Below are 202,386 nucleotides of genomic sequence, written 5' to 3'. Positions count from 1 at the left end.
GGAGGATATTGTCACTAATACGTCGCCCCTTTACAAAGGCGCTCTAAGGCAAACTTACAAGGGAGTGTAAGACATTAGCCATCCTGTTAGCCAAGATCTTTGTAATGCATTTGTATATAGTGTTGCAACATGCAATCGGCCCGAAGTCACTCACTAAAGAGGCATTGGGAACTTTGGGAACAAGACACAAAATGGTAGTATTTATCTCCCTAAGGAGTTTTCCTTCCTCAAAAAAATCTTTAATAGCCAGCACTACCGAGGGCCAACTATCTCCCAAGACTTTGAAAAATTCTACATTGAATCCATCCGGACCCGGAGCCTTACCCGAGGGTAATGAAAACATAGTAAGCCGAATTTCGGATTCACAAACAGGTCGAGATAAGGATCGTCCCCGGTCTTCCACAAGGGTACAACCAATTACAGCTCGTAGGTCCCGTAGCGAAGGCCGAGAGGGAAAGACAATCGACGTGAATAATCCTTCAAAATGAGAGACAAAGTGTTGCTGAATCAAGGTCGGATCCGTGACAAGTTGCCCCAAATCATCCACAAGCGAGAGTATTCTGTTCCGAAGGTGCCTCTAATTGACCGAATGGTGAAAATACTTAGTATTGAGGTCCCCTTCCTTGAGACATTGAATACGTGATTTTTGTTTATAAAAGGCCTCCTCCCGAAGACGAAGCTCGGAGGATGCACGAAGCTGTTTTCTCTCCCGGGCAGCCAATACTTGGTTGAAAGGATCCGAAGCCCGAGCATCCCGAGTACTTGAAAGTGCAGCTCTAGCATTGGCCATGCGTGCTGAGATATCAAAAAAGGCATCCCCGTTGAGCCGCTTGAGCCGGATTTTGAGCAGCTTGAGTTTCCAAGTAAGGATAAACATGGGAGACCCATGTACCCGAGTATTCCACACCCGAGTAACCACTTCCAGGAAGGAGGGATGAGACATCCAAAAGTTGAAAAATTTAAAGGGTCTTCTAAAATTCACGGGAGCCGTAATCTTAATAATAACAGGAGAGTGGTCCGAGACCCTAGGAGCCAAAAAGGAAGCCTCAGAATAAGAGAATTCATTGCGCCACCGAGCATTGATAAGAGCCCGATCGATCTTCCTTAGCTTTCGAGCATGATCCGAAGAGTTAGACCATGTAAATCAGTGGCCAACATATTGAAGGTCCTCTAATCCAGCTTGAGCAATACACTCACCAAGTTCATTGAAAGAGGGAAACCAAACATTCGAACTACCGACTCTATCCGATGGGTCTTTAATGGCATTGAAATCACCCGCAACAAGCCACGGAGAGGATGCAAAAGTGGAGCTGGTCCGGACCAAATTAGCCCAAAGTGGCTGCCTAGACACGAAAGTGTGTTCAGCATAAATAACAGAGAGAAAACATGCCTTATTGATGTCCAATAGATGCAAGTGTCCATGGATAACCTGAGCTACTGAAGCCGAGACAACAAAATATGCACGAAAAGGGTTCCATCCTACCCATATTCTCCCTCCGGGGGAGTGCTCATAATTCGCAGCCCATTTCCAATTGGGTACCAAGCTCCTACTCAAGTTAGCAAACAGAGGCAACGATGCCTTGGTCTCAATAATGCCAATGCAACAGAGGTTGTTGGCACGAATCAAATTGCGGATTTCCGCTTGTTTCAACGGGTCTACTAGTCCCCTAATATTGCAAACTCCTATAGACATATGTACAAGGAAGAGGAGAGAGTTACCATTTCTTCTTGCAGCCCCGCTTCTTTTTTTTCGAAGTCGGTTTGGCCATCTTAGTCAATGTGGGGTTGCTATCAGAGCTGAAATCCGGTGAAGTGTCCGCTACAAGGGGTTGAAAAACTTTTGGTTGCTTTGACGAAGGCGTCTCTGCCTCAATGAGGACATCACCGATCTTTTGCGTATTTAGGGGGACTCGCGGGACTTCCCCCTCATCCTCACTCCCAATAAGGCTAGCGTCCTCATTTGCATCAACTTCCGAGTCAGATGAAACCGGTGGGACTAATCGTGCAGCCCGGGGCTGCTCAAGGGGTACATTCAGCAAAGGTACAAGTTCAGCCGAAGGCCTAGAAACCAAGGTTGCAGCATCTTCCCGTGGCCTAACATCCGAGTACCGGCCAACTTCGGAAGTATGCATGGCATCCCCTTGGGATACCAAACGCCCCTTTTTTTTCACCATTTTTCTCCATTGCTCCGCTGGTTGAGATGGCTTAGAAGCTGCCGGATCAGTCCGTTGGGCGGGAGGGGCCACGTCACATTCGGAAGGGACCACTTCATCAACGTGAGAAGTCCGTAAAGGTTCGGGGGGAACAACAGCCGGGGGACACTGGTGCCCAAAAGTCCCGCAAATAGCACATGATCGAGGCTTCCATTCATAGTCAACACTTATGATACGAGACTCACCATTCAACAACACCTCCACGGACTCTTTAAGATGTTGATTGGCCTTTATCTCTACACAAACCCGAGCGTAAGAGATCATCTTCATACACTCTGTCCTTTGATCAACATACAACGGCTTGCCAATCACACTAGCAAGAGAACTAATACCAGGGCAGACCATAGAGCGAATGGAATATTTCTCAATCGGATCCAGACCTGCACAGAATCATGATCATCACGCTTAAGTTCTAAGAGGGGGTGCCATTGTTGTAGAAAAAGTGGCGCACGTGCAACCATTGTCGGGCCATTGTCAAGGATTTTACGCCGGAATACCGGATCCGGTATGTGGAAACAAAAGAACCCATCCTCATTAGCCATAACTTCCAAGAGATGAGACCCCCAATACTCCTTAGTAACCGATTCAACAAGTTTAAATGGGAGCGTTTGCCAACCAGGTAACCCACCAAGCATTCACTCCATTTCAGATTCGTAGCCTTCAGAATTTCATACGTCAAAGTGGCCACAATTCTATTGTCAAACTGTATAGAAACTGAAGTTATGGTCTTGGTAATCAACAAAACAACATGCGATACGAAGTACTTGAGTTAGAAAATGAACAAAGAGAGAGGGATATTCTAGAATCTGGGGGAGAATCATGAAGTTTGTTAGTTCTGATCTTGGAGTCAACGCGTCGGTGGAAAATCAGCAACATTGTACAATCATGGCCAGCAAGCTTGATGACCATTTTGCTGAAGCTTTCGTGCATCAAACTGATGGAAACCCAGGTTGTTCAATAGCTAGTTCATCCATCTTAGTTCGACTCTGCTGAGACTACCAACAACCTAGAAGCCAGCTATGAAGCGCCTGCAGAGATGATCAAACTTATCGACATTCCGTAACCTCCTGAGAATTTTACTTGGCCGGTCAAGCAAGGATACATTGCAGCATTGATTTCTTCTACAAGGCTCACGACCATGTGATATCGGCAGCAAAATCGTCCAATCCATGTCGAATGGCTCCAATCAGCAGTGCTTCAACAGAAGGAATCATCGAAACAAGTAGATCTACAAAAATTCCAATATAAGAACATAAGTGAACCATTGAGGAACTCCACGGCATCCCGCATGTGGATGATAAGGAATTGTGTGTCATGATCACTTGATTCCTTGAAGCCTGGAACAGACTGTACTGGACACGACCATGAACGAGACAATCTCTGTTGAAAGCCCCCAAAATCACACAATTCGAGTGCTCCGAAAACGATGAGAGATAACAGAAAACTGCGAAAAGATTGTGAGAGCAAAACTTGTCCTTCAAGGATATACTACCTCCTCCTGCAATTCTGCTTGAAGCTTTCTTCCAAAACCACTAATAACTCAAGCCTCAGACGCTCCACTGTGCTGACTCACGAGACTTTTTCCGGTCAGGAGGCTCTTCCAACAAAACAAATACCTTCAAGTTGGCTAAATGATTCCATTCGGTGGGAAGATCTACATATTGTACGACTGCTGAAGACGGACATCCATGAACTTAAGTAAGAACCTTTGTGAAGAAGGTATTTGTCCAGGTTAATTGAGACCAACTTTTACTTTTGTTCCACATGTTATCCAAGAGTCAACACATGACAAATTGTTTTTATGATTCTAGTCCCACATTTTCCTAGCTGATGCGGTATAAGCATATGCTTCTTCCACGTGCATGAATCAAGTCCGTAGGTTAAGTTGGAGGGAGGCACCGAGAGAATCAGAGGAAGAATGTTTCTCTTTTAAGCCTAAAACCACAGTCGAAGCCCCACTAAACAGAATCGCAGCATAGTTCTTTTTAAAGCCTAAAATTACAGTCTAAGCCCTACTAAACAGAATCATAGCTCACATCTGATGAATTTTGCCTACCCAAACAGGTTGGGAAGCAACCACTTCATTTGTGTCACAATAATTTTTTTTATACATGTCGAAACATTGGAAAAGAAAGAGCATCTTTTACGTACTCCCAGTTTGTCAACTTTCTTGTAAATGATCCAAAGAAAAACTTTTTGTCGACAAGAGAGCAGAATAGCGGGACGAGGCGAGGAAAAGATCTTGATACTCTTGACTTCAGGAGGAGAATCATCACTGAGCGGTCATTTAGGGGCCTTATCTGGTGATTCGGGCTGTTTTTCCCATGTATCACTAGCCAACCTTGACCCCTAGGTTGGTCGAGCTCCTACGAGGTAATCACTACTCAGAGTACATTCCCAAAAGGAAAGAGATGTGTCTGTCAAGTTCGCTTCCTCATAGTTGGGTTCTTTTTTTTCACCGAGAAATCTCTGATCTACGATAGCCACAGGCCATTGATGGATTGTGCATCCATATGTACATCTAGATAATTTTTAGCCAAGGCTTTGCTACTGGAGGTCTTTTAACTGAAATGCATCACTCTGAAATAGTAGTACCTGCTTTTCAATCCCAGTGGTTAACGATGCATGTAAGTATGCTGCTGATGTGATTGATCAACAAGGAAATCCAAAAGGAACTCGAATTTTTGGTACAATTGCTTGAGAATTTAGACACCTCTGCTATGGCTGCTAAAGAAAGAAATAGATCTTCCTCCCCGAAAAAGTCTCTAAGGAAGAACTTTTAACCAATCCAATTGACTGGACTTCCGGATTCACTTCTTTTTCAGTAAATATCGAGCCGAAAGTCCCAGCTCTGACTTATTTGTTGGATAACGCGAAGGTCACACTAGGGAAGTTGTTACCAAAGGAGGTTGGGCTTTTGAGGTCCTCATCTATATGAAGGCCAGGCAAAATGAAACAATTGAATTCTTCCTTCTATTGCTCCAGTGGACAAGCTGCTTTTGAACAACGCACTGATCTATCTCCAGTCATCGCGAACGCTACTTCAGTAATCTTCTTCCAACAGGAATCATCAACAATGCAAATCTTATTCAATTTCATGTCTACAATATAATGGGAAGGTAGCCTACAAAAACCAGCAAGACAACTCTCTCTCTCTTTCTCTCTCTCTCAACGTATCAGAAAAGTCAAATCCACCTTCTCTCTCTGTAAATTCTTTGGCCATTCAAGCTTCATCTCTCTCATCATTTGACCAATGGCCATCTCCTCGCGAGAGGAGACTTTTTGCAGCACGAGAAATTCTCTGTCACAATTGTCACAGAACAATCTGTCGTGTAATCGGAGCTTCGCTACAGGCTACAGCTCTTGCTTGGTTGAGGACCGCGAGTTCGGATTGAAAGTTGGTTGTTCTGAAAGAGCTTAGTTAACCAGCCTTTGTTCGAGTTCTCTACTGCTTTGCGGTGGGTGCTTTGAATTCTAGTTTGTCTGAAAGAGGAACGATATTAGTCTGATTCGTAAACGATTGTGGGCGTCTTTGTCGCGTTGAGACAGTGAATGAGGATCGTTCGGAGGCATCTGTTAGTCTTTTTTTTTTTTATTACCTAACAATTTGTCAAAACTGTCAGGTAAGAAAATTAATGTCCTACCTCTAAACAAGCTTGGCTTGTTATTGGGGAAAGGGGACACAGCCTTGCCTACAACACCAAAAGATTAGGCGAACATAAGGCCAACTGCACTTCTGTTCGAATGTCAAACGTACTCCCAAGTACAAAATGCCATTACCCAGAATGCTTGTGCTCTTAACAGTATCAATTCGACATCTTAAAAACTTGCAGAAAATACTAAGAGCAAGTTCTATCTCTTTATCTTAAATTGAAGAGTATCGTACCAACAAAAGGTACTAGAACACATCAGATTTCCAACTCTTTAAACAGCTACTTTCGGTCGATTTTCCTCTTTCTTGGAGATATTGTTGATCCAACATTTCCAATGTCCGTCAAATGTCCACCCACTTGTTTCCATTTCTTTCTTGGTCATACGGTCTTCTACTTGCTGCCGGACCAAATCAAATTGCAAACCTTCAAATAGCAACTCGTTTACTACCATAAAGTTGTACCTCTAATCCCACTGTAGCGATAAACATGCAAGATGAGCTCTCTACCTTCTTAGCATTGACCACAACATTGTTGGTATCTCTTACTAGGGAATGACTTGGCTACCTTCCCATCCAGGTTATCAAGAACCAAACAATACTCGAGTTAAAATGGCAATTATAATCCTTCTAGTTCATAGTCAGTTACTTAGAAGTAACGTTAAAAGTACCTTTTGAGTGGTGGCATTGTATCTGTGACCAGTTGATTGGCTTCTCTTTGTCTGACCATCTCTGCATCCTATTCACTTTAGAAAATAAAGTCAAAAAACAATGACACAAACAGAGACTGGAAACTCAGAATGAACGAACCTTACCTTCTTCTTTTGTTTCAATGGATAGTTTCTTGAGTTGTGGCCTCAATTGAAGTGACAGACGGCATGTGATTTATGTTCCTTGTCTTGACATTTTGAATCCATTTTCAGATTCTCCTTCCTCTGTTATCCTTTTCCCTTGAGGTCTCCAGGAATAATCCGAGGCCTTGGTGCCACAGAAGGTTTTTCTATCACTGGAAGGCCCAAATGAGTGAACGGTGCACATTATTAGCTGATGCCAAATGGGTGAACTGATTTTTAGACCTCCTACTGTTATTAGTACACTTAGAATCCAATTTGATATAATGCAAGCTGTAATAGAATTTCGACAAATAGCATTTGACGGAGAAAAGAGAAGAGAACATGGCCGATTCGTGGAATCAAGACAGGTCAGGAAAAGTGTAACAACAGGAAGTGCACCAAGCTAAACTAATCAGAGTGCAACTGGGATAATAATCAATCTGAGCACTTAAAGACTGCTACTATTACTGACAAGGGACACGACAGATTAATGTGCATTTGCTTCTGAGAAATAGATGGTCAAATTGGGTACCAAAATTGCATGCTCATGATAGCTGATCCTCTGTTACAATTGAGCTTCAATTCCCAAACAGAGCGCAATCTCAAATGCACATCACTGGACTTCGATTCTTCACACCAGAACATTTTCAAATTTGGAGGTCCAAACATCGGTTAGCTTCCACTTTAGCATGAAGATCCACACCTGAATCACAAACAACTCCCTTTGAATAATAGCTCCAAAAAACCTCCATGCAGGTGCCGGTTATTACACCAATTCAGAATGCAATCGTCCAAATTATTGGGCACTATATCAAACTAATTGGCTAGACTTTCAGTATTTCAAAAACCTCTCAGCGGACAGTTTCAGCTCCGCAATGCTTCTGTTGATCGTAATCAGGGCAATGTGGGACAAAAATAGAGCGAACATCCTTTACCTTTCCAAGGATGCATTGTCAGCATTCGGAGCAGTCCAAGAAACATCGAGGTCCTGATCCTTTGATGACTTTGCTTCCTTTTAGAAGTGCCTTTCAAAAGCCGTTCTGGTTGTATCAGCATTTAAATCACAACCAGTGGAATAATATCCAAATCCTGCCAGTGAATCAAATGAGATCAATCTAGCAATTAACGTCAGCAAACTACTAATATTACCCCAAAATTGGCTTAAGTACACCACAAGTGCCATAAGTTGTGTACGGCGCTCACTTTAGTGCCAAAACTTTCAAATCGATCACTTTAGTGCTAAGTTTTTGTAACTTCAATCACTTCAGTGCCAAAACTTTCAAAACAATCACTTTAGTGCTAAGTTTTTGTAACTTCGATCACTTAAGTGTCAACTTCTTTTAAAAACCATCACTTTAGTGTCAAATTCACCGAGCCATGTCATCTCAAATATTAATAAAAAAATACCACGTGTCGAATTTTCGGCAAGCCACGTTAGCTCCGGCACTAAAGTGATCGTTTTTAAAAGAAGTTGGCACTTAAGTGATCGAAGTTACAAAAACTTAGCACTAAAGTGATCGATTTGAAAGTTTTGGCACTAAAATGAGCGCCATACACAACATATGGCACTTGGAGTGTACTTAAGCCCCCCAAAATTTATAGATCTTGCTGAGTCGAACTCACTATTAATTTTCTTCAACTGTTCTAATCCAACTAATAGGCATCTAACATCATCAAGCGCAGAAACTTTGATCAAGTTAGCATAGTGAATTCAGCTTAAGTTGCTTGCTTTTGTGGAATACAGTAAGATTCCTTTTTCAAATGGCATACAGGGTCAAGGAATCACACAGGAAACTTACGAAAACACTTCCCGTGCTTTTCTTTTCAGCAAGTAAATGCACTAATAAGAGCTTATGTATGACATAAGGGATTATTTCACGGCGCACCTGCTTATGTCAAAAGACATACTCGTTCATCACTGCCATCTTGGTTCGACTCAAAAGTTCAGGTCAATGACAGATGGCATTATTATCGCCACAAAAATTAAGAAGTATTCTCTGGGCTAATCAGTTATTTGGCTTGGACTTTTAGGTATATCCCAGATAAAACAGAAGATGAACAGGGATTCATAGTCAGCAAAATTTGAGTTGCAATTTTCCCCGTTAATCCAAATAATTAACAACCTAGTTAATTCATGACCGCATTATTATGAGAAGACTCTGTACTTTGCATTTAACGTTTCTCAAAGGCTTATGCAAACAATTTTTTGCGAGATAAAATGCTTGGAACACAATGGTTGGACAAAGTTTGTACCAAGTCAGTAGCGTATGCATACTAAGATATGCCCCCTCAAAACCATTAATTCATTCTTACGCATACCTTAGATACATGCAGCCATGAACTGCGTGGTGAACACAGAGCAATTCTCCACCTATATGACTACCTTTGGCATGCTATCAAATTCCCGTTTGCATCAGTTTTTATTCGGTAACCGCAGCGTTCCGGAATCAATCAAACACAGAGAATCTTTATTTTTCTGCATAGGATGAAAAATCTTACCCAAACCCTTTTGATCTATTTCATTTTATTACATGATGAGCAGACACATGAAATTCTCCCCCGGATTCCCTGAATTCAAGTAAGAACATCAACACTTTCAACCAGGAAATACTAATAAAAGGGTAATAATTCTTAATAGAAATTGCAAACAGTAAATACAAATGAGAATTGGGCGACAGCTCTCAAAAGAGAAAGGTAACTTACCTGCTACATGAGCTTTTCTAAGGATATGTGGATCATCTCAACAGTCTGACTCATCACTGTCGTCTTCTCCAAATGCACTCCTCAATCGATATGAGTCAAATGGATTTTCCTCATAATTTCGGAAAAGCAGAATTCCAGACAACTTTGGTATTGTTTTGAGTGACTTGCATCCAGAAATGTCCAATGTCCTTAGGTGCTTCAATTTCTCCAGGCCTCGAAGCTTAGTTAGTTTCTCGCAATTTTGCACAACCAGACAGGTCAAGTTGGTACATGACGACAAATCAGGTAAGATCTCGATTGAGGAACATCCTGGGATAGCAATATAAAATAGAGATGTTGACTCCACAAACCACGGGATCTCCCGAAGTCACCCGAATATACCCGTAACTTTCGGTTCGGGCCTTTCTTTTTTACAGCCCTGAAGTTAAAAGTTGAGGACATTTTTAATACCAAAGTGAAACAGTTCAAGATTCTCTTGAATGTTAGGCTAAAGAGATCTGTTTCATAAATTTGTCTGCTCTCTTGCTAGATGTTTAATTGCGATTTACTTACGAACACTACTCAAAAATAATCCAAATTTATTTATTAAATTAGGAATGATGGAGAAAGAAGAGTGCGCACACCGAGTAAAAGTCGCATTTTTTTCTAAAACAATCATGTAATTCCAATACCGAAGTTATTAGAGGTGATTGATTCCAGCATAAATTGTTCCCAACTTAGAACTAAAAATTACCCACTACGTATCGATTCCACAAAATACGAACCGTGAACCACCTGCTCGTTTTATAGATCCAATCGAGAACCGAACCACCGGCCAGCTTTGGTCCAAGACCCGATTGGATCCATAAAACCAATCCTACCGAGCACCAACATCAATTAAAAAAGGCAGCAGATCAAGTCTGTATATGCAGATATTGAACTTGCAAGTTTCGAGATCTTTCGAGGTTTCAACGTCGGGAAATTGCTGGCTTCTGGGGGTTTAGATGCTTATTGGATGAAGCTCTCCAATTAAGGGGTTAAGCTTGACTCTCTGTCTTTAGGCCAAATATGCCGAGCATCTGTCACTTGCACTACCAGCTCAATATCACCTTTATAAGTAGCTTTAGCATTCTTTTTTAGAAAAAGACCACTATATGATCAATCTCTCCATTTTTAGAACCGAGAGCTCTTGTTTGCTTAGGTCACGTGATTGAAAATATGAGGGTTTTAGCTTCAATTAAAATATATGTATCTATATCATATCGATGGGTCCAGTCTGATTGAATGATTGGATGGTTCCCACCTGAAATCATGAACGGCGCCAATATCCGCCGGTTCCAAAAAAATTAGAACTTGACCGGTACCCGCCAATTATCATCCAAAATCAGCCAGTTGAGTATGGTCTAGTCAGGTTTGGTCAGATTCGAATTTTTTGCTCACCCCCAAATACTATCATCTTCACTTCGTTCAGACCTTTTTTTTTTTCGCCTTTTTCGTTCGAATTCGGACCACAATTCATACCACCACTTAGAAAACAGAGAAAAAAAAAACAACGGGCCTGGGATAATGCCCGGCCCATCACGATCCCTAACTGTGAGGATCCAGGCTTGGCTCGGGCCCAAGAGGGTCGGCACGAACAAAGAATATGTGATGTGAAGTACCATAAATTTGAAAATAACAACAACACCAGCCCCCCCAAAAAAAAACAAAAAAAAAAAATACTACAATGGCCTGATAAAAAATGGAAAATAGACAAATAAAAGACAACCATGTCCTAGAATTTGGAGTAGACTTAGGAGCGTTAATTCCATTTTTTTTTTCGGCCAGAGAAGAATGTTGGTTCACTAATGTCTGGAATGCAATATTTTCGAGTACCGACACCTTATGTTTTGAGTTTAATTACATATTATCAAAAATAGAGAAAAACAACAACCGAGCTTATGTTATCGAATTGAGTAAATAAAAGCTTAATTCCGCAAAGATTTCTCGGTAAAAAAAGCTACTTTTTTTCTTTCTTTCTAGTGAATATATTTGACCGTACCAATACATAATATTTTATAGCCAGTAATTGAGGGCTTCTTCTAGTGCCACTAGCAAAAGTGCATTCGCTTTTACGTGCATGCAACGAAAATTAATATTAAAATATTTTGCACATAAATTCCCTTGCTACAAAAAAATATTACATAATTAATGATCGGAAATCGATTGTTGGTACAATAAGTGGAAACTGTGTCTCTATGTATGCGGAAAGTTAAAACTATTTCGACATTTTGAATATGCTTATAAGATTGTTAATCTCTGAAGATATATTGGAAAAGAAAATGATTGTAATTCCTAAAAAGGATAGGACCAGTTTTATATTATACCCTTCAATTCGAATTAGCAAAAGTAATGTCTCCTTGAAACTATCAAAATGAAAGATGAATGAGATATTCAACTCCAAGGATGAATCGAAAACAAAATCTTTATTGGTTCTATCTCCTCTTTTTTTATGAAAAGAATGAATCTTTTTTATCGAGGGATCGAAAAAAAAAAAAAAGGGTTCAAATCTCCTTAGGGAAATTTTCGAGCACTCGAACAAAACCCCGTTTTTACCACAAGCTTTTAAAAATATGGTTGTGATCTATCATTACGTGTTGTTATCTCTACTATAGAAAGAAAAAATAAAAGAGTAAATCTGCTAGTAAATACTAGAAAAAATAGAGTTTCAAATATTGACATCTGTTATAACTTTTTTTCCTAACCGGACAAGCATCTTGATATTATGTTATTAGTATCAAATTGATGGGCATACTTTTAAGAGTTTCAGATATCAACGATTGATAGACACCTTTTTATCAAAAGACCCTTTGTTAATAGAAAATGTCCGTGTAAATTCTCTACACTTGGGCACGAAAACCAATGTTAGTTCCCGGGTCCTCGGCGTCTAGGCTCATGCAGCTCGAACCCAGTGTTGGTACTCGAATCTTTGATACCCGTGCTTAAATCCATCAAGGCCAAGCTTGAGATCTCATTGCCCATACTCTAGTCGTCGGCGGTCGCGCTTGGGTCTATTGAGGTCGAGCCCAAAGCCCCGACACTCGGGCTAGGGTCCACAAAGATCGAGCGCGGTATCTCGGTGCCCGAGCTTGAATCACCACCACCTAGGCTCGAGTCCAAAAGACTCAAGCTCAAGTCCATCGAGGCATGAACTGCGACTTCGATGCTCCCACTCATATCCACCTATGTCCGGCCGGGGACTTAGGCATCGGTGCCTCGGTCCCCGGCTCCATGGTCGGGGGGTCCGTAGAGGTTAGACTTGAGACTCCGGTCCCCATACCCAGTTCATCGACCACTCACGTGCAAATTACTATCGCCCGATATTTTTCATACCAAACGACATAAATATTCTCTAATTCATTTTCGGGTTTCAGTCATATACAAAAAAATATTATCATTTTCTTAAAAAACGACTTTTTAGAAAACGTTTTTTAGAAATATCACATTTTTCGAAAAACAAACAAAGTCTAAACATGATTCACTTTTCACAAAATCATTGGGAAATTACACAAAAACCTCTGAATTTTGAGGGTTATACAAGTTTGCCCTCAAAACTTTCATTTATTTTGTCACAGCCCTCAACTCTTGCGCTTTGAGGTCCTGACTCGCGAATCTTCTTTCCCCTGTGAGAGCACAGGAAATATGCCATTAAAATGACAATTGATTTGCATTAAGTGATTGAACACGAAATGATGCCACGTCACGCTTCCACCAAATAATAATAATAATATGGTTGTCAAATCACAGATTTTTCTTTGCAACATCTCTCGAGATTCTCGGCCGCCCTTGTCTGCTCCGGAGAAAATCCCATGTTTCCGACCGTTCCCGGGCCGGCTTTACACGTGTCGCCCGGTGCCGGCCCGGACCACAATGATAATCTCCTCACACGTGTCAAGATATGACTTATTAGAGTGATAAGCGCCGATGACATCGTTCTTAGCCGCGTGATTACCTTATCCATAAGCACCAATCATTTGATTCAGATTCGGACAGTTGCCTCGTTTTTCATTTCCTCGCCCAATGATCCGGACATGAAAAAACCGATTACTTGTACGATTATGAAACAAGAACGATAAGAATTCAAACTAAACAAGCATTCTCATATGATGTTATGGGCACTGTAAGAAAGAATCTCAATTTTATAATCTATTTAAAAACGTGGGTCGATGGAAATAACATGTTTAGCTATTGAGATAAGAATAACGTCAGAGATTCTTGAACTTTTTCAATTTGTTCAATTATGATTATAAACAATTCATTTTATTCAATTGGGTCTCTAAATTTTATGTTCGAGTTGATTGTTCCATCGATATTGCGAATGAAAATGATGATGAGGTGACGTCACCCACAAGGTACTGGAAAGTGAAAATAATAAAATACAAATAGTTAAAAGCTATGAAAACAAAAAAACAAATGAGGGAAAGGACGCGGTGTGTCGCATCTAATTCCAGCTACAATTGGTTGGGGATTCGACACCTCGGTGACTGCTTCTAGGGACAATTCATAGCTAGGACCCCAGGCCAGATTTGGCCCTAGCTAGGGTCTCGTGATCAGGACCAAGACGATGGGTAGCAACGCCGCCTCCAGCAGTCTCTCTCTTCTTCTTCTTCTCTCTATGAGATTGTGAACCTTTTTATTAAAAAAAAAAAGTAACTATTGATATTCTATACAAGCGACGTAAGAAACTTGCATGTAAGTACTATTTGTTTATTCAATGTTGACATCTTTAGCATTTCCGTTTATCAATTTAAATAAAGTTAATAAAAGGATTTGATTGCACCAGCTTAAAAAGTTTTAAGATTCAATTGCCACTTTCGTGATAAATTTTAAAACTTAATTACACTTTTTAAAAGTTTTAGAACTCAATTACATTGTTATGATAAATTTTAAGACTTTTAATACATTTATCCCATTAGTTTAAGACCTAATATCGCAAAATGAGATTTAGAGACTTAATTGAATAATTTACACAAAAAAAAAAAGAGTAAACAACTCGCGATGCCTTTATGTCGAACTTATTTAATTGTACTTGTCCAGAAGGCATATAAAAAAAATCAAATAATAAAATGCAATAAAATAATCCATTAATTTTGACCCGGTCGTGATACGGCACCGTCCAATCCGACGCGAAGCGAAGAGGTCGCCTTCAGTCTCGCTACCCCCGTATCTATCCTTATCTCCTTCTACACGTCATGTTCACATCTTCTCTTTCTCCGCTTACATTTTCGACGAACGTGACCGCGAAATCCGAATCCGAACTCTCTCGAACCCTCCCCATTCGCCTCTCTCTCTCTCTATAAATTCAAGCTCTCTCTCTCTCTCTCTCTCTCTCTCTCTCATCACTGATCAAACTCCATCTCCGTCGCCAAAAGGAAATTCTGCAGGAACGAGGAAATCCCTCCATCGCCATTTTACCGTGTGATCGGAGCTTCGGCTACAGGCTACGTCTTTGCTTCCGCTTTGGTCGAGGGATCAGCGAGTTCGGACTGAAAGTTCGTTGTTCAGAAAGAGCTTGTACCGTTAATTAAACCAGCTTTGTTGTGCGTTCTCTGCTTCTTTGCGTGCGTGCGTGCGTGCGTGCGTTAGCTAGTGTAGCTCTCTTTGGGCCGGAGGTAAGGTGGTGCTTCGCGTTAGATTTCTCTTCTTTTTCGATTTCTTTTTCTTCTCTTTGGGTGGTGGATGCTTTGGATTCTAGTGTGCGTGAAAGAGGAGGGATCTGAGTGTGAATAGGAATCGATTCGGGCTTGTCCGGGCCGTTTTGAGGCAGGGAATGAGGATAGGTCGGAGGCATTGAGGCGTTTGTTGTCTGTCTTGATTTCCGATGCAGTTGAATGATATAGGATCTTGAATGGACTTCTTGCATGGTTATAGCGTTTTGATCGCCGGTCCAATATACACATCTTGGTGCTGGAAGAGGTTTCTCTTAAGGAGAGAGGGTGATAGAGTTGGCATTTAATTGTATCGTTGTGGTTGTAGATGTTAGCCTGATCTTACGATTTCCAAAACTGCCGTTCGTTTGGCAGTTTTATTGCCCGAGATTTGGTTGATTAACTTGAGCAACATCGTGGCAAAATGATAGAATCCCCTGCTGCTTTCCTTTCTTTTGCCGCTATCTCGTGCGATTAAGGATGTGCCATTCCGGTCATTTCTCGAATCATCTGAGCAGGTCGCTCTCATCCGGGTACATTAGGGACAATGTGTCAGGTGATGACTTGGCACATACATTAGAGATTAGTTATGCTGGGTTTCGGTAACTCTGGAAATTTCATCTTTTATGTAGGATCTGGTGAAAAGCATATCAAATGATATGCTGTATTCGTTTGGAGAGTAGTTTACAGATCCATATATGCACTAATGCGTACTCTGTATAATATACGGAGGCGGGGGTTCCAGGTTTTCTGCTCATTCAAGTAACATGCTTTCTGACCTTTGCCCTAGATCCTGGTTCACATGAACTTTATCAAATTGAAAACTTCGAGAAATCTCTATTAGAATGGTAGGTTTTTAACCATGTCTAAGATTAATGCATGGCATGGACACTGTAATTTTGGTTTCAAAGAAGAGCTCAGGACCTCTGTGCTCGTCCTCAGCCTTTTATTGGTTTTTCTCCATGATGAAAGGAGATTTAATTATGATGGTAGACCATGGCACAAGAGAAAGCGAGAGAGAGACTTCTGAGTCTCACTGGTTTATAAAGGCTACCTTCCCGTGATAGTATAGACATGAAATGGAACAAGATTACCGTCACTGATGATTTCTGCTGGAAGGAGATTACTGAAATAGCATTCGAGATGATTGATAGTAGATTAATTTGATGCTCTGAAGCAGCTTGTCCGCTAGAGCAATAGACGGCAGAAATTAATTGTTTCATGAAACAGAAATGAAGTGGTTTCTTCCTACACTGTAGGCAAAATTCCTTTGACGTGAACTATGATTCTGTTTAGTGGGGCTTCCACTGTGATTCCGGGCTTTAAAAAAAAAACGTTCTTACTTTCACTGCCTCCGTACAACTGAACCCAGGAACTTGATTCATGCATGTGGAAGAAGCATATGCTCATTCTGCATGAAATAGGAAATATTGGACTAGAATTGTAAAAATAGTTTGCCATGTGTCTACTCTTGGATAACATGTGGAATGTTAAATCAAATTCTGCTAGACTATGATGTATAAGATTAGGTGTTCCTTGGATACCGAAGAACCCCTTAGAACCGGAGGTTGGAATGGATAGAAAAGTTGGTCAATTAACCTGGGTAAATACCTTCTTCGTGAAGGTTCTTCCTTAAGGACATCGATGTTTGTCTTCAGCAGTTGTACAGTATGTGATTCTGTAGGCACCTGTGGAATCATTTAGCCAACTTGAGGGTATTTGTTTAGTTTTGGAAGAGCCTTCTGACTGCCAAAGTACAATGAATTTCAGTACAGTCAAAAGTCTTAAGGCTTGAGTTATTAGCAGTTCTCAAAGAAAGCTTCAAGCAGAATTGCAGGAGGAGGTAGTATATCCTTGACGGATCAGTTTGATCTTACAATCTTTCACTGTTACATTACTACATTTAAGAGCATTTAATAGTGTGATTTTGTTGGCTTTCACCAGAGATTGGCTCGTTGATGGTCGTGTCTGGTATAGTTGTTCCAGACTTCAAGGAATCAGTGACTCACGACACACAATTCCTTATTATCCAGTGCTGGATGCCCTGGAGCTCCTCAATGCTTCGCTTATGTTATTATGTGGGATTGTTTTACATCTTCTTGTTTCGATGACTCCTCCTGTTGGAGCACTGCTGATTGGAGCTGTTGGACATGCATTGGGCTGTCTTGTTGCCGATATCAAGTGGTGTTGAGCCTCATAGAAGAAATCAATGTTGCAGTGTCTCCTTGCTTGACTGGCCAAGTAAAATTCTTAGGAGGTTATGGAATGTCACTAAGTTTGCTCATATCTGCAGGTGATTCATTGCTAGCTTCTAGGTAGTTGGTAGTCTCAGCAGAGTCAAATTAAAATGGGTGAACTAGCTATTGAACAGCCAGGGTTTCAACATTTTGATGTGGAGAACCGTCAGCACGCCTTCTACGAAGAGAGACCGACAGACAATGAGTACGCAGTCCTTCGGCAGATGAATGGGGAAATGATGCCTGTCGAAGAAACTAAAGATGATGCTAGTGCTACCGAGTTGCTAGAGAGAGGGTACTTGCAGTACGGGTAATGTCTCAGCTCTTTCTTGGGCATTAGTACTTCGAGTTTAATTTCTCTCAACTTTCAGTTAATATCATAGTTGCTGCTGCTGCAGATGCCCTCATTACCATCGAAGGTGCCGCATTAGAGCCCCCTGTTGCAACGAGATTTTTGATTGCCGTCACTGTCATAATGATGCAAAGGTGATTCCTTGTGCCCCTCAATAGACTTAAGTATGCTTGATAACTTACCTTATTATGACATGAAGAGGGTCACTAGATATCTAGGAGCACTACATGGTAAGCTTAATTCATTGACTTTTCACTTGCCATATACTAGAGAATGGTCATCAACCCAAATGTAGGTACCACTTGAGCTGCTTGTTGATTTGGACTCTATTGACATGAGTTATCTTAAGATGAGATTGCATTCTAACCTGATGTTTAACTTTGAAGTGTGTGCGCTTATATTGCGATATGGGTGGTTTGCCATTATTGTAGGATGGATATGTGCAGAAGTTGCCCCTCATATTCTCTAGAAGTTAATTGGCTTATTTATAGCATTAGAGTTTCTTTGCATCATAAATGACAGCCGCCATGTGGATTGAGTTCTTATAAGTGGTCTAGTTTGGGATATCTGACAAATATTTGATTCTTGAATCTTCCAACTATGGGCTTGCTCTTCATAATATGACAGTGTTCTCTTATGTGCAGAATAATATCAATGTAAACCAAAAGCAGCGACATGAGTTGCCTCGCCATCAAGTTCAACAGGTGGATGCTATCAAATTTCTGGCATGTTTAAAGACTGACTTATTACTGGATGTTCTCTCTTACCGACTTTTTTTGTTTCAGGTTGTGTGTTCACTTTGTGGTACTGAACAAGAGGTAAGTTTAAACATTCTATCCTTCATTACCAGTTTTAATTGCGCTAAAGAGCATTTCAAAGAAGGTGAAAAAATGTGAAGTTGCTTAGAAAGACTAGCCAAAAATAAGCTACAGTGCAGAATCGTAATTGGCCATCAAGATTTTAAGTTTTGCAGATGTTGATTCTGAACCTTTAATTCCCATGTCACAGGTCCGGCAGGTGTGCATTAACTGTGGTGTTTGCATGGGGAAGTACTTTTGTGGGACCTGTAAGCTTTTCGATGATGATGTGAGTCAAATCTTTTTTATCTGGCTGCATTATTTCTTTTGTGTTTCTAGGACAGTGACAGTGGTCGAGTCTCTCTCTAGGTCAGAAGACTGCCCTCTCCCCCTAGCACATATAATTAAAATCTGAGCATAAAAATGCTGTATAACAGGCAAGCATGTGAAAAAAGGAAGTTTCTTATTAGCATTTTACAGATTGTCAAAAGTGTGAGGTGTTATATCCTGCAGTGGAGGACTGTAATGATCACATGGACCTGACATCTTACTTTATTTTTTCTGCAGACATCCAAAAACCAGTATCATTGCAATGGATGTGGAATTTGCAGGTATGGCGACTATTACCATCAATACTCAACAGTGTCAAAGCGATTATCCACGTGAATAATGGGAGTTTTTTGGTGTCTCAAAGCACGACTGCACTATTCACCAATTCAATCTCTGGGTGGGCAGTGTTAGTATTTTTGAGAAAATAAGAACATTCACGAACACTTGGCACCGGGAGATTGGTGAGAGTAGATGAAAATGTTCGAGATAACCTAAAATATATTCCCAAATAATAGCTAGATGACTTAGATATATGATAATAGTCGGTTACCCGAACTAGTAGTTTCGGAATGTTAGATGAAATTTGTAGATGCATCTCACTTCTGTCAATCGTTGCCCCTGGTGGAGCTTATTGGTTTGTCTTAGGTATTTAAGATCAGTTTATACATAAGTCCCCCCTTCTGGATGTTATTCTCATAATTCCTTTGTCTTTGATGGTGTTGCACGTTTGGTACATGTCTAACTGTATTTTTTTCCCTCAGAATTGGGGGGCGGGAGAATTTCTTCCACTGTTACAAGTGTGGTAAGCTTCAGTTATCCTGTGCTTGCGCCAGCATAAATAGTAATAGAAAGATCTGCAAGTTAAATCTGCTTCACTTATTGTCCTGTTGTACAGGTTGCTGCTATTCAGTCTTGCTGAAAAACAGCCATCCTTGCGTGGAAAGAGCGATGCATCATGACTGTCCTGTTTGCTTTGAGGTAAATCTCTGTGATTCAGTGGTTATTTTGTCTGCATTGCAATGAATACAAATTAAAACTGGTGGAAATGGTGATGTGCAGTTCCTATTTGATTCAAGAAATGATGTGACAGTCTTGCCTTGCGGACACACAATCCATAAGAACTGCTTAAAAGAGATGAGAGAACATCACCAGTGAGTATCTGGAGGCTTATCATATACTTGTTATCGGGCTCGACTTTTCTTTATACAGGATTTAATCTTGGTGATTATTGCGATAGGTTTGCTTGCCCAATCTGCTCGAAGTCTGTCTGTGATATGTCAAAGGTTTGGGAGAAATTTGACGTGGAGATTGCAGCCACGCCAATGCCAGAGCCTTATCAAAACAAAATGGTGGGTGTAGGAGGACACGATAGATTAATCTACTCCTTCTCGAGGCTATGTTAGTCTGGTCAAGTTCCGTGACTAGAGAAGAACTGCTGCTGAAAGTTGTTTGCTGTTCAACAGGTTTGGATCCTCTGCAACGACTGCGGGAAAACATCTCAAGTCCAATTCCATGTAGTTGCTCAGAAATGCGCCCATTGCAAGTCCTACAATACTCGCCAAACACGCGGCTGACCATTAGGCCTGGACCAAGGAAATTCTGATGTTTGCCAATGTCCTTACACCAGGCTGTGAAGCCGTGAGTCCATTGAGTTGGGTCGCTTGTGAGGTGTGCTAGACATGCGAAATGATCAAGCGGCTGAATCTCGAGGGGGTAGCGGCCTTCTTTTTCTTGTCCTCTCCAAAATCTTTTCCCCGGTTTTTTCTTCGAATCGTGGAAACGAGGGAATGTGGAGTTGCTCTCCGCCTCTTGTCGCAGCTTGTCGGTTTCTAGCTTTCCCGATTTTTTTTCAGTGTTTTTGTCTTGCAAACAGAAGCGCTATGTGTCTTGGGGGAATGTTGGCTTTTATATCACTTGGGTTGCTTCGATCCTTTGGTCGGTTCGCAAGCTCGGGAAGAAAACAGATAGTACTTTGACATTTACCCGATCACAATGGCAAATGACCCAAATACGAAATCGAGCTCCCGCGGGGGGCACCGCTTCTAGTGCCAGTGTTTGCTCATCTTCACCTTCTTCCACATATAAGATGTGAGACGAGCGTAAAAGCTATGCTGCCAAATTTCTTGCCGGTTAAGTGTTGAGATTCGATTTGTTTTTTTTTTTGTTGGCTTATAGATTCGATTTGTTAAAAAGCAAGAAAGTTACGGATGTGGAGATAAAATGAGAGGGTACTGGAGATTTCAAGAAGGGGCTTAACGATTTAAAAGAAATCATCCCAGGAGCCGTGTCATGGACCATGATTAAGTCGCACTGATACGTGACACGACCTGTTGGCGCTTTATTTATTAAAAAATAAAAAAAATTGATACGTTGTGTTTTAAATATATATTTTCATATATATTTAATAATTTTGGGGTAATTAGGTATATAATTTATTTTTTTTGTCGAAATTGGATATATGATTTAAGTAGAGGTGGCCGGTTTCGGTTTCGAATCGGAACCCGGCGGTTCCAGGTCGGTTCGGGCCGATTAATTCCGGTTCCTTTTTTAATTTTAATTTTTTAAATAATAAATAATAAAATGAACATAATAAATTATAAATTATAAAATATAATCAAATTGTACATTGTAATAAAATGTGGAGAAAAAAAAAAGAGGAGGAATGGGCTTGAACTTAATGAATTATCATTAAGCGCTTACATATCTTTTTGGAGATAGAAGAATCAAAATCCATGTAGTTCTTTTACCTTTGATAACCCCAACTTACCTCATCGTCAATCGTCGCTACCCGTTGTGGTACCCGTGGCGGTGGTATCTCCAATATCATCGCTAAAAAATTCGTGTTCACGATCCAACTCTTGGTGTCGATATTTCACCCTCGTCCAATCGTCAACACAAGCTTGAGCTTCCACAGACTCCGGGCTTAATCTTGAACGGCGAGAGTCCAAAATTAATCCTCCAGCGCTAAATGCTTGTTCAACCGCAACCGTTGAAGAAGGGGTTGCTAATATCTGACGAGCGATGAGTGTGAGAACTGGATAATCGATTTGGTGACTCTTCCACCACTTCAGGATTTCGAAATCAGTACTATGTTCCGCATCACGAAACTCAAATTGAGTGATTAAATATTTTTCTAATTCAGAAATACTACCTGTTGCCTTTTTTTTTTTTTTTTGCCTACTCTTGAGCATATTATACCATCTACTAAGTGAATTACCACATTCGCTACGTGAAGCGATAGATTGTAAAGATCCAGAATCATTTAAACCATATCTACTACAAAATTCTCCATATAACACTACTATAGATTCTTTAACATCTCATAGTATATTTGAAATATCTATTGAATCTTCTAAATGTAAACAATCATGATAATACACATTCAAATAATCTAGTAAACCGTCTAATTTAATACGTGGATAAAAAACAATACCAACTAAATAGACAAGAGGAATTTGCAAATAATAATGTAACCATTTTTCTTGCATTACTAAAATAGTTCGACCTAATTCGGTATCATTTTCATATTCACTAAAAACACTACCAATATTAACACACTCTATTAAAAATAAATTCGTAGTAGGATAATAAATACCAGATAAAGTCTTAGTAGCATCATTAAAAATTTTCAAAAAATCTAAAAAAATTTTGCAAACGTCCCAATGTTGAGGAAGTAAAGTAATTTCGGGAATATTTTGTGAAATAAACACACATAATAAATCTTTATAATCAAAAGTTTGCCGAAGCAACTCGTACGTAGAATTCCAATGAGTCGGAATATCTTTTGGAAATCTTCTTGCCCTTCTCCCATTTTGTTTACAAAATTTTCCCCATGATTTCATAAAATGGGGACGACTCCATAAAAAATTAATTGCACCATTTATTGGGGCGAGAGAAGTGTCAAGAGTTCGTAAACCATCTTGTACACAAAAATTTAAAACATGACAAGCACATCTAATGTGAAAAAATTATCCGCCAAAAGTGGGTTTGCAAATATTTTCTAATTCGGGAATAGAAGCGGTATTTGCGGCGGCATTATCAAAACCAATTGAAAATACTTTATTTATCAAATTATATTCTTCTAAAACTTGCCTAATTATTCTATAAATATTATGAGCGGAATGTCTTTCATCAAAAACTCGAAATGCAATAAGCCTTTTTTGAATAGTCTAATCGTCACCTATCCAATGACACGTGACACCCATATAAGAATGAATTTGCCAAGGATCACTCCAAATATCGCTACCTATATGCACACGTCCATTGAATTTCGCAAAAAATTTTGCTAAAGATTTTTTTCCTTTTTTATAAAGATGAAAAAGTTCGCATTTAAGAGTATTTTTTGGAATAGTTGGTGCTTGTGGAACCAACGCAGTATTTATCAAATATTTCATATTAAAATCTTCACCAGTATTAAACGGAGCATGATCAAGGGCAACATATTCAGCTAATGTTTGTTTATAAAGTGCATCAATGTAATGGAATATAGGATGAGGATTAGAAGTGGCGTACCCGGAAATTTGTTGTTGCGTATTGTCGATCCCCGCTTGCGTTGGATGTTTTTTTGTCAAATGCCAACGGAATGTTCCGTAGCCGTCTCCTTTCGTAAATTTATATGTTTGCGAACAATATTTACATTTTATATTTATACTTACCTTTGCCTTCATCGCGTACCTTATCGAAGTGTAGCCACAAGTCGGATGTATTATCTCGGCCCTTCCGTTCGGGCTCATTTGCCATTGACGTTTCTTCGACACCGGTGGGAGGATGAAGACTTTCTTGTGTTGGGATGTGCTCGACGTTCGGAATCGGGACATAGTTGATATTATCATCGTCGTCTTCCCAACATGCATACTCACGAGGATCATATTGAGGAGTGGGATACTCGGAATCTCCCATAGTCATCTTGTCCTTGTCGGTATTTACGCTTCCATTTGCCATTTTTGAGAGAATTAATCGGAAATCCGTTGAGAGAATTGAGTGGGGATTGAGAGAATTGAGTGAATTGAGAGAATTTGAGCGAATTGAGAGGATTTGAGAGAATTTGAAAGAATTGTTGAGAGGATTTGTGATAAAAATGAAAGAGAGAGGATAGGTATTTATAGGCAAAAAATAAAAATAATTCAATTTTTTTTTTAAATAAAAGGCAACGGCTCTTTGGGCCAACGGGTGGAAGCGGGCCCGCAGGGGCCCGGCGCCATGGGGCAAAGAGCCCGGCGGCTCTTGCCCCACTAACACTTTTTTTTTTTTAATTTACGGGTCGGAACCGGCCCGAAACCGGCGGTTCGAAAAATTATGGAACCGTGGGCCCGGTCAACGGGCCGGTTCCGGGCCCACGGTTCCAAATGGAATTCTTTAGATTTAAGTATATATATTTTTTATGGATTTATATTTTGATCCACAATCTATTGAAAATATACTTAAAATTAATTCCGTGCCTGACGAAATGACGCGGGGATGTTGGACGAAATGACATGGGGATGTTGGATTCACATGTCACTGACATGTCTTCAGAGAGTGTCGGAGAAGTGTTGGAGAGTATCTAACACGATACGTCGGTGCTTTTCAGGGTCACGACCTCATTTCGAACAAAACTTTGTTCAGGGCTCAATTTGGACCCGAGCGTTACCCGCTAGTTTCTTGACAAATGGCCTCGTATGGGTCGTTTTCAAAAGAGGACAACTTTGTATTGTCTTTATTCCCCTCTTCTGAGGGAATCCTTGGGTCATTTCTAGCTTTGCCGACCTTGTTATTGTTTCTCTTTCATCGCAAGAAAGACTTTTCGGGCGTGGAATTTTGTCTCGTGCTGTACAGAAGAAATCTGAGACGTTACAAGACCCCGCAAAAGCTTTCTTGTTCCCTTCCTGGTCAAGAGGGGACAAGAATTGAATTCGCGAGTGTAAGTAGTCGCAGCCCGCTTTCGTATTTTGCTGGTGACGAGTGACGCCAATCGCAATCTTCTTTTCGCCAGAATATATTCTTCGTCTCGCCTCACGCAAAAACTCTCTTGGACATCACCAACACAAGACATGCGCGTGCATATTTTGTTGAAGTTTGTTTGTTAAAACAAAAAGCTGCCTTTTCAATCCCACATAGGATAGAAAGAAGGGTGCAAGTCTCTTTATTAGTTAGAAGGCCACAATAGTCTTTCGGAATAAAGAAATGGGCAAGTGGGCTAGACCCCACTATACCCGCGTGCGGGTGCGCGTGTGATTGCGCGATTTTGACGCGATTATTAGACGCACTTAGCACTTTGCACGCTTGCGCGCCGCGGACGGAAATAAACCTTAATTATTATTTTCTTTTTCGAAATCAATTTATTTTATTTTTATATTATTTATTATTAATCATGACTGTTCGGACATGAACAGTTGCGTCCGAATGGCGGTTGTCTCTTACGAACGGTTGTGTTCGAATGATTGTTATCACTCACAAACAGTCATGTCCAAATGGTAATGTTTCGGACATGAATTGGTGCGATGTTTCGGACATGAAAAGGTGCGTTCGTACATGGGCGGTTTGGACACCAAGAGGTGTGTTCCATTAGTATTATATATAGGACAATTTTGTTCAATTTACGTGACAACTTTTATTTCTTTCGTTTTCCTTCAAAAGAGAGACAGCCAATCTTCATTGTTTCGTAGAGGGTTTTGGAGAATTACTGGAATTGCTATCCAGTAATCTCATCGCGACTTTGTTGTATCCAGAAGGGAATTTGCCAGAAACCTATAGCAACTTCGTGGGGCAAATTGATCCTAAAAGAGAGTGATTACACACCTCAAAGTCCGACCACATTGTTACTACATTCCATTATTTTTCCAACATATTTTGGCGGGTATGTCGGCCTAAGATCAAATAGAACGGCATCCACCGGAGGCCTAATTGTCATCCGACGGTGACTACGAAACCGCGACTGTTGGAGACCGGTCTGTAAGCGCGTCGATAGGATTAGAATCATTCATCGATTAGCTGTGTTCCTTGGGACCTTCATGACGCGAGTTTGAACTTCAATTGAAAGAGTCAGAGAGCGATGCCGACACCGGCAAATTTGTGAATGAAACTATAGAAGCAAGTTTATATTGTTGAAGGCAAAAAGCTTCAAGTTCATTTGGATGCTCATACATGGACTCTTGACATTCCTTTAGAGGGACACAAAAAATTGGGGAGCCATGAAAATCGGCATACCACCCACCCTTTCTTTGGAATAAAATGACAACGACAGAAGCAAGAAAACGAAAACCAGATGTCTCTCAATTATTTCTCAATGCCGAAAGAAGACTCCCCACCATCTATACCACCAAGTTTTAGAAGCACCAAGCAGTTAAAACTGAGGCAATATACAGATTATCGGACCACGGCTGCCGATATAATGCACATGGAAACAGCTCTTTGTGAACGGACGATCTGCAGGGCTAACAGTGGAGGAGACACTCCGATGGGAAGCGGGTTTCACTTACTCTGCTTCTTCGAGGCCAGTCTCGAAAAGGTTGCCATGGCCATTGTTCGAATCAGATGAGTCCCCGGGAGCTGTGGCATTCGCGATTTTCTCCATTTCGTCATCGATCATGATCTCCGCTGAACGGCATTCTGAACTGCAAAATGCTTTCTCGCCTCTGCATGGAAGATAAAAGACAAATACATCAGTTCAAGTAATTACTTGGAGTACATAAGCACTCGAGCAATTCATAGGCACTGCTTGTGGAAATATATACAGAGCTCTCAATGAAGCGAACCTGTACATGTAGATATCTTTTCCCTCCTCCAGAATCTTCTTGCAGGTCAAGCAGAAGCTCAAGAAGTTGTCTGATGGATACAATGCCAGAGTCTCAGAAGTCTTACTCAGCGAACTCAGCGGATTGTTCTGACTGGTCTCATGAAGATCCACTGTCCCGTTAGATTGGCATTCCAAAATGCAGTCACCGAAAATGTGGGTTGTTTTCTTGTTAGGGCCATGTAAGGTTACACATGTATAGTCCTCCGAGAGCTCAATCTCGCTCTTCGGGAGAGAATCAATGAGTCCATTGACTCCATTTCCAGAGCCAGGTGACATCGACAGGGAACTCTGGTTAGCATGCAAGAAGTTGTTTGATTTCGGATTCAATCGGCTCAGTTCGGAAGAAGAATTCACGAAAGTGCAAGAATTCAGAGAACACGACCGGGTTTTCCCAAAGGATTCGGTATCTTGAAGGTCTACTCCTATCTCAAAAACAACATCGGAACCAGTGCCACAGAGGGGAGATCTCAAACGGGTATGAGGGAAGGCGTAATTCTTTGGCAGCGACTTGGCTGCCTCAACGGCACGATTATCTGTGTCAAAGTTCGGATTTTTAAGCCTCACCTGGGGACCGAAAAGAATGGTCTTGCTATCTGAAGACTGAAGAACTTTTCCGGGCAATGCTTTAGCATGATCATCGAGAGAATCTACAATGCTTAAGCCCACTTTGTCACAATCCCAAATCTTTTTGTGTTGAGGTGATTTAGGGGATTTGTTAGGGTTGGTCAGAGTTGAGAACGCCTTGCAATCAAGAGGAGAGGTAGGACTACTGGCTGAGTCAGAGTCTGATAGTCTCTTAGGGGTCAAACCCACAAAAAGGCCAGGGAGATTGAACAAGGTATTGCTCTTAGAATTTAAATTGAGCTCACAATCAGGATTAGCAACTACTCTTTGACCCATCTGGTGATCTTTCAGCACTGACCTGGTCCTCTTCCCTAGCATCATCCCCAAAAAACGTCTCAAAAAGTCCCACTGCTTCAAATCACCAGGAACAGATTATCTGCATCATGATGAAATGTGTCTGAATTAGTGAGTCAATGGGCATTGAGAGAGAGAGAGAGAGAGAGAGTGTGTGTGTGTGTGTGTGTGTTCCCCCCTTTTGGCCACATTAGTAATGGAAAAGGGCGAGCTCAAGAGACCTCAACAGGGGAAAAAAGTTCACCTTGAATCACCGGAAAAACCTCATCCACATGACAGTGAAGGGGTTGAAGAAGAAGACAGACATTTGGAACCATGCAATCGACAAATCAAAAAGGTCATTTTTGTCGGAAATTACATGAAAAGATGGTCAAAAGTTCCAACCCACATCAAATGGAAGAACTCTAAAATATTTTCTCGTCTTTGTTCCCAGAAATAAATAGTACATGGCATTGAAGGCAGAAAAGATAAAACCCACAGAAAGGATACACTCTAGCTTAAACTTATACTAACTCGGTCATTTTCCCCATGGCCATGAGAGAAATCTAAGAACAACACTGCGGCAAAGACGTTAACAAGGATGAAAGTGAAAGAAGAAAGGGAAAGAAGAGCTGCCAAAGAATATCCACGAACAAGAACACCAAAAACTTCACACCTCATGCACTCCACTAAAGACCTTCGATCATTCACCTCGACATTCCATGAGAATCTCTGGCATCATCTGCTAAATAAAAGGGAAATAGAGCAAGGAGACACTGAAAAAGAAGAAAAACCCACCTGGGTATTCTGCCTTTTTTTTTTCTTCCTTTTTTCCTTCCTCCAGAACTTCTCCAGGGATGATAATGGGCAGAGAGAAGAAGAAGAACACGACAATGACCAAGAAGACCCAAATGCAGCTAAAACGTGCTCTGGTCAAGCTCCTGTGTGCTTGTGAGAACACTTGTACTGCACTCCTCTCTCTCTCTCTCTCTCTCTCAAACATGCCTCATATTCAGCGAACCAGGGAGCTTGTCATATACTCCTCCTCTCTCTCTCTCTCTCTCTCATTCATTCGATCATTCATTTCGTAAGTGCGTGCAGTACACCGTAGTTTGACCACAGTAGTACGCGTGACTGTATCCTACAAGCCCACCTGTACTAGTTAAAAAAGACAGAAATCTCATCTCTCTTCCTCAACCCCCCCCTCCCCCTGATTTGCTTGACCCAGTTTCATCTAATTCCCACTCTTCTTCATCATTTCCTCTGCCAAAAAAAAACCCATTTTGCTACAGCAAAAATCTCGAGTAGGTAGCGGAAGGCTTTTACTTTTCAAAGACACAGTGCAAAGAAATTTCATTGGAAACCCCGGGTTCTCTTTCCTCCGTATGCATGGCATTTATTGAACGCAATATATCTTAATACAATCCACATAACAATGCAAAAAATAATAATAATAATAATAATAAGAAAATGGAAACGAACTATTAATTAATTATATGGATGGCGTAATGTGGCAGAACCAGAGAGAAATTAGGGGACGGTGCTGACAAATGGCATTTCTGCCTTTTTTTTTTTTTTTTTATAAAGGCAGTAAATAAAGCGGTTCAGTCTTTTTAGAGAGAGAAGAGAGAGAGAGATTTACTTATTTTATTTTTCGATTTATTTTTTTTTTGTTTTTTTTTTACACGCCCAGTCCGAAATTCCGGATTTACCCCTCACCCACCTCGCCCTTTCTCGTGCAATTCATAGCAAATTCATAACAAAAAAAAAAAAAAAAGACCAGATCAAGGGTATTTTCACTATTATATTTTTAAAATTTTTATCATTTATTTTTTATTTTTTTTTTTGCCCTTCCTTCTCTCCTGGGCCCTCGCTAGTGTCGGCCATCGCCCGAAACCGGCCATCGACGAAAAGGAAGGAAAAAAAAAACGAAATGGGAAAAAATAATAAAATAATAAATGATGAAAATGCCTTTGGTCATTCTCTTTTTTAAAACAATGAGTGAATCTCATGTATTTGCGTGAAATAAGCTCCACTTCAAACTCAAATATAAGAAAATAATAGCACTTCGGGTTCTTGTTTGGAATTTTTTCATTCTTTTGTTTTGTTATCTTGCCACGCCTACGAATTTCCGAATTTACCCCTATCCAACTCTCCTTTTCTTTCTTTTCTTTCTTTTTTCTTTTATCCATAAGAAAAGCTGAAAAGCTGAATTACACTGAATTTTATTTATTTTTTGGAAAAATCTGAAGTTTTTCCAACACGGCTCAATTGGGTGTTATTTTTCCAACACGGCTCAATTGGGTGTTACTAACACGCGGAGGCGTCGGCAAGCAAAATGTTTAAAACAAAGAAATGGACCGGCGTTCTTACTTTCAATGTGCCTATTAGACTGAGGAAAATATGGAAGGGACACTTACCAAATTATTTGCGGACTTTTAGATTCGCATTCACTCTCGGATGATCGACGAATAAAAGTGTTCAATTAGAGGACTAACTACAAACATTCGTACATACATGCATCAATATTCGATTGATTGGTCCGAGGTTATCGAAAAAAAAAGATAAAAAGATTTGTTGTCTCTAATAGAATTGGCTCACATCCACAAATATGAGAATGGACTAACTCCAGAATGTCAATAATGTAGCTTTCACTTCAATATATGAGTTGTAACATATATTGCTATAGTGATCTAAATGACCATATGCCCAAAATATATATATATAGGATGTATTGATCTAATGAAAATTAATCTCTAGCAAATTAGTTGGTACTTATGTCATGCATTATTATATGTGTAAGCACATCATTTGAAAAACGCTTGGGACTTAAATAGCATCCGATGATATAATCGTCTTGGGGGAAATATGGACTAAGTGTCCAAAAAGTCATAAACCTATTGTATGGCAATCAATTTGAACCTCAACCTTTCAAATGTGCCAATTCTAGTCCTAAACCTTCTTCTTTTTTATATCAATTTATTCATAAATCTTTTGAAGATTTGTCAATTTTTGTCCTAAATAAATTATTTGGATATTTGGCCCGAAGGACAACATTGGCAAAATATCAAAATATTTAGGTCTAAATTGAAAAATGATCCACAAGATTTAGGATTAAATTGTATAATTGAAAGGTTTGAGACTGATTCGACCTCCATACAATAGGTTGAGGATTTTTTGGACAATTTTATCGTGGAAACATATAGTTAGCATTTTCATGCGCAATTTATTCAAGAACCAATCAATTTGCAACACCAACCAACAAACATCAAATTTGTGTCATTTGCTAAATTTTGTCCCAAAATTTTGTTGCTCAATTAAGGCATGGCATTGATCTGATAGGAACAATTTATATCTACAGTGAAAAGTGGGTTGGTGGTCCTCTGCCACTTTTGAGCCCCAAATGATGCACTTCGCTTTAATTTACTCCCCTGCTAAAAGAGAGAATAATCCCTAACTTTCAACCTCGTGCCTTGAATTGCTCATCAGTTATGATCATTGCCATCATGTCTTCCCACGTTTCTTTTTCTGCCTCATAAAGGACAATATTTTTTTAAAAAAAATAAGCATTGGAATGAGCATATTTTGGTCGGGGTAAAAAGTTAATTTTTTTTCAAATTATTTTAGAATTTTGCTAATGAGTGTCCCTGGAGTATTAATTTTGCTAATTAAAAATAGATATCGTAATTTTCAAGAGAACTTAAAAATTGAACAAGAACACATTAGGAAAATTACTCATGAGAAATGGAAGACATCGGGTTTTCAAAAATATTTAACAAGACTCGACAGATACCTAAAAATGCTCTTTTAATGTTTTGCAATTTTTATTAAAGGGTTATCGTCGCATGTGTATTAATTAATCTCCCAAACTTTGATATTAGCACACTCCTTAACTTTTCTTGCCTTAACTCTATGAAACCACCTAAGTTCTAATTGGTGAACATGTATAATCATGGTCCTAAACGCTGATTATTTTTTTCATTGCTTTTTGACCTAATGCTTGTGATGAAAAATTACCCCGTGAATCACATGCTGTGTTTCTTGCTTTATTTATTTATTTGCTATTGAGTATATCTAGCTTAATCAATTGCTCTTCTTTTCACGAAGGGTGACTTTTTGCCTCCAAATTCAACACTTGCATCACGAGCATATAGTTCTAAATTATTGTTCTCTTTTCTTTTATTTTTGTAAAGTGACCACGAGAAACACTTTACTTGAGTACTTTCGAAATATGTGTTGTACTTGCGACTTGTAATGATTTATAATTATGCAAATAAAAGCTTCTTGCTATATATATTGCAAAGTAAAGTGGCAAGGGTCGGTCGCCGGTGGCGGCCCTCGACCAAAACTACGTGAGTGCTGGCGACTCCGGCTCAAATCTGGGTGAGGGCCAGCCTCGCCATCAATCTACAAGGGTCGGTGGTCCCCATCAACCATTTCCCCACCGTCGACCGTTTTCGGCGGTGGTGGGGCGACGGCAATGAGGGTAGCCTTATTGTTGGTTCAGTGAATTTTTTTAACTTATTTTTAAATTAATTTTAAAAATCATATTCGTACTAAAACGACATTGTTTTAGTCACATCATTTCCACGTAGATGAGAGAAAATAATAAAATAAGTCTTGTCAGCATTTTTCTTTAGTCAAGTTGGACGAAATTAACAGAATGACTCGATTATATCAACTTAATAAGTTTTAGGATCCCATGTGCTTTTTGTAAGTTTTAAGATTCAATTACACTTTCACTATAATTTTTAATATTTCTAATCAATATACCCACACTAGGCACTTTTTTTTTTTAAAGTTTTCTTCCTTTTAAGACTGTAGATTAATGTCGTACTTTTTTTTTTTTTTTTGGTTGAAAATGTCGTACTCGATAGGCGTGAAACGTCAAAGAGTAGCATTTGTTATAAAGAACGATATTAAACAGATACCGAATAAAACATTGTCATTTATGTTACTGATATTTATTTAGCCAAAGAAGTAACGTTTATTAGGGCACCTATGACTTTACCCCAAATAACAAAACTAACGACACGTCACACGTGTTCAATAGCGCTTTACAAAACGCCGCCGTCCTCGAGTCGCCATCCATCGTTCAACCTCTTGACCTTGACCCCCTCCGATGTGCCACGCCAGCGAGGAGTCACTATTGACCTGACCCCGGTTAACTAGAATTAACCACTAGAGTTAAGAGTTATCACTCTCTTTTTTTAATTTATTATTTTGCCGCCCTTTAAGGTACTGTCCTTTTCTGCCCCCCCAAAAAAAAGGGCACTGTCCAATTTTGTCGTTTTGCGGTGACTCATCCCCGATGGCGGGGACCACTGGCACGTGTAGGCGGACAGGCAGATCTCGGGTCGCCGATCCAACGGCTGGAACCGGGAGATTCCCCGGGAGAGGCGACCCGGGTAGGGACGGTGACCATTGACTGACTTCTCCGTGCTACGAAAGCGAAGGGAGGACTTGGCTGGGTGGGGGACTGGTCGCACGTGTTGGACGGGGGCGCGTGGGTCTCGTGTCGCGGATTGGGGCGACATGAAATGAGATTCGCATGAAATTCGTGTTCGAACGTGACCGGGACGTGATTTCGATTGTCAAAACCGCGTCGTATTAGATGCTTCCAAACGTTACTATTCAGCATTGCCCCAATCGCAATTTTAACTAGGCACGGGAAGATACTTGCACGATTTCGAAGTGTATAGAATGAATTTAAATTGGAATCAAATCGAATAGAACGGCCATGAAATTAGCGTACCGGCTAAATTTCATGAGAAGCGCAGGGTCCTGAATTGATACTCGATCGGCATAATGATCTGTGATCATACTATGAGGAAATAGTTCTTTACGAATTTGATAAACGAGCTCGGACAATGTAACAACCTTAGTTGAGCCAAATAAGTCAAAAGATTGGGAAGTAAGGAGGTAAGTTCCCTATGAATTTCTTAGTCCTTCGCGTGCGCAACGGGTTTTCGATTGAACCAAAAAAGAAGACTTGCTTTTGGTGAGGAAAAGACAACGAAGTGTTGCTTTGCTTGGTGCTGTGATGATTAATTTGTAGATGTAATTACATTACGTTTTTTTTTTTTTTGACAAATTTTGCCATTGGAGAAAATAATATTTTTCTTTCGTGATTTCACATTAACTTCTCTAGTGTATTTTCAATGTTTCAAAACTTTAGATCAGCGGAAGCAACTAAATAAGCACAACACACAACTCGGAGAATAAAATGTTCCCATCGCAACTAGTCGAGCTTTCAATACTGGAATTTACTGCAGCTTCTCCAAACCGAAAACATCTATTTGACGCGACCTAAGCTTAAAAAGAGTATAGTAGGTTGAGAATCGAGATACCTTAAGGTACATAGCTAGATTTATACTCCGAACATCGCGGTTATCTTCAATGGTCAATTAAATTAACTATCCTTATATTAACATGATCACCAAAAACAAAGGTAAGAAGACCCAAAATTGTAAATAAAAAACAAATACATACAGTATGGCCATACATACATAATACATGCACACACACATATATATATGTTTATATATATGTATGTATGTATGTACCCCCATACATATAATGCTATACTAATGGAGGACAGAGGCATTTAGTCCATCCCTTTGTCTATATATGACGATTCACTGAATGAAGAATGGAGAAATAATGATGGGGCCACTCTTTTATTAAAAAAAGGGCTTTTTTTTAATAAAATAAAATAAAATAATTCAGCAGCCTGGCGCTTCCACTCATCTACCTGACAACACTAATAAATCATTAACTTCATTTTTTAAAAAATTAATTTAATTAATTATCGGATTAATTAATAAAAAAATCCTTCAACTGGTTTTCTTTATAAAATCCCCCACAAGTACCCAAAAATTCCAACCGTGCGGGGCATTAAATTGCAAGAAAAAATCAGCAATCACACTATTTTAAATGTGTTAGGCCCCGGCACATTAGCCTAGTCTAAGATATGGTCTAATATGATAATGTATATATGACGTACGCATTTAGTAATCATCACATGAAAATGAATAGTTAATTAGCTTAGTCTTTTTCTTTAATTTGATTCGAAAATTTCTTCGTATGGTAAGCACATGATGGCTGGTGGGTGTTTTTTGCAAATATCATTTGAGTGAAAAGGGGGTTTACCTACTTTTATTTCGAAAGGAGAGTGCGAAAGTTCGCAGAGGCGAAGGGCTAGTTTCGCTTATACAACGAGGAAGGAACGTGGTTGACACAGTGCCAGTCTCTCCATTTGTAATATCATGGTCCTTGGTGAAATTCAGAATTGTCCGAATTTTCACTTTATTAAAATCGATACTTCTGAAATATTCTGTCTAAATAGCTGATGAATGATCCATTTTTCTTTTCTTTTACTGGCCCATGCCGTTACTGAGTTTACAGATGATGCATCCGAGTCGTTAAACCATCTATATGTCATGGGAAATGCGCACGGGATCAAAACGAGCAACCTTTCGAAATCTTTCTATTATCAATGCCTTACTTAAGTTAAGGTCCGAGACAAATTAAGGATTCTTGGGATCTAAACATCTTTTTCCCACTCCCAATCTCATCGCAAAATCTCAAAGTTCAGAATTTCAGCGACGTTTCCAACGCCATTATACCTTCCTTTCGTCCTCTACGCTCCTCCCCACCACTATGCACTTACCATGGAGAGCTCGTCTTCTTCGAACCTGTGGAACGTCTCAGAGTTGGCATGTGAATCATTTGAACCGCTGAACCAGAAATTATTGCAGCCTTTGCTTTCATGGGGGGGGGCAAAGCTCTCATTCGATCTCTGCTGAAGAAATCTTAAAAGCTCGAGCCTTCAAATGCTCAACGGGACGAGGATCTGCGTCGAAGTTGGGATTTTTAAGCCTCATGTGGGGGGACCGAGAAGAGTGGTCTTTTGCCATCCTCCGATGACAGAAGAACTTTTCCAGGCAATGCTGTAGCATGATCATCAAGAGAATCTACAGTGCTTAAGCCCACTTTGTCGCAAACCCCATCAAGAGAATCTACGGCTTGCTGGGGCTGGTCAGAGTTGAGAATGCCTTGACAAAGAGGTAGGATTATTGGCCGAGTCAGAGTAGCATGATCGTTCATTTCGTATGTGCGTGCAATGTACCTTAGTTTGGCAACAGGAAGTCTGTATCCGACAAGCCATCTGTAATAATAAAAAGAAAGGCCTAAGTATTGTCCAATTTATAGCAAAAGAAAAGAACCCATTTTTAAATAGGCAAATTTCGAGTAAGTAATAAAAAACTTTTAGTTTTCAAAGACACAATGAAACGACATCAACACAATAAAACTTTCAATGAAAAGCTCGCATCTTTTTCTCGGAAAAGTGTCGGAAAAGTCATAAATATATGGCATTGATGTCACTTTAATCATAAATCTTTTGACTTAAAGTCAATTTAATTATTTCGTCTAATTTTGATCGGGTATTGCTCACATGGACGTCAAGCGTGCCACGTAGGGTGGCCGGTATCCACGTGGATATTTTAAATAACATGCAAATAATGTTCAAATTTTTCATTTCTTTTTTTTCTCCTCTTTCCGGGTGGCCGGCGAGAGCTAGCATCATTGCCACAAGTGACAGCTAGCCACGCCGGGATGAGGGCAAACGCCGGCGATGGTTGGCCTCGTCGGGCCTTGCCCTGGCTTTAGCATTGCCTAGGGAGGCCAACCCTCACCTGGGGGAGGGAGGCCTCGCCCGACGTCGCTTGGACCGGGGAGAGGCCTGGTGAGGTTGCCCTCACCCGGGCGACACCTAGCCTTGCTTAGGTGAAGCCAGCCTCACTAGCCATCGAGAAAAAGGAGACAAAAAAAGACAAAAACAAAAAGAAAGGAAAAAAAAAGAAATAAAAAATTATTTTAAAAAATATTTACGTTAGTGCCTACCGTGTCACGTAGGTTGGCCGAGATTTACATGAGCAAAATCCAGCTAAAATTAGCCGGAATGACTAAATTGACTTTAGATCAAAAGGCTTAGGATTAAATTAGCACAATTAGAAATTTTAGGACTAAATTGTTGGAAATATAATAAATTTATGACTTTTTTGATAATTTTTTTGTCTTTTTTACCTCCCACAGGCAATGGCATGGCATTTATGGAACATATATATCTTTTTAATTATATATATAATGAAGAATATATGAAATTGCAAAAAAAAAAAAAAAACTATAACATGCATGCATCTGTGGCCGAACCGGAGTGAAATTCGGGACGGTGTGGTCAAATGGCATTTCTGCCCTTTTCTTTTATAAAGGCAGTAAATAAAGCATTTGAGTCTTTTGAGATATATATATTCTTTTTTTTTCTATTTGAAAAAATAAACGAAAAGCTCTTGAAGGTGAGTCATCACAAAACGACAAGGCGTACGTGGTAATACGGTGGTAACCCTCTAGATCATGCAACTGACAAACGGTCACGGCCGTCTCCCTCTCGTTTTTGTTATTTTCCGCGCCTCATCTACCTCTCCCTTTCTTTTTCTCTTTTCTATTTCCTTTTTTAGAAAAAAAAAGCTGAATCGCAAAGAATTTTTATTCATTATGGATAAATACTTTTATTTTTTTTCCAACATGGGTCATGGGTGCTACCAACACGCGCGGGCATCTGCAAATGGTATTTTTGTCATTTTACATTTTTTTAAAAAGGAGTTTGTCGTGCTCCGAGATAGGGTTTGATTTAATGCGACCGGTGTTAACGTGTATACGATTGTGAATAAATTGGGGAGTATAAAATTTAAAAGACAAAAATCGTCTAAGGACGTCCTAAAACAAATTTTTGGGAGGCCTAGGGCTAGATCATATATTCTTTAAATGATATTCCGACTCTCAATGCTTTCTTTTAAAAAAAAAAAATTAAATAAGGGCCTAAAACGTCATCATTTTCTCGAGCAAGGAGTTGAAGTGGATTTTATATTAAATAAGAATGTAAAGTGCCATCATTATTGTAAATAAGAATCTAACCAAAGATATTCTGTCATTTGCTATTTTTCTATTTTCTTTCCTTTTCTTTTCTTTTTATTTTTTCCCTCTTCCATCGCCAGGCCATTAGCAAGGGCCGCCCTCGCTTGGGCTAGGGAGGGCAAGTTTCGAGGGAGGGTTGCCCTCGTCGGATCCCGCGATGATCACCCTCTCCCGATGGTTGAGGCTCGCGATGGCTGGAGGGTGGAGAGGAAAAAGAAAAAGAAAAAAATGAAAAAAGAAAAGAAAAGGAAAAATAGAAAAAGAACTTTTTAAAAAAAAAAAGTAAAGGACAAAAACGCCCTTCAGCTAGGCCTTTCTTTAAAATAATGAGGGAACTTCAAGCTCTTATTTGAAAGAAAATTCATTTCTAGTCTTTATTAGAAAAAAAAAATGAGGGCACTTCATGCCATTATTTGGATTTTTTTTTAAATTGAGAAAAATGTGGAAGACACATTTACTAAGTTAATTATGGTTTTTATTAAATCCATTAATGGTGCACAAAATAGTTACCCATTCACTATTTGATGGTTGATTCGAAAGAATTTGATTAAAAGCCTACCTACAAGCATACATATCACTCCAATGGTGAATATCTAGGGATTTTTCTATACCGACAGTAAGTCGAATCTATTACCTATCTTCCTCTTATTAATTTGTCCGAAAATAATTTGGGACTATGGATAACATGCGATTTTGAATGTGACAATGTTGTAATCATTTTTTTTTTGGGGGGCGGGGACGTAATCAATTTGGGGATATATTTAGTTAGCATTTTCATGTACGGGTTATTCAAGAACTAATCGGAGGCCACTACAAACAAACCAGTAAAACCCCAAATTTGTGTTATTTTGCAAAAATTTGGTCCAAGAATATTTTGCAAAAAAATGATTTTATATCTCCGTTAGATATTTATAAAATTTGACTGATACCTGAGATACTTTTTTTTTTTTTTACATTTTTCTATTTTATAGTAGGAGTTGATGTTACATAAGCATTAATTAAGCTTAAAAGTTTTAATGTTACAGTACCCAATTAACTTTTCTTGCCTTGGCTATGAAATCACCTCAGTTCTAAGGGCTGAACATGTTTAATTATGGTCCTAAGCTATGATTACTGTTTTCTTCATTGCTTTTTGACCCAATGCTTGTGATGAAGGACTGCCACATGAATCACATGCTGTGCTTCTTGCTTTATTTTATTTGTTTATTTGTAAAGTGACCATGATAACACTTCAATTGAGTACTTTCGAAATGCGTGTTGTACTTGCAACTTGTAACACATTATTATGCCAAGTAAAAGCTTCTCGCTAGACATTTATTTATTTATTTTTATGATTTTTTTTCCTTTTAAGATTGTTGACTAATGTCACACTTGATAGGGGCCAAATGTCAAAAGATAAGTCTTTATAATTAGGAAAAAAGCCACCAAAAACCCTAAACTATGTCCACTGTGACACATTTACCCCAAACTTTTCTTTGTGACACAAAAAATCCTAAACTTATATGCATGTGACACATTTACCCCAAACTTGTGCTCGTGTGACACATTTACCCCAAACTTTTTGTTGTGACACTAAAAACTCCAAACTTATATTCGTGTGACACATTTACCTCAAAGTTTTGAGGTAAATGTGTCACACGAATATAAGTTTAGGATTTTTGATGTCACAAAAAAATATTTTAGGATAAATATGTCACACGGGTATAAGTTTAGGGTTTTCAATGTCACAAAAAAAAGTTTGGGGTAAATGTGTCACATGAGTAAAAGTTTGGGATTTTTGGTCTCACAAAAAAAAGTTTAGTATAAATGTGTCACAGTTGGCATAGTTCGGGGTTTTTGGTGGTTTTTTCCCTTGTAATTAACATATTAGGAAGATACCACATATTTATTCTCATTTGAGATACAATGAGATTTGAATCATTTAGTGTCTCAAATGATAGAGATGAGCACGCAACAAAAAAAATCAAAACAAACACTGGCATTTTTCATAAGATTGAAAAAAAAGAGAGAGGAAAAAGTACTTTTAGGATTTCGAAGGGCATAGAATGAATTAATGGAAATTAAATCGCATGCAATGGCTATGGATTGAAGTCCTGGCCAAATTGAGAAACATGAGGTCTTGAGTTCGATACTCATTGGGCGAAACAATATGTGATCGTACCGTAAAGAAGTAGCTCTATATGAATCCGATAAAAGAGCTTGGATGATGTACCTTGATTGAGCCAAAGAGGTATAGTTAGTCATCGCACCCGAATTTACTTACCGTTGGCCCAAAACAACTAGAATCTTGTACCTTAGAAGATATGATTGGACACGATGCGGTCGGTCAAGGTCAAGTCGTCGGGAAGTAAGGAAGTAAGTTCCTTTGTGAATTTCTTAGTCCTTGCGAGGGCAACTTATTTATGATTGGACCAAAAAGCAGACTTAATTTAGTGAGTAAAAAGCTAACTAAATGTGCCTTGGTTTTTTATTCGAAGAGGTAGATCAAACGATAAACGACTTGGGATTTTGTGTTTAAGGAAGCATAATTTATTGCGTTTGCTGAATTGACGTAAACCACTTGAAATATGGGCCGTAAATTATTCATTCTTTACTCTGCGGCCTAGTAATTTTTTTTCTTCCCTACTATAGGTTTAGTGCTTTTGGTGCTGTGGTATATGTAATTACACTCGGTTTTTTTCCTTTTGACAAATTTTGACATTGAAGGAAAGCATTATTTTTTCTCGAGTAATCTCTATTTTTGGAAACTTCATATCAGCGGAAGTAACTAAATTAAGAGTATAATAGAATATCACCACTCAAAAATAAAAATATTCCCTATTGCAGCTAGCCGGGTTTACGATGCTAAAATTTGCTCCAGCCTCGAAAGCAAAAGCATTTGATTGATGCACCATCTAACGAGGCCTAAGTTTTGAAAAAAGGCGTAGTCATCCAAAAGTTGAGATCCATTCCGATACATGGTTAGATTCATATTCCGAATATCACAATATATCAAGTAATGAATTGAGTTAATTATCCTAAAATCAACATGATCTCGAAACGGTAAGGAAGCCGAACTCGTAAGTGAAAGAAAGAGCGCTAGATTCCTAATAGATGGAGAGAAGGATAAGAAAGAAAGAAATCAAGCAATTAAAGCCCGGATGCATGAAAAGTCAAAGTCAGAATGACCATACATAGATGTATATTTGTATGTAGATATGAAGGAGAAAGGGAATTTACTCCATCTCTCTGTCTATATATGAGGATTCACTGAATGAAGAATGAGAAATGTAATGGGACCATTTGAAAAAAGATGGGGTTGTGAAAGGGGGAACAGCAACTGGTCCTTGCACTCACATTTGGACTTTATACATAGAATAATTCAGCAGTCTGGGGCTGCCACTCATCTACCTGACAGAAAGTAAATGACATCACACTAATTAATCATTAACTCTGACAAAAAAAACATTAACTCAATTTTTAACTAATTTAATTATCGAATTAAAAAAATCCTTCAACTGGGTTTCTTTATGAAAAAGCTTCCTAACCCCCACAAGTACCGAAAAATTCCAACCGTGCGGGGAATCAAATGCAAAAAATAATCACCAAGTCACTATTTTAACGTGTTAGGCCCCGGCACATTAGCCTAGTCTAAGATATGGTCTACTTGCTAATGTAGATGTGACTTGAGCATCTAGTAATCATCACATGACAAGAATAATTAATTAGATTGCGATCTAATTGCTGGATCAGAGGTAACAGAGGATTGAGTAAAGGGGAGAGAATGATCTGTTTGTGCTTGGAGAAGGCATGAACTTGTATCTTAGGCTTTAGGGTAGGAGAATCTGTCCGCCGATCGGTCTCTCTCTTTTTTTTTTTTTTGGGTGAAAATGATTGAAGATTTCTTAATATGGTAAAGCACATGCTGTTTGGTGTTTCTACAAGGTTTTTTAATCGGATTGTGTGTTTTCACCAAATCATTGAGTGAAAATGGAGTTTTGCCCATTCTAGCCACTATGGAATAAACATATCTAGTTTGCTTCGAACTCACTGTAAAAACATATCAAGGACAAAGAATGTGAGGACGCAACAATTTAGATATTGTTTGAGAAATAGAGTTGTTTAAGTAGAAAATATTTGGCATTTATTATGAAATGAGAGCGTGAAAGTTCACATAAGCATAGGGTTAATTTCACTTACAGAATTAGGGAGGAACGATGTTTGCTCATTTGTCATATCATGTCTTCAGTGAAATTTTGAATTGTCTGAAATTTTTTCCCGATTAAAATTGATAATTTGCATTATTCTGCCCAAATAGTTGAGGAATGATTTTTTTTTTTTTTTTTACTAGCAAGAGCCATTATTGAGTGTGCTAGCTGCATGTACATATGATGCATCCACGATAATCTAGATTTCGCACGAAATGTGCACACACCAAAACGAAAGACCTTTAAGAGCCTTTTCATGTTCAATACCTTCTTTAGGTTGCGCTTCGAGACAAATTAAAGTTTCTTGGGATTTATGCATCTTGCCAAAACACTCACAATCTTTCCACTCCCAATCTCATCACAAATTCACATGTTCCGTTACTTTCCCACCACCATTATATGTTCCATTTAGGTGACTTGACAACAGTCACTTGGGCTAAAATGCTCCTAGCCTGTTTCAAAAACAAAGGCTTCAGTTCATGTCCTTTGCCATTGTAAGTTTTCAGGAACGCATAATCTTTAATCAAATTTGGCAGTAAAGGGTGCATCTCAGTTCTTCAAAAATGGCAAGTGATATGCCTCCCTTCGTCCTCTACAACCCCACAATTATGTTCTTGCAATGGAGAGTCCATTCTCTTTGCTGAAATCAAAGGGCTTCTGAGACCAATGCCTTCTTGTTAAGCCTCTGTTGTCTTCTCACTTCTCACATCTTCCTTTAGCTTCTCCGAAAAATACAGGTCAATCACAAGCAATGCATGTAGAGGACTCCGCCTGCGAGCTCCATCGCCAATGAGTCTTGTTCCTTACTATCTTTTCGCTTGTAATGTGAAACAAACAACAAAGAAATAAAGTGTATGACAAACAACGATGGTAAATCAGGATCTCTACCGCATTCCTCTAGCTTCGTGTCCTATACCCTACAGAACATATTATCGTAATTCTTATGCCAATACCGGGAAAGACACCAAAAACTTCATCCAAACTAACAGAAATAGACATGAAGCTGAAACACTTCTGCCTCCATGGGAACTCAGTTTAGTCCATTGATTCCGAGTATATCTTGGATGATTATCCAGTCCACGACAATAATTATACAACTCATTTTGCAGCACAATGCAAGTGAGGAGCTAAAAACAAGCTTGTTTCTTCAAATAAAGCAGTGGCATTCTTATTATATCTCATGCACGTTCTTTCAAGAAAAACAAGTTGAGCGACTGAACCATCACACACTGCAGTGACACAAACAGGTTCCGGAGACCAACTTGTTTGAAAGGCAATCTCTACAAGATCATATTTTCATACCACTAACATCATATCTTTTTCAAAAAAGCCGAACATGTAGCCAAACACCGTCACTATATTTGGCACTGGTATGATTTCAATACAAAAGGAAGCTACTGTACATTCATATAATATTTGATCATCAAGTCGCACGAGCCATGCAGCTTTTGCTGAGCCCAAAAGTAGCAAGCTCCCCATAATGTCTTTCCGCCTAATGACATTTTCCGGCAAAAATCGACTGCGCTCGGACTTTCCCAATGCCGAAGCATAAGTAAAGCTCCATAAATCCCATGTACAGATGCTTTGTCCATGGCAGGCCTCCCGATAAAATGCTTGTCCATCACATATTTTCTTTACCTGAAAAGACTCAGGCAGTTCCTCAAATCATCGTATCAACTTGAAACAAAAGCAATAGCATGCTTTCAAATGAATACCAGTACTCTGATGAGCATAATGGCCCTAATACTCCGAAATGCTCTTTAAAGAGTTGCAAACCCATCAGATGAGCAAGCGTTAGCCAAAAGCAACTGCACTGAACCTCATCTGCATGAGCTAGAAGTTACACATATTGGGCTAACCATTGCCTGCACATATCAAGCACGGGGAGAGCATTTGCACATAATGCCTGCAGAAAAGAGTTGGCATAGCATTTCAGGATCCAAAATTGTAACTAGCTCTCTCACAAATTCATCAACAATATCAGCAGGCACAGCATCAAGCAACGGCAACTGTCGGAAAAGTGATAACTTTGAATTGTTTGCAGTTGTACCAGTTGTAAGTTAAGAAATCAAGGTCCATGAAGAACTCAAGGTGAATTAACCTTGAATTATGGACAAGAAGATCTAGATTAAACTGTCTTGCAAAGATGCAATTACCAATGTTGTAAGAAGTGAAAAATCAGGCATGCATGAATTCTCATACCACTTTTTATTGCCATTCGTCATACTTCTTTTTTACCCCCCATTCTGAAGATGGGTTATATCATGATCTTTGACTGGCTAATAAAATGATATGCAATAAGAGCTCTTCTAGTGTCACTTCTTGATTTCATCAGATACCTTTCATCTCATTTTTCTTTCTTATATCATTTTACCTCGATAAAATGAAAAACTATATGGGAAGCAAAAATAACCTTTAACATAGAAGCTCTCCTTGCCCTTGTTTTTCAAACTGTGAAGATTGACTTGCTCGTCTAACAATAAAAATACCCAACCTTACTTTGCGAAATGATGGTTTAATATTCAATTTCTTCTACTGCTTTTGGTGATCATTGTCCTTCCTCTGATTGCGATAAAGGGAAATTATTCTCTAGACACCAATATGTAGAATGCAGAAGTTTCATTGAGTTTAAAAGTATTTATTGGATCACTTTTAATCTTGTCAATTTTTGGAATATTAAGTAATAAACCACACCTTAGTTTAAGCTTTTAGAACACATGGTAGTGGTCCCACAATCTCACATGGTATCAAAGTAGGAAGTCATGAGTTCAAAATTTCCAAGCCCCTAATTGCCTCTCCAATTACATATTTCCATGTTTTAGGCTATGGCCAAAGTCCAGCCTACACGTGAGAGGAGTGTTGGAATATTAAATAATAAACCACACCTTAATCTAACAGCTTAAACTTTTAGAATAGTTGGTAGTGGTCCCACAAAATCTCACATCAATTAGTCTATCAAATCTTCTCTGTTAATTTCTTGAACTTTGGTATTGCAATATTGATTACCAAGGATTCTGAAATGTAGGAAATTAAAAAATCCTCCTAAATAAGGTTGGTCATATCAAAAGATATCTCTAGGGTCAGTATCAGTTAATTACATTTGGGCTTCTGTAATATTCTGAAGTGATACAGAAGAAGTAAAATAAATTGTGCACGCTTCTGATTTGTGCTATCCTTTAAGATATCCATGACTTTTTTTAATAGTTAATAAAGGATTTTATAAAAATAAAAAATTCACATACATCATAAACTTACAAGGAAAGTAAATGAAAACAAAGGAAAAAAAAAATCAGAAGACCAAAGAAGTTAGAAGATGTCCAAAGCCAAATAAAAGAGTACAAGACAGGAGCAACTGAGGATTCCAAAACCCTTGAACAATCTTTTGTCGTGTTCCTTCCAATTGCACCACGTAAGACAAAGTGGTGCAGCACTCCGAGACTTCTTACAAATTAAGCCTTCTATTGTTAACATTCCAACTGCTAACAATATGGATGGCATGACTTGGCATAACCCATGCCGCACCTTAGACAAGGATATGATTCCGAAGCTCAAGAGCGAAGTAACAATGAAGAAAGAGACGATCAACAGATTCCCCAGAAAGTTACTTTGATTCTAACATATTGATGATGGGTAGAAAAAGGAAATGAAATTGTAGATACATTTCTCTGACATACACTAACAGAATACATATAAAAATCCTTTAAGATCAAGAAATATTCAATCTTAAATTTTCAAAGAAATTAAGTTTTTCCAGTGTAGAGTGAATGAATAAGAAAAAGGACAATATGGTCAAAAGTCTAAGAAGGTTGTACATAAATAACGAAAGTCCATATTAAAGTAAAGAGCAATTTAATTTCTTTTTAAAGAAATGCATTGAAAGTATGATGAGTATGATATATCTGTCAAGAGAGTGAAGATTCTCTTAGAAGGAAAAACGAGGGGGAAAAGTGAGGAACAAAAGGGGAAGGAATGTGAAGTGAGACATGAGTCGGCCAGGGAATGGAACACATGTCAGCTCCCTACAAGTCCTCTCAGAAGCACGGCATTTCTAGATAGGATATCGAATATAAGGAGAGATCCTCTTCCCTACTAGAACCAATCAAGCATCAGGAAAGCAGGCCAGGATCCTTTTCACAAGTTTCGACATGGCAATCAGAAGATGGTTGAGCCCAGCATGTCCAATGGACTATAACCCATGAATCGCCATGATGTTACTATTTGTCACTCATGCAATACTACAATAAAGAACGCCTTTAACATATCCAAGGGATAAAAAGAGAAGCAACTAGAAATGACTAGGCCTATCAGTTAGAGAGGTGACTTTCTACTGTGGTGTTAGTTGTCTAAGTTTTGACGAAGATACACGTATAAATTCTTGAAAATTTTAAGCCTAAATAGAGATGGGAAATAACCTGATGTGCTACATATTGCACGTCAGCAACACTTCCACTCCGTGAAGCGATTTGGAATGCACTTTTGAGGCGACCACAGATCACGCAAGCCAGCACCTTTCTGTTAGCAAAATCATTAAATTCGAACTATGGTCAAAACCCTCAAAAAGATAAAGAAACGAATAATTGCATCGGCTATACCATCATGTCATAGCAACTAACAAAATAATGCCCAACGTGGATACGCCACATTTTACACAATAATTCAATCCAGTCCCACTTAAAGGCTAATTTCACTTAGCATGCTGCAGAACAGATCACTTGGGCGGAAGCACTTGCAGCACTTTAAGCATAGAGTCAGGTTATAGGTGCATGTAGTAACTATAGCACTAACAAACATGTTTACCTACCTCGCTCCCCACCAAAATGTGAATCGGACCCTAAAGAAATGTAGCAATTCATGTGCTCCCACTTGCATGATCATTTAACATTTTCTCTCACATCTTCATTGGAAGAGATTTCGATCCATTATATGAGTAGCCTCTTGATTATTGCCAAACATCGTTCTATTCCCAAGTCCATCACTAAAGAGTATGTTAAGTAGAATGGTTAACTCATCATTGCTTTTCCAATGAACAGAGATCTCCTCTAGAGGAAAAAGCAATTAAAGGACATGATATATACAACTTCGGGACAAAAAAAAAAAAAAAAAAGATACCTACTAGGTGTCAACGAAGTGTATTATTCACAAAATTTGCCATGAATTTTTTATATCTTTCGTATATACATAAAAGATCCATTATAAAGTCCATGGTAAGACAAACTAAATCATACCTGTGGCTGCTGGTTAGCATGTCTATCAATCGGTCAGGACGTTCTTTGTGCTTATTGGCATATACATTTATGGCAGCTCCTAACACCTGCAACATGTTTCAAAGACAATGTTTATTGAGATGAAGATGACATAAAAAAAGCTTCACTACTCATCTTCAAACAAGACTTCGCAGAATATAAGAGAAGAAAACACCGCGAAACATTGCAAATTAACAACACAGAAAACTCAAGCAAACCACCCAAGGGATTTGCAATGGCATTTTTGACCTTCGACACCCAGGTCAACAGTACCGCGTCAATAGCAAATTTCAACTAGCCATAACAGGTAAATCCCCAATAATCAAGTGGGAATTCCAAATAGCATGAGAAAGAAAAAGGAGAAGCTTAAAGTGTTTGAACCTTGACATCGACTTTCTCCTAACAAGTTTAACAATGTCAGCACTAATCTTTGTTGTGCCCAAATAGCTTCATCTGACAAAAGTTTTACTATCATTTCATGTGAACTGCTTTGGAAACTTAAACCAACCAAGTGAAATGCTATCATATTCTTTAAGGACATTACAGCACCTGATCCCAGTCCTCATAATCAATAGTTCCTTTGATATTTCGGAAAAACTCCGTCAATTGGCCTCCTTTTTTCCTTTCTGCCAGTGATGCAGCTACTGCAGCATAAATATCCACAGCTGTATGGTATGTTAGTGTTAGCTTAGCAACATGGCTAAAGTACAGTCAAATACTGAGACAGCTCATGAAAAAAGGAATTATTTTAGTTACCAGGAAGGTTAAATTCATATATCACTTGAAAAGCCAAATCGAAGTTCCTCTCAGTGAGAGTCTCCGCAATCTCGCACCTCCTCCTGCAATTCATAAACAGAGCACAACCTTGCATAAAGTTTCTCTTTTTCAAGACATATCGATATGTTTCACTTTCCAAATGACAACAACACCTCATAGAAACTATTTCCCATTGGTTTGTATGGAGCAGCTTTAAGCTTTACTTTTCTATATCTTGCGATACTCACAATTTGACTTTTATTTATCAGAAAACACCGATACAAATACGAAATGTGAAAATTAGGAAAAGTACTATTTAAAAGTCAAAACTCATATATTAGAACTAATCAGGAAAGTCAAGGTCTCGAATATGAGATATTTTACTTTTCATTATAAGATTCTTAATTTAACACAGGCAAGGTCTAAAGTTTGCTGTTGCATGATATTTCTTTGCCTAACATGAAAAATAAAAGGCAAAGAAATATCATGCAGGTTCAGATAACTTTGGAGAAAAAGCAGCTTTAAGACTTTTCCAATGAACATATTTTCTTCAAAGGACAATATCTTTAAATTTTTGACTGAGCAGTTTTATCTGAAGACAGAACAAACCTGAATGTGTCAGGGTCATTTGGGTTCCCAAAAAGAGAGTGCTTCCATTGGGGACCATCTGAGTCATTGAATGATTTGACAACATCCATCTGGGAGATTATTGAACCACAGCAAATATGTCAGTTGATCGACTACTATAATTGCCAAAAGGAGCTGGAAACTTCAAACTGGAAGGCGCTTTCAACATCAAATTATGTACATTATATAGTCTGATAAATGCCTCGGAAAAATTATTGAATGTTTCGTTTCTGCTCACAGGTGCTAATTATCGCTAAGAGAGTTACTCATTCCCTTTAAAGTGCATGTGGCAGAAAAACACAGCACATATACAAGCAGAGGAAAAGAAGGTTTCTAATGTACATTGCACAGACCTAGATTTGAAGAACCAAGCGACTAGTAAGGAGATATCGAGCTTCAATTACAATTTCATACAGAAAGGCAATAGCACATTCTCTGTCGTTCAAGAACTTTCCGACTGAGAATCCTGTTTTCTTGCAGAAGAGCACATTCTTGCAGAGCATCTTAAAGTGTTGATAGCAAACCATTTCAGATGGGTAATCAAATTCCCAGTACAGAAATGCTTTTTGAGGAGCAGAGAAAAGAGACCACTAGAAAGCAATATATATATTTACTTGTATTGCCACGCGGGCAGAAAATTTGACAAGTCCTTCTTCAGTGAGCTTTTCAGAAGCACTTTTTCCTCTCAGGCCCTTTGTGACAACTTTAGTGGAATCTCCACCTTTATATCGTGCTGAAAGACCTTCATCAAAATGCATCTACAGACCGAAGGAAATTACACGTAAATGAATTGCAGGTCAAGATTACTCATAAGAAATTTCTAGTAAGCCCATACAATCATTCAAACTAGAAAGAATAAACACCAATCTCGAACCAAGTTCAACCCAAATAACCATTACTCTCTAGACATAATAAAGGTCACTTATCTTTTCCCGCCAAATCAGAGAAAAAACACTCTCAGCAACATTTTTTTCTATTCGTGGACAGCCTCCATAGCTGTTGTCAGACAATGTGAACATAGATAAGGAGAAAGTATTGATATCATCATTGGACATCAACAGTATTGTATGTGCATTTTTTGCTAAATGATAATTTATCTCGCTTACTTTGTATACGAGGAAATCCACCCACGCCTCTCAGAATTTTATAATTTGTTAAATTGCTCGTATGTTAAGATTGTCTTTCGTGTATTGCCCCATCTTCTCTACTTCAATTTTCATTTGAATCTCCATAGGAACGGAATTCTCAAATTTGAGATAGAAATTGATAGCCCCAATGGCAATCAAAGGTACTAGGACCAGTACGAGGAATCCTTAGCATTTATCTTTTATTAGTGATAAACTAGGCACAAGGGCCCAGAGTTATCAGTGAGACAAAGCTCACATGCTTGAGATACTAACAAATACCTTAGCATGTTCTAAATGTTTGATGGCTTCTTCCTGCGTAGAGGAATTCATAAATAGTTGAATACAGCAAAGCCCAGCTGCCACGTGGTCCTTCTTGATAACCTGAACCATAGAGAGAAGTGAAAACAACTCGTGAATCAAACTTTAATTACAGTCCCAAGGAGTGTTTGGTGCCAAAAACACAAATCTACCCACAGCAAATTTGCCCAATGGCATGGGCGCTGGGAGTGGGAACAAGGGGCAATAACTATTATTGTTGCTATGTAGCCTCACAATGTGAAAAATCAAGTTAAAGCAGACACATTATAAGTTACATTCACAAAAATATTTAGCGCAAACGAATAACTTTATGAAGAGCAAAGGTAAATCTTATCATCGAAGTAAAAACACAGTTTCTCAACTGACGGGAGACAAAAGTGAGATCATCTCTTCTAAAGTTAGCATATATTTATAGTAAATAGCAATAATCACAGCTAGATCTTGTTTGTAGTAAATTACCATCTATAACATGAATATCATGTTTAAGGATGGAAAAAAAGAAGTGACGTATCTTTTCCAATTGATTGCTACCCTTCGGTTCCACAAGCTAACAGTATGCTAAAGAAATGTCCGGATTATCTGACTGCATGTAAGTAGGAGATTTTTTGAGGTTTAAACATTTACTTTTTGCGAAGGGGGGAGGGGGAAAGGAGAGTCTTCCAGCGATGTAACTTTTAAAGTGAGATAAAAAAGAAACTCAGGACGAAACACTCACAATATTGTGCTACTAAATCATAAATAAAAACATAAAGAACTTTCAAAATAAGCTGACTGCCACTAATGAAATAGACAGCATAACACGAAATTGCAGCTTGCTTGACCATCTAAAAAGGACACTATTCTCACAAGCATGCACAAAGTCTAAAGAATTCACTCTACAAGGAGTAAATTATACCTGAAACCTGTACAAGTAATTGAAATGCTTATGAGTTTCACAATAAATGCAGATTCGAGCAAGGGCTGCTACTGTATGTTGAATGATCGCATCTTTTGAACTTGATGAGAGTCTCGTCGAAATTACTTCTTCCAAAACAGGCATGGCACCATAGCCGATGCAGAAGTCACACAAACCATCAATTGTCCCATAATCAGTTGCTAGAGGATCCGGCCTTTGTGGAGATGATGATGAAGTAACAACCCCATGGCCTGAAGGTTGAGGTGGTGGATCATCCGGTGGAAAGAATAACATACACCCGTCGCTGAAATGGCCATGCCTAAATATAAAATTAAGCAAATGCTGCGGAGCATACTGCACTTAAAAAAATATACAGTCATGAGCTCTAAAGGGAACGAAGAAAATATGGATCAAACCAGAAAATTAATGACAGCTTTAAGAAAGATAACATGTCCATACACACTCTGTACTGTTCACATTTGAAGTTGAACCTTCTGTCGCTTTAGGGATTTCTAATGGGGTTGTTTGACAAGGAATACTCTAAAGTTACCATCTGGATGACTTCATTAGAGGTCTCAATTGACAATCAACAGAAGAGCTATTTCCACAAATATGACAAGTAAAAGAGCTAAATTGCCAAATTAAAGTAGCCACTTTGCAAATGCCCCAACCAATAGGTGTCAAGACAATTTTCCGCATACTATATATACCAAGTATCCCACGAAAAAAGCTTCAATTAGCAATATTCAGCTAGAATCTTCAGACGAGGGGCAGTGCACAAATAAATCTTCCATACACATATATGCAAAACTTCTGCATACAAATGATAATTGGACAATTTGCATTAAGAAGCCTGCATGACGGTGGGCACCAAGAGAAATAGAGCAACACATGCCAAAGTACATAAAATATTGAAGGCTAATCTACGTCCTGTGAGTAATTAAAGCATTCCAGATACAGATCATATGTGTTGAAGATTAGTTTACCTCCTGTAGATAATTTACACATTCGAGATAGCGAATACTATCCAGATTGCTTCGGGGTCCTTCTTCCAAATCCAGGAAATTAGAGTCATTTGCAGAGTTTGATGAACGTCTAGACTTCTCTGAACGTGGGAATGTAGATGGCATGTACAGGACATTAAGGTATGAATCGGCAGAAAGTGAATCATCTAATATCGCTGGAGCACTTTTAGCCAAATGGTCATACCTGCAATGAGAAATCCATCATTCACAATCTATCTCAGCAAGCATGTGAAGTAAACTTCTTGATTTTGTAATGCGGAAATGGAATCATAATAGACATGAACAGAGTTTAATAGTATGAAGAACATTAACTGTGCCAAACATGTCTAAATAGAAAACACAAGATGAGCTGGAAAGTTCACTTCTGATAAACTTTATCCATAGACAATGCAAGAAATGTATAGGTCAAAACCTACTCAAACATGGACAAGATGTCAGGTTCAAGTGACTCAATGAGTTAGTCAGCAACCTTGGACATTTCTCATTCTTCTTCTTTTTCCCTCTTTGGGAGACAGCTCCAGAAAGCACACAAAGGTTTGCCATTTGTAACAAGTAGAGCCATGATACAGACTAATAGATGCTCCTACTCTTAGCCTAAGTAAGATCTATTCATAGTTGGTCCCTCCTCCACAACACAGCTTCTCGTTTTTCATGAATGTGTCTCCGACAATGCTTATTGAGTCACCAAAAGATGCTATCTGCACGCTAAACCAACACTTCCTTCCACCAAGTACCATTGTCTGAGAGATTTAGTTCTTGAAAGATCTTCATTAAAAGATTAATGTCAACAGAAGAATCACATAAGATATGGAGTAGCAGCTCACTTTATTTGTAGAGTTGGGAGGGAGAATTACGGTGCATTTGTAATAAGGCAACTATAACTAAGCCTGATTCTTTTAATTCATCAAACTCCATCTCTTTCTCCTGTTTTAGTCTTCTGTGGAATCTTTCGATCAAGTGAATTCCCCAAATAGTAGATCCTTGTCCTTTTAGCACATGAAGAAATTTGCATTCAAGAACAGTCCTACATGTATTGCTGCTCCTCTTTGCCTCATGTGGTGCATTGGGAAGGAATGAGATAGGAAAACTACTCGAAGCATCTGAATATTCTCTTCATTCAGTTTTTGCTGATTCTAAGCTTTTATGGACTTCTATTCTATCTTCTTATGAATTAGTGTTTCTCTTGTTAGTCTCTTTCTCCTGTTCGTGCATGTTTTGTAATATATATTATGTACTTTGATAAAATACTTAAATATTAAATCACGTCTTCATCTAATAGCTTAAGCTTTTAGAACAGTTGGCATTGGTCCCACAAAATCCTACATGGTATTAGAGCAAAAGGTCTCTTTCCAGGCCCCATTTGCCTCCCCAATTAAAGTACATGCTTAGTATTAGACAAAAAACCAGATTAAACATGAGGGGGAGTGATAGAATACTAAAATATTAAACCATGCCTTCATCTAACAGCTTAAACTTTTAGAACAGTTGGCAGCGATCCCACAAAATCTTACATACTTAAAACAGTTCTCACTATTAATAAATTTCCATCTTAAAAACAAAAAAGCAATTAGACTCATTAAAAGGATATGCATACAGATCCCTAAAACATCCGACAATTGAAAAGACAAAAGCAAGAGGCAGGTTCTTGAATGGAGACAAAAGCAAAAGACAAAAACAAGTTCAAACTGGATTCTCACAGCATACCACAATAGACTATAAATGGAGAGATCAATCAAGGTGAGCCAATAGGTCAATGAACAAACACAACCCGCACCGAAAACAAGGCAAGTAAGGCAGGTTTCAACCAGAGCCGAAACCCCGCATTGTCATGTGTTGAACCAAATTCATCAGTTCAGCTCAGTTCATATCGAGCATTTAGCTTTGGAACTTATTATGTCCGCCTGCCCTAATTTAGCCAAAAGAATTTTTTGCTAAAAATTTCCAGAAAAAGACAATAGAGCCCCATAGCCTTCAAGGTCCTTGAAGAGAGAAATGTGACAATTGCAGCCCGAGAGGTTGCCGCTGCTGAAGATATCAGCAAATCTTCACAGTCCATGGGTAACAGTCATGTGAAGCCTGCCTCTCTCCCTCTCTCTCCATCCCTCCCTCCCTCCCTCAATCTATCAAAGAGTAACTGCAACAGGAAGAAAAATCCTTCAATCCTTGCAAAGCCTGAAATCTAGCCAAGACCGAAGATGGAAGCCAGCCAAGGTCACTTGAACCCTGGCATCATCGTCACTGACCAATCATAGGGGTGATGTCGTCTGAGCTCTGCAATTGTTTGCATGGTTCTACAACTCTCTGTCTCTCTCAAACACCGACAAGCATGAGGAGCAGCAGCACCAGTCATTCTCCGGCTGACAATTAGTATGACACTTGCAGAGAATTCGTGGTGAATCCTCACTGGTTGCTTTGGGGTGAGAGACGAGTAAAGCAGGTTCGTGTTTGCGCTGCTTCAAACTTGACTTTATTTTCCTGCTTCTCACGTAATGGATTTCGGGTTCTTACCAGAAACCCAAAGCAAACATTTTCTTACTTCTGACCCAACCATAACTGAACAAACCCAAAACGTGACTTATGTTCCAGGTTGCGTTTTCGGATCCTCCAGGTTGTTTGGCAGCAGTCGAAAAGATCCATTACGGAAATGCCAAAAGGAAGACAAACCAGGAACTAGAAGACCTAACCAGGCCATGTACCAATATTCCAAATTCCTTTAGGCTATGTTTGGAAGAGAGGAAGAGAAAGAAAGGGAGCAGAGAATGCTCCATTTGAAAATTTCGATGTCTTTTTTCACTACTCCTAATTTCCCTTACTCCCAAACAAGAATTTAAGGGCAGGATCCTGGAGCTACAGCAAGCACTCCCCCCAAATTATCCAGAAAAGGAAGGAGGAAAACCTAGTGAGATCCTGCTGGCACACAATCAATCCTCTACCATACCAAATGATCCACCCACGAAACAGGTGCTCACAACTTTCCAGACTTACTGATTGGAAAATTTGGTCACCGAAGTCTGACCCATATCCCTCAAATTATGACAGCATATTTTCTGAAAGAAATGCAGATCATTGTCAGAGTCCCTTAAGAAAATCAAGGGCAAAACTCCACCATAGCATAACCATCACAAGTTTTTCCCATAACCGGCTTCTCAAAAGGGGAGACTCCGACCAAGAAACCCCCCCAACACCCGCCCGCCCCAAAAAAAAAAAAAAAGTAAATAAATAAGGGGGAGAAAAACATCTGGAACTTATCCCACTATGTGGCTTGGGAACATAAGTCTTTCAAATTTTTTGTGTTCTATTATCATTGTCACATTCAACGTGTTTTAAATCTTCCCCTGCTCCTTATAACCTGCTCACTGATATTTCCATTGTATAATTTCACCATCTAGTTGGAAGATCCAAAGGCCACTCCACGTGTCCAAACCCCATAACACCCAAGGGACACGGCACAACTGGATGACTTCTAAACCCCTAAAATTCCAACTAAATACTCTTCTCGCATGATCATGAAACTGTTCCACTCCAACTCTTATCAGAATGAAGTTCATTGCCACCCCCTTTATGTATTCTTAGTTCGATATGGCTATACAGACTAGATTTCTTTTACCTACTAAAAAATTATGAACAGGATAGACCCATTATAAAGAGACCAGTTTTTCCTCTCTTTAATGTAAACATAGAGTGGTCCAGCTGCTGACGGAAAAGGCAAGCTTTCAAGTTCAAGTGCACCCATTACCTCTTTCCTTTGCCCGAGTATCAAAAACAGTTACCTTCACGTCCTTCAGAGAACAAACCCATTCCTTTGCTGACCACAACAGAGGAGTCATTCTCTTGATGATACAACACTGACATTTTGTATCTGAATAATCCACTTCTAGCATTAAAAGTCACCAGAACTTTCAAGCCCATACTTGATTTGCAAGGAAGATAAATCAAATGATCAATCATTGACCCACTCTAATCTCAGAGTCCACAACCCTCCTACACTCAAAGCAAGAGTTAATAATTCATCTGCAAGAGAGCCATGTTGAGATTATCACCCAACAGAACCACATGATCACTTGAAAATGGCTGAGTCAGGGCACGGTGCTGATAAGTAACAATGCCAAACACCCATGACGAGTCCTCACTTAAAAATGGGCCATGCTCAAGGAGCCCATGACCCTAGGTTGTTTGGATAGTTTAGGATTAAGATCCAAGATATCAACTTGTCTTCTCTAGAAAAGCATTCAAACCCTGTGGATATTCTCCAATAGTAGATCCAGATCTCGTCATTAACCAATCTCTCTTGGCCTAGAAATGGCAGTGGGGCAGGCAAGTCATTAGAGGTGCCCCATCCCCACGCTACGCCCAACACGGCAAATTTCTCCACCCCCTCCCCACCCCTGTGGGGCATGCAGATACCCTCGTCCCAAGTTGACATTGAAGTCTAGAAATCGCAACAACTAAAGGTAACAATTTATAGAAAATATGCAAACTGACTAAATTAGGTACTAACATCAAGTAAAATGGTTAGGGGAGAAGTATCGAGTTTGATAATTTAAGAAGCCAAATACGGAAAATAAAAGACACATACATTGGTGAAAATGTAAAAGTAATATAAAGAAACTAGGTTTTGAGGAGTGAAAAATAGCAGGGAGGTTTGTTGGGCAGAAACAGCATCATCCATCCCCGCTCAGCATGCAAGGCAGCAAAATTTGCCCCTCCACACCAAAACTCATGGATGGCGAGGTCTAGCTGCCCCATTGGAGCCAAGCAATTCAGGTCTTCATTTTGGGAGGGTAAAATTGCCTCCCTACCTCGGCCAAAACTCAACCAAAAGACATAAGGAAACCTAACCCTCGCTAGTTGTCCTCTCCAAGGCACACTAAGAGGCCGTTCCCTACATGGAAACCAGCTTCACCAAGTTTTCAGCACCAAAAAGATTTTCCACAAGTCCAACACCTTAGCACTTTTATGGAAGACTAAATCTCTAAAACCACCTTCAACCTCCCTAAAGATTAACATTCTGCCACGAGCATTGCATTGCAAAGAAAGTAATAAGGATCTCTCATGCTTCCACCTTCCCTTTCACACACCGAAAGCTGTTCAAAGCCTCCAGAAGCCAACCAGCTTGGCCTACCCAGACAGAATGAAAGATTTCTTGTAGCATGCCCATAAGTTTCAGGAGGACCTCCAGACTACCTACAAGCCGTAGATATGAGGACTTGAGCTCACTACAATTCTCCTATTTACTACTCGTGAAATTTTAAGAAGTGCCACCGGTCTAAATAAGAGAGCAGGTTACGCCTTCGAATATCCGACAGGAAAGAGAACATAATACATAGCAAAAGAATAGTCAGGAATGAAAAGAAAAGCCATCTTCATCAGAACCAGGGGCTTGAACCTATTGAAAATCAAGCCCAAAAAGCTTCCAACTTCCACATATGTCAGCTCGACCTCTAAATCACTTGTTGGCTCTGCCAGGAAGGGATAGCAGAGAAGGAATAATTGCCAAAGAAATGATAGAAGAGGACACTGGAAGGGAGAAAGCAAAAGAAGGAATGGCAAGGGAAGCGACAGGTATCCAAAAACACAAGCAAAGCAACTAGAAATGTCAATGTACTGACTGGTATCCTCTCAGCAGATCAGCAATCAACACGGGCAACACACTTCTAGTCAATTACACATCTTACATTGAACGGACTGCTGACACATCAACAGGCGGTCCTCCTTCAATTGTATTAATGATCTCCATGATGGCAGGTGTAGCATCACCCTTATACAATTGAAGCGCTTGCCTGGAGAGAGAGAGACGCATATCAAAATTGATAAACATGTGCAAATTGATATATTGGCATAACGCTAGTTTTTCAAAAGGAAAACATACCTAAACTTCACTCGAGCTTGTCCATAGTGTTCTGTTCGAATTAAAGCATGTCCCCAAGCATTCCATACAGGAAAGACATCTATCTGCAAGAGGGGAGACATATATAACCATTTAACTAGTCAAAATAGCACAACACTGCCGCCGATCTGGGTTTTCTTCTATAACCCTCACAAAGACTAGGCCGACGTGGACTGCCACATGGCTGCCAACTGCACGCCACGTGGTGCCACGTCAAACACGTGACTGTTGCAGAAACAAAAATTACCTTGCACTTCTTACAAGTGTAGACAGCCATACTGTATCGTTCATCTGCAATCAACCTGTCTCGAAGACGACCAGATGACTCCTTGTCAGCAATATCGTCAAGGGAAGCAGCAATCCCAGATCCTAGGAGACTCTGAAGCAGTTCGGCACGTCCAAGCCATATATCTGTCTGCAGAAGAAGTTCAGAGGGCTCATCGGTAGACTGACTACCTACACTCGAGCTACCAGCATCTGATGATGTGTCATCTGCATCCTTATTTCTCTCAGGATTGCTAGATAACTCACTAGCCCCAGCCAGCTTTCTAACAAGAGATTTAGCAAAGAATAATCCCTGCTCATAAGAAATGGTTATTATATTAGTTCAACCTGTCTAAGATGTACTTTCCATTATACTACTATGAACTTCCCACAGTTGTGCAATGTTGTCAAATTAAGGAATTATCCAACATTGGTCATTTGTCATGCTCCCTGAACCAATTCTCGAAGAAAGAAGAACTAACCCCAAAAAAGGGGTATGACCACTGAATGACTGCCAGGTGAGAGCTAGCACCTTGACCTTACACATAAGTGCTTCTTATACAACTTCTCAGATCAACATAACTTAATGAAAGATATGGAACTATTTCTTCTAGTTTAAATACTTCTCTCCCTAGCTATGCTGAGAGCAAACCTGCACAAATGTGTCTGTTGCATGATATGCCCGTCCAACTGTTTCCATTGATGAACTCTCGGGCAACTGTTGGCAGCTTAACACATTTCTCATCTGATTGACACACAAGTCAAGGGCACTTTTGGCAGAGACGATCTCATCCGAACACAGCGAAAGCAATGCCTGAAACAAAAAATCCAAATTTTCTGCTAAGAAGAAAGATGCAAGAAAGTGACATCACATAATCTGTATACCACCTTTAACATTCTTCGCAACATATGTCAATTCAAAGTACAGAAGAATTTGACAATTCCAACACAGCTAAGCAAAAGTGCAACTCCACATTATAAAACAATTTCATATGTATTAGCAATACCAAACAGTCAATGCACTATAGAAGAATCACAGAAAGAAAACCACCAGTATACTCTATCTTCTCTCTCTTAGCCACATCTATGGAAGATGTTGCTATTCTACAGGATTAGTCAAGATGTCAATTTAACAAGATGAGTCCACAACATGTGAAACCCATAGGATTAGTCAAGATGTCAATTTAACAAGACAAGTCCACAAAATGTGAAACCCATCTCATCTTCTGGTTTAAGACATGTATGTGGGAGCCTGGAGTCTAATGAAACTCAAGAATTGGGGTGCGAAGTGAAGGAACTTATCATCAGAGAAGCCATAGGACGGAAAAAAGTTTTCCTCAAGGTCAAATTTCAAGTTAAAAATACCTGCTTACTGTGGCGTTTCTGTGGACGTTTATGGTCGAAGCATCTATACAATCATAATTTGAAGAACAATTTTAGAGAAATAAAAACCCTCAAACACATTTTTCTCCGCAGATAGGCAAATTTACAGGAGTCTTAGAGCATCTATAATAATAAATCATGCCTTCATTCAGCAGCTTAAGTTCTAGATCGGGTGGCCATGGTCCCATAAAATCCTACTACTCAAAACCTGGTCTTTACTAACATAAATAAATTGATTGATCTGCTTTCAAGCTCACTTAACGGGAAATCTGGATGCATTTGACAAGCTCCCGCCTCAACCAGATTTTCCCGATTCCTTATTTTCAGCTTATTGGCTCTGGCAAAATTAGGCCTGCTTAGTAACGCTTAAGCAATTTCAATAATGAAAGAAGCCCCATCTTCATGAAAAGCAACTTTAGTACCCTGGACCCCCAAACTCATCAAGTGATCCATCGAAGACACTCACCTTGAAGAGAATAACATCAGGGGCACTTTCATACCGATGGGACGATCTGACAGCTTCATCCTTACTTGGATCCCCAGTTAACATCCACTCATCAACTATGGAAACAGGTGGAAGTCGGTCTTGCCCCTCAGCAGAAAAAGATGTCATTGAATCTTCTTGAATACCTGCCATCGCCTCCCAAGCAACTCTTTCAGATGGCGATAATCCTGAACTCTTTCTTTTCCGTTGAACATCTTTCGAAGCATTCTTTTCTCCAGCATTTCGAGGGCCCCAAGAAAAAGCTCGTCGGGCCTCTTTCTGCAAGTTACTCAGACTGTTCGAAAAAGATGACCTTGCTGAAGCACCTGCTCTTGATTTTGGTTTTGACCTTGTTCCAGAAACTGATATGCGAGGTTCCCTGGAGGGAGAGCTTATGCTGACCACAATAGCTTTAGCAGCATAGGCGACAATCATAGAATTGTCTCTCAAGGAAGGAAAGTCTTTAAGAATCTATAAAAACATGATTCATTCATCAGTTACAGAGAGAGGTAAAGAATAATCTAATAATCACTAGCTGCATTCATCCATGATAAACTCTCTCAATGCTAGATAAGGATTTTTACCCCATAACATTAGGGTTTTTTTTTTTTCGGCTGAAAAAAATAAACATTAGGCTTTTTATTTGCGATGCAGACTATAAATAAGTATCATACTGAAAATTATCTTCTTGAGAAGTAAAATACCAAAGACGCAGATTGCAGCTGCTTCCTCATAAGGAGAACCTCAAGAATCAGATGAGGGTGCTCGTGCAGAGAAGAACATCTTTGCTGCCATGGCAGTGGCAGGGCAGCAAGAACACGGAGACCTAAGGCCCAAGAGTTAAGCCTAGAGATCTCAACATCTGATAATTTCCCATCTCTCCGCTTTAGGAAGAAGTGAACCTTCATAATATCAACAAACAAAGTAAGTAACCCAAGGAGCGACATGGAATTGTAAAACATATAAGCAAGAAAGAAACAAGAGGGATCACCAGAAGCTGCTTGGACCGCAAGTTGGGTAACAACTGCATGGCACCCATTGCAACTGGTAAAGCATCTTCAGAGTCACGTAGGGAGGAGAGAAATCGTGAGGCTTCTGCTGGACCTCCACCATTCAGAGGATCTGCTGTTAGAAGTTTCACAAGTTGTTGAGCCTGTAACTCTCTCCTCATATCTACAGATAAACCAGCACTTTCAGCCACTTTTAAAGCAGCAGAAACAGCTCCCTTTTCAGCCAATCTAAGAGCCAAGCCCTCCGGATCTGCTTTACATGCAGCTTCAACCTAGCAAGAGTAATCTGAAAGTCTGAGCATCTAATCAAATACAATTATTGCTCAAGCTATAATTTCACTTTGATTACTCTTAACGATCTGAGCGAATTAGTTTAGGACAAATGACCTGTTGCCAGCTGCTATAATGGTCGTCAGCACTTAATATATGACTGTACTTCTGCAAAGCTTGTCTCATTTGCAAAATCTGAATCAAAACGAACTTGTTACCCAAGAAGAACTCAAGGCTGACAAGAGTATGCTGATGAAGAATCACAAAAACCAATGCTTAAGTAAAAATGAAACAAGTTTCTGTCTCTAGGAGAAGATTGAACCAAGTGAATCTAATTCCACCTCATTTCTGACTGGATCACTATGAGGCAGATGGCAGCTGCACATGGTGAGAACATCCAAGGCGGCATCGAGTTCCCATCCATGCATATACCTGGTACAAAATATTCAAAAAAGAATGACCAAATAGAGAAGATTTGATGGCAACTACGCACAGACTGTTTTGGAATATCAAGAACTCAATGTTATCAATCAGGTCATCTGCATTACAGATTCTTATTGACCCTAAACATACTTAAGAGCAAGTTTAGCTGCCAGTTGTTTGTCCTTCAACCGCAAGCAATACTGCCAACTGCCACTCCAGATGCTGTGGCCTGCACAACTTTGTGTTTGACCAGATATCGAATGATTTTCTTCGCCACGCTCAATTAATAACTGAAGTAAGCGGTCTGAGGCACCATTACGTAGAAAACGATCGGATAGAGCAAGAGCATCCGTTAGTTTACCTTCATCAATTAATCTGAAGAAGTAGAGTAGTGAGATTCAAAACTAAACCGTGATGAAATCAGAGGTAGAATATCATATTAAGTGCAATACAAATCTCAATTATAGAGATGAGGCCACATTTAGCACTCTAACTTGCATGGTTTTAGCAATTAGGTCCTCAAACTTTTAATCAGTGCAATTGAGTCCTCTAACTTGCTGCATCAAGCACTTTCATCAACACATTTAATTATGTTAACACAGCAGCGGACATGGTACTATTTAAGAATTTGATAAAAAGAGGATTGATAATCGCTGAAACTTTTCACGTGATTCACCATAACTTCATCAATTGGAGCAAATGCCAGCAACATTTAGTTTTCATGATCCAGCTTAATCAACTCCTTGAATTGCACACCATGTAAAGCCACCGCCACAGATTATCCTTTTGATCTCCAGGCTTGGTAAACATATTCGCTGCCACGCAATAGTTTGAACCTCTTGCTTGGTGCTATATACTCAAGGCTGGGTCCTCGATTCTTAATTGGAGAAACATGTTCATTTCGGGATCCAACGTCCTCTCAATCCGAAGATTGTCCATTACCTATCATCACAATCACATCCACCTTGTCATTGTTTCTCTATGGAGGTGTTGACTATGTTGGCAGGTCCAGCTAGTGGTGGAGGAGATGGAGTGGTAGCCGCAACAAGTCTACGATGTTGGTGGTGGCGACGGCTGTTCTCTCTCTCCCTCTCTCTCTTCTTCTGTTTTACTAAGCTAACATTAAGAATTAATAATATTGCCATGTTGGCAACCACACCGACATAATTAACCGTGCAAACAACAAAAGGATTTGGTTGCACAAATCAAGTTAAAGGACTTAATTGCAACAATGATGCAAGTTAGATAATTACAAAAGGACTTATCCCTGAAGTATAACATAAGTCCATCTAAAATTATCATCAAGCAAGAATTTTCATACTTCTTGATATAAAAGTAAAAAGACATCTACACAAGTAATCATTTATAGAACAATATAAAGACCCAAATAGAATGACAAAATTCTATCCCACAGGTGATGTGAAACCTACACAACGAGTTATTGAAGCAAAAGATAACACACCAGATGTCAGCATCTAAGCCTGTTTCTTTTTAAAGGCTACATGTGATGTCTTATAACATCACCCTCACATCATATTATGTAGTTAGGTCATCTGATACTTTTCTCCATGACACTGTTGCAGTCAGTCTAATAGATGGCCCACTAAAGCTGGCATCCCATATGGCAAATAGGTCAAACATACAATAATAATGTCAGAAGTAAAAAACATATTCTCTTACAAGATCGGTGAAGATGATGATTTGTTTAGGGAAGAAAATAGTAAAATTAATGAAGGGAATAGCAATTTGAATCTTGAAAACACTAGAACAGACAACACGATATTTAAACAAGATTGGATAATACAGTTAACAATCACATTTAAACAAGATTGGATAATACAGTTAACAATCACACTTGAAGACAATTAACCACAAGTTTCAAAATTTCATTATATCCAAACTTAAGGAAATACAGAAAAAGTAGAAGTGGAAAAGACAAGTATGCTGTATTCAATCTTTGAAGACAAAAGAAGAGAAACATATTAGAAAAGAAACAATGTGCACAGCAAGGCTGCCTTTCCAGTTCCGTTATAAATTAAAAACTTATCTATGAGACAATTCTTAAGATGCAATAGATCACTATCAGCGCATCGTATGCAATATGCAGATTGATTCCATGTAGGAAATTTTTGACGCAAACTAGCAATATATCTCCATCGATGCATCATATCCAATATGGAGATTGATTCCATGTAGGAAACTATGAAACGATCCCTGCAGCATTTTATATCACTAGAGCACCATTAAATAAAACTTCAGTAACTAACAATGGACCACATGGGGACTACAACATGGTATCCACTATCAATGTCTGCTACCGCATTTAAAATAGGGAAGACATTTCAACTCGATAATTTCGTTGAGATATAAAGTGAATAACAACCCTACAAAATGTTTTCAACTATAAATGAAAAACAACCCTACAAAGTGCAAAAATTGCAGAATGACTTGCTCCTGCCTGCCCTATATACTTGAGTATGTTGATTGCCTCATCCAATCAGATCTACTATAAAACCAACCAGCCAAACTTAATTAGAATTGACAATCCAACACTATGGCAGTTTGATTTGCATCTAAAAGAACAAGTATTCCACAAGTTCAAAATCTTCTATAATAATAAGTCTCGCACTCGCGGAGATCTGTGGAAGGGAAGTTTTATTGAAAATCACACGCTTACATATATCAGACTTAAAAGTACAAGTATTCTACTTATAGAGAGGTACCGGGCAGCGCCATCATGACAGATATAACATGCAAATTCCATAATAGAGCTAAAAGGACAAGACAAGGAAACTGAGCAGCCACAATTATTAGATATTTCATCTCAATAGCATCATTTAATAGTTGGATTAATAAGTCAACGTAAACCAAGAAGCATCTGCAGAAAATATGTTATAGAACACAAAGGTTATGAATGCATATATAGTAGTGTAATTAATCTGACCCAGCTTTTTTCTACTGAACTATCTCAGGATATGCTGACTGTTCTCAGTAGGAAACAGCCTAGTTGATGTAATCGCCTCCAGACTTTTTACACAAGCAGTCAAAACCCTAGCTAACTAAATCTTGGTAGAAATCATTCAATCCTATAGAAGTGAATTTTGACCAATAAAGAAGACGCATAAGTCCATAGACACTTGAAAGGACAACTATCAGAATGCTAGGAATGCACTTAAAAGAAGTGAAACAGGAGAAACTAACTACCTCTCAACAGCTTTCTCGTAAGGTTCTTCATTCTCCCAGTCAAATGAAAGATGCACCGCCATGTCATAGTCGGCACAATCGGACTTTAGAGAGTCATCACAGGTTTCAGCAGGTCCCCCACTTTGACGATTGACATCTGTCAGAGTGATAGGGATCCTACTGCTACCACCACTTTCATCAAGTTCAGAATCCGTGTCACTGTCATGCTCACGGGCTCGTTTTATAGCAGTTCTTTGCTCAAACCTAACTTTGCCATCATCAGCTGTTTGCTCAGATGTCACAGCAAACTCTGAAACTCGATGAAGGTTGGTTTGCATTTGAATCCAACGGTTTAAGGTTGGAAATCTATACATCATTAACATATAGTTAACAATGGAAATCAGATAACTTATAAAATACCAATGACTGCATTACCTCTCAGATTGATCAAGAGCGAACTCATAGAACAAACGATCAGCGTCAGATGACTGCAGTAAACCATTGTTGAAGGAACTGGAAATAGAAGAGTCGCTGCCATTGTATAAGATACTGCTCCCAAATACACATGCTAGGACAGCCCTTACGGGAGAAACTTTTGCCAGATGTTTTATGATATCCAACTGAAGAGAGAATAGTGGCCCACCAGCTGCTCCAGAGGAACAATTAAAGGAGTTGCCCTTAGCTTCTCTAGAAGAGGGAGTGAGAATTTTCTCCAAGTGACTCCTAGAGCACATAGTAATAATAGGAATGCATGCCCATCCACGGCCAGAACGTGGTGGATAAACTGGAGGTACGCAGGCAGAAATTACTTCATGGACAAAATCAGCACGCATTATCTCTGCCACTTTTGCCGCCGCATCAGTGTTTCCGCGGTCAAATACCAGACGAGTCAAAAGCTGCAGGGAAACAGGTCAGTATTCTGTGATTATGAGGTTTAACTTATCAATGAAGGCCACATCTTGCCCAGACTTATATGTAATTACCATGAAGCAAAGCCATCATACAATAGTCACTATTAATCATCACACGAAGAGATTGAAAAGAAAGAAGACGAATCATGAATAATCTTCTAGCAAATGAGCAAATTTGTCGACCAAAAAAAAATGAGCAGATTTGACTTTCAATAATAGCTGAATCGCATGAGTTTCCATAGAGTACCATATCAAGATGATTTTCACGATGTGGAAACCTACCACCTAGATTAGTCACCATCACTTTACTTAAGCAAGTTCAGTAGTAACATTTCTCTGAGATGATCACCTCACATCTAATACTTCAAAAATTAAGACGAACTCCTAGCCAGAATAAAATAGATAGATGGCTGCTTTCACATATAAGATGACAAAAGCATAATTCACCCAAGGAAGAGATAAAGACAAAAAGAAGACAGAACTTCTCTATTTTTGGATGGAAGGCTTTCACTCTAGAGATTCTACAGATATTTATGCACACGACCTCATTTCAACTTGCACATACAGTGCCAGGGAAGTATATTTATGCACAAATTTAATGCCAGAGAAGCAGGTCTTATGAGATAAGATGTCCATACACTTCCCACATTCAATAAATGTGGTCATAACAACTTTAGGGATTCCCACCAGCGCAGTGTGCCACAACAAAAACTCTCTCAGGGTTTCAAAAACGATGTTCCGTGCCATAAAAATCTTTTCATAGGAGAACTGCACCATATTCTTAGTTTGAATTAATTTTCAGGAACTTCAAGAAACTACACACATATCTCCAACACAGCAATGAACATAATCATAAACCCATACTTTGGAAAAAAAGAAGTAAGTCATACATCTTTAGGCCATTCATAGACGATTGAAAAAAAGTTGAAATCATGAGTTGTGTCCGTCCCATCAACTATGTCACCAATTGCAGCAATGTGTAGTATGAACTGCGAAAGATATGTTGTTGGCTTGGAAGTTAAAGGACCAAATAATCTCTTTCCAGAGTCTTTCAAATCATAATTGTTAGCCTGCAAATTCCTTTCTGTGGTCATTGAATTCAACGGTGTCTCTTTGACAGTTTTTAACCCGAGGCCAAGAACTCCATCCTTATATAATTGTGAGAGACTTTTACGATCAGCAGATACAGCCTCCTCTCTGCTGGAATTGGCCTCTGTTTCTTCGTCAGCAATGGCTCTTGCCAGGTTATATAGCTTGCCTAAACGTAGAAAAAAAGAATAAGAAAGCTGTAGTGCATGAAAAAGATGATCGAAACTCCCAGCACATAAAGAAAATGTACCACTTAAAAACTGTCGCTTGCCCCTGTGAGCATCTTCAATCATCTGATGTAACAAACCAAGAGCACGCTCCCTCTGCCCTTGTCGGTGAGAATCCTTAGATGACGAGATGATGATTTCCCCAGACAGGATTTCCTGAATAGCAGGAGGATTATCCTGGTGCAAAAAAAAAAATAAAGCAACCAAAACGTCAATCAGAAGCACACAGGTAAGAATCATGATATTGCTATTACTTAATTCCAATGGGATTTGCTCACTCTCACAAAAGTTTGAGAACCAGAACCGAACCTGTGTCACATGTTTTGAACTTTTATTGTTTATTTTAGATTTTATGGATGATTGAGGACTTAAGCTCTATTATTTAGATTTTATGTCACATGTTTTGAACTTTTTATTGTTTATTTTATTTTACGTATTCGTTTTTTATATATTGTCGTTTATTTAATTTTACGTGTTCATCTTTTACGGATTGTTGCTATTGACAGATGAGAAACTTTCATTTTTATTGTTGCGTTTATCTCATTTTGCTTAACTAAACATGAAAAATAGAAGAGGAAATTGGCAGGTTCCTATCACAGGTTCCAAGTTCCACGGCTCACCCCAAATGGGATTTACTTCTACTTTAAGCTGAACACTCTGTTGGAAATGGGGCATTAAAAGAATGCTTTCCAAATCTTTTTGCAGGGGACTGTTGTTGTTGTTTCAATGATGGAATAATCACTTGAGGAATTGATTTCTTGAGACAAAACCAAGATTGGGAGTACAAAGCTTTGCTAATCTTTTACCTTTTTTATATGATTTTGAATATTGCTCCCACATCCAAGGATGTCTTGCTTTGGAATTGGAAGAGAGAACTTTCTTTTTCTGTGGAGTCAACCCACAGGCTGTCAACAAAGAAAGTCGATACTGGTAAAGCAGTATTGCCTTGGAAAGATGGTTGAAAAGTCAGAGAACCAACAAGAGTCTACTTTCTATGTTCAAAATAATCGCGACAGTCTGTCTCCTTTTCTTGCGTTAGAAGTAATCGCATGAGGGATTCTCGCCTTTGATGAAATGTAGAAAAGAGGCAAGGTGCAGGTCAACGGATTCTCCCTATAGTATCCAAAAAAGGCAGAAACAGCAAGGCATCTTTTCCCTCATGGTCTTTCTTCAAGAAGAATGACTTGTGCAGCTTTTCATGCATGAACCAGGCAGGGTTATAGCAGGATCTATGGAGGAAAAAATTATGGGCCTGCATTCAATTGTCAAGCAGCAAGAAGAGAAGAATTTCCACAATTTCTCTCGGCTGTTTTCATTGACTTAGAAAGAGAGGAACAAGAAAGCCTTTGAAAAAGAGGAATATTCTGTTTTTGTAATAATTGAAAACTGGCCCAAAATCCTACATTTTCAGCGTAAAGAGTTACTTGCTGATGTAATGCATAGATTAACGTTGCCTATGCCTTTTTCTTTAACATTGCAAGCCAAGAGGAGTGTAACCCTGTCCAAGCCCGAGACTGTCATATATACCATCCTGTTTGCAATTGACACCCGCAAGTTTGCACCCCAGTTTCAATTTTCTTATCATAAGGGTTACACAATGATTTTGTTACCTTTTTCGGGAGTACATCTATTGCAACAACCTCACCCCCTTTCCGGAGATCGGGTCTCCTCACAATGCTTACAAGTGAGGAAATAAGATTCACAAGATTACCGAAAATAGTATATGTTTGTGTGGGGGAAAAAGCCATAAAAAATCCTAAACTATGTCCACTGTGACACATTTACCCCAAACTTTTTTCCGTGACACAAAAAACTCCTAGCTTGTACTCATGTGACACATTTACCCCAAACTTACACCCGTGCGACACATTACCCCGAGCTTTCTCTTGTGACACCAAAAACCCAAACTTGTAGACATGTGACACATTTATTCGATTTGGGGTAAATGTATCACACGGGTATAAGGTTGGGGTTTTGGGTGTCACAAGAAAAATTTTGGGGTAAATGTGACACGCGAGTCCAAGTTTAGGATTTTTGGAGTCACAAAAAAAAAATTGGGTAAATATGTCACAATAGGCATAGTTTAACATATGAACATATGTACACACATATACATATATGCATTAGGGCCACGTTAACAAGTGCCCCTAGGGCACTGATTAAGTATATTTTATTTCGGATAATCCGATTTTCAAGGCGCTGATGTGCATAACACAAGGGAACTTAATGGGTTGCTTAAGAAGTGCCCTTGAGGCACTCGTTAACATAATCTTCTATATAATCTAACAACTAACGATGGTAAAAACTACATCTACATGGTAGATCTACATTTTACATGGTTTGGTCACTTCTGAAGATATGCTAAGTGCAGCAACCAACATTGCTTTGAACATTTTCTCTACTTGCTACTCGACAAATTCAAATCTGACCTGTTCCAAGAATTCATGGAGACGCTTGAGCACACGCCTTGACACAGAAATCACTCCAACTTCAAGAATCTGATCCCAGTAGGTAGAGCCCATTTTTGGAGACCCTCCTGGATATATTTCAGACAGCATAACTTGAGCCTGAAATGAGGTAGAAGAACAAGGTTGGAGCCAGCATATGGTACAGTCACTCTATACATCTGGCAAACACTATTATGGTACTGCATGCAAGAAATCTGATTCTGGCCAGTGCGCAAATTCACATCCCCGTTACATTCCTTGATAAAAGTTGGCCTTGGACATGATCTAACGTAAGTAGGACCAAGAACACTAAAAGCATAAACCTCCAATAAATGACACCAAGAGTCCAAGCATAAAGTAAAGCCTTTATTTATAAATAGAAACTAGCTCCTCCTCAGATGTTAAGGATCTCAAAGGGGCATGAACATGATCAATCAGTATAGAGAGACACGTTTTTGGTCAATATATCAAATTTGAGCTTCAAAGTGTACCTGATCCAAAAGCTCTTCGCACAAATTTCCAGATTTTGCAGATGTTGCAGCCATGTCAATGCATAAAAGAATCTGTTAGCATATGAGAGACGTCAGGCCACAATGCTCCGTAGCACATTTTTTCCACATTGCTTACCATTATTAGGACTTTCCGAATGATATGACCAGAGTACGATCAATCGAAATAAAATCGGTCCTTTTAATACTTACTGTGGCCAGAGGACCTAACTGGGAACGTAATGATGTAAAATCAAGATCGCGAACAGAGGATGTTCCATCAGCAGCACGAGAGACAGCATCTTCTACCTAAGAAGAACAAATCTCAGTCAGAAATGGACACCACCAAAACAATCTGGACAAAAAACATAATTTGGAATAGGAAATCAAGGTAATTGTACCACATAGATTGTTCGTTTCAGAATCAATACAGCACTCAAGTAGAGGCAACAAAATATAGTACTTGGGCATGCCAACTACAAACCTACTTTAGTACCAATATTCAAAATAAAGCAGGGTAAAATGGACTGAAATCAGTGGACAGGAACCCTACAGGAATTCTACGTGATGGATTCCTCCTCTCCCCCCAACACCCCCCACCCCCAAAAAAAAAAAAAAAAAAGTATCAACAGTTGATAAAGGACCAATCTGGACAGTACAGATGCTCTTTTGAATGCAGTATCCACCCATTCTGACAATTCCAAGGTAGCTTTATCTTCTGCAGATAATGAAAATCGATGAACTGCTTCTTCTCCTAGGTCATACTTGGCTCGCTGCATGCAGCTGCACAAAAGTAAATTCCAATAATCAAAACTCAAAAGACTTGAAACTTTCATAAAGAAATTATAACTAAATTTCTAATAGAAACCAGAAATGTTGAGAAGTTTAACTCTATCAAGAATGCTAAAGAGGATTACCTTTCTCACCAATAAGACAACAGAACAAACATTGGGCAGTATTCTTATTTCTAACTCAGTTTAAGAACGTTCTTAAAGAGAACTGAGGGACCTTAACACCAGAAAATAGATCTAAATATAAACAACTTAAAATGTCATCTAGAAATAACCCCACCCACCCACCAAAAAAAAAAATAAATTTAGTAAACGAAACAAAAAACACGGATGGTGGAAAACAAAGAGAATACTTTTGTAGACATCAGGCACTAATCTAGATTCCTTGCATAAAGTAAAAGGCATGTATTTCAAGTTTTCCCCTATTGCCCAGCTTCACAATCAAGCTTCTACAGCACCTAGATAATAGCCACATCTGCAATCACATGCACGTCCGTATTTGAAGAGAGTTAAGTCCCATGTCAAACTAGAGAAAACTTTGAGATGCTCCCGAAGCACAGCATTCTCATCAATCCAAGCCAATTACCACGTTTGAATTTCTAAAGAAAACAAGAAGTTCACACCAAATGCAAGACCAAGATTGGCTGGTGTGGATGAGGATTCTGTGATCTAGGAGCCGCTAAAGATCTCTTACCAAAGTTGGGCAATATTTTGGCCTTCTTACCAAACTTAATCTCATTTCAGATGAGGGCATGTAGTGTTATGTGTTCATGTATGTGCATGTTCACAAAATCTCTCTCCCTGGTATCAAACACTACAAGCAAAGGTTAGGGCCAAAAAACTGCCTTGTTCAATAAGTATTAGACTTCTTGAGTCTCCTTGTAACTGACTCAAATAGCGCGATATTGAATACTAAAATATAGGGTGCACTTCCTGTTGATAGTAATCTTCCTAATCATTATATGTTAGCAGCCTTTCGCCTGAACATAAATGAGAGCCAGTCTGCTTAAAGGCTTCTAGACATATGTAAAAACAGACTCACAGGTTCAGTAGCTTGGATGGGGCTGCACGTAACACAGTGAGTGCCTCCTTCCAACTCCACTGGCGTTCATAGAGTGGTAGAAGGCGCTGCAAAATAGACAATCGCCACTCCCAATCTTCAATGAAATGTTTAGACGTGGTAATCCTCCACTCCAAGGCCTGTTTTCCTTCAGTACTTAACCCACCACTCATCAGATTTTCTTGATCAGATAAAGATGGTGGTAGATTTCGACATAATATATCAAGCAAAAATCCAGTGAATGATATAACAGTCTCATTTGCCCCTTCAACAGCAGTAAACTCAGTATGCTCCCAAGCATATGAATCAGGCGATCCATGATGGCCTTTTGGTGATGTACAATGTGTCAAATTGAGAGAGAGATTATCCATGTGTAAAAGAGAGATAATCAAATTTATCATAAGTATCTGCATGAAAAATTTTGATATTGTGTAAGGTTACAAACAAATTAAATGACCATTGTCAATGATAAGAAGTTAAAAGTATCTAAATCCATGGAGAAGCATTGAAAAAAACTCATGGAGACATTAAAAATCGCCAAGATTCCATTTGCACGCTTGATAGGACCACAATGATCATCCCCTGCCTTAATTAATAATAAAGGTACATCTTCAGCCAGGACTGTGGAACAGGTGAGAAACAGAATCATAGATGTCAAATCCTCTGAACTTCCTAAAAGCTAGAACACTACATAGATAGATAAAAAAACTGAGCATGAAGTGTAACTTAGTCCTAATTCTTTTCAATTGGATAATTAACTCCAGAATACTGTTGTTAAGGACTTAAAGCAGTAATGTGGAATTCCAACAGGTTTGGCAGAAACTCATGTTTGGAAAATCATATTTCTCCTCCAAACTTGTCCTATGTGGCTGTGGGGAGGTAACTGGAATTTAATTGAGATGATTTTACAACGTTTCATTTCCTCGTCATTTGGGAGAAGTGTGTACCAATCATCAAATGTGGAGCTTCAAATGAGGCTAGGGATTTTTGAAATTCAATTTAGTGATTTATGGTTCGATTAAATGGGTTAGTGATTACAATTGGCAAAAGAAAGTGGAATGGATACGGATAATTAGCGTTCCCCACATCTTGTCAGCCAGTAGGACACTTTTAGTTGAAAAATCACGACTTCCGGCTGAACCAGTTGGAATCCTCAAATTAAGCCATTTTAAAAAGTTTTAGTACTTCATTGTTCAATTTAAAGATTTAAGACTGAATTAAACTATGCATGGCGCACTTCCCTGTTCCCTCTGAAGGGATGGCATTCTAAACCAATTGTAATCTAGTTTCTAACAAGCTTTGTCTTCGCGATCTATTTATTTTGACACAAATTAATTTCCTGGAAAATTAGTTTCCAAGCACCAACAAAAGATCTTTCTATATAACCATTTTCTGCAGCTTTTAATCTATTCTTCCTAACTGAGAAAGGTGAAACACCGGCTTATATGAGAACCAAGAATTAAAAAAGAAAATCATCAGAGCAGACAAACGTAATCAGCACATTGTGCAATTGATATCTGGAAGATGTATCTGTGTGTATGAAAAAAAAAAAAAAAAACAACAATAACAACAAAAAACCATAACTGACACATCCCCCAAACCCACGTAAATAAGGAAATCCACTGTCAAGAGCACATTCCACATAGTTATATAACGAAAGATGGCCCCATGGGAGTTTACTTTGACATCAAAGACAAACTTAGATTTTTTGTAGAAGCGACAGACAAAAAACAGAGATTCAGGGGAAGTAAAATATATGCTTAACAAAGGAAAATAACTAAAAGAAGGTTTTAAATTCACACATACCAGAAGATGATCAGGATAAAATGAAGAGAAAGGATATTGAAAGGGAAAAGAAAAAACAAAAAAAAAAAAAGAGCATCAGATGACCTTGCGTGGAACATATTTGATGGCTTCCAGGTGATTACGCAAGTCTTTTAGATGATGGAGCGCCACTTGTCCATGATCTTCAAGTTCCTTATGTACAGTCTTTTCCATCACTCCAAGAGCGAGAACAGTGGATTCCAAAGCATATCTCATGTGCATAAGTTCAATATCTTGCATCCTACCAAGAGTTTAAATGCATCTCAGTATGAAACCATCACTTACAAACTAGTGAATATTCATAAAGAAACTTTTGGGGATGGAAGTTGATATAGCAACAAGAGCAAACAGGTTCCCCTCACAGTATGCTTTACTCGATAGGTTTTGCATGGTATTAGGTAGAAGGAAAAACTGCAAATAGCAAGTCAAGTAGAACATAATACTCTAAACCGTATTGAGAACAGAAAAACCACACAATTTGGAAAAAGTTCACTTTGCCATCAAATAAAGACAAAAATTATTAAAAGATTCCATTGAACCAATGGACCCCTCCAGAATTCATCTAACTAAAGATACGAATGCAGTGCCCACTTTGCAGACATGTCACGTGCTAACATAAAAAACCTGCTAAAAGAGAGATTCTTTTAGCATACGGAAATGGAAAACCATAATTGAGAATCAAGACAGATTAAGTTCAATAGTTGTTCCGAGTGTCTAATGAACCATAATAGTAAAATAAGCATTAAGCGAAACTTATATACGCCAAAAGAAACAGAACAAACTTCAGCCTTTAGCAGCAACGCTAACTATGAGGATGCATTTTTAAGTAACCACCACATTGTATCGGGGAATGTTTAACCATCGAAAGATTCATTTATGTGACTGCTAATCAGCCAACTGATGCCAAGGTTTCACATTCACAAATAGTCTTTCCATCAGCTTCTCCATCGCCAAAGCTGAAAGTCTAAGAACAAAAATTCGGATTTAAATTTAAATTATCATAAACATCTTGATTTAAAGAATTGTAGGCTTATATACCTCTTCCAGGCAGCAGTAGTAGAAGCAATGGGTTGCATACTTATCAATTCAATAGCATCTTGAAATTTGATACCAGGAACCACATCAAACAAGACCTGTCCAGAAAATACTGTGCCCAAATTAGCAAAAACAGCATTTAAGACGAACATATAACCACACAATAATAGCACACGCAGTAGGATATGAACCCTACATTCAGAATGCATTTGTTTACTCATGCATGTTCATAAGATCAGCAAGTTATTTTTTTATATGCTGAAAATCATAGTTATAGAATATAGCAGGTAATGAAAGGAAAACTAATAGTAACACTTCAATTTGAACTCCATAGACCACTCCACCAAATATGCAAACTGCAGTCCGGTTAACAAATTTGGTGCCTGGTAGGCTCCAATAGATGGTCTTACCCGCAGAGGACTTTGAGCAGAAAGCCTCTCCAATACAAAGTTCTCAACAAAGGGGTCCAAATCAGCATTTTCAGACACGGACGTAGTATCTTCTTTTCCAGACAACAATAATGAGGACTTTGAGCTCCATGTACGACCAGAATTCACACAAGCAATAAATGAAGCAAGATCAAGCTGATAACATAATGAATCGCAAAGATTTTCCACGCAAGATACCTGCCAAAATGCAAAGACATACAAATAGGCATTCAATTTAAGGGTACCAATATACATATTCAAGAAAATAAATCAAAAACGATAAAGGATAAAAAAGAGTACCTCATCCGATTGACTGCCATAAAGAGTTGATTCTTCCAGACGGATCACTCGCGATTTACTTGTCCACAGCAACTGCATCAATTTTCTACGGGCTGATGTATTACCAGGCAAGAGATCCCAACCAATGGCAGCTACTAAGGGTTGAAGCCAGGGAAACAATAAAAGGACCTGTGACATATGTGAATAAGAGGTCATGATTTAACACCACATATGCGTCAGAGCTGCAGGCTACAAGTATAACCAATTCACAAGTAAATATGGCAGAGAAATTATAGCTATTCATTCAGTACTCACATATTCAGCTAAAGATAAGACTGGACACATACATTGCTAGCTTCTTCGAGCTGTTGTCTCTTCACCAAAGATATAGTTGTATCCATGACACACTCAAGTACATGTAACCTACAAACTCGTGCATAGTGGTACATGTCTCGCATGCAAGCACTAACAGTTGCTCTCAATTGTGAGGACTTGGCATTTGTGTCCATGTCTGGTGAAGATTCCTCCATATATTTTTCAAAACAATCAAGGGGTAGTGGGATTTGCTTGTCAAGTGCTCTGTACTTCTCAATTTCTCCAGAGAGCAATTCATCCTGAATAACCTGCTCAACGAACAACCAATTAATTTCCTTCACTAGAAACCATCTTACAATCTAACGGGCATAACAAAGCAAGACAAGGCATGCATGAATGTCCAAAATATCAAATTGGCTAATTCAAAGAATCATCATGGCCTGAAACTGAATCAAATTCTGCCATCAGGCCGTTCAAACTAGATCTGATTAAGTAGACATAATTTGCCGGCTTTATACACTCTCACAGTCAAATGTGCCGTGGACCGATGCAACCTGATTTATTACCAAGGAAAAAGAATAGCACCTGAATCATTTGTACAAGATGTGGGCAGTCTGCTGCAAGGGCTTTTGCATATAAGGAAAGCAACTTTTCTCGCATAGCAAGCCAAGAGTCAATAGGTCCGCCCTTTCTTGACAAAAGCATCTTGAGGAGATCTTGTAATATCGCACTATTAAGACATTATAAGTTTAGGTGCATTAAAAGAAGACTAGTCATTGAAAAGGTAAAACAAGAAAAGAAACATGCAGAAGTGCTAGTAAAGCTAAAGCTCCTTTTCCTAAGTTAAGGGCCATAATCAAAAATCTTTCTGAAATATGACTTTAGTCTAAAAGACAACAGAAAAGTTAAGGGTGAGTTAACATGTGGAGAAGTCTTCCTGTTGTCAATTTTACCCCAAACTGTCTGAAATCTATTTTCAATTGTCGATTTTTCATTTTCTTGGAATGATTTTTAAGTATCAATTTTTTATGTTTCAGGATCCCTCACACTTCCAGTTCCAGTTTTAGTTGGAAATGAAGGAATCCTGAATAATTCTTCACAACATTGATATTTCCATTTCAGTTGGCAAATAAAACTAGAGCTTTTTATTCTCCGAATATCAAAAGCTTTTTCTAATTTCAAACATCTGGAAATAAGGGAGCCCGGTTGCTCTACAAAACTCAAGAGCTTTTTTTTATTTCCAGAAAATCTGGAAAGAAGAATATCCTGGAAATTTTTCCTGCGTGATCAGTCATACCAGTCATACTCTTACAGTCTTAAAGTCAAAAAGATGCTTATAAGCCCCGAATCCAAACTCTGCATAACAGGGTCACGTTAAAAAGAAATAACAGCTGTATAAGTAAAATTGAATATACGCCCAAGGTGATAAACACTGATCTCAAAGTTTCCAACGCTTGGAAATAAATAACAAACTACAAAAGTCATAGCAAAAGAAGTATAACTAAATACTGTGCTTAAATCAGCAAACACCAGCAAAACATCCTACTACCTACTAAAACTATACATCAATCAAGCCTCCTCCACTATATCACCCACCAGCACATGAAAATGCCCAAAACCCTCCAAACAACCTTTGACCCAGGTTAATAACTCAAACACCAAATGCGGAATGGAATGACCGACCCCACTCGGTGAGAACAGACTGTTTAAGCTTTCAGTGACTTCGGTGAGAACAGATTGTTCAAGCTTTCAATGACTCAATCTTGGGGGTTTACTGTGAACCTTATTATAGATAACTGTGATAGAGATGAGGATACTGGGTCGAATTGATGAGGATACTGTGGTCGATATGCACATTTAGTAGCCATGATATTGATGCAATAATAATACAGAGTGGAAAACGGGTGTATCTAGGAGAATGTTGGTCCTGCCAAAAGCTAGGAGGTAAGGCATGTAAGTAGTGTATTAAAAAGCTTTAGGGTCAGATGGTACTCTACAATGAAGGGTCGCCTTAAAACAGATATGGTGAAATGCAAGAGGATTAAACTACTACCTTGACAAAATGGGCCTAATCTAAATGTCTCAGTCTCTAAAACAATTGGATGCTAGATGGAGCCTGACGTATATCAGAATCTTTACAGAAAACTCAAACTAGAAGGCTTGTCGTTCACAAAGATTCTCACTTAGAACATAAAAAGACATGAATAATGACATTTTCATCAACTAGCATCTAGGGAACACACGAACAGTTCCTGTCCCAACAGACATGGTCAGATATGATTCATCTGCATATCTGACATGATTTTTCCTCCCTATAAAAGGCAGAACCAGAGGAGAGTATTTCTAACTCCTGGTCCAACAAACCATTAAAGCAAAACCTGACAAGATATAGCTATTTGGACATTATCAAACTAATATGCCAACTTCTGACTCAAAAAAAAAAATAATAAATAAATAACATACGAACTAATGGCAACTTCACCCAATCTGGAGATGAATTGCACATCATTTTGACATTAGTTAAGAAGGGAAGAGCAGACAATTACAGTTAGCTAATGAAACTTCAATAAATGCATAAATCTCCAATGCCAAAATAAATTTTGTATAGTACCAATTAAATGGTGCCCATCTCTAAGGTAACACCTAGACTTCCTGGAAGAAAAAAAAAAATACGTACCGAAACTCCAGTTCATCTACTCCATGGTCAAGGTGAAGAAAACGAACATGGTCAATTGCACTTTCCTCGTTCCCATCATTGACACACTCCTTCATTGCATTTAAATGAGCTAACTGAATGCTCTTCTGTATCAAACTCATAATCTTAACATCTTCCTCCTCCAGCAACAAAGCGGCCCGAGTCTTCTCATTCCTATGCACCATCAATGCTAACCCAGATTCATCAACAGCCCAACCTTGCAGTTGCCTCTGTATGTTCGAACACAACGCATCAAAAATTTCCGTGTATTCCGGAACTATGGCCCTCAAACACATTAACTCCTCTTCATCAATTGAGGACATTCCGGCACTCAGGCTACCTTCCGTGCCACCATTATCAACACCCTCACTTTCCATAACATCCGCCTTCAACCTCCTTACACCTAACTCCAACAACACACCCAAAACCCTACCACAATTATTCAATCTCCTACCTATATCCCCGAGATCCTCATTTCTGCTCTCGTTCCATGTGCTATCATCAATAACCTCACTCCCCCCTACACTTCGGCTATCGATATCCATCCCAGTCTTCGCCAAAACCCTGTCGCTCAGGGTCTGCACGTACAACAGAAACTCAACGCGCAGCCGCAGAGTTTCGGGGTCGAAGGTCCATGCGGTTACCGGCCTGTCAAACTGCAAGAGCTCGAGCGCGCACAAGTAAGCGAGGAGAGAAGGATTCGGGCACGACTGCGCCCACAGCACGTGCTCCAACCGCCCCGCGTGGCTCACGATCGTCTGCAGGACGGAGAACGCCAGGTCCGGGTCCTTGGCCCGGAGAGTCAAGAGGATCGCGCGGAGCGGCTCGAACTGGGCGAGGTGGAGGTGGTTCGCGGCGACGCGCAGGAGGAGCTCGGTCTCCTTGTCCATCTTTTCCACTGGAAACGGGAGGAAATTCGCGCTGCTCACTCGATAATTGGATGATCTACGGAGGCGAGGAAGGTCAGGGTCGGAGAGAGCATCGCGCTTGACGCGAAGGCCTGCAACTGCGACCGTGAGGCCGAATCCAGGAGGAGCTCAATCTGCGTGATCACTCTCGGCGAGAGAGAATGGTGAGGAGAGATGGGAGTGGAGCGAGGGAAGAAGAGAAAACAAGAGAGAAAGGGCGAGAAAATTGCGGGAGCGGGGGTTGAATTTTCTCGAGAATCGCGAGCGTAAGTTAATTGCAACATTGATATCAGAACGCTTCCATAACATATCATGTTCTCTCACTAATTGAAACAAACATTCAAGCTTAGGAGCAAATTTGAACTCGCTCGTCGTCCATTTGATCCAAAAAATTATTCTAATCAAATCATTGTATATGAGTTGGTTGGAAGTTTCACTTCACATTTACAAAAAGAACATCTAACAAATTTGAACTCACTTTTCATTTTTTTTTTCAATATAATTCATGCGATGCACGCGCTTTGCTCTTTTTTTTTTAACTCGAATCACATGTAAATTTCTCAACATATAATTGTCAATATGGAAATTAGCATATATTTCTATTTTAATTTTTAAATTTTGATGATGTTTGAAGTTTCGAAACAAAACAAAAAAGCACCTTTTGTTATACTTAAATTTAAGAATATAAGCCAAGACTTTTTACTTATTGTTGGCTCCTCAACGTATTTCTTTTTTAATTCGGCCCTACACGGCATTCGAGTTTATTTAATAATTTGCTATTATGTTCTCGGACAACATTGAGAACTATCGCCTCATCTCAAACTTGCTTTAGAAATGAAACGCAGACAATAACCTCGGCTCGATTGGATGTTATGTTTCACTATTGTGTTTGAATATATCAGTAATAGCGAAGTTAAGATTAATCGTGACAAAAAACGAACTGCCCGTAATTATTAAAATTTTGGGTACGAAACCAAATAATTTTATGGCCGGTCTTTCTCTCTTAGAACCAACTCGTCGCACTTTTTGAGTTATGATTTTCATCACATCCATTTAATAAGCGAGAATTAGACAAACAAATGAAATATTTGTCTTATTTAGAAACAAATAAATGAGGGAAGTGTTCTAGTACTCTTCTCATGTTGGATTTGTGGGATGTTACAAATGGGAGATGACCTTTATATGTGCATGAATCCATAAATTATTAACATTAATTTTCTTGCTAAGATGGAATCTCCTTGTTTACTTCGTGCCCTCATGATTACAAGAATTCTTTAGAGTAGAGCAAGGATTACCTATTATGCCTGTAAGAATATTCTAGAGCACCCCATAAACTTTAGATCCTCGGAAACTTCAAATTACGTGCGATTATCCTGGCCTCCTCTTCGTCCTATTTTCCTTAGATCCTTAGAAACCTTAGGTTGATGACTCCTCGTTTTAGGTGATATAAAAATGATGCACTTTGAGATGGATGTATGTTGAAAGTATGCGGAGAACAATGACAAAATCCGTTCTAAGTCATATTTTAAGAAAATGAGCTCACTTTAGTTTAGACCCTTAATGGAATTTTTCTAAAATTTTCAAGCCCACCACACGTGTACCTAAAACTAAGTAAAATTTTATTTTATTAGCAATGCAATCTCGATATTTGGAATTTGTAGATGCCGATAGGATAAACTAATCCCAAATTTCTGACTAAAGTTATGAATAAATTGATCGCGAATTCCACTTTATGTTTGAATTTGTAGAATAACTTTCTTCTTTAATAAAAATGTTATGGCACACAAACTCTTACTCTTTTTTTTTTTTTTTTAACTCCAGACACTTTTAACTTTCACAACTTATGATGGTTGACTCGTATCTATGAACATAATTATTTTATAACTTGTAAAATTTGGATGACGTTTAAAGTTTTGTCACGGTAAAAAAAGTACTTTTTCTCCTTTGCTCATACTTGGCCAAGACATTTTTACTCAGCCGTTAATATCTTCTTTCGAATTCGTACCTGATTCGAGTTTGCCCAGTAAATTGTTAACTCGTGTCTGGATAACCGCGGTAAAAAAAAAAAAAAACTTAACCATGGTTAATATATTTTAGGCGGGAAATCAAATTATTTTACCTCCACTCTCTCTCTCGCTCTCGGATACAAACCGTCACAAGAAATAATCTCATCGCCTCTCTCCTACGCAGTGTTTTTGCTCGGCCTTTCTACTCCAGCGAGTGGCCATGCCTCGACCCCGCCGGGTTCCGGCTGCGGCGGCGGCCGGCAACGCTAGCGAAATGAAGGTCGACGGTCGCGAGGAGACGCCGTCGATGTTGGACGAGACCGGCCATGAAATAGGTCCGGAGGTACTCCAGAAGCTACGAGAGCAATGGGAGCTCGCCTCCGTTCTCAACTTTCTGAGCGTAAGCATCTCACGCTTTGTTCGCCGGTTGATTTTCTTTTTCCCGACGAGTCGAATCATATTTGTTGGTTCCTATACGAGTTCACGGTGTGATTTTCGTTTTTTTGGCAACGGCGGAAGAAATGCTTTGAAGCTTTACGTGTGTTTCAGATGATGTGCTTTAGAGAGAAAATTGTGCCGTCGATTCGATGTTCATTTGCGTTGCCTACAGGTTTTCGAGCCTGTTATCGGGAACGATCTCAAGTTGTCTGCCGAGGAGATTGAAGGAGGTCTCATAAGGCCCAACTCTTCGATTGCGCAACTACACGTCAAGCTCTTAAAGGTTCTTACACATTTACGCCTCAGCGCTTATGTCGATAGCTCTATGATTATTCAGCTTGTCATTCTAGCTGGGAAATGGTTTTGTCTTCAGTCAGTCTGTTGCCTATTATTGCTTTGTACTTTACTCAACTCGTGCTTGTGATTTTGTGTCTGGATGGTGTGATGTTTCCAGAGAAATGATCCCTGCTTCAATGAGGAACCTAGAATTTTGACTTTGGGTGCTCAAAACTAGAAATGAAAAGCCTAACTTTTAAGAGGGAAACAAAATTCAAAACAAGCTTAAGGTTAATATCTGGTGGGAAATATCGGATGCTGGCATCTGCTTGAAAAGAAGTTTTCTGGGCCGACTAAAAGAAATCCAGTGCCTTCTGCAGGAAAAAAGGACCTGCATTTTCTGCAAATATGTGCACCCAATTTGCTTTCTCTGGACTCTTGCTATTTTATTCAAATGACAGTTTATTGAAATTTATTTTGGTGCTGGCTGGAACTTCTTATGAAGGTATTACGATGGTCTACTCACAGTTTTCCCAAGAGTAGGTTATAGTTGTGATGGTCATGAAAGTGCCAGCAAGAACTTGTTATCTAGTTTGCCTGGAAGATTCGTCAATACCTTGGCTTATTCGATGTCAATGTAGTCTGAATAAGAGCGTAGCATTCTTTTATCCTAATAAGTAGAATAAGGCAACTAGCTTGCCTTGTCTATGTCCCAACTTTCCAACTTTCTTCATCATCCTTCTATTGGTTGGACACTATTCGGTATTTGGTGCTAGTTTATTAGCATAACATCCACTCTAAGCAGGGAATTCCGCCTATTAGCAAAGCATTGGATGGTTCTGATGCATGGGTGACTGTACTTTGTAAGAAACTGGATTCATGGTGGCAGTGGGTAAGTCAATTTTCAATTCTATAGTTCTCTGCATCTGGTTCTCCTATATAGTAAATGGATGAGTAGATGACCACGAGAGACTGGCCAAGTTGCAGGTTTCTGAGGGGAATATGCCATTAACACTGGCTAATGGGTAAGTATCCACGTGCTATCTATTTGATTGCTTTAATTTTGCTTGAAACTTGAACATATATGCTCAAGTGGCCTTTTGTGTTTGCTCAGGAAGGAAATATATCAATACAAAGAACTTGATCCTGTTGGTCGATTACTTTTGCTGAGAGCTCTATGCGAACTCCGAGCCATTGTAATGTTTTTCTCTCCCTTTCACTTTGTGTATATCTGATGATCTTGGCATGCTTTTGGATGGCAAGTTTATTGAAATATGCACAGTTTTTTTGCTCTGTGATTTTGAATTGTGAACACTTGATATCAAATAAATTTTCTGAACCTAACAAAATTTTGCCCTTTTTGGATGATTTTTCTGAGTGTCTTCTTCCCTATCAGCTTTACTAACCCATTACTGAACTTCAATGCTGGGCAGCAAGATGATGCAGTATCTTACATAAACAATGCTCTTAAAGATGGAACTCCTATATCTTGTTTTCGCAAAGAAAAGCTTGCTAGTCATGGAAATGGAACTTCTTACTGGTACTGCTAATAGTGTATTTTTAACCTAATTACGAGTGGTATGACAAATGTTGACATTTCTTCTGATGGTCATGTAGGTACGAGGGAGATGCAACTTGTGGGCACAGGCTATATAGGGCCGTATGTATTCCCAAGTCGAAGTCTACCAACAGTGATGAGCGTGGTGTACCTCTACCATTCACAATGTTTCGGTGGGACACACTTGCCACTAATCTCGACGAGTTTTCTGAAGTAGTGGTAAGGAAGTGATTCCAGTTTCCAGTTTTGCTAGTTTTGGGGGAGTCTAAGATTTTACGAATCACCCATTTCTTGCTAACAATGACAGGAAGCACTTGCATCAAGCAAAGGTGTAGCTGAAGTTGCTGTCAGTAAAATCATACAATCTGATATTATACCTGTCCTACAGAAAATTAAAAAGGCAAGTGTTACTAAGGTCTTAATGTAAATGTTGCTATGTTTTCTATTGTTATCACTATAAGAACTCGATCTCCAAGTTTCATGTTTACTTTATTGTCCATGTCTACATTTACTTTTTCTCATCATATGGACCTGAATCAGTTAGCTTTGAAACAGAACAAAGAAAGAGCGCTCAAGCGGAAAGAAAGACAAAAGATGCTCCTAAGTAATTGTAAGAGATTCTATCCAGTTGCTGGTTCTCGATCCTGCCGAAGTCGTCGGCCTATAAGTTACACATTTGGTATGATGGGTTTTCAATTACGTCATGTTTAGCTTGCAAACATCTGGGCAGAACTTTTGGTGTTGTTTAGCTTTTGAAGTTAAACAAACTTTCTCCATATGCAGAGGAGTATGATCGGGCTATTAATGAGGCTATAGACGTCACAGAGTAAGATCTTGTTCTCTGAATTGCTTTTGATACTCTATCGATTACAGCTTTCTTCTTCTAGAGGCAGTTGTCGCCCCGGAATCTCTAGATTTGGGTTTTTTACTGGCTTAGCAGCTGGAAATCAGAGTTTCTGTAGATGCTTGGTATCATCAGTATCTTTCCCTTACGATCATGCTGTGTGGGATTTGTCCACCGCTAGCTAGCACTCTTCACAAGTATAGACTGTAGGGGCTTGCGGCCTGCATATTCTAGAGCCAGTATGATAGATTCTTGAAGTATAAATGCAAAAGACCATTCTGGGCATATTATCTGCTTTTTGCACAGTCCGGATTGAATGTCTCAGGTCCTTTAGGCTTTTGGCGAGAAAAGCAATGAGAACAATGATAGATGCTATGCTAGTCGAGGACTGATAAGACAAGAAATGCTCTACCCTGTTGGTGCACTAAAAATAATTGTATTTCTCCCAGGTCATTGGTTGCTAAAACTGCCGTAGGAGTTGGGAGTGGAGCTACTTTTTGAAAAGTGGGACCGTAGGGGTTGTCTACACTTATTTTCTGACAAAGCATAGTTTTTTCTCATTGCATGCGTTATACGCTTCATTCTTATAGAGCTGATGTGCATTCTCAGTCTCATAGAACCGATGCCAGATAAGAAAAAGTACAGATTCCCTCACCAGCTATTTATAATCTGTGGTTCAGGAGGTCGACTACTGAAGATCAAAGGAGACAGTACAAGCACCGTGAGTTTAGTAAAGAGGATGATAGTCAGAATGAGGATCCAGATTCAAGTGAAGGGGTTGGTAGAAACAATATCTATGATGTTCCGGCGACTCAGATTAACAAGCATGGAGGAGCTGGAAATGACTACACAGATGAGGAATATGATGGAAAATGCAGTGATGATGATTGTAGCAGGTCAAACAACTCGGATGAGGACTGCCTTGGGAGCACAATCGATTCTCCTAATAATAATAATCATCCAAAGAGAAAAATTCATGTTGCTCATAGAGTTGCTGGATCTCGCTGGAGCAAAAGGTTAGCTGGAGCTGCTGCTCATGCGGTTGAGGAAACAAGGGAGTTGCACATGAAGAAGTTGCTGAGACAAAGACCCACTCAAAACTATGCTCTAGAGTCAGCTATTATACCAGATTCGGATGAAGAAAACCCATTATAGAACGCCGACAGCAATATCATTTTGGACTCTGCTGTGGTCACTGACAGCTACGAAGCTTCCGAAATGTAACCATTAGGCGAGTCAGGTTATGTGCATAGACTCATTAGTTTCCTTGAATTTTGTGATCTAGCAAGGAATTGTCTTATTGTACATGGATGACATGATGCACCATTTTGCACATATTATCTCCAGGCAGGAGGGAGGGGGTTCAGCTTTTGCAGAATTTTCGGTGGATACTTTCTACTACTATTGAGAAAGTTGCCTCAGCCCTGACCATCCTCTTACCTGGACAGGACAATTATTTAGGACATCTTTTCTTAATTTCTGCGAAGGGAAGTAATTATTCACGATATTACAGCTAAATGAGTCAGGAATGGTTTTTTGCCTATTGTAATATGGTTTTCATAAATTAGATCGTTGCACTGCCATGTGGCTTTGGGGTTAAAATTCCGAGAAAAGATGTTGCTTGGGAATCTACATGTGCAATATCACGTAGAATTTCAACCGTCCTTTTCAGCAACAAACATTCAAATGAGTGATGGTAGGATATCATCTCCTCTCCTATCCTCTTACTGTAAACCATAATTGATGATTTGGATGTTGGATAGCTTCAAAACTTCAAGTGATGTTATTAGGTTGCTTTTGCAGCAAGTTGTTTTTCTTGCTTTTCAGGTAACTACCTCCTTTGTAGCTCGCCTTAGCGCAAAGGGAATTATTCAAGTTCAGCCTATTTGCCATTTGAATTTGTCATAATTCATATAGTTTATAGTCCCTGTTTTGACTACAGATGCAGTTGAGGGGGAGCTTATTAATACTTGAATTGTGTGGAGCCCTAATAAGACATCTAGGTTCTAATTGAGCTCGTGAGTCCTAGTCCCGGGCGTTAAGCCGCTCTCTTTGGTAGAATATATCAAGAGCTATAAAGTTGACCCTGAACTCGCCAACTCGCTACCATGCCTTCATTTGTGGAGCTTGAATATCTCGGATCCATTAAATCTTCACGAATCTCATTTTTCATTTTCCCTTTTCCAACTTCCCACAACAGATTGCTTGTACTGATTAGAATCGTAATACTATGTCATTTTTTTCTCGTGTAATTTGTCGGAGGAAGAAGCTAGGAATCCTCTCTCATTCTCGAAAGTTTCCTATGAATATCGGCTCCTCTCCACTGGTTCTCTTTGGTTGAACTCACCTTTTCCCACCCTACTATTTCGAAACGATGATATTGCATTGAATATGTATTATATAAAATTTGTACAAAAGCGTGCCCCATTGAAGCCAGGATGGCCGAGTGGTCTAAGGCGCCAGACTCAAGTTCTGGTCTTCGAAAGAGGGCGTGGGTTCAAATCCCACTTCTGACAAATTTGTCCTCCCACAACTTCTGTATCTTTTCTTAATAGTATGAGTCCAATTCAATCCAATGTCTTCCTCCATCGAATCAGCCATTTCTTTTCATCTTTTTGATAAGCATCGAATGACCCAGACAAGATTTCTCCTCGACACATCCTGTTCGGAGCTACAGATAGTTTTTCTTTATTGACATGGTGAAAGGTGGTTTCTCATTGTCGATTTGCAAAATTTTCAAAAGATGGCGTGGCACAAGTCACCCACGTCCCCGTAACCTATTAAGTTTCGAAACAAATTCTCAGCATCCCGCGTTATGAGTCCCGATAGTTGGTAGACAGCGGAGAAATGGCACAATTCGCATCACAGAATAAGCTGATTTGAATATACGTACTTTGCGATCTACGTGAGCTTTTGTCAAGTGTAAATGAGAGGCAATCCGCAAGACGTCATCATGTAAGGGGCAAGAGAGCCCACTTGATGTCGACCCGAAATTAGCAGACTTTGATTTACAAGTAAAAGATATTTCTGTGGATTTGAAGTGTGTCCAGTTTAAGACACGCTGCACTATGACTTTGACGTATACAATTAATTATTTTTGGGTTTTATGTTAAACATGTCCGAACGTACGTTACGTCAGTCCCTTCAATACTCGACTTTAACCCAAGTAATTTTCATATATCTAAAGATAATAAGAGATCTTCGACCACTATCTACGAGAAAATGTTATTGGAGCACTCGTGTCATCTCTCATTGAATCTTAATTTCTTCCACGACATAACATAGGTACTCACTAATCCTACCTGTTACAAATACCATTGCAATCGACCTCGACTTTGTCACCCCGCCCCAATGAAGTCGAGCGTCTCAGTATAATTCAGGACCGGGCTTGAACACAATGTGCTTCATTCCGCAGCCACCACTCTTCACATTAAGGATTAACCAAATGCTAACGCTATCAAAATTCAACACTATTCACAAATCACAAAAGGGTTTCTGTTGAATTGACTCCGTGGATTAGAGACAGTTATCGTATCTTCCGGACGGCCTTTTAACATGACTTCCTGATCAAAATTCTACGCTTCTACAGCACAACCTTTCCCATTAGAAAAGAGGGAGTTTTCTTTCAGGCCTTAGCCACAGAAAAGAGGCACATCAAACACACAACGTTACAAGCCAGTGCAACCGCCTACTGGGTTCCTTTTTCCCTCCAGACCAACCAGTTTTCAGAAGATGCACAGGGAGAACTCCTTAGTCTGAGCTGCTTTCACATAGTACACCGGTGACACACCTCAGGCGGTATCCTTGAAAAAGGGGTGCTTTAAGGCTTCTCGAGCAGTGAGCCGTTCTGATGGATTGCACTTCAACAAACCTCGCAACAAATCAGTCAGAGACGATCTTGAGGAGTCTGCATGTTGAGATACAAGGTTCTGCCACAGTAAAATAAAGAAAGTTAATAAAAGCATGCAAAAATTTCTATCAGCGGAAGTCGATGAGTTTATTTCCCCAACACCGAGGGGAATGGACAAAAGAAAACCTGTAAAGAATCGAGTTTTTTCACAGCTCTAATACTCTCCCTTGAAACTGCCCCTTCAGGCCAATTTAGACGTGAACCTTGTCTAAAATACTTCTCAGCAGCCCGACTGCCAATAAGATTAAAAGTAATTTTAATTTAAATATGGGATAAACATTAAAAAACATTTCTCGGTACACAAGCTATTTCTTAGCAGGGGAAAATTTGACATCTACAGACACGTTTGCCAAGGAACAATTGAATCAAATAAGAATACAAGAATACAATTAAAAAAAACTGTTTCAAGGAACTTACTTGGCTCCTCTAATCATATGCTCCGGTAGAGGTCCCAGCACCCTCTCCATCATTGCCAAATGCTCGAGATTTTCATGGGTTTGAAATAAAGCTTCCCCCTAAGTACACAAGTCCAATTTAAAGGACTTCCTCGACTAGACTTGATATCTGAGCTACAATTGGAGCAACAAGACTAACCGTGCATAGTTCGATAAGTATGCATCCGAGACTCCATAAATCACAAGGATAACTCCATCCTAAACCTGTAAAAGACACAAAAAGGAAAAAGAAAAAGAAGTGAGTATTAAAATTGTTGACAAACTATAATGGCAGCTGAACCAGTCGACCTTATTTGGATAGCCACAAACATACAAGCAGAATCCTGACCCACAAATCAACTTAGCACCAACTGCTCAGGCATAAAAAAAAACCTCATTGATTCATTACTTCAAAGACACACCAAGCTAAAACTCAAAGTTTAAATGAGAACCTAACCAATAACTCCACAAACTCAAAGAAACTCAACAGTCACTGTACTGATAAAACAGACTTAATAATAATCAAGTAGACCACCGGCTGCAAAGTGCTGAATCTCATGAAGAGAGAACCATGTACATCCTAGAGCCAAAACTTACACTATGTAAGTCGAGCTAATCTTAACTTTCTTTCCACTTTATATCAGTTCTATAGAGCTCCTCATCACAATTCAAGGTGAAATTTTTCCAGATGCTAGCATACAGGTACTTGAAAAAAGTCCAAAGCCATAAATGGTAAGACAGGAAAAATTAGTAACTCCCTATATCACTCAACAGAATCCATTCTCCCAATCATATAACTCTATCGTCCATTCAATCAGGCAACACACAACAGATAAGTAACATCAATAAATTAAATATCTAATACGATCGAGAAAAGAAAGACGACTCACAATTCACCAATGAAATGACATTATATCCCTGAGCCAGAAGTCTTACAAGGAACAAAAAATTTGTAAATTTCATCTACTACAACAATCACTACTACATTATATTCTTGCAATAAGACATCAAGAGGAACAAATTTAAGAGTTTCTATACCAACATCAAATATTTTTAGATAGCAGATTTAGGAGTTTCTACACCAACATCAAATAATTAGGTAATCTTTATTATAACGAAACACATAAACCTTCAAAGGCAATCAGGTAATCAAGTACAGCAGGGGAAGCACATTTTTATGTGCTAATGTTCAAAAGTAATTAATGTGTGGATGGCTAGTTACCTAGGATAACCTCCGGTGCTCGGTAATGCCTTGTAGAAACGATGGAGCTATGATTTTGATTATCATACGCAGTACTACCAAAATCAATCACCTTAATGGCACTAGACTTGGGCAAGCACCGATACTGCATCGCACCTGAGTTCGTCCTCTGTATGATCCAATAATTTTTATAAAAGAGAATTATCTAATTAAGACACAATTTCCAATTTGTAAGAGATCGTGTACCTTATGATTAGGAATCTTAATAGATTCAGAAGATACAAGAAGTATGTTTTCGGGCTTCAGGTCAGTGTGAATTAAGCGCAAATCGTGCATATCTGCTCAAAGCAATAAAGCATAGACACTAAGTCACATATAGCAGGAGTCAAAATGCATAAACCTGGGAAACAACCAGGTGAAGCAAGAGGTGTGGGAGGAATATTTATGAGAACAATACTGGAACAAGAAACTAAAACAAAAGCCAAGAATAATCCACAGACATGCTACAGATTCCAAAAGCTGACGTCCAAATTCTCGAACAAGATCCACAGGAAATGGATGATATCTATTTCTCTTTAGAATATCATATAAGCTTGGTCCAAGCTTCTCAAACACCTGATAACACCATTCAAACGCATCCAACAAAAGGGTTTCTGTTTAGTTTCCAATTGAATGAATATGGTTATTGACAAACTACTAGCACACAAGAATGGCAGGTTCGACTAGATGCCTAAGTTGAATATCAGCACATGGACACAAAAACACCGACTTAAGTTATAATAGTGCTTAAGAGTGAGAGCACAGCTTAGATGTTAAAAAGAGTGTTTCAAGAGATAGTTGAAGGGGACAGAACAAAATTAGCCATAAAAACAACAGAGAGTTTGTTGGATTACTCACTATGCATATGTGATTGCGGTAATCAAACCAATCCCGAATTTGAACACAGCTGCCCAGAGCAATTAAGATGCACATAATTAGACCATGCTATCTGATCCAGCAATTCAAGAAGCCAAAACCACATAAATAATACCGAGAGCTGCCCCTATCATTCTTAGCAATGAGTTGAAGTATATCCACTTCAATCATTGCTGCATCGCGATACTTCTTTATACTTCGGACAACCTTAACAGCCACATATTCTTGTGTTTGGCGATCCCAACATTCCAAGACACGCCCAAATGTGCCTACAGCACTAGCACAATGTTGAATGATGCAAGCAGAATCTCAATAACAAATATCTTGAGGACAGCAGGAGCTCTCGACAGGCTAACCTTCACCCATCTTGCTGAGTATTTTATCTGTTGCACAATAAAATTGCATGTGAAATTAGGACTACCCCACTAAGAGACAATGCACCAAATAAAAGAGTTAACTCCAGATTCAGTACAAGTACACCAGAGGTCCATACGACAAAATAAAACTCGAGATATGATGCGGATAAAGGTTGCTCGAAACACAGATACATATGTAGTGATGACACAACATATTGATCGATCTAAGAAGCCCCCAACAAATATATCAAATTTTCTCTCAAGGTTGCCCAATTTTTCCATGTAAAGAAGAAGAGGAATTCAAAAGCTACAAAATCCCGAACTTAGCCAAATTGAATTCATAAGCAGATATTACAACACAAATCACAGAATCAACAAACTTAGGACCTCGGAAGACAACAGATCAGACCCTGATATCTCAGATTACAATACCCAAAAGGGCCAAAATGAAAGCCAAGTGGTTTTGCCTGCCTCATCTATTTCAATACAAGGAAAAGACGAGATGAAAGAATGAGAGGCCCAGATAACAATCTTTTCACAAGCAAAACAACGTCATGCACAAAAAAAAAACTCATGAATTGTTGAATGAGCAACGTGCAGAGGAACAAAACTACTCCAACCAAAGCTCCAAAAACATAAGAAGCTAAATCCAACAGACATAAACCAAAGAAACGAATCATGGTCATGGCAAAATGCAGTGCAGACAACAGATATTGGATTACGGACAACATACATCTTGGAGTGAGGTTCTCGCCGAGATTGAACACGTAATGCCCTTCGCGATCATCGTCCCTCTTCGGAGGTGACGAGTGCCGTTCCACCAACTGATTACCAGCCAAACCAGATTGGTCTCGCGCCTACAAAAACGAAAAACGAAAAAAAAAAAAAAAAAATGAACTCAGTTCCTCCTACCTAGGTCAGATTTCATCAAAACTTCAAAAATCAGTCCCTCAACCCAGAAACCCCAGCTGCCCCCAAACCACATACGACTCCTCAACGAACCTCTGATTCCGGCGGCGGGACGTCCCAGGTGAGCCGGGGTCGTTTCCTCACACGCTCCTTCTCCATGGATTATAAACAATCGTGTTCGCGCGCTGAGATGTGTGATCGAGGATTGCCGCTTGGTGCTCGTGTATCTGCAACACAAATCAATCGGGAAACACACTTTGGAGCAGATGAAATTAGGGTTTGGTTAGTCCCGCTAACGAGGACGAAGGTGCCGACGCGAGACACAGACAGAGAGACAGAGACAGAGATGGCGGTGCGGTGACCGCCTAAAAGGATTACATTATGAGTTCATCTTAACCGGAAAAAAAAAATGATATATTTACCAAAATTATACATCAAAATCTTCTATAAATTTTTCCATAATTTCTTAAAACTCAAATTGTATCTAAAGAGTCTTACATAGTTTATCCATAATTTCAAAACTAAAATGGCATTATTCATTATCAAATTCCGAATGAAAAGTTGAAATAGTAAGGCTCCGTTTGTTTCCCCAGTAAGCCGATTATTTGAAAAATATCTTCTTCGCTTAAAAAAAAGAATGAAGAAAAATATTTACATCATTCATGAAGATATTTAGATATAAATTGTTGTCAATAATAAAAATAGGGTGGCGCTATTTCCACTTCCATTACGACTAAGACACTCTTTTTTACTAGTTAACTTACTAAAATAATCTCCTCTGTTTTTAATTGAATGTTTCTTTTTGTATTGGGTTAATCCACAAATCTATCTTTATTTTTAGTTGATCTTGATAAAAATGAAAAAATAAAATTGATCACAAAATGGAAAAGATTAATTTGTTAAAAGCATAATAAAATGTTGAACATATTTGTAAACACATAAAGGTTAAAAACATGAAATTTTGTGCTGTTCAACTCTTGATATATTTCTTGATAAAAAAAAAAAAACTCTTGATATATTCGACAAAAAAAAAAAAAACTCTTGATACAAAGAAAGGGATTAATATCGATTGTAAATTTAATCTCACAGCAAGTGGATCAACTTACGCGAGTTTGAAAGTGCAGAATGTATAAACAAATTTTCAACCCCTTCTTGCAATTTATATTAAAATGTGAAAAGATAAAACAAAAAGCACAAATAAGCAATTTGTAAATTTAGAAACCTACAAGTCTATTTGAAAATTATCTACAAGATCAAAATTTGCTTGATAATTATATTGGATTTTAAATTTCAACTTTGTAATAAAGTTTTCCTCAAACTATTTCATAAAAAATAGATAGTAAATTGTGTGTTCATAAGCCGTTATAACTAGAAATTTCTAAAATTTTATGTAACTTTTCTAATTAAAAGCATAATATCATAAATTAAGAATAACAAACTTCTCTAGGAAAAGTGATAACATGATGCATTTTAGAATGATATTTTATTGGATGTAATTTGACATTTATACTGTGAATTTGATGTTTAAAAGGAAAAGTAGAAACAAAGGCAATTATGTTGGTTAGTTTGATAAAAAAAGAAACAATAACTTAAAGAGGGAGAAGGGTCTTTCGGTCTGTTGATTGAAAAGAGGAGTGCATTAGCCAAAATGAGAGTGAAAATAGTGCCGCCCTAAAAATATTCTTCATTCACTGATTATTTCAAACAGTACAAGAAATCATTTTTCGAGTCCAGTGCAAGGTTTGTAATGGGTATAATCCTTTTGCTTACACTCACTCGGTTGGGATTTATCAAATTGATGACATAATTTAACTCTAATTCAAATTCTCGAAGCTCGAAAGATTTTAGTAAATTATAATGGATATGCTTGATTTTTCTAGTAAAAGTTCCGAATATATTTTGTGGGATGGGGTTTAAGCACCTCGCGAAGTTACTTTTTTCTCGGTTCGATTACGATATTAATACTAATTCGAAGTCGACCTTGGATCGAATGCAGACGATATTAATGTGGGAAAATTACCAAAAATGTCATAAATCTATTGTAATTGTGTCAATTTAGTCATAAATCTTTTTTCTTGCCAATTGAATCCCGAACATTTTGCATTTGTGTCAATTCAATCCATTCGGTTCACTTTGGCCGGCCGGCCGGCATTGGCGTTGATAATTTTTAATAATTTTTAATATTTTTAAAATTATTTATTTATTTTCTTTCTTCTTTGTTTGTTTTCTCCTTCTTCCTCCAAACAGACGCACGCATGCACACAATTTTAATGAATCCCCTACGTAATTTAATGCATCTATGGTCGCATTTTGAATACATTCCTTTCATTTCGCAAGTATACTGGTTTATCACACCTATTAGGTTCGTCTATTAATCTCTTTTTTTCCCTTTTTATCTTCGATTGCTTTTAGGTGGTTGTGTTGATCTCCACAGCTTCAATGCAGTGCTATCGGTCCAAAAAACATTCCCATCTCAACTAAGCCCCACGACTTCAATTAATATCCGATGGAATCAAGCTAATCTCATCGGCTCTTTCGTGACCCCCGCAAGTTCTCTCTCCCTCCTCCCTCCCTCTTTCCACTATGGGCTTCACTACATTTGTCCATGAGCTAAAATCTCTCACGGTTGTTACTAGCATTTCTCTTGCGATTCTCCTCCTCCTTTTACTTGTCATAAAATGCCCATACTCATCCCGATTCTCCTCCTCCTTTTCAATATATGCATTTGCTAACTGTTCTACATTGAATGTCGGAGAGATATCAAGGATCAACAACATAGGCATTGTCATTAATCTTCTTTACAATCGGCACGGGCCAACTTTCTTGTGCTTCAGCTTGTTATATGTATTGACGGGGAATCGTTCTTTGCGGAGGTAGACAATCACTTCATCACCCTCGTTAAATACTTTAAGGCGGCGGTGTTTATCTGCAGTAATTTTGTAGACAGTGATGGAAGCTTCCAACTATTTCTTCACATCTTTTGTATCTCCTGCAGTTTTATTGCTAAGTCTCAGTATCTTGGGACTTTAGGCAAAGGCACTAGGTCCAGTGTATATTGTGGAGTTTTCCCATAGATGACCTCAAATGGAGATTTGCCTGTGGAACGATTGACGGTGTCATTGAAAACGAACTCAACAGGAGTAAAATATTGGTTTCATTGCTTTGACATGTCACTACGGAGACATCGAATGATATCTTCCATAGTACGATTGTCGACTTTAGTTTGACCGTTGGTCCGGGGATGGAAAGAACTGCTATATTGTAAATCTGTCCTAAATAAGCACCATAGGGTCCTCCAAAAACGACTAAGGAATTTGGTGTCACGAGTGGAAGTGATTGTCCTGGGCACACCATGCATGCGAACTACTTCCCAAAAGAATAGGCTTGCCACTTGAGAAGCATCGAAAGTCTTTTAGTAAGGAATGAAATGTGCCATCTTTGTGAACCTGTTCACCACCATAAAAATAGAATCCATACCTTCTTGGATTCGGGGAGGACCCAACATGAAGTGGTCCAAAAGGAATAGGTATAGGTGTGTAAAGACCGGTGTTTTGAGAGTGGCCTTTGGCGATCCGGCAGATGTAGCACTTTTTCACAAATCGCCCAACATCCCGCTTCGGTTGAGGCCAATAATACCGATCTTTAACCAAGGCAAAAGTTTTGTCTCATCCAAAATGCCCTCCGAGATTGCCACCATGGAGTTCTTGAATCGGTTGTTCCCGCAAAGAGCCGTGAGGGATGCACAACCTATTTCTAAAGAACAAAATATTTGTCTCGAATGATCGGGTTGCCATGAGAGCTCGCCCTAGAACACTTCTCCCAAATATCTTGAAAATCATCATCCTCGACATAAAGGGAAAAGAGATGGTCAAATCCCACAATGTTGTTGCGCATGGTGACGTGTGTTTCAGCATGACAACTAAGTGCATCGGTGGCTCTGTTCAAGTGGCCCGCGTTATGTCGAAGCACGAAGTTGAATTACTCCAAAAAGGAGACCCAACATGTATGCATTCGATTTAGATTCTTCTGACTCTTAATATACTTGAGTGCCCGATGGTCATTATTAAGGAAAAACTCATTTTGATAAAGATAAGGCTGCCAATACTCGATGGCACGTAATACAACAAAGTATTCTTGCCCATAAGTAGACCATCGCATACAAACATCATTAAGTTTCTCACTAAAACAAGCAATAGACTTACCTTCTTGGGAGAGAATAGCGCTAATGCCTACACCAGAGGCATCACGGTCCAATTCAAATACCTTTTCAAAATCCGAGAGTATCACCATTGGTGCCATGGAAAATTTTTCTTTGATGAGAATAAAGCTGACTTTTGCTTCGTTACCCCCAATGAAGTTTCCCTTTCATTAGACACTCGGTGATTGGGGCCATAATGGTGCTGAAATTTTGGATAAAGCATTGGTAGAATGTTGCAAGCCTGCGGAAGCTACGCCTCTCTAACGATCAGGGAACTTGGCTAGTCGTAAATGGAAGCTACCTTCTTTGCATCAACTTGAAGGCCTTATGCTCCAATAATATACATCAAGAAGAGGAGTTGGTTTGTCATGAAGCTTCATTTCTTTGGATTTATATACAATTGGTTCGTCTGTAAGGCCAACAAGACATCTCTTAGATGCTCCATGTGTTGCCGATCATTTAGACTGCATATGAGGATGTCATCGAGGAAGGCCACCACAAACTTGCTAATGAAAGGTTTAAGGACCCGAGTCATCAAATGCATAAAGGTGCTAGGTGCGCTGGTGAGGCCAAATGGCATGACAAGCCATTCGTACAACCCTTCACTTGTTTTAAAAGCTGTCTTTCATTCGTCACCGGGGCATATGCGAATTTGGTGGTATCCGCTACGTAGATCAATCTTTGTAAATACCTTTGACCCAGCAAGTCGATCAAGCATGTCGTCAAGGCGAGGGATTGGGAATCGGTACTCAATAGTAATCAGATTAATTGCCCGGTTATTAACGCACGTATGAATGCTCCTGTCTTTCTTCGGTGTGAGTAGTGCGGGGACCGCACAAGAGCTCTTCCTTTCACGCAACAAGCCTTTTCGATGGAGTTCTTCCACCTGGTCTTGTAATATTTGATTCTCTATAGGGTTCATATGGTAGTGCGGCAAATTAGGGAGGCTTGCTCTCAGAAGAAAGTCAATCTCATGTTGGATATCCCTCAAGGGAGGCAATCCAACAAGTAGATCCTTCGAAATAACGTCGTTGAATGCTTTCAATAAAGGCTGAAGAGCCTCGGGAATGTGAATAACAGCTCGTTGATACCTTTATTCATGATGATGTATATCCCTTCACATTTACAGACGTTTAATATAATGCATGCACTCTACTTCTTTGGGGCTTGAGGAGTGTTACTCTTTGGCTTCAAAATAATCTTTGTCTTTTCCCACACGAATGAGTACGTGTTCTCTCGGGCTTGGTGAGTGATGTCAACATTGTATTGCCACGATCGTCCCAGCAAGACATGGCAATCATCCATCTCCACCACATCACAAATAAGTGTTTCCTTATAGGACTTTTCAATTGAAATAGGTAAATGAAATAGCTACGTTACCTTGAGTTCAGCCCCTTTACGAATCCACCCGATTGTATAAGGGGAGGGATGTGATTCTTTCTTTAGTTGAAAATAATCTACCAGGGCCTTGGACACTATATCCTCACAGTTGCCATTATCGATGATGGCATCGGAGACTTTGCCATTGACGGTGCATCGGCCACGGAAAAGACTCTTCGTGGGGAAAGCAACAGTCGCTTGACAACCCGGTTGACATGTTCACCCTCTCCATCCTCCACTTCTTCATCCACCCAGTCATTTTCATATATGTCGTCATCATGCTCAACTATATTGGCCATCTTTCGCCATGGGCATTTGCTTGAATGATGGCCCAGCTTGTTGCACCCGTAGCATTTGATTGATTGTGGCTTGGCGTATGGATTCTAGGCATTCAAATTGGTGTTATAGGTGTTTGCAATGACCGATTCCTTGAAAGTCCCTGCAGTACTCCTCAAAATTTAGTTTGTATCGTAGGTTTGGTTAGAAGATCCCAGAACATCTGATTGTCTTCCCTTTCCGAATGATTCACGGACGGAATAACTATTAGCTCGAGTAGTGGGGCTAGTCCTCTCCGGTTGCATCTCAACAGCTCTTGGAAGTTGAGTCGCAAGCCATTAATGTACTTGGCGGTTTGTTGGGCCTTCGACTTAGCTAGGTTGTTATGGGCAGAGAGTCGGAGAAACTCTTCTGTGTAAGTTTGCACTAATCGACCGAGCTGCTTGTAGTTCTAGAATTACTGAAATAATAGTTGCTCATAATCAATTGGGAGGAACCGAACCTTCAACATTTGCCTCATTATATTCCATGTTTGGATGGGAGCTTTTTTTGATCGGCGTTAGGTCAACCGTGTATGCTCCCACCAAGCCGAGGTGCCGCCCTTTAACTTGTATGCCAACAATTTTACTTGGCGATCCTCTTCAATCTCCATGGCATTGAAGAATTTCTTAACATTCGAAAGCCAATCCATAAAGTCTTCGATGTTTTAGTTTCTGTTGAAGTTTGGGAGGTCAACCTTGATTTGATATTGCTCGTGATCTCGTTGGTATCCCCTGTTTCGCCAGCCTCCATGAATAGGCACGTTTAGGAACTCTTCTTATTTTTATACGGAATCCTCAACGTAGGTTGATTGCCTTTGTCGGGGATTGGTCCCACGTTCCATAGCTACTTCCGGAACTCAAGGGACTTGAGCAAGTTCGGCCGGAAGATTACCAATGTAGGCTTGAAACCTCTAGTTGTTTTGCTCCACAAGGTTGTTGAACTCAGCCCATGTAATAGGCTCGTTTCCACAGCCCTCGGCTACGGGAAGATTGACATTAACGTTATTAGTCATCGTCACAAGAGAAACCTTGGAAAAGAATTCCAAAGATAAGTTTTATTATAAATGATAATGATGCCTCTTACAATGTCCTAGGCGCCTATTTATAAGGAGATCTCCCTTTAGGAAACAACTAAAATCAAATCACGAATCAAATCATGAAATGAAGGCAAAATGTTGATAAAGGGGAAAGTCTTCAAAACGCGTTCAAAATTTCTGGTCTCACAATAATCCAGTGAACGAATGAATTTGGAGATCAAAGATTGCCAAAATTAGCGTAGCCGGTTTGCATCTTCTAAGATCTCGCAATCTTCTTTGATTTGATTTGTTGTCTGCTTGCTCGAATAATTCGATATACACATTTGCTAATTGTTCTACATTAGAATCATAATGCGTCGTATACTCTATATATCAATAAAAGATCTAATAACATCACACATGTGCCAAAGGATTAGATTAGACTACCACAACAAAAAATAAACACCACTTCAACCAAAAGGCCTTACTAATAGCTCTATCGGGATATAAGCTTAACATACATTCCTCGGTTGCGGTAGTTGACAACTTAAGCTCTTTCACGTGGTATCGGAACATCAAATCGAGAGTTCAAATATTAACAACACCCTCTCATGTCATTATATCTCTATAAATATTTGTCTCTCACATAACGCCTAACATGGTTATAGGCCACGTCATGCAATTACATGTTAGGTTCACTTTTCACCCATGGGTGGTATCAAGATATTGCCTTGATAAATTTCATCACTACAATTTCTAACAACTTGGAGAAATGTTTAATTCAAAAGCTTGCCCTCACCCGCCACCAGATTTAGCGGGGGCTAGCCTTGCATCCGACCGGACACCGACCCGACGATAGGCTGGATGAAGGAGGAAAAAAAAGAAAAAGAAAGAAAAGAAAAAAGAAAAATGATTTAAAACTAAGTATTGTTAAAAGATTTATGTCGAATTGGCATGTTGAGATTATAAATTTTTGGATAATTTTTCCTGAAAAATGACGTATTAAAAATCACAACAATAAAAAAAAAAACTAGCCAATTCGGACAACACAATGTTAAGAGCTTAAGGGCGTACATGATAACCGTTATGTTTATTTATTTTTCTATTTTTCTATTCCAAAGATCAGATTTGGAAGAGAAATCTATTTCGTAAGCAATTTCATTTTTCTATTTCTAGGACAAATTCTTAACTCAGAAATAAGTTTGGAACAAAAACATAAATTAAAACTTTTCTCATTACACACTCCCTCTCTTGCATCCTTTTCTCTCGCGTGCACATACTTAGCCATACATCTCCATCTCCTCTTCACTGGAGTTCCATTGTCGCAAGCACCGTTGAATGTCCGTCACCGCGACCGTAACTCTGCTTCTCGTCAAAACCCTAGCTTTGTTGCAACCCTAGCCCCCATTGCAACAAGGTGAGCCCCTCCCCCCTCTCTATTGTCGTGACATAGCTCCGCCTCCCTATTCGTCATCTTCATTTGCGACTAATTGGTGTCTTCAATAGCTTGTACAATCTGATGTGGGGACGTTCTCTTTCGATTTTCTTCACTTATTTTCTTTTATTAACAATCATAGAAAATTACATTGATGTAATGTTAACATACTTATCCGTTTCAATTGGTACACCATCTTTAGTTGTTCATTGCCATGTATACTTTTGCTAATCAATTGATTGTGCTAATTGGTGACAATTCTTCTATTCATTTCAACATGTTGGTCTATCATTTATATGATGAAAGAGTGAGCTATCGTGCCTATATTCGCTACAAAGGCGGCTGACCTTTGTTTATTACGGATATATTTGATATACTTTAATGATACTTCATGGTAATTTTAATTGTCTTTCAATTGCGATCTAGGAAGGTTCTTGGAGCCAAAGGTTTCTAAGCTTGACTCCTTGCCTCGCCATCTGCTCAATGGCCGACTCTGTGACTATTTCGGCTCCTTCAATGCAAGTTCCCATCCAAACAGAAGACACCATGAGTCCCGTCTCGATAACCACCTTTCCAGTCTATAGCTTTTTGTTTGCCATTCCATGCCATGATCCGGATTATCATTTCTGTTTTCTTCTTCATTTTTCTTTGTATTTTGCCTACGTTTTGCTATGGCCATAAAATGAATTTTAGTGGGTTTTTTTGGTGTTTACAATGATGTGCTGCAGGGGTTTGTTTTGGTGTTTATAGCTATTCTTTACAAGGGTTGTTTAGAAACGTGTGTATGGATTCCTCCCTTTGAGCTGATTTATGATTGCATACACAGAAACTAGTGTGTATGTTCTGTTCTTTTGTTCATTAAGATCTTCAACATTCACATCGAGCCTGTCTTGGTTAAAGATCTATACCCCGCCCATTTAGGCTTGCTAAAAATTCTCTTGTATTGGGTGGAACCCTCTCGCTTTCTCTCTCCCGTTTGGTTGGTGTATTTCTAACCAATCTCTCACCGATTTGGCTACCATCCCTTTTTAACTGTCCTTTCCTTTCCTTTACTTTGCTTTGCTTTTCTAGGATGTGTTTGCCCTTTTGATAATTAGCTTCAGGACTAGTATGAGCATTAGTGTGACCATTGTTGGTGTAGGGGTGACCGAGAAGTGAGCTTAACCCATCTCGTTGTTGTAGCACTTGCTTTGTATGAGAGATAATAGTGGATCCTATAATGAAGACACTTTGCGCGGGGTGGGAATAAGGACTAAATTTCTTTATTACACAATCTACTGAATAGTCATTTTCCATTTTATATATCTATATGTCTCTGCTTCTTTTTTGCTTATTGTGAAGTTGATTCGATTCAGTTTTCCCATTATCATGATGAGTTTACATTATCTTTTCTCATTTTGCTTGAGAATTGCGTTTTCTTCTTCCACTCTATTTAAGCAAAAATGTATGCTGATCATGGTATTGAAATTGTTGATGGCTAATAGATATCTTCAATGAATGACCTACTGGCACAAACAGAAAAAGGACAAGATCTGCTGTGTGGGAACATTTAAAAGGATAACCGATAACCAAGATAAAGCTGAATATATATATCTACAATATATATATATATATATATATATATATATATATATATATATATATATATATTGTAGGGCTCTCATTGATTGTTCCAGTAGTCAATGAACTAGTTGGGATGCATAATCATTTAGCTAGTTGCAAGGAATATCCATATGCAAATGTGGAGAAAAGGCAAAAAAGTTCATCGAGTCAGATTGTTGGGGTTGGTAGTTCTAGTTCATCCGGACCATGGAAACTTGACCAAGATGCTGGTCGAAAAGATATAGCGGCCATGTTTAGTATCGATGAATTATCTTTCCAGTTTGCAGAAAATGGGAGATTTCGGTGATTTGTGAGTAGAATACAACTGAAATTTTTAATCCCCTCAAGAAACACATTGAGGCAAGACCATTATAAGTTATACTTGGAGGAAAGAGGCAAATTGAAGAAATATTGCTCCGATACATCTCCAAGAGTTTGTCTCACAAAGTACATGTAGACCTCTTGCCAAAATTAAGTTACACGCGTCTTACCACTCATTTTGTAGATGCTGATTACAAATTACAAAAGAAAATTTTGAATTTTTGTCAAATCTTAGGACATTCTAGTAAGATTATAGAAAAAACAGTTGAGAGTTGCTTGACTAGTTGGGGAATTAAAAGCATTTTTTCTATCACCGTGGATAATGCAAACTCAAATGACTTGAGAGTCTACTATTTGAAAAAAAGACTTAACTATTGAAATTCTTTAATATTGGCGGGTGAGTTACTCCATTTGATATTGTGCGCATATACTGAGTTTGATTGTGAGAGATGGGTTGGAGGATATAGACGATTCAATTGTTCGAATACGCTCGACCGTGCGTTATGTGAGGTCGTCTCCTTTGAGGATGCAAAGGTTTAAGAAGTGCATTAAGGTCGAGAATATCGAGTCCAAAAATCTTGTATGTTTGGATGTAGAGACTCATTGGAACTCAACATACATGATGTTTGAAGCAGCTTAGAAGTTTCAAAAAGCTTTTATCCCATTAGAAATTGGCGATAGAAAATCAGTTGAATAGCTTTCCAAGATGAGAGGGTTGCCAACTAGTGATGATTGGGAATATGCTTGCCTACTTCTTCCTTCATTGAAGTTGTTCTATGATAACACTTTAAAAGTATCGGGATCTTCTTATGTTACTAGTAATGATATGGTGAAAGATATCTTTGGTGTTTATACGATGATTCAAAGATATTGTGAGGATGAGGACAAGAGTTTGCAGTATATGGCCAATAGAATAAAGATAAAATTCAATAAGTATTTTGGTAATGTGAACAACATCAATCCAACATTGTTCGTTGCCTGAATATTTTACCTTGAACATAAGTCAGAGTATGTGAAATGGATGATTAATCATATCTACGAAAGCACGCAAGCAGAAACATTATGAGATAAATAAATGTTGAGAATATTTGGCCCATGAGGGCATATTTGTCTATTTTCTTTATTATTTTCTGAATAGTAGCAATAAGGGCAATATTGTAATTCTTGGCCTTTTAGCTTTAATATAAATAGATACCTTAGGGTGACATTGACCACCAAACATTCGGTTCAATTTTTTCTCTCAACATGGTATCAGAGCCAGGACCGAACCGAAACCCTAACCCTAATCTCTTCTCTACGCAAGCGTTCTTCTCTCTCTCTCTCTCTCTCTCTTCTCGCCTTCACCCTCTCCCACCGCAGTTCCTTCTCACCTTTTTCTTTGCCTTCTTTCACAGCATAGGGCAACACTCATGAGGTGATTCTTTGAATCTAATGTCCGCCCTAAATCTCACCTCTATGAGATAAATTAAAGCTTCTCTATAGTTTTGCAATAGGTGGTTCATTCTCTTTTGCGATTTTTTGGATCTTCTTATTTGAGATTGTTTCGGCCTTGCCGCGAGCCTACAGTTATCTCGTTGCGAACACCAAAGTACTGCAGTTCGTGGACTACCATATTTTTTTTTTTTTCGGATTCCGTGGGAAAAATCAGAATTATCGATTTTTTTTTTAGGTTTTCAAAACCATGAAAAATCGATTTTTTTGCCTTCCCATGATCCGATTTGGCTGATTTTTGGAGGACAAATTTAGACTACTACCGGAGGACTTCGTTCCAAGTTTTTTGATGGTTTGATTATTCCTTTCACGCTTTTCAAATCAACTTCTAAGATATAATGTCCGAGGGTTCGGGCTCTACACCTACTGGAGATGGTCGTACAGATTATATTACTTTTGCCGCGATTCTCGTGAAGCTTGACAGCACAAATTATTTGATATGGTCTCGATCGACATTCTTGACCATTGCGGGCCGTGAGCTTACGGGACATATCAACAGCACTTCTGCGATGCCGACTATATCGGGTACTACTCAAGAAAAGTGGATCTCGAATGACTCTTTGATAATGTCCTTTTTGCTTAACTCGATGCAACCACATATTGCAAAAGGATATATTGCAGCGCAAATACGGGCCGGTGCAAGGGATACTTATGGTCAACTCGAGAATGACGCACACATGTATGAACTTCGGAAAAAGGTTCATGACACCACTCAGAAGGAGATGACTATATCTCAATATTATGCTGAGCTTCGGAGTTTATGGCAAAAGCTAGATCATTATGCTGATTATCATCCAACTAATGATGCGGATGTTGCTGCCTAAAAGAGGCATATGGACAAGATCAAAGTTTATGATTTCTTGGCAGGATTAAATGTTGAATATGATCGGATGATCGTTCAAGTTCTTAGCCGGTCTCCATTCCCTACTCTGGGAAAGTCTTATGCCCTAGTTCACTTTGAAGAAAGCCGTAGGGCAGCAATGCTTCATTCCTCCGTTGATCGATCTGCTCTACAAACCAGTCTTGGCACTATTGCCAAATTGGTTCGTTCTTTCATTCCGATGATATCTATAAGGAAGTGGTTAAGTATAAACATTGTTATAGGTCGTATCATACTAAAGCTACATGCTGGAAATTACATGGAAAACCCGCAGATTTTGAGGCAAAAAAGGCACAAAGAAAGGCAAAAAACAAGGCAAATCACATTGAAATTGTTCTTGCTGCACCTACTACCGATATCGATTTATCCTAGGAAGAACTTCGGGCATTTCGACGTCTACTAAAAGCTTCTACAGTCGCTGCCTCCTCTACGGTTGCCAATTCATGTTCTCCTTTTACTTTAAACCTAGCCACTTCGGGCATCTTATTTGGGGGGTTTAATACATCCGTTGTTTCCAGCCCATGGATTATTGATACAGGGGCTACATATCACATGATAGGTTCTTCTAGTCTCTTTCATCAATATACCCCTACTTCTCGTAGAGACAAAGTTCGATTAGTTGATGGAACCCTTTCTTCCATTGCTAGAAAATGGGTTATCAATTGTTCCTCCACTCTTCCCTTGTCTTCCGTTTTACACATTCCATCATTCTCCACTAATCTCCTTTCTATCGGTAGTCTTACTTGAGACTTAAACTGTAAAGTAACCTTCTTCCTTCTTATTGTGTTTTTCGGGATCCGGTAACGGAGAAGGAGATTGAAATGTGGTCTTTATCTGCTTGAGGGTAGTGGGATTTCTACTTCAACTTTGTCTTCTATGCCTCATCAAATTAATTCGGCATTGACAGATCTTTATCGGTGGCATTGCAAATTAGGTCACCCCACTTTAAGAACTTTAGAAAAAGATTTCCTAGTCTTGTTTTAACTTGTAATAAAGATGAGTTTTTTTTGTGAAGCCTATGTTACGGCTAAACAAACTCGTTCAACATATTCATATTCAAATACTATAAGTTGTTTTCCTTTTCATGTGATTCATACTAATGTGTGGGGTCCTTCCCTACATACTTCTATTTCCGGTCACCGATGGTTTGTCACTTTTATTGATTGTTATTCTCGTACAACTTGGGTTTATTTGCTGAAACATAAGAGTGATGTTTTTCACTGTTTTCAAAATTTTCACAAAATGATCCAAACTCGGTTCAATGCCACTTTGAAAATTCTTCGCAGTAACAATGGCACCGAGTACACCGAGGGTCGGTTTCAACGGTATCTCTCTGATCATGGCATTATTCTTCAAACTAGTTGTGTTGATACCCCCGCACAAAATGGTGTTGCCGAAAGAAAGAACCGACATTTGCTAGAAGTTGCTAGGTCTCTTATGTTTTCCTGTCATGTCCCAACTCAGTATTAGAGTGATGCTATCTTAACCGCTGCCTATTTAATAAATCGGATGCCTACGAGAATTCTTGATTTTCGCCCACCTATTGATGTTTTACAGGCATCATCAACTTTTATTCTTACTCCAAAAATTTTTGGTTGTGTTTGTTATGCTCGTAACACCACTTCTAAGAGTAAGTTGGAACCATGTGGTCTCCGTTGCATTTTTCTTGGGTATTCACCTACTCAAAAGGGTTATAAGTGTTATCATCCTCCTTCTAGGCACACCATCGTATCTATGGATGTGGTTTCTCACGAGTCTAGTTCCTATTATTCAGCTCCACCTCTTCGGGGGGAGTATCCTAGTGTAGAGGTGTTCCCTACTCTGGATGTTCCTATGGATATTACTTACCATTCTTCTCCAATAGTCTCCGATGATTCTTCTCCTTCCCAAGAGTATTCTCCTTCTCAAGAGGAGAACCATGCAATAGAAGAGGATAGTACAAGAACACAAGAAGAGATAGCAAAGCAACCACTTCAGGGGGAGTCTACTCCCACTCTTGTTACGCAAACTATAGATAGTAGCAAGACATTGAAGACATATAGTCATAGGGAGCCCACTACCAACAAGTAGGTTAAGACCACTGACACATTACCTATTCAATCATCATCTCCCGATCCGGATTCTACTACTCCCGGTATGGTTGCTTCTTCCGATCTTCTTATTACACTTCGAAAGGGTACTAGAACTTGTACTCAATACCCTATATCCCAATTTGTCTCATATGACCCTTTGTCTAGCTCTTATCGTACTTTTGTATCTTCTATATCTTCTATTTCTATTCCACAAAATTGGCAAGAAGCTTTTGCTAATGAGAAGTGGAAGGCAGCAATGGTGGAAGAGATGTATGTTTTGAAGAAAAATGACACGTGGGATCTTGTTGTTCTTCCTCTTGGGAAAGAACCGGTAGGATGTAAATGGGTGTTTGTAGTCAAACAAAATATGGATAGTGCTGTGGACGGATATAAAGCACGGTTAGTGGCAAAGGGATTTACTCGGACTTTTAGAATTGACTATTAAGAAACCTTTGCTCCTGTTGCCAAGTTGAATACTATTCGAGTACTGCTTTCGTGTGTTGTTAACCGGAGATGGGATCTTCAGCAATTAGATGTTAAGAATGTCTTTCTTCATGGAGAGTTAGAAGAGGAGGTGTATATGGAGATTCCTCCGGGTTTTTCTTGTGACAAAACTCAAGGTAAAGTGTGCAAGCTAAAACGTGTACTTTATGGTTTAAAGCAATCACCTCGAGCCTGGTTTGATAGGTTTTAGAGAGCTATGGTCTCTATTGGATATAAACAGAGCAATGCTGATTACACTTTGTTTGTGAAGAAATCAAGTGCCAAAATTACTATTCTTATTGTCTATGTAGATGACATTGTTGTCATAGGGAATGATAGTAGTGAGATCGGTCGGTTGAAGAAGTTTCTCGGACAAGAGTTCAAGATAAAAGATCTTGGAAAACTGCGGTACTTTCTTGGGATTAAAGTTGCTCGATCTTCAAAGGGTATATTTCTATCCCAAAGGAAGTATGTCCTTGATCTTTTGACAGAGGTTGGGTTATTGGGATGTCATCATTTTGACACGCCTATTGAGGCCAATACTCATATTCGAGAAAAAGATGATGATCCAGTGGATAAGGGTTGTTATCAACGGTTAGTGGGCAAGTTGATTTATGTGTCCCACACTCGACCCGATATTGCTTTTGCTGTGAGCCCGATGAGTCGGTTTATGCATGATCCACACTCTACTCATATGAATGCTGTTCTTTAGATCCTTCGGTATTTGAAATCTGCTCCTGGGAAAGGGATTCTTTTATCTCCTCATGATGACTTGAAGCTTGAAGCTTATATAGATGCTGATTGGGATGGATCTCCAGACCGGAAGTCTATTTATGGGTATTGTACTTTCTTAGGAGGGAATCTTGTGACTTGGCGCAGCCAAAAGCAGAATGTGGTTGCTCGGTCTAGTGCTGAAGTAGAGTTTCGTGCGATGGCGCAAGGAGTTTGTGAGCTGTTATAGCTTAAAGGATTACTTGAAGATCTTGGTGTATCCGTTCATCTTCTTATGATGCTATATTGTGATAATAAGGCCACCATTAGTATTGCTCACAATCCGTACAACATGATCGTACAAAACATGTGGAGATTGACAGATACTTTATCAAGGAGAAGTTGGAAAGTGGATTAATTTGTATGCCCTTTGTACAGTCCAATGATCAACTTGCCATGTGTTCACTAAAGGACTAGGGAGTAAATCGTTTCATCCTATTTTAGTCAAGTTGGGCATGTGTGATGTTTATGCTCCAATTTGAGGGGGAGTGTTGAGAATATTTGGCCCATGAGGGCATATTTGTCTATTTTCTTTATTATTTTCCGAATAGTAGCAATAAGGCCAATATTGTAATTCTTGGCCTTTTGGCTTTATTATAAATAGATAACTTGGGGCCACATTGAGCTAACCAAGCATTCGGTTTAGTTTTTTCTCTGAACAATAACATCTCTGATGTCATTATTTGAGCAATATCGCACCGATATATGCCCCCAAGGCAACTTTAGGTTCAAGGGTACAAGGACAATGAGCGTGTCAACATCTCATCCGGTTCTTTGAGACATTATGACTGAAATGTATCTTAGCCAAACGGAACTAGAATATTTGGAAGAAAAATCTGAATTAGATAAGTATTTGGAAGAAGGAGATGAACGATATAGCCCCAACTTTGATATCTTAAATTGGTGGAAAGTCAATTCTTTGAGATATCCTATCCTCTCTTCCATTGTTCGAGATATTTTGGCTGTGCCCATCTCAACCGTAACATCGGAGGCAACATTCAGCACGGGAGATTGTGTACTTGACGTGTTTCGTAGCTCCTTGACCCCAAGCATGGCAGAGGCCCTTATATGTGCTCGGGATTGAATACAATCTACACCACTTTCAGTTTCGATCAAGGAGGACTTAGAAGAACTCCAAAATTTTGAGCCAAGTAAGAAAACATTACCGTGAAGTACATCTTTCAATTTGACAATAGATACATCAATGATCATTTTCATTGTGAATTTAATGTAGAGTTGTCAATTATGACCATGGATCCGAACTCGATATTGCTTTCTCTTGATGATTGATGAAGTTGGAGATTAGTACTTGTTAAACCTTTTTCTTATTGAGATTTTGAGAGGGAATTTCAAGAACGGTTGTAGTTGTGCAGTTTTTTTGGATCATGTAGTTGTGCAATTACCTAGTCATCAACTTCTATTTATAGGTACTTGACTATTTGAAGAGGACCTTATTTACATAATGTGCAAGCTCCTTGGTGACTGGTAAAAAACATAGATGAAGCTTTAATTTGCTTTCTCTCTTCATTTCTTTTGAATGCCCATCAATCTCTAGCGACTATAAATGATAGACATTCAATGATTTAACTTCGGTGCAGAGTTAGTTTATGGCAAAGTAAACCGTGTTTGTCTTATGAGTTGCTTGCTGCATGGTAATAAAAGAAATGTCAATCCTCTATTTTGTCTTACGAATGTTTATTTCCATCTTCTCCAGATTCAATAACGAGGGGAGGCATTCATGGGAATTGTACTGGAATTCCATTTTTTCATTATATAAAAGAGCAGCTTGTATATGTGGATGTCGTAGCTTTATCTTCTTTTTGGTTTAGTGGCTTGATTTTCATAGTTTGCTTTTGGTCCTATGTTTCACGTTTCATTGTTCGCACTTATGTATATGGGAAATAGTAGCAAGATTTTGCTTAGTCATGCTTGATAGAAAGATTGCAAAGTCAATCGTTTTCGCGACCGAGATTTAAACCACATAATTGTAGAGCATCGTGATGGTCATTTTCTATGTACTAAGTCCAGTAGGTGGATTTTGAAAGGGCAAATGACTATCTATGGTTGAGAGCACACAAATACGTGTGTAATTTTTCATTTGTATTTGTATATATTATACATTTATATATACATAAACAAATGACTTTGTAACAGCTTATTGTTTTATCTTTGGGGTTCTTGTCTCTATTATTATTATTATTATTATTATTATTATTATTATTTTGGGAAATATCACTACGGACACAGAGATTCAGAATTGCAATTAGCAGTTTGAATCCTTAGATGATTTCCGGTGTTAGCATTAGTGGTAGTTATTGTAGTGGGACGATCGAAGAACTCCAACAGGTTAAAGTTAGAATTAATTCTATTTTGTTTGTCATCATTTACGAGAGAAGAATAAGGTCCATCTTGATGCATCAAATACATGAGACAGAGTTATTTTCTTGTTTTGCCCATTAGGTTAGCTTCATTTTGACAAAGAAGACAAAAATTGATGATAATTGTTCAACCAAAGTTCTCTGGTATTGAAAAACTTCCACTTTGCAAGAAAAGAATATTTTGTAAATATCTATGAATCTTGTAAGCTTTAGAAAACTCGTTTATTTAAAGGGTAAATTCTTTTTAAAAGGGGGAAAAATATAAGAAATAGGAAAATCAAAAAATTGAATCGTACCAATTGAACATTTGGTTCAGCTCGATACGTATTCGGTTCGCAATGCGATTCGATTAGTTTATCCATTCACCATAATGATTCAATTCGGTTTGATTGTTTAAAAAAATCAAATCGAACCATACCGTTGACACCTCTAATTGTAATTGCATTTGATGAGTTGGCTCATTTGTTGCTCAAGAAGTTAAACACATCCCACAAAGAGGAGTTTATGACAAAATAGACCGAACCTTTGACCAGTTAGAATCATGTATTGAATGCAATTATGTACTTGGCATAATTACTTCTCTTTGATCCGTAGATTAATCCATTTACCATCAAACAAATTTCTATCCCAAGAAATATAACTTTCGTAAATGAATTTCTATTTCGAAAATATAAATTTTGTGTTGTTATTAAACGGGTTTCTCCGGTCATTAACTCGTCCGGATATCAGAAAATGAATAATTTGTTACTAGCCAAAAATTATTCTCGGGAATAAAATGGTTATCATTCACAGCCTTACTCAATCCACGACATGAACACATCACCCGTATATATTTTCTCATGATGCCACGTGCACTACAAGAACTCTAGAACTTAGTTGATATCTTGGTTGTGCCCATCTCAACTATAACATCGGAGGCAACATTCAGCACGGGAGTTTGTGTACTTGATGTATTTCGTAGCTCCTTGACCCCAAGCATGGCAGAGGCCCTTATATGTGCTCGGGATTGAATACAATCCACACCACTTTCAGTTTCGATTAAGGAGGACTTAGAAGAACTTCAAAATTTTGAGCCAGGTAAGAAAACATTACCGTGAAGTACATCTTTCAATTTGACAATAGATACATCAATTATCATTTTCATTGTGAATTTAATGTAGAGTTGTCAATTATGACCATGGATCCGAACTCGATATTGCTTTCTCTTGATGATTGATGAAGTTGGAGATTAGTACTTGTTAAACCTTTTTCTTATTGAGATTTTGAAAGGGAATTTCAAGAATGGTTGTAGTTGTGCAGTTTTTTTGGATCATGTAGTTGTGCGATTACCTAGTCATCAACTTCTATTTACGGGTACTTGACTATTTGAAGAGGACCTTATTTACAGAATGTGCAAGCTCCTTGGTGACTGGTAAAAAACATAGATGAAGCTTTAATTTGCTTTCTCTCTTCATTTCTTTTGAAGGCCCATCAATCTCTAGAGACTATAAATGATAGACATTCAATGATTTAACTTCGGTGCAGAGTCGGTTTATGGCAAAGTAAACCATGTTTGTCTTATGAGTTGCTTGCTGCATGGTAATAAAAGAAATATCAATCCTCTGTTTTGTCTTACGAATGTTTATTTCCATCTTCTCCAGATTCAATAACGAGGGGAGGCATTCATGGGAATTGTACTGGAATTCCATTTTTTCATTATATAAAAGAGCAGCTTGTATATGTGGATGTCGTAGCTTTATCTTCTTTTTGGTTTAGTGGCTCGATTTTCATAGTTTGTTTTTGGTCCTATGTTTCACGTTTCATTGTTCGCACTTATGTATATGCGAAATAGTAGCAAGATTTTGCTTAGTCATGCTTGATAGAAAGATTGCAAAGTCAATCGTTTTCGCAACCGAGATTTAACCCACATAATTGTAGAGCATCGTGATGGTCATTTTCCGTGTACTAAGTCCAATAGGTGGATTTTGAAAGGGCAAATGACTATCTATAGTTGAGAGCACACAAATATTTTTCATTTGTATTTGTATATATTATACATTTATATATACATAAACAAATGACTTTGTAACAACTTATTGTTTTATCTTTGGGGTTCCCGTCTCTATTATTATTATTATTATTATTATTATTATGGGAAATATCACTACTGATACAGAGATTCAGAATTGCAATTAGCGGTTTGAATCCTTAGATGATTTCCAGTGTTAGCATTAGTGGTAGTTATTGTAGTGGGACGATCGAAGAACTCCAACGGGTTAAAGTTAGAATTAATTCTATTTTGTTTGTCATCATTTCTGAGAGAAGAATAAGGTCCATCTTGATGCATCAAATACATGAGACAGAGTTATTTTCTTGTTTTGCTCATTAGGTTAGCTTCATTTTGACAAAGAAGCCAAAAATTGATGATAATTGTTCAACCAAAGTTCTCTGGTATTGAAAAACTTCCACTTTGCAAGAAAAGAATATTTTGTAAATATCTATGAATCTTGTAAGCTTTAGAAAACTCATTTGTTTAAAGGGTAAATTCTTTTTAAAAAGGGGAAAAAGATAAGAAATAGGAAAATCGAAAAATTGAATCGTACCAATTGAACATTCGATTCAGCTCGATACGTATTCAGTTCGCGATGCAATTCGATTAGTTTATCCATTCATCATAATGATTCAATTCGGTTCGATTGTTTAAAAAAATCAAACTGAACCATACCATTGACACCTCTAATTGTAATTGCATTTGATGAGTTGGCCATTTGTTGCTCAAGAAGTCAAACACATCCCACAAAGAGGAGTTTATGACAAAGTAGACGGAACCTTTGACCAGTAAGAATCACGTATTGAATGCAATTATCTACTTGGCATAATTACTTCTCTTTGATCCGTAGATTAATCCATTTACCATCAAACAAATTTCTATCCTAAGAAATATAACTTTCATAAATGAATTTCTATTTCGAAAATATAAATTTTGTATTATTATTAAACGGGGTTTCTCCGCTCATTAACTCGTCCGGATATCAGAAAAAGAATAATTTCTTACTAGCCAAAAATTATTCTCGGGAATAAAATGGTTATCATTCACGGCCTTACTCAATCCACGACATGAACACGTCACCCGTATATATTGTCTCACGATGCTACGTGCACTACAGTAACTCTAGAACTTAGCTGATATCTATTTTTGCTGTAGCCTCAAATGCCACCAATCCTTTTTACTACAGTAACTCTAGAACTTAACTGATATCTATTTTTGCTGTAGCCTCAAATGCCACCAATCCTTTTTACTACAGTAACTCTAGAACTTAACTGATATCTATTTTTGCTGTAGCCTCAAATGCCACCAATTCTTTAAAGGTTCTTCTCAAGGATTCCAAAAATCAACCTCATGAAAATGCCTCAGATGGAGAAGTTCAGTTAAAATCAGCGGAAAAAAGAGCCGGAAGAGTCTATTAAGTATATGCACATCTTCGTAATAGGAGAAAAGGCAAAAGGTTTAATTTTTAAAAGCCCGGAACCGGCTTGTGTTGCCAGATCATTGGAAAAATACAGAAGTTACTGGCCAAATTCCCCAGCATCTCGGCAATCAGACAGCCTCATACATTTTGCCATTTGCCTCTTACCAAAATCTGCCTAAATCCTTAAGAGCAGAAATGCCAAAAAATCTCCTCTGCTCATCCTCTGCAAAAATACAAAAGAGGAATCCAACGATCAACGGAAGTTTAAGTATAAAGGGCATGCCAATCATGCACATCATGCTGGTAGTAATACAGAACATCGTGTTAAAGAAATATCCTATTGTACTTGACAGTAAAATTCCGGTAACTTGTTTCTCAAAGCCAAGAAAGTTTGACTAGAATTTTGAAAGGGGAGCGTAGCACTTCTAGGTCACTTTTGAGCTGGAGAGGGGCCTCAAAGTAAAAGCTCTAGCTAGTAGAATTGTAGAGGGGAAAATCTATGGAGCTATCTTGCTCGGGCAAATTGTATCTTACATCATAGTTTTGGATAAGTAATCTGCAAATAAGACAATTAGCGCAAACAGACATTGGGACACCAATCCATCCATCTAGAACGAAGAACAAAAGGCACATTGCTCAGTAGAAACGGTCCCTTTTAACTTAAGGTAAAAAGACAATGCTCCTGAAATTAAAATGTCGCCTGTAAAGCAACAATTAAGGAGAAAATACTCATAAGAGTCTGAATATAAACCTTTGCTTTGTTCGAAGCACTAATTGCCTATTCAGTTGCTGAATGGCACTGTATTTCACTTGGACTTCAAACGAGCCTTGAGTTTTCTCAATTCCACCCCATGTTGCTAACACAAAACAAAACAAAGGGGAACACAAAATCAGCAGCAGCAGTATAACAAATGATCAGTGGGATACTAAAAAAAGCAGTTACCCTTAAAAATTCTAGGGTGAGAAATCATTTCATCCTGAAAGTTGGAAAATACGAACCGTATATAACTTGTCCAAAACAAAATCTGATCTTTGTTGCAGCAAACACCACTCCATTGCCATGTCATATACTATGGTGTTGGGCTGTGAACAATGTGAAGTAGATACAGCTTCTTTCTGCTCGAAAGAAAGGTGAAGAGCCACAAACATAAGAAGAGGTCCAACTGTGCCCAGTCAGGAACTTGATAATGAAGGAGGGAGAGAGAAGTTGAGGAAAGAGAACGTACCATCTCCCGAGTCTGTGGCTGCTTTGGATTACTAATTACTAGATGGCCGTTAAATTTTGACTGCTTTCCAGAAGAGCAAGGAGTCTCGATACAGCCGACAAGAGGCCTGGGAAAGTTTTCAAAAGCAAAGAGAGAGCGAGCATTATAAACCTCGAAAATACACAAAAGCATATTCCTCGCAGCACAAGGTCAGAAACAGCTCCTTTCAGCGCTTTTGCCCCCTGTAAGTAAAATAGCTAAGAAAGCACTACAAGATAAACCTGTGAAGAGGTACATTTGTGGAATGGTCTTCCAAATTGAATGGGTAAATAAAAAAGACCACCTGATCAAGACCTACGTTGACCAACCAACTAATCTGCACTTTCAGGTTCCCTGGATTTCTATAGACTTAAGTTATGCCAGAAACAAATGTTCAATATTGCCCCAACCACTCAATTCACCAAAGATGCTCGGAGCTAATATTAACATACAGTGCCACTACAAGGACCAATCCTTTATTGAGAGATAAATCTTATGCGACTGGCCGCCTATGTCCAACCATGTAATTTAGTATGTGTGGTGCGAGACCATGAACATAATGTTTAGCTACTATGTTGGCAGAAGCAATTAACAGGAATAGACCAGAGGGGATATTATGGACCTAGAGGAGCTAATTATATCAAAGTAACTACATTTTAGTTTTATTGCATCTCATCTGTCATGACTCGACAGCTTTATGGCAATTATAACAAAATCGTGTTTCCTATTCTAGAATTTACCCTTCCTAAGTTGCAAGACAATTGAAGCGCAAGGATACTTTTTCAACAAGTATAAGATCTGGACTTCAAACAAATATAAATAACGGTTTATTGGTAAGAACAGCACCATGATTCCCCCATGCTTTCAATTGGTGCTAGTCAACCTAACTTTTTGCATGGGAAGTAAATCACAGATTTTTTGGTCAATGAAACTTAACCCCACTTTAAGACATGCCCTCTAAATATGGAGAATTTCAACATGTTGAATTAAAAAGCATCAAGTCCATTTCGCTTCTCATATGGAGGGGAAATTTCATATAGTTCCCTGAAATGCCATCGTTTTTTTTCCCCCCAAGAGAATCTCCAAAGTGAACTTTGTTTTAAAAATCAACTCCCCAGCTCACCGGCCCACCAATTCTTCGCTGGCTGGCGAGCACATGCGAATCATGTGGCACTTTTCAAGCCAAGGCCAAAGGCATTTTCACTCAGGACAATTTTTTATCATATTTTTCCTCATCTTTTTCTTTCCTCTGTTTCTTCTTCCTTACGCAACCTGACGCCAAGACCTCCCTCTCCACCCTCAATGATCTCCTCCGCGCCCTCTCTTGCCTCAACCGCTGCTGACACTGCAAGAGCGACTTTCACACGCTCACCGCGTGCCGTTGTCATGTCGGCAACCTCAAGGAAGCTTTGCATGCTATTTAGACGATGGTGCGCCACAGTTTCACCCTCGAAACTGTGACGACACAACCCCACCGGCAGGGCCAATCACCTCTGAGTTTCAGTCAGCAGAGTACGCTTTCAAGCGCTGCCAAGCAGGAGCTTAGAAGCCAGCACCCTCAACGCCTTTTCTTCGTCCATGCCGAGAGTTCTTCGTCCCATGCTGTGGAAGTCTCCCGAAAAGAACTACATTTCATACCCCAAAATCCACAACAGACAACTAACCAGAGCTCACCAAGCATATCAAATCTTGTTGTCGCACATTGCCACCATCGTCATAGCATTGCCTTGTCGTATGCCTCCTCATTGCCCACTGTCATCCCTCCTATACCCCATCGTCACCCCCTCCCTCTGTGCACGCTCCCCCTCTGCCCTCTCTCCACCCATCACTGTGATCGTCATTGACAACCACGAGCCCAAGATCTGGGGCTCAAATCAAGTATGAGCGCTCATGCTCAACGGTAGATCACAAATCTGGGGCTCGGATCAACCTCCATCTAAAGGTGCAGGAATTGTCATTAAGGGCGATGGCGGATGAGGCCAAGGGCATTGATAGCAAGGTAGGTGGTTGAGGGGGACTTTGAAGGAGAAGATTGACAGAGTGAGAGGTGTTGATGGAGGATGTCCTCGCTAAATCAATCCAGCTTCTCGTTGCTGAGAACCACGAGAGCCCGCGCAAGGACGCGACGCTCACGTGCTTGCTAGTGGTGAGGCTGAAGGTGTCGAAGATGGAGACGAAGAGCGAAGAAGATGGATGTGCGAGAAGGATGTGTGGTTAGGAATATGAAGACAAGTTTATAGTTCGATTGAAGGCAAAAGGAAAAAAGAAAAAGAAAGAAGCCAAAAAAAAAGCACCTAGACAAAAATGCACTTGGCCATGGCTTGAAAGGTGGCACATGAGACACATGCTCATCGGCTGGCAAAGAATTGGCTGGTCAGTGAGCTGAAGGCCTAATTTGAGACCATTTCAAGGCTTTATTGAAACAAGATCCACTCTGGGGACTTTTTTGAAAAAACAGCCCCACTTCAAAGGGCTATTTGAAATTTTGCCGAATATTACTAACTTAGGACATAGCAGGTCAAGTGCAATGCTGAACATCATCTCATAACCTTCAAATCAGGGGACGAAAAAAGAAAAGAAAGCCCTTACATGAAATTAGTGGATACAGTGCTCCACTTACTCGAATTTCCTAACATTTTGCATTAAACCTCTCTCCACTCAAGATTATTTATCTGTAGGAAGCACTACAAGTAACGAAGCTGGAAAACAATGGTATTGCACTCAATGGCAGCAAGAATTTTCCATAGAATCTCAGAAAGTAGGAATAGCAGAAGAGGAAACATCATTTTCCTTCAATTCTTCTTTCCCCAAATTAGCATTTCGTTTCCTGTTTCTGCTCTTTATTCTCCTTGCTGACTCTACACATACTAAATGACTTGGTACATGCTACATCAGCAGCCATGTCATTTACTATGGATGTACTATTAAAAGTTTGGTGTGTGCAGCATTACTACAGTAACATTTTGTACTTTCATACAATGTGGCACCTTAAAAAATTCAACTTCTCAAATGGGAAAAAAAAGAAAATAAAGGAGACAGAACCTAACTAAAAATTCAACCAAAAAGAAAAAACAAACTAACTAAAGGATCATCTTCACACATACCTTCCGTCAGGTAGCACCAAGCATCCAGTATCCAATTGTTTTATGGCTCTCTTTGCTGCTTCCCTTGTTTTGAATATCACAAAAGCTTGACCTATCTCACAATTCAAATTGTCAAAAGTAAGCATGCATGCACGTGAAGCATCCTTAACAGAAGAAATTTGCGAAATTTACAATCCAAAAGTAAAAAACTGCAATGAACTAATGGATAGTTGTAAAGTACGACTACGTCAATATAAAGTTCACATGGAAGGGACGTTCTCGCCTCATATAGTCTCAATTAAACAGACAAATTCCATAAAAGAAAATGAAAGAAAATCGCTATACACATCAAACCAAACTCTAAACAAGGGGTCATTAAACCAAAGCCTTCGGTTCAAACCGATTCGATATAGTAAGATCCAATTGAGCCAAACAAAACACTTATTTTTGAGTAAAAATGGTTGCGTAGCTATTTGTACTGATAGTGCTATGAATCTAGACCTGACTAAAAAAGCAATCTTTCCTCATGAGACTGATATTATTAGTTCAAAAACAAATGATACTTGTCAAAAAGAGCATGTTGTAAACACTAGCTCTAACGAGCAGTATAAGAGAGAACTATCTATACTACCTGCTTATCAGAGACCTGTAAGGGATATTCCGCCTTTGGGACTACAGCAACTAATCCAACATCAAACCAAGAGGGAGATACTCAAAGGACACAGTTGTGAAAAACAGACTATGCATTTCCTTTTTACAGTTAATGAAAGCTAGGAGAGAGCATTAAGTAGCTGTGTCGGAATGTTCCGCACCAGTGTCATTGCTACCGTATGTAAAAGTAACTCTTGCTGTTTTCTACAGCATAATTTACAATCCTCGGCGTCATTTGCAAGTGCCGATACAAGGAGGCCTATTCCCTTGAGATTCATTCCAGATTCAAGTCATCACAGTTGGAAGATCAATAAATGAAAAAAATAATCCAATAAAGCAGTTGACCCTCTTCTGGTCATACTTTCAAACAAGATTCTTTGAGATTCATGTCTATTCACCAGGAAATCACTACACTAAGCAGGAGAGAAGGTGATATACAATAGCACTTTCTCTTGGGAATCTTCTGTTGATCGATTCTACCCACACCATCCAAAGATTCACGACCATGGGAAACAAGGAGAATACCATCATGAAGAGAAGAGGTCTTCCCCATCCTCCTCCTTAACAGAGAAATAATAAAGACAGCCACCTGCCCCAACAATCCTTGACTTGCATCCAACAAGTAATTTGAAGCTCAAGTACCTCTCTGAGAAGACAAATGACTGGGACTCCGAATTTAATAATTCACTCACAGAAAGATCCATCAAATCACCTAATGAACAAGAATCTAAAGCATGACCGCGTTTACCTAGAGTTGGCTGTTCTCGGAAGAAAGTTGGAGATAAGACTTGTGTCTCCACACATTGCTGAAAGCACTTAACTAAATCTAGAACATGTTCACTTCCACGATTACCTCACATATCTTTAGCAAAGTCCAAATGAAAATGTGGAGAGCTTAAAACAAAATCCCTGATTAAGCACCTGCCAGAAAATGATGATATAAGCGGTCCAAACTTCTGCATCCCTGTGTTATCAGCCCGACCCACACAATCCCTGTTTATTCAACTTGTTATTGGCCTTTGAAATGACCAAATCTTTTCATAAAGTAACTACCCGTATCAACATCAACATCAAGATCACCTTTATCCCAAACTAGTTGAGGTCGGCGGTCGATGAACCCAAAAATAAATAAAATAAAAGCAAGACCGATTGAGGAAAAAGAAATAATTATATAAAAATAAATATATATAATTATATATAGGGAAAAAGAACTAAAAAGGACAGTCTGGAACATAGGAATTCTGTCCCTCCACAATGCTAATAGCTTTCCTCCACTCCGTCCTAAGACAAGCCGTACGCCAATCTATTTTCCACTTCATTAAATCTTATTTTACTACTTTCTCCTAGGTAAGTTTTGGCCGACCTCTTCCTTTCTTCATGTCATGCTCTTGGTAACAAACTTCTGTTCTTATTGGAACATCTAGGGATCTTCGAAGAATATGCCCAAACCATCTCAATCTATGTTCTTTCATCTTTTACGCCAACCTCTTCCTTTTTTCATGTCATGCTCTCGGTAACAAACTTCTGCTCTTACCGAAGCATCTAGGGATCTTCGAAGAATTGCCCAAACCATCTCAATCTATGTTCTCTCATCTTTTTTGCCACCGATATTACTTCAACTTTTCGTCGATTATCTTTATTTTTTATCTTATTCATCATTATATGACCACACATCCATCTTAACATACTCATTTCCGCTACTCACATTTTATGCTCATGTTGCCTCTATGCTGGCCAACATTCAACTCCATATAGCATTGCAGGCTTTATTCTTGTTCCATAAAATTTTCCCTTTAGCCTGAGAGGGATTTTGCAATCACACAAAAATCCTAATGCACTGCATCATTTCATCCAACCTGCTTTGATTCTATGGCTTACATCCTCATCAATCTCTCCCCCTTTTTGCAATATTGATCCCAGATATCTAAAAGCATCTTTCTTGGGTACCTCCTGTCCGAGCATATTCACGGATTCTTGATGTCCTCCTATTGTCGCGTCGAACTCACACTTTATGTATTCGACTTAACGTAAATCCTTTAGACTCCAACGTACTTCTCCATAATTCTAATTTACCGTCAATCCCAACCCTGGTCTCATCAATAAGCACAATATCATCTGCAAATAGCATATATCATGGCACCTCATCTTGGATATCTTTTGTTAGCTCATCCATAACCAGGGCAAAAAGATAAGACTCAAAGCGTAACCCGAAGTAACTACCCATATCCCGCAAGAAAATCCCTCCAACATGAATATCCGTCTAGAACTCCTACAACTCACATCCATCAAAATTAATATCTATCCATGCTTGTATCTTCCAAGAACAACAGCAGCAATTTTGATTTTCATGCCACAACAAACCATGGCACTCCACCTTGCAAATCCACCACCGACCCAAGTATACCATGCACAATGATCTTCGATTGAACCTCTTCAGTCCTTTGGTGTACCCGTCTATTTGCTCGATCAATGCAGCCTAAGCATATAACCTCCCTTCACTCTCAACCCAGGAAACTAGCTCTACGATAAAGGTAGCTTGATGACAATAAACAAGAAGATGTCCACAGATATTCTATTTTAGAAGGGCAGGGTACAGCAAAAGCAACAGTAACATAGATGATGGATGTATTAGAAGAAAATGCAGACTAAACTGAAGGAAAGAGAAAACAAAAAACAAAGGAAGCTAAAAGAGCTAGGAGGATGATGAAACTGGCCAGCCAGGGAGAAAAGCATGAGCATGTGTGCGCTGGGGAGAGAGAGAGAGAGAGAACGTGACATGTATCATTAATCTGAGTTAGGCTGATCCTAAATTCAATTTAGAATAGATTCTTCGACCAGAATGGTCCAACTAAACAAAAGTTAAGATCCAATCTACACCACTCCACAGCCCGTCAAACATTCTGCTTGCCAATAACCCCGCTCAGCTAGATACGTGATGATTAATATAAAATAAAAATTGGCTGTAGAAAGGCTACATAGTTTGTTTCAGTAACAATCATGATACAGTTGAATGTCCTCATGTATCAGAATCCTTTATCAGCCAAGCATAGTAACTTAGTATTACTAAAGGCATGTTTGTTTACAATTAATCAAAAGCAAATGTACTTTTTCCCTTTCCCGGAAAAATTTAACTATTACCTACATCTTAAAAATTATTTATAAATTACATGTGAATCTTAAGTTTCAGGTGTCCGGATTAGAATAAAGTCGAAGAACTTGAGCTGCAAGATATTGATTAAGCAAAAAGGAAGAGTAAAAGTCGATCCCGAAACGCCCTGTACAAGGGTGACGGGAAATTCCAGTCCTCAGGGTCACAATACAACTACATCTCAGAGTGGCAAATTATTTACCCAGACTGCGATATTGCAAGTGAACTTGATGCAACAAAATCAGGTTTTCTGTGCTATTCTTACCACAGTGGGGGCTAGAAGTTGTAGTCTGCAAAAGCATCTTTGCTGAGCATTTCTCCTTAAAGCCTTGCCAAATTATATCCTGCGGGTTATAACACTATTGTAGTGATAATGAACTGCATTGGGAATAATCCAGACAAAGGAAAAAAATACTAGCCCACAGGGATTTGATACAACTTTTAAACGAATAGGAACTCCCCAATGGATAGTAGTACTACCTGAAAAATTGTTCCACTTGCTAGACCACATGCTTTGGAAAGAAGAGTATATCATGGGAAAGAACCTTAAAAGTACATAGTGACTTGAGAAGCATCTCCTAAGATGGTGGCTTTAGCAAAAGGAGCAACATCAAATAAGGCCCAAATCAAACTTGAAAGATCAAATGCCACCACATGCATTCACTATGAAAGATCCCAATCTCATGAAATGCCAAATTACAAGATGCACATTTGGAAACACCTGAGTTATATGCAAGATAACTCAAACCAGTATTTAGATACGGAAGGTAACAGACCAACAAACTGATCTAATTTAGAGCTCCCTCTTGGCAAAGAGGTGAAAATTCTATAGAAAACTAGCTCAGAAGTGACTTATTTTCCTATTCGTAGCAGCATTAAGAACTGTACAAATTTCTACCAGTTTACTTTGAGCTCAAGCCAAGTCCGAAAAAGACCATAATTATTTTGTGTAACTAGTAAAAGATCTTGGAATATTAGAGGATGCCAATTGTTCAGCCGGCCAGCTTTGATGACAGTAGTTATTTCTAGCTGCTTGAACAAAGCTCAAAGAAAGATTTTTTCAAGTTTGCTTTTATGGGGATTACCTCAACTTCAGTCGAGGCATAACTTGGATCCAAATTTTGAAGCAGAACAAGTGTTCCTTGCTTCCGTGCAGTCTGTATTCTATCTTCAAAAGGCTGAAAATAATGAATGACACAATCAATCTGACATGTAAGTTACATCCCCAGTCCATTCCAAAAGAAAAGAGAGTTTGGGCCAATTGGAAGCTTTAGTCTCTTGGCAACGAGATATTCCCATGTTAAATCATGGTCAACTTTATATATGCTTCTCTTTTAGCAACAGTATCAACATCAATCTGTATCAAAGTCAATTATCATCTTTCTGTTATTTGGCTGGTTGGAAAGAACGGGACAAAGGAGCCTTTTCAAGGGAAAGAATCCTTGATCCAAGTAATTACTGAAAATTGTAACTTGCACACTTTTTGCATGTAGGTGTTCTAATCTTAGATCCAAATGCTTGGTCTTAATAAGCTCCCTTTTGGCTTCGAACACTTTTTTGGGTTGGCACCTTTTGGTGCCTCATTCTGAAATACCCTTTATTTAGACCAAAACGAAATAATACAGAGAAATAAAGACCAACAGACAATAGGGCCAAAGTACTTACAGGCGGCTTGAACCATGTGTTCTTGTCCTGTCCAAAGAGCACAAAGTAAACATAAAAATCTTGATCCAGGGAAAATAAAATAAATGAATGGCAATTAATCATATTGTGCCAATTATAATGATTTGAAACTAAAGGTAACTTAGGTACACCAAAGAAACACCATTGAACACTCCAAAAAGAAATAATTAATGATGACTAAAAGAAAGAAAGGCTAGAACAAAAAGAGAACATGTACATCAATGCCTGCAATGAAAAAGTTAAAATAACTGAAAAAACATGAGGGGTTAAATTCTCAAAAAGTTCCTCATTAAGTCAAAACAGCTACTTAACAGTTCCAAGTATCAAACTAGAGAATTTTTGTGAGACCATGATCAACTACATTAAAAATATTTAAAGTATGCGATGAAGATGTGGTTTCATACCTAAATCTTGTAAAACTTTCCCACAAGAGGCTAGGATTTTCCCCAAGACTGAGCATTGAAATGTATGGAAACAAATAAAAGGTCTGGAATGATTTGAACTTAGTACATACTCCTATATTACGTAAAATACGTGGGACTACTTCCAGCTACCGGTGAGACTAAATTATTAGATGAAAGTGTTCTTTAGTGTTTAATTGTTGTGATAAAGATCAAATGGTAAAGTAGAAATTTGAGGCTCATCGGTCACTACATAATTGCAACCAACAGAAGTGAAAGATGAATGAATAAAGAATTTATCCAAGGTGATGTTCTCTACGCTATTGGTCAAAGAGTCATTGGAAGCTCTTTTAGTAAAAAATGATTTCCATCGCAAGTAAGGTCATCGATGGCAACTAAACCCACAACAAAAATTAATGCCGACAATCATGACCATTGGTGTCCAATTAGATCATAGGAATCATATGAATCAATAATTCTACAATTAAACTTATGATTCATATTATCTGCGATTCACACCTGCTAAATGAATCATAATTGTGCGATGATCTCAACCACATTGCTTACTCCATCCTTTAGTTGGATCAATGGGTGAGTCCTCTACTCATATCTCACTAAAAGATCTCATAACATCACACATTTACCAAAGCATTAGATTAGACTAGCATAACAAAAAATGAACACCACTTTAATCAAAAGGCCTTATTAATAGCCCTATCGGGATAAAGCTTAACATGCATTCCTCGATTGCAATTTAGGGTCCATTTGTTCAAAGAAAAACTATTTCCAGAAATTGTTTTATGACTTTCTAGTGTTTGGACGAAGGAAACTAATTGATCCGGGGAATACATATTCCACGGACCGAAAACGTCAAACTTAGGTTGGTGGATAATGTCTTCTCCTTCCGGGCAGAAGAAAACCACTTTCTCTACACCACCAAACAAATGATTTCCATGGAAGATATTTTCCTTTATCATGAAATTTCAGTGAAACAAACACACCCTTAATATTCCATTAAAGCTTCACCCGCTCCATAATCTTTCCCATGAGTTCCAATTGATTGAGGGTCCTACTTGAAATTGGAGGAACCCTTAGATGGAATGCAAGTTCCTTAAATGCCCTAAGAGCACTCCAATGTTTGGACGACGAAAATTGATCGATCAACTTTTTGATGGATCGAAAACTGCAAACTTAGATTGGTGGAAAACGACTTCTCCTTCCGGAAAGAAGAAAACCACTTTCTCTAAACCACCAAACAAATGAAAACCGAACGTTCTCCTTGAAAATGATTTCCATTGAAGAATTTTTCCTTTATCACGAACTTTCAGTGAAACAAACACACCACTAATATTCTAACAAAGCTTCACCCGCTCCATGATATTTCCGATGAGCTCCAATTGATTGAGAGTTGTTAGAGTAATTAAATATTAAATCACGCCTTCATCTAACAAATTAAGCTTTTAGAACAATTAGAACAACTGGCAAGAATCCCACAAAATCTTACATGGTATCAAAGATAGAGGTCCCGAGTTCAAATCTTTCCAAGCCCCATTTGTCCTCCCCAGTTAAATATTTACACGCTTAGTACTTAGCAAAAAGAGACCGGACTAAGCGTGAGGGGGGAGTGCTAGAGTAATTAAATATTAAACCACGCCTTCATCTAAAAGCTTAAGCAATAATCCCACAAAATCTCTCGGCCTTTGAATTTGGAGGAACTCTTAGATGGAATGCAAGTTCCTTAGATGCCATAAGAGCACTCCTTGACAAAATAGGCCGCAAAAGTATATCTATTGAAGCACAAACAAACAATGTATACTCAATCGACATATATCCAACTGCAAACTTACAACATCAACTGGTAGAGCAGCTCGCAATGCTTTGTGGTTGTTTTTGTCATCCTTTTGAGGAGATAGATGAGAGGATACTTCAAGCAACTTTTGACTAGAGAGTTCCATCAATTTCTGCTCAGGCTTCAAAATGAGGCCTCTCTCTCCTCTTGGAGATTCACCGAGGCATTTACTTTTCAAATGATTCTCGGATGAACTTCCACTTCGTATTGAGGCCCGACGCCTAACACCAAATTCATCAATTGACTTGCCTTTATCATTCTTATACTTATCGCTCAACAATATCTCCGAAGCATCCATTTTTCGTTTCTTCAACGGCCTCTCGAGATCGTCAACTTGCACTACGGTTGAGGTAGTTTTGTCACGTGGAGACACCAATAAATGTTCCCCACATGTATGTCCATTCGTTTTGGCTTTCAGAGATGGTTCCTCTCCTTCACCATCCTTCTTTCCTTCAAGTGTACCCGACCCAGAGGCCAATGCCTCACTGGGCAACTCACTTTCGCCAAGGTCTTCATCCTCTTTGTCGAGAGAGACAACCTTTTCAACACCATTGCGATTGAGACTTCTGTCTCTATTAAAGAGGGACTTAACTGCGATGATTAAAAACATTTGATTAAAAGATATATGTTGAATTGTTGAAAAACACAAAAGTACTCCTTTATGATTTTGTCCGATTATCCTCGTCCTATTAAGTGCTAGAAATTAAAAGTTCCATCACTACATAAATGTTCAATGTGCTCAATCGATAGCACACTAAACAATGATCTCAACTGGAGAGGACTTGAAAGCTTAAGTAGGGATGAACCTACTTAATTAAAGAGTCGAACGCAATTAGTTAGGGTATGGCATTAGCGACCATTTGTCTTTTAGCAATTATCTTTAAGTTTACCAAAATTTTCAAAAAGTATTTAAGTGATAAAGAACCGTCACTTGTTAACTAAAATACATCTATGGTCGCATTTTGAATAAATGCCTTTCATTTCACATGTACCTTGGCTTGTCACACCCATTGTTCATTACTATTGCTTTAGTCACCATAGGAGTTGCATAGTGTTGCGTTGCTCTCCTTGACAAAATTGAGCAGACTTAAACTTACATAAGCACATAGTAGCAATCATGTTAAGAGAAACCCAATCCAAGGGAAAATGCTAGAGTGGAATCGTGACAATTTAAAAAGCAACTAATATGAGTAATAAGGATAATATCTAAAACTATTATCCCCACATAACATAACAAGACCAAGCATTTCTAAAGCATAAACAATGCACCTACACTCCAATTTACACCTGTATTTATGGAGCTGGCAATGACAAGGAGGTTCTTCATCTTTTTTCCCTTATTATCTTCCATTGCTTTTAGGTGGTTGTACCTATCTCAAAAGTTTCAATAGTGTCATTGTAGATCTAAAAATGCAACCATAAATGTGAACATAGCATACCGAGAACACACTCAACTAGAAAATTATTATTGGACTGGGACTTAGACCAAGTTCATTACGCAATATAGAAAAGTAGTGGCAATCTTAAGAAAGAAATACTAGGAGGATAGCTTGGTATTACATCATTTCAATTTCAATTATTATATTTATAATCGGTCATCAAACCGGTTTATTGAATCCCCTTTTAATATTAAATGAGCACCAAATAAACTTGACTTATGCCTTTTGGCACTCACTAAACATTTTGCTATGTAAAATTCCAATCTAATCAGATAAACCCATAAGTGTCTTTTTTGGTCTTCTCAGCCTTAGCAGGTTTGTTTAGTGTTTAAAAATTACACTATTCCGCCCATGCAACACGTATCTACTCCAGATAGAGGGACAAAGGGTTTTTTATTAACGTCCGAGGCTCTTTACTTCTTCGCCTTTCCGGGAAGCGAGCAAAGATGTGGACAAAAGCTAATGACAAAAGCGCCAAAAGTGTTTTCTCGTTAAACACGCCTCATTCAAACTTTATAAAGGTAGAATCTCAACGCCCCGCCTCACTTCATCACCTAAGCAAGTGCCATATGCACCTTGGACCATATTGGGCCCACTTTGAGATTCCGGTTCCATAAAATTCTATTGGGAACTATGTAAGCTCAACACATTTTTAGTTCGTCTTAACAAAAAGAACCTTTTGGCTATGCTCTATATTTGAGTGGACCAAGCAACAGTAATATCCTACATGTGATAGCTAAGAATGAAATTTCCATAAACCCTAGGCATCAATACCAACTAGGGACAGCTCCTTTTCTCTCTAATCAAATAATAAGAAAACCAGAAATTATCCAATGGTAGGCTCTAAAAGCAAAATACATACCTTCAATGCCAGCAATTTTTTCATCTATCTGATGCATTATTTTGCATTGCACGACATCAAATGTACGAGAAAATACAAAGTCAGCCATTTGAAGCTCTTCAATAGAAGGTCGCGGGTTTCTTGTGTCCTCTGAAATGCAGATGACGTGGCATTTCCCAGCAATTGCTTCCTATATCAGTACATATGTTAGTTAGCAGCCAAATTTTAACTTCGAGTGAAAAGCTCAAAGAACAGACAGGAAATGATAAGTTTAAAGTTCATATAATAACTTAGCAAATCCGGACAGAACAAACTGAAGGCAGCTACTTAAGAAAATAGTACAGTCCTTATTAAGGCAGACTCATAAAAAATCCTGAGAGATCCCTCTAGGCACAGGTCGAATTTGATAGGAAGATTGAACTTATAAGTTGCAATCACAGAAGCGCGACAAGCTAGATTAAAAACCTTATGTTTTTGCCAAAGAACAGGCTTAATCTATTCTGTTACTTCTTTATTGTTTATTGCTTGGGGTGTCAAGGGCATAAAACATTTCTGCATCTACTTGATAGTCATGTATACATTTATGCATGTGATGAACAAATCCAAATCTCAAGATTCTCTCCACAACCAAAGGGATGGCGCCTTAAGATAATAAACCAAATTACTTTTAATAAAGAAGAAAACTTCAACCAAAAATGTGGTCAACAACACTAGATCAGAAAGGGCCGAGATTCAAATAAAAGATGATGAAAGAAACCGTTGAACTCAATAGGCTCGATTTGTTCTTTCTTTGTTTCTTTTATTTATTTATTTATTTTTGCAGGCGAATCAAACAGGATCAATTCAATCTCCACTAAAAACACGGTGGGTGTGGCATGATACAATAGCTAAGGAAAAATAAAAAAAATCATAACAATCAAAGCTCAGTAGCACCAGTCTCAAGGAATAGTGGGGCTCCAGGCAACTTATCTAAAGGAAAATTGTTAGCCAATAGTGTGATTCAACATTTATCGCATCAATGTTCCCAAGATTGGGAGTTCAAAGCCTTTGTTCGTGTTTTTATTATTCTTATAAAAATTGAAAGGTTTATCGAACTTCTGAGGATGTACAGGTGTGAAGCATTGGAACAGATGGAAATTCAGCACCAAGAATAAGTAATATGCTACCCCTAATGGAGTGGCAAATCAAGAACCTTTGGAAATTTAATCAATCTTACCTAATAATGTGTAAATTTGGCGGGTCTATTACCAACTTCTTAAAGCTCAAATACCATGATGTGTTTGATTAATATTTGGACGACCTGACATAGACGATCATACTATAGAATCTTGAAGTAAAGGAAAATGCAAGAAATTAATGAAAACTGCTATTCCAAGCTGCTTTCCAGCTAAACAAACAGCAATGTTGTCAAATAAATTGGAAGTCCAACTTAACCCAAACATTTACAAAGAAAAGTTACTCTAACAGGGGTCGTATTGACAATTCAACAGCATTCCTATCGCAAAGGAATGGCATATATGAGAGACAAGATCATTGACATCAGTAGATGTTACAATGTTAAAGGAGCTTCAGAATCATGCCGAAGCAACCATCTCAAACATGTAGAGAACTTCTAAACAGCAACTTTGATCAAGTACAAGACAGAATTTGCAATCATATTGTAAAACAAGTACTTACCAGAGGATTAATATTTGCAAGACCTACACCTTCTCCGGATGCCAAAAATAATTCATTCTCCAGCGGCTTTACAGTTCCTAGGTGATTGACGATCTCATCAGGACGGAAAAACCACAGAACCTTCACTTTCCTCAACTTAGCTGGGTTTTGCCATATCCTTATGAGTTTCCCAATGTAGGGCTCAGGCTCACTTTCCTTGAATAGATAAACACAGTCATAGAGACTGTATTCCACACCCTCGAAATGGAACGATTTGTAATACTGGACCTCTCTGTTCTTTCTGTCAAAACCTAACTTTTTGCCCCACTTGAAATCGATATCATCACCACGGTTGCTTGTTTCCGCCATTCTCTCCTATTAAATCTTCCTCCCACCTGTGCCACAAAGACCACGAGGACCATGAGACATGACGAGTACCACAGCATGACGCAATCATTCCATGCGCCCCGCGAGCAAAGTGGCAGCACTGCGCCCCATTTTCCAGGACCCAAAAAACACTCACGGTAAAAGCAAGAAAACCTGATTCGCTATGGCAGAAGAATAGCCAATGTGCAACTAGACAAGTGGACTAATAAAGCAACCCTTACATAGCTCCGAGCATCGGTCGTGCGACACTGCACACCCCAGTTACCTAATCGCAAACAGACCGTCCCCCCGTCAACAAAATTCCACGGCACCACTTGTTCCTACAATCAAATCACCCATCTCGTTCGCAGCAGAAGAGTTCACTAAAAACATCCGCGTCGGTTCGAGGTCGAAGCAACAACCAGTAGTCTAGTCAATCAAAGTGGAGTTGGACAAACACGAGCGGCACGAGGAAAACCAAAAGCGAAAAAAGGGAAAATCGAAGAGAACGAGGCAGTTCCACTGATACTTACAAGTCGAAGCGTCGGATGGAGCTCGGCTCTCCTCCCTTTATCTCTGCGCCCTCCGCTCCGTCGGTGAACGACTCCGGATCCTGCGGAGGAAGGTGAGGATTTCACGGGGCGTGATTTCCCCCCAAAGTCCGGTGCCCCAATTTTGAGACTGGCCCCTTCTTTAACGATCCGGATGGCATTGAAAGTGGGCCTTGGGCTTGGTCAAATTTCGGCCCAACTCTCACTCTCTCTCTCCCGAAATGGGTAGCGTCGGGCCGATATTTCATGCGAGTGGTCACGCCACTGATCGTAAACGCCCGCCCAAACTTCAAGCTTTGCGTAGGATTCTCAGCAAATTGAGGGTCCATTTAATTCCCAGAAAAATCAATAATTTTTAAAATATTTTTTTAAAAAATAATTATTTATATCGCTTATAATAATTAGTCAATAAGAAAGAGAATATGTGTACTCAAAGTCTCAAAACTTATTATGAAAGTGCAATTAAGTCCTAAAACTTGTCAAATTAATGCAATCAAGACATTTTGTTAACTCTGTCCAACTTGGTTATTGAAAAATGTTGACATCATTTTTTTTATTATTTCCTCTCTCTTGCGTGGCAAATACGTGGCCGAAACATGAAGAAAAGGCTAAAGCGATGTCGTTTTGGTCTAAATATGGTTTTTTAAACTGAATATTATTTTCCGGCCAAAAAAAAGCTAAATACCATTTAAATTATATGAAACGTATATTGATAGATTAGAGAAAAAGAACCAAAGGAAACCGGCGTCGTTGGGAAGGGTCGGCCATGGTGGGAGATGGGCGGCCATGGATCGACGAGAGCCGTAGGCCACGGGCGTTGGGGCCTAGCGACCCTCATCGACCATTAGTCAGCCATCCCCTAGCATCGTTGATCCTTCCCAGTAATGGTAGAGCGGCGACCCTTTTTTTTAAAATTTAATTTATTTTACTTTTAATATAATTTAGATAATTCTTTATAAAAAAATATTGAAAAATTAAATTTAAATCAAAACAACGTCGTTTTAACCACTTTAGCATTTTTCATTAGTCAAGTTATATGGAATTAAAGGAATGACTTGATTGCGCCAATTTGACAAGTTAATTTTGTATGAAATTGCTCCGTACAAAATCGATTTTTAGGTGAAAAGTACTATCGCTGCATGGACTCTACGGGAAAGCGGGCCATGCTAGGCTGTGGCACTACAGCACGGCCACTTTGCATCGAAAACTGCAAGCATCTTCTTATTCAGCTATTTATTTAACGAGCGGGGGTCACCCCCTTTAGCCGCGAGAATTTAATATCAAACGAAAGTTGAACTCATATTCAATTTCTCGTTATTTTTTATGGGGAAAAAAAAACACTTGCATATTTACAATTATAATTGAGAGCACCTTCCTATGAGTATATTACCAATATTTTGTAGGGGTGCAATACGAGGGACAATCATAGAAAAAAAGTCTTCGACATGTTTTATTTATGCCTATTTAATCATAAACATTTTCACTGGCCATTAATTCTAAATATTTTGACGACAATTTGCCAATATAGCACATTTGGCCAATTTGATAGGAAATTAATAATGTGGAATTCGACAATCTAATGTGACACAATCAATGTTGACGTGTATATTTTTTTTAATATTTTTTGAATTATTTATTTGATTATTTTCCTTTTCCTTTCCTTATTTTTTCCTTTCGTTGTGGCCGGCAAGCTTTGATGACGAGGGCCATGAAGCCCTCATGAGCACTAGCAAGGGTCACGGCCCTCGCCCAGCCTTGCCCAATCGCGGCCGCAAGCTTCATGGCCCTTGCTGGCCATAGTGAATAAGACAAAGCACAAGAAGAATAACAAAAAAATTCAAAAAGGGTTGTCCCTATTAGCTTCGATGTTGCCACGTTGGACAGTTGAGGTTCACGTTATCAATCTTTGGCAAAAATTGCCAGGATGGGCTATATTAGTAAATTGTCGTCAAAATATTTGTGACTAAATTGGCCAAATTTTCGACCAAAAAATTGATCAAATTAAAAGATTTAGTAATAAATTGGCACAAGTGCAATAGGTTTGAGATCTTTTAAGTAATTTTCTCAGCAATATGATAAATTGCTTCTTCAAGTGTAAAGTTCACTAAATAAAATTTTGAGCAAAACATGATTAGATAAATGCCCAAACTCATTTGATATGAGATTGAGGCTCTGTTTGGGAATGGATTTCCCAAGGGGCATTGGGCATTCAAAGTCCGTTGGGCACAAATATTGAGTGTTTGGGAATTTTTTTTAAATGGCATTGAGGAAAAGTAAAAAATTCTGCCAAAACTACACTCACCAATTTTTTGGTTTTTCAATTTTATCCTCGAGTTAAGTATTCATCTTATTTGTTTGAGTTCGATCGGTGAGGAGCTAGTGACGAGCCTACTGTGGTAAGGGCTTGGTCGGCCCTGCGTTCACACAACATCAAACAATGACCGTCGACGCCAGATTCGGGTTGCTAGCGGTTTAAGCCCTTCCCTAGCTTTGGCGAAGGTTTTCCTTTCTTCAATAAAAAAAAAAAAAAAGAGAAGTCCTTTATGATATGTGTTCGCACAACATCAGGCGGCACCCCTTGCCGCCGATCCGGGTTGCCCGGCGGCCTAAGCCATTCCCCAGCTTTGACGAAGGGTTTTCCTTTCATCAATACAAAAAATAAGAGAAGTCCTTTACAAAAATAATTTTTCCAAACACTATTTTACTCAAAGTTACTTTATAATGAACTTTTAAATTATAATTTAACAAACACGCTTTGTATTTTGGAAAACTCTTTTAACTCAAAATGCTATGCATTTTTCCAAATGCTTTCCCCAATAGTCCAACCAAACGTAGCCTAACCCTTTCAACGCGAAAGTGAATCCTTTCGACACTCGTGTTTCTTAGCAAAAGGGAAGGAGCTTGAATTTTGCTTTAGAGCTTTATTTCGGCTAAACAAAGCAAATTTCAGGGACAATAGCTCCAAATCCCTCTAAACTTCACTATCGTCCCGCAATATCTCCACACTTTAAAAAATTACGAATTACTGTTCGAAACTTTTGTATCATTATACAATAACCTTCCAACTTAAAAAAGTTATAGATTATTACCCTCCTTTATTTTGGCTTTTGCTGCTGCCTGTTTTCCATCTCATAACCGTTTTAAGTGTCACTTGAAAAAAATTGATGAACTTTTCTTGACCAAAATAATCTGCATCACGTGATTAGTGACGTTAAGATAACAAAGTGATGCGTGAACAACATAGAAAAGGAAATTTATTAGTCTCTTGATTAAGAAAAACTAGTCATTCTATACTTAGGTAACACCAAAATGGTTATGCAGACGTAGATCGTGCAAGGCAAATGATAATTTATCGGGGGTAATTGCGACTTTTGAAAGTTTCGGGGCCACTATTTCACGACAATGTGAAAGTTCAGGGGACAAATTTGTGATTCTCAAAGTTCGGAGGCTTATTCCCAAATTATCACCGGATTCATTTTACGATTTCGTCACATGCAGCGGCTCAACCCCGAAACGGAGTGTCGTTTAAGCTTTCTTGTCTGAGTCTTCCACTGGCGTTCATTTCCAAAACGGCACAGCGGAAACGCACGATCTCGCCTGTTCACGGAAAAGTCAGTGAGAACTTCATCACCTTCCTTCTTCGACCTCCATGTCCGAGGCTCGCGAGCTTCGAGTTCGTCTGTCGTAGATCTCTCTCTCTCCCTCTCTCGCTCTCTTCGATTGCTGGATCTCTCTTGTCTGCGCTCTGGACAGCGCTCGTAATCGTCGAGTCCGAGAACCGCCATGGCTCCACCGGCTCAGTCTCAGAGGTCTCCGTCGCCGTCTCAACCTTCCGGGTGGGTGTCCGATCCTCACCCCTGTTCTGCGGTCGATTGAATTCTCGGGATAGGGATCGTTTCGGCTTTTTGTGCGTTCACTGTGATCTCGAGTGATGATCGCGGTCGGGTCGTGATTGGTCGTCCTTAGTGCAATTCGGTTCACATTCCTTATCGTTTATAGCGAAAGATGCCCAGGAGCGACATTGGCCCAGTATAATTTATTTTCCTGGAGTTGATCGAAAAAGTCTAGTTGTGAATTTTAGTTCAATCTACCACTTGTTGTCGTTTGCGATTGTCTTCATCATCGAGCCATCTTCTCAGATTGTTCTGATGCATATGCATTTACTCAGCATTCCATAACTGGTGATTCCAACCATCCATTTCTTGCATGGAGATAAAAGAACATGCTTAGAACTCCTAATTTTGATATCTATAATCGTAATCTGGATGTTTGTGGTACATTTCATGTTTCTGTTAGTTTCCGGAGCTTTAGAATAGAATTGCCCAGCTAGAGAGAGTGAATTTTTTTCCATCACGTGTGCTCTATCTGGTCTGACGTTTCACTTTTTATGAATGGGAGGATTTAGTAGTCCGAAATGGTTTGTTCCCTGAGTAAAGCTAAAGAGAAAATCTGACGATGGCTTGTTTGTTGTGATTGGGCCTTTTGCTTTAGCTGTTGCTTTTGACTTAGTTAACTTAGCCCTCTCGAACACAGCCCCTAAATAGTTATTTTGGTCGCTTGATGTGACTGAAATTTTCTTGGGTTTTTGCATTGTTTAATGGTCATATTGAGGATGGTTTTGTTTTAAGAAGTATTCGGATTCGATGATTTCTTATTCTCACTATAAATCCAAATAATGGCAGAAAAGGTGAAGTTTCGGATCTAAAATCACAACTCCGGCAGCTTGCTGGTAGTCGAGCTCCTGGTGTTGACGACTCCAAGCGTGATTTGTTCAAGAAAGTGATCTCCTACATGACTGTAGGAATTGATGTCTCGTCTGTCTTCGGTGAAATGGTCATGTGCTCCGCAACTTCAGATATAGTCCTGAAGAAAATGTGCTATCTCTATGTTGGGAACTATGCCAAGGTCAATCCAGATCTCGCACTTTTAACAATTAATTTTCTTCAGAGGGACTGCAAGGATGAGGATCCAATGATTCGTGGGCTTGCACTGCGAAGCTTGTGCTCACTGAGAGTTGCCAACTTGGTGGAGTACTTGGTTGGCCCATTGGGTTCAAGTTTAAAGGACAGTAACAGTTATGTGAGAATGGTGGCAGTGATTGGGGTTCTGAAACTGTATCATATATCAGCTGCAACATGTATTGATGCCGACTTTCCAGCAATGCTTAAGCATTTGTTGCTAAATGACCCTGACACCCAGGTGGGATTATGTTTCTCAGATCTTTTCTCAATGACCTCCTTATATACATTTGTTGTGTTGTGAGATTCTCTTGCGGAACGAGATAAACATTGTTGTCTTATTAGGTCATTGCAAATTGTTTGGCAACATTACAAGAGATATGGACCTTGGAGGCAAGCATCTCTGAGGAAGCATCCAGGGAGAGAGAAGCTTTAATTAGCAAGCCAATCATCTATTACTTTTTGAATCGGTATCTGCAACTGCCATATGTTTTACCTCTTGTACAAATTTCATTTGGAGCTAGAGTTGATTGAAATTAATACTTTGATGACAGTGGTCTGAGGTCTGGCCAGCTGTTTTGGTTGACCATAAACCTGCTTTTGTTGGTATTTCTGAACCTCAGCATGAGATGATGTACCTCTTAATGTCATCAGAAACTAATATTAGAGGATACAGTTTTCAGGAAAAAAAATGTTTGGCCTGTAACTGTGAGTGGGCTGTTTATAGAATTGCCTAATCTGCTTAATCGGGCCTTTTCTGACAAGTTTGAATTTATTCCTGATCATACAGATTTTTGAGATGGAAAACTCTCTGTATGGTGTTCACAATGGAAGCTTTGAGTATTGGCATATTTGGCATCTGTAAACCCTGCAATGACTAATGTGTTGCTACTCGTTGTAAAGTCGTGTTTTTTTGTGTTGATGTTTTCTCTAAGAGGATAACTTGTGCTTGGATTATGCTGTGAGGACGCATTGTGATGCTTTCGTTCCTTGAGCAATTGTCTCACTTCATTAGAGCAATAAAAGTTTCTTCATACTGTGGCATTGCACATAAGTAGAATGTAAATGTTCGGTTGCATGCAGGATGAAGGAATTCAGTGAGTGGGCCCAGTCTCTAGTGTTGGAGTTAGTTGCTAAGTATGTTCCATCAGATAGTAATGAGATATTCGACATCATGAATCTCCTCGAAGATAGACTTCAACATGCTAATGGTGCTGTTGTCTTGGCAACCATCAAGTTGTTTCTACAGTTGACCTTGTCCATGACTGACGTTCATCAGCAGGTACCTAGAGCAACTTTTTTAAATGTCAAAATATGATATTGTACTAGCAGTTATTTTGCTGCCATTGCATATTGAAAACTTCCAGAATTGAAGAGGAACTCTGATTCATTACCTCTTGAAAGATTGAGTTGCCTAAATGACATATTGGGTGTGCTAGCCTGCTTGGATTTTGGTCATGTTCGTGAAGGCGTCATTCATGACAAACTAAAGTCAGTTTTTACTAAAGAGGTGCTGAATGGACATAATATGGTTGGAAAGAAGATAGACGAAAAAGCATTTATGGTGCTCAATGTAGTGAGCAGGATCCTACTTTGATTTATCATGGTCTATTTCTAACTTCATTCTATTTTGATGTGTGTGATACGTCCGCAGACTCTATAAATGTTCACTAACCAAGTGAATGAATGCTATGTGTTATATGTTTGAGAAGAATACGTTTGTAAGTTTGTTGCATGGTTATCAATAATTTGCTCAGCAATTCGCAGTTCCTAGCCCTGAATGCGGTTTTGTTTTTGGCTTAATTAGGTCTATGAACGTATTAAAGCCCCTTTGCTTACACTTGTGAGCTCCGGCAGTCCAGAGCAATCTTTCGCGGTTTTAAGCCATCTGCATCTCTTAGTGATGCGTGCCCCAATTTTATTTTCCTCAGACTACAAACACTTTTACTGCCAATACAATGAGCCATTTTATGTGAAGAAGTTGAAGCTCGAGATGCTGACAGCAGTCGCAAATGAGAGTAACACTTATGAAATTGGTAAGTAAACACAACCTTGACTCAATTTGAGCCACCTTGGAGTATATGGAAGAGGGAAAATTTGTCAGTACATATGCACATCCTATCATGTTATCTTTTGATTGTTACTGATTCTCAGTGTTCTTGGATCAATCTCAGTGACAGAGCTATGTGAATATGCTGCGAACGTTGACATTCCTATGGCAAGGGAGTCAATTCGTGCTGTTGGAAAGATTGCGCTTCAGCAGTATGATGTTAATGCCATTGTGGATAGGCTTCTTCAGTTTCTAGAAATGGAGAAGGACTATGTCACAGCAGAGACTTTGGTAGTTGTTCACCAGAATTTGTCCATGCTACGGCTGTGAAATTGGCCTTATTTATCTGAGTCCAATTGTGATGCAGGTTCTTGTAAAAGATTTGCTAAGGAAATATCCTCAATGGAGCCAAGACTGCATTGCTGTTGTTGGAAATATCAGTTCAAACAATGTCCAAGAGCCGAAGGCAAAGGCAGCTCTTATATGGATGTTGGGCGAATATTCACAGGATATGCATGATGCTCCTTATATATTGGAAAGCCTAATTGAAAATTGGGAAGATGAGCACTCCTCTGAGGTAAATGACCCCGGTTTGCCGCATTATTATTGTCCCAGTCACTGCTAGTTTATATGGCCGACAGCCTTCCTTGTGGCTTGTTGGGCTTAAAAATGATTCGACCTCAATGCATAAGGGCAAAGGATCTCCTCACACTTGATGGATTAGGTTTCACGTGATGATTCGATGAATGTCTATTCTCTCTTGAGGGACTTGAAATCACATATCGTAGTGGCAGTGTGCAATTTTTACCTCTCTGTGTTTGATTTTCTAAACCAATATGTACCTCATCTTGTATGCTGTCGGGAATTTCGAGCCTCTTGCTAGTATGATCACTCATATGAAAAGCATTGCAGATTCATTATCATCATTTATCTTTCTCGATTAGCAAATCCGTATCTTTTCTTAAACTTGAAAGTGCTCTAACTTGCATGGTATACCTATTGGTTGCTGACTTCATGTAAGAGTGTAGTAACCAGGTTTCAAGACATCCTCTCTTTCATTTGGCCTAGATACATCTGTCGCTTGTTCAATGGGCGCTAGTTTGAACATGCTGTCTAATCTTTTTTCTCCTTTTGCTTTCCTTTCCAATGGTTTGGGAAGGGGAAATATGGAGTTGAAACTCTCGATGCACCTCTATCAAGGAAGGAACAAAGAGATCAATTTGCTTAGAAAATTTGATGTTTCTGAAAAAAAGTATTGCACAACAGCAAAGTAGTAACAAAACTCTCATCTATATGCATGTGTGCTTGTGCTGTCTCCTAGTAGTCACTTATACTCACAAATTGTGCTTCTACAGACAAAGTTGACTTTGTGGTTCTGCAGACAAAGTTCAGTTTTATCTAAAACTAAAATCCTCAGCTATATCATTTGGTAACCTTTGGGGCTATTTACTCCCCCAGGTCCGTTTACATCTCTTAACAGCTGTGATGAAATGCTTCTTCAAAAGGCCACCAGAGACTCAGAAGGCCCTTGGAGACGCATTAGCTGCAGGACTTGCTGATTTTCACCAGGTAGGAATTGTTCTTTGTGTGTCGACATAATACGCTTGACGATGGAATCTTGACCTGCTAATTGTTGTCAATCTCCCATTGCAGGATGTTCATGATAGAGCCTTGCTCTACTACAGGCTATTGCAATATAATGTAACTGTAGCAGAACGTGTTGTGAACCCTCCCAAGCAAGCTGTTTCAGTTTTTGCCGATACTCAAAGCAGTGAAATCAAAGATAGGATATTTGATGAGTTCAACAGCCTATCTGTCGTGTACCAGAAGGTGACTAGTGTTCTATCTTCTTTGGAACTTCTACTTTACTGCCTCCCTCTGGTACAGTTATGTTAAATTTAAGCAAGATGCCTATTATTTGCTGATATTTCTGTATTTTCCTTCAGAATCTCTTTTCCCATTATATGCACCTTCCACGGAGCTGGAGCTGTCTGCACAATTTAAACAGAACTTGCCTTAATTCGTGTTATATTCTGTGTGAAATGTATAAATTTTCTCTTATCTTTTATTCCTGGATGATCAGAGGCCTTTGCTTTCTCTTCCTTTTGGAATTACAGCCTGTTAAGAGAAAAGATGTAGGGCCTGTCTTTATTGTGAAGTTAACAAATATTTAATGAAGCCTTCAGCTGGAAAAATGATCTCTCTACACATTTGGCTTCATTTCCAGTTCACTCTCCTGTCTCCATACATCCAAAACAGTCTGCTAAGCGAATTGATTTAGTGGCCATCCAATGTATTTTTGCTTAATCTGGCATAATGTCCTTTGTGTTTATCTATTTCTGCATTTATTTTCTGGATCTACATAGAAAGAAGTTTGTTTTCATTGAGGATCTCTGATTACCCTAAAATTGATTTTTACATATACTCGCCAAGTTCTCTTGGTCAGGAAAAAAATTTCATGAGGAAATACTTCTGTTCATACTGATTCCTCATCTGTTAATCTTTTCTTATAAAAAAGTTTTCTCTTCTATTTGATTGTCTAAGTTTTATTGGTGTTGAATATGTTCAAACTTTAACCTGTTATGCTAGGATTTCCTGTGGGGAGTTAAATTAACTCCTTTCTAATTACTTGCAGCCGTCTTACATGTTTACGGATAAGGAGCATCGTGGCCCATTTGAGTTCTCGGACGAGCTTGGTAACCTATCCATTGGAGTAGATGCTGCAGATACTGTTGTTCCTGCGCAGCAAGTTGATGCAAATGACAAGGATTTGCTTTTGAGCACCTCTGAGAAGGAAGATGGCAGAGCCCTTAGCAGCAACGGTACTGCATATAGTGCTCCTCTATACGACGCACCCGCATCTGTTCCTGCCTCACAGATCCAATCAGATCTAGTAAACTTAACGTCCGGTCTACCAGGTCATATGCCAGCTGCTAGTTTGGCCATTGATGATTTACTAGGTCTTGGTTTATCGGTCACAGCTGCTCCTGCACCTGCCCCTTCACCTCCTTCTCTGAGCCTTAATCCAAAGGCTGTTCTAGATCCAGGAACTTTTCAGCAGAAGTGGCGGCAGCTACCAATATCCTTAACTCAGGTTTTTTAAGCTGTTTTGATAGATGATGTCAATTCTTTATTGTCAACTACCATGTTTAACTCAATAATCTAGTCAAGAAATCTCATATGCCATGATTAACATTTGCTATCAATGTTGCAATTCATTAAGTACCTGGAACCTTTTTTGATATGTTTTTTATTACTATATACTTGGTTCGCAATCCATTGACCGGCACTGAATGACAATCATCTGCTAAGAAACCTTCTGTATGTGCATTAGTGAGGGTATTGAACCGGGTTCGCTGGCAGGCAACAGTATTACCCTTCTCAGTTTGTTTTACTTTAATTGAGAAGTACATAGTGCTGTTTTATAATTTCTTATATCTGAAATACATATCATCGCCTGCTGCAGGAATTTTCAGTTAGTCCACAAGGAATTGCGGCATTGATCTCACCCCAAGCCCTTCTTCGGCACATGCAAGGCGATTCCGTCCATTGCATTGCATCAGGTGGTCAATCGCCTAATTTCAAGTTTTTCTTCTTTGCTCAGAAAGCGGAAGAATCCTCAAATTTTCTGGTGGAATGTATAATCAATACATCAACAGCTAAAGCCCACGTAAAGATCAAAGCTGATGACCAGAGTATGTCTCAGACCTTCTCGACTCTATTCCAGTCGGCCTTGTCCAAATTTGGTGTACAATGAACTTGGTCTGCCATGTATCAAATATTTGGCTTCTGAGGGAGTTTTGCTCGGGTCAGTTGCCATCGTCATTGGGGAATGGTGAAAAGAACGAAAGAGGAGGAAATTTTGGCAACACATTTCACAAGAAGAAGGGCAAAAAGTGAATGACACTGCACCTTTCCCTTTGAGCTGCAGAAGTGCAGTGTTATTGAGTACTGTTGTAGAGTGCCCTCTCGGGACGCCTTGTCAACAGTGGTGCGAAATGGCTATAAACTTCCCCCTTCATGATGAAATGTTTCATAATCAATGAAGAATAGATAATCAGCATAATTGTTCGATTGAGAAACATGGCGAATGTTCTTGCAGTATGGGCCTTGTTTTTTAGGATGATATGGCTATCGTTACATTCTATTGGTACTTGTAACGGTCACCACCCTTTGATTAAAGATTTAACATTGAAAACTCTAAGAAGTCATGTGTAAAAATCAAAAGTAGAAGTTGTCACTTCTCCCTTCTTTGCTTTTGGCGTTTTGTTTTCCGTATCTTCTGGTTTTTGTTTCAAAAGCTTCAATAGTGCAAATGCAGGTGAAAATGTCAGGAGAATTCTTCATGGCATTAATGTTTTTACTTGGGACTATCACATCACATGCGTTCACATTACCTTTCGTTCAGCCAGAAGTTGCGAACAGAAGTTGCGAGAATGACGAAAGCGGTAAAGGGTAAATGCTCGGGAAGCCAGCCTTAATAATACTAGATATACTTAAAACTGTTTAATTAAAGTGGTAAATGAAGACCGATTTACCCTAGCATTACCTTTTATGACTCTCAAGCACTAAGAGCATGTAACGTGAAGTCAGTGCGAACGGTAGTCCTCAACTCTGGATTGCATCGAGTCTAGCCTTCGAAGGAATTAAGAGCACTTGTGTAGTCGACCGATCAAACTATATCAGCTGCATTGTTGTCCTATATCTTTTTCTTGATCCTCATAGCGTCAAGTTTTGTTCTGAATACGAATGGCTTGCCATTCTTGTTATGCTCGGCTTCCAGACGCCTTTGTAGTTCGATCTGTTCTATGGCCTATGCCCTCAAGCCACACGGCATACCATCACATCACTGATTTGGTCTACTAACGCTATCCAAAAGATCATTTTAGAAGTGTTCTTTTCTGGGTAGTTCAGCCTACAAGTAATTTACGAGAAAACTCAAAAACAAATTAATCTTGTTCAGGTGAAAATAGTGACAGCCATCTTGTGAGGCCCATTCATCGTGAACAATTTACTCACGAGTAAAAGGAACCGAAGGTATGAACCAGGACTGTTCTGGTTTGAGAAAATCAAACAATCGGACAATTACAACAAAAGATAACTTTACATATATGATCACATTCAACTAAATACATGATAATTCAAATAATTACTTTCCATCTGTTTTCCTCTGAGGAATCGATTTATCCTGGTTAGGAGATTCTGAAGGAACTCTGCTAAGAAGCCATACTAGAAGCACACCAATAAGAGCGCCAGAGAGATGGGCTATGTGATTAATACTCTGTAACGAATAGTTTCCATGCAAAGAGGCTGAAAAACCTGCTGAAGCTTGAGCTGCTTCCATCACCTATCAAGGACACAGGACTAGCATAAATATGGATCGAAGCTACACAAGCTCTTTTTTTACCTTTCGAGTCTTCTGACATGCTCAAAATATGATTGGTAGAAGAATGACTGCTTACCCTCTTTATTACAAACTGGCCCAATATAAGCACTTCAAGGATCTTCCTCCAATCCCATGACATCTTCAATCAGAAAAATTGATGAGTTAAAGATTTCCTAAAGGGATGAATAGCTGATCAGCTCATGCGGTTTTGGCTCACCTTCACAAGCACACTAATGGCAAATAACCCAAAAACAGCACCAGAGGCTCCAACAGAAACTGAATTTCTTGGTAAAAGAAGCCATGAAACTAGGTTTGCTCCAGCCCCTGTTAGAATATAGGAGAACCATAACGCGAAATTTCCTTCCTCTTCCTCAACAAGTTTACCTAACCACAGAGAAAGAATAGAGTCAAATTTCACGATGATGCAAAAGCCAGTATTCCATCCCAACATAAAAGACCTTACCAAAGATGTACAAGAAGAAAAGGTTGCTTGAGAGATGGTTCCTGAGGTAGACACAAGGCACAATGTTTAGACTTACAAATTCAGAAGGTAACTACTGTAAGTGGAACTTGGCGTAATAGCCTCACCAGTCAGCATGGCAGAATGTTGCTGTCACGAACTGGTACCAAGTAGGCCAATTGTGGTACAAGTAGAGACTTTTGATTCCCTGGACCTAAAAATCCAAGAAGGAAACAGAAAACAGTTTATCAATCTGCCTGCACCATATGAACTGTACTGTCGATAGAAGAAAGAGAGTCCTCATAGAAAAGAAAGGGGCATTTTAATATCCATTGAAAACCCACATACATATTTCTTATGGTCCAACCAAACAGGACATGCAACACCCGAATAGGATCCACTCCCTAAAGTTCCAACCTTGATTATTGATTCATGTTTTAGACTTCAGAGTTCTAAAGATTTCGTCATGTCAAACACCCTAGAGCAACTTTAGCTCTGGTACAGAGGCAGCCAACCTTCCTATCTTTTCATTTAGGATTACATTTTCATAACTAAAATGAATGCTGAGACAGAGAAGTGTCCCTAGGGCCTAAGATGCTTTTGCAGTCCCGCTTTTGATAGGCCTACTTCAGCTTCCAAGAACTAACTAGTTGCTCTATTGGAGCCGCAGCATTGCTTTGAAACTTGAAGCATTTCCCTAACACGCAATTTGGAGACACAAGATCGCAAGCTCCGCTCTTTGGTCTTGCCACTCGACAAGGATTCATAGTTAGTAGCAAGATTAAACAAGTCAAAATCAGTGCCAACAGTGTACCGTTTCCCAAATGATATAACCCAATCATTTCAGTACCTGAAACAAGTGATCTGCTACATAAATTCCAATGTTTAAGAGTATAATCCAGAAAATCCCATTCGCGCGTTTGACTGGCCTCTGCTCCGGCTTCTCAAGCTCGAGCTGTGATATCATATCTAACAAACACATGATTAGGTCCCTTCCGCATGTCTACCTTCCAAATTCCACAAGTTCGCTCCATATCAAAAGTTCATTCCAGAAGCATCAGCAAAAAGAGAAAAAAATCCAGTCCACTGACTCCAGCATGCGAAAATTGATCGAACGCGCGCAATGCAACAACGGACACACCAGCTGCTCGCGGAAAGTCCGAACTGAACTCAAATCAAACCCAAAACAAAACCACCATTCTCGTCTAAATTTAAGGACGAAAGAAGGCGAGGCGAGAAGTCGAGATTACCTGAACCGCTCATTCGACACAGCAACCGGCGCCGAGAATCAGAAAACGGACGAAGGAGGAGGACGCGGGTTCTCTCGGGACGGACGGCGGGGACAGAGAAGGCGATGAAAGAGCTCAATAGAGGCCGAGGACGAAGTCTCGAAGTAGGAGCTCGAGACAAAAGCGGCGCGAGCGTCATCGAGTGTTGCTGAAGCTTCGCCATCGTCGTCGTAGCGACGGGATGACAGAGGGACGAGGGACGAAAGAGAGCGCGAGTCGCGGTTTTCGTCCACGCCCCACGCTGCTGGAATAATTACATTCTTGCCTCAGATTTTGACAGTTATTCGGGATTGACCCTAAACTTTTTCAATCTTTCCAACTTCCCCAGGCAAGAGCTCTGGGCGACAAATGGCTGGAGTCAACGCTAGCAATGATATTACTAATTGATTTCGAGCAAAATGACACCACAAGTGCCCTAACTCTGTAACTAGTACATTAATTTATGTACGGCACTCAGATTGAGTTCAATAATCTTTTTTTCCGATCATTTGAATACCATATAACTTTTCATTCGATTAACCGAGTGCCATAACCTTTAAAAACATTCATCATAAGTTTTTATATTAAGTCGGATTTTCGGCACTTGGGTGAACGTTTTTAAAAAAAAAATTTTACTTAAATGATTGATTGAAAAGTTATGGCACTAAATGTTTTTCTGAAGTTATGGCACTTAAGTGGTCGAAAAAAAATAAGATTATGACACTCAAATGAGCGTCGTATGGTACCCGTTGTGTCATTATTCCCTACTTTCAAGAATTTATGGGACACACCGTAAACAATGGCAAATCATGGATTTCACTTACGGAAAATATTGTAAAAATGAAAAAACCAGGGTAATCCATGATAAATATGGCAATACGGAGGGGTAAAATGCAATTTGCGCACAATGCATGTCAAAATGGCATCATAGCTCTTTCCACATTTTCTCTAGAACGGTCCCTCCCTTTCTAAATTACTGATTCATAACATTTGTGATTTGAATTTTACCGAGCATGGATTCATTGTGAGAATTTTAGGGATTTGCTCAAGTGAAAAGCGTATCCATCTTCCTCGCTCAATGCACGTGTCCAAATCACCACAACCGCGCATTCTCTTGAGGTCATTGTAGGAATACAAAATGTGTGTCTTACTCTTAAGTAACGATCCAATGCGCATGATATCCGAGGATAATCGAAATTCACCTTTTTGAGATTAATCGAGTGCTCAAAATGCGCCAAACACCCTATCGACGCAACAAAAGACAATACAAAAAGTCTTTTGGATGAGAACAAGCAAAATAAATCGCATTGATAACAAAAAAATGGTCGAAGCTAAATAATTGTGGCCGGTGCCACATTGAGACAAATCGGGCCAACCCGATCGACGTTTTGGGCCTCCTTGCTTTATGACCCGGCTGTTTTAATATGCAAATTATAGTCCTCTAATAAGTCCACATGTGGTTGGTTAGTCAAGTACCAAATTTACCGTGACCCCACCGTACTGTCGGACCTAACAAGAATTGTAGAAAAGCAACACATCTAGATTTAGTGGCATTGAGATAGGGGGACAATCGCGGGGCACGGATCCACTCGAATCGAGAGAACATGAACGAGTTCGATCTCAACCAAACTAAGGACTGTATAAAGAACGGGAAAAATTCCAAATAAAAGTTTGAAGTGCTCTTACTTTCTCAAATAAGGGCCTTAAGTGAATCTTATTTCAAATAAAGAACCGAGCAACGACATTTTCGTTATTTTCTTTTTTTTATTTCTTTTTTTTATTTTTTTCGTTCCTTTTTTTTTTCTAGGGACCCTCGCTTAGATCCGGCGAGAGAGGGTCTCGCTTGTGGTCGGCGAGGGCAGCACTCGCCAAATCGGGCGAGGGCTCACCTCACATAGGCTAGGTGTCCCTCGCGACCGTCGAGGGCAGCCTTGCCTCGACGGCCATAGGTGAGGCCGCCCTCGTAGCCGTGAGGACGGTGACCCTCGCCAACCGAAACAAAGGAAAAAAAAAGAAATCAAAAATAAAATGGCGTAAATGCCCTTGATCAAGCTTTTATTTGGAATTTTCCCTAAAAAAACACGAGTCCCCTTCCACAAGCTCCAAATCATACCAAAATACGCGGAAATCCGTTCTTTTCGCGAGTAGCCACAACTTTCCCTAAATTATATTATCTTGAACATCAATAGTAATTACACACAAAACACTCACTTGAGCTTGCAATCTTGGATTCAAATGCCTTCATGCGAAGAATGCCCTAATCCTCATTTTGCACTCATTTTGCTGTTTCTAAGTGAAACGATACATTCGCCACCCCCCTCTCCCCCCCCCAAACACAAAAAAACACAAAAGTGAAAGGATACATGATCATGGGCCACAAAAGTTTCATGGGCCTAGCCCATAACTGCTCTTAAGTGACCCACAACTTATGGATTCTTGTCTACCAATTCGGGCCGTTTATATAGTAGAAGAGATGGAAGTCTAGAGAAATCTACCACGAGTCCCTTTTTAAGTGGTGTGATTAACATCAAAAGAAGGTGACAAAAATAAGAGCCCGCGTGGTTAATTCCATTGGCTATTCAAGCTCTAGAAAGTTTGGAAATCCAATCCATAATTTATTTGGCACATGCCGGAACTGCGCAAAAATTATCTATTTCTCAAGCATTTTGTTGTCGACGCTATCCGCTAATTCGGTTATTAATTTTTCTAACATTCGGGAAAATATCCCTACAAAAACATTATTTTTAAAATCGTCTCATCCCTCGAAAATTTAAATGGCGAGAGACTCAAGCTCACAAGGGCTCGAGTCCGACCATGAGCCTCTGCGCCGGGCTACGGCTCGGCCACGTCCACCAAATCGAAGGCATTCAATCTTAACCTAGCCTTGAAATGGCAAGGCAACATTCGCCGACCTCAAAAGAAGCATTAGCGGGACACATGATAGAGGGGGGTAGACCCGATGATGGGTGTGTTGGACCGAGCAAGCCTCTTGAATAGCGGGAGAAATTTGGTAAATTACTCATAAATAATAGTTGAAATGCAAGAAACCTACTTGATAAGAGAAGTGGATTTGAATGTGGATTTCATAATTTTCCATCTAATTCGAATAATTATATAATCGTCATAAACTAATGAACTAAAATTCATGTTTGACAAAAAAAAAACTAAAATTCTTGAATATCTCTTATCTAAAGTCGAAAAATATCATTAAGATGTACCTTATCCTTATCATATATTTATCCACATGATTGGTCCAATACATTTGAACCCACGTTCTTTCAACCACGGAGACATCATAGTTGTCATATGAAGAAGGGCTACGAGAGATCATAGAATATTCAATAATTAGAGTAAAGCAGATCCCGAAGGATAAAAAATAGATGGTTTGATGCAACTACTCTGCGTATAGAGAAGTGTATTAATATTCATATTGACCAAAAATAAAATAAAATTGATTGCTTATATTTCTTATATAAATAAATTAATGAGAAATTCAAAATTATTTAGACATAAATTGTTGATCATAAAAATAACATCTATTGACTAATTAATTTAGGCTATTGTTTTTAGAATAATATTTTCTGGATTTTTTTTTTTTTTGGAAAAATAAAGAGTCCACACTTGCCTAGTTTTTGTTCTACCGACAGCACCCCATTCATTAGCAATAAGACAAACCTTAATTGCGTTTGATTAGTACAAGCCAACCTTTTAAGAATCATAGCTGTCTGGATGTGCAGGCAGGCAGCCATCATCGTTGAATCCATTGGCAACTTTTAATGACTTGTTTTTTTTGCCACTTGGCATAAAGTTACAAGTATTAAAAAAAGGCAAGGAAGGGAAAAACAATATTAAAAAAAAAAAACATGTGTCCATCTTGATCTACATTGCTTGTCCATTCTTGAGAAATACAGCTTGTTAGGTATGATTAGATGATTGATTTATTTTCGCTAAACATGCTTAAATGATTTATTAAAACATTAAATTAAGTCCATTTGCATGTGGGGGCCGATGGAGATGCAATTAGAGCATTGGTTAATTATTGGTCCAGAATTAATTATTATTTAAGAAAAAAAATATAATAAAACGATGTCTTTAGCACGTGGACCGTAAGATAAGCGTGGACCAAGAACCTTTTGCTCATCGCCCGGCACACCGTTGCATCGATGGACGGACAAACTAGGTTCGATCCACATCGCTATCACGAGTCTTCCCATGATCTTATCACGGGTTCTCTCGATCACGAAATCGCTATCGTCTCTTCTTTTCCCGTGCATGCGTGCGACAATAGTATCTAATAATAATGAAGATGGGATATCGCCCGAGCCAAATTCAAAAGCACCGTGTCAATCGAAACCCGAATCGACCGGTCGGGGTGGAGCCGCCGTGGGCTCGGCCGCGAATTACGACCGGTTCATCGGACCTCGTTGTTGGTCTTTAATCACAGATTGAAAAGCACATGTAAAATTGTGGGATGGACCATTGAACTCTCCCGTGTCATTGTCGCCCCCCCACAACCAGCCTGTTTTGGGCAGGTGATCATCACCTACCTTTCTTTTATCTTCTCTTTTCCAGAAATCTCGACCCAACTTCTTTCTTGGCCCAGTAGTGCTTTCCCACCTTTCATCCACCCTTCTATAATACTTTTTTTTTTTATTCAATGGGAAATTCTAAGTGCGGTATTACCAAAGGGATTAGCTTTAGGTAGCCTTTTTTAAAAAATAAATCCAAAAGATTATAGTAACAAGATCATAATTCCATTGGTAATTGATATACTTTTAGCTTAACCATGTTGGTCCCACTCATTTCATCGAAATAGGTCGTGTTCCTTATCATTGTCGATCACGCGAGTTCGCCACCAATGCAAAACCACCACAACACATGACTTGACGTATTTATTTAAGGTTTCATTTGCTTCGCAAAGAAATATACCAACTTAAAAAGTATTTTCCTAAAAAATGATTGCGTGTACTAACCGCACAAAATGTTTGAATATGAATTATTGTAATTTTCAATTATTTTTAAAAAGATTGTTATTATAAATTATTTATTTTTTACCAAATAAATGCACATGAAGATGGTTGGACCATAGAAATTCTAGAGAGAGAGAGAGAGATGATGATGACCAAAACGACAAGAGATCTGAAAACCAGTCATGTATAGGAATCCAAAGAAACCGATGCTCATCCCCCATTCCCCACGCGATCAGCCTGCTGAGTCAGCATCTCCCCCATTTTTAATGGGTTAGGTAGCTGTCTTAAGTCAAGGCTCTTCACAGCCACCATCGAATGAAATTGCAATCATTAATCATCATCCCTTAACATTAACACAGCGTGCTCTGTCCTGTCACGTGGGGTTTCACGTGACCCGGCGGCCAGCGGTCGGGCCCACGCGCCATTTCCCGTTCGCGTAAAGAACGTGGGCTTACCTCCCCTGTTCTAAGTAGAGTCTTGTCCTTTCGCTCATGTCTTCAGCAAATTATTATATAAGTTAGGCACGTGTGCATTGAATATCACAGAACTTATCACGACAAAAAGTTCAGTCAATTCTCAAAAATCGTCAGTAGAGTCTTATATTTAGATTAATTAAAAATATTGATGTGACATTTTAATGTTGCTGTCTCTTAGATAGCGATGATGTAAGTAAAACAAGAAATATATAAGGCTAAAATAACGTAGTTTTGGCCAAAATTATAATTTTGTTTACCAAAATCTTAATTGAATAAAATTAAAATGTTAAAAAAACGTATCTAAAGAAAACACGAAAAAAGAAAAAATCCAACAAAACAAAGGCAAGGGCGGCAAGCCCTTTTCACTACCACCCCTATTGCCAAAAGAGCCGATGGGGGCTCGACGAGGGCTAGCGACCCCTCACGACCGCAAGTTAGGGCTCGGCAACCCACGCCCGGATCCGGGCGAGGGTCACCGGCCCTTACCCAATTGTGGTGGCCTTCAGCCAGATAACATTGAGGGGCACCATAATTAGGCAACACAAGGCCCTCACTTGCAGTCACCAGGGGGAGGGGGAGACAACCCTCGCCAAGGGCACTCACCGACCGTTTCAAGTGAAGGGGGTGGTAGTGGCAAGGGCATGTTGCCCTTACCTTTAGTTTTTTTTTTTTTTTTTTGTGTTTCTTCTTTAAATACGTTTTTTTACAATTTTATTTAAAATATTTTGTTGAAAAAAATGTAATTTAGGCCAAAACGATGTTGTTTTAGCATTATGTTATCACTGCGTATGACACATAAGATATATAAAAGGTCATGTCAGCATTTTTCGTTAGTTTAAATGAACTCAATTGCACTAATTTGATAAGTTTTAGGACTTGATTGCTCTTTTTGAAAGTTGTGGGACTCAAATGCACATTCGTGACAAATTTCGGGATTTCCAGTGCACTAATTCATATATATTAACAATATTTGAATAACTAAATCCGACGAGTCAAAATGGCACGTCTCATGTGGATATTATCAAATTCGACGGATCAAATTGAATTAAGCATATAAACTCAATTTGTAGAATATTTGTTCCCAAGTCCCCCGCTATTAAAGTTTGGACCCGTATGTACTAAATCACGTGACATAGGTTTCGGATGGCAACATCTCGTCACGAAAAATAAAGAAAATTTCACAATTTATGTTGGTTCAAATGCTTCATGGACCACGAGCGATTTTTCTCCGATTGTTGTGGTTATTTTTCGAAGGATGAAACACGTACTTCGCTTTTGATGCGCTCCAGCTCCATACTCTGCCAATGTGGGGCCCCCATCCTTTGTTCTGCGCATTAATGGGGTTGGGGATGACCCAGAGCTGAGCTGTCAAGCCACCGCGACAATGAAGTCAACCTAACAAAGGTAAAAAGACGGCTGAGCCGGTGATAAGAGAAGGTGATATTCGCGACCAAAATTTATTTTAAAAATATTTAAATTTATTTTATTTTTTAATTTAGTCTTATATATATATTTTAATTTAGTCAATTGTATTACTAAAAATTTCTCGCCCGTGACCGGTGAGACCACAAGGGCCCCGAGCAAGACTATCAATGCCTTGAATCGCTCGTATCGTGCTGTCTAATCGAGATGTATCGAATATCTAAAGGAAATTATAAAAACGCCTCTCGATTACCGGCACCTTGATAGGGGTGCGATCTAAATTGTCAATCTCCAAATTTTCTCCGGCCAAAAGAAAAAAACGTAAGGTGATCATTTCAAAGACGAGAAATAGAAACGTGTCTCGGTTCGTTGTCTCCAGGGGGTGATCATCATCCCTTCCCTTCTTCTTTGGTCCACGTGGAAGCGGACACGTGCGGAAATTGAACTCGGATGCTTCATTGATTGATAAGCGGGACAGCGCTTATTAATCCATCGACTGAACATCTGTTGACCTTTGATTTTTGCGAAGCTCAGCGGTTATTGTTGACCTGAGAATTCTCAATGGCGTCGCTTGTCGGGAAGCATTTTATAAACAACAATTTCAAAATCCGCGCATTCATGTCAAAATTTCAAATTGACATATTTACCTCATACAATTTTCATGTCACAGAAAATCTAAACTAGTAAGGCAATGTCAAATTTATCCAAGATTAATTTTTATTTCACCAAAAATCTACAATCACAAAAATCTTAAATTGAAATAACTATTATTTTTAATCTAATAGCTCTCTCAAATTTCGAAAATTTACTAAAATTCTTAGCTTTTTACGCGAATACTTATGATGAACGAATATATCTGTATAGTAAAGAAAAAAAAAATTATGCACTGTTTCCACCCGCCTCTTTCCTAATGTATGGCCTCAAGATAGCATCTGCTTCTTTTTTTCATATTCTATTTATGCATTCTCTCCTACACGATCTTGTATGGCGCATGTAAGTTATGTGCACAGTACAAAGTTCATAACGTGGAATTCTTTTTATCTTATCGACTCAGCTCATTCAAAATAAAAAGAAAAAAAAGTATATTCCAAATTTGAGAATTTCAATGAATAAAAAAAAACAAATTATGCAGACTATGGTAATTGGCCCACATCACAAATGCCAAAGAGAATGCAATGTGTAGAAAATTAATAGAAAGAATGATGTGCTGGTGAATTAACACAAAAAACAAGGACAAGAGAAACAAGGCGAATAGAAACACAAAAAGGAAAAAAAAAAGTATTTTGGGGCAGCAATTAGACACGTGTCTATACCTTGACTCGAGCCGTCGGTGACCAAAGATCCAGTATTCACCGACCGAAACATTTATTGTGTCTATCTAACGTTGTCTTGTTTTATCTAACTAATTACCCGACCCATGTCGGAGAAGTATCACAAATTAATTTATTGATGGCAAAGATAAAACAGTGTTTATTGTAGAAGAAAGCTCAGCTTAAAATAGATAAGACCCCTGGCTTTCGAAGGAAAGAAAATATGAGTAATGGATTTTATGAGTTTTTTTGTGTCTTTTCTATTTTTGGTTCGATATCTTACATATACAAGTGTTGATGCCCAAAAAAAAAAAAATCTGCTTTAGTTATGATCGATAAGTAATAGATTTACGCCTGTTTGGTAACGTTCTTTTTTTTTTCTTTCTCTAATTCCTTGTTTTTTACAACATAAAAAGAATAATATATTTGGTAAGTTAGTTAATTTTTCTATCCCAAATAACAGATCAATGGTCAAGGAACAGATTTAGAACATAAACAAAAAGAAAAAGAAATATACATTTTTGTTCTTGGGAACAGATTTTAAAAACATCTTTTCTCTTCAGAAATTGTTTTAAAAAAAATATATGTTTATTTGGGAATGAAGTCATGGACTTCAACGTCAATCGTAGGCAACTGAAGTGCTCTCTTTTAATTCCTAGACCTTGCTCTCATTTTACAGATATTTCTTCATTGATTAAATCCCGGCGTATATCTAAATTTTAAAATTTAGATTTTCACTGTCCATTAAATATCAACATTGTATTTTCATGTCATCGCATTTTGTCGTCGATTAGATTCCGACAAAACTTTTATTTTATCGCACTTCGTCATTGATTAAAATCCATTGAAGCATATTTGTTCTTTGTAGACTTATGTCCGAAATTACCATGGAATGAGTCTTATCTTAATTAAGAAAAAAAAATAGAAGAATGAATTTCGGTGAAAAAATTTCAACTGTCTCGTGTATAAATTAATTGTACAAACCCAAATATATCTTATTTATGTGGACATAAATATGGGCATCAAGTATTTATATACTTTTATCATCAGTGCAAAAATTCTAATCGATCTAAATAGATTCTGTACATAACTTCTCTTTTTCATGCATGGGTCGTTTAATTTACAACTTATCATCATTTTTTGATCAATTACATCCCTATACTTTGTTTATGTATTCAATTTAGATCTCGAATTGTTTTTCAATTCTATCTCAAATTGCATTGTGTCAAATTTAGATTCAAACTTGATGCAAAAAGCTTGTTAACTATGTCCCGTTAAGTAAAAAAATTCACGGCACAAAGATTTAAGCTTCGCTGTTTCACGAAAAAATCAATGAATTAAAAAATATTTTCTCAAAAATGGCAGCTTGAATCACTTAAAATAATTAGTTAATGAAAAGTATCATCGGACGATTTATGGCTAAATTGTCAGTAGTGAAAATATTTTTTATTCATTCAATTTTGTAAGCGACACAAGCTAATGTCATTTGCAAAATGTTTTTCAAATCATGCATTTTCCGTGAAACAGATGGAGTCTTAGAATTTAAAGTTATATTTAACATAGGAAACATTTAAAACTACTTAACTAAATGAGCCCAAGCGTGTGTCATAAACGGATACATAAGCGAATTCATATTGGCATATTTATCATATTGGCATATTTATCATTCATCTAGATTAAGCTTACACAAGCACATTAACACGCGCATTGTGCACGTCTTGCGGATGGGTCGTGTCGGGTTTTAGATAAGGGTGGTTGAGACATATCTTGTGGAATATCTCATGACCCTCATCGGACGCAAGCCAACGGCGTTCAGTTCAGACAGAGAACTAAAATGTAACAGTTTAAGGGACGAAAATGATGAGATATGTCAAGTCAGCAACCTTAACGGTTATGCAAACAAATTTTGGCGAATAAGAAGTAAGAAATTCAATTAAAAACAAAAGAAATTATCGCAAAAAAAAAAAAGGAAAATGGAAATGGTGAAATCGCCAATTTACCCTTTTGTCATACGAAAGAGACGAAGAGCGAAAGCAAAATTTTCAATTCGAGAGAGAGAGAGAGATCGCTGGATGAAGTTCTTTAAATAAGGCTCTGGCCGCTCTGCACGTCTCTCACGGCCACCAAATCTAAAAAGCTTAAACGTTTTCTAGCACTTTCCTTTCAAGTCCGTACCTTCCGCTTCCGGTGTCGCTTCACCAACCTCCCGATCCTGCGTTCTCGGAGGGAGGCGACGACCACCTCGCGCGCGATCATCCACGTTCTCGTCTTCGTCCCGTCTCGTGGTCCTCTAGCGTCGGCTTTCTCGGAGGCCGGAAAGTTCTCGGACACCACCTTCGTGTGGCCCGTGTGTCTTGTCTTGGAAGCCGACAATTTCCTCGTGTTGTTGTTGTTGTTGCGTAGCAGAAGCCGTCCTTCACTCCAAGGAAGCTGCTGGTTTAGAGGAGAGCTTTCGGAGAGGTTGCTTTGGTTGGAGATTTTCGTCACGAAGCTCGAGCTTCATTCACAGAGAGAGGGAGGGAGGGAGGGAGGAAGGAGGGAGGGAGGGAGAGGGAGTTTCAGATGGCTATGCTTGGGGGAGCGCAATGGAGAGGTCGGAGGTCGGTTCCCATGATCTTGGCCAACCTCATGTTCGTTCTTTTGCTTGCTTCCGCTGAACGGGGCTTGAAGTTGAAGCACGAGCCTGCAGGGGTCGATGAAACAGGCGAAACTCTTTCGGATTTCCTCTCCAGAGCAGTGAATTTCTTGTGGCAATCTGATGGAGCGGGTTATCAGCATGTTTGGCCGGTAATTCGGATTTTTGAGCTCAATGTTGTATTTTTAGCGCGTTTTGCTTGTTTCACTCGCTTTTGATGACTGTTAAAGCAAATCTTGTCTGAGCTTACGTTTGTTATGATTGTTATCTTCTTTTACGCTGATAAAACGCATAGAGATCAGCATCTTCGACTGGTAAATCACCAAGCAAGTGGTATTTTAAACATTCGTCACCTGAATTGCAATGTCATCCTTGTTGGAACATGAAAGTGCTGAAATGTTAGGCTCTTTCACTTTATCTGGCTGGTCGATCTAGCCATATGTCGTGTCGTTTACTCTTCTTTATAGTAGTGGATTAAGAACGAATTGTAATAATGGCTTGTGCTCTGCAGGACATGGAACTCGGTTGGCAAATTGTTGTTGGTAGCATTGTTGGCTTCCTCGGAGCGGCCTTTGGGAGTGTAGGTGGTGTGGGTGGTGGTGGCATCTTTGTTCCCATGCTTACTCTGATCATAGGCTTTGATCCCAAGTCAGCTACTGCTATGTCAAAATGTAAGAAAGAAGGGTATTATGCATTCTTACTTAAGATTTTAAAACACGAGTCATTCTCTTACTCTCATACTGAGAGATTACTGTAGATTGAAGTTTTGTGTTTAACATGAATATGGTGTTGACATTTCATTTGTTTAGCGAAACAATTTCTCGTTCCTTGATATAAAAGAAAAAATTCGTACTTAAGTTGATTGTGATTGTGTTTAATGTAAAATTTGATTTGCCGAGAATTGGGATTTGATAATTTGAAGTATATGAATGACAGTTTCTATTAAGGAGGCAATTTTGTCTGGCTGTTGATTTCTGGAATTAGCTGCCTTTCATAAAGAAGTGGTCATCAGCTTAATTTGCCTTGTATTTCATGCAATGGAGAGACTCTGACATGCTACTTGTTCTTTTGCCAGGTATGATCATGGGTGCTGCAGGATCAACTGTTTACTATAATCTCAAACTCCGGCATCCTACAATAGATATGCCTATAATTGACTATGACCTAGCGCTGCTCATCCAACCAATGCTCATGCTTGGAATCAGTTTAGGAGTTGCCTTCAATGTGATATTTGCTGACTGGATGGTCACAGTTTTATTAATTATTCTCTTCATGGGTAAAGTATTGTTGAAGACAAAATTTTGGTTATAACTAAGCTCTTCCACAAAGAAGCAACATTTGTTAATAGTTTGTGCTTTACAGGCACTTCCACTAAGGCATTCTTAAAAGGAGTCGAGACGTGGAAAAAGGAAACCTTATTGAAAAAGGTACTTGGTTTTGTAATGTGCATTTTTTTGTGCAAAAATTTGAACTGTCCGACCCAAGATAAAACCTGGCTGTGCTGAAAGATGATCATTCTTAATGTGCAAATAGCAGTGGAGGCAAAGCAGTTTTTTATGAGTAAGACTAGTCCAGTAGTAGGATTGAGAAATTGTTTCAAGTTTCCTGCCACTAAATGAATCTTCACATTAATTTGCAGTTGAGAGTTTGATAGCCATTTTACTGCAGCAAAACTCCATGCTAACATTCTTATCTGCATTTGCTTTTGACAACAGGAAGCTGCGAGGAATTTCAATTCTGTCGGTGAGTTTGAGCATTTCTTTTAGATTGCTCGATTTAAATCCTTCTTTGCGGGATCTATATCTCTCATTGTTGCGTATTACCATTTCATATTCTTCAGGAAATGGCAGCACAGAAGTGGAATACAAGCCTCTTCCTGGTGGTCCAGGCAATGGACCAGACCAAAGCACAAAAAAGACGGAGGTGATTTTGCTGACCTTGTAAGCAGCACGACAGGTTTTTTGATTATCTAATCTGGTGTACTGATGCAGGTCACAATCCTTGAGAACGTTTGCTGGAAGGAGCTTGGACTTCTTGTCTTCGTTTGGGCTGCGTTTCTTGTCTTGCAGATCGCCAAGGTTTTCTTCTTGCTTTAATTAACTCTTAAGAATTTTTTGAACTTGAATCTTTCTCTGTCTGCATTGATATGGGGGCTAACAAATATCAATTATTGAATTTTTTGGTGGCAGACTCATACAGCTACTTGTTCTGTTGCATACTGGGTATTCAACTTGTTACAGGTTCGTTAAGACCAGTTTGTTTCTCTAATTTTGATGTTTTATAATTGGCTTCAATAGATATAAGTCATGATCACAGTTGGCCCGTGACTTGGCATCTGATTATGCTCTGGAGATAACTGGTTCCTATAAGTTATAACTAGTTTTAAAGCATTACCCAACCTATGCAGATTCCAGTTTCTGTTGGAGTATCTCTTTACGAGGCGGTTAGCTTATACAAGGGAAGGAGAGTAATCGCTTCCAAGGGAGATCATGGTACTAATTTGAAGGTGCACCAATTGGCCCTATATTGTGCCTGCGGTGTCCTGGCTGGAGTAGTAGGAGGACTGCTCGGACTAGGTGGAGGATTTATAATGGGCCCACTATTTTTGGAACTGGGAGTTCCTCCTGAGGTGAGTCTCTCTCTCTCTGTGTTTTTTTTTGGTTGTGTGGATCAAGTTCTACCTAATGTGAGATTCCAACACATGTCACTGTTTGTTCACTAACCTTTCTTTTTTTTTCCAAGCTTGATAATAGATGATGTGACTCAGATTCTAGCATACTTTTCTCAAGTCTTAACCACTGTTCTGATATTGCTGGCCTAGAATGGCAAGCAAAAGTGTAACTTAGATTGTCCTGCCAAAATTCATGCAGGAATTTGTTTTAAGTAGCATGCAGGCTGAATTAAAAATTGATAAAGAAGCTTTAGTACAGACTAGCAACATGTTTCTGGTCTAGAGGTGCTTGTGATGCATTCCTATATACTAAACTCTTACAGTCTTTACAACAAGCCAGATGCTAGCATTCCTTGATTGAGTGCTATCTGGGGATGCTGCAAACTGAAAGATACTTGAAATATGCATCAAATTTCCCTTTTGTGTTTGCTTTGGGGGGTAGGGGCAACCTGATTTTTAGTAAGAACAGAGACGACAATACCATAATATAAGCTTACAATGTATTTCAATTGTCATGCCTTTTTCTTCCGTTACTTTTCTGCAGGTCTCCAGTGCCACAGCAACCTTTGCAATGACCTTTTCCTCGTCCATGTCTGTTGTGGAATACTATCTTCTTAAACGTTTTCCTGTGCCTTATGGTAAGTTCCTACACCATGGAATTTAGATAGGATCTTTATAACCTGCTGAATGTCTCAATAGTAAACGGTCATGTAAACTCTTCCCAAAATAATTTGCAAATATCTAAGGAAAAGCGGAAAAGATTGTGTGCATAGTCTTGTGACAACCCATAATTTTTACCATTTGTCATGCAGCACTCTATTTTGTTATGGTTGCCACATTTGCTGCTCTGGTAGGACAACATATTGTGCGAAAGCTTATTTTTGTTCTCGGAAGGGCTTCCCTTATCATCTTCATCTTAGCCTTTACAATTTTCGTCAGCGCCATCTCGCTAGGTGAGTACTTTACTTCTGTAGGACATGTTTTGTACTCTATGCTCTTCCTTAGTCTCAAAATCTACTCAAATCACCATTTATATCTTGTTGTGTTCTAATTTCTTTGTTGAGATTGTCCTTGAAATTTTATTGTATTTTTGTTTCGTCAGGTGGAGTTGGTGTTATCGACATGATAGGAAAGATTCAACGGCATGAATACATGGGATTCGATAACCTTTGCAAGTATGACTCGTAGTGTCTGATTCATTTTGCCAGCATTTTCTCATCCCTGGTCTGTGCACTGGGCGTAGAGCATTCTGCGCGGAACTTAAATGTGCCTTTTGCTTGGTGCGAATTCTGACCTTTGCAGATGGTGACATTTGAGTCGTTTAACTTAATCTACTTGAACTTTGTTTGTGATGCATCGATTTGATTCATACCACTTTTGTCATTTGTTGTAAGCAAATTCTCTATGAATCAGAGAGTCAATGAAAAGAACAACTTGAATTGACTAATGCATGTGAAGGTTGCGTTTGATCTCCGGAAATGCTTTCAATTTCGAGTTTGGTTATATCGAAAAAGAAAGCAGCTTGGATTCATTTTTCTGTTCTCCCGATTATACGTTTCGTACCGAAAAAATGAGGATTCTTGCTTGGCCTGAAATTTGTGAAAGTTGTTTGATTGTGCTATTCTGGCGAGCCACTCACTTTATTTGAATTTGATCAAAGCATAGAAGACCCTTTCCCTATTCGCCGGCCGTTCCTTTCACATAATAATTAGTTGAAAAACTATTCTTAAGTTATTAAGCAAAAAAGGGAGGAAGCAATGAGCCTTAACAGGTCTCTGGAGCTGCATCTAGCCTTCAATGAGTGGAAAGAAAACAGAATGCTCAATGCAGCAAAACAGTAGTAACACAAAATCAGCTACAAAACCGAGAACGCGCCAAAGCAAAATCCGACATGTAGCCAAATACGTCCTTGTTCGGAAGTCGAATCGATGAACACCAAGTTAAAATAGAATCCAACAGCCTTGCGAGGCTCCTGCCATTTTGCCCTGCATCTTGATTTTCACTTAGTCTGTGCATGACGGTCTTGCTTCCCTACTCATGACTAATAGGCAGCAACTTAATGCTTACTCTTCAGAATCTAGAGGGTGAATTCACGGGCATCATCTCTTAGTCAAGCGTGACTCCTGGTTCACTTTTTGGGGGGTTTGCTTTAGCTTTTCCCCCTTTCTGAATCGCTCCCCACCAACAAAAAAAGCTTGTACCACGCGTCTGTCCGCATGCACATGAATGAAACGATCGATCGCTTTTGGGTGGTTCAGTTCCAGTCACTGCTCCAATGAAAGCCCTGTGGCTCCTAAGGATATACCGTGAAACATGTGGTTGAAACTTGGAATCCCACCACAGTCCCTTGTTATGACATTAGAATGTGAGAGTGGGTCACTCCCTTCTGGGAAAAAAATGATTCCTCTTCCCGTTTCCACATTTATAGGAGCATCTCCCGATGATATGTCAGCCTGCCTTTTCGCCAATACATCGCTCTTGCCCGGTCACAGTTTCTCCAGCGGTCCCCCTTTGCTTTCTGGCGATCTTGTTCTCTGCCTCGCCATCGGCGTTTGGACCCTTCAGCGGATAAAGAAATTGCGATGCCTGATTTTCGCATCCAGTTCGAATCTTTTTGGTTTGTGTCGATGGTAGTGTTCCAAGTCCTAGTGGCCATAGTGTTTGTATCAGCTGACAGACGCCTCCAAAGCAGACCTTGGGCCAAAAAATGGTGAAGGAAACAAAAATTGAATTCCAAGTCCGTGTCTGTCTTCACATCAAGTCGAAAAATTCGAACTCCAAACAATTTGATGGGCTCTAGACTTAGCATTTTCATCTTAACGGTTTACTTCCTTCACTTGAACTTGGCTTTGGATTGGTCTTTGATTGATACACGAGCGATGTTAATGTGAACTTAAACTTCTATTTGTTATTGTTGTAACTGTCAGGCATGATCATGGGTGCGGCGATCTCAACAGTCGGGTACAACCTCAAGCTGAGGCATCCTACTCTTGATATTCCCATAATCGACTACGATCTAGTGTTGCTCATCCAGCCAATGCTTATGCTTGGCATTAGCATAGGCATCGTATTCAACCTCATATTCGCCGACTGGATGGTTACTATCTTGATCATTCTCTTATCGCTGGGTAATCATTCACATAACGTAGCGTTCTTTATGTTCGATCTGTTCTTCCATGTTCGATCCAAACGACGCCCTGGATTTGTCCTCAGGCACCTCAACCAAAGCATTCTTCAAAGACTTAGAAACCTGGAGGAGGGAAACCGTTTTGAAAAAGGTAGATCCTCGTGCAAACTCGAATTATAGAAAGCTTCGAACGGCATTAAAGTCTTTCCTGAAACCAAAATTATTAGGAGATTTTGCAGTGAATTGCTTCATAAGGTGTACATATTAACCATGGCTACACTATTTTCAAACTTTATGCTCATTTTCTAGGAGGCAGCTAAACATTTGGAGTCGAGGGGTGAGTTCACTAATACGTTCCCTTTTATTATGCCTGACTCCTTAAGATAATGATTGTTGCCGATCATCTCTTGAGTTTTCCTTTTAATTTGATTCAGCCGACGATGATACCGATGCCCAACTGGAACAAAAGCTTATTCCCCATGCGGTGAGCAGCAGCTCTAGACTCAACACCAAGAAGACACAGGTTTTGCAAACCTTGGCTGTTTGAAATCAGTACGTGTAATACGTTAATTACTCGAACTTCGATCTTCCTTGTGTTCCGGTGACTTTGGTAGGTCTCGCTACTCGAGAACGTTCACTGGAAGGAGGTTGCACTTCTCACTTTCGTTTGGGTGGTGTATCTCATCCTGCAAATTTCCATGGTAAGTAAATCTTATGTTCATCATATCTTCTCGTGGCAAGTATATGAACTTCACAGAAGACCTGTTTGTTCTTTAGTATGGTGGGGGCAGGTGCTGAAATCTCTATTCTAATTTGACAGAACCAAACAGCAACCCGTTCAACAGCATACTGGGTTCTGAACTCTTTACAGGTACAATTGGTCATTTCTGTTTTCACATAAACAAGAACTTCCTTCAGCCCTCAATCACGGCGGTGTCGCACTTCTAGCAAAATAATAAACAGTGGTACTTTATACTGTGAATTATAGTATTTTTATCGATTACTCTGACCCTCGGATCACTAAACAGATATGTTTGACGCACTTAAATAAAAAAAAACTTACTGCAATAACAGTTCGTGATGTAAATGTGATGACGAAATGAAGAGTTTGTGGAATACAATTTGCAACCATTTGCTGCAAAGTTTGGTCGAGTATGAATCATAGTGTTTGTAATGAAAAAGCAGAAAGTTAATAATGGCAAAATGCCCACTCTTTTGTACTCCAAATTGGGTGCTAATTTGGAGTCGACATTTTCGATCTGGTTTAGACTGAAAATCCATGAACTTGCAGATGCCGGTTTCGATTGGCGTGTATGCTTACGAGGCGATCAGCTTGTACAAAGGATGGAGAGTGATCGCATCAAAGGGAGAAAAGGGCAAGAAATGGCAAGCGCGCGAGCTTTTATTGTATTGCGCCTGTGCCATTTTGGCCGGAATAATTGGCGGACTACTAGGAATCGGTGGAGGATTTGTCATGGGTCCTCTGTTTCTGGAGCTTGGCATCCCTCCTGAGGTAAAACTTTCGAAACCTCCAAGATCGTTAAAGAACTTCGTGAACTTCCTTCAAGTTCTTTCGACGACTTGAAGAGTTTTTCGGAACATCAGACAGAAAGTAGAGAAAAGCATTCGATTGGTTTTATCAGTATAACAAATCCGATGAAGAAACCCTGTTTAGACGATCATCATCGGAACAGTTTTTACTAGCCGTGCGCGTTCAAATTTCAACACGGAAGGAGAAACATAACAACTGAAGATTGCTAGCCAATCTTTGCATGGTTGTGTAGGTCGCGAGCACCACTGCCACATTCGGGATGACCTTCTCCTCGTCCATGTCCATGGTCGAGTACTATCTGCTGAAAAGTTTTCCGGTTCCCTATGGTATGTTCATGCTTCTAGTACCCCATCTAACCGCGAACCATATTCAGAAACTGTTGAGGCAAACCCCGGAAAGCTCAACCTACTCATCAACTCAACTTGGATATGACAGTGGGTGGTGGTATCATTGATCCTAATTCAGATACTATCTGATGCTATCTCGCAGCCTTGTACTTCATTCTTGTGGCAACGGCCGCCGCCTTTGTTGGGCAACACATCGTGAGGAAGCTGATAACCGTAACCGGAAGGGCGTCGATAATCATCTTCATCCTGTCCTTCACAATATTTGTCAGTGCCATCTTGCTAGGTGAGCATCAATCCAGTACTCCGCAGTTCATTCTTTCGTCCTCTCTCACTGTAGTTATGAGAGATCGAGACATTGATTCGATGCTCGCTTTTCTGTTGCTGTTTTGCTGGTCTTGGCAGGCGGGGTCGGAATATCCAACATGATCGGAAAGATCGAGCGCCATGAATACATGGGATTCGAGGACCTGTGCATGTTTAGTGAATAGCTTGGCTTAACTTTTCTTGGAAGTAAGTGTTTGTATGGCTGCGTGTTTTGCTCAGCTAGGAAAAATGAGTTGTTTGATTTGTGATCAGCTTTCCTAGAACATGAAGGATTTGACTGCTCTATAGTTGGGAATTGAGATGCTTGGAAGAAGAGTTCTGACTCATATCCCACCTTTATAAGAAGGAATTTACTTTCACAACGATCATAATGCACAATTCTAAAGTTCCGTTGTACCGAAAAAGAAATAAAAGTAAAAATGTTCGGCATGATAACTCATATAGGCTTTGATAAATTTCATATATTATCGATGACAAAATCGATAAATTCCTTGTCTATAAACTCTTACCGACTATTGTGCTAAATTGCTAACAACTATATGGCTCTTTGGAAATTATTGATAGTTCTAATAAATTGTCAACTTTTAATTGCATAACTTACGCACTTATTGAAATTACCAACTGTTGTACGAAATTATCGGCCTTAATATGAGTTAGTTACCAACTAGTTTTAGGTTACCAAATCTTATTGGAGCCATTTGCCGACATTTCTTTGATAGGTTTCAAATTACCAATTTTTTTTAATAAATTACCAAATTTTATGGGAAATCATGACTCTTATATTAGTTTTATTTGAGCTACTTACCAACCGATAAAGTTACCGACTAGGTTTAGATAGTCAATTATTATTCGAGCCGCATATAATGTTCATTAGGTCATTTCCACATTGTTGTTTTTTTTTTTAAATTTACCAGCGTCGATTTAAATTACCAACTTTTATATGAAATTACTTATCAACTTTTTCTTCAGTGAAAGTTGTCCACTTGCTTTATGTTAGCAACTCTTATTAGGGCTACTTAACAATGTTTATTTGATCGATCTCATATTTTTAATTTTTTCGTTTAATAAAAAATTGTAACCTAAAACCAATTGATGACTTAATCGGAGAAAAAATGATCTACGACCCGACAATTAAAAACGGCCATTGCATACTAGTTTTGGTATACTTAAAAATGACGGTAAGCTACGCATTTTCAGAATGTGGGCAACTTACTACTATGTGGTAGATATGCAATTTTTGAAAATGCAGTGCTACAAATTTAAATACTGAATTTTAAGTGCTGATAATTTCTGCAAATGCTGAATAAAATTGAAAAATTGTTTGATGATAATTTAAAATTAGGGAAAAAATCACCAAAAATCCTAAACTATGCCAATTATGACACATTTACCCTAAACTTTTTTTTTGTGGGTAAATTAAGTATGTATTGATCTTTCCAAAGCGTTAGTTACAAGGGAAATCGGACACAAAAATCATGAACTCAATATGGCACAAAGTGTGACATAGGGAGTTCAACGGTGAGTCGGCCGCAAGATACAATTACTAAAAGGGCTAATACAAGGTAAGAGCCAAAAAGGCAAGTAGAAAAGGAACAAAGGCCAGACTAGAGGCCAAAACCAGAGTGGCAGCCAACATAGCCAAAAAAGAAACAAGCGGAGAGGCCACTGTCGGAAGAGCCAGACTAGAGGCTTAAACTTTTTTTTTGTGATACAAAAAATCCTAAACTTTTACTCATGTGACACATTTACTCTAAACTTTTTCTCATGAAATCGAAAATCCTAAACTTATACCCATGTAACATATTTATCCCAAACTATTTTTTTGTGATATAAAACATCCTAAACTTATATCCGTGTGACTCATTTACCTTAAAATTTGAGGTAAATGTGTCACATGCCTACAAGTTTGAGGTTTTTGATGTCATAACAAAAAGTTTGGGATAAATATATCGCATGTGCACAAATTTGGGGTAAATGTGTCACATGGATATAAGTTTAAGATTTTTGGTGCCACAAAAAAAAGTTTGAGGTAAATGTGTTACAACGGCCATAGTTTAGGGTTTTTGATGGCTTTTTCTCTTAAAATTAATAGCTTAGTATTATTAATCTGTGACCAAATATATAATGATTAGCAAGATTCTAATTGCCATCAATTATTTTTGTTTGAACAAGTTACTCTTCACCAGATCAAGTGGATTTTGAATTAATTGAAAAATTAAAGTCAATTCTGTTTCATATCCGCGTTGAATCATTTTCAACGCTTAATTGATTGAGTTAATCGAATGGGTCCTACTTGATTTAAGAGGAAAGTCGGAGGATGCAATCGGGAAGAAAAAGATCAGACGGAGGACCAATTTGCCAAATAAAGCTGAGAACGGGGGCAAAATTGCATTTTCCCGAAAAGAAAGGGGAAGCTCGCAGCGAAGACGGAGAAGAGGGAGCGGTCAGATTCCCGGAGACTGCCTTCGCCTTCTTTCCTACGCGAACCTGCTCTCTCTCTCTCTCTCTCTCTCGCTCGCTCGCTCGCCTCCTGCTGAGAAAACCCTAGCGATCGGACCAATTCTTCCTCGTTTTCGGACCCGAAACGACGATGGTGTTCTACTTCAAGGCCCGTCCGGAGGCAGGCGACTACACCATCTTCATGGGCCTCGACAAGTACGAGAACGAGGAGCTCATCAAGTACGGCTTCCCCGAAGACATTTGGTACTCGAATCTCTCTTCTCTGTCTCGGCTTCGTCTTTCGTTCTTTTGATTGTCCATTAGTAATCGGGGCCCTCGGATTTGGATCGGCCTCTGAAATTTCGTGAAACTACGCATAACGCGTCGAAATATGGAATTTTTTTTTAAGGGGGTTTGGGATCGGTGGTCATGTTCCCGTTGGCATCAACATTGTGATTTTGTAATTGTTATGATCGGTGGACTCTCTCTTTGTTGCCTAGAAATGGATTGAATTAGATTACAGAGATAGGCCGAAAGCATGATACTTAGAGAAAGGTAAAGAAATGGGATGGAATCTTGGTCAATTTGGAAAAGCAGATAATAGTACGTTTTCCTTTTGCATTATGAATATGGTGATATACGTAGGATTAAGTTGATTTCGCATTCCATATTGTCACTCTTATATTGGCTTGAATGGTAGCTCTATCTTATGAAATGCCAAAGCATGTCACTGTTTATTTCAAGTAAAGGCTGCTCGTGTATTTTCTATAGTGTTTGCTATTGTTCACTGCATCTTTTGATTTCCGAGAAAGTACTCGACAGTTATGCTACTGAGGAATTAAAAATTACGTCTTTTCTTCAGTTTCCTCCTTTATGCATCAGAAGATAGGTTCATGCAGTGGAGAGGGTGTTGCATTTTTGTTTGCCAAACTATTCGAATGACACGAAGATCGTTGCTTTCCTTAGCAACTATTTTCCTCTGTGTATGTAGTGGGAATTATGTTGAGAATTTCTACTCTATCAAGTAGTCTTCCCTTTTCCCTTTCTCTTGCTAGCATCTAAGTACGTTAACAAAAGGCTTCTTATTCACATGTGTTGTACTTTTAGCTGAATCTATGACTTTCAAGGAAATGCATTACATGTCCAGTCTTTCATGACCACCTGGCTAATGACTCTTCTGAAGTGAGATCTCTGCACTGCTTCTTTATTATGTCTTGTCTAACGCTGAGATTCTTCTGAAAATTTATTGACTTTTTATGGGGTGGATTGAGCTAGTGATTGCTATGAATTTAGAGGAACTTAACTGATTCTTTCTTTGCTTATCAATGTAACACCAAGTGAACCTTTCTTCATATGAGTTTTGTCTTTTGCAGGTTCCATGTTGATAAAATGTCCTCTGCTCATGTGTATTTGAGAATGCACAAAGGTCAGACAATTGATGATATTAGTGAAGGTGTGCTGGAGGACTGTGCTCAGCTTGTCAAAGCAAATTCCATCCAAGGCAAATGTCCTGCACCTTTTGTTGCTATACCAACACCACTATCATTTTCTGTATTATTTTCAAAGCATTTTTTGATCATGTAGCTATCAGAGACTAAAAGACAGACGGTTTATCTTAGGTCTATGGCCTACTTGGAGTTTGTGCATTTTGCATGTCTTTTAAACATTTTGAACTGTTCCTGATGGTTACGAAATATTTCTTCCTGTTCCCCTGTCAATTTTAACGATAGGTAACAAGGTAAACAACATTGATGTTGTTTATACTCCTTGGGCAAATCTGAAGAAAACGCCATCCATGGATGTTGGTCAAGTTGGTTTCCACAATTCAAAAATGGCAAGTCTTTTTCCTTCTTTTTTATTTTTGGCTGTACCCACTTATTAGTGCATACTTCTTGTTGAAACGATTATTTGTTCAACTTGCTATTTTTTTTTTTCTGAACTGTGTTCATATTTGATTCTAACAGATTGTTTCTTCTTCACAATCTATCCAGGTTCGCACCGTGAGAGTTGAGAAACGGCTTAATGATGTTGTCAATAGACTGAACCGGACAAAAGTTGAAAGGAAACCTGACTTAAAAGGTAATTTATGCGTGTCACTTACTTTATGACTTCTGGGATTATCTGTTCAGTACTATATCTAGATTGGTCAACTCTCTATTGTTGATATATAGGTTTAATCACTCATCCCCCTAGAGTGCTCTGTTTTATATGGTATGAATTTTCCTTTTTATTAGGTATTCAACCCTTAACATCTTGTCAGCCATAGATATAAACATTTTGGCTCTGATTGCTTATTTGATACGTCGGCTATGATTGCAGCTGAGCGTGAGGCAGTCAATGCAGTTGAACGAGCAGAAAGAAAGCAACAGCTAAGAGATAAAGTAAATCCTTTATATGTTTAAATATATTCCTTTTCTTCTGTTTTCTGGCAGTTCTATTTTTATTTTGGTCATCATTGTATTTGTATGTAACACTTGTCCCTCAAAGCTGATGTGCAGCTGTAAATATCTCCAGATTGATCAGATTGATCAGTTGTCATAGAGACTTAATTTTGAGGCTCAAAGAAAGAGCATTTCTTTGGGGTTGAATTGGACCTACATTTTAGGTTTTGATGCTCTTAAATTATAACATGCATTTTAGGAAACTGTGGCGGGGAGAGGTTTCAGTACTGGTTCTCCTCATGGACTGCTTTGGAAATCCTTCTTTTAGCAGCACACCCCACGCTGGGTAGAGCATAAACTACAGCAGTCTGTGTTTTGATCTTACATGTGTTTGGAACATGGTGTGGGTAGAGTAGAGTAGAGAACCTTTCAGGTTTTGATAATTATATATACTTTTCCTTCTAGATGACGAGGAAATCTGTGATCAAGCTGGAAGGTTTCCAGTAAACACTTGTATCCTCAAAAGCTGTTCTTTTTGCAATGGTTGTTTCATTAGGGTGTGTTTGGATAGACTCTCACTTCTACTTTTTGTTTAATCTTAATTGTGCGATAGAAGCACTTTGAACTTTTCTTAACGTGAAATACCCCCCGAAATCGTCACACCATATAGATGTTGACACTCAGATTCTTATATAGCTTCATAATTTGTTGAACTTTTTTTTTTGTGTGTGTTTTTTTGTTTTTTGGTGTAAAAGAGAAAAAAGTGCTTTGTGCTTTTACTTAAGCCTAAACAGACAGGCCTATATACTGTCATTCTGTTTTGACTGTTCTTTATTCAAAATGGGCATTCTGCTTTGATTGCTGCACGGTATCTGTCATGCTTGGGAGTTGGTGTCTTTTTAGCCTTCTTCTTCAGATAATGTTTGAGGGCTGGTATTGAACTTTCTGTACTTCATCATAGCCCAGATTGTATGCTATTTTAAGGGTTTCACAAGTTGATTTATTTTGGATGGGTGAAATGTGGATTAAAAGGGGTGCTAGTGGTTTTACTGTTACAGTAACTTCCTGTTTTCAGTTACGTGTTTATGAATCTTGGACCAAATTTCGTTGCCTTCTTGGATAGCTCTACATCATGAAGTGCTATATTTTTTTCAGAAACGACGAGAGGAAATGGAAAGGCTTGAAAAAGAGAGGCAGGCGGAACTAAGGAGCTACAAGGGCTTGATGGTTGCTGAAAATATGACATCGAACAAGCAAATTGCCTCCGCAAGCAAGTCTTTACAGGAACTGGAGGAGGACTTCATGTGATAATGTTTTACTGTGATGTGGTCAGCTGTTGCTTGCTCTCAACAAGGGACTTTAGTCGTTCAGCTATAATCCTAGGCCAAGGAGTCTTTCCTCAAAGATGAATGATCTCCATCCTCTAACCATTGATTCCCCTACTATATGGAACTGGCTACTTTTGATGATAGTGAAAAAATGCTGGGTGCACTTGGTACAGAGAGGAAGTGTTGGATTCGGAAAGGCTTAAGGGGAACTTCATGTTCCTTGCTGTAATTTTATGAGATGTGTCCTATGAAGAATCTAACAGATACAACTTCGATCTTTCGGGGTTGAATATCTACGTTGTAGAAACTTGACGAGACATCATGTTATGCTATGTTGTCTTGTGAGTTGTGTGGAAAGAGTCTTTCTTGAATTCAACTTTTCATATGCGCTGTTAGCCTTTAAACTGCTTACATCCGCTCTTGTTGTCACAAGCTTGTTACTTGCAGGCCTTTTGCCCCTGGTTATTTGGTTCTATTGGTCATCAGTGCTGTTTCTAGAGTCAACCATACTAGTTTTGGTGTTTGTTTTGGTTCGCGTCGGTGATTTTCTTGGTTATATCCTCTTTTTTGTCCCCTTACAGGAGCACGCAGCAGAAACCATTATGTGTCGGTCTGCATCGGTTTGTTGCTCTGGTTGGTGGTTTGTGTAGCTGTCGATTGCAATCTGGTGTCATGTTTGGAATGCGGCGGTGTATTTCATGGTTTGGAATAATTTCTTTCCCTACTTTATGGTATTTGTTAGGCCCGCGTTAAACTGCTTTGGTGACTAGCTCTCAGAGTTGGTTGCCATGTATTTTTAACTCTCAGGAGAGAGAGGTCAAGACATTAAATTTTGCAGATCAAACAGAATCCGCCAAATTGTCGTCTCACTATCGCTCTAGAAAATTCTTTTTCTGCTCGCTCTTCAGCTAATTAGTCCGATCATCCTCGATAATGGAAGCTTGCGGTAACCGATTTCGTGCTCGTCGTGTTCTGCATCCATGTTCTGTGAAAAAAAACTCAAGTGAAGCTCACGGTCGTGGTGCACCAGAATGAATGGGGGTATACTTAGTTTTAAACTGATCTCCACTTTCTCACTGCGTCGTCTTTACCCCAGAATCAGAAGCGACACATGTTCAGTCCTTGTTTCTATGGCAAGCTTCCTTATGTCCCTTCCAATTGCAGTTCTTATAACCACAAATTCTATCATTTCTAAGAGTTCATTTTCGGCATTCACGGCTGGGGCTCCACTTTGGCTTTATGCCTTCCAAACTCGAGCTAACGTGAACTGATGCTTAGGAAGAGTTGGGCAGAGATCCAAATGAAAATAGATCAACACACACCCACGATTCGCCGTCGGATTTTGTCGTTGTTGTCTGTATAGAACATTTGATTGAATAGTGACATTATCGTATCATTTTACTATTTATTTCTCATCAACAAAATGTAACATGCAGAGTGAAAGCAAAGCTTGATTTTAATCGGACTCTAATTGATTTACAGTAAATGTTTTGCACGAATTGAAAACAAGTTTAGATCGGGGAAAAACGACTCCCTCTTCTTGCAAGAAGGAAATCCCTTTCTTTACACTACTACCAAGTCAATGAAAACTAATCATTTTTCTTGAAAACAATTTCCATAAAAAATATTTTTCTTTATCATGAAATTTTCAATGAAATTGATGTACCCTAAATTGGACCACGAACAGATTTTAATGATTGGGTAAACCCTGCTTACTTGAAACTTTAGGCCGGAATTTATTTGCTCGGCCTACTTTCCAACCTCGAGGCATTTTGCTTTTGGAACAGCCATAGGATCCCAATCTTCAAAAGTTAAGGGCTGTTAAAAGCAATTTTTCCTTTTCCGGCAAGATCTCTATTCAAAATTTAAACATTTTGAAGTACGTGAATGTGTGTGTCAACATTTATATGCCGTCAAAATATCGAGTATTTCGAGTTACAAAAAATCAATGGTCCCCCGACAAAATTTCGAGTAAGGAAAAACTGAAAATAAATTTAAACATCCGATAGTAATTATTTATCTAATTTGTAGCTACTTTAACATGGATATCTTCAAATTGTTGAAGGATTCTCCATTTGAAAATTGGCATTTACTTAATAGTGAAGACCTCGAATTGTAAAACTACATTGACATTTTAAGTTTAGTATAGTTATAATGAAAACAAAATTTCATTGTATTGAAGAAGTCAAGAAATGCATTTGTATTTTTGGGTAGAACAAGTTATATGTTTTAAGTTTCCATAGATGTCTCTAAATGGGCGACATTGTACTTTCCTTTAGGATTAATATAATGAAAAACCCCAAACTAGACACCTATGACAAATTTATCCCGAACCAATTTTTGAATCACAAAAAATCCCAAACCGGTACATTTGTGACAAATTTAAGTCAAACTAGTATATATGTGACAAATTTACTCTTCATTAGTTTCTATTAAATTTTACGATCAAATTATTGAGTTAAATGACACGTGACGCTTAATGGACTTTATTAGTTTAGGGTAAATTTGTAATAAATATATCACTTTGGGATTTTTTGTGATAAAAAAATTAGTTTGGGGGCAAATTTATCACATGTGTAACAGTTTGGAGTTTTTGATGATTAAAAAATTAATTTGAAATAAATTTATTACAAATGTACTAAGTTGAAATTTTTCATGGCATTGACCCTTTCCTTTATTTGCTTTTTTGTCCAAAGAAGATCATTCCAAAACGAACCGGTATTTGGAGAACCGAACCGGATCTACAATCAGTTCGGAAGTGAACCCGGTTTAAAAGCCCCTCTCTTCTCCTCCCCTCTTTCCCTAAAACCCTAACAAAGAAGCGATTCATATCTGTCAGGGTCGCTCTCTTCTGTGTCTAAAACCCCACCGACAAACTCTCTTACCATTCTTCCTCCGATCACGCAAAGCAGAGAAAAATCAATGGCGTCACCGTCGCTGGACGAAGAAACAGCTAAAAGAGTCCATCGCCAGGTTCTCACGAACTCCTCGAAGTGTCTCACGCTCATAATTTTTTGCCCATTTCCTATAGATTACGTCTTTTGGGTTTGAAGGCGATTCACTTTGTTCAAAACCCTACTAACATGTGCTGGAATACGCAGGTGGAGTTCTATTTCAGCGATAGTAATCTTCCGAGGGACAATTTTCTCAAGAAGACGATCAGCGAGAGCGAAGATGGGAGTATCCTCTGCTTCTTGCATTCTCTGGTTGTATGTTTACGCCGTTTTCCTTTTCATATTCAGTTCTAGTTTATGTTGTCCGCGAGTTTTGGTGAGTTTCGATGAGTTGGAAGTTCTTTCCTTGTTTGTGTTGTGGAGCTTAACTGTGCTGCAGTGGTCAGCTTAGCGTTGATTTGCTCGTTCACGCGGATGAGAAACCATCTTGGATTGGAGAATCTGAAGCCTGAGGAGATACCGGAGGAAACAGTGAAGGCAGTGGCTGATGTCCTTCGGAATTCTGATTTGCTTAAACTTTCTGAAGATGGTGAGTTTCTCTGCGTAGTTTATACGTCTGCGAGATACTCTCTGTTCATTACAATTTAACCCTTTGATTATAATGGTTTTTTTTTTTTTTGGGGTGGGGGGCGGGGGGGGGTGGGGTTTTCTTTCAGTGTGTAAGATTGTCAACGAGATAGTGCTATGATGAGTTCTTGAATATCTTTCCCTAGGTTTTAGTAGCTTGAGTGTGCATGTTGATATTGGGAGGAGAATAGAAGGTTTGATTGTGATCCTACATACTGACTAATGAGGAAATTAAAAATTACTTTGTGGAGATGGAATTAATGACCTCAGTAAGCATAGGATCACATAGAACCTTTTTGTGATACTAGGGTATTGCCCATTTTCTGTTATTTATGTTCTCTTAATCTCTCAGGGAAGAGAGTTGGTAGGACCACTGAATTGAAAGCTGAAGAGGTGATTGAGCAACTAGATACAAGAACCATTGCTGCATCACCGCTAGAGTACAATGTAAAGCTGGAAAATGTGGAATCCTTTTTCACTCAATTTGCGAAGGTGATGACAGCCTTCCTACTTCTCTGTTTGCATCTCTTTTGCAAGTTTAGCATTTCTCATCCCTTGTCATGGTTCCCATCTGTGATAGGTAGATTCGCATTCCTGAGTTTTATGTATACTCATTCTACCAGATTCATTCAAATGTGTTGGTCAATTAAGGAGTGTCTTCATGATCCTATTTGATTATTTACGGTGATTATCTGGTTCCCCTTTTTGTTTTGATTGGTTGGAAAAGCAAGGTGCTAGGACATATAGATTTTTGCTAGAGCAGCATGTTTATCCTCTCTTTTCCATAAGCACGTGGAAAGCTGTTTTCGTTGGTAAATTATAGTCAATTATATTAAGGAATAACTTGAACAGCTTGTGCGCTTCTGTGGTTATTATTGGGAAGTTTGACTTGGTCAATTCTGTCGGTTAGGATGGGTAAACAATTTAGGAACTAAAATTTTGTATTGTCTTATAGAGGTCAGTGTAGTCAAAGGCGAAAGCACCCTTAAGGTGCTGGCACCCTAAAATGCTTAAGATGAGGCCAAAAAAAAACGCACACCCAAGCAAAGCGAGGCAACTGAGCAAAACTTTTGAGCATCTAATCTTCGCAAGAAAATATATTTAAATTTTGAACTATATAAAAAGTGTAAATAAATGCGGTGCAAGAAAACTCTGCACTTAGTCGTAGGGATGGAATGAAAAGTAACCCAAACATAATCTCATACAACTTAGAAGAAAACAAGGTCAAAAACAAATTTCTTCTAGATTTTAAGAATCACTTCATTCTAGAAAATTACTTTTTTGGGTCTCTTTTCTGTCTATGTTTTGAAATAGGAGGGTAGATTTCATTCAAAAGAAAGACTCCCTGGGGTTTCCATAACCCACAATTTGCATTAGGCGAGCACCTGGTGCCTCATGAGCCTGATGGCTTAGTGAAGAAATGCGTGTGGCTCGTTGAAGGCACCTCGCCTAGACATCATAGAGGCGAAAAGCCATCACCTTGTCTTGCTTTTGCGCTTCAGCGTGCTGTTCGAAATTTGTGCGAAATTTGCTTTTATGCATGTGCTAGATGATTACCAAATCACCATTATGCCTATGTGGTGAATCGATGTTCCAACCTGACTAGTTCTGTGAATGAAGTTCTGTTTTAGATCTTCCATCTCTTGAGACGTAGTGAGGCGAAATCTAGAATTTAGATCTTCAAGAAAAAAACTTATGGTGCCTTACAATGGTTTACCTTTTCCCCTTTTTTTATCTCCTTTAGTGCCCTTCCTTTTTCAATTTGTGAATGTGGACGTGGTTCTGAGTCCCTCTCTTTCAGGTTAATAGTGTGAGGCTACCTCGCCATGTGGCAGACAAAAGGGTATTTTGTGGCACAGCTTTGGTTGAATTTTCAACCCAGGAAGATGCTGAGAGGGTTTTGAATGAGGGTTTGGTTTATGCAGGAGTTGAATTAGAACTAAAACCAAAGTAAGTTGTTTTCTGTCATCATCTCAGATGGAATTTACTTTTGTGATCTGTGCTTACCTTTGCGCTATTTACAAGTTCCATGCAATTGGATTGTGTAATGATAGGGTAAGCTTTAACTTTACCTACTTCCTCATTATGAGAATGGTGTTTGATGGACCAAGCAATGACATGCAAGTGCTTAGTTTACTGTAACTTTACTATCTGTGGAGCTGTTTTATATTGTGTTTTCTTAATAGCTATGTCAGAAAAAATACCTAAGGGTTGATCTTTGTGATAAACCTGTCGAGCTCTATGTGCTGTTTGACTTGACACTAATGGCTCTCAATTTCCTCTACTACAACCTTTCATTCTAGTTTTCAGCTAGAGTATAAAAGCTCCAATTATATTTTATGACAAGGAAGCCCGCTTTAAGTTGATATCCCGAGCCATGAAATAACTCACTAATTTCATGAACCAGGTTAGACCCGAGTCAAAGCCCTCGTGGGTGGCCTAAGCATGAAATGGTTTGTACTTGGTGGTGTGAGGAATCGACCTATGCCATTCGCATAATCTACACACAGAAGTCTGTTCCTTATTTACGAAGCCGACTCATGGGTTTTAAAAAGCTCCAATTAGTTTTTAAACTTTGAAGTTTCTTCATGTATGGTTGCACTATTTTGGGCACTTTGCCAAAAGATACACAGCACTGTCATTCTCATTACACTCAAATGAATTTCTGCTAATGAGATTGATGGTTGTGGTATCATTGTGCTTTAAATTCTTCGCTTGGAGAGGATTTTCATAAGATTTTCGCCACTTTACTTGTTTGGTGTTAGATTTCGGGAGATCTTTTTATGAGTGACTAATTACTAGTAACATTGTGAAGTTGAGCTGAGGAGATTTGAGTATTTGTGCTATAATTGTGCTTTACATATTTCACCAGAGCATTTTCGTAGCATTTTCACCAGTTTACTTGTGTTTGGTGTTGGAGTATCGTAGTCCTGAGTTTTGAGGAGTGACTAGATACTGGCTTCCCGCACCCTACCCACACTTCAACATCGTTTGTCAAACCACTTGCTGGAAAAAAGAGACTTTCTACATTTGGTAAACTGTGTTAGTAAAACTGTAGTTGCTAGAAGAGACATTAGCTTGATACAGTTGAGGGTCTAGGAGCTGGCAGTTGTACCGTAATGTTCAATTTGACTGGCAAATCCTCTTCTGTAGCTGTTAGCACCTCTTCCTGTGTCTTGTGGTGTTAAGGGATCTGTTGAATTGATAGTGCTGGGTTTGTGGATAACGTTATGTTGTTGTATGTATGAGTAATGCCTGTGCGCCCTTCAGGAAGGATTTTGATGCTGAAAGAGCAAAAATGATGGAAGAGTTCGAGAATGCTCCTCCCATGAGTTCAAATCACAAGAATAATTCAGATCCACAGCCAGAGTAAGGCATTGCCTCTTGATTGGAGAGGTTACGCTTGTGTTTTTTATTTCCTACTTTCTTCAGATACATTCAGCATGATGACGTCTACTCTCTTATGTTTGCAGCTACCCGAAAGGCTTACTTGTTGCATTCACATTGAAGCGCGTTGGAGATGGAGGTTCTGCTGAGGAAAACGGTACTCATGAGCCAGCAGCAAGTGATAACATAGATGGGTCAAATGTTGATGAGTCTAAAGATCCAAATGTTGACGGGTCTAAAGATTCTTCAGAGAATATCAATGCTGAAGCTGATCAGACAGCATCAGAAAATGTTGATGCTGATGCTGGGCTGAAAGATACAACAGAAGATGCAAATAATGGTCCAGAGAGTAGCGAAAAGGAGCGTGAAAGTGGAGAGCAGTCTGCTGAGGGTGCCTCACATAAGGATGGAGAGAAGGGGAGATCTTCCACATCCTATAAAAAGGACATGAATGTGGTAATGCGTGAGGATCTGAAGAGTGTCTTTGGGAAGTTTGGCACTGTTAAGGTACTTCGCTCATTTCTCTAATTCTTTCTGGTTTGTGGAGATGCGCTGATTTGCTTCTGAAGTGATGTATGGAAAGAAATTATTGCCTGAACTTTCCAATTACCCTTTAAGCTAACAGCATCCTTCCTTTTCTTTCTTCACAATGCAAAGGCCAGTGGCTTGATCATGCTTTGCTTGTCTAGTTAGTGGCTCCTTGAACAGAAGTATTTCTTTTGTTGCCAGATGTAGTAGATATATTATTCTGTTTATCTAACTACTTTTAATGGTTTTCTGTGGGTTTCTGAAGTTTGTTGACTTCAAGATGGGAGATATTTCTGGTCACATACGGTTTGAAGAACCTGAAGCAGCTCAAAAAGCTCGTGCTGCGGCAGTTCTTGCTGAAGAAGGGGGTATTTTGATTAAAAACTATATTGCCACATTGGAACCTGTTACAGGTAGATATTGACTTTCTTTTAACTTAGTGCTTCTTGTTTCTCCCTTTGATGAGAGTATTCTGTTGGATGCATTTGGCCGCTCACCATGTTGAGTTTCTATTTAGTTTTCTATTGATGAAAATGTAAGTAAGCTTTTATTTAAAGTACCCCTCTGCAGTTTTAAGACTCAGAGTATTGCCCTATGGGAAGTATAACAATAGTAATTTCAGCAGTAGGAATTGTGAAGTTGATGGGTCTTTGTTATATAATCTTCTTCTTGTGGTTAGATTTAAGCTTTGTTTAACTGATATATGTCTGAGTTGTTAGAATCTGCACAATTGATCTAATTTTTTGCAAGTCTATTAGGTCTCAGTTCTTTCGTTTTCATCAGATCTTGAGCTTTTTCTGACATGGAACTTTCACATATGTGGGTGAAACTGCAGTAAGTCACGAGGTTTTGCATGATGTTTATTTGATCTGCTAATGTCATTCTGGCAGGTGAGGCGGAAAAGGAGTACTGGGGCCTACTTCGTGGTGGCCAGGATAAATTTCGGGATACTAGAGGGGCACGAGGAAGGTTAGTATGCACCCCGCACGGTTGATCAGTCACCTCATATGTATTTTGTTCACGTGTCTTAACATTCTCTCTGTCTGTCTGTCTCGTAACGATGAAACTTTTTTTCTCTCAGAGGAGAAAGACATTTTAGAGGTGGGAAGCACCCTCGCTCGAGGGGGAATGACTCCGGCTTTGGTCGTGCAAACAAATCTCAGAAGGTAGGCCGATGAAAGTAGAAGGCCCAAACTTTTTAATCAATTTTGGGACAGGTTTTGTAGAATTGCTTGGATCCTCCCAGCAATCTGTCTTCTTTTGTTGCCAAGTTAGTCTTGCCGAGGACTGTACATGAATGCCTGTATCTCTTGTACTCTTTCACTGAGGGAATCAGGGTTTATTAAGCTTTTAATATGCTTCTTGGTGTCTATCTTCGAGGTAATGAAAGCATTTAGGCTGCGTTTGGTCGTCCGTATAAAACTCAGGATAGGATATGTTTTATCCTATCCCGTGTTTGGTAGGTGTCCCGGGTAGTATAATGTCGGATATAGGGGGATATAACCCGGATAAAAAAATCCTAGGGGAGGGGGTAGGATAAGGTCGGATAGGATTTCTCTTATCCGTCATATAAAAGCTAACTTTTTTGTCTCATTTGTTTCTATTTTCATTTTTTTTTTTGCAAAGAGGTTTGAAAATCTAATAAAATATGTATATTTTCAAGTTTTTTTTTGTGTATGAGAACATTATTTTTATAGTAATAAGATCGGAATATTTCATGAGCATCACGTAGGGTATATATGTTCTTTATATTGATATACGCTTTCTACCAAATACATGATAGGATAGGATATGAGAATATCCGACTTTCAATCCGTAGTTCACCAAATGATGGATAGGATATGGCCAAATCCCTAGATTTGTTATCCTATCCTATCCAATCTTATCCCGACCAGAAATCTCGAGGACCAAATGCAGCCTTAGTCTTTGGCTTGTCCGGTGTGCTCCTCCATAAAACCATTTCTTCTCCTCTCTGTACTTGCGAGTCATAGTCAATTCACTTTGCTTAAGACTTGCTTCTGGTCGTTCGTTCTATGCCAAACTCCCTATGCAGTGAATCTACGGATATGTTGCCAATGCTTGAAATGTTCTATTTTAGATGTAATGCCTCGCGTCCTCAATAAAATATATTGTGGAAGTCATGAGAGGTCGTCGCTTGTCTGTTCATGTTGTTGGGTTTGTCCATAAGGACAAAGCTCTCGCTGAACATATGAAAACAAAGTTGTTTTGTTTTGCTTTACCGGCTAAAAAGTGGATGATTTGATGTTTCTTTCAGTCAACCCGAAAGTACCGGCTAAAAGCAAGAAAACCAGAGCACAATTCGCAGTGGCTGAGATAATCCTATTCCTGGTTTGCCCTCCCAGCGAGTAGGAAACCCTTGATTGGCGCGATTCTAACCTTGGAACTGATCGAATAGAAAAGACAATGGATGCACAACCAACAACTTGGCCTCGCATCTCATTTATTCTCAACAAATTTTATGGGGAATGCTTACTATTCTAACAAAACTTAGTCTTTAAATTTGGGTCCTGAGCTCAAAAGAATAATGTTTCAAACGCCTGACTTGTCAATTTCAGATTATTCAAACCAGATGCAAGCAGGAGTCAACAAAATTGTAATGAACTAATCACGTCATGGTCGAGGACGTGCATGCTTACAAGAAGGATATACTTGTGAGTATTTAGGAAGCACGAGTAACAGCCGCATGAATGGCATCCGCCAGATGAGGAACTGTCCTCGAGCTCAGACCTGCCATGCTGATTCTCCTGCATGTTTAATATGAGATAAACTATGAGAAAAATGGATTTCATATATCCACACTAATCATGTTCTATTGTTGGGTTTTACGTTGAAAGCGTAGTTTAATTGTTACTCAGTTGTTATAATCAAAGAAGCTTTCATAGGAAGCACTAGTGGAATAAGGGTACACAGCTCAAGAAAACATGAGAATGCTCTTACGATGGGAGGTGCCAGAAAAGCTGAGAGTATGGAATTATGATGGTATAATGGTCTCAAAGTAACTCTCGTGCACAGTGGAATGATTAGTCGAATATAAGAGAAGCCAGCCAAAAGTGTATAGAATTCGTTACCCGTCCGATGTCATATAGATATGATATTCTCGGGTCATATATGCAACTTGCTCCGAGTTCAATCCGGTGAAAGTAAACATGCCAATCTGCTTGATAATGTGACTCCAGTCACCAGGAGTGCCTATAAAAGAGGAAAAAAAGGTAACCGGAGAACCTTTCAGCCTTGTAGAGGGCAGAAATGCCAAAAAAGATGGTGAAATGCACTCAATGTCATGCGTATACCTGACTCACAGGCAGGCTCAAACATATTTAAAATGGTTCAGACTGCGTAATTAGGAACTACACATTTTAAGCTTCTTTGGGTGCAATAATTCTAAACTATTTCGTATGTGGTTGGTTAGAGTCACCGTACAACCTTTTTCATCCAACCAGCTCACTCTTAAAGAGTTGAGGAAAACCAGGCAATTTTAGCCCCTACTGCAACCTCATCAACAACCAAAGATATGAGAACCTATATTTGTAAATGCAGAAGCATTGCTCAGAGATTCTGGCGGTAGATGCAATGAAATGACAAGAAAATATCCCTAAATCTAAACTCTTGAAATATAAGCATTTTACTATGAAATTTGCATAAAACTATATAACAAAGAGTTGAGGAAAACCAGGCAATTTTAGCCCTAATGCAACCTCATCAACAACCAAAGATATGAGAAGCTATATTTGTAAATGCAGGAGCATTGCTCAGAGATTCTGGCGGTAGATGCAATGAAATGACAAGATAATATCCCTAAATCTAAACTCTTGAAATATAAGCATTTTACTGTGAAATTTGCATATTGCTCAGAGATTCTGGCGGTAGATGCAATGAAATGACAAGATAATATCCCTAAATCTAAACTCTTGAAATATAAGCATTTTACTGTGAAATTTGCATAAAACTATATAATGAAGATGTAGTGAAAACTTGTCACATTTGGTAAGTTGAATAATCTGATTGCATCAGTATTTTTTTCCTCTCGCAAGCAAGAGCAACAAATAATAGTTGTAGTATGAGTGAGTTTGTAGTTAAATAGGGCAAAGATATTCAAAGTGAACCCGCCCAAAAAAGTATATCATAGTAAAAGAAAATCACGACTTTAGTGCAGACATTTGCCTCACTCAAAATTCATGATACGCGACCTTGCTGGGCCGCCAGAATGCATGACGTGTCGTGCACATTCAGGGGGAAAGGATAGACAAGGAGGGAGACATCCCAGGTTTTGCTGACTCAATATTTTGACATAATAGATTTAGTTCTATTGAAGAACTGCAATGCAATTCACATAGATGGGCAACAACTGACAAAACCAAACAGTAAATAGTATTCAGCTAAACAACAATACATCAACAAAGCTGATCAAGTTCAATTCAGCAAATGTAAAACATCAAAAGAGCACCCACCTCTGGCCTTCAAGGCTTCAAAAAGTTGATGACGCATGCTTATAATGCGGTCAGCCATTGCCTTCAATTCAATAGTCCATTCATTGTACATGTCCCTGCATATATGAGGTGCACAAATTTGAGTGAAACTATATTCCTAGTTACCACCAAAAAAATAAAAAAATAAAGACAAACACGTGAGGAACTATAATTTAGCACAAGCCACCAGGGTAGAAAGAAAAATCAAGAGAGATCAGTGGTTAGAGAAGTAAATTGGTCAACTTCTTTTGAGTATGTAAAGAATTTCTGAAATATAAGTTACGGCACGGCACTTGCAGTGTCAGCACAAAGCTCAACTCCTTACTTGTCCCTGAGGATTGTGGCAACAATAGAGGCTCCATGAATAGGAGGATTAGAATACATAGGCCGAATTACGAGTTTCAGTTGACTCTCGACTCTGCCAGCAACATCAGATGTTTTGCATACCTATAGATGAAAATGGGAGGTCAAACATAATCAGGACCAGCAGTAATATTCGACTCAAATAGAGACATGGAAATGAATGTCATTCTGTCATTTTCGCTCACATGGAGGTGAGCTACATTATAAAGTGAAATTGAAGCAACTGAAGCAAACTTTCAAATAGATTATCTAATGGGAATGAAACATGCTTTTGAGTCAGTTTTCTATAGTTGAAAAAGAACAGAGAGCTCATACAATGCTTAGGGCTCCAACACGCTCTCCATAGAGTCCCATGTTTTTGGCGTAGCTTTGTGCTAGCAGGCACTCACCACCATCAGCCACAAACATACGAACAGGTTGTGCATCAGCATCAAGACTTCCGCTGGCAAAACCCTAGGGTTTCAAGAGAGAAAATTTTAAACCAAGATAAGAATTTCTTCAGTTGTTTCATATGAAACAATGTATCTATCCTAACTTTATCAATTGGTTGGACAACCCACCTGATAGGCACTGTCAAAGAAAGGTAACAACTTTTTTGATCTTATCAACTGCCTTATCTGCTCCCATTGTTCAACTGTTGGGTCAACACCAGTCGGGTTATGAGCACAGGCATGTAGTAGGACAACTGCTCCAGATGGGGCAGATCCAAGATCTTCTAGCAGACCTGTAACACATTAGAGACTAGATTGTTATGGTCTAAATAGAAAAAATTCATCATGAAATCAACAAAACAATCAAACGTGCATACCTGCCTGCAAATATACATGTATATACTGAGGAGAGCTTAATAATAGGCTAGCTACACACTAACCTTGGAAATCCTTACCAAAAAAAAAAAAAAAAAAAACTAACCTTGGAAATCAAGTCCACGTGTTGCAGGATCGTAATATCGATAGTCTTTTACAGATAATCCAGCCAGAGTAAAAACTTTTGGGTGGTTCCCCCAAGTTGGTTTGGGAATGTATATTGTGCGCTGCACAAAAACCAAGGAAATGCTTTTACAGACGGATCTCAAGCAAGTGTATAATCTAGTTATTTTGATTTCGTGCAAAATGGATAAATGAATAAAAAATAGTGCTATACCTCATGGTAATGCCTCGCCAAAAACTCACCACCAACTCTCAGTGAACCTGTACCTGACAAGCACTGCACAGTGGTGACCCTGTTCTCCTGAATAGCAGGGCTATTCAATAGCACAAAAGATGCAACACACAGAGGAGGTGAAACTAAGATGATAGTTTAGTCAAATGATTAAATTACGCCAAACATATCATGCTAAGTGAACTCTTCTACCAGTCAGCACCAAGGATGAGCTTTGCACTCAATTTATTGAACTCTGCCAATCCAACAATTGGAAGATATTCCTTCACCCGTGATCTGAATTTATGATAAATGAATCACAATGGTAATCCTAAATTCAATTACAGATAACAAATATAAAAGTAGACAACTCACGCATCATTAACAAGAGACTGCTCTGCCTGTCTGACTACACTGAGGACAAGAGGTTTTCCTTCCTGTCATTCACATGAATACACAGCTAAGAGAGAAGCTTTCATCAGGATAGGAAACATATAGTCTTTCTGACAATATATTTTCCTTACTAAGAAGAACAACTTGCTGTGTACTAAGTCAACCCTGAGGCCAGGTAAACATTTCACAACTATTGCAACTTCAGAGGAATCTGAAATGGAACCTCATAGGTACTTATGCAGGTGGATAACCAGCACAAAGATCCATCTTTTCACCTCAGAAAGGCAAAAAAGAAAGAAAAAAAAGAAAAATCCATCTTCTTGTTAGAAACCTTACAAGATTGATTTTGAGATTACAATCCCAACAATAGATCACAAATAATCCAGCAGCAATATGAATTCATCCATTATCATGCTGAAGCAAAACCTATCCGTTTCTGTGCATGAGAACCTAAGCAGACTCTAGCGTGGATTGCTGACAATCGCCACCACTAACTTTTTGTGATATATTAATATCATCCAATATTTTTCAAAATTCTGCAATCAAAATTTTTCTGAAAGAAGCATTTCGATGAGCTATTGCTCTGTGGCATAAAATTTTCCTCATGTGATCACGAGCAGAGAGAAAAGGGGGAGCATCCATCCCCAGGAAGAACATGCACTGGGTATCTAAGTTGCACTCTCAAATGTCTTAAGTTCAACATAGACACACGATACCATTTTAGATCAGAGATAGTTTACCTCTGTACGGTAGGCACCAACACCCAAATTCAACTTGACTGGACTAGGATCTTTGTTATATGCAACAGTCACCTGTTTAAGCACAACAGACCAAAGCTTTCACTATCAAGATGTACACGACAAAACAAGTCTAGGAAAGAAACATTGACGTAAGAAAGCCTAGCAACAGAACTGGGTTGAGAAACAAAATCTCAAAGCGTGGCGTATAACGTCCATAAGACAAGACAACTCCAAAAATGAAGAAATTGAAGCAGCTCCTCAGTGCAGTCGACTCGCTTATTTCGATTAAAACCCAACAACGGCATGAACAACTCTTTGCAATCAGTCAAACATCTTATGCAGCCCGCAAAAAGAAGCGATCCGTCGACAAATAGTCTCTACAAACACCATGGCACCTCACAAATCAAAACATTTCAACGACTTCACGATCCATTTTTCCAACCGAATTATTAAGAGCTTCGCTGGAGACAAATAAAGCACGCTCAAAAAGCTGCAGTCAAAAACATCACGACCGAACTTAAATACCTCCAGTCTCCTTGAGCATAAAAGGCAATCCACAACCAGACAAGACAGACACAAAGACATTGAAAATGGAGATCAAACTATCGTATGTAGACAAGAGAGTACCACCAAAAAAAAGAAAGAAAAAACATCAGATCGCATCAGACAGCGCCGAGAACATCCTCATCGCGACCACTCGCGACGTCACTTCCTCGGCCAGAGACCCAGACGCACATCCAGATCACGCAGAGAGAGAGAGAGAGAGTAAATTACCCCGAGGATAGGATCTTCGGGAGCGCGAACGACGTGATGGAAGACGGAATCGGCCATGGGAGCAAGATCGGTCTACGATGAGTGACTCGACTTCGAAGCTTGGAACCAGAGCGATCGTTGGTGTGAAGGTGGTGATGACGACATATATAAATACTGATGGTGACGGTTACTCTTTTTATCTGTGGGCTCCTTCGTCCTTCCCCCTGTTTTCTGTTCGCTTTTTATTTGTTCGATGACTACATGCTCTCAGTCTCCTCATTCAACTACAAATTTTCTTCCTACCGACCCCACCGGGCCCACCGCCCCACCCAAAAAACAAAAAAAACTATACTTTTCTTCCTTCTGAACTAATGGTAAAACTTTCGACCGAAAAAAAAAACTAACGGTAAAACTTTCGGCCAAAAAAAAAAAAAAAAAAAACGAATGCTTAAACGCTGCAAGGAAAATTCAAGTCCTCTGAACACCCGTCCGTGTTAAGCTTCGCTAGGCTGGGATCTTTACGGTGTGCAACCATCACCGATTTCATCGACACGACACGACACGTCAACCCATAAGTCGTAAATAATAGGCTCCTTTTTCGAAGCAAGTCGTGTAAAGGGATGGTGCCGGACCGGCCGGTACCGATACCCACTTGATACCTTCTCAGTGAAATCTCAATCATCATTCAAGAAATCACAGCTCTAGCCAGCGTGGCAGGTCGACCGAACCCCAAATTGACACATGAAGGTTCTTGTTTTTCAAGTAATGAGCAAGCCTGGGAAAGGCTTCTGAGGACCAAGATTAGCAGAGCCAAACCTCAGACTTCTACAAGAGCTGTGCTTGATATATTTACCAGATCACGCCCAAGCCCCACTCAACCCACTAATTAACCAAATTTCACCTGTAAGACGCAACTTACACGTAAAGGGAGTACTTAGCAATGGGCTTGATCTATTTACCAGATCGATTTCGTACTATACAAGTAAGCTGTGCAAAATTGCTGCTTGACAAATGACAGCCCCATGCTGACAAACGATAGAACTTTCAGACAGCTAGAGAAAGGACATAATCACGCGGATTGTCTGAGATTCCAGATCAAACGACAGCTAATTTAATGAACATCTTCCCATAACATGCACAGCTATACTATTACAGGAGGAAAAACTGCTAACAATTGCAGATAGCTACTCAAGTTTGATTACCCAGTGTCTCGGTCAAGCGCCGAGTGAGGCAAAGCTAGTCGCATAACACATAAACCGGGATACTGGGAGCTCCAGGCACATCCCCAAATGCAGATCAAGATGAACACCTCAATCAATAGTCACAGATGAGGATAAGACAGCGCAGCGCACACAAAAACGGAAACAGAATCAACCTCAATATTATTACAGAAACATCGAGTGTACAACGAAGAAAGTACACCTCAGAAACGTAAATTCATCCATCGGATTAATGTCATACCCTGGGGAACCCCTGCATACCATTGCCCATCCCAGTCAAGACATCTTGCAAAGAGTAGCTATCAAGCTATCCAAACCGAATTCGAGGCGAACTCATTGTCCTTAACCATGGAATCCTCATCTTCATCACCCTCCATAGCAACTACATCCGATGCCTTCCCCTCATCATCAGCAGCAACCGCAGGCATGTGACCCTCGAACAGAGCCATGTGTCCAAACAACTTGTCATTCGTAGAGAAGCTAGTCCCGCAGGAACACCTCCACTTAGACTCCCCACAATGCTCCAAGTGGCCCTTCAAATCGGCCAACACTGAGAAGCTCTTTTTATTGCACCTGTTGCACGAGTACATCTTGGGGCAGTGGCTCCTCTAGAAGTTATTCTTCACGCAGATCACCAATTTCAGGGGCCGGAACTTCTTGTGCCCTTTGTTCCGATTACACCCCTCGAAGGGGCAAGAGAACTGGTCTCCTGAGAGGCTTCCACTCACTTCTCGGGCTTCGCAGAAGTGTACATGCTAGGCGAGGAGCTCGCCAGCATCGAGCTCCACGATCTCGCAATCAGAATTCTTCTGAAGGACTTGGTTCCATGGCAGATTGCACAGCAAAATTTCACTAGCGGATGCAGGAAACCACTGTTGAATGCATAGATTTTTATGTGTTCCACTTGTTCTCTGCAATCTTGTGACCGTCGTATGGCACAAGTTACGTACTTTGAGCAATTTTGGAAGATGCAAGTACCATATGGCTTTTTGAGAAATAGAGACGGGACCGTATTAAGAAACTTTAACATTACTTGATTCAAGAACACAGTACTGAATACTTCTTGCCTTTGCTGCTGTTAGGAAATATTCAAGTGAGGGCAAAATAGTCTTTTATGTCTATAGGGTTTGCTTATAACTTTGTAATCTCTCTTTGGTTAATGATAACGATTATCTTCTCCTTAAACATGGTATCAGAGCCAGAAAAACCACCGTCGCTCTTGCCGTCGGTGTAATCACGACACAGAAAAACCACCGTCGCTCTTGCCATCGCCATCCTCCTCCACCACAGATTCATTCATCGGCACTCTCTCATCATCGGTAGAGAGACTTGCGACCCTCCATAGCCCTGTTCACCCACTCGCGACCCTCCCACACCACTGTGGAGAGACTCGCAACCACTCGCGCCCACTCGCGACCCACTTGCGACCCTTCCACACCACTTCCTTCGGAACCGTCCACGGGATTTCGGTTTGTCGACCGCACCTATCACCGACGTGGTACAGCTCTCACTCCAGTGGTACGAACTTCTCCAACACATGATTCATCTGTTCCCTCATCGCTTGCTGCACCATCCTCTGATCCTAATTTGCCCATCGCTTCTCGAAAAGGTACACGTTCTTGTGTTGGCCGTCCCGTGGATCGTTATTCTCCTTCTTCTAGTCTTTCTTATTGTCTTCGTACTCGTCATCCAGTTTCAAATTTCTTATCATATGATCGTTTGTCTCCGAGTTTCTCTATCTTTGTCTCGTCCTTGTCCTCTATTTCTTTGCCTAGTAGTGTTGTTGAAGCCCTTGCTCATCCTGGATAGCGACAAGCCATGGAGGACGAAATGAAAGCGCTCATTGACAACCATACCTGGCAACACGTTCCCCTACCCGCAGGTAAGCAAACTGTTGGTTGTCGTTGGGTTTTCACCATTAAGGTACATCCCGATGGCACTCTTGATCGTTTGAAGGCTAGATTAGTTGCAAAGGGATATACTCGGACATATGGTGTTGACTATGACGACACTTTTTCACCTGTTGCCAAAATTCCATCTGTTCGTGTCTTTATTTCCCTGGCTGCTCGTTTTGGTTGGCTTCTTCATCGCTTAGATGTGAAAAATGCCTTTCTCCATGGTGATTTGACCGAGGAAGTGTACATGGAGCAACCACCTGGATTCGTTGCTCAGGGGGAGAATTTGGTATGTCGCTTACATAAAGCCTTGTATGGACTCAAACAATCTCCTCGTGCTTGGTTTGGTAGATTCGGTGATGCTGTTATCAAGTTTGGATTGAAACGATGTCAAGTAGATCATTCGGTGTTTAGTTCCATCTCCTCGGCTGGTTGTATTCTTTTGGTGGTAGACGTGGATGATATTATCATTACCGGTAGCGATTCGGATGGTATTCAACGGCTTAAGCAGCTTCTGCATACGTAATTCAGCACTAAGGATCCGGGACGCCTACGATATTTTCTAGGTATTGAAGTTGCCTATTCACATGTAGGTATCAATTTATCACAACGAAAATATGTACTTGATATTCTTGATGAAGTTGGATTTCTTGGAGCAAAGCCGGTAGATAGTCCTATGGAACCAAATGTGAAACTTGACGCGCAACATGGAGAACTATTACATGATCCGGGAAAGTATCGGAGATTAGTGGGAAAGTTGAACTATCTCACTGTCACAAGACCCGATATATCCTTTGCTGTTAGTGCGCTTAGTCGGTTCTTGAGTTCTCCTCGTACTACTCACTGGGATGCCGTGCTTCGGATTATCAAGTACTTGAAGGGAGCGCCGGGTAAAGGACTACTTTTCAAGAACTATGGACATCCGAACACTACGGGTTTTTTCGATGCAGATTGGGCTGGATGTCCTACTGATAGAAGATCTACATCGGGTTATTGTGTGTTCCTTGGAGGTAATTTAGTTGCCTGGAAAAGCAAGAAACAACATGTAGTTTCCCGATCAAGTCTTGAAGCAGAATATAGAGCTATGGCAAATGTGACATGTGAGTTGCTCTGGTTGAGGATGTTGCTATCGAAAATTGGTTTGTCAACATCAGATCCATCCGTATTACATTGTGATAATCAATCGGCTATTCACATTGCTAATAATCCTGTCTTCCATGAGCGAACCAAACACATTGAGGTTGATTGTCACTTTGTACGGGAAAAAGTTCAGAAAGGGGAGATCATTCTTCAACATACAAGGACGGAGGACCAATTAGCGGATATCTTTACTAAATCACTAAGGGGGAGTCGAGTGAGTTTTCTTTGTAACAAGTTGGGACTATTTGATATTTACATCCCAACTTGAGGGGGAGTGTTAGGAAATATTCAAGTGAGGGCAAAATAGTCTTTTATGTCTATAGGGTTTGCTTATAACTTTGTAATCTCTCTTTGGTTAATGATAACGATTATCTTCTCCTTAAACAGCTGCCTATGTTACATTACAGACTAAAGTGACGAACTGCTATTAAGTACAGAAGTTTTATCCATACAATTATGGGGGGAAAAATGTGTGCAAATGATTGGGCTAATGTTGTTCCTAGTACTATTTTGACAAACCAAAAGATTGAGCATATGTTTTTCCAAATCTAGCAGAATCAGATCGTGACACTTTCGCAATTCTTTGACTACTTTAAATCCGACAGCTTGCGTGAATATAACTAGAAACTCATCTGCACCGACCAAAAACAAGAAACCTCAAAATTCACCCTTAGACCGAGAAAGTTGATTAAAAATCCCTTTGAAGCACTTTTAAAGCACCAAACTGAGAGATTCTGTGTTGAAAATGGCTTAAGTTCTCGATCATTAGCATGTGATGCATCCCTGGAATTTCAGCAACTACAATTCCACAGGTAGGGGATCATATGACACCATGTACAAAGCTACCACGGGACTGACTCGAGCCTCGCCATCTCTAAATAAAACTTGACCAGCATTATCATATTGAATTTGAGATGGTTTAACAGCAAGGGTGTAGCCTATAAAATCCTTCAATCTTTCGACTGTTCTGTGTTGGTGGAAAACAAACTCAAAAAGTTGCTCCTCAACAAAATAATAAGCTGTTTTTTTTGTGTGTATATTTCCGTATATTGACACTAATTGTGGATAATTACACATCAAAAGTCATAAAACATGAGTGAAAACATAACAAGTTTGCCCAAGACGAGTAACAAGTTTGCCCAGAACGAGAGTAACAGAAAAAATATGATGTCGTCATCATCTGATGTTTTTCTACAAAATCTTCCCAAAATCTGATGTCTTAAGCTATCTTCGCTCTAGAAACATGTGCTACAGTATAAAAATACTATCCAACGCTGTCTGACAGCGACACCCAAACATGCAAGAGAATGCCGATGGTAATGCCGATGGTTTTGCGTTGGCGGAATATTTCAGAGCAACTGTTTTGAAGATTAAACTTGAACAATTTGCTCAAAACGGAGAACCCAAGATCAGAGCTTTTGCATGGCACAGCCAAGAATGAAAATACAGACGTGGCCAGATATTCCAAGCGAATCCGTTCGCTCCTTACCGCCACCCCAACCGTCGGACAGAACCAAGGCAACAGCTGAACCGCAATAATCTTGGAGCGACACAAAGTATAGCCGGCTTTCACCGACCCAACATGTTCGCAGCCATTCATCGGAACGGTCGGGGCTTCAAACCCACTCATCAGAACCGCTCGCTCCAACGGGTGGAGAGTTGAAGGGTCAGGATCACGCGGGAGGGAGGGATCGACATCGGCGACGAAGAGAAGGAATTGATGCAGAGACATTAGAGAATGAGACTGAGAGGTTTAGAGAGATTTACCAGATCCTTGCTCAAGAAGAGGGAAAACAAGAGCAAAAGGGCAGGATTCGATCTGCAGGATTTCATCGGCTTCGCCATTTTTCAGGGACATCGCAGGTTTTGAAAGTGAGCCCACTATATCTAATTTTTTTTGAATGTTAGCGGTCTCTGATCTTCACAGTTGTACATCAGCATAACACCATCGGATGCTGAAGGAGCGCGCCATTCTTCCCCTTCTTCTTTCTTCTTTGTAAGTTTCGCAATCCACCCAATGTCACAAAGGCCATGGAAGCAAGATCGGTCTACGTAGAAGTGCGAGCGCGGATCGGAGTTTCGAAACTTGGAACCAGACAAGGAACTAGGAAGCCATCGTTGTGTAGAAGTTACATAAATACCGACAGCGACGGTAAGGGAGGCTCGTTGTCCGTGGGCTCCTTCCCTCTATTTTCTGTTCGCTTTTAAGTCGTTCGATGCCTCCATGTTCTCCTCCTTATTAAACTATCCTTTCCTTAAAATTGGTGCAACAAAATTGAAAAGAGCTAATGCTGAAATTATTCTGAAAAATAAAATAAAATTATGCTCACTATTTTGCAAAAATTGTGCTGAATATATTAAAATGACATAAAAAAAAATGACAGATTGTACACGATTATTTAATTAGATGCATATATGTGTACAATTGTGTAATTATTTTGTCCCCACGTGCAAAGTTGACTCGTATGTACATGATCCGAGTGTTCGCTTAAAATTTAAGAAGCACCGACACTCGCCGGAAGCCTCCGTATCATGTCCGACACTCTTCGACATGCGATCAACACATAATTAGCACCCTAGACAGACTAGCAACACGCAAGTCCAATATTTTGACACGCTATTTCGATGTGCACGGGTCAATTTTAAGTATTATCAATAAATTAGGGGTCAAAGTGTGAATTTATCCAAAAAATATGTGATTAAGTCATATATCCAACTAACCCAAAATTAATATACCCAGCTAGCAAAAAAAAAAAAAAAAACTAATTGAGAATCTCTAACGGAAGAAGAAGAAACTCACCGTTGATATTTTTATGTATACATCATAATTTATCATGTATATATACAAAAATATATTTAATATACAATATGTCCTAACGTGTCGAAATTCTCCATTTTTTAGAAATGATTTATCGGCGTGTCATGTCACATGCCGCATGTCGATGTTACTTAACTTACAGCGACAAGTGAACAAGCATGGTCTTCCTGCTAAAGGTGTCAAATAGGTAGGTCGGGTCGGGTTGAATATGATCCGACCCATATTAACACATTTAATCCATTTTGACCTATATCCATACAATGAAAATTCAGTGATACATACCCCACCTAATCCATACATGACCCAATCCATATTGACGCCTTCCGCCCTTCTCCACCGCCACCCCTGCCGGCCCGCCTCACCGGGACCGTCCACCACCACACACTACCAAACAAGGCTTTACTCCCACCAACCACGCTCAACCACCATGGGCTCGCCCTCACCACTGCTGCCCACGCTGCTCAGCTTCACCGCCATGAATACAGCTCGAGCACCAACCAATTCTCTCTCCCCATAACAGGAGTCGAGGCGCGCGACCTCTGCATCATCTTATCAGAGGGACCTGCCGCCATTGGATATCAAGTCGAGAGAGAGAGATGAGCCATGCTCTGCTTCTGGATTAGTCGATTTTCTTCTTATCCCATATCAAGGAAGAAATCGAGATACACGTGAAGAAAAAAATTCTGATCCACTATACAAAAGAAAAGAAAAAAAAAATTGAACAAGGAAAATCATGCACCAATCCATTGGCACACTCCTGAAAAATGGTGCGAGCAACGTGCGGAGGGAGGCTACGTGTCTTCAAGGGGCTCTACAGAGTCAAACTTGCGACCATAACAACATGCTTTCCTCAGCATATGCACAACCATCTTCGCGAGCTTGATGATCTGATCCGCGAGTAACTTGAGAATCTTGACTTTGATCTGACCTCTCCTTGGCGGTAGTCTTGATTTGGGCTTGAGGGTCGTCTTCTTCGTCTCCTCCCTGTTCTCCATTTCTCTGATCCTTTCCACAGGTAACCTCACGCTCTGTTGGAGAAGAAACGGAGCAACGACGGACTGTGTTTCACGGAGAGAGAGAGTCTATGGAAGAAGATTGAAGAAAGGGAGAGAGGTGGACTAGTGGATGGAATCAGCTGAGCCAGATCTGAAGAGCTCACTAGTGGCGTTGCAGGGGGGTTTTCAAGCCCTGGGGGTAGGGCGGGTAGGCGGCGGCAGGCAACGGAGGCAGGCGGCGGCATCGGTAGTGGGCAGGCAATGATGAGGCAGGCCGAGGTGGCGGGCGGCGGCGGGCAACGGAGGCAGGCGGCGGCATCGGTAGTGGGCAGGCAATGATGAGGCAGGCTGAGGTGGTGGGCGGCGGCGACAGTAGCAGCGGTTTGAAAGTTATAGTCCATGGATCAAAAATGGATTAAGCCAAAATCTATTAAAACTCAATAGGCGTTATAATCTTAGACCCATATTTGACCCATTTTATAATACATAACCCAAGTATATAAAAGTGAGTTAAAAAAAGTAGGTTAATTACCCTATTGACACCTCTCTTCGCTGCACCGATCTGGTAAATCCAATATTTCATTCTTATAAAAGAGCTCTCATCCGCGCTTAAACCCCGAGATTGCTAAAAGAGCAACAAGATCCGTAATCATCTAAGCCAACATATGAATGGGTAAAACTAGATAATCTAACCACTCAAACGTGCATTATGTAACGCGAGATACTTGGTTTCGACTAATACCCTGTTTGTTTTGCTGAAAATAACTTTCAAGAAAAAAAAATTCAAATTTTTCGGCGTTTGGTTCATAGAAAATAAACTAACTAAGGATGATATTTTCCACCAAACATTTATGTAGATGAGGAAAGATGAGGGAAAATGTCTTCTCTTCAAAAAGAAGGAATTATTTTCTTCACTTTTGAAAGTGTTTTTTCGTGGATAAAAAATATTTTCCTTCATTAGTTATTTTCCGTGAACCAAACGCTGGAATATATATTCTGTGAAATAAACGGATCCTAAAAAAAGAAATCATTTTCCCTTATCTTTTCCCTTGCACTCGTCCACATTCCTTTTCTTCTCAACAAGGTTTTACTCTTTTTCTTTTATCTTTTATCTTTTTTCCCTTCTTCTCGGCTGGTTGCCGACCACAGATCTGCGCCGGCAAGCTCGAGCTCACTTGTTGGCCAGTAAGAAGAAAAAAGAAAAAAGTTAGAAAAGAAAAAAAAAATAAAAGTTAAAATTTAAAAACTATAAAATAGATTTTTACTTTTAAAACTTACAAAAATTATTCAAGTTTGAGCCGGCAGTAGCACGTGGAACGATCTACGTCAACTCAGCAATTTCCAGCCAAGCGACAAAGCAAAAAATCAAATTAGATTTTCCTCCATGACGTAAAATATTTTTCAATTCATTTTCAAGTCTCAATAGAAATCAAAAAATATTGTCATTTTCGTGAAAAACAACTTCTTGAAAAACATTGTCCACAAAACAAAAGGAATCTAAATATGCATGAAAGATTCATCTATTGTTGCATAAGGGGTTGCTCATAAGCTTCGGCTTCTATTTCTGAAAATAATTCGGTTGATGAGTTATATAAACCATGAGATGGTGAGGCAGCTCAAACCAAGTATGTCCTATGCAAAAAGGAAGTGATTTTTCAGATCAAATGGTATTTTCCACTTCTATGTCAATTGCCAAATAATGTCCCACACTGTATATGTAGGTTCATTATCAATTTTTTCGGGGTACAACCCGATGACAACTTGACACGCCGCTAAGTTTATCGAAATCACTTCGGCCTTGAGAAGAAAGCACAGGATTATGCCCCAAATTTGTACAGAATTACTGTGGGATTACGAACGCTAATCAAAACATTAATCTGAAGTGATGTGCAAATGTTATTTGGCAAACTACCGACGTGCCGGGCGAGAAATTGTTACACAGACCGAGTCTATATGTATCGAGTTACCATCGTGTGAGGTCTACTGATGAAGCCCACATATTCTATTTCTTATGATGGTAGCGATTTATATAAATTTTACGTAAGTTTTCCTACATTCTGAATCGGCTCATTTATCTGCTTATTTATGTTCTGGTCCGATCCGATTTGAACGTGTGATGCGTTTCACATGTGCGCCCGTTGTATTTGCTGTCGCAATGCAAGGGCTGACAAGCCGTTAATGGAAAGAAGCTTCCGAACACAATTTTGCTCAAGAGCAGGAAATTGTGGTGGATTGAAGCAACGGCCCACGTCCATGAGACAGAACCGTAAGAACAAGGTTGGTTGGAGATGGAGATCTACAGTAATTCCCACGAACATTGTCTTCCCCTCCTCTCCTGCTGGCTGCTGGATTCATTTGCAGCCATTTTCTTCATCCGTTTCGGCAGAGCGATGTCGCCTCCTAGTTAAAGCACCGAACGTGGTCGAACGTTTCTCGAAAAAGTAGTCATGAAGCTTCTGCGAGAACATTTAAACGACTACAACTGATGAACACCTCCCAGTAAACATTTATAAACGTTAACATGCTGTATGAAAGATGGTCCCAGAGTTGGAGTGACAAGAGCTTGTGCACAACGGACTCCATTCCTCGTCTGTAAGAGAAATAGAAGAGACCCTCTTACCCATCAGACGACAGCGAAACATGGAATCCACTTGCCCTGACAGCAATTTGCTCCTCATTCAACCCTGAGAATGTAAGCTGCCAACGTGCTCCATAGACGATATGAAGGCAGTCACCAGGGATACCTATCAGCAGCAAAGAAAGGCGCGCTCGAAAAGTTAAAGTATATGGAAGACGAATATAATGGCTACAAAATCTAAGGCGCAATCAAACACTAAAACCAAGGCACCCACAAGCAGCAAGGACCCGTGTCTTAACAAGTATCGCCAAAAGTAACGATCGCGCCAGACGCCACCTTAAGAATGAGGTCCAAGTTGGGACTTCAGCAGGAATCTGCTGAGTGTCCAGCGTAATTCAGAACTATTCAACTATACCACGTTCATGTACATATGGAGAGAGAGTGACAGAGATCTTTGCAAGCCTCTTTCATGTAAAGCATCCAACTTTTGCTTCCACAAATTTATGAGTTGGATAGTCATTCCCGGTTCATAGTATAAATACCTGCATAAATGAGTATAATAGATGCCCAAGCAGTATTTAATCCCTGCATACAATCATGTTGAAGATACGTGCCCTTGTACTCATCTGTACGGAAATTGGCAAAGCGAATACTCTAAATTTCTGTCAGTACGGTTATCAGCACATGGTAGTTCACTTCCTAACAATGAGATCATCAAAGATAAACTAAACGCAGCTTGCAGGTCCCTAGAGATTAACCACATGTTAAGAAGAGGTTAGCACCCTGCTTTTTCCATTTTCCAGCTTACAGGGCAAGCGAAATCCAAAACCATTGTGCATCAGTCTCGACCTATGGCAGCCACAAAGCAATTATCTAGCATCAACTATAGCTTGTAATGACGACGTACAAGTAACTAGACAGCAATGTGTAACAAGCCCTTCCACTTTTCTCGTTGAACAAAGCTCTACACCGCTTCAGTGACCTTGGAGTGATGCGAAGTGCGAAGGATGAGTAAAAAGCAACAGAAAATCATCACTCTTGCACAACTTACTCGAATTTAACACATCCACACGCTACAAGGAAAATTCAAGTCCTTTGAACACCCATCCGAGTTGAGCTTCACTGGGCTGCGTTCTTTACTGCATGCAACCATCACCTATTTCATCGACACGACACGAAGAGTCAACCCATAAGTTGCAAATAGTTGCAATACCCGCTAAAGTCGGTCTCAACACAGAAAAGACCATAATGGCCAGAAACTTGGTTAACTAGAAAAGTTCTTGAGAAGCATGCTGAATACACAATGCATGTCCATATTATGATCCGACCGGCGGCTAATTAGTAGGAGGGGCACTAGTCAGGGGATTGAATCCCAAGGTTAGCAAAGCCAAACGATCGACCGGTCATTCTACAAGAGCACGCCCAAACCTGACTTGACCCTCAAATTAACCAAATTCACATGTAAGATGCAACTTACATGTAAAGGGAGTACTAAGGAATGTGCTTGATATATTTAGCAGATCGACTTCTAACTATACAAGTAATCTGTGCAAAATTGTTGCATGTCCTTTCTCGTTCCGATTGTCTCATTTATGGAGAGGTTCCAGATCAAACAACAGCTAATTTAACGAACAGCTTGATCGCATAATATACACAGCCACTACTATTACAGGAGAAAAAATTGATAACCATTGCAGATAGCCACTCAAGTTTGATTACCTAATGCCTCTGTCAAGCGACAAGTGAGGGCAAAGCTGGTCGTATATAAAACGTATCCTGGGGATATTGGGAGCTCCAGTCACATCAGCAAATGCAGATCGAGATGAACACCTCAATCAATATAGACATGGATGAGAATAAGACACAGCGCGTTACAAAGAGATTGTTTGGGACTGGACTTGGCCGGTTGCCTATTTGATGAACACCGGCGAATTCTGCTATGCACGACACACATTTTTTTTTTTTTGGTCAGACACAGCACTTCTAATCACTCCAGTAAAATTATGGCATCCTGCTTAAATCAATCAACACAAGTTCTAGAAGGGCGAGCTAAGTAAAGATGAAAACTTCACTGCAAATCAAGAGACGACCAGGAAGTACAAATCCCACAATGATCATTAATGGAAACGATGATAAACACGATGCCGGAGACAGAATCAACCTCCATATTATTACAGAAACATCAAGTGTACAACACAGCAAGTACACCTCCGAAACATAAATCCGGCCATCGGATTAATGTCATACCCCGGGGAACCCCCGCATACCATTGCCCATCCCATTCAAGACATCTTGAAAAGAGTAGCTATCAAGCGATCCAAACCCATCAAGCAACCCCTCAAAGAAACTACTGTCAGCCGAATTCGAGGCAAACTCCTCGTCCTTAACCATGGCATCCTCATCTTCATCATCCTCCATAGCAACAACATCCGATGCCTTCTCCTCATCATCAGCGGCGACCGCAGGCATGTGACCCTCGAACAGAGCCATGTGACCAAACAACTTGTCCTTTCTAGAGAAGCTAGTCCCGCAGGAACACCTCCACTTAGACTCCCCGCAGTGCTTCAAGTGGCTCTTCAAATCGGCCAACACCGAGAAGCTCTTCTTATTGCACCTGTTGCACGAGTACATCTTGGGGCAGTGGCTCCTCTTGAAGTGATTCTTCACGCAGATCACCGATTTCAGGGGCCGGAACTTCTTGTGCCCTTTGTTCCGATTACACCCCTCGAAGGGGCAAGAGAACCGGGTCTTCCGAGCGACTTCCACGGACTTCTCGGGCTTCGCCAGCGCCTCCGGCGTCTTGAACTGATTTCCGTGCGCGCGCATGTGCATCCTGAGGTTCGCGTCCCGCTTGAACCCTTTCCCGCAAATGTCGCAGAAGTGGACATGCTCAGCGAGAAGCTCGACGGCGTCGAGCTCCACGATCTCGCAATCGGACTCGAGCTCGTCCTTCTCGTCTTTCAATTCAACGTCCGGCAGCTTCGCCATTGGAGGGTTCATGGGGCTTTGGACCGGCAGCTTCGGATCCGAGCGCCCTGACTCCGGATCTGAGCTAGGGTTCTGAGAGCAGGCCAACAGGGCGGCGCCGTTGACTATGATCTGGTGAATCGCCGACCCGATCTCCGTGGAGACCATGTCCATCTGGTCCTTGCTCAGGAGGGTGTTGCTGCTGAGGGACTGCGACAGGAACTGCTGCACCGAGTCCATCCTGATGGCGACGGAGGCGAGGTTCAGGAGCGGGACGCGAGGGTCGCCATCGCCGACGGGGACGGATCCGCCGGCAGCGCCGGAAGGCTCCGGCGGGAAGGGCTGGCTTTCGGAGGAGGTAGAGTGGTTCATCGCCGTGGAACTAGAACCGTGTTCGGAGACGGTGAACGTCGGAGGAGTGGAAGATATAGAGAGAGCAGAGCGACGAAAGGAGACTTTTCTTGGCTCTGTTGTGGCGGAGCGAGCCGAGACGAGACGAGTCGAGTCGAGTCGAGCAAGGGCCAAGCGTTGACTAAGGAAACCAAGGAAACGTACACGTGTCAAAAGGGCTTTGGAAAGGTGAGGTTGCACGCCATCTGACGGCGAAACTGCTCAATGATTTCTTTGCTTCGCCAAAAAATTAATAATTTACAAAATATCTTTTTAAAAAATTAATAACTTATATTACTTGAAATAATTAATTAGTAAAAATGTCTTACTTACATATAACAATTTAAGTAAATATCTTCTCGAACGATGAAAATACTTTTTATTTGTTCATTTTTTCTAAATGATATAAGCGATTATTTTTAGAAAAAAAATTTCAAATCATTAATTTTTCGATAAATAAATCCACCCTTAATATAGTTATCAGATTCAATTTAGCATATATATCAAATTAGTTAATGCTTGCTGCTGGCTACTAATGATGATCCCTTCTTCCGGAAAGGAAAATCGATCGGAAGGGAAGTTAGTAAGAGAAAATACGCCATTGAGTTTGGGATAACAATTCTTTTCTTAAGCAAATATTTAAAAAACCCTACTAGTTTTATTGATGAGGCATGAACTTCAGCAATTTGTAGAAGAATATATCAATAGGATGATTACTTTTAGGATTAATACTACGAAAAATCCTAAACTGATACACTTTTGATAACTTTATCCAAAATTATTTTTTTGACTACGTAAAATCCCAAACCGGTGCACCTACGATAAATTTATCACAAATTATTTTTTCGACCATGAAAAATCCTAAGTTGGTACACCTGTGACAAACTTATCCCAAACCGATATACCCGTGATAAATTTATCATCCATTAGTTTTCGTCAAATTTTACCATCGAGTCGAGTTGCTAAGTTAAATAACATGTGATAGTTGATAAGTGCACCCATTTTGGGTTTTTATCTTTTGTTTATCACGGATGTATTAATTTGAAATTTTTCATAGTATTAACTCAATTTAATGAAAATTAACGAATGGTAAATTTACCACAAGTGTACTACTTTGGGGCAAGTTTATCATAGGTGTACCAGTTCATTTTTTTGTGATTGAAAAAATAGTTTTGGATAAATTTATCATAGGTATGTCGGTTTGGGGTTTTATGTGGTAAAAAAAAAGTATGGGGTAAGTTTATTACGGATATACCAGCTTTGAGATAATTTGGGATAAATTTATCGTAGATATATTAGTTTGAGATTTTTCGCGGTATTAACTTTTACTTTTACTACAAATTCCAACTAAATCGGTATCAACTGTCCTAAGTGACGCAACCGGCATTCACGTTAGCAATTTTCAGCTAAAATAGATTGAAACAATTACATTAATTAATTATTAAAAGGTTTAGAATAAAAGTGGCCACACAAAAAAGTTTACAATTGAATTAGCACGCGTACAATAAGTTTAAGAAATTTTTTTTTTTTGGGTAATTTTCTCTTATGTTACGCCGTAACAAAGATTCATTTGGATTCTAAGACAACACATGTGACAAAACCACGTGAGATCGGTCAATTTCATTTTTCTGTAAATGCTTCATATGCTTAAGATCGTCTTTTGGGAACAAGCAAAGTCTTAACGTGGCCTTTCGAGTCCGTGCAAGTGGAAGAGGTGGCATTTGTTGGGCATCAAGAAAAGACAGATGGAGCGAGTCAGGCAGGTGAGAGTCCTTCAAAGAGTGCTGCTAGGTCGAACAGCCAACTTTGCCTTTTTCTCTTTCGCTTTCTAATTTTTTTTATAGGGCCATCTAGAAACTTTCACACCCCTTTTTAGAACTTAAAATAATTTCAACTTTGAAAGGGAGCAAAAAGTTCAGTAAACAAAGAATAAACAAGACCGATTGTCATTAAATGTGATTCCACCTAGTGGACATCATCATTAGTGCCAGCTAGTTGTGGCCACGGGCCGAGTTGAGACCGGAACCGGCTCGGACCCGGCCCGAGTCAAACTCGAAACCGACCCATTGACCAAGCCTGTGGTTCCAAGCCGGAACCAACCCGTGGCATAAGAACTCGATTAAGGTTTCTCTAAACCTTGAATTGAGCTTAGAACCGGCAGCTCCGCCCCGGTTCCGAACAGTGAAAAAATGGGGATAAAAAAATTAAAAACAAGAAAGAGCCGTTGGCAACGGCTTTTTCTTTTTGGCTCCCCACCTAATTTTCTTTTTTTTTTTTCCTTTTTACTTTACTAATTTCTAACTTATGAATATCCCTTCCCGTCTCTCTTTTTTTCGCACAAATTCTCTTTTCATCTTAACTCTCTCAAATTCTCTCTAACTATCAATTATACACAACATCCAATTTATTATTTTCTTTTCTTCAATTATTCAATCCCACCATCTTTTTCATTTCTTATTCAATATTTCAATTTTTCTTAATCCATTATTTTCACACCATCTCATCCAATTTTTCTTATTCTCTAATTCCTTATTTTATTTATTTATTATCTCCTTTAATAATTCTCTATTTCAAATTCTTTTTTCATATGCTATATTTTTTGCATTATACCATATATTTTTTCTATATATAAAAAAATGGCAAGTGGAAGTAGAACTAGTGGCAAAGGCAAAAACAAGATGGGGGAATCCAATTATCCTCATAATCCTCGTGATTATGAAGATTGGGGACTCAAAGTTGATGTAGATGATGAAATCAACATTATTCCTAATATGGAGTAAGTCCAAACGTAAAAGAATCTTCATCCTGCTACCGGTATCGAAAAAATCTCAACAACAAAGGAGCGGGAATTTACATCCGATGTATGAGACCACTTCACAAAGATTGAAAGATTTGATATAGCTCCAAAAAGGTATGACGTAATTTGTAAATATTGTCGGATAAATTACAAATATATCGGTGGAGGCGGATATGAAACATTTAAATGGCATCTTAAGGCGAAACATATAATCGAAGCGGGAATTGACGCCAATCGACAACAAATTTCCGGGTATGCCAATCCTAACACTCATTCTTTATTTCGTTATAATAAAAAACTTATAAAGAAGAATTAGGTAAATTTGTTTCTATTGAACATTTATCATTTAGTTTTGGTGAAAGATTTGGTTTTAATCAATTTATACAAACTGCATGTGTTCCACAAGCAAAACGTGTTTCTAAAAATACACTTAAACGCATAATTAAAGATCTTTATAAAAAAGGAAAAAAAGATTTACAAATTTTTTTTATGAATTTTAATAGATGTGTGCATATATGTAACGATATTTGGAGTGATCATTGGTAAGTTCATTCTTATATGGGTATAACATGTCATTGGATATATGATAATTGGAATATTCAAAAAAGAA

General features: G+C 39.2%; 13 protein-coding genes, 1 long non-coding RNA gene and 1 other non-coding gene across 34 annotated transcripts; 7 read left to right on the top strand and 8 right to left on the bottom strand.

The window, feature by feature from the left end:
- Positions 1 to 259: 259 nt before the first annotated feature.
- On the bottom strand, positions 260 to 9,761 carry LOC125314551. The gene is made up of 4 exons (XR_007198017.1): positions 9,399 to 9,761; positions 7,468 to 7,784; positions 1,575 to 1,579; positions 260 to 270 (listed from the first exon to the last, which is right to left on the bottom strand). It is a non-coding gene; the product is annotated as an uncharacterized LOC125314551 (long non-coding RNA).
- A 5,019-nt stretch (positions 9,762 to 14,780) lies between these two features.
- On the top strand, positions 14,781 to 42,766 carry LOC115754023 (probable E3 ubiquitin-protein ligase RZFP34). Of its 4 annotated transcripts, XR_007198012.1 has the most exons (13): positions 16,440 to 17,611; positions 17,700 to 17,787; positions 18,298 to 18,357; positions 18,439 to 18,471; positions 18,662 to 18,739; positions 19,018 to 19,061; positions 19,542 to 19,582; positions 19,676 to 19,758; positions 19,840 to 19,931; positions 20,018 to 20,129; positions 20,244 to 20,513; positions 31,942 to 31,948; positions 42,755 to 42,766. XR_007198012.1 is itself a non-coding variant. In XM_048277068.1 (12 exons), exons 2-12 carry the CDS (start codon positions 17,412 to 17,414, stop codon positions 20,352 to 20,354), a joined length of 942 nt encoding a protein of 313 aa, XP_048133025.1. In that variant the 5' UTR covers positions 14,781 to 14,908; positions 17,358 to 17,411; the 3' UTR covers positions 20,355 to 20,663. The 4 variants fall into 4 exon arrangements, 3 of the variants coding, with proteins under 3 accessions (XP_048133025.1, XP_030548780.1, XP_048133023.1); XM_048277068.1 differs by lacking the exons at positions 31,942 to 31,948; positions 42,755 to 42,766 and adding an exon at positions 14,781 to 14,908 and having other exon boundaries at positions 17,358 to 17,611; positions 20,244 to 20,663; XM_030692920.2 differs by lacking the exons at positions 31,942 to 31,948; positions 42,755 to 42,766 and having other exon boundaries at positions 16,440 to 16,907; positions 17,009 to 17,611; positions 20,244 to 20,663.
- Positions 25,842 to 31,575, bottom strand: LOC115754022 (FCS-Like Zinc finger 11-like). 2 transcript variants are annotated; one of them, XM_048277060.1, is made up of 5 exons: positions 31,565 to 31,575; positions 28,492 to 28,498; positions 28,250 to 28,258; positions 26,514 to 27,554; positions 25,842 to 26,393 (listed from the first exon to the last, which is right to left on the bottom strand). In XM_048277060.1, the coding sequence occupies exons 4-5, from the start codon at positions 27,497 to 27,499 to the stop codon at positions 26,234 to 26,236; spliced, it is 1,146 nt and encodes a 381-aa protein (XP_048133017.1). In that variant the 5' UTR covers positions 27,500 to 27,554; positions 28,250 to 28,258; positions 28,492 to 28,498; positions 31,565 to 31,575; the 3' UTR covers positions 25,842 to 26,233. The 2 variants fall into 2 exon arrangements, with proteins under 2 accessions (XP_048133017.1, XP_030548779.1); XM_030692919.2 differs by lacking the exon at positions 31,565 to 31,575 and having other exon boundaries at positions 28,250 to 28,545.
- LOC115753985 lies at positions 42,759 to 79,262 on the bottom strand. 4 transcript variants are annotated; one of them, XM_030692863.2, is made up of 36 exons: positions 78,083 to 79,260; positions 75,991 to 76,135; positions 75,438 to 75,713; positions 75,112 to 75,279; positions 74,794 to 75,009; positions 74,387 to 74,481; positions 73,415 to 73,589; positions 71,507 to 71,931; positions 70,333 to 70,456; positions 69,887 to 69,982; positions 69,677 to 69,748; positions 69,168 to 69,305; positions 66,762 to 66,915; positions 66,313 to 66,680; positions 64,947 to 65,407; positions 64,533 to 64,877; positions 61,479 to 61,703; positions 61,247 to 61,337; positions 61,023 to 61,100; positions 60,617 to 60,907; positions 60,330 to 60,527; positions 59,608 to 60,096; positions 58,411 to 58,572; positions 57,742 to 58,071; positions 57,477 to 57,559; positions 57,283 to 57,387; positions 51,569 to 51,791; positions 50,583 to 50,936; positions 49,649 to 49,750; positions 48,857 to 49,000; positions 48,225 to 48,313; positions 47,616 to 47,698; positions 47,409 to 47,524; positions 46,842 to 46,927; positions 46,029 to 46,128; positions 42,759 to 43,522 (listed from the first exon to the last, which is right to left on the bottom strand). In XM_030692863.2, the coding sequence occupies exons 1-36, from the start codon at positions 78,988 to 78,990 to the stop codon at positions 43,457 to 43,459; spliced, it is 7,581 nt and encodes a 2,526-aa protein (XP_030548723.1). In that variant the 5' UTR covers positions 78,991 to 79,260; the 3' UTR covers positions 42,759 to 43,456. The 4 variants fall into 4 exon arrangements, with proteins under 4 accessions (XP_030548723.1, XP_030548722.1, XP_030548725.1 ...); XM_030692862.2 differs by having other exon boundaries at positions 66,313 to 66,915; positions 78,083 to 79,261; XM_030692865.2 differs by lacking the exons at positions 75,991 to 76,135; positions 78,083 to 79,260 and having other exon boundaries at positions 66,313 to 66,915; positions 75,406 to 75,547.
- Positions 79,263 to 81,151: 1,889 nt separating this feature from the next.
- LOC115754027 (DDT domain-containing protein DDR4) lies at positions 81,152 to 85,640 on the top strand. 3 transcript variants are annotated; one of them, XM_030692923.2, is made up of 11 exons: positions 81,152 to 81,414; positions 81,625 to 81,735; positions 82,534 to 82,620; positions 82,716 to 82,753; positions 82,843 to 82,924; positions 83,162 to 83,268; positions 83,346 to 83,505; positions 83,594 to 83,686; positions 83,842 to 83,965; positions 84,070 to 84,112; positions 84,811 to 85,640. In XM_030692923.2, the coding sequence occupies exons 1-11, from the start codon at positions 81,235 to 81,237 to the stop codon at positions 85,283 to 85,285; spliced, it is 1,500 nt and encodes a 499-aa protein (XP_030548783.1). In that variant the 5' UTR covers positions 81,152 to 81,234; the 3' UTR covers positions 85,286 to 85,640. The 3 variants fall into 3 exon arrangements, with proteins under 3 accessions (XP_030548783.1, XP_030548781.1, XP_048133007.1); XM_030692921.2 differs by having other exon boundaries at positions 82,710 to 82,753; XM_048277050.1 differs by lacking the exons at positions 82,534 to 82,620; positions 82,716 to 82,753; positions 82,843 to 82,924.
- A 922-nt stretch (positions 85,641 to 86,562) lies between these two features.
- Positions 86,563 to 86,646, top strand: TRNAL-CAA. Its single transcript has one exon. It is a non-coding gene; the product is annotated as a tRNA-Leu (tRNA).
- A 921-nt stretch (positions 86,647 to 87,567) lies between these two features.
- LOC115754011 (serine/threonine-protein kinase AFC3) lies at positions 87,568 to 92,296 on the bottom strand. 3 transcript variants are annotated; one of them, XM_030692904.2, is made up of 13 exons: positions 92,153 to 92,296; positions 91,949 to 92,082; positions 91,680 to 91,803; positions 90,947 to 90,973; positions 90,706 to 90,859; positions 90,573 to 90,621; positions 90,176 to 90,290; positions 89,922 to 90,013; positions 89,697 to 89,844; positions 88,635 to 88,699; positions 88,458 to 88,555; positions 88,167 to 88,272; positions 87,568 to 88,059 (listed from the first exon to the last, which is right to left on the bottom strand). In XM_030692904.2, the coding sequence occupies exons 2-13, from the start codon at positions 92,012 to 92,014 to the stop codon at positions 87,922 to 87,924; spliced, it is 1,182 nt and encodes a 393-aa protein (XP_030548764.1). In that variant the 5' UTR covers positions 92,015 to 92,082; positions 92,153 to 92,296; the 3' UTR covers positions 87,568 to 87,921. The 3 variants fall into 3 exon arrangements, with proteins under 3 accessions (XP_030548764.1, XP_030548763.1, XP_048133016.1); XM_030692903.2 differs by having other exon boundaries at positions 91,949 to 92,231; XM_048277059.1 differs by lacking the exons at positions 89,922 to 90,013; positions 90,176 to 90,290 and having other exon boundaries at positions 89,697 to 89,880; positions 91,949 to 92,231.
- A 21,367-nt stretch (positions 92,297 to 113,663) lies between these two features.
- LOC115753993 (protein ANTI-SILENCING 1) lies at positions 113,664 to 130,689 on the bottom strand. 3 transcript variants are annotated; one of them, XM_030692875.2, is made up of 13 exons: positions 130,543 to 130,689; positions 130,287 to 130,438; positions 129,665 to 130,038; positions 128,009 to 128,177; positions 125,706 to 126,298; positions 123,440 to 123,466; positions 122,860 to 122,952; positions 122,040 to 122,118; positions 117,997 to 118,087; positions 114,875 to 114,980; positions 114,648 to 114,764; positions 114,400 to 114,505; positions 113,664 to 113,871 (listed from the first exon to the last, which is right to left on the bottom strand). In XM_030692875.2, the coding sequence occupies exons 3-12, from the start codon at positions 130,010 to 130,012 to the stop codon at positions 114,455 to 114,457; spliced, it is 1,674 nt and encodes a 557-aa protein (XP_030548735.2). In that variant the 5' UTR covers positions 130,013 to 130,038; positions 130,287 to 130,438; positions 130,543 to 130,689; the 3' UTR covers positions 113,664 to 113,871; positions 114,400 to 114,454. The 3 variants fall into 3 exon arrangements, with proteins under 3 accessions (XP_030548735.2, XP_030548736.2, XP_030548734.2); XM_030692876.2 differs by lacking the exon at positions 130,287 to 130,438 and having other exon boundaries at positions 125,709 to 126,298; XM_030692874.2 differs by lacking the exon at positions 130,287 to 130,438 and having other exon boundaries at positions 130,543 to 130,688.
- Positions 130,690 to 134,097: 3,408 nt separating this feature from the next.
- Positions 134,098 to 141,812, top strand: LOC115753991 (beta-adaptin-like protein A). 2 transcript variants are annotated; one of them, XM_048277033.1, is made up of 12 exons: positions 134,098 to 134,396; positions 135,243 to 135,759; positions 135,864 to 135,988; positions 136,602 to 136,800; positions 137,326 to 137,554; positions 137,693 to 137,859; positions 137,936 to 138,145; positions 139,027 to 139,137; positions 139,222 to 139,398; positions 140,204 to 140,390; positions 140,487 to 140,662; positions 141,035 to 141,812. In XM_048277033.1, exons 1-12 carry the CDS (start codon positions 134,344 to 134,346, stop codon positions 141,323 to 141,325), a joined length of 2,442 nt encoding a protein of 813 aa, XP_048132990.1. In that variant the 5' UTR covers positions 134,098 to 134,343; the 3' UTR covers positions 141,326 to 141,812. The 2 variants fall into 2 exon arrangements, with proteins under 2 accessions (XP_048132990.1, XP_030548732.1); XM_030692872.2 differs by having other exon boundaries at positions 134,099 to 134,396; positions 140,204 to 140,662.
- Positions 141,813 to 142,561: 749 nt separating this feature from the next.
- Positions 142,562 to 144,885, bottom strand: LOC115754001 (rhomboid-like protein 11, chloroplastic). The gene is made up of 7 exons (XM_030692888.2): positions 144,665 to 144,885; positions 144,265 to 144,383; positions 143,543 to 143,628; positions 143,418 to 143,458; positions 143,172 to 143,338; positions 143,031 to 143,093; positions 142,562 to 142,915 (listed from the first exon to the last, which is right to left on the bottom strand). The coding sequence occupies exons 1-7, from the start codon at positions 144,864 to 144,866 to the stop codon at positions 142,718 to 142,720; spliced, it is 876 nt and encodes a 291-aa protein (XP_030548748.1). The 5' UTR covers positions 144,867 to 144,885; the 3' UTR covers positions 142,562 to 142,717.
- A 10,086-nt stretch (positions 144,886 to 154,971) lies between these two features.
- LOC115753994 (sulfite exporter TauE/SafE family protein 3-like) lies at positions 154,972 to 163,861 on the top strand. 4 transcript variants are annotated; one of them, XM_030692878.2, is made up of 13 exons: positions 154,972 to 155,375; positions 155,407 to 155,647; positions 156,007 to 156,166; positions 161,094 to 161,294; positions 161,380 to 161,444; positions 161,603 to 161,630; positions 161,728 to 161,816; positions 161,908 to 161,994; positions 162,114 to 162,164; positions 162,585 to 162,806; positions 163,078 to 163,171; positions 163,335 to 163,475; positions 163,595 to 163,861. In XM_030692878.2, exons 2-13 carry the CDS (start codon positions 155,423 to 155,425, stop codon positions 163,678 to 163,680), a joined length of 1,449 nt encoding a protein of 482 aa, XP_030548738.1. In that variant the 5' UTR covers positions 154,972 to 155,375; positions 155,407 to 155,422; the 3' UTR covers positions 163,681 to 163,861. The 4 variants fall into 4 exon arrangements, with proteins under 4 accessions (XP_030548738.1, XP_030548737.1, XP_030548740.1 ...); XM_030692877.2 differs by having other exon boundaries at positions 154,972 to 155,647; XM_030692880.2 differs by lacking the exons at positions 161,094 to 161,294; positions 161,380 to 161,444; positions 161,603 to 161,630; ... (5 more) ...; positions 163,335 to 163,475; positions 163,595 to 163,861 and adding exons at positions 156,571 to 156,771; positions 156,858 to 156,922; positions 157,211 to 157,238; ... (5 more) ...; positions 158,979 to 159,119; positions 159,269 to 159,609 and having other exon boundaries at positions 154,977 to 155,647.
- Positions 163,862 to 165,915: 2,054 nt separating this feature from the next.
- On the top strand, positions 165,916 to 170,075 carry LOC115754002 (coiled-coil domain-containing protein 25). Of its 2 annotated transcripts, none has more exons than XM_030692889.2 (6): positions 165,916 to 166,219; positions 167,329 to 167,456; positions 167,686 to 167,789; positions 167,947 to 168,034; positions 168,275 to 168,336; positions 169,492 to 169,809. In XM_030692889.2, the coding sequence occupies exons 1-6, from the start codon at positions 166,107 to 166,109 to the stop codon at positions 169,642 to 169,644; spliced, it is 648 nt and encodes a 215-aa protein (XP_030548749.1). In that variant the 5' UTR covers positions 165,916 to 166,106; the 3' UTR covers positions 169,645 to 169,809. The 2 variants fall into 2 exon arrangements, with proteins under 2 accessions (XP_030548749.1, XP_030548750.1); XM_030692890.2 differs by lacking the exon at positions 165,916 to 166,219 and adding an exon at positions 166,287 to 166,510 and having other exon boundaries at positions 169,492 to 170,075.
- Positions 170,076 to 172,464: 2,389 nt separating this feature from the next.
- Positions 172,465 to 178,461, top strand: LOC115753996 (la protein 1). Of its 2 annotated transcripts, XM_030692881.2 has the most exons (10): positions 172,465 to 172,637; positions 172,766 to 172,844; positions 172,998 to 173,147; positions 173,538 to 173,677; positions 174,987 to 175,135; positions 176,456 to 176,554; positions 176,659 to 177,079; positions 177,366 to 177,513; positions 177,991 to 178,069; positions 178,182 to 178,461. In XM_030692881.2, the coding sequence occupies exons 1-10, from the start codon at positions 172,587 to 172,589 to the stop codon at positions 178,276 to 178,278; spliced, it is 1,413 nt and encodes a 470-aa protein (XP_030548741.1). In that variant the 5' UTR covers positions 172,465 to 172,586; the 3' UTR covers positions 178,279 to 178,461. The 2 variants fall into 2 exon arrangements, with proteins under 2 accessions (XP_030548741.1, XP_048133013.1); XM_048277056.1 differs by lacking the exons at positions 172,465 to 172,637; positions 172,766 to 172,844 and adding an exon at positions 172,853 to 172,870.
- A 1,170-nt stretch (positions 178,462 to 179,631) lies between these two features.
- LOC115753999 (aspartate aminotransferase, cytoplasmic) lies at positions 179,632 to 185,146 on the bottom strand. The gene is made up of 12 exons (XM_030692885.2): positions 184,998 to 185,146; positions 184,224 to 184,295; positions 183,466 to 183,527; positions 183,304 to 183,387; positions 183,094 to 183,193; positions 182,863 to 182,983; positions 182,511 to 182,674; positions 182,266 to 182,403; positions 181,913 to 182,034; positions 181,570 to 181,664; positions 180,190 to 180,310; positions 179,632 to 179,865 (listed from the first exon to the last, which is right to left on the bottom strand). The coding sequence occupies exons 1-12, from the start codon at positions 185,052 to 185,054 to the stop codon at positions 179,781 to 179,783; spliced, it is 1,221 nt and encodes a 406-aa protein (XP_030548745.1). The 5' UTR covers positions 185,055 to 185,146; the 3' UTR covers positions 179,632 to 179,780.
- Positions 185,147 to 197,716: 12,570 nt separating this feature from the next.
- On the bottom strand, positions 197,717 to 199,077 carry LOC115754000 (zinc finger protein STOP1 homolog). Its single transcript, XM_030692887.2, has one exon. It carries the CDS (start codon positions 198,959 to 198,961, stop codon positions 197,864 to 197,866), a length of 1,098 nt encoding a protein of 365 aa, XP_030548747.1. The 5' UTR covers positions 198,962 to 199,077; the 3' UTR covers positions 197,717 to 197,863.
- Between the last annotated feature and the right edge of the window lie 3,309 nt (positions 199,078 to 202,386).

This window comes from Rhodamnia argentea, chromosome 4 (assembly GCF_020921035.1).
Source record: "Rhodamnia argentea isolate NSW1041297 chromosome 4, ASM2092103v1, whole genome shotgun sequence".
In the NCBI taxonomy this organism is placed as follows: domain Eukaryota; kingdom Viridiplantae; phylum Streptophyta; class Magnoliopsida; order Myrtales; family Myrtaceae; genus Rhodamnia; species Rhodamnia argentea.
The sequence above is the reverse complement of the archived record's forward strand: the minus strand, read 5'-3'. Positions and strand labels throughout refer to the sequence as shown.

Excerpts from the sequence above, each read along its gene's own strand:
- LOC115754023 (XM_048277068.1), top strand. The coding sequence starts at position 17,412 with ATGGGTGAACTAGCTATTGAACAGCCAGGGTTTCAACATTTTGATGTG. Across the intron at positions 17,612-17,699 it reads AGAGGGTACTTGCAGTACGG|ATGCCCTCATTACCATCGAA; the intron begins GTAATGTCTCAG and ends CTGCTGCTGCAG. Across the intron at positions 18,358-18,438 it reads CTCGCCATCAAGTTCAACAG|GTTGTGTGTTCACTTTGTGG; the intron begins GTGGATGCTATC and ends TTTTTGTTTCAG.
- LOC115754022 (XM_048277060.1), bottom strand. The coding sequence starts at position 27,499 with ATGATGCTAGGGAAGAGGACCAGGTCAGTGCTGAAAGATCACCAGATG. Across the intron at positions 26,394-26,513 it reads AAAGATATCTACATGTACAG|AGGCGAGAAAGCATTTTGCA; the intron begins GTTCGCTTCATT and ends TCTTCCATGCAG.
- LOC115753985 (XM_030692862.2), bottom strand. The coding sequence starts at position 78,990 with ATGGACAAGGAGACCGAGCTCCTCCTGCGCGTCGCCGCGAACCACCTC. Across the intron at positions 60,908-61,022 it reads ATTATAGCAGCTGGCAACAG|GTTGAAGCTGCATGTAAAGC; the intron begins GTCATTTGTCCT and ends TACTCTTGCTAG. Across the intron at positions 58,072-58,410 it reads CAACAGACACATTTGTGCAG|GGATTATTCTTTGCTAAATC; the intron begins GTTTGCTCTCAG and ends TCTTATGAGCAG.
- LOC115754027 (XM_030692921.2), top strand. The coding sequence starts at position 81,235 with ATGCCTCGACCCCGCCGGGTTCCGGCTGCGGCGGCGGCCGGCAACGCT. Across the intron at positions 82,621-82,709 it reads TGGATTCATGGTGGCAGTGG|TTGCAGGTTTCTGAGGGGAA; the intron begins GTAAGTCAATTT and ends AGACTGGCCAAG. Across the intron at positions 83,966-84,069 it reads GCCTATAAGTTACACATTTG|AGGAGTATGATCGGGCTATT; the intron begins GTATGATGGGTT and ends CTCCATATGCAG.
- LOC115754011 (XM_030692904.2), bottom strand. The coding sequence starts at position 92,014 with ATGGAGAAGGAGCGTGTGAGGAAACGACCCCGGCTCACCTGGGACGTC. Across the intron at positions 90,974-91,679 it reads CGAGAACCTCACTCCAAGAT|ATAAAATACTCAGCAAGATG; the intron begins GTATGTTGTCCG and ends ATTGTGCAACAG. Across the intron at positions 90,860-90,946 it reads ACTCAGCAAGATGGGTGAAG|GCACATTTGGGCGTGTCTTG; the intron begins GTTAGCCTGTCG and ends CTAGTGCTGTAG.
- LOC115753993 (XM_030692875.2), bottom strand. The coding sequence starts at position 130,012 with ATGGCGGAAACAAGCAACCGTGGTGATGATATCGATTTCAAGTGGGGC. Across the intron at positions 114,981-117,996 it reads TTGGTGCTACCTGACGGAAG|GCCTCTTGTCGGCTGTATCG; the intron begins GTATGTGTGAAG and ends AAACTTTCCCAG. Across the intron at positions 114,506-114,647 it reads TTTTGGACAAGTTATATACG|CAACATGGGGTGGAATTGAG; the intron begins GTTCGTATTTTC and ends GTTTTGTGTTAG.
- LOC115753991 (XM_030692872.2), top strand. The coding sequence starts at position 134,344 with ATGGCTCCACCGGCTCAGTCTCAGAGGTCTCCGTCGCCGTCTCAACCT. Across the intron at positions 134,397-135,242 it reads TCGCCGTCTCAACCTTCCGG|AAAAGGTGAAGTTTCGGATC; the intron begins GTGGGTGTCCGA and ends AAATAATGGCAG. Across the intron at positions 139,138-139,221 it reads GACTTGCTGATTTTCACCAG|GATGTTCATGATAGAGCCTT; the intron begins GTAGGAATTGTT and ends CTCCCATTGCAG.
- LOC115754001 (XM_030692888.2), bottom strand. The coding sequence starts at position 144,866 with ATGGCGAAGCTTCAGCAACACTCGATGACGCTCGCGCCGCTTTTGTCT. Across the intron at positions 144,384-144,664 it reads GTGTCGAATGAGCGGTTCAG|ATATGATATCACAGCTCGAG; the intron begins GTAATCTCGACT and ends TGTGTTTGTTAG. Across the intron at positions 142,916-143,030 it reads GCCAGTTTGTAATAAAGAGG|GTGATGGAAGCAGCTCAAGC; the intron begins GTAAGCAGTCAT and ends TGTCCTTGATAG.
- LOC115753994 (XM_030692878.2), top strand. The coding sequence starts at position 155,423 with ATGGCTATGCTTGGGGGAGCGCAATGGAGAGGTCGGAGGTCGGTTCCC. Across the intron at positions 161,817-161,907 it reads TCAACACCAAGAAGACACAG|GTCTCGCTACTCGAGAACGT; the intron begins GTTTTGCAAACC and ends TGACTTTGGTAG. Across the intron at positions 161,995-162,113 it reads TCATCCTGCAAATTTCCATG|AACCAAACAGCAACCCGTTC; the intron begins GTAAGTAAATCT and ends CTAATTTGACAG.
- LOC115754002 (XM_030692889.2), top strand. The coding sequence starts at position 166,107 with ATGGTGTTCTACTTCAAGGCCCGTCCGGAGGCAGGCGACTACACCATC. Across the intron at positions 167,790-167,946 it reads GTTTCCACAATTCAAAAATG|GTTCGCACCGTGAGAGTTGA; the intron begins GCAAGTCTTTTT and ends CAATCTATCCAG. Across the intron at positions 168,337-169,491 it reads AGCAACAGCTAAGAGATAAA|AAACGACGAGAGGAAATGGA; the intron begins GTAAATCCTTTA and ends TATTTTTTTCAG.
- LOC115753996 (XM_030692881.2), top strand. The coding sequence starts at position 172,587 with ATGGCGTCACCGTCGCTGGACGAAGAAACAGCTAAAAGAGTCCATCGC. Across the intron at positions 172,638-172,765 it reads CTAAAAGAGTCCATCGCCAG|GTGGAGTTCTATTTCAGCGA; the intron begins GTTCTCACGAAC and ends TGGAATACGCAG. Across the intron at positions 175,136-176,455 it reads GAATTAGAACTAAAACCAAA|GAAGGATTTTGATGCTGAAA; the intron begins GTAAGTTGTTTT and ends TGCGCCCTTCAG.
- LOC115753999 (XM_030692885.2), bottom strand. The coding sequence starts at position 185,054 with ATGGCCGATTCCGTCTTCCATCACGTCGTTCGCGCTCCCGAAGATCCT. Across the intron at positions 181,665-181,912 it reads GCCACAATCCTCAGGGACAA|GGACATGTACAATGAATGGA; the intron begins GTAAGGAGTTGA and ends TCATATATGCAG. Across the intron at positions 179,866-180,189 it reads ATCTATATGACATCGGACGG|GAGAATCAGCATGGCAGGTC; the intron begins GTAACGAATTCT and ends TTAAACATGCAG.
- LOC115754000 (XM_030692887.2), bottom strand. The coding sequence starts at position 198,961 with ATGAACCACTCTACCTCCTCCGAAAGCCAGCCCTTCCCGCCGGAGCCT.